Raw genomic sequence first — 260,084 nt, 5'->3', positions numbered from 1 at the left:
ATATAGTTTTGAACGCACGCGTATCATGTGTACAGCATGCTAATTATTTACATATGATGACACGTCTAGTTTCAATAAGTTTGCAATATTTAATAGAAGGTAAATCGAATCCAGCTGAAATCAACCTACGGTGTCTCACCTGTTGTTTCATATGATTAGCGGAAAGAGTTTTCAATTCACGTTTGTAAAATGATTTTCGTGATTTAGCTATTAGCGTTCATTTGGATCCGTGAATATAGTGAAGGTGGCGTTCAGTTCGCGCAGGACAAACGACGCAACCGCTAATTAAAAACACTGTTAGTACTACTACTTTACACAGCAAATATTATATCCTTTTTTTATTCATTCTTAATGCTTCTAAAGCGTTTATGCGCTCATATATATTTAATTCGAGAACGCGAACGTCATTCGCCTCAAGGCATCTGACATTCTCCTACTATTATAATCGTGTAATTCTGGCTTCGTTAAACATTATAACCAACAAGTGACCTTTTCCCTACGCACTCTCCAATGAAAAAACAGAAGACCACGTCAAGTCCGACAATAGTGTTAATGGTAGCTTCTCTCACCGTCAGGTTTTTCCACGCGCCAGTTCGTGCCGAGCGCATCAGCTGACCGAAGCCTGAAAACACCTATTTAAATAAAAAGAGCAATAAATAAGACTACGTATATTGTAGTCAACTTTCAACAACTTCGCGCAATCTGCTTTCAGAGTTAATTCATAACTAAGAATTTTAATCGACGATAGAGTGCCACATGTGCCGAAACTCTACCAGGCATTTGAAGCGTCATTAACAGAATTACGAGGCACGAGGAAAACGTAAACAAATAAAAACAGTGTTCACATATTTCAATATACGTTTGTTTTACTCTAAAAATGTCAAACCTATACTTCATTCTGCTAGAATTATGGTCGAATGAAATGATATTTGTCACTATAGTAGTTAAATCTTTTATTCTACGCATATATTATTAAAAATATCAAACAAAGCAGAGCGATACATTGTTATCCGTACTTTCACATATTTCTTTTATTGATTCATATCAGCCCTACCTGAGACAATTCTCCAGGAGAAGGCGGTACAAGCTCGACACGAGCGTACTTCAGGAAAGTGCCGATTTTTGGCTTGAGCACCGAAACGGCTCGAGCCACAGACATCTGTAAGATAGAAAAAAAAGAGCACAAAAGCATACACACATAATTTACGACTGAAATACATTGACTAAAAAAATATTTTGTTGGCAGCACATATATACACACAAACCTTCTAAACAGGTGAAACAAGTGAAAAACAAATTCATGAATAATAGCAAACGCTTGCAGAGTGCAATGTTCATACTTAAATGGTGTTTACCTAAACTTTTATATAAGTTTATATAAATTTTCTTACAAAGGTGATAATTATCCTCGCTTTTACCGGTATATTTAGTACAGAGATACGAAAATGATTGCTTGGTTTGGCACAGTAGCAACAAACAAACAGACTTTTGTGGTATTCACACAATGTCGTAATCATTAAGATCTATTCATGACAAGAACAATTCAAAACGGACATTTGGGTTTTTGCCTAAAGCACAGATCGACTAAAAGTTTATCATATCTAATTAGAATTTTTTCATACAGAAAAAACGTGAGGTTTCACGCATTCAAATTTCCAAAGTTACGACTACGCTCTTCAGAAATAACTGCAAAAACAATGTGTTCGACCATGTTCCCACGTGAGTAGTACAGAGTAGCTACTTATTAAAAAACGCGTTTTCGACTTCTACAATTCTCGACATGAAGAGAATCGCAATCTCTATGCTATCAGTTAAAATGCGTTACGTTGGTCTGATATAATTTCTTTATCAACATCACAGGGCTCATGCTGCTACCTCTAGTGGGAAAGAAACACCAGGAAGTGCAAAATCGCTAACATCATTAGCAAAGTTTATTCGTTAAAATCCTAAGATGTATAAAAATAGAGATAACTCACTCACTTTTGCAACTTTTTAAAGAGAAATTTCCGATTGCCGAATCTAACTGACCTTCCGATCTCAGCAGGGACGATGGGGTGGTCGTCTGCGGATGTTTGCAAATACGCGTGGGTCAGCTTTTATACCCTAAGCCGTTTGAACAGCACAGGGGAAAGTGCGCAATAATTCAAAACTACATGCCTAAGGGGGTAAAAATGCGATTAAAATAAATCATGATGTATGCATGTATATCACGATTTGTTTTACTGTAGAGTAATCTAAAAGATTTGCAACCTTCCAAACCTACTAAACTATTTTGGTACTCAACATTGAACTTAACAGCCTGGTTTATTCGAAAGTCTTGAAAGGATTTTGTTTCGTATTTTTAAAAATTCAAATGAGCTTTTTGACACTTGTCACGTTTCGTGTAAAAGTTTCTCAATGTTTCGCGTAGAAGACCTGGTTTAGTCAAGAGTAATAAGTAAATCTATCCTACTCTTTTCCAAATCCGGCCGCACACACGTAGGTACACCTTTCACCTAGCTCATATATCAGCCTATCTGCTATGATACATTTGTGTACGACTCTGGCAATTAGCATAGTTAGAAGTATTTCGATAAGGTTTTTTCGGCCTTTCTGCAGTACTCTATTGTAGGCAGGATATATGTCCTCACTCTTCGAATGATAACAAAGCTTACAAGTGTTAATTTATAGGACAATCAACAGGTAATATATGTGGATAAATCTCTCAGGCGCTCGAACACACAGGCCTGCTACTAAATAAATGTTCTGAATTTTACATTCGATACTGTCGTTAAGACAGCTGACTAATATTTGGTCGCCGAAACCTACCCATCCGCTGAAAATGATCAAAATCGTTAAAATCGTTCTCGATATTGTCAACACGAATATATATATCGTCGTCGTTCAGTATGAAGCGTGATATAACGAATTCCACGTAAGCATTATGATTTTATGACTTTATTCTGTTATTTGAACAATAGCTGATGTACACCGCTTCTGTAGAAGTCTGGCTACGAGAGTCGTGGAGTTCCCAAAAATCATTTCTGCATCATGTCTAGATTTGAGTAGTTTCTCTATTAGGAAGTTGTTGAGATTTCAAAGAAAGCGGTGACCTATAAAAGCAATATCTAGTGAAGTGTCGTAAAGTGTTGATTGACAGATAGCCTGCGACTGCTGTCTTTGCATTTTTGCTACCATAGCTCTCGCGCTGTGAAGTCGATCATTACAGTTTGACAGAAGTGGCTTACATCTGTGAGTTTTTCAGTATTTGCGCTCGTTGGCAGTACCGTGCCGTGTGCCGTGATTGACGAGCCCGAACTCATATAGTAGACATAGTAGACCACACCCACATTAGACCGCCAAACGAAATACCATACATTTTTGCAGCAGTATATTATATACAATATTCCGTCGGTTCAATTGTATCTACGCACTGACGTGACTACCTGCCATTACCGTAACTAGTCAAATCACAAGTCACAATTCAATGCAAGAACGGATCATTATTGCAACATGGGAGCGAAGAAAAGTGGGCGTCTCTACGTTTGATTTTGTATTAATTTGTTCAATTCTTATATTATTGATTTACGTGAGGTAAAAAGGTTCCCGAAACCCGTTAAACTCATGGCATGGACGTTTCTAGTGGTAGAACCTGAACCGAATACGAGATTTCTACAGTGAGCATTCTCTGCCGCTGTAGTCCCAAAATGGAAGTCGCGATCGCAAACCACTTAGGATTTTCTATGTCTCAGGAAAGCTTGCCTGTCGAAAGCCCGATTAGCGATATACGAATGAAGGGTCTCTCTCGGAAAGGAGTACATTTACACGCCGAGTATAAAAGAGTGTTGCGAGATATTGTGCCGCTTTAAAATGGCGTCACTTTAAAGTGTGCGATTAATGTTTGTCATGTTTTATGCTAAATCAGGTTTTCAAGATATAGCATATATTCGACTAAAGACGTTTTGGAAGATCTGCTAGGATCGTTATAAAACAGCTATCACTGCACTAAACAGACTCCGTGGTTCTAATACTATAGATAGCCAAATTGAAGAAGCTTCATCGTGCATCCATAATAGGAAAGTTCCACCCAAAATGCTAGTAGAAAAACTCGAGCTATAGAGAATATTAATTCTGTAAATCGACTGCACTCTACACTGATTATCACGATATACCTTAAGAACATGGCTGACACGGCCCACGCATGTTCACTGCTTCCAAACTGGGTGCAAACTAAACGTCATTTCAATCATTTTAACCATTCTATATTACAGTCATTTACACTATTTTAGTTTCGTCAGCATGTTCGATTTACGTCACGTATTTTTCGTGTCGCTCACGCCGGTGTAACTTATCAATTTACGGCCTGTATCAATCAAAAGTAATGCATTCTTCAGCTAATGAAAAGCAACAACATATTGCTCTATAACAATCAATTTTATTAATTCGATTAGTCGTAGTTTTATCATGTCTTCCCTGGATACCGCATTGCGTAATTCTGTGCCCTTTATTCTATGGCAGAATTTATCGGCATGTCCTGCGAAAAGCAGAATTACACGGTATTAGCTTATCACTAAACAACTATTCGAATCCTACATGTCGAGTCGTGTGAAGTCCTAATCTGTTTGTGACGTGGTATATTTTGAAATATACTGAAATGGAGTAGTTACATTTTATCTCAATATCGCGTATTTTTAGAAGGAATATTCCACTACCATCAAAACCGGAAGTCGCAATATGACTGCTCCAACAATCACCATTTACCAAACAATTGAGAACAACTAGCAAACGTCAGGGATACTGATTTCGGACTAATTTTTTTAAAAATTGAATTTGACCAAAGGTACTATTTAAAGGGCTTAGTATTCACGATACTGATTTTACCATTGTCCTAATATGAGTGGGTACTCCAAGTACTTATAGTGAGTAATTAGGCTTGCAGTGCTCAAAATGGCAAAAGTCGGAGAATCTGCCTAGCAGCTATACGCAGTCTCGTAGATTCAAGCTTTGAACATTCGGCGTGCATATCGACGTATACCGGTTAAGGTGAGGGTTAAGGAGCGGGATTGTTTATCCATTGGAAAGTTTCAAGCCATATAAAACACTGTATATATACATACATATATATAAACCTATAAAAAACTGCAACACAACAAGGCGCATTCGTCTACCAGGACATTAGGTTGTCTTCGCTCTCAACTCAATGTTCATGATAGTTCGGTAAAGCCATTGACGACAGGCATGTCATACTTACGCACCATCACTGACAAGTCATAAGGTATTCATCAGTGTGCCGCTGTTAACTGTTCGGGTGTGCTGAGTTTTGCGAGGAATCGATTTCAGCTTTTGTTCTTAGAAGTAATGCCCTTTAGAAACTGCAAGTTCCACTCGAATCGCTGGAGGAGTGTGGATGATCCTGCTCAATGAAAATTTACAGCAGCACGGTTTTTATTAAAGTTAAACAACGATTCCGGTTAAATAAAAATGCCCAATAAAAATGCATTATTATTATTATTCTAGTTGCATTCTTTATTATTTACAACTAGGACGTATTTAGCGAAAGGTCCCCTATGCTTATAGTGTCCAACTTCCACAACATTAAGAGTTATCGTTGGACAATAATTTATGGATGGGTAATAAGGACAGACAGTATCTACGTGTTATTTTTCTTACTTGTGTGCTATTTTCAGGTGACTAGTGGAAGATTTGTTGAGAATAATGAGCAACCCCAGGGGAAGTCATAGTTTTTATGCGTACTTCGTAGAGTAAATGTATTAAACTAGGTCATTGTTAAATGGCTGACAGGTGTTTTGTAATGATCTGAATATAAACGCTCATAGTCATATTGGATAGTGCTGGCCTAAGGGTGTCTTGTTCAGGAAAATCGAATACATCCGCATTACTCGTCGGTAAAGAAAGGAAAACGCACCACCAAATATGTAACATAATAGTTATAGTGCCTTGATTCTTACGGATAAATTTAACCAAATATAAAGAATAAAGATACACTTTGTGACAGTCTTCCAATCAAATGAGTACCATGGGATAACATAATTGAATTGATTAAATGCCTGCAATAATGTCACACGTCGGACTATTAGTAGTGAGATTATTTACAAAGAAAAGATTTCTATTTATGTATCGGGTTAACTCTAACTCTTTTACGATGGCTGGCATTTCTCAAGGTCTGTAGCCTTGCTAAAGCTAGAACACTTTGTAGAACCAACTCTTAGCTCATATCGCTCTATGGCATAAGTTGCAAGGCATACAGAAGTAAAGGGCTTGATGAAGCCATCTGCTTAGACTAAACATGAGTAGGGGCTACAACGTATTTTCTATTATTTTTTCACACTTTTTAGAGCATTAGAGAATATCTATGTTTCAACGCAGTTCGGCTGCTCAATTGTTACTGAGTCCGTCAGAGATCAATTGTAAAAAGGCTACATACAGGACGATTAGAATAATATTTTATATTCGGCGTGTTAGCTTCTTATGACGAACAAAATGTGCCGACGGGTTGACTCGTAAGTTTTACTGATAGTATAGAAGCGTAAAACGGTAACAACACCAGCGATCTCAGACTAACTAGGATGCCTTCGACTGGGGGATGATTAAAATATCGGTTCTTTGTTGCTCACTTTTAGCAGCCAACCTCCTTTCAAAAGTATCAAACTCACCCTGTTTGGCAACCTTTGTTCTGCTCGGCGCAAAATTTCAAACCTTTCAATTTCTTCATGACTCTTTGCCAGTGGTACAGGTACAGTTGCGAAACGAACCCTGTTCGGTGGCGCCCTTCTGTTCCTACCCGCGGTTTTTTTAAGCACGCTTTTTACCGATGCTGAGGGCAGTGAAGACTCATCTTCCCGGCGTAGAGTTTGGCGTCGCTTTGACATTTGGTCGACTCGAAGATCCTTTCAATGGCCTGGTCTTAGTGGAGCAGCAAGGTAAAGCAGCTCGCTAGACTAGATCTGTACGAAAAGTCACGGCAATAATTGGTATCCGATATGTGCTGGATAATTGAGTGCGGTCGTGGGGCACGCCTGATTGGTTAGACATGATTGATGCGAGGAAAAAAGAAGTACCCCAAGTGCGTTGTCAGTAGGATCACTTTGTTAGTGATTTTTATTGATAATAACAAGGATGCGTCGTGCGTATTTTTGTTATAGTGTCACATTATAACTCTTCTAAATTGATGAAGGGCATTGTTGTGATCGATAGCTGTCACTTAATTGAGACTGGGGAAACCTAAGTCTGGGTTATTTCATTTACGAACAAGAAGGCTCGATCAACTAACATATTTTTTGAGATAACATTGTGGGAGCATAAAGCGTAATGTAGGCACAATGACGAAGCGTGAGGGAAAACATCGTATTATGGCTTCACCTTGTGCACTTTGAGGTTTCCAGATTATACAAGTGGTAACGTAAAAGATATGTTTACATTTAGAATAGGTGTAGTTTCGTTTCACGGAGGATTTGGCATTACTGTATGGAACGAGCACCATAAAAGTTAGATCAGTTGCAGAAGGTATGGCTTGCAGTGCGTGCCTTTCAGAGTTTCGCGTGAATATCTGACAAGCAGGTCGAGACTGCTTCTGCCTGCAGCACGATAATGTTGTCTATAAGTACAAAATTGGACTAGAGACTTTTTCTTCTATTGCCAATCCCCATAATTGTAGGTATAGAAATACATTTCACTCGATAGCTCCATGGCGTCTAACTCAAAATAAGGGGACGCATTAAATAGGTGATCATGCGAAATATAAGCTTAAAATCCAATGATGGCTGGTCTTTTTACATTTCTGCTGTTTCATGTATATTTTACTAATATCTTTATATGTTTATAATATTTTTGTAATATTTATCAATATCTTTATATGTTATATAAAAGTATGTTTTAAAACTGTGCATTAAAATATTTCTCTTGGCGATGCCTAAGAACTACGAATTCTCCATTTGTTTATTTGTTGATTTACGCAAGAAGACAATGAACCATTAAAAGATAAAGGATTTAAAAAATATTTGTAATGGTAGGTTGATTTGAGCTTGCCAAATCTTTGAAGTATAACCAGTTTGTTTTTGTGACTACCATATGATGAATACATCTGGTCGTTGCGTACAATGTTTATAGATGTTAGAATAATCGAAGTTAAAGGCAAGCCTTACCTTAGACTTTTAGTACCGGAAAAGAACCCGTATATTTAACATATGTCAAAAGCTTGGTGCATGTAGCTAACTTCTAATGTTCTCTCAATTGATATGACTTTTCCTACATTTTTTTTTCATTTACATGGGCTTGAAAGACTTCAATTAGTTTCTAGATCTATTTTTGTTAATGTTGAATTGAATAATGAATCGTAACCGTTGTGTGATGCACCCAGTAGCGCCGTGTGTCTTGCCCTAGGCACCGCCATTTGTTCAGGGTTCATTTCACGGAGAACCCCTAAAGAAAGATCAACTTCGGTGTAAGCTGGCGTTTGACTTTTGTTGCTACTGCATGGCTAAGTCCCACAACTCGTCGCACCTTTTCTATCTGACACTCAAATAAGTAATACATGAATTAGTATTTCGTGTATTGAAGTTTTTATTGCAACGATATAAGGGTTTGTACGGTCATATGTCTGTTATATAGGTAACCAAGTTGCAGCAGCTGAACACTGGTAGCTTTTTTTCGGGGCATCTCACAGGTCAATATGAGTGGCAGCATGTTCCAAGATAAGAGCAACTATCAGAATGTTTTTACTTAGCGTTCTGGTATAGGAGGCATCAGTCATTGTTGATTTGAAGCTATTTTCATCGTTCAATTTATTCAAGAATCTTCGAAGCATACTTGGCAAGGTTTGCGAAATTCGCAGTTCAACAATTAGTCAAGAGACCTGATTTAAGTGCAATAGTGTCCAAGGTATCGCATAGAAAAATTTACTTAGACAAAGGCAAAGTGTACGAAATGTCACGCGAACGATTCTCCTCGTTTGAGGGTACACAAATTAAGTAATTAAAGTAGGTTGCTGTCTCAAAATCTTTTGCCATCGATGGCTTTTCAATGAGAGTCGGAAAGTGCATACTTTTCGTCCGAAGAAGCTTCAGGAAGTCTAGAAAGCGCTGATGTGTTTATTAATTAAAAAAAAAGAAACTCTTTTCGCTACAACGTATCCAAACCACCCTTCTGTACAGGAACTATTCATTTATATACTGACCGTTTCCGTTTTCTGTCACTCTTACGAACCGGAGCAGCAAAAAAACCCTTTGCAGAGTACTACTTAGTGGAGCTTTGATCCTTTTGATTAGCTCTTAAATTGTCACTGTTACTGAGATTGTTCTTTTAACCGTTTCGAGCGAGTGCTTTCAAGATTGTCACAACGATTTAGATTGCCTTGAGAAGCTTACACTCCTTCGTACACTTGTATTACGAATTATATAATGTTTTGCTACAATCTCATAATGAGAGAATTCATATTGCAATAATTTTTTTGCATTATACCTAGCATTATACCTGCGAACACCTAGTAACAGTTCAAAATCGGTGAGGGATTTCGTCCTAACTTTAGATAACGTCCTAAATTAGAATCAGAATAGTTTCTCATATATAAAATCTTTTAGTATGAAACGGTCAACTTAAACATGATCACATCAAAACAGATTCCGATATGCAGCTGAGACAAGCCAAACTGAATTAAAGACAGAAAATAAAAACGGTAATATCTGAAACGGAGTACCTTGTATGTGCTTGAGTCGCCAGAGACGATTGGCGGAAGTAGATGGCAAGAATTACGTCATAAATATTAGCAACTGCGTTGGATAGATCCTTTACTTACAGTTGCTGATACTTTATCCTATACGATCCTATATGAAATCGGTGAGCAACGAATCCATATTCTAAAGGAAAACCTTGAACCAAATGAATGAATGTAGGAGGCGTACACATCAATTAAATAAGGCTCAAGGCCAACAGCAAGTGATGTGCAAAAGGTTCTAACGCGGATTCATGTCAAATACGTAAGCTCAAACGATCAGGTCTGAACGACTGAGTTTTCATAGCGTACGACGTTTTGTCAACATCACTCGCTAGCGTTAATAAGGGAACTCTACTAAAATGAAACCAAGGCATCCGTTAACCATTATGGCGCCCCGCAGAAAGAGCGGCTTTTGTTACGCTATGATAATAGGACGGCTGTTTTTGACGGTTCAAGTAATCGATGAGCACGTTCAGTCACTAAGCTAGCGACTAATTGAACGAATTAAGCTGGTAAAGCAAAATCAGCCCTTACTTAACAGCCTTTCGACGTTGGAACTGGAGCCGGTCGTCCCCTTATAATCGTCACTATGTCATTGGGCGAGACCTGACCAAGGGACACGTCTTCGTCATTGAGGAAAAGAGAGCATAAACGTGAAACGACCATGTGCCGCCATGAAAGGAAACACTCGTCGTGAGATTCATTCTAGACATACTGAACTTGAGGGATGCTCCTTGATTCAACATTACGGCTTGCAGGTCGCTTTAATGTACAGCCCGTTCTTTAAGTCCACGTAATGATGACCATTGAGTGTTATCTGGGCTCGCAAAGCATCAGCGGACAAGACCTCGGATAGAGTGAAAGTTTGCCTCAACAAAAATGCATAGCTTCTGCAGACAATCCTTATTTCGACTTGTCCTACCCCCCCCCCCCCCCAGCCAACGTTATCTTTTTGTGTTGACACATTCGTCTCGTAAAAAAGTGATGGACCAAGATAAAAAGCCGCATGACATTCAAGTCTAAGATTAACGAGTAGTCTTGCAAACAATGAGAAACATGGGATCGTTCAACTACGTTGTACATAAATAAGCATAAATCATCCTCTCTGGCTACTACTTGCCAGTGTAATCAACGGGTATCAACTGCAGTGGTACGGTGAAGCCAAGGTGATATTAATAGAGGCACGTCACGCATATATATCAGAGGAGCGTTATATGAAAAATATAGGACACCAAAAAAAAGGCGAAAAAGCTTAAAAGTACTTACAGGCGGTTGCCGATAAGTCCCGATGTCAACTCGGAATACAACCATTCTCGTTAGTATTTCTATATATGTTTATAAAAAGTACGAAATTAGCGCCAACTGATTATAGTATTCTCTTGGCTATCTCCAGATAAGATTTATTAAAAAATAGATCTACGATACTACATGTAAGTGTCCAACGTCGACCAGCATCACTGACAATCGATATATGCATGCGTTGACAATGATCATGAAGGAGTACATTTTTCGCCATGTCTAATGGTGCCGATTCCTGCTGCGTGCATGCGGTTAGGTCGTAGATCCTAATTGAAGGCCACCGAGGCTCCCCGTGGAAGCGCTCCTATGTTGTGCGATTGTCGAATGAATTGAGTTACTATGGCTAACATTAGCGGGGCTGCAATGTGTCGGTGGTGTTATTTATCTTGCTTGCTTTCTGTTAAGATAATATTGTGATGGGCCAGATTCAAATACGAATACATTGTCGGCAGGAAGTTGCACGCCGGTGAACTTGTTATATATATATTATATAGTATGATATTAAGAGTTTTCAATCTCTAGCTGACTCGTAAGTTCTACTCCACATACATTGAGTCATACCACAGAGGTCATCTAAAACGGGACCGCTGGCATAATTGAGCCTGTATCGAAATCCGCGCTTCCATGGTCAGTTCCGACGTAAAGTACCATTTGCTAAGTTTCTTTCCATCGGCTTTGGCCTACCTAACATATGAACCAACAATGTGTACGCTCGTTTTGCATGAAGTTCTCTATTTGTTACAATGGTTATGGCCGCAATTATTACCCCCGTCTTTACACCAAGACGGGGGTAATAGTTGCTATACCGTTAGAGCTGCCGTCACTATCATACGAGTTATTTCCTACGTGAGAGTCGTTACTCTCTAGGCATTAGCTGACATTTCATTCATTCACTGGTTTCTCATACGGTAAAGTGTACAAAAAGTCCCAGTTATTCCAAATACAAATCGAATCGACGGTAACATTGGTGTTCATACCGAGTTAGTGTACTATCCGGAAGTATATGCTATAGATTGTACGATATCAGATTTATATACGCTTGTTTAGTGTAAGTGCCAAATGTTTGTTGGAGCCGGTTCCACCCACCAGGTGCTGAGAAAGCTGTTCTAGTAGGCGATGAGGAGACCCACGTTCCTGTTGTTGACTTACTCCTAAGTGGGTTCTTTAACTATGAAGTATATGCTATTTTTTTCCTACATAACATAATACAAGTATTACTTCATCGATAAGGTTCTCGCCCATTAACAAAAGTGAATTCGATAAAAGTAAATCGTTTGCTTCTTAATATAGACTATGGCTAGCGTGCTACCTCGTTTTTCTCCTAGTCGGCGTAACCTGCATTTCTTGCGTTCGATAATGGTGGTAAGCAGAGAGGTATTATACCCTTTTCAGAATATTACTAAGGATCTGTGCAGGCTGCATCCTATAAAAACTCAGAAACCTTTTCCTAGCATCGTTTATCAATGAATAGCATGTAAAAAGTGACAACATTCAGCTTATTTGATAAACTAGGTAATATTAGGCCCCTCGGTAGTATCACCAATATGTACATCCGATAATACTGCAGACGAAGAACCAATATGGGAAAGCTTGAACGTCTTGAGAGAAAACTATGATAAACATTGAATGAATCACAGGTACGCATATTCTATACCACGACGACGATATCCTAATAAACCGATTTAGAAGTAAAACTGAGTTAATAAGCCTGCTCTTAGTTTAAAAGCAATACAAATAGTAACAGCTAGCCCTGTTTTTATGTCATTTATCAAAAACAGCTAGTTTTGTACGAAGCTTAAAAACGCTGGAATATATGACAGCATAGGAATGATTTAGGGAACTTTCGATATCCATATTCAAAACCCCATTCGGGAGTTAGCGAAGTGTCGCTGGACATTAGACGAAGACTTAACAAAAACTTAGGGGCAATTTTTATTTATTTTGGAATCTACGAAAAATAATTAGCGTGACTAGATAAATAAAACCATATAAGTCCGACGAGCGCTTTAGTCAATAATATTATCCAACCATATCATGTACTATAAATTGTATTTAAAGTTTGCGGAAAACTAATATGTCACAGCCTAATAACATGAAGGCTGTCAGGTCTATTTCCTATTTCAGCGTCCTGTAACGTTCTAAGCATAATAGAGATATTCTGAAATTCGCTTTCAGAAAAATATACCAAAAGGGACTCTCGTCGAACAGGTGATGTTATTTTTGCTCGATTACTTCCAATTCTTTCGCCATTTCGTCAGTGAACGATAAACAATAGCGTTGAATGGGCGGGCGTCAACGTGTATCGAGAATCCAAGTTCATAGTATGGGACACAGGGGCGGATGCGATAATATTGCCTTACACTTAATTGGTCGACATTTTCATGGACATTACATTAAGGATTACACTCCTATTGTACTAAACGTTGATCAGATTAGCTTGCCGTCCGCCGCTGGCCGTCCGCCGCTGGCCGTCATAGGTCATAGTACGATAATTGCATCGTTAACTTCATGAGCCACTGTCAAGTTGCTCGGAAGAAGAGTCCATCCACAAGGTTCGGACCAAATATTTTATTTAATCTAAATGTTCCATGCTGCACTTGTTACTAAAGACATTACGGTGACATCAGTGTATGGGCTAGGCAAAACGCTTAGAATTACTTAAATACGTTTATACTGTTCGCGGTGCTGTTCTGCCTAAGAGCCAGTAGAACTGAAGCCTTGAGGCGGATGTATTGCGTTATAGGAGATCGTCTCGAAGGAGATACGAATAACAGATTTTAGCGTCTAGTCCCTAAGCAGACGCAGATCATGGTCGGACATGATGCACACTGTAGAACGGCATTTATCGGTATATTTAATATACGAGCTAATGGACTTAATAGGAACGCACACTATACATATAGCAGCTAGCATAGATCAAATATGACCAGACAGTGTTGTGGTAAATTTGCTTTCGTAACCTTCAACAAACTCAACATACAATTGAGAAAGAACTCTCGTGGCAGAGAGAGATGATTTCTAGACTAGCACAAGAGAGCTAGTCTCTAGCCGTATACGAGCGGTGTAGTCAGATGTGTTTGCCTAAAACCAGGAGGATGTACACACCCCAAACGATTCTGTTTTTTTTTTTTTTTCATCTTGAATGATAAGACATAATCGCGAAAGGCTGTAGCAAGATGACGGCACCTTTAACGAGATGATGTGATCCAACAGCGCTGATTGGGCCTTCACAACAACCTATTCCTCTATTGAAGACACTATTATTGCTATCTGTAAATAGAGCTATTTTCCATATTATAGCATTTTGATGATGAACTGATACACACCCAAAATGTTCTCTTGAGAGAGAAATATGTGATTTCGATGACCGAACAGCATAGTCCGAATGAAACTGAGAACCGACCTTTGCTTTACGGTTGAATACGATGACAAATCAGCGGGCGGGCGGGCGGGCGCAATAAGTTTTTTCTGTTCTTCGAAGAATGGCGAGGTTCCTATTGCTAAAAAGGATCGGCAAAACTTTAATTTCAGTAGGTCTTCGGTTTAGCTATTTGAGGCTTTCGTGGTTGTGTTATTAAGTTGTTTAGTGTTATGCATAGGAAAATATTCATCGTGATCACAGATGACATTTTGAGCTTACTCTTGCAGCCTTCTATCGTTGTCCCGTCCGTAGTTTCGGAAGGTTGTGCCAATTCTTGCCTATATTGCCGCCATCAGATGGAGAGCCGGAAAAAAAGGATTAATGAAAGGAAAGTCACAACTTGCCTTTGGAGTCTGCTTGTGCATGTGCTTATGTTTGTTACACAAATTACTAGAGCTTCTCCATTTACGTTAGCCTAAACGAAACGTATGAATCCGGTAATGGATGACGTGTTTGTTCTTGTTACATGAACACGCTTGCCTTTGATCGCAACATGTGTGAGACGAAAAGTTGTTTTTATTTAAAAGACCGACAATTGCGAGGCTATCCTTTCCATCAGGTACGAGAATCTCCTAAGAACAAAAACTGTGAAACGTATGGAACATCTCTGTTGGCCAGGATCTTATTTTTGGCTGAACAGTTGGCTAAAGGGAACGTAAAAGACTCATTTTCTCATAGAAAATTAGAGGCTAACAAAAAAATGAAGGTTTTGTTCGCACAATTTGTTATATATGGTAAAATAATTGAGCACATAAAGCATTGAAAATTGAAGTAAGCGAGAAAATTCACGCAGAATTTGCTTGGAAGACGTCGTACTTTAACTGAGGTCCACCAAGATGCTCTATTTAGAATGAACAGTCCGGGCCTCCCGGAGTCCTATATATACTTTATGACTAAAAAGTCTGTTCATTTATTACCTATACTCCTACATTTATCAATATAAACTAAATTTAGCCTCATCTAAAGATACGTGCGAATACAGTCTGGTGACTATTTAGCGTAAGTTCAATTCAAGGAAACGCGCGTTAGTGGTAGCAAATTGGAAAGCTACTACCTTCGAGAACTAATACCAAAATCAACATATTTCCTTTCTGCCGAATGTACGAATAAATCCAAAGATTACGTCATACGTAGGCATCTATGTAGCATATTTGATTTAGCCTTTATTCTGCACTGGGCATTGAAGATAAGCAAAAACTTCGTGTTTTCGTTGAACGTTGCTTCATACGGCTGGCCTCCCAGCACGAAACAGATTGCGTCTTGAAGCTATACTACGTCGTGCACATTTCACCTCAGCAGGTAAGAAGGCTACCATCGGAAGGTTTAAGTATACACCGTCACAATTACACCTTAGTTGCCTAACAAATGAAACACTCGGAGACAGGAGAATGGCCTGGAAAGATATTTGAAGTTCAACGAGCAAACATACTGTTACTTATATCAGTATTGGATTCCGAACAGAATTTAAAAGTCACTTCGATCACTACGTATGTATTATTTTATTATACCACGGAACACGAACGTTTTTCACGTTGTTTATTTCACGCATAGGAGCTTCAATATGATGCATTGGGATGCTGAGGAATTATGAGGTGGTAACTCGGTTCTGTTCGTAAGAGAGAGAGTTGAAGTTATATATCTGCTCGCAGAGCCAACTGCTTGGACCCGACCGTTTGAGACAGCCATACACTGACCTGTTGGTTCTCATATAGATTCAGTATATATTGCGAATTCAGTCATCATTTGTATTGTTTATATGATACTTACGAAAATCAGAAAGCCATTACGGCCGGAAATTGACAGCTTTTTTCTCTGCTGTGTTTGCCTATGAGACTTATATCTTGGTTTCAGCTAGAAATTAAGTCTCATAGGCAAACACAGCAGAGAAAAAAAGTCATAACGTGTCAACATTGGAGCTAGTTTAAAAAAAAATAACGAGTGGTACGTTGCATTGTTTTTGCCAAATTCTGAAGCCTTCAAGTGCCAATACGTTTCAAAAATCTGCTAAGCACCTATTGTCCATAACGGAAATTCATCACACGCCTGTACTTAGTATGTGTACATTACTTCCGTTTTACGTCGGTCATGAAGTCATCCTTCTTCCGCGCGATGATAGTTTAAATAAGATCTCTATCATAGCTATAAATATCCTATAGCGTTGAAAATACTATTCAGCCAACGCTGTGAATTTTCCAGGAGGACCGTAAGCTTTATTGCGGTATCCTGTTTTGCCACTGAACTACATGTGAAACACTCCAAACGCAGTTACAAATGATTCGTAAAAAAGTTCATAAGGATACTCAAACTTTGAATACTTGTTTGACAACCAGGAGGTCACTTTTTGTGCAGTTTCAAGCTAGCGGATTAACGAAATGATTGCAAACCAATAAAATGAAAACAAAGCTATTGACGTCTTGTTTCTATCGCTGTGCATGTCTTCTAACACAGGTCATTGCAGAGAACACCTTGGCCAGCGCAACTAAATCTTTAACCTAAGAATAGAATGAATGGAAATTTAGGGCGCTATTAGTGAGAAGCCGTTTGACTCGATCAATGTTACAAGGAAAGGACCTGTGATCTTGTCCAGCGTCAATACTTTTCCATGCTAGGCTAGGATAGCCAGAAGAAGGATCCCACGGACCCTCAAATAGGCGGCGAAAAACGCTTTTTAAATAACTAGCACATGTGACATCATTGTGCTTGTTGTATTGTAACACGGCAGCTACTTCCTTGCAGGCTATGCTACCATACAAACACAATATCCCATGGAGGTCTCAAAGTGGCTGGACAAAATAAGCGTTTTGGCTTTTGTAAGAATAACTTTCTCTCAATATGTTTTGGAAGCGTATAGTTCCTAGTGCTACGGAATTGTGACGGACCAATGAACAGCGTATTTTACGTTTTTATAATTCTAGTGGAGTTCCAGTGTCTTGATAACATTAAAATTACCAAAGTCATACAACCCTGCACATTGTAAATTTGAAATAATATGAACTAAAATCATACATCCTATATATTGCTTCAGAGATATATAAAATCGTATGCTCACTAGGCTTAATTCATGGTTTCGCTGAAAGCAAATTATAATCAGGAAAAGGACAATAACAATTTTTTAACCATTTTATGAGTATTAAGCATTTCCACCTAAGACTCATAAAAGCAGAAAAACACCTGTAAATTTAAATTAATTTTCGGTATGCGCCCGGCCTCACCTACCCGCAACTCGCATATGAATGCCAATCTTGTTTTTGTTCTATGCCCTCTATTTGCAACCGTGCTCCGCTTCATCTCGGTCACCTAGGATCCCTTAAGTGCAAGTTGCGTTTTAGAAACAAGGGTGACGGACCGTAATCTTCCATACGTTGCTGCGAGCACAGCGGCCTATTCACATCAATTTATCTCTCTGCATAAGCACCTTATTCGTCCTATACATACCGGCTTATAAGACAGCTTCGCGTTATCAGGCTGTTCGTCGCCGTATCCTCAACCTGCGCGTCTGTCCCGATCCTTTGCCTTTGCTGTTAGCGCGACTGTCTCTATTTTTCTGTTCCTACTTTTTTGCGGCAGCCTTCAGAAGGCCAGCTAGCTGGCCTAGCTATGTGGAAATGCTTTTAGTTTAAGTAAACACTGCTGCATTATGTTGATATTTATAGATTTGCTCCTCTCATTGGCTTGCAATTATGTATGCATTCTACCCTTCAATAAGGTGCATTTATCGCAGGTAGGAATAGATGCTTCCGTATGGGACTCTCACACTAGATATGAAAGCTTGAGCCGTTGCGGTGCACGAAAACGAGCTCGACCTTTCTTTTGACGTAGAGGTCAATAATACTGACGTCTATGTAACCTAGTGGTACAATGCCTAGCGTTAAAGAACGTATCGATGTCGTGTCTGCTGACTACCTAGAGAAAATTGTTCCGCCTATCCGCATATGGCAGATAGCTATCTGTCTGGACGCAGAAAAGGGTCCCTTTGCAGCGAGTGAATCCGCCGCTTATAAGGGATGTAGGGAGACTGCTGCAGGACAATCCTGTCCGCGGATCACTTTTGCGATAATCATACTGCATGTATAGTAAGGTATTATAGGTAATGCAGTTAGTGCTTCTATTTTTTGTTCAAAAAGTCGTTTATTTCACGTCAATAAATATCATTGTAATGTTATTAGGTTTGTTAATTGCCGTGATGTATTATCTCGATAAGCTCTGTATATTTGGCGAACAAAAATCAGAATTTAAACTAGGATGCTAATTTTTCTAATAATCTAAGTTCTAATAGTGACGGTTCCATTCGATGTTATAGTTTATACATTCGGCAGTCAGCAACGAATCCGGTAAACTTTGAAATTACGGAACTAGAATGAAGTTTTCTCACATGTGCTGAAGATAGTATCCCATGCACACTTTTTTCTCACACTTGTCCCAGCGCTCCGGCAGTTTCTGAATAGCTATATACCTACAGTTGGCGTTTCTGTATGTAATTTCTCTATCTATGGCTTCTCGAAATAAACCAACATTAGAATATGCTTTTACACAGTTGCTTTTTTAGGAGATCGAAAGGCTTCTAATCATACGGATTTGGATTGGGAGAATCAGCAGGTCGAGGCCAACGTTGGCTATTCTTTTACCCAATCCAGAAAGGAAACATGGCAATGAGGTTCGGCTTTGCTACGAGTCTCTTGAGGAACTCAGAATGGCTGCATTGATTATTTTATTTTTGACGAGTGGTAGTAATAGATGCTCCTGAAGTCCGCTGCAAATACTACTACTACCCTACGGCTGAAACTATCTGACACTCCCACCTACTTTTCAGGCTAGCGTCATTCTCTCGTCTGGTCCTTTTCTGACAGAAATTGCACGATGCTTCGTCGATGACAACTGAAACGCAAGGTGTTGAATAAAGTTTTGCAAAATTCATGCGAAATGTGCCACACTCATTTTCAAACGACCTAACCCGATTTCACAAGACACCCATTTTTTTTTACTCAGTTTCCGCGTTATTTGGACTATAATTCTGTAACGCGTTGTGTGTAAACGCCAGTCTTAGCTCACTTATCATGGAAAGCATGTTCGATTGCAGCGATGCGTTCTTGCCCTTGAGATCCCACCGCCCCTACCTAATGTCATCACGAATGCCCGATGAATTTTGCAGGATTGGCCATCAAAGAACAAACATTTGACCACTGAACGTCGATTCGAGGCTCAAAGACGTCTTTTTTTCTGAACTAAATTCTTAATCTGTTTTAACTCACAAACCTCTAGAAGAGTGGAACTTCGCGGGCTAGCGGTGCGTAGTTTAAAGGTTATTACATTTCAAACCTTGGCGGATTCGCTTGTAACAGTCCAACATTTTTTTTTGTTTTTCTCACATATCACGGCAAGTTATGGTGGTGCATATATACACTATCGATTTGTATTTATTTTACTGTCTTTACGAAATCTCTTTTGTGTCAGGTTCTTGTGTCAGTATCGTTTTTAGCGATACCAAAGCATGCGCATGCAACAACACTCATCGAATGCTTTTGCATGCTTCAGGCGCTGGTGTTTTAAGCGTTGCAAAAACGACACTGCACCCAACTCTGTGTTTCTAAAAGTCGCCAAATGTTAAAACGTTATAGGGTATAAAGGTCTAGGTCAAGAAAAGTCTAACATAGATGTCAAATCAACGACGAAATGCTACGAAGGATATATTTCTATTCTGCAAAGATCAAAACAGAATTTCTTCTATGCGAAAAAGGTTTTTAAATTCTATCTATATCTGTTTTTCTGAATACAGTTATCCTCGCAGGGAAGTGAATAGAAATAGTATTTTAGATTTGAATTTTTTCTAATTATATTGAGTACACTTGCGTTTGAATATTGATTCGTGTGATCTCTTTAGGAACGAACGAAAGTAAGTTACAGGTACGTTTTGGTTCAACTAAATGTTACCTATGTAACAGCTGTTTCTAAAGATGAGAAATGAAAAAGGCAACGCGTACAACTTCGAACACGAAGAATTGTGAATCGTTTTACAACGACATCTTGACATAAAAGGGCTTACCGTGCTTAGGAGCAAATATTCGAGTGCGAGATAATCTTCCTTTATAGCGGGGAAGGCGCGATACAAGGCCACATTGCGGGACATAACATATGCAAATCCAGTTTGTTTGGTCTGGCGGAGTGTTGGAAAATACTGCTATACGCAAGATATCCAATAGAAACTAGGAGGGTTCTAGCTCTAAACAAAAGGGATTAACTGAAAAACAAAATATGAAATCTCTGTTTTGTGTGTGTGTATTGATGAAACATTCTAGCCACAACGTTTCAGACAACTGCATAGCAAGTTTTGCGGTTATCAACCGTCTGTTGTTCGTTAGTATTGTCTTATTCTCATTGGCGTTTTCTCTACAATATAGTGTTTACCGATGTCCTCCGAAATCCTATTTAGTATAGAACTGCCCAGGGGAAAAATGGGTAAAGAGTAGGCAGGGGAAACTGCATGTACAGCCTGAGTAATGGGAGGTATGCAGAACGGCTACGATGCCACAACGGCTCTTCCCCTCGAAACTGTGAAAGGGCAAGGCCTCTCCGACAGCCCGCCCTCCACCTCCAAAATGGAGCCCCCCGAGACTTCGACCCGCTTTGCTGTGTCCGTTCTCATTTTGGGAATGGGTTTTGCCGCTAGGTTCTTTTCAGTGCGACATACTACATGTAGGCCGTTTACTGCTCTCTCTGGAGCTCTGTGAGGGGATGATGCTGTGGAGGCTTGCCTGCAGCCTCCGCGCTCTTCCCAATAGAGAATCATTTTCTCCTATAGAGAAGTGGCTGTACATAGTCGTGTTTGATTGACAGTAATGCATACAAACAATTGTGAACTGTATTACGCTGACCGTCTTATCGGTCCGCGTCGTTCACGTTAAGACACTGACGAACTCGGAGCACGCAGCGTAGAGCTGTTTCGCGCAGAGGTTCAGGAGTACCCGTAGTAGGAATAGTAGTAGCAGCAGCAGCAGCGGCGTGCGATCTAAACAAAAATTGCAAGCTCTGCCCAGTTACCTAGTGAATATCGAATGCTGCCAGCCAGCTGGTGAGTGACTTCCGCGACTTAACGAGTAGTAAACAAAATGTCTTCGAAATTCTGCGCCCACTAACTCAATCACCTCGTTCGATGTCGTCTGTTATCAGTGTTTTCGCGCTAACTGAGCTACATCCAGCAGTACGTAACGGATATTTGAATGAATCCTAGAGGAAAAGTGTGGATAATGTGCTTTGTGTCACTTGTAGTTATACCACACACCTGTAATTCTCCTTCTACTCGTTATCACCTACGTGAACCGAAGGACGATTTCCGTTAGCATTTGTCATGTGGGGGCTGGAGTTGCCCGTCATGGCGAATACCGCAAGCAGCAAGAAAAATATCGCGTGCGCGAGATTAGTATGATTATGAACATGTGAAAACGGATGTAACGAGCACAAACGGATTCAGTCAACCACCGGGATCGACATCGGCAGGGATCAGAGCAACTTAAGATTGGAATTGTCGTTCGATAGGAGCACACGTATCGCCGGTCGCTTAACAGTCCATGAACTTGTGATTATATACCATTGATTAGGTGGAAGCCGATTTGATTGAATGCACTGGAATCGGATCGGGTTCGTATAATCAGGCGAAGTACAATTGGCTAGACATAGCGTAGCAATAGACGATCATCTGAAGTGATTTAGCACTTTGCTAAATGGTTATTGCTGGCTCAAAGATTGATTAGGAGCATTTGTTTGTACGCACTGCTGGATGCTTACGCTATACTGCAAAACACAGCAGCTACCAGTATATAAAGATATATCAGCGGTTTACGTTGGCGAAGTTATGACGCACAGTTAATGTATAGGAGGCAGTTCCTTACCGCTGGGTAGCGATCGTAGAAATAGAAATAGTCGGTGAAGGTGAGGGGTGTACGTTATGGATATTAATAGTCTCTTTACGTCTTCATTGCCAGTATATACGAAACGCATTGCTGAGCTAAGTAGGTAAATTAATAGGAATTGCAGAACAAATCTATGCTAAATTGATACTATAGGCTTCTCTTAATAAATTACTATGGACAGATTTAATTAGAAGCCCATACGAGTTCAACAATATAATGTTCAACACAAGACCTAGCCTACATGTTTGGTGAAGTCAATCCACAAAAAAACCCTGAGTTGGGTAATGGGCAAAAAATCAAATACCAACTAGTGACGGGCCCCAGAAGATGTCCTTCTTTAATATAGGTGTTTAGCGAATATAGAACAACAATATAAACCATAGAAAGTGCATTAGCGACCTTAGGATCTTCTTTAACCCATTTGTTCACATCAGACTGAGCGGAAATCTGTAGAGGGAAGGAGAGAAATGGGGTCTAGAATCTGAGTAAGATAAACATTGAATGCTAAATTGGCGTACTTGTTGTCCGTTATTTACAAAAAAAAATTATATATTATCTCTATATATTAGGAGGCATAGAAGCTGATATATTTAGGAAGTAATAGAACCGCTTATAAAAGTGGAGTAATGAAATTTGCTGCATCTTGTCAAAACAATAGGTGGTGAGCACTTAAGCTTTGCGCTAACATTCAACAAAATATGTCATGGTTTGTCTTACCCAATGTTTGCTTTAATAATCGTTGTAAGACTGTGAAAACTCTCACCTTTTATTTGCTGAAGCGTGAACCATAATGTAATTTACAGCTTTTGTTGATCGCACAGAAGCGGAAATCAACAAGCGTTTAAAGTAGCTGATGCTTTTAGAATCTTTGAGAATAAGTTAGTCGGACAGATATATACCCTGGCGATAACAAAGCATGACCCTTGACGTCCATTTGAACCTTAAAGGTTATATTGTATTAGGTATATTGCAGTAGGACGTTAAAAAAAACTAGATTTTCACAGATCTCAGACGTGACCCTATCCTGAATACTTACGGAGTGACTACTTTTTTCCTTGCCTCTATTCAGATCAATCATTTCCGAATGGGAAATTTAAGAATCTACCTTAAAACTGCTTTTTATTCGTTTACTATCATCCAATCATTTTCTGATAAAATACATGCTTAGTTCTCAAGCTAACGACTATATTTTGTACCTGGTTCCAAGGCTCCATCCAGAACTTGCGACGATTGCTGTTAGCCACCTGCTTTCCTGGCGGCATTTCTGAGCAACCGAACGAGAAATGGAGAAGCGAAATGTCTCTAGGGAAAGTTCCTTGTTGAATAAGGTGGGCAGTTGTGTAAACCGGTCTAACTCAATACGTAATGCCTTCACAATTTTCTGCTAGGTACGTCTAGACTGAAGCAGCTCTTTAGGATTATTAGTCGGTAGTGGACGTATGTATCTATCTCTCACGGAAAGCTGTAGGCTTTACACCAGCCAGATTTATTTCTGTTTTTGTGTGTATCATACAAACGCCATAAACGAATGATTTCCCGAGTAAAAATTGTCACGTACAAGGGCAAATGGATCAATAGAAGTAGAAAGCGCCCGTCCGTTTGAAGCTCGCTGTTATCATGGGCACCATAAACTGATGTGAGAGTGGGGTATCGCATGAAACCCTACAGCGTCGAAGTGAGTGGAAAAAAGCAAGAGATCAATCCGACTGCAATTGTTATCTATTTTCCCTACTAAGCGCTGTTTCTAAATACGGAGAACAGGCCCTATGACGCATAGACCATACAAGAAATTGTACGAGTTTACAGGATTTCTTAGTAGCTCCCTTGCTTGTGATTCTAATAGAACGGCAACTGCAGACAACAGCGATATGACTAGGTCTTGACTTTCAGATTCTGCAACGTCCTTTCGCTGCCGTATATGCTACCAGTAGTGTTTTAGTCCGCTTTTTTGCTGTCTATTTGAGACCTTTGACGATGGCACCACATGGCTATTATGAAGATAAGTCAGTAGGCGAGCAGGGCTCTAAAATTACCGACGAAATTACCTTCCTCTTAGAGCCGTCTCCGTTAAGGCTGCACAAAATGAGTGAGCGAAAGGGATATTGAACACTAAACATGCACACGACTACACCTAAATACTATATATCGTTATTATGACGACAAGTATTCTGTATGCCCTTTATTATACGAAATAACAAGTACTTATTGTTATTTAGTCTGTGTGTGGTCGAATTGTATGTCTTATAGTTCATAGGATTTAACTATAGCGTTTAAGTGAGGCGATATGTATCCTAACACCTGTCTAGCTTCTATTTAACATAAACCGGACATAAGCAGAAGATCCGAAAAGTTCTTTTACCTTGATAAAGGATTATGAAGATGCGGATCGAGTGAAAGGATCGCTCTATTATGTAGGCTGTCGGAAAAATATTCCTATCATCTCATCTCTCCAGAGAACATCGCATCAGATCCGATGAAGTACCCCCCTACACACAGTAAAAGCAAATACTTAACCATAGCTAAATGTTCGCCGTATTAAGTTGTATAAAACTAGTTGTTTTAAATTTAACGTAATATGCCTAAATGTATATTTTGCTAAAGCGCTCTATACCTAAGCGTAGTACTGCGAATAAATAAGGTGTTCTTAATAAATTTCTCAGTTCATTGTGAATGTATTATGTGTTAGATGCCACCTAGGCTATCGGTTAAGCCTAGGGCCCCGCTCTATTTTTGAACCCCGATTCAAAAATGTCTCGGTAAGCTGTAGTAGTAGAAATTGTAATTTGGCTTCAAATCTAAACTGCCGTGGATACTATATATGAACTTGATTCTTTATTGTATATACAGATACAGTACCGAACGAAGTTCCCATGTCTAAACGTTTCTATAAGTCGCGCACAAAAATCCCACTATTTTCCTAAAGTGTATCGTTATCTATATATTGTGAAATAATGTAGAACAATATTAGACGTCACATTGCATGTATGAACCTTCTCTGTTATGCTACTGTATATCTTTGAGCTGAATAATAATGAAACGTATTGCTTCTTTTCTTAAAGTGCATTCGTTGTAGTTCCTGAATATTATACAGTATGCTTTTGTTTGAAAACCCGGTGATGTAAGCGCACGGCCTCTAAGATACGATGATTAAAAAATTACAGGTAACGCACCGTACGGTACCGACAAGTGCTTGTTCGGTGGATGAGCGAGATGCCACTCTTTGGAAAATCGATTAAAAACCCCGTTGAGGTGGTGAAGAGCTTGCGGGAAGCGGTTAATGCCCTTGAAAAGGTCGACAAAAAAGCTGAAAAGGTATATCTCCCTCATATAGCTTAGTCCCACTAGGGTATCATAGTATATTTATAGTATATAATTATTTGCCTAGGTGGGCAGCTTTGAAGTAAGACGTACTACCACCTTACACATGGTAGAAATCTTGACGCCTAACGTGCACATGTTTTAGCACATGATGGAAGATTATTACCGTTAAATATTCCCAAGAGGTTAACTAGTGTGATAATGTGAGCCAGGCGAACATCCCAGAAATAATAGCGTCCTAATTAATGCTAGTCAGCCGTCCATTGAAGATATAATTTCGAAATGAAAGCCGATGGGACAAAAGCACGTAAATAGCAGATACGCATGCAAACTGGTAATCATTGACCTCTTTTGAAGCTAGTTATTAGTCTTATATAGTTTAACCCTTATATTTAAAAGTAAAACTAAAACAAAAATTAGCAGATTCGTGCAATACATATGGCTCCTGATAAGGGTCAGATGGGCGGGTTGAGCAGTGTAAGCCGTTGAAGAATTGTCTAGCGATATCCGTACATTTGCCTAGTGCGATATTCACGTGTAGATTCATTTATTCCGTTACTGTGTATACAAGTGCCGCTAACGAAATTTGGGTATGCATGTCGCAAACTTCTTCTGTTTTTACTGTGTCTACAAAAAAAAGCTTGCCGCTAGGCTTCTTATTGTTTTCAATATGTGAACCTATAAAAAATGATTCCCTAACATATTGCTAAATCATGGCTTTTCATATTCAAAACGGTATCTACAGTAACCTTTACGACCACTAGAAGAAATCCTCGTGTAAATTCAGGGCGATAGGGCTATATCTTTTACTTGATTATATTAAAAAGAAGCTTTGTTCTACTATCCGAAGAGATCTCACCTAAATATAGCTAAAACGCAGTATTTTTTATGCGACATTACCGTATCTGTAGTTTTCGCGTTATAGTACCTCGATGACAAAGGCTTTTGTCGACCTTTAGAAGACTTAAGTGACTGCAATGCACTTTTGACGACCATATTGTCGAAGTCGTTCAAACATTTTGTTGGTAAAAAGAAGAGGTTTAGTAGAGCAGGTCTTGTGTCTTGGGTCGGTGGGTGTGGCAATTCTTTCTAGTCTAGAAAACGTGATATAACTACCCTAAAAAGTTAAATTCTGCGACACTTATGGATCGATATCCTGTAAGGTATAGATTCGACTTACCTAATTGGCACTGCGACAACTTTTTGTCCAAGTTAAGCTTAGAAAGAATGCATAAATTGCCTCAGCTGGAAGTGAACGAAGTATTTATGACATTAAAAGGATTAGGTGTTAAGAAAGGGAAATGATGTTGAAATGCATGGCAAGCCAATTCCTCAGCTCACGTAACACGTAAATATTCCCGAAGCTCGTTTTGGCCAGTCGTCCTCGCGTTTGATTCAGGCGATTTCAGCAATTTTAATGTGTAACCGTTATTTTTGTTATGTATGACTTGTTGCTTGGGCTCAACATAATAATCAGACGCAAACGCTTTCCGATACGGTTCTCTCTATACGGCTGATGTGCCCGCACATAGTCTGGTTTTATTATACCTGTTTAAGTCGGTTGCCACTATTCGAGTTGCTCATACCTCTTGAATAATTTTTGAATACAACATTGCTGTGTCCTTCTGGCTCTACCGAACAACATTCTAGCAACAGAGTAGGCTTTGCCTCAGCAAGTGTCGTCCTTAATAGCGCGGACCCCATAATAAAGTCATAATATCCAAATAGTGACCTTTAAGCCACCTTCCGCTTCAAAGAGTTATCACCATTAAAGGAGAGGCGGCGGCCGGAATGCGCAGTTGCGAACTGAGGAGAAAAATTCCCTTAGATCCTGCGCAAAACGAGGGGTCACAGGGAGCAGGACACGGAATGATTCAAACGCTCCTGGATGATACGAACTTTCCATTAAATTCATAGTTTCGAATCGGACAGACGTGGAAAAACGAAAAGATGCCCGTTGACTTAATCGTCAGGGAGCCCCCAGTGTAACACAGAATTTACGTTCGTATACAGAAATGGAAAAAAACGCAAAGAAACGATTCTAGCTACTGTCACAACTTGCTATTGCTAGTGCTGATGATGTTAGAGTACGTCTAGCAAGCGATGAAAAAGTACATATGTAAAATAGATATGGGACATTCATCGAGGTCTATAGGGCTAGTGGGAACTCCAAATATAGAGGAGCAGAAACGTGGTCAGCAGTAATGGTGCAGTTTGGAGCATGCATTCCTTATCTTATGAGTATTCATAGACCTATTCAAACGTGGAGCGCCAGTGTGTTCTATAATGCGCAACTAATAAGTATTTATCCTTTCTAGCAGGGCAAGACGTCCGAAATTACCACTAGGTATGACATTACTATCGAGGTGTCTTCATTATTAATCAAAACAATATTCAGTATTGCTATTGCAACTACTATTACATGACAATTAGAAGCGTATGCCATTTGTGTCCCTTTCGATGGTGGCAGAACTTGCGATAGAGGGTAATAAGGGGGCTGTGTGTACGAATGGTGCGTAGCGGCTCGAACGATGCACAACCACCAAACAGAGAAAGCGAAGATGTTACCTAGGACAGTATTGGATATCTTATACACGACCAATGGTACTCGGATAAGCAATAAATTTTGACGCGGCGTGACTCAGATACGATACACATAGAAACAGACACATACTTAAAAATATATACAACACACACATGGTCAGGTGTATGTTAATGCGAGCAAGCCAGATAATATTGCCCATATATAGTTCCATAAGAGTCCCTTAACGTAATCGGCGTCAGAGCGCATGAATCCTCTGAACAGAGAAGCGGTAGCGGATATTTAAGCAACGCGACCTGAAAACTACGGCTACAACTATTCTTACTTGAATGGCCTGCATTGCTCGAATTCTGACTCCGTTGCGCTCGTCGTTGATGAGTCCATAATAACGTCTTCCTTTGTTTTCATTTCAATTCTCAAAAATAGCTTGGAGGGTCGGTGTAGAGAGCAGATCGGATAGACGAGCATTTGGTAGATTGTCGCACTTTGCACCTGCGAGAGCCAGAGAATGGAGACGCGAAAAAGACGACAAAAAAGCCGAAGCGCACAGAGGACAATACCGACAGATGAAAGGGTATTTGTGTATGAAGAATAAAAGGAATCTGGGGAATGCCGTACACTGAGTCATTCTGAACCTGTAACCGTGCAATCAAGCGCAAAATGACTTCAAAGTGTTTCCCCTTCGATTTTTTTTCTTTCCTTTCTCGAGAAGTGCCTTATGTGAGAACCATCGTCTCAACTGCTTGAAGCAGTGACCGAATGTAGCTACAATTGCGGCATCCAGAACTGCTGGCAAACAAGTAATCAGATCAGATTTGTACAGTAAGCCTTGTTCCAAGTAGAGTTTTCTTCAACTCATTTGCTGCCCCACATTCTGCAGCTTGCCATCACTCGACTGAGCCGGGGAGCCACAAATGAGAGCACGCCAATACCAGATGCCATTGCCGTCGTTTTACAAATCCTTCGCTCCATCTTGAGAATTTCTCTTTCCTTTACCATATAGAACACGATACCGTGTAATCTCGTCGGCACTATTCTAAAGCAATAAAGTTGGGCCGACGATGAATATAAACGTGGAGGGCAGGGTTTGTCATGTGGACATGCTATACTTTGTGACATTATTAAAATGAGTAGCGACTTAGTATTATTATTAGCTAGCAGGCGTTGCAGATAGAAATACTAAAACGGTAACCATTTCGGTGTTTACTAGACGATGTGTGCATCGAATTTTTCAGAAACAAAACAAGGTAACCCAAGTTACTTGATGTAAAAATGCTCACTACAACAGCTAAGTGATGCACTCGGTTGTCTACAGATAATGAGATTAGCGAAAACGTATTGGGTTCTTTCGAAGTAACAAAGAAGTGATGAAGATTGCTTGAGATACTGTTGCACTCTGAATGGGTGACGGCCATTTTTACTTAGACTATTCCACAAAGATAGATATAAGGGTTCAAAGTGTCCTCAACTGCAGAACGTCATCGACCGCCTGTGGTTAGGGCCTTGCTTATATATATATATATATATATATATATATATATATATATATATATAAACGTATAAACTCGTTAAGCGTACATTTTATTTAACAAAATAACTACATAAGGTGTGGTATTTTTTGTATCTTAGATACATTGTACAATCCCTATTATAGTTACATTAACATCAGCGTAAACTTGTCATCAAGGGTATCTTCGTTTATTCTGCAAATCCTTCGAATAGAAAAGACTTTGCATTATAAATTCAAGCTTCGCGTTTACGATGTATCATACCTATTAAATCCTTCTTCAAATCAATTTCTTTCAATGTATCATAAAATTTATTTCTGTCAGCGATTTGCTTTAACGTATACGCGTTTTTTTCAATTCAACTATTAAATGCTACTATACGACTCCCATGGACAACTAAGGTCTAAGAAACTAATCCAGTATTTTGTAAATGTATTCCAGTCACTAAGATTATTGTTTAACAGAAAGCTGTCGTAACATCAGATGTACGACTTTATTCTATGACGGACATTTCAAACGGTAGGAACTTCAACGCTCCCTAAACACATACAAAGGGTTCCTAAACATCGGGGTTTATATAATTTTCTCTCGTTCAGTCGATGCTATTTGTTTAATTGCAGAACTTACGTATGTTAGATTTAGTAAATCACGGCGTTTCACATTTCCCTCCTGTTACTCCCATGAATATTTTTGTGTGAGTGCGCTCGTGCCCGACTTTCTTTCGCGTTCTCTCTTTTTCTCTCTCGCAACACATGGTGTACAGACTGCCTTTGGCAAGGTTATTTTTCCCCTTATTGTCGTTGTTATAGAGTAGGTTGATGACGGCATGAATATAGAGAGCGAGAGAGACGGTGCCAGTTTCGATCTTGCATCGTATCCCAGCCGTATTATCCGTTCTCAGGCTGGCCCCGGTTCTAATTACGTCGCTCACAGCTTCGCTGAGTTGGCCTTCACTACTACATTCATTCGAGACATCTTAGAGAACGCGTCCTCTTTTGCTGCGTGGACGACGTGTACAGGAAGTGCTACTGCTTCTATTGCCTGATAAGAAGCAGCGGCCGAATCCTCTCCGTTTGTAGCTCCGTGGTTAGAGCGGATGAAACGAAAAGCTGCTGGCGGGCGATTGACAGTCGCTGTGGTATCGCTGCAACAGCCACCGGGAACAACCAGCCACGATCCAGGGGGCGACAGCAGTAGCATCAGAAGCAGCATCATGTCCAGCCTATGGACGACGGTTTTTCGTTCATTCATTCCATTGAAGTAGGTGGTAAATGCAGTGTTTGCCAATACGACTTTCGCTACCAACAGGCGTACTCATAAAACAAGCTTTTGCTTACTCTCGAGAAACAGGGCCGAGGAGAAAACGAACAGACGCAAACACAGAACACGTTACTGCTATCTATTTATGTGGTAGGATATTGAATGCGAAGAACAGATCCAAGGCTATACCAGAGATGATCGGTTCTAGGGCTGAGCCTGCCTACGCTGTTGAAGTCCTATGATGAGTATTCTTTATATCTTTAGAAAACCAAATTCGCTTATATATATATATATATATATATATATATATATATATATATATATAAACGTATAAACTCGTTAAGCGTACATTTTATTTAACAAAATAACCTACATAAGGTGTGGTATTTTTTGTATCTTAGATACATTGTACAATCCCTATTATAGTTACATTAACTTCAGCGTAAACTTGTCATCAAGGGTATCTTCGTTTATTCTGCAAACCCTTCGAATAGAAAAGACTTTGCATTATAAATTCAAGCTTCGCGTTTACGATGTATCATACCTATTAAATCCTTCTTCAAATCAATTTCTTTCAATGTATCATAAAATTTATTTCTGTCAGCGATTTGCGTTAACCTAGCTTACCTACCCCATATTTTAATAACAATCTAGGTGCATAGAAATTGTAATAGATTTTTAGAGATTTCGCTTGTTGTTAATGATCACCAGTTTTGTACGTGACAGTCACGGATGAATGCTTTCGTGTGCCTTTCTCGAAGAATCGAGCCTTCTTGGACTTTAACAAACAGACGGTGAGTATTCCCGGGCTATATTTTCCCCACCACTTGCAGAACTCTTTGCCATACTTTGGTAGCTTTTCCGCCCCTCTCCTTGGTACAGTGAAACAACAACAGCAATAGTAACAAGAAAAAAGGAACTGCAGTGAGAAGACCTACGCGTGAGTGTTTTTCGACTGTCTGGAGCTGATTTCCAGGCCAGCCTGGCTAAGGCAGAATGTAGCTGGCCGAATCTGCGAGGCGCACTTGTTTACTGGCCTGATCAGGCGAAATTTTCGGCGGGTCAACTTCTTAAACGTCAGTGCGCTTTTCTTAAGCCTGGCTTGGTGCTATTGTCGTTGTTGTTTGCATCCTTGTCCATCCAAGCGACGTTGTGGTTGTCTTTGTTGTTTCTTTGCGCTTTCGCGTTCCGATTCTACATCAGTATTAGTAGCGCGACCGCAACATCCGCCATCGCCACTTGTTAAGAAACCCCTCCAGACACTTAGGTCGTTTTATGTCTGTGCGAGATTCCCGACAATTTTTGCTTCCGACGTCCACAATGTGGGTAAGTGACCGAGCTGTAAAAAACGACAACAATGACGGTTTATTTAAGATGACATAAGAAGCAGCGGCAGAAGGGATTGCGGCGGCCGCAGCGGCAACGACGGCGGGTCGATCGTAGGATTGGCTTCCGTGGTTGCATCAGTGTCAATGATGGTAGTCGCCGTTGTTAGTGGCTCATGGACAATACCGGTGCCGGTCACAAGCACCAGCCGGCAAACGGCTTCAGAGGAAGGGTCGTTGTGTCGCTTAAGTTCTCCATGGTCCCCAAAGGAAGGGAGTGGAGAAGAGAGGACAAAAAAATCAAAAGGCGCCGTGCACATCCCATTCGCATGAGCAACTGAGGGGACCAAGGAGAGGTATGATCGTGCAGAGGGGTAGAAAAAGGCACAAAGTGCAGGAGATGTAAGAGCAGCGACATAAACAGCAGTAGCTTCCGCTGCCCTAGCAGCAAAAGGCTCAAAACTATCAATGCTGTAGCCCTCCAGTGCCCAACCCCTGTTTCCCCATTCCGTTCGGTCCGCTGCTCCTAGATACCGAATTCTCTGAATACCCATAACACCCTCCCCCTACCACTACCACTCCTCCCAGTACATACTACTCAAATACTCTTGGTGAACGCAAGCTGAATTGAGTGTTTATGGAGAACTGTGTACGCATCTTCTAGTCGGTCACCATAATCCGGCCCCACTCGCTGCCCCATTGACTGCCATTTAACCAGGTTGAAGCCAGGAAGTGGGAGACCGCTGCTCACTACCGCACGCCAGTGAACAGCCCATTGGAATGGGTGTTATTCTTATTTCGAACATGTCGATAAGCCAACTAATTAACCTTTTTTTATAATTATTAAGTGTATTAAAAGAACTGGGAATTCTATGAAATATAAGCAGTAAAATTGTAAAAGCCTTGGCAAAAGACAATGAAGAAACGAGCTAGAACAAAACGGAGCGAAGCTGTTCGGTGTCTTTATGGATGGGTGACCACTCAGTCGATAGCTGGGGCACTGCCCAGGGGTGGCTTGGTCAGCTGCACACGACTGGGCGAGGACGGCCGTGCTTTACCGTTCTCTGTACCGCTGCCGTTACATAAGTCGGAGTATTTCTAAATCAAATTTGTACATAGGACATAATTGATATATTGAACTCTGTACATGACATCGAGGCTGTTGTAATTAAATATCTTTGCTTTTGCATCCTTCTACCAAATGCTTAGTAACTGCGTATATGCGAAGGGCAGTGTATGATTTCACGATAAGCGACAATGAGTAACGTATGCATGTTTGGACAATATAAGCGACAAGCTGTTAGCAAAGCAACGAAGGGCTAATTTCTCATGCAGAAGCTATCTTTCATTGTGTCGAGTCGAGAGGCATGGCAAAGGTTACTTGAAAAATTCATTATTTTGATCTTAGACGCTCGCGTATAGATTTACGTATAGACAAATTTGCGGTCAGCATTTCAAACTCAAGCCTATTGTCCAGGTTAACGTGTCCTTATTAGACTGCGTTGCGACGTTCTACTGCTGGCCCATTTTCCGGAGGTTTGACGAGACGAAAATTTTCTCGGATTCTTGGAGGCTCTTTTTCTGCAAATTGCGTAAAAAGGATCGCAGTGGTGGCATTCACAATAGCCTGCTTGCCCTCGCTACTGCGAGCAGGTCAGAGTAGTTTAACATTGATATGATGAACACCAATGATGAAATAAAAGTGCGTGATCCATCTATGTTCGCAAGTTAACGTTCAATAAGCTCAACATGTTAATATCAAACATACATAAAAAACCCTCCTTTATGTGCAAATCTTGCTATCAGGACTACACTTTACTAAATTCGTAGTTGCCGAAGAGCTGAGCTTTAACGGCTTTAACCTGTTAGTCGGTTCTCCTGCACGAACTTTTTCGGTTTAATATAGCACTCTGCCAGTCGTGTCATGTTGATAGAAACTCCATAGATCTATTAGTTAAATATAGAAATTGCGGAAGCACAAAGGTTGAGGTCATAAAGTTAAATCAATAAATAATGTATTCAGTTTAAACATACACTGTTGTCGAACATTCTGTTATGCTGATATGGTCGTTTCAGGAGCAGCTACCGAACACGCTGATGAAAGCTTTAAAGGCGCAAGAAGATGTCTCAAAGAACCTTTGTCTTATGCGGACATTTCTGTATAGTACTGCTGGTGAAATGGGCAATAACGACGCGCAACCGGATCCCCAGGTTAGTTAGCTGTACCAAGCAGATTTTCCTGTGCAGGGGCAGAATCTGAACATAGTTAGGTTTGTGCACCGACAGCTCGAACCTTGCCTGGTAGCACAAAGAAAATAGGACATGGTATTTATAGTATGTTCAAGCCATTTCCGAAAAACGAAAATGCTTCTAGCTTTCAACGAAGTCGGGAATCTTCTAAGTACATCGTTGTTCTAGGGTAATTTAAATACCCATTCGATTTCGGGTATTCCTCCTTCTTTGCTTTTTATAAGAGCCGCGGCTACTACGAAAGTCTTTAAGTTAGGGGCCTCGACTCGCGGTTTCTTCACTTACGATTTTCCTACGGAAAGGAGCATGTAAAGGAACAACCGTCAAAAGCAAAATTCATTTGTTGAAATGCATTAGATAAATTTTTCCTTGAATAGGCCAGTCAAAAGTGCTTCACAGCTTTCTGCTCGTGGGACTTTTCGGTTATTGTTATGGCAGCCATGAGGTGCGTAGACTCTGCCTCGTAGTTGCTATGAATCCCTCATACTTAGCTGCATTAAAAGGGCAAAAAAAAATCACGAGGCGTTTAGGGTGTATAGAAGTTGATCGTGTTGAGTAAAAATTGCTAAACGAGGAAACCGTAGCTAGTCAAAGCATATCGAACGAAGTTTTTCAAGATGCTGATTTGTAAATCTCGATAACAGTCACCGCGCGTCACATATAGCTACTTGGCGCTGTAGTGCGGAACTTAAACCGGTATTTGCAACTAACTGCTGCGGTATAACTCGCTAAATTATCAGCTTGCTTTGGCAGTACTTGTTTTAATACAGCTTCGAATGGAATCAAGGCTTCATTATATCTTTAATTACAATTTCATTAACATAATCATTAATTATAATCGCTCGTTTTAGTCTCGAACTTACAGCCATCTGATCGAATTCTTTTGTTAGAAAAGTTCAGCGCCACAATCTACTTTTCAGCATATCAAACAGAAAAAAACGTAATACAGAATAGACTTAAGCTGTCAGAACAGGTCGAATTGAGTTAGGTACTCAGTCCTAGTATTCTTATAGATACGTAAGGGGGTTTGGTTTGGGAACTCTGAAAACAACTAGAAGCATTTTCAGATATTTCCACAGGTAGGCTTAGCTTCATTATGAAAAATTTACCCCTAAAAAAGTCATACTTACGATTAACGAAAAAAAGAAACCATTCCGTGCTTTTGGAGAGAGAGAGAGAGAGAGAGCTGCGCAGCATTGTGGTGGTGCCGAGCATGTAAAGCAACCAATAAAGGGGTGCGAAATATGACTGATGGGGTCTGTACCACATGCTACCGAGTTTAGCTTAGGTATACCGCTACGACTGTTTGTGCGGCGCCCATTAGTTGAGACTGAGAAATATGAAAACATACAGTACGATCTCGTTAGAAGGACTTAAAATTTAAGCTAAAGATGTTAGTTAATATGCTAGTTAGACAGCTATAATAGTTAGACAGCTGACAGATATATCGAATAGCAATATCTGCACTCACAGATTAAATCCTGTTAAATACTTGTAATGGCTTTTACTACTTGTGCTCACTTTATATTATCGCTGCGTCGAGTGCTTGAGAACCTTTGCAAAACGGATTAATTTTTGACGTTAGATAGGTGAATACGTGTAATTGTTCATTTGTATGGAAATTCTGTAAAAAAATAACCGCAATCAGCAAATATGGACAGTGTGGAAATAAGCGTCGCAAATTTTTCTCTCTTCGATCAACTTCAAGCTCACTAGGGATGGTGTATTTCCGCGTAGAGCATGGTCAATTAATTTTCCCCTGAGCTTAGGAATAAGTCGTAATCCAGGTTCGAAATCAGGTTTATAAACACTTAACCGTTTGTTGAATATCAGCCGTCTGAAAAAACGTTTAACAGCAGCATGGGACGCAAAATTAGCGAGATTTATTCTAGCATTCAAATTTTAGTGGGAAAATAAACATATTCAATTGGTTCTATCCGTCCTAAATGATTTTAATAATAGTTTTCTTCCAATTCGTTATATGTGCAGATGTCGAAATTAGCTCAGGAAGTGTATAGCTCGCATCTGCTATTACTACTCGTTCAGAATCTATCGAAAATTGACTTCGAGGGACGCAAGGATGTCGTGTACATATTTACCCAGATTCTCCGCCATCGATCGGGCGAGAGATATCCGACTGTCGAGCATATTTACCTCAAGCCGGCAATACTGTTTCTGTTGCTGAGTGGCTACGAAAGGCCGGACATCGCACTTAGCTGTGGACAGACGTTCAGGGAGTGTACAAGGCATGAGAGCCTCGCCAAGGTCCGTAGTTTAGTTCTTCGGAATAGTTAGTTCCATATATGTGAAGTCGTCTATGCCCCAAACTGGGTGCAACTGTATGAATGGTGCTTAGAAAGGTATCGTGAACTTGCCTACAAGATTAGTTTCTCGCAAATTATTAGCGATTGATTTTTTCCATTGCCCAATTTTGCGTTGAATATTGTAAATACTATTTCAGCCGTGAGATTATTTTCGTGTTATCACACCAGAGATGTTATTTTATTTTACAGATTGTGCTTTACTCGGATGACCTCTACAACTTGTTCAAGTACGTCGAAGCTTCGTCCGCCGATATCGCCGCGGATGCGTTTGCGTCGTTTAAAGAACTTCTAACGAGACACAAATCTACTGTAGCAGAGTTCCTAGAGGCCAATTATGATAGGGTTAGTGTATTTGACTGTATCCTTTTTATGTATACGTACGGAGGTGTGGCTTCAGTTGACAGTAATGCTACCCGACAAATGTCGTACTGATGGCAACTGATGCAAAAACACCAGGAATCCTTTTGTATCTTTTTCGTTGCGGTTTCTGCTCGTATTATTTTTGATGAGTTCATACGTATGCCAGTCAACAATAACACAAAACAGAAAATTACCGTTTCAGGTTTTCACACACTACCGAGCGCTATTGAATAGCGAGAATTTTGTGACGCGGCGTTTGGCTCTTAAGTTACTGGGTGAACTTCTACTTGACCGGCACAACTTTAACGTAATGACGAGGTTAATAATATCCAGTTCTATAAGGACTTGACATTACAACTGTAATACATGGCAAAAAAACTCTCAACCGTAAAATGAGTTAACGACAGCAGTTACTGAATATATATGTGTGCAATTCTGTCGTTGGTGTTTTTTTAGATATATCTCAAATTCAGAGAATCTGAAACTTACTATGAACATGCTGAAAGATAAATCCCGAAACATTCGACTTGAGGCTTTCCATGTGTTCAAGGTAAGAAAATATATCGATAAAAGTAGCATAGTTGTACATAATTATATATATATATATATAGACATAATATATATATATATATATATATACGCGTATAAAAAAAACGCGCTAACATTTAAAGTTTCCATATCTAATCGTTTGCCTGTGCACTCGTTCTTAATCTGTGCCACGATACATCCAAAATGCTCACAGCCCGTTTATTACTTACGTTTTGCCATCACAGATCTTCGTGGCTAATCCCCACAAGCCGAAGCCAATCCTCGATATACTTTTGCGCAACCGCGAGAAGCTCGTCGAGTTCCTATCAAAGTTCCAATTAGCGAATGAAGTTGACTCCAATTTAGCCGAGCAGTTTAACGATGAAAAGGCGTATGTCATCAAACAGATTCGTGAACTCAAGTCGATACCACTTCCAGTAAGTGGAGCTGGTGGCGGTGGCGGCGGCGGCCTCAATCAGGGGCCGCCCCTTCCGCCACCAAACCCTGCGGTCGATCAAAATGGCTGAACTCGCATCCGAAAATGTTTCCCCAGCCCGCGGCAACTGAACGCTTGCCACAGCAGCTTAATAATGGCTCTGATGATAACAAATGTCAAATGTGATCGTATGCTGCTATGTAAGTGTGAAGAAAAAGATACGTGTAGGCGAAGTTGGAGAGAACACAGGACTTCATCTATATCAAGGGTAATCCAGTGCTAAAATACTGGCGTGAAACGCTGCAAAATGTGTGGATGATCCCCGTATACAATATATATATGATTTAGATACACACACGTATTTACATACATACGTGAGCATGACCGTCAACAGTCACAAGCTTGTTTACAGAACCGAATCATTTCAACAGAACACATTATAGTAACTATTAGAAGTTAATGGCTTTCGGGAATACCGGTGAGATCAACTACGACCGTTTGAAATGCTATATACAGATGCACACACAAAATGGCACGTCTAAATTGTTTCTTCGACCCTGTTTATAAAGTTGTATCGAAACACACGGAGATATTTTAACGAAATATCTTGTATGCGTCGCATAGTTTAATTTCTGACAATAGTGTGTATTTAATATAACCGGCAGTAATTTCGTCCAAGACCCAAACAGTTAAATAGCCATCTATATAATATTCCTTTTTTCTTCGAATATACAATGTGCTCATAATAACTATCCGTCGAGCGAGATTGGCTGGTGTATTATCGAAAGGCGCTACATAAAAAATACAACGAAATTAAATTTTGCAGTAACAAAGGGCTCAAAAGGGCCAAAAGTGCGCAAACTCAAAAAATACACTCGACATTTAATGTAGTCCTTTCTAAGATGGTCTTTAGTTTCTCTATCAGAAACCTAGGTATATCGAAATCTTTTTTAAATAATTTTATTAAATTTTCTCCTTGAATCTAAATTCTATTGAGGATCTTTCGGTTCGCCTCAAAAAGATTGCTCCCAGATTCTCCTGAGGTCTCATAAACTGATGATAAGGTAAATCATAATTTTTGAAGAAAAATAAAGATCTGGTGAGTATTTGTATCGCTTTAAGAGGAGTGTGTAACAGCTGGTTTTCGTTCAGATTTTGAAATCGACCGCTGTTCACTGTGACAAGTTTGTCACCTTAACCTAAAAATAACTGGCTTTTATCCTGTACAAAAAGCAACAAATAACATTATAACAAAACAATTCGAAAAAGTTCCCTAACTTAAACACACCGTATACTATGATGATAATGATATTTTGATTTTACTTTACGCATGCGTACAGCCTTCTACTCGTACAATGGGTATCGTATCGTCTGTGGACGACATAATCCATCGACCCATAGGTGAGTGAAGTTTTTCTATTATTATTATAAAAACAATACAAAAGCATATAAAAAGGCTGTGCTTAAATAATTGTTAAGCACATAATTAAGTATGTGAGCACTACTTTAATCGCGTACACAACGCCGGTGAAATAGGAAAAACGAAGATGCAGGACCTTTGTATACGTAAATTGACTCGGTAAAAACTAGAGGCGAATAAGTAGACGACGAAGAAAAGGGACGACTTGGGAAAAAAGGATCAGCTCATAAAACAAAAAAAAAGGCAGAATGAATATCCATACGGTACAGATGAAAAGAAAACATAAAGAAGATGGAAATGAAGAGTCACCGCATAATGTTGCCATATTGACCTTAGGACCTACTACGTATCTTATTACCTAAACGCTGTGTACAGCGGTGCACGTTCCTGTGCATATCCCTATGGGTGAACGTAAAGAGGCAGCGTATAACACAGTAAAACGACGATAGTAATAATAATCACAATTATATATTGCAAAATACGGTCCTCGTGGCGTCGGTGATGTCAAGTTTGTCGCCAGCGCCACGAGTCACATCACAATGCCTTATTCAACTCTGTTGTGCTGTCCCAGGGCCGACGCAACAAAATGCAATGGCGCGAAAAACGGGTCACGTACAGAGCGAGAGGGATAAAAATAGGAGGGAAAGTAGTAGATGGGAGTTCGTCATCTCAAGAGGAATCATGTCGCAAGCCCATAAAAAGGCGACTGCAACCATGTTAACCAGATTCGACTGATTTTGGCTGTCTGATCTTCCAGTAAACGATTCTCCGATCTATGATCCGCGTTAAACAGAAATGTGCCACCTTATCTATCTGTACAAAATACAAATGTAAGAAAAGTATAGTCGCCTATACAGTGCTTATTTTACTATACTTATGATAGGGAACTGTTCTATATGAAAACACATAATGAATAAAGCAGTGATAGGCTAGAGAAAGATAAGCACTCTAATGGTGGCAACGATAAAATCTACTACATACTAGTTATCATTAGTTGTTATCCATTACTATTTCTCACTTCAGTTACATTTTGACCTACTACATATTGTACATGTCCTAACGGTCCAAGCTAACGTGAATTCTGTGAAATCCAACTGGCAATTGCCAGACTTGCTTCGGATTAATGATGTCCTGCTGAGATCCTTCTTACTCTTAGCCGACAGATTAGAGGACATTCAGTCGCGGTAAATAGGACATAAGTTTATATATATATATATACTTCGATAGAGGCAAGCTAAATGAGATAATCCACAGGTGTATATTGTTTTCTGATTCGAATAGGCTCGCCCTATCGTAGGAACTGACCCACTCGAAACGAGATTTTTGTCACAGCACAAAAGTAAACAGATCGCAACCTTTTCATGATCGATAAATATGATTATCATACAAATATCAATATGTAAAATATACATGTATCAAACTATAACGAGGTCGTATACACATATAATTATTACTGCGCAAAATGAGAAGTGCTCGATTTTCCTCTCTGCCCGTTAATGTAGTCCAAATACGCAACAATGTATTGTCAGAGATTATCCTTTAAGATTACTAACTATTATATTGGTTTAGACGTAAGGCTATTTGAAGAACAGGTGGTTTAGGCTTCATCTTGCGGTGAGTTTTGTGGTAATTCACGAGCTAAACCTTAAGCAATCTGGGTCACGTCAGACGCTGCAGCAGCCCAGCCCAGCCCAGCCTTAGCTTTAGGGGTGCCTCCGAAAATAAGGGCACACGATCGTAGATGTCGACGACGGTCTAACCTTATTACTGCATCACGTGCTTCCAAGCTGGTAAACAGCAATTCATGACAGAGTTCCCACATGTCGCAATAGTAGATATATACACAAAGCAATAACTAATAAGGTAATTCCTCATAAACTGTAACTGTATTCTAATTAGCACATCCGTCCACGAGAGATTAATTTCGCGACTGTTCGTTGCCTATGAAAAAGCTGGGCCTTGTAACACGGTCATTTCAAGTTAAGGTCATATGTCGCCTATCTAACGTGTACGTTATGTTTTCAACTATTTTGTAAACACAACAATAAAAGCTGAATACTGTACATGAACAGGTTAATTACTTTTAATAACGAAAGCACAGAATATTTTAAATTGAAGAAAGTTTAATGATGTGGTACCGGTAACGTAGAATATATTTTGACTACCGATCACAGTAAAGCAGACGACCCTACAAAAACGATCTGTGAACAGCTTTATGCGAATGTGGGCATTTCAATATAATTGCCGGTCCGCTAATATGCAAACCTTAGCCGCATTTGGGACTTAAAACGGCAACAGTCACGAGACCCGAACGAACTATCATCGCACAGGCACAAAGCTACTGATATTTTAATCAAAGTTGACACATGATTGAGGTATATTTTATTAATTGATAATTTGATATCAACAGGCGTTAGATTTTTGAACATCGTGCGACATTGAAAGACAGCATGGTTCTAGAAAACGTAGCCAACGTAGGAAACGTAGAAAAAGCCAGCTAACTAAAGTAAGTTGTAGATAGTAATACTAAGTTTTACACTATCTAGGTCTTAGTTTATGCAACGTTAGACACTGTTCTGAATCTTACGGAATTTTGTTATTTATTGGAAAAAGCTGTATAGCTATGTACCTCTACATACCTACAGCTAAGTATGAAATAAAAAATAAATAATATTCTTAACCTGTTAATTTTGCTCACGACTCTTAGAATAAAAACATAATAGGCTTAAGGAGCCGAAAGTAAGCGACAGTAACTGATGTTTTCCGGTAACGCTTACCGTGATCCCCTCTTCACCAATAACAAAAACACCAAAATATACATATATATAATAAACGTTTGCGTTTTTCGAGTTCGATTAGCCTGACACATACAATTGAAAATTTTACAATCAAACTACATTTAGTTCGGGCGTTAGATTTGTCTATCATTTACCAAGATGCCTTTCATGCTGCATCCAATTTCGAACCTATGCCCCTACACATACTAAAAATGAATATGAAATCAATATATAATAGAATTATTTAAATAATTTATTATAATTTTAATATTATAATTCTTAAAAACATTGCATCTGGTATCTAATGACTTTACAAGGTAAAAGGCAACGCACTGGGCGGAAACATCGGACGCAGCAAATTGCATCTTGCCATTTTTATACAGATCCTTCTCAACTGGCTTCTTGTAGCCGTGCGCACGGGGTACTCTATCCGCTAGGCGTCAACGTTGCAATTGTTTGTGTTGAAGGTTAGAGATTTTGTCGCGCAACAGATGGAGGCTTTGTAAACCGTTCTCAGTGGCAATAGGTGCATTTCGGGTGGCACTTGATTCCTTTTATCCCGCACCTGCATCCGCCTGAAGTATCTCCACGACCCTGTAATCGAGGAGAGATAAAGGAATGAAACAACATGTAGAAATCAAATGAAGATGTTGCATTTTAGAGACGTGACCCACTGAATTTAGGGTCTGAAAAAGCGATTGGAAAAACATTCGTTAGCCCCATAACAGGTGGCTGTCTGTTGTTAAATGTTAGGTACACTAATCGAAACCCGCTTTATTATAGCCTACAATTTGCCGCGTTCGACGTTTCCGCCCAGTGCGTCGCCTTCTACCTTGTAAAGCCACTAGATACTTCCTAAAACCTTCTATTTCAGTATGTAGCCTCTTGCACTGTAAGATTTCTACCTGCGCTATTAACAAGAACTATTCAACCATTCACAAATTGCGGTACAACCTTTACAATTAAGGTAAGATCTAATAGGTGTAAGTTGTTTTTAAATAATAGTGGATGCCAACGACGAATTCAGAAGCGAATGCATGCAAACAAAAGCTTACCAGAGGCCCCCAACGAGGTCCTTTTGTTACCCAACAGATCTCTGTCTTACACATCGAACATTGGACCCAGTCGCAGCCCCATTTGCGAATCAAGATAATCCTACATTGGGGGCAATGCATAGCGTCATTGCAGCGAACCATATCCTAAAATCATTATATTATTTGCGTTAATTGCCTCGTAGTCTGTGTGATTTAGGTAACTTCATAAAACTTACATTTACGTTTACGGTGTGCTGTGCATGTTTGTTCGGATTGTATCGATTTTTCTCGCCCGTTTGTGATTCCCACGTTACAATACCAGACTGCTGAGACGTACATTGAAAGGTGGTCATAGTAAAGAAAGATATTCACCGTTTGCTAGGATTACATAATACTAGAGTATCCAAATAGTGGGAACATAAGGCACAACAAGTAAGTTTTCTAAATCTTGAGTAAAGTGATATTGTAATTTTATACATAATTGTAAACTTAATAGAAAATTATATTTACCTCGAGAAACGCTTTAGTCTTTTTTGCGTCCTCGGTAAGCTCAGCGTCCAGCTCAAGGTGATCCTGATACTGAAGGCAGTTCAAAGGATGGTGAATTGCCTGACAGGTGAGACAGTTCCGCTTTGTGCAAACGGGGCAGTCAAAATTGTTGACCTGTAATCGTAATCAATATTTAGCTCTTAAGAATTCTAGTTACTAACACACGACTCATATCGCTAAAAGTAATGGTACTTGTACACGAAACTATGAGGTGAAATCTAAAACTTACATTATCTTCGAAGAAGCACCATCCCGGGCAATCTGGCGTTTTGCAATGAAACGAATTTTTAGCAGCTGTTTCGGCTTGTTTCATACTGCGTTTCAAGTGTTTTTCGTATACGTCCTCAGACACCAGCTTTGAGATGGAAACAAACACATTCAGTCCTTACAAAATATGCGCTTCATTCGAATTCTATATTTGAAATACTTTATATCACAACTGAAAATGATATTAAAGGGAACACTACGAACCGGAGCGTTTATCTAGCATCGCAGTTACTTACTGCTTTGATTTCTCTCTCTTGCAATAGACTTTCGCAGGAATAGTCGTCGTTCATGAATGGGCAGTTCACCGTAGCATCCGTCGAGAAGCTCACAGCGTTTACGAGGCAGTCTTTGCAGAAACTATGTAAGCAATCTCGTAACACGACGCCTTCCGCCGGCTCCACAGGCATCAGGCATACCGGGCACTCGAAGCGGTCGCTATTCGCAACAATGTCGTGCTCGTCCAGCTGCATTAACTTTAGGTAGTCCTTCGGACTTTCCGCCAGTGAACGCAGAGTTTCCAGAGCTTCATTGAGGTCAGCCTTAACCTCCGCAGCCTTGAGAGGCCGTTCCACGATGTCAGCCGTGTGCTTAGCTTCTTCGAACAGGTTTCTTGTCGCGGCCACCTCTACGTTAAATATTTCTCGATCACCCTGTTCTCGCTTCTTAGTCTCACATCGCGAAACCCAAGGTTGAATTGTGACAAGCGGTTTGAATGGAACTGCTGGAGGGTTAGTTGTTTTCAGTTTAACTATGTTCGCTTGCTTCGGCCTGGCGCCAGTCTCCATATGCAAAACTGCTCGTTGAGGCTGCACAGCCAGTGTCGTCTCGGATATGCATCGAGCCGGTTCCTCGACGACATGTTTCATTTCCATTGCTTTAATAGCACCTTCAGCCTTAAATGCGCTGCTGACTTCCGCAGGACGAAATATTGCCGTGGTAGGTCTCTCGCCTCGTGTTTCTACAAAGCCATTAGCCTGACCTTCGCCATTTTGCCTATAGATAACCGACCCAGGTCGGTCCTTGCTTGTAGAAGGCGCATTAGGATCATTTAAGCCTAACTCATCTGTGATATGGCCGACTTCATCACCATCAGACAATTCGAACATTTTTTCGTTCACCTCAAGACTATTAACGGATGTCGTATCACTTCCGCTCTCGCTTGATATATCAAAGTCCTCTTCGACGGCTAGGTCCGCCGTTAAATTAGTAACAGCATTGCCTTCAAAAGAGGGATTGATATGCCAAATAGCTTCGGCTAACGGTGGAGTTTTAGAATGAATTGGTTTTGGCGGACTAGGGCTGTTCTCACACACAAATATAGGCCTAGGGATCTGGCTTTTTGCTGACGGGCTTCGTTGCATGGGGGACAATGACCTATTGTCTGAGACGCTAACTGGCACGCTTGCAGGTTGAAGCGACTTGGCAAACGTAGGGCTTAGCGGCGGACTTCCGCTGACGGACCGTGATTTAGGGGAAATAGGAGGTTTCGAACAGCTAGCCTCGGGACCCTGTTGTTGGGCGCCAAGCCGATCTCGCGTTTGAGACAAATCAAGCGAGATCTTATCGCCCGTCACTTTGTTTATGCTTAGGCGGTCCAAGTTTACAATGTCGTCTAAGCTTCCTTCAAATAACTCGTCATCCGCCTCATTTCCCGTTACGCTGTTCAATGATCCGCACATCACACACTCAAGGCCTGCTCGTCTGTTAAGCATCCCACAGAGGTCGCATTTCCAGCCTATAAAAAACCGAAAGAAGTTACTTCGTTAGTGATTTTGTTTACCGAGCTGACATTCAAAGACAATTTGTTTTACTATTCCAATCATACCCTTTAGTGTGTCCTGGCTTTTGAGGAGCTTGTTGAGCTTATCCACACCTTGATCAGTTTGTAGCTTAATCACCTGGCGGCGTTTACGAACTCTAGCCGTAGAAGAAGCAAGCGATGAACTTTGAAGATCGGCTGTTGTATGCCACATTTCGTCAGAATCCACTGATTCGGCACGCTGTAACGGTGGTGTTGCTGGACGAGCTTTGTTTTCGGGAAGAATATGTCGAATGCTGCTAGGAAAACTTTCAAGAAACTTCCTATAATGATAACAGTGCGTAGAAGGAACCACATATTAACTTTTACAGTGATAAAAATTATACTTCGTCAGGTATCAGTTGATCTACTTTCGACAAAGAGGGAACTTCATAAATACATACTTTTCTAAAGTTCAACCGAACAAAAATGTGTGACAATTACTTTGGCAATGATTTCGGCGTTCCGGGATAGCGTCCGCCAGAATATTTCGAAGAGCTGCCAAGGTACAGAAAGAGATTCGCATCATTTTTATCGACTCCGAGCTCGTTGAGAGTGCGGTCATTATCAACGGCAAGCCCCTTTCCAATTACCCAGCGCTGTCGGTCTTCTGGGAAGCGATAATCAGCTTGGATTTTTTGCTTCAGTTGACAGAGTTTAATTGCGGGATTTAAATTTAGCCGAATCGGGCCAATGTGAGATACCTTGTCCTCAACGTATAAGTTGACCCTAGAAAACAGAGTTTCACTTAAGCGAGTAGAATTTTGCAGCTGTTACCTATGAACCCCTGATCAAAAAAGCCATGCAGTTAACCGAGGGTCCGACATTGACATACGTTATTGTAGGAAGTTTTTTCTTGTTGAGAGCTAGCTGCCTGGCAAGACTTGCGGCTCTATCATGTTCTCCTTTGGAGATGGCTGATTCTAACTGTTTGTAAAGCAATTGCCTGCCTCCTGTCGGCGAATCAGGATGAATGGGTGGCCGCTTATCTGAGCCAGTCGATCCTGTTGCAAACAAATATTTATATTAGGCCAGTAGGTGCAATTGTTACTAGCCACTAGATCAGAGCTGCCTATCGATGATATTTACAAATTCGTTTATTTTCAGTAGTCTCTCGTAGCAGATTTTTCTCGTATCTCGACGAAAGAAGAATACAGATCTTATAGCTAGTTCGAAATGAATCAATCGTAAATACGTTTTACTACAACGCTTGTAACAATGAAACTAAACGCACATAGAATCAATGAACTTTGGCAGCATTCTTATCTTGAAGGGTTGCGGGTCCGCTCAAGCATGTTATCATCTCAGTGTAATAGTAGCGAAGCAGCGATTACCATTCACCGGTTACCTATTGCATTGAATATAGTTTCCATCCGACAAACTCACCTTTGCTCGCGATGGACGTATTGCTTTGGGACTTGAGAATATCTCTGAAGCTCATAGTGGCACCTGACGCAACTCCATACGAGCCAGACGACGCGTTTGCTGTCGATGCCGTCGGACCATTCAGCGTCGGCTCCTCGAACGAACGACTGTGCCGGTTAGAACGGGGCCCAGAACCCGTGCTTCCACCTGCACTGTTTCGACCTACGGACCCAGCTCTATTTTTGGGTTCGTAGAACGCTCTCCGCCTCTCAAACTCAAGCCGATACTCTGACACTGTCGAGAGGCCAACCAGTTATGTAGTTTTGTGATAGCCATTTCGAAATGGCAATCGTTCAGGTTTGATGTGACGATAAAAATAGCGAGAATCGACAAAACCGATGGGAAGTAGCGATGGGCCGAGACAAGCAGAACCCATCCAGTGCCCCAGGCAGGACCAACGACGCCGAGTGACGCACAAGAACGCAGCAAAATCAGTCACAGCGATAGCACGGAGACACAACACCCGGCCAGTGGTCGTTATAGTCATCGTTGCAATTATAGTAGAATAAGCAGTTGTGGCAGCAACGGTAGGCCCAATGGTGAATCAGTCCGCCAATGGAAACGCAAAAGAAGACAAACCTCCACTTAGGAAGCGCCACAAAACGCAATAACAGGAACAACAGCTACCAGTAATAAAGGCGATTGCTTCTACGAATATTAGATATCCATTCGCTGACACACAGTCGGAAGCAAGCGCCAGTAAAAGACTCCTACTGACCTCACAGAAAATGAGAAGTGGTCTGCATATCTCTGTGCATGTGTGTGTGTCTGCGTATGCGTATGCGTTTGCGTGTGCGTGTGTGTGTGCATGTTTGTGTGTGTGTGTGTGTGTGTGTCTCTGTGTGCATGTTTGTGTGTATATGTGTGTCTGTGTTTGTAATCTGCCTGCCCGTTTGCGTTGACGCCCTGTTTGACAACCAGACAGCTGTTACTTGGACTAAACCTTTACAACTAGCGGATATGTACCAATCGTCATAGCAGCAGTGTGATAGGCCACACTAGTGGTCACCTCATATGTAACCCAATAGGCAAAAGGTCTTAGAACACAGAGATCAAGAGGGCGAATCTAAACAATAATGTTGCTGTGTATCTTTATGGCATAAACTTAGGCGCGAGCGTTCTCTGTCTCCGGTTCGCTTTCTTTAGTTCACTTTCAGATGCTGCAATCGAACATGTACCTTGCCTATAGGATTATCCGCCTAAGACAAATTCAAACCGAGATTGCTTACGGAATATGTGAGAGGCCACCGGTTGCTATGCTTAGCAATAGCTCAATAAGCTAGGAATAAAACAGGATAAAAGAGATTGATTTAGCAGATAGAAGCTAAGCAGCGAATTTTCGCCTAAGGAAATCGTATTTGACGTCACTATCTGGTTCCATTCAGGATAATAGAAAAGATAAGCTTGATGATTCTACTTGTATCTACGAATAAATGGCTTACCGGAATCCCGCCGAATTCCTCTGCCAGCTCCAAGCAGGACCTCGGACGTGTTGGAGTCAACGCTCATTGAGTCCGAAACATCGACATAGCGCCACTTAGTCGATGTTGACGAAGAGAACGACGCGTCGGAAAGCCCACCACTGCCATAGGCGCTCTTCTCACCTCCCCTAAAAATCAGGGGAGTCAATGTCCCGTCGTCGCTTTTCACCTCGGGGCTCAAATCGCCGCTATCCTCCGTTAAACGATGGAACGCATCGACAAGTTCGTTCACCTATTTTTGCAGGCACGGCAAAATGTCAACACGTTTCATTTATTGCTAGTGTAAGTCATTTCATTGAGAAGTAAAACAAAGATCTACCTTTCCAACAACATAATTTAGAATACGAATAATTTTTTTACAAGCTATGATGAGGGATATCGCTTCTGGTGATTGCGGCCGAAAACGAAGCTTCTCAGTTCCATCAATAGATAAGTCTACTAAGATGCAGCTTGCAGAACGGCATCCTTAGTTGATTCTGAGCTGTCTTAAGAATAAGGTCATCTTGACCTTGACTTGGATCACACATTCTAAAAGGATTGAAAGTGCCCTTACGACAACATCCGTTTGAACGTGCTGCCTTCAGTAAGGTAGCATTTTGAGCGTTACATCAATAATTTCGTATATTTATGTTTACATTTACATATTTAGTCATGCTTGTAGTGTATTATGTGTAATAACGGGATTTTGAAGCAGCTTTTTCAGCTAGAGGTTTAGCCATCCAAGCCACCGCTTGATATATATATATATTTTATAAAAACGCTACGTATACCTGGGTGATTTACAACGACTAGTGTGGGTTAGCAAAGAAAAGCCGGTTGATGCCTAGCGTAATACAAGAAAGCACTTTAAGCAAACAGATCAGAAACTCAAAATCTAACCTTGGAATCACTGCGCTTAAGCACGTACTCGAAGTCGGATTCGGTATCTTCATCTATTCGTGAGAGGTCATTGAGGCGCGGGGAGTCTGGAGCTGCTGTTGCAGCGCTTGCGCCAGAATCAGACAAACTTCCCAGGGAGGATGGAGGGATGATGGCTACAGCAGAAGCAACCTGATCTAACGTCAATGTCGGTAAAGACGTCGACTCCCTCTGGCATCGCGGGGGAGAGGGAGCTCTCTTCTTTATTCTGGCGTATTCACAATGGAGTAGTGTAACATGTTTAGTTCTTGTAGCGCATAATTCTGTAGTGAACAGCTAGCATTTTCCAGTTATTTAGTAGAAGGAAACTGAGGTCACATAAAGCAAATTAGTTGAATACGGTAGCGTGCATGCACACTGCATGGATGAATGAGTTAAAATATCCGTTAACGTAAACGTCGAATTGGCTAGCACGAGCAACGCGTAATTTTTCATAAACTTCACGTAAGTAAGCACAAACAATGCAAACCCTATCATAGGTTCAAGAGTACCACGTCATCCACGTAACTTTGATCATCAGCAAAAAGTGACCCCGAAACCCCAAGTGGGCAAGCTTGAATGATAAGCTTTAGAGATAATGACCACATTTGACAGCTACCACAATAAAGAAAACTCTTGAGCGACAATAATTTCACGTCAGAGGTGTATCCAAAAAAGAAAATAACGGCTGATCGATCTACTACGAAACATTTGTCATCCAAATATAGCTAAAATCAAATCTATGAAAAGTCGCACCTTCGCTGAGCACTGCTGCATTCACTCGATGAACTTCTCGCACCGAGGCTTCCTGTCGCTCCTGCACTGCCACGATAACCAACCTGTAATCCAGAACCGGCGCCAGTGGAAGGTCTAATTCCCGGTTCTGGGGGAGGAGGAGCTGGTGCTCTTCGTTTTTTCTTTTTTTTGATCACGTGCGAGTCCGCCTCAGCAGCCGAATGGAACGGTAACGATGACGGTTCTCCCGGAAAAGCAATTGGTGAACGGTCGCGCGTGATTTGTAAGGAGTTCGAGCGGCGATCCTGCATGTCTAAATACTCGAAGTCATCTTCTGTAATATTGCACCGCATGGTAATAATGGTCAATTTCATGAACTATTTTGGATTTTTTAATTTGCGACAATACTCATCTAGGTTCTAAAGTTACAACGTTATGAGGATACTTGGAATAACACGGATTTGGAACTTGGGGCCTGCAAATTTTCCAGTTCGCTCTTTAATGAATGCTTTAAAAGAGCTTAAGGCTGTCAATTTGACAGGCATGTGAGCTTGGGCCGGTTTTCCAACGAGTTGCTGCTATATTTGGAAATTCAAATGTAACTATTTCTAATTAAGAAATTTTACTTTTAAGAAAAGTTACAATGATCACTTCTATTTCCTTAATTCTCTGATATATACCTTGGAGGTTTTGAATTCGATTTTAATGCCTTTTTCCTCCATTTCTTCTTTTCTGTTCAGGTATCATAAGGTAGGTGAAAAAGATACGTGTGGACAGCATGCTTTTGAAACGCCATTGGCCCTTATCTAGGCACCAGACGGTGAGCCTACACCGGCTTCTCTTCTTGCAATATTTTTGTGGTGACGCCAGGCAGTTTGTGGTCTACATACTATCTAGAGGCAGATAGCTACACTCATCCGGGAAAGAATCGAATAGAAATATCCCGTATATTTGTACTATTCCTATTCATAAATAAATCTCAGATGTTGTTTTTCGTAGTAGTCCAGTAGGAACTATTGGACTTTCGTCACTGACGAATTCGCACTCACCAGGCGGAATGATCGGTGTAAGAAGACTGCGCCGTTGCTCCAGCTGATTTAGGCTTGTGTGACGGACCTGTTGCGAACTATTCATCACGGTAGAACTATGCGAATCGAACTGATGAAGCTGTATTTCAGCAGATGTCCCTGGCTGCGGGTTAGCTAAGTACGGGAGTTTCTTTTCTAGTCGAGGCGTACTTCGTGCCTCCAAAGAGTCACGGTACTGCTGAAGAACAGCAAACTGTCGAGAGCTGCTGGCATTCACAACAAGCGAATCCTCTGGCGCGTTAGATACAAGGTTCGAGTTGTTGGAGTCAGCCATATTCCCCGTTGCACCGGATCCGTTGCCGCAGAGCTTACTCTCGTGGCTTGTAGTCACTGTAAGAAGAAACATCCGTTCCGTACTGGGCACAAAGCAATGGGCGCCCCACATGACGTTTGCCAGCATGTCTTCCACCTCCATATTGTATTCACTATCCATTTCTTGTCAAGCTCCCCAACGCCCGTAACGAAACTCGATAATGAGCTATTCGCGAGCATATGATTCGTTGCAACTCGATGCACAGTCTAAACTTCAAATTTTGAAACCGGCCTGTAGACAAAAGAGTGCCTTTCCTCCGGTCGGCAAGTTCTTATAGTCGCCGATTGCTAGCCGTACGAGGCAAAATGTGCAGCTATTCGGATTGCCCGGTCTCCAGAAGTTGGCAGCCGGCTGTCTATAAGTTAAATAGCAGGCTTTTATTGCCTCCCATTCGGTCGTTGAAGTCTTAGTGACCATAAGAGCAGCATACCGACAAGCTGAAGCGGTACTTTAATCGTTCATGCTTTAGTTCAGCTTTTGAGCTCACCCTCAAGCCAGCTTTCCCTAAGCGACTAACCCTCAACCCATCTGATGTGTAGCTCGCAGCAACTGTACAAACAGTATAGTGCTACCAGCAGCTGATGGTTTTGCTGCTGACCGATCAAAGGTACTCAGTTAACAGCAACGGTAGCAGCGGCGAGAACGAACACGATCAATGACCAAGTAATCTGCATGCATTCGTTACCGTACACGCATATAGAACATACACGGACCATTGGTTCACGTATCAGAATATACGAGAAAGTACGAATAAAGCGTACGAAGTGCGTTAATAACCATGGTCGTCATTGTCATCGGCAGATAACCTATTTACTCACGGAAGGCGAACGGTGGCGTCTGCTCGTTAGCGCGTTTCTTAAGCTTCTGTTTCGCTTTCTTAGGCCTGGCGCCGCCTGAGCCGTTATCCTTCTTGCGGCGGCGAAGGAGACTGCCACCCAATGACGGTAGACATGACATAAGACTACCATCCTCTCCTGAAATTCAGTTGACAGCCCATACCATTATAAAAGCTAAGGCAACGGGTAGTTGCAATAATAATTAAGACATTGCGATCCACTCGTAGCTAGTAACAGCCATCTGAGAGCGATGTGATAAAGGTAATTTTTGTCAATGGACTACCAAACCGGAGTGCAGGATAAATTAAGTTAGCAAAAAATATCAATGAACGGAAGACTTGTTTTTAAAGGACTTACCGGACAACGACGAATTTTCTGCGTCCTGCTCAACTCCTGCTATGCGTGGGGGTCCGAAATTCGGTGGTGCAGACGACTGCAATGTATACGCCGCATATTGGGTCAAAAGTCAACAGGCCTTACGGCGCGCAGTACACACCTATCTCTGCATGCGCCTATATTTGACAAGGACGCCTTCCATGTTCCTATCATACGCAACAAGCTAATTGTTTCCCCTCGTGACCAAATTAAGAACCGAGATTGGCATGAGCGTCCGCGCAGGCAACCGAACCTCACAGTGACTCAGCTCGACAATTGAATAGACCGCTACAGAGTAATCTCTCTTGTATGATGGCCTACAACATCGAAGTGTTTACTCAACACAGTAGCATGTACAGGTAAATAGAGGCGTCTTAAAGTAATCATTGTTATAAATGCGCCGTTCTATGTGGTGAGCAGGACACGTTGCAGCCTTCACGCACGGCGTGTTGCGGCACAGTGGGCTCGCCAATGGGTTGTGATAGGCAGTAACTAAATAGCTCAGCGGTTGAGTACCAATCAGTTAGTTGTCTTATCTAAAACGTTGACTATGTTAGAAGGTTAAAAATGGATTTTCACACCGGTAACCAGCCGGCCTTACTGGGCCAGTGCAGTGAGACAGAGTTAGAGGTAAACCTAAAAAAGATCAATGTCATCGCAAATTAAAGTAAGGAAATGCAAATACTACGTACTACTGCTGTGTTGAGGACCCAGTGGTTACCTTGATGATATACCTACCATATCGTTTACATCCATGTTCATATGGGAGACCATAATGATTGAGTAACAACTATGCTCTATTTGATTGTTGTCGAGAAAGGTGTTTGTACATAAAACACCTTTGGCAGTGAATACAAAATTCAGAGATACGGGTATATTTTCAGGTAGTTAAATGTTCCAACTTTTAAACCAATTTTGAATTCTGGCAGAACTTGAAAATTGGTCCCGCTGTCACCTATGACGGTTGGTAGGATGCAGTGTTGCTATCTTGCTCAATGTCAAATTTCCCAAAGAAGCATTTTTTTACGCAGCGATTTAACGTTCTCATACATCTAGCTCTTGTATGAGATAATACTTGCACAGTGAAAAGCACTGGTACAGATATGACCGAGTAGAGAATGATTGACAGAGTTAAACCCCCATGCTAATTTAGCTTCAATGTAATTGAATTTACTGCAGTTAACATGCACTTTTGTTACGAGGGAGATTTTGATTTTGTTTTAAGTATGCTGTTCTTATAATAAGCAGGCTTACTGGAAAATTACTATGCAACCAGAAATACAGCTAAGCCTGGACCTATTTTGTTCGCCAATTGCACAGCAGTTTCCGAAGAGCCTATTAATACCCTTGGGAATGTACTCTTCAACGAAAAATTTAATTTGTTGTAAAACAAAAGAGGGCTTAAAAACTCAATACGATCAAAAATTATCCAGAGACAGTAAGGGAGGGGCTTTACGGACGCCGTTACATATACTCTGCAATGAACACTTACCACTGAAGAATTGGATTGGCTTTTGGGAAAGCGAAGCGGTAGCAGGTGAAAGTGAAATTTCTCCTTACGCATTAGCTCTCTTGAAGGGTCCACTTGAGGTTCGCCGGAGCCATGTGTTCCGCTACCGACGTTCTCATAGCCAGATTCGCTGGCTTCAACTGTTTCCTGTAGACTTTTACTTTTCTTCAGTTTAAAGGCACGGAACATTGATCTCTTGTTCTGAACAGGGGTAGCATTTGCCGAGCAGGGTTCCGACTGGGGTTCGTTGTCAGCGCCATTCTGACATAACACATACAATAGCACCGTTATTACGGTTGGCAAATCGTTTCAATAGACTGTATACACTCTGGTTATATGGGTATACGACGACGAAGCATAATTATGGTTATCTCTAAACGCACACTTCTATTTACAGAACCGTGTAAGCAGAGAGATAAGATCTGGAAGTGAGCCAGGTCATAATAGGTACTGATGTTAGTAAAAAAAGACACGCTTTTATCCAAATTATCGCCTGGTTCAGTAACACCATTATTCAGGTGTTCTTGAGCAAGTCTTAGTTGTTGCTCGGCGAGTCTGTCTTACCGAGGGTATTGCATTCGTACATGACACCTACTCGCAAAGAGGGTAAGCAACAATAGCAAAAAGCTGCTGATGGCAAACTATTCCGAAGCAACAATAACCTTTTGTCTATCAACTAGTTCAAATTTGAGAATAATAAAAGGCTATCGAAAAGTTTAGCCGTTAGTTTAAATACTCGCAGGGTAAGGCAAAAATCTTCTGTACTCTGCAAAAAGTCGCTCGGAAGTCTTCAGTTCTCAAATATTTTGTTACTTCTATCTTTACTACAAATCACCTTCTTGCTACTTTAATCGATGTAAAACAAGCACTTTGAAAATATCGAGTGGCTCTCGGTGTTTTAAACCGCCAAATGAGCCTTGCGGCACAACGTAACTTACTAACTTATAGAATGAAGACAACAGTGTGTGTCTCGTAAGCACCAATACTAACTGTAAGTTGATTTGTGCGTGGGGGCAACGTTGTGTACGGAGGAACTAGCACTTTCTGGTTTCCCAATCCAAAACCATCTGCAAGAGTAATGTATGAAAAGATTGATTCGTAGGAAGAATAGTCAAGATAATCCTAAACAACTTTGAACCACGAATAAACTAACATCTAAGTTTCAAGTACTTTTGTTACTCCGAGTGAGTACGAGTGAAATAAATGGGGTTAATAAAACAAAAAAGTATATCTCACAATATGCGTTGTTTTGTATTATATAAGTGATCCCGTTCTACTACAATTTTTTCTATAGTAGTACATTTACTTTTAGCTTGAGTGAAGGTAAATAAAATCACCAATATATGAACTTTTTCTTAAATTACACCGCATTTCTAATAAGTGCAGAAAATCCCCTGCGCACATTGTCTTGGGCCATAATCAACGAGCTTAATTACCCCGACTATTTAAACAGGGCGCCATTTTTAAACACACAGCTAAGCAAGGAACATCGAATGCCTTTCGTTTCAAATCTGCCTACAATTGATAGTTTTAGCCTATGCAACTAAATACACGAAATAGAGCAGTCCACATCAAACAGTTCGATAAGAGTCGAATGATGATTTATACTATTATTATATAAGAAAGTTATATTAAGCTATTAATCGACTCTGGTAGAGTCACAGTCTGGGTACGTTAGCAAGTTATTAATGAGCTGGTATCTCTTATTACTGGTACTCAGTATACTGGTAAACAGTAATACTCAAACAAATCCTCTACCTCCTACAGCTAATGGATGAGGATACAGTGACAAAGAGAAACGCATATTGCACCATGGCCATCGAATGAGTGAGTACTTTTTGCATTGGGGTCTAAATAAATTTAGTCAATCAATCGTGACTCTGACTACGATCCGTTGTCAGCCTAACAAGACGAAAAGCTCGAAAAGATTAACATTTATATTTACTGGCTTTTTCCATTTGGGTACTTTTCGTCGAAGCATTTGCTCAGTCAATGACAGTGAAGAAATTGGTTCTCTGTAGGACCCCAATAGTCGAAAGGTTCTGATAATTAGGAAGTAACAGATGCTAGATTTGAGATGCAATTAAAACTATAAGAATAATTTTCATTTTTCTCTCCGTTCATCGTTTTAACATATAGTTGCTATACAACAATAACAGTGCATCAGACCAGATCACATCACTTTTCCCAGTCGAATAGATATTTTGCCCATTTAGATAGATAGAAAATGTAGGACAGGGTATGCTCACCACCCAGTGCATTTTACTTGCAAGCTGCACGCTTCTTTCATACACAACCTTTATCACACAGATAGGCTGCATTAAATGAACAAGATGTAAGGCTTTACCTAAGCAAAAACGTGACACGATCGGATTTTTATCAATGTGTTATTTAATTACTTCGCAATCAACTTTCCGTGAGCGGACGATAGGACGATTCGTGGAACCTACGTGGACGCCATACTTTGTTAAGTCAGTGCGCCCATTCAAACGAAGACCTCTTAAAAATGAATAAATCGTTACGCCAACCAAACTAACGGCTATATTTAAAAAAATAAATCATACCGTATTTGGCGACTTGTAAATGGTACTCATCGGCCCGCATGAGGTTCGTGTTAGGCAGGAATAAAGCGTGGTCGTGTCGGCCAAAGAAATAGCGTTTGCCAGCAAACCGGCCATCTCCACTACCAACAGGATTGTCCTGAAATTCAGCCATCAATAGTACAATACGTTGAGTTCATGGAACGCACCAAATGTCTGTAACACGGTATGTTTTTTTTATGTTAACTTGCCAGTTTGTAGTGTTGCTCCACAGATTGACTACAACAAATAGGATACAGGCTTCGAATAATGCCTCTTTGCACTTACAAACTCAACCCCAATGGTCCAGCCATCATCGGTCACATCAGGTAACCGGCCAACCCAGCGAACCCAGCCAAACTGAGGTCCATCTCGGAGAACCCAGACGACTCGGTCTCCCAGTGTTAGCAGAGGTCCAAGAGGACCGTACGATATGATGGAGTCTCGTAAGAGGCCCGCTGGAATGTCTTCTTTGTAGCGATAGTCCATCTGCTGATGTTGTCGCTAACGGCGTATGACGAAGCTTCCACGAATTTCGACCTCTTCCTTTCAACTAGCTTAAACTTTTTCAAGCGTTATTTTCGCCGCCGTTGTGGAACTTAGCCGGCCGTAATGGAGGCCGACCATTATTTAGCGTTTGTGTCGAGACGCATTCATTCGATGCTTGTAGGTCGTACAGGTAATCATTAGCCCTGTTTAGTGTATACATACCATATACAAGCAAAGGGGGTAACACGCAAGGACGATAAAGACGGCTGAAAACGTCGAAAAAAGAAAGAAAGCACAGAGAGTAAGACAAATTGTAGAAGGATTTGAAGAAGATAGACACGTATATGGGCCTTTTTATGATGCACGAAAACTCGCGACTGGCAAGATGACAGTATTGGCAGTCACCTACGACGTAGTACATTGCATTCATGTTGACAGACAGTGTGCTTCGGTACTTACTTTGTAAAATTAAGATAGTTTTGCGTGACGGTAGTATTACTTTAGCATTACCGTAATCGTGTGCGTTTCGCTGTGGGATACCCCACCGATTTTCAGGGTGAGAACGATGTAAAGACAGTGTTGAAACAAGTCTACACAACGTTTATAATACTAGTCAACGAAATTGTACATAACATAGCATAGATATGATCTACTGAATAAGTCATAAATTGGTTAGGTGAAATACAGGTTGAATCTACACAAAAATATAGTGGCTTACGCGTATGACGTATGAGCTTTCCCTTGTTGTAGTTGGCTGATAAATTCAAGGTGTATTTTATAGCAAAATCGTTCGGAAGCAATGAGCTTGTAACTAACAACAGGCATACGTTTACCACTATGTTGCTCGCATCATTAGATATAAATGGATTTTAATGTCAGATCTGGTTCTGCTCTCAAGTTCTACTGGCTTCAGGTGGCTAGCTCCTACCATGCCTAGCCTTGAGTTTTCTTTAAGATTTGGAAAAAAATTTTATGGCCTGTTTGGCGCAACCGAACATATTTTTATGTAGTTCATAGTCAGGTCTAAATGTGAGACTAATATTAATGGCTAGGACGCTAGACCATTTTACGTACGCCTAAGCTTAGTGGGAAAACGCGTTACCACTAGAGCATCATCAATAGAGCTGCTTCTCTAGGAAACATAGATTTAATAGAGCGAGAGGCCTGCAGTTTTAGTCAAAGATCCTTCTGTTTCTGAATGCTTATGGTGTAGCTTGGGTTTACTTTGTCAGATCGGCTTTATTTAGAGAAACTGGTCTACGAGGCGACTGAAAATCGGGCCTTTTTTGCGAAAAGTCACTTTTTAGCTGCTATTGCCTGTTAGAATGATTGACGCAGCGATACATTGCGATTATAAGGAGCCGAGTAACAGACTGTATCAGCTTTTTCCAGGTTAAAAATAGACAACATTTTTTTCGCTACCTCAACTGCAGATATATAAAAATATAGGTATTACTTGAATGGAGGAGCTGTCGGACACAGGTAGGGTAAAAATAGTCGACGAGATTGTCATGAACAGAAACAGACAACCAGTGCAGGCCGCGAGATGAAATGCTTTCTAATATGTTTTTCCTTTGAAAAACTACGTCTCTAGTCACCTTCAGAGGGATCCCTCGGTCTGTGGGACATTGTTAACAATAGACACCGACCGCACTGATTCTTGTTCTTGTGGCGTTTGAAGTTTTATGATTATGAGCTATTCTATATAATAAGCGTTTCGCTTTTGCATCGGCGGATCAATTAAAAAGAGCCAGAAGCTCGATGCTAGGATAAGGCGGCTCTCTGATATGTATAGTTGTCAAAGATCACTCGATAGTTGCCCAGTACGGATGCTATTAGTCATGCACTAATTCTTGTGTTGTTTTGCGATATAATTCAGTCAGCGAGTTAGTTCTGCGATACTTCAACGTGGACTTGTTTTACAACATATCTCATTCGGATTCGAAAGGAAATAAACAGATGCATCTGAATCCTGGCAGTACGGCAGCTGACCCTAGACGCTTTCGGTTCGGTTTCAGACTCGGTATATACCAGTCCTGATATGTACACATCTGACTGGATTGAGAAATCCCTACATTTCAAGCTATCCTGCCCTCTATGTTTCGAGTTTTACATTCGGTATCGCCGTTAAACATCCCATCAGCCAGCGTGCTCCCAGCACGAAACGAAGCGTGTCTATGCCCGGGCCGTATCTTGGCCGTAACGTGTCCCTAGGATTAGAAGGCAAATACGTTAGCCAGTGAACTATCATGTGGACAAGTTAACTTGCTTTGCTCAAAGGCATATTGAATACATTTTTGATGACCATTTCCATCTTTTTGCAATAAACAAAGTGGCACCTGATTTGTTGCTTGATATTGAAATTATTTTTCTACTTGCGTGTTCAATGCTGAAGACTGATGAAGTCTCTTATACGATAAACCCGTTATGTGTCTTTTACCATCTAATCTAATTTTATCAACCAAGACGCCTTAGTATGACCACCTCCGTAATATCCCGTCTCCTTTGATTCGGCATCTTCAACGAGTGGAATTATTTTAAATATAGTAAAACATGGGAGGTCTTCTACTCTTTGCGCGGATCGCGCCCGACCGAGCAGTAAGCTGGTGTAAATAACAAATCAAACAATTTGAGAAAAATCATACAAGCCCATCCGGGTATTGAAGTTAAGATTTGTGAACTGCAAGCACCTCCGGGTCCATCTTGTTTCTTGCCCTCCCGCTACCGGCAATTGCCAGCTAAACTATTTACATGACAAAAAAAAAGTACTTATCAAGTAGTCATTTTGTATCTGCCGAACATTTGTCGAACCACTCTCGAGATTGGCCGAAATATCAACGTTACATTACGTTATAAAATAATAATAAAAAAGATAGCATCTAGACAAAAAGGCTAACTTTCACCTTTTCTGGACTGACATATGGACTGAATAGATGACTACGCGCATCTCATACACTAGACGTACCTTTTCACACGTTTCTTACTTAAACACTAGCTACATTTATTATATTTTACTTTGGCTCGTAGAAATGGAGTGGCTCTAAAATAAAGCCCCTTTTTGGAAATTGCAAAAATATAAAAATTACTATGACGCGTTCTAAACAACACTGGCGCTAAAATCCTTTGCGTAAGCAAACAAAATATTGATTTAATTACAATAATTAACAGCTATTGTTATTGTTATCATGATTTTTTTAACATAAACTAACTTCAAGGTTTCTCGTAAACTGTGCGTATCGGAAATGCACGGATGTATATATATATATATATATAACCATTGTAACTTCAGCTCTGGCAGATTAAAAGATATGATATTTTTGTAATAAATTTATTCCGTTTATAGTAGTTGAAAACGAAAGCTAATCTGAAACGAGGACTCGCTCGTTGTGCCTTTAGCAGTTCTAAAAAAACTGGATTCATATTAGCTTTTAATAGCAGGACCGACACGATCGAAACAGCTACCTGTGGCCTAGTCCATGAGTTGATAAACGAAGTTGTTTCAAAGAGCACTCTGCCATAGTTACACGGTCGAATGTTTATACTGTCTACTTGGTAGCTTTTTGGGCAACCGCTCAAACAATGGGACTAAAAACAGCGTTCTAAAGACAGAGGTCAGAAGAAATCACTAGGCCCAACAGAAACAAGCCAGTCACTTGCGATGTTTCTCTGCTGTTTTTTTTTAAGTTCTTGTAGTCGCGCTTGTATTAATGGAAAGCATCTACACTTAAGTCATTGCAGTTGGAATTTGGATGCTTTTGAAATGTTCCACGTGTGCAATTAAAACAGTTCTATTTACATAAGTTGTGATGTACGATGTTCTGTTTTCTATCTGACTGCGTTAATATGGTCCCGAATAATTCTGAGCAGAAACGATAAGACCCTAAAATTAGATTTGAGCTTCATTATAAATTTAGACGTTTCTGAAAATTATTAGACAATAACTGATAAAGTTTAATACGAGTGTAAAGTTCCAGATAAGTACCTTTAAAGGCTTTTCCGGAGCGACATAGCATCACTTTCGAAAATGTACTCTACCAAATAAAAAAAAGTAATTTCTTGTCCCTCGGCTGTTTTCCAGCCAACAACCGAAACGGCAATATTCTTGCTAAGCGCAAGTTTTTATTGTGTAAAATGTATATCGCACCGTCTGCAGATTCTTCTGATTAGTTCGCGACACTGCATTGGCCAGGCAAGCTATCGAACCTCATATTATATATATATTCAGCAAAAATAAGGAAATCTATTCAGCAAGTTTCCGGTCAGCGGGCATCACGCGAATGAAAAATGGAAGAGCTCAACTAAAAAAACTTCCCGCTCCAGATACGCTATTTGCTGCATTGAAACAACACCTTTGGCCCTATATTGCTCCTCTGTTTCGGTGTCGACTGCAATTCTTTTCCAGGTCTGAAGAGGCGACTTATGCTGTATTTACCGCTTAATCTAATAAGTGTGACGTGATGATTATGGCGTAGTACTTTGGGCAATCCGACGCGGTCTTTTTAGCCTTTTTGAAAACTGTAATTCTATAAATAAGCCGAAAATTAGTCAGTGCGCACCGTTGATTTGTTAGCACTATTAACTAGCGGAAAAAATATGACGTTTGCGGCGCCTCCTTTTGATTTGGAGCTCTCCACGTGTAACAATACAGGGAGGGGGCACTAGAATTACGCAAAACGATACATTGCTTCATATAAGAAAGTAACATGTAATTCGTAACAGAAGCTGTTAAATTTTTACATACTATGTCTCGTTCAGGCTATGAACTTGAATTCTTGCATCGTACCCTTGGTGACGCCTTCAGATCCAAAGTTCTCAGAATTTTTACATACTTGCTTTCACAGCCAGCATTGATCGTATCTACACATACGGATATTGTCGTTTATTATAGCATACAAGGAGTGATGCATAAGATTTTTATCCTCTGTTCGTATTAACACCGACGCTACTTTTTTAAAGGCTTCGGAAATCGAGTAGCATTTCTTGTTGTTTGTCAATATAGAGAAAAGTTCATCATACAAAAGACGGACTCGCGTTCGAACGATAGTCACCCATAATGGTGACATGGCGATAAGCACGAGATGTTTTGTTCAATTATTTGATGATTACGATTAATCAACTTAACATTTGAGCGAATCATGAATTAAGTTAAATCAGTTTTAAGTTACGGCAACTCGGAATAATGTTAGCATAGTGATACATAGGCTTCCATCTTTTGATTGCATGTTTGTCGTTTTTGGCGGCGTTTAGCGTTTGATCCATTTACTTAGTTCATACTTATTGCCGCTAATGTTCAAGGTAGTCTTTTTGCCATCGGCTCGATTGATTCCTAGGTAAATTTTACACTAGAAGGACGCTGACATAACGATATTCCATATGTTGCAACGAAGGTTGCCTTTGATGTATTATTACAGCGACAGTGGCCTGTGCACTACAAGTCTAGAATCGATAGTATTGTTTGTAGCCATCGTTCAAGTTCTGGACATGAAAATGGCTAGAAGTCAATGAGTAGCGGCCAGCCTTTTCTTTCAGACCACATGGTAGCAGGAACAGTTACTCCGGTAGCGGACTATAATACACGTTGCAATATTATGTTTGAGTCGGCGGAGGCAGAATCCGAATGTGTCACGCGCTCCGAACTCTCTACGTAATACCACTCGTATGCGCTGGCAAAATAATCCTTAGCATTACGTTCAACTAGTCGAGAGCTATGCTTTGCTCTTGGCTTAGTTGTATATATACCAGCACGAAAATAATTTTTAGAACTATGGCTTAAATACGTTTCCATTGGATGGCCTAGTTTCTCAACATGTGTCCTATGCATCAGTTCCGTACAGAAGGTCCGAATATAAACAATGAAGTTGAAAGGAAAAACACTTGCTTTTGGTGTCGGAACCACCACAGGCGTGCGTATACATTTTTTTGTACTTGGCGTTCGTGTAGTAACTCAAAGAAGCAAGTAATATTTATCTCTTTGTTTTTTTGCTGTTCCGAAAAGCGTCTCCATTTGCAGGAGTTTGAAAAGGCCTTAATTATTTTTGCATTGTCCTAACACTTCCATGATACCATGGCCAGTTTATGTAGAACTGATTAGACAAATGGATGGTAATCACAAACATATTAGTGCCCAAAAAGAATGATGTGCCTTTTGATTGTACTAACTAAGAGGAACGTTTAATACAATCATACCTAGTAACGAAATTGCAAAATGCAGTCTTTAGCTATTAACCGAGTTTAAAATTATATCAGTGTTTGGTTATGCAGGCGTTATAACCCAGTAGTAGCTACCATTGTCTAAACAGCCGTAACGTTTTCATTTAAAGCCATCTGTACGATACACGCTTCTAGCTAGGTTCTCGTACAACCGGTGTTTATTCTGTCAATCCTTACTCAACAATCCATCCTGTCGGGTTTACTTGCTTGTTCAGTTCACAAAAGTCATTGGAATCTCAACCAGTTCTTCGTTACAGACAGGTGCGATTAAGGATCGTCTTGTAATGAATAGCTCCTATATTGGTGTGCACGCACGCACGCACGCACGCACGCAAAAGAACGAACAAAGTTTCCAATTCCGAACTGGGAAAGCTAAAAATAATAAGTAGTCAATATGATTGTAGAATTATTACAACAAACAGGGAATACATGTTTCATCTATAACGCAGTGTCCTTGTCCATTTAGCCGCACTTATCGCGGAGTGTATATCGTTGGCGGGGTTTGGCGTAACGATCCCCACCGCAGCCAAGGGCGAATAGAGCTATAGTAAATTAAATATATATATTAAAATAAATTAAATAAGAAAGCCATTTTGCGGCTTTATACGTGATAATGCGAAAATAGTGGCTTGTAATGGTTGCACAAAAATGACCCCCACGAGCATCCTGCTATGCGACTCGAGGCAATCAGAACATTTGCAATTGAACCTCTCCCCAACTACGCCTCCGCGAAGGCGTTGTTGTCTACATGCAGCTACCGAGCGTATTTTCGAAGTGCTAAATGATAACTTACTTAAGCAGTACATCGGTGATCGAACACGAACGGAGTGAACTCAGAATACTAGTTATATCAACGATGATAATAAAATTCATTATAAATGGATGTCTAACTGCGGCACTTGGGCAAAACCGTCAAATAAATGTTGTATAGGAAGAGTTTTTCAAAGGTGACGCCCAGCTGTTTTCCTTATACGGCTAGCCTCAGTACCGCTGTGGTACTATAGCATTACAACAAAGACCGATACAAAAGGAAACCGAACCGAAATAGGGATCACAACACAGGACGCTGAACTTCAAGGCTCTAAAAAAGGTTATATTCGAGCCTAAAATAGTTAAGCATTACTTCGTTTCATTTTTGATCACCTATTTTTCACGCTTGTGACTGCCATCTTGCAGTGAATCAAATTTCTAAAGGGCATTGACTTTGTCGCGCGTTTTCAATAGGAAGGGAATTATTGGATTCTTAGTTGCATAGAGGGCTTTAATCGTGTACCACATCTTGCCGCTGATAGTGCCACAGAGCGAGATTATAATATGTAAAAGGAATTGTTTGTGGTGTTTTTGAAGACTTGCTTCAAGGGGTTACTAGATAGATATACTACTATACTAAATAGCTAACGAAACAGAATACCTAACCAACAATTTTCATTAAAACAGTAATTCTTTATCGAATTGCTATTTTATGACGATTGTAGCTAGATGTTTCTGTGATTAATGCGACGGGGAGATTACCTCGTCCAGAGATATTAATGAAGGAAACTCGAACAGAGTGCACATTATTACGAGCAACGGTGACAACTTTTTTTAAGAATGTCCTGATCCAAGCTATGATAATGCTTCATCCATTATCCGTACGAAGGACGTGGCACGCCACACACTTCAACACTTTTCCAAAGCACTCATACACTATAACAAGTACGATTAGCAACAATCGTTATAGATGTTTCAATTTCAGGAATTCACAACACAATAAATTCCGGCTACACCACTGGCACACGTATTCATCATCGACCCAATGTGGTCACCCGCCTGTACACGCGCACGTTCCACTTGAATATCAACTGTATATGTAGACTTATTCAATTCAATGTACCCACATTATTAATAAAGTAATATTTTTTTTATAATGGGTGCTGCTACTGTTGTTTGTTCTACTTGTTTGGCTTTTCGTTTTTTCTTTTCATGTGCTAATGAAGCGCCGATGTTCAGCTTGAGGGAGCCCTGATTGGGTCGGGCCCGGAACAACCCAGCCACGCTCTTCCACTCTTCAGCCTGCTCTTCTGACTGTCTGTTCTACCTGCATTGATACAGCAGCTACCGCGGCTGAGCTGAGACACACTCGCTGATCAAGATGCCTGGTACTGCCTTGCGCTGCGTGCTTGGAAAACCTCCCTCAGTGATCAGCATGCTGGTCAGATTGAACGCTCGTGACGGCGGCAGCCGCTGTAGTCTTACTGGCAGGACCAGTAAAGTAGTAATGTGTGGTGTTCAGCCATCAGCAATCTTGAAGTTGGACTCTTTCCTACTTTATGTACTACTAGTCGTTTTTGCTGTTGTTGTTGTATTCTGTCGGTTTATTAATCTATGCTAAGCGACCAACATCGCCATCGCCATCGACATCGTCATTGCCATCGCCGGCGCGCCGTAGAGTCGCCGCAACATATAGATACGCAACCTTGTAGAGCAACCGAACGACCAAGGCGTGCGTGCGGCGCTGGTAGAGCATGCCAGTTCGACAGCCTTAACCTAGCACTCTATCTACATGGACACGCCGCAATGGCGGAAGCAGGGAACAGCAAAGCATTAACAGATAGACCAACTAACCAAGCGACGGATAGAGACTATGTGTGTGCAGAAAGAGAGCCTATATTTAGAGCGACTGAGTGACAGAATAGACCTTTTCTGCTGCTGCTGCCGCCGCCGCCGCGTCTGATGATGACGCTGCTGTTGCTGATAATGTTAGCGTTGAACGCAGAGATCACGGCGCCTGAACCACGGTGCATTAATATGGCGAGAAGCACGGCCAGCCGAATCGCGGGGAAGCAACGTTGCCTCTCCTGCTACTGCAGCCGCCGCCGTCGTCGCGTCTGCCATTACCGTCACCACGTTCATAGTTAGCGTCGCAGCGGAGTGCCAGTTAATCTCAACGGTTCCACAGAGCAAACGGCCAGGCAAACTAACCTTTGCCGGTTTCGTTGTAAAATAGAAGCAGCGACGGCACGATAAACCTACGCAACCAGCGCTCCGAGCACAACGATTGTTGACGAATGCTGGCTACGGTAAGGGAAAGGAGAATGTTGCTTGGGGGCCATGAAAGCGATCATATAGCGACTAGTTCAGTTCGGTTCGTTTTCCCCTGGCGCCCGTTCGTAGTTCGGAAGTCAGAGTGAAAGAGAGACGAACCGGCGCATTTAGAGGGGAGGAGGAGGAGAGAGAGACATGTATACCTGCCTGGATAGAGAAACGGCCGACAACTGACTTCGTATCACAGTTTGAAAGTAATTGGAAGACTGTGGCTGATGATCCGAGATTGAACTCAGCTGATGACGCTGTTGGTGGAAGACTGAACGACAAGGATGCTAGCCAGTGTCTCAGATGACTTAGTTGAGAGAAGTTTCTCAGTAGTGGTGTTAAGCGTTACTAGGTTATAATGATATAGATTTTAGTGGGTCACGGCGTTGTAGGGCGCCCCTAATACTTGAATATGCCGTAACAACAGAACTGACGGCTTCGAAGCTTCAACACTCAATAATTGTTTTTAAATTATACCCATGTTTAAAGGATTTCTATGTCTTGAACCAAACCAGACAAATAAGCTGACGTTAAGCATAACGGAAATGTTTCATACGAGTACTTCATGGGTTAACTCGTAACATATTATGCTTATTCAAAGAGCATTTGAATTTCTAACTTTCATTGTAATTAGATATTCTTACGACGTAAATCAAACAAAGCTCAAATGGTCCTCTGTGTAAGTAAAACCAACCAGAAAGTTTCCTTACTATGTGGACAACCAACAGATCTGATTACGAAACTATATATTTGTCATCCATAATCGCCTTCCACACTTCCAAGGAAGTACTCTGTGTAGCAGCATACAAAATATAGATATGTTAGATTGCCATTTTTGACTTTACTAGATAAGTTATATAACAAATAATTGCATCTAATTTGTTCATGGCAAAATTTGGATGCCAAAAATTAGAGAGAAACCCATTATAATCTACGATATAGTGTTTTAACACGTTGCACATGTTCGTAGATCTTGCTTGTAACTTTTAATACACCTTCGTGATTTGCATGAAAAAAAAACTTCACAGTAAAGCAATCTGCTTTACTGTGAAGTTTTTTTTTTTTACTTTAAAACAGCTAGTATTCCGATTCATCGATAAAGCGCTAAGAACATCCTAAATTCAATACTCATCTTTTTCAGAGTTCTCAAAATACATTGCTCAGAAAATTTCCCAATGACATCTATAGTGTACTGTAAAAGCTTTCGCAAATAGCAAAAAAACGCTTGTTTTCATTATAAAATCGAGCACAGTACACCTATGTTGTTGGCAGGTTAAAATCCTGAACAGCTAGTCACGAGAAGCCAGTGTATTTCTTTTCAACTCTGAATCGCTCAGTGGGTCAACTATACGTACCTATGATGCTTGACCAGACCTTGCCGTATAGATTTTCTTGAACGGAAGCTCCCCTATTGGCATCAAACGCTGCGTCGATCGGAACAATGGCGAATTAAAGACGGCTGACGATCTCAAATTTGAAACGAAAAAAACAATGTTGTCTAACCGTAAATGCTACTGAGTGTAAGCAGCAATGGGTACCTTACTTTACACAGGATGATAGTCTGTGTCAATGCTGGTTGATATCTGACAGACAGAGAAATCCTATCGAAACAAATGAAACAGTTGCGCGCACTCTTATCTCAATATATAATACAATACATTTTTATATAGTCTTAACATGATTGAAAATGTCTGACTGTATTGTAACACTCGACTACAGTAACCACATAAATTATGCAGGCCAAACAGAAGGTTCATTTCGTTTCGACAAGACCACATAGGTTCATTCTTATGTGTAACCCCCTTATGGTCGTTTATACATAGTTTGACCAACACAATGACAGAAAACTAGCCGCATAGTAGTGCGTTGTTTAGCGGTTTTACATTTACATAATATCAAAATGAAATTTTATTATGGGCAAAAGCCGTAGTGATAACTGCACAAACCACAAATGCTAACGACCGTCGATAGTTGGTCACTAGCTGTTTTAGCCTATATTGAATAAGCACAAACTGGAACTAATTGTAGGCCAGCGCTCGATAGTAGCATTCGCAAAAATATTGGTTTTTCCCCGATGGCCCGATCATCTTCAATCCAAGGTGACTGGGATCTAAAATATACAATACAAAGATCGAAGCTACTGAAAATAGTGGTCAGTTTCAATAATGCTTGCTCGTTGAATAACTCAATATATTTTCAAAAGGTTTTTTACAACAATTTTAAAAGGTTAATTTATAAATATTACGCTTGGATTGTTTTTAATTTGCAGACACAATGTAAAGAGTAGTTCACCATTGTATTTACCATCCAGGTATAAAGCGACTGTCTGTATAATATGAACTACAAAAACAAGATTCAAGTACACCCATTGGGTGTTGGAATCAAGATTCATATGCACATGAGTATATTTTAATATAAACCTGCTTTCAATTAGTGCATTTTTCCTGTCTAAATTTACTTTGAGACTGTAATATGTGTTCGTCATGCATCGAACATGCGCAATCAAGCAGTAATTTATAAAGCTATCTTGCTTTTAGGAGTATAGGACATAACTCACAACAGACATCGCTTGCCTAAATTTAATGATATGTCAACTGCAAAGCGTTAATTGATAAAACAGACAAAATCAGACAGTACCAAGCCGCTGCGAACCAAGCCGGAACGACCGCCGTCAGCTTTTGTGTGTGTTTTATATACATATATACACATACACACATGCATTCACACATAGAAAAATGACACTCATAATGTTAATTTACACTTTAGAGCTCGAATAATCCTAAAGGTCGAAAACGTTTATTATGCCTTTGTTATTACATGCAGGTTATTCTGATTAAGTACTTTGTGCAGTACATTTTGTACACATAACCTCAAGATTTGCTCTAACAGATGAGCTCCATTATATTCACAGGTCCACTGAATATAAGCCCATCTACAAAAGAGGATAAAACGAATATCCTTACTAAAGACAACTGGCTCAATTTGCCCATGTGCATTTAGACAGCTATTTGGCGACAGTACCTAATATGGCAATTTCGCAATAGCATGGACTGACGTTCACTCACAAAAAACGAATCAATCACATCGTTATCCTGACAATTTTCCCACAAAACGTGCATTATCACTTGGACGTATTATCCTGAGAACGACAGACTTCGTAGGCGGCTGTCGAGCGATAAACCTTTAAGATCTGCAAACATTCTTATAGAAAATGATACTTGACAATACATCGAAGCTATGTATAACCAAGATAGCGTGGGGTCCCATAAAACGAACTGGATCACTCCAGTATAGGCTGATTCAACGCCACTAGAAACTGTGTGAGTTTCAACAAACTTCGCTGAACATGCTCTAAACTACGCTTTAATAAGCTCAGCAGATAATACCCTAGATGAAGGACTTAATGGTGCTTCTTCCTCAATAGCACTTAGAACAATATTATGATAAACGAGAGAATTCTGCTTCCTCCATTCCATGCGCTCACTTCGAATATAGTCTAAATATTTGGATTAGAAGAGTCACCATGGGTTAACTGTGTTGCGATTTAGATGCAGTAGTTAGCAGAATTACATACAAGGGGAATTTTTTAAAATGTAAAATGCCGCCATTCCAGTCGAACGTTACTCAGTTAATGAGAAAAACAAATCGAAACGGAACTATACTCGTTAACGAAATAGCGTTCCATCAATATTATTAGAAATTAGTGTTACTTATATAGAAGTTGATCATATTTATTTTCACACAATTTGTGTAATTATACGTTGTTTCTACGCTGCATTGGCATCTAGCTTAGCATAGAGCGCTTTTTTGACCAAAGCTTTCTAATTGCATGTAACAGGTAGAAAGACGCCTGAGCAAAATAAAATTTCTAATAAGATTCAAATCTTTTGCGAACATCAAACATTTTATAAACATTTAGAAAAAAAAAAAACAGTTACTACTTGAACGAATAACATGCTTAGGTTTTAATATTTTTTAAGGAAATAGCATAAACAATAAAAAAAAATCTCAATTTTTTTATTATTACGCACAGTATATGTCACATGCTTATTAGTCGAATTCTAGGCCAACTACGCTTGTGGGAACTACTCATATAGGACACGTAGGTTAATGGGTGAAATTTCCGCAATTTGTCCCCTCCGAATTGATTGTCGTCGCTGTTTTTTTTTCGATGTCAACAGTTTGGCTGGAGTACTAGCCCTGGTTAGGAATTGCAGACAGTTTATATTTAACTCTTCTCATAAAAATGACCCGGCCGTGCTGTTTAGCGAGCCACCACTGGCATAAATGTTCGTTGATAATATTCAAATTTGGCGCATAGCTGCGTCGGCTACGGCGACTCTCTAATAAACAAAAACACTCGTGATGAGTTGTCTGCTGATTGACACATACGCACACCCAAACAGCACAGGTAAATCGATCTCTTTAGCCAGACGTGTTGTTATGGTTTATGAAGTGCGTGTTATTTCCAGTGAATTTATCTCCCTTGTGTATCTGTTAGTAGACAAAGATGACTCAAGACGAAAAAGATAAGTCTGACAATGTCAAGGTACTGAAGACAAGCGGCGACAAGCGCTCGAAATCGCGCAGGGGCCGTGTCCTGAAGGTACTAATTAACTTAGCCGCCTCAAATTAGTAACCTAAATATATAAATATCTAATCAGCTGTGCAGCAATTCACAGATGCAATTGGAAAAAATATCATTACCAAACTATAGCTGTTCTAGACGGATTTCACACTTTACATGTAATTATGTCATTATCAAGAATTTAAAGCATTTTCTTTTCGATTAAAAAATTGTCAATAAGTAAATTATTTTATACTGATATAATTTTATATATATATATATATATTTTTTTTTTTTTTAACAACATTGTTGCATATGCTGAATACGTACTTATGTGTACTGGCTGAAAAGAAAAGGCTCATATATTTGTATTTTCAAAGACAGATTAAAATATCGTTGTACTCTTTAAGTATTTTTTATAATTAAAATAGGATTTGCGCTCCTGGGAAATCTGGTAGAGACAAATAATATACTCTATGGGACTTTTTACATAAAAAATAGGGTGACATAGAGTGCTTATATTATAAGCAGAAATGGAGAGACTCTTCTATGATGACACTACACAACTAGGTGTTTTCGCAATTAACTGGTTGCAAATTTCGTACTGAATACTTAACACACCACGATGTTTGGACATAAAGCGCCGAATACACAATAAATTTGGCTCGCATCCATCTAATTTTAGTGTTTTCACTTTAAAGAAATCGTAGGTCCTTAGGTCTAGGAAAGGGTAGTTCCTTCATATTTTATATAGAATCTATGATTTAGTTGTCATGTTCATTGGATACTCTAATATACACAAAACAAAAATGCCTTGTTTTATTTTATCTCGCGATTTCATCATGTTATTGATAATTTTACAAATACAAATGAACTGATACTGTACTACAATATATTTTCAAAGCTGCATTAAGAAATGTGTTGATGTGAATCTGAAAAATGCAAGATATAGACGTTGGTCCTCCTTAAAGAGTTTCAACCGCCGATTCACTATTGAGATATTGAATCAACGAATTGTTATTTCTCTTTTTCAGGTGGTGATTCGCCGGTTGCCGCCGTCGATGTGTGAAGATGATTTTGTGGAGCAAGTATCCCCTCTTCCAGAGCACGATTCATTTTACTTCGTGCCCGCAGATAATAGGTATTTTATTCTTGTGTTCTTTAACATTCGATTGTCATACATCGTCGTCGATGTGACCCCTGTTTTATAAAGTACGGTCAAACTTTAAACAATTTTAAATGAAACGAACTAACTAAATCTATTTATCTATATATACATGATACGAACATGCTAAAATACTGACTTTTTTTTGTCTACCTAGCATGCATAGTAGCATGAGTGGCCACAGTTTTAGCCGCGCGTACATTGCCTTTCGTGATCATCAGGAGGTTGTGAATTTTCGAGACAAATGGGACGGCTATGTTTTCCTTGATGAACGCGGACAAGACTACCCTGCGATTGTAGAATTTGCTCCGTTTCAAAAGATGCCTCGCAAAAAACCCAAGAAGGCCGATATCAAAAATGGAACGATTGAACAGGGTACGTACGCTATCGATATTTATAGCTTCTACAATTTTCAAGGTTAACCTTCAATCAAGTTTTTTCCCCACTATTGAATGTGCGGCTTGGTATATTAGTTTCAGGGTAAATGTTTTTCGGTCATTTTAAAAAAACATGCTTACTTCCCTTATGCAATGAAATACATCCTAATGCATTCGATTTTTGCATCGTAATTATGGAAATTATTTTGCATCGTATTTTTCGGCAGATGCGGAATTTCAAAAGTTTATAGAGACGATGGATGTAGAGGAAGAAGTTGATCTACCGTCGCTAGAGGCGACGGTCGAAGAACTCGAGCGACGCGATCGTGAGTTACGCGCCAACAATGGAGTTCCCAACGTGGTCACACCACTTATAGAATTCGTACTAGCCAAAAAGATGGAGAAGGTCCGAATGCGCGAAGAGCGCCGTGAAGAAAAGAAGAGAAAAGATGCCGAACGGAAGCGTGGTGATAAACGACGCCAGAAAAGGGAACATGCAGTTAGGGTATGATGGAAAGAAATTCTAAATACTGAGATATAAAAATTTGTCATTTTCGTGCTGTTAGTAGTGTATCAAAAAAGAGATCTGTTTCATTTCTTTACTTTGAGCCCTTTGCTTTTGGTAAATATTTAACTTGAATGACGCTTGATACAGATTGTGTTTATTTAGTCGTTCCAACCCGCATGCGAAATGCTAGGCCATATTAACCACAAATTAACAAGGATAAATAATTATAACAATAGACTAAGCAAAAAATGAGTGGTTGAAGCATTGTCGCCTTTATGAGTCCACTTATAATATTACAATTATCTCTGTTTTTTATCGGAACAGATGGCGCGAGAGAGCACAATACGTGAGGAATCGGATGAGGATGCGATGTCAGTTGAAGATGATTTCCACAGAATGGATATCCGGCAGCGTATTGAAGATCCCCACTCAAACGGAAGAGGAGCTGATCGTGACAGGGGTATTCATAGAGATAAAGCGACAGGTGGAGGGGGTGGTGACCGGGGAGCGGAAAGGTCTGGAGAAGGAATCAGAGAGAAAACTGGAAGGAGAGAAAGAAATCGTCGTGGCAATAAAGAAAATAAGAAAGGTCAAAACACCAAGACTAACCAGAACAATGCGGGTTACCACCAGTCCGACACTAACAAGAACAGGTAAGTCGTGCGTCGCTTCGGTAGATCGTAATAGAACAACTGGGTCACGGTGTATGGAAAATGCACGTATATTTGAAATCAAATAAGAAATAACTGGATTTAGACAAATATAAGAAACGTGTAACTTGGGCAGCCTGCTTTTACTACACTTTAGTTATATTTAACATGTGTTGGGTTGACCCTCTCATTATCTTTGTCTACATTTTTTGTTTTAACCGTTTTAGCAACTTGTTTTAAAAAAATACTTAAACTAATCGTTTTTAGGGGAGTCAATGATGATGATGAAGTTAGCGGTCCTTCGCCAGTTGGTGGGCGCCAAAGTGGGCCCCGTGACAAATCTGAGCTTTACAGAGATCATGGTGAAGGCGTCGACCGACACGCCAAATACTACAATGATCCTCGCGAACCGAAATCATGTAATCAAAGAAGAAATGCTAGGTAAATACAGCTGAGACTTTCGATATATCAGGTAGCAGTCTGAAAAGACGAATAAATTAAGCCGGAAAAAAAACAGTTTCACCTTACTAAATTAAGTATTTTTCTTTTCACTCTATCGAGAAAAAATGGGATGCACTAAGTAACAAAAGCTGAACTGATTAATATGAGACATGTATTTTTTTTCTTTGTTGAATTGCTATTTGGTTTGCAAGGTATATGGGTCCGTCCCTTATTTTACGTTTGCTCTTAGATACACCTTTGCGATATATAATATTTTTAACTCTTTTATAATTAATAACTTCCATATAATAATTTTGCGGACCGAAAGCACTCGCTATCGAATTGTTTACCATTTCCTTAGGTGTTTTAAAGAATAATCCTACTCCAACTTGTCTATCCATTTTTTTCGTAGGGCTCACGACGGCGAAGGAGATCACTATGCAGACGAGCCAAAGCCTCCAAGACGAGAGAAAAAGGGTCGAGACAGGGATAGGACTAGAGATCGGGGGAAAGGAGGTAACGGAAATGACACCAACAATCGCGGCGAAAACAGGAGAAATCGAGGGAATGATAAAGACGATCGAAGGGATCTGTCACAAAGGGATGAAGAACGATGGCCAAGTGATGACAAAGTCGAGGGAATCGAAAGTCGAAAACATGTCGATAAAGACGATAGGCCAGGCGACCACAAAGAAGATAGAAGGACACGGGGAGAAGATCGAGATCGGATAGATAGAGACAATCATCGTGATTCGGCGGGAACATCAGCCGTTGACAAGGAGGATCGAGCGATCAGTGGAGCGACACGTGGAGGCGACCAGCGAGATCGTGAAGAACGTTCGGATCGACGAGAACGAGCTGATCGAAATGAACGTTCTGATAGACGAAACGAGAAAGGCGACAATCATAAAAAGGGTAATCAGAGAGAACGACGAGAAAATAATCGGAAGAAAGATAACAACGATAAAGATGGGGAATATCGTGACGGAGGAGCTGGAGGTGGTGCAAAGGCTAGGCCACCGAAAATAAGCGGCGGACGAAGCGGGGGTGATCGAAGGGAAGACAGAGCATCGACTGCGGCTACTAAAAAGGATCAGCCGTAAGTAAAATAGAACACTATGAATTTTTTAAACTGAGACAGTACTTGAGGTAAAATATCTGTTTTCTACGTTTATGGCGGCTCAATGCAATGGATTTATTAGTTTGCATGTTTGTTAGTTAAATATGTTCCAGGAACGTAGCATTATCTACGCCGTACATAACTAATAACATTTTATTGTCCTTTTTGTAAAATATTTATATCCCCCATTCGTAGAAAAGTCTCGAAACGTTACTCGGATACTCGGCCAGTGCCTTTAGGAAAATCGAAGTTGTTGAGTGGAGATGGAGATGATGTAACGGGAGAAGAGAATTCCACAAGAAGACCGGGTGATTTCGACGAGAGTCCCGGGGAAACACGTGCGTCGTGCCATAGTCGTGAACAACATGAGCTGAGGCCGATTCCGCGGCCATCGCAAAAAGACGATGCTGCGGTTGGTGTTAAGAAGATACGGAATAAGGTAAGAGATTTAGTTGTAAAAATGTTAGTCACTTTCATTAGTCGGCATTTATAATATATAAAGTAGTTATTGAATGCTGTTTCTAGATACGACATGGTTGAGTGACTAATGTGCATCTCTTCGAGTGTCTTGCTACGATAAACGAAAACATGCGACCAATTTTATAATTAAAATTTCAGCATAAACATGTGGTTACCATGCCCTTTTATAGGTCTATTAGAAAACCCCAGATAAGTTTAGCAAGAGTCACTCCGACTAGACCAGTTAGTGGGAATAAATCTGATCCTGAAACTTTGTATTTGGTAATTTCGAGGATTTGTTCAAACGGTGAAAATAACCGAAAACGTCAAGGAAATTTATCTAGTAGTTTTGTTGCAATCAAAAGGAAAATTATATGAGGTACATGCTCACGATAGTATCATAATTTTTTTTATTCTAGTTTCGTCCGTCACTGGAAATTTATAAACCTGGAAGTGGAAGAAAAAAAAGTGAACCTGACCGAGAAGGAAAATCATCATCTCCTGACCCTGCACAATAGCAGTTCAGTCTATCTGGGGAATGGCTGAAGAATAACTTGAACGCAAGTAAAAAAAAAGAAGCAAGTTACGGAAAAATAATAATAAATTATGTACATTGTTATGTCGACCTATTAATTTATTGTGTTCTTTATATTATATAGTGGATCTATTTAGAACATCGTAATTCGACATAGTTTGCTAGAAAATTTTACGATTTCGTGCTTTGGCGACAAAAAATTTAAAATATTATGAACACTTATAAAGGTGGCATATATTTTTCCAATTAGATTTCGAAATCGTAGGGCTTCTACATTTGCACCGATAATATTCCATGTACAAATTATTTGAAATGCTTCTATATATTAGCGCATTACACAAATGTAAAGAGTCTATAATTTTAAATATATCTGAATGCTCGCTAGATGTAAAGACAGGTTGAAAAAACGGACCCGAAATTACACATGCTGTTCATTTGGATCATGTACGCAAATGAAAAAAAAGTACGGGACATTACTGAAAAATTACACATACATTACGTTAGATGTACTTTAAATGCATTTATATATTAATGTCGTTCAAAAGTTTCAATCTAAGGCATGTAGCAATGCAGCCAACACATCGATAATATTATCACAAGGCCATAAATAAAAGATCTTGCTTCTTTACTTTTTGAACTTGGTATTACAGCCAGAGTAGTATTACAGAGAGTTAAAGTTGAAATTGCGTTTATATATAATTCGAATTTTAGATTGATTTCAATTTGTATTCATTATATTTAGATTATAAGTTCAGCAAGTTATGGAGGATCAGGGTACTAAATTTCCTGTAGTATCTTACACTATTACGGTTAAGTGCTTAATATTGGATTCAATAGAGCCAAGTTAAAAGAGAGTATCGGAATGGCAAGTCCATGGAGTGCTGGTTTTTGCATGCCAATATGCATATATGTACATGGTTTAGTAAATAAAGCAGAGTAGTTAATATTCAGGTGTTTTTAGCTCCCTGAATAATACGAGAAACACATAATACGAGTCCGTCAGGTTCAAACCTGGAATGTTTCAATCGGTACATACCTTGTGCCACAAACCCACATGCAATTAACCTTATATTAAATAATGCAGTCATACCAAAGCAAATTTTTCAAAAGTGTAAGTACATATAAGTTTTTAATTTAAACCAGTGGCCCCAAGATATACCTAGCGTATTTCCTATTTGACCAGCCATATGAAATATCTTTTGATTGATTTGACCAACCCGATTAATACAGTTTTTCAGTGTATTCTTTCGTAAGAACACTCTTGCCATCTTTTTAGTGTAATCATCAGTAGCAGCATCGGCTTCTTCTACTTGACCACCCGCAACCTCTGCCTCTGCGTCCCTCTCTGCTTTCCGTCAGATCTGCTGCATTCAATCCCCTCAGACTTGTAGATAGATATGATGTTCATAATAACTGGCCAGCTTTGCCAAGCCCGCTATATGGTTCACAGACAGTCTGGTGGTTCTGCTCGTCAAAAGCCGTCGCTGTCTAATACTACAGCGTTATAGCCCTAACTCAGCCAGTGAACCATATCCACGACTGCGATAAGCGGACCAAACGCGCATCGCAAACGGAGAAAGCGCGGGTAATAATCAACTGTCAACATCAAGAACTTTGTCCTTGTGCGCACCGAGCCAACGAAAAATCTCCGGCTTACAGGGTGTCAATACTTTACCTTATATTCGTCCGGAACTGATGCCCGTGAATAACATTAATTTAGAAATTTTCCACTAGCTCTCAAGTTCAACTGGGCTATATTGAAGTGTTTTTAGACCTTTTTGCAGACAATTGTCTTAAAACGGAAGATTTTCGGAGATAAGTTTCAGCGGAAACATCATGCTGGTTCTAAAAAAGTAGCTTAATAAGTCTATTGATACAAGCGTATCAAAGCAGTCCTGCAATCCACAGTCGTCATCACATAACGAATTTCGTCAGTGCTTCATTGCAAGAAAAGGTTGTTCCACTAGTTAATAGCTTACATAAGATAAACTGTGTCCGATCAATACGAATAAAAACTTTCGTATTAAAGTCGTATTAAAGTTTCGTATTAAGTCCAGTGTTGTTGTTGTATTTTTATGATGCTGGTTTGCCCCGCGCAATATGGAACCTCTATAATCGTTACCAGTGATTGATCTCTTCGTAACAGTGAAAAATGGCAGAAAGGATCCAGTGTTTATAGGTGTTTATAGGACGTCTCCTTGTTCTACAGTTAACTATCATTTTGGAGGCCAATGTGTACAGCTGGCACATATTTGGCGGTAATCGATGTTGATAACGGATGATATCAGTATGCTCAGCATAAGGTCAATAATTCTGTTCCTCGTAGTGACTTTATTTGCCGGGTGCGTTGAGGCTGGACAACCTTTCTCTGTTAATATTGGTAAGGTGTAATGTAATATATTGATAAAAAGCTTTTTGTGGTGTGTTACTCTTTACAATACATTTAGGACAGATTTATGGTACAATCGCAATGGTTTAATTAGAAAATTATTCTGTGTTAGCTATTTCTGAATTTAAAAAACGGTTGTGTAAAAAACATATAACAACACTTTTTTTTTAATTGAACCACTTATGTATTGTCTTGTCCGCATGTAAGTGTTGCCGGTTGTACCCATGCGTTCTAGTTAAAAAACGTACCTATTCCTTTTTGTACCCTCTTCTCTACATTCTAGATAGTGATCTTGCAAATGACCAAAAGTACCTCCTCATGAAAGATTTGACCAATTTTTTGTCCAATATAAAATAGAATAAGAAGGATATTAAGAATGGCACAGGCGTGAACTACATATTGTTAAAAAATAAAAAAGGTTTCCAGAGTTGTGAACCATGGGCAGGTAATTTTGCTTGTTAAAACAAGCTTTTTATGGCTAAACTGGGTTACATAGTAACACCACTTCCGGGCCTCGACTGTAAAAATACAGTAGACATTTTTAGTTGGCATTTTATTTCCTTTTGTTAAACGCAGAATATCTTTTGAGGCATAAGGAGGCGTTCCCTTAAGGATATTAGCAGGCACCGAAAATACCCTTAAATATTAATCTCATCTTCAATGTCTCTCTTAGTCTAGGGTAGAATCGTTATCGAGATATTAAAGAAAGATACTAAATGAGACAAAAGTATTGCGCATATCTTGAAATAAACAATGTATATGTTTTTTGCTAATCTCTTAAGTTATTTCGTAAGACGTATTTCAGGTAAACCAGACACTTGCCGTCATGAAACAATGCCAAGTATTGTATATGGGATTTGTTGATGGTTTGTTCGCATATTATACAACCTTAATACGAAAATAATGTTTTTATGCTTGACGAAGCATATAAATGATAGCCATTGGTGGCTATTGCTACGAAGAGGTTATCGATTTCTGATTGGTAGTACCAGTTTCCAAATTAGTTAATGCCGTGCGTGTTTTTAGGCATTGACACACTGATATATCTAACGAATAGAATAATCGCGTGGGTCCCGGCAGCTTTAATTCGTCCTTCTCTACGCCGCCCTGCGTCTATGTGAGAAAAAAAAGATTTGCAGAATGTGCCCTAACGAATGCTTTCTCTCAGCTACGATATGATTGTCAAGACATTGTGAGTGTCGTTGGCCTGCAGCGCCACATATCATATGTTAGAGATTGCCACGGATGGTTTCGACCCAATCTGAATATTGCATCTTACCAGGACGGCATCGCAATCAAGTGAACCTTTAGTATGCTTTCACAGAAAAAGTCAGGGTATAGAAACGTGCTTACTTGAAGCAATCTTCTATTTGCTGCTTCGAAAGTTCGCTGCCATTATTTACCCTCTATTGTAAAATATTTCGTTAAATGATTGCCGATGACGTTAAATGACGATGTCTGACTATTTCGTGGCCAATTATATATTTGCCTCTAATAATAAAAACATTTACCGAACCCTATTGGTCTACGAGTAAACACGATTTGTTGACGTAAGCGTGAATCTAGTCCGTACTTAAGAAATTCTAAGATATACTATTTACTTTAAGAGTTGAATATACTTTAGAGTGGAGGAATGAACTAGAATGGTATTCTTTGAGCCTATCTAATTTGTGTGCTATTTTTTTTTCTACTTTATTTCCCTCATAGTTTAAGCCTTAGCTTTATATTTTACCCATATGAGATAGAACTTATGATTCCAAATACAAATAGCCTCGACTTTTAAGCACTCTGAAGCGCGTTTAGAAAAAAGGCAAACTATTTTTTTGTAGTTGATGATAGCGTCACGTAGGTGTATCTGTTCTTGATTCTTTACAGACCATAAATATATGTTCGGTTGTTTGGAAACTTTGGAAAAGTTCACGTTAGTCCCGAGCAAGCATCGTCCTGAAGACGGTGCAATGTTCTACCGCCTTTTTTTCTCTATTGGAAATCTAAGTTTTCCTAGTTTTTTTTTTTATGTACTCTTACTACTAATAGTTTCTACATGATCGTTCTGCTTTTGTCCGTTTCACGAAGCAAATATGCTTGAGCCGGCTCCTACAATATTTATAGCAATAAAACAAGAGAACAAAACATGTTTAAAGCGAATGGATCAGAAAATATTCTTAATAAAGTCGAATTTTGCAAAAATCGCGTTACCAAAAATGAGAGACCAAAAGTGACTTCGCTCTAATTAGATTTTAAATTTGCAGAATGTTTTCAAAATGAATGTGATAAACTCTAAAGCAATGCATACTGTTACCTTTGGTTAATTAATCGAAGATTTTTGCCTAATATTTTAGAATAGTCCAGTGAATGACCTGCTTTTGAACGCAGTCTATGATAGTGCAAGTATATACATTGGTCAAAAATAGTAGTGTATTGTTGATTTTGAAAAAATACATTGAAAATTTTTTAAAGGGTCTAATATTTACCTAAATAACTTACTAAATCGCTGCGCATGAATTTACATAAACAGCAAGCAAAAGCTCATAGGCTTTGCGCGCAAGACGTCTTTTAAATTGAAAATAACAACTACCTTATGTATCAAGTGTGGGGTAAACTCGTTGTCGGTACACCTGAAAGTTCAATTGACTATGCTTTCAGAAGACTGGTTAATATCAATTAGACGTCGTGCAAGCTTAGTAAATGAATAATTTTACTAAATCATGAGACCAAAGTCTTTCGGCTGATGTTTTTGTGGGGTGAACAAAAAGGCAAGCTTCAAAAGCAACCTATCCTTTGATGATTATGTCTAATTATAGACGCAATGATGCAAAATAGTTTAATTATAGGAATAAAATCAAAAGCTAGTCTAATAGGCTTGAAGGCACATTTTAAAAACCTGCGCAAGTAAAAATCATGGCCGACGAAGTTAACGTACAAATAACGTGTCCGACATTCGCGTAGGAATGTCCAATGTAAGAGTAACATCACTACAATTTCTTTGCTGAGGCTGTTCCGCTGATCAATTAAAAGATTGTCTATCTTTCAACTGCGGCTATAATTGTTCAAGTTTAATGATTAGGCTAGTCTACTGAACGTTAGCATTTTCTGATGATATGCGCTTGGTCTTCCAAAGAGGGCTGCTACGACCTTTTACCTAGAACTGAAAAATGGCTAGGTATTTCAGAGTAACTTCAGCATTGTATTAATAATGGAAGGAGAGAGATGTAGTTGTTTGACGAGATGACGGTATTATGCGATCGGACGATGGCTGTACAAAGCCATTGACTGCTGGTTGGAGTACGTTACACGAAGTATAGCGTTGAATAGCGTTCAATACTGCTTATAACTTGCAACTAGTTGATTGATAATGTTACTTTTCGCTATGCAAAAAATTGGCGATCGTTTTCTTTTTGACTATACATAGTTTTCAAACAAGCACAAAGGCCTTGTGATTATCATGTTAACGTGAAAGATGGCTGAATTTCTTATGGCACATCTTTTATTTTGCGCCTTGTCTGCTCTTATTCAATGCTGGAATTGTACACAACGAGGAAGATGAAACGTTATACGATGCTTTTAGTCTTTTGACAACTAAAATAATAGGATTCATCCGAAGTTAAACGTAAAATGCATAGAGAAAATTCCAATGGTCATTGCAGGAATTTGGCCTGCTTCTAGATCTGATGTGGGACATGGTTGTTCACAAATATAAGTAGCTGAACTGCAATCTTATGATTCTATAGATTAACCAATATGTCAACGTACCTTAATCTTCCCATACTGAAAAAGCACCCTATTCCGTGAGCAAGTCTCTTCGTGTTTCGTTGGGTCGCAAAGTGGCTCTGTATGACTTTCCAGTGCCTTCCGGGTGCCACGAGTGTCTCCTACTTGGTTGAACTTTGTGGTCAAATAAGCTATGACCGACTCACGAAGGCCATATATCCGAAACTCTTGTCAGTTCATGTGAGCTTACCTCCATTCGCCAGTGGGTAGTAAATAACAGGCCAGAAGTCAGCTGTGAGCACGAAAGGCAGTGCTGCTCATACAGTACCTGGATAATAATATAGCTTAGTTTTCGAGGCTAGTGCCCATCTGTATCTCCTGAGTGAATGCCCCTTCTAAAAGTAAACTGTTTTATATAGACAGAAAAAGAACGATCACATCACTATATTATTTTGCCTAGAGGGCTTTGTCTGCTTTGGCTCAGACGACGCTTGGGGTCAACGGAATGGCATACGTTTTTATATACGCAGTTCTGGTCTACTGAGAACATAAGATGACTGTTACTGTGCGTCATCGAAAAGTGGCAAATGCAACACCTCAAGACCCTGTTTTTTCGGTTTGCCCTTCGCTTGATAAAAGCCATTGAGCAGCTAGTTTAGTACACAGATCATTAATCGAAAACTGTTGATTCATGCATTAGATTTGGACTGCTGAGTGGTTTCTCAGCGATGTTTCAAGTTAGTCTTAGTTTTTGTTCGGCAGTTTACTTCGGTACTTCACGGATAACATGTACTAATAGCTATTGTAGGTGTTTTGTACTTGACTTTAACATAATATCTACTACAGGTGCATGATGCAAGTACTCTCAATGTAATACATCTACTAAATAATTCTCAAAAAAGGAACTGATACAAGGAATATGATCCCAAATAGCCAACCTTAGCTCTTTAAAAGTAGTCATCTGACTTTTATTAAATGTTCATTAAATTTATAATATTTAAATCTTAAATTTAAATATTTAAATAAACAGAACACACATTTGTTTTAAGCCTTGGCATATATCGCATCACGAAATTGGTAATATGCGTTCATGCGTGTCTGAACTAACTTGTGGGTTCATATTCTATTGCACATTTATAGGCAGGCGTCTCCACAGAAACTTTATGTAAGGGTGTATGTGTATGTTATAGTCTTTTATTGACTGATTTGAGTTCATCAAAAAGAAAAAATGTAAAACCTTTAACAACTGCTGCTTTACTCAAAATGATGGATAGACAAAACTGTTTGTTTCTCTCCAATATATCCCATAATGAAATTTGAACATGCTAGATGCCTACATGAGAGTAACAGAGCGATGTCTAGTTTGTATTTTGGCAGAATATGTTATTATTATAATTATTCGTTATAAATAATTAAGTTTAGAGTTTTTTTTACCGAAAAATTGATTGTTTTTTGTCAAGCGACGCTGATATATAATAGATCAGTCTTAGATTAATCGTGAATTCTTATGGTTAAGGATGGCCACTGCTGTAGAACAGAGTAAGACAATAATTATTATTGTGTTAATAATTAATGTCGTATTACGCATCGTAACTCCATACTCCCCTTGTTAAAATCCGGGCCAAAACAAAAAAAAAAACACTGAAACGACAAATGTTAGATTCCGACTCTCTGCTACATTTTATCTATCTTTTGGCTAAGTGTAACGTAGTCGTACACGTTAATCTAGAACCGCCTCACTTACTTCCATATATGACAATGCCCTCTAGAGTTATCACATAATATCTATCTGCATAGATTTGAAACACATGTATGCATGAATGCTTATTAAATTGTTGGCTACAGTTTTATTTAGTTAGTTGAGAGACATAATTTAATCGCTCACGCTGGAGACAGAGTCATTTTCTTACCGTTATTTCTACAATTCTTACCAATAATACCGCCAATCCACTTGTGGCTTGCCGCAATGCCAAAGAGCTGTAGACAGCAGAATGGGTCGGTCGACTGCGGCACACTAGTTACAGGCCGGCAGTTGAATGCCTTCGCTTCGTTGCTCAATTCCATCAACAACCCATTTCAGATGCATCGTCAAGAGACGCTGAGCCACCTAGCAGTGTTTGCTTATCTCAATATCGTCGAAGTGAGGTCAGTTCGTCACGTTTCACCACTGTCCTTTATTGACTGGCCTTGCGAGAACCGCCTCTGCACTTAGGCCACGATGGGCTGCAGCCACGGTTATAGCAAAGGCTTTCGTTTTTCTTTCCAAGCAAAGCAGTCACACTGGCAACTCAGCGTGACTAAGCCCTACAATATTGGAAGCCATCACGGAGGTTTTTATCGGCCTGTTGACTGGTATTGAGTCATGGCGTATTCTGTCTGCTCTTAGAATCGATGGATGGCCGCGGACACGCGAAAGAACATCAAACTACATAACTACGGGAGGTACTGTTATTGGGCCAAGCCGTATGTCATGTGTGACATGGTTGTCAATTTTTCGTTGTGAAGATATGCATGGTTTGCTATTGAACTTCGTCGACACAACTCGTCTCCGGTTGCTTAACGTAAACCACGCAGTTTGATTCAAAGCACTTCCAAGGATATTCGACAACACCTTGTATAGAAATTGTATTGCTCTTTTTACTATTGTTCCGTGATATTTTTCTTATTATTAAGATATATATACTTATTACATGTAAGTATCGGAGGATCATATTAAGATATATCTAGAAGCACGATTATGATTAAATTTTATTTATTCACTTCTTCATGAATTTAATAAATACGATATACATAGAAATACTTAAAAAATCATTTCTAGGAAATATTTGCGTCAAAGAATACGATAGCATGCGCAGTGCTCTTTTCGCCATAGCGTGAAAAGAGCGTATTTCTATATAACACGATATTCTTTAAAAAACACACAGTGCGGGATCTAATACAAGATATTAGGAACATAAGCAACAACGGAGCCACCGGTCTGGAAGGAATCTGCAACGAGCATCTCAAATAGGTTGTCGTTCTGGCACCGTGCTGGACGGTACTACCTAACATAAGTTTAAATACTGGTACACTTTTAGCCCAGCAAAAAGAACTTACCCTGTTAGTGATTCTTGAATAAAAAGGTTACCCGATCACGCCAGGGAATAGCGAAGAAGAATTAATTATAAGCTGCTTTTTGGCTTGCTGAGTGAGAAATGTATCATCTACTTATAAAGCGTACAAGCTATCCCAACAAAGCAACAACCATTTCGGAGAAAACGCTTCATAGAAGCGGTGTGTAGGATCCTGGTGGTCGATGTTAAGAGAACACTAACCCCTCACGTCGGGCTGTCGTCGACACGCAGTGCTCGTCGACTTCAAGGTAGCTTCGACTCGGCACCCAAAGACATGGTTATGGTCACGATGGCCGAGGTAGATGTCTTTATAGATATCCTTAACCTTTTCGCTGCGATTCTACAGGAAAGCAAAATAACAATGAAGTGGCCGAACCCCCCGTCCTCCACACAGGCAGCTGGTCTGACTTATGAGGACAACTTAAGTCCGTTCTTATTTCTTAATTTTGCTGAAGGGCCTCCCTGATCAAATAAGAGGGCCGAGAAAATCGGTTGAAGTTGTCTTCTATGCAAACGATTTAAGAACGTACAAGGTCATACAAGTTCTAAATGCAGATTTGTGACTGACCGTAAACTTGAACAAGACTGAGGCGATGAAGTTGAAGAGGAGAGGCAGAACAGCGACCAATGATCTTTTGTACCTTGCCAGATCGGCTTTTGCCTATGTAAACCGGTTTTCGTACTTGGGGTTCGTCTGCTTCGCGAATGACAGAAGCTTACTGCGCACATCACCGAAAGATAAAGGAAGCCAGTGTTGTCCGCATGGACGATCAAATCGGTCCATCGTTTTCCCTCGCGACTGCTTTCGGCTTGCTCGAACATAGTACCGATCGTTACGTATAGGATACGCATAATTAAAGATCTTAAAACTGACAGTTTTAGACAATTACCTGGCGTTAGAATCTTCTTCCTCAAAAAAGCACTGGACTACACCTAGTGACCTGAAATCGCCTCGCATATCTACTCTCCGACTCGCCACTGCTCTCCGAAGGCCCGCATTATCGCTTCAAACTCTCAGCAGCGGAAGCTATTTTATGAATACGCAGTGTTTAGGTACACAGTTCACGCACGTTTTATCATGCATGAACGTTAGTTAGCGACAGAAATAAAGCACATTTATGATCATTTTGAATGAGAAATGGCAATTATTAATACAACACAAACCCTGTGTATGAGACACGTTTCAAAACCTTTTGGTCACATAAGATCCAGTGTATTATATACTGGGCTGTCGAAAACAACGATTTTTTCGGGTCGATGCCTTTGAAGCTACGTATCTCAAGTAATCATGTATCGCGGTGACGTTAATGTCATTTGAAGGGGGCCATTCGACAATAGAAATCGTTGCTATGGCTTTAGTCAGACTTAAAATAGACTACTTTGAAGAAACGTAAAATTTCTGCAAACAGTCGATATGTAACATATTTTACTAGGATAAGGGCACAAATGCTGCCCAAACACATGAAAAATTACTGCTGTTTATGGCCAAGATACGTTCTCAGAAAAAAAATCGGCTACAAATGGTTCTGTCGTTTTTGTTCCGGGAATTTTGATGTGAAAAATGCTCTTCGTAGTGGTAAACCAAGTTCGAAAAAAATTTAAATTAAAAGAAAATTTAAGTTCGAAAAAAGTAGCCATGAAATGGCCAATGAACTAAATACCAACCATCAAACAATTTTCAACCATTTGAATCAAACAGGTTAAAAGAATTAGAAAATCTGCCTCACAATATGTGGCAAAACCCGGACTGACGCTGAAGATGCCAGTTCTATGCGTTTGACAGGACTAGGAAAAACTATTGTTTCGGACGTGTATTGTTAATAACTAACAATATTACAACAAGATTTAATGATCGGAAAGAGCGTCGTATTTTGCCATGATAATATTACACCACATATATCTTTACCTATCCGGCAAAACTTGACAGAATTTAAGAGAGAAATTTTAATACATTCGCTATATAGCTCGTATGTTGCACAATCGGGCGATCTGTCTCAGTCTACGAAGAACTCTCTTCATGGTATTTAATTTTAATTAGTTTTTATTAAAGGGGCGCAAAATCACTTGTCCCAAAACTCATGGAAGTTTTACAATGATAGGATTAGGGTGGTATCAAATAAATGGGAGAAGGTCAAAAATTAAAATGGCGAATATTGGTTTAATAGAACTACTTTAAAAGCTTTTAAAAAAACTTATTTGATTTTTATTAAAAAACCATCCAAATTTTTGCAGTTACTCAACATTCGTCTAGGTCGAACGGGCTACGGTGAACAGAACAACACATAACTTACCAAAAAAGTTCTCATATCAATCAGTCAGTTATCCAAAGCATTGTTTCCTGCATCCTACATATATGTTCAGTGGCAAATTTTTTCAAATCACCCAAATGTACTGAAACTACCGTTGATAAATAGTCATTATCGTTTGTTATATGCTGTCTAGGTGGGATCTTTGCCAGTAATAGCCCCTTGGTACGCGTATTCGATTTCGCCATACGTCGTGCGCCGGAGAGCTCGCGACTTCCCATTGTTCGAGATGCTTTCATCGGCATGAAAAAAGTCATCCCAGACATTCATAGCAGCTTTGACGCATCGAAAGCTGGTAAATATTCTGCCAATAAATATAAATGGAATTCTTAAGAAAGTTGTAGGTAAACAACCAGTAGTATAGTTATATTATATATAACCTCACATTAGAATAAGGTGTGGAATATCGGCAATAAATTATATGCGAATACTTAATGTAAATATATCTTAAACAATGAATACGTAGGGTAGCAGCCCTATTATATTTCGATAAAAAGAATCCTGGCAGAACAATCTCGTTATGGCGAGGCCAACAGCTTCGTCTTAATGTACTTGGGCTAGACGAACGCACATCAAGCTAATAAACATTCCTAGTTATGTAAAATATACAGTCTACTGCATTATGTTTAAGCATGCGGATGGGAAAAGAATAAAAACAGATTCCTACAACCCGGAATGGGAAAATAGAGAATCCACCCCCTAGGAGTAATTATATGTACATTTATGACGTTCCTGGTTCCTGTTTTGTGCGTTCGAACCGTTAAATTAAAAATTCTTAGGCTTACCGTTATTTGAATTGTTCACGAACACTTCAGATATAAGTCACATGCAAAAATTAATCGCAGGATTAACCGGTAGCTTGCTTGTGGTTCATAAGGCGCAATAAAAACGTATGTGAAGAAAAACCGCCAGCTAGGCCTCACCCACTGAGTGTTGCTTTCAGTAAAGACGATTTAACATTGCCACACTTTTTTAGACAGTCGTATTTACTAACAAAAGCATTTACTTGGATGTTCTAAAAACTGTGATAAAACCGTGAACGTCTCAATGGTATATAGTATAGTACGCGTTTCGCAAGTTGGCGTGTTCTCTCACACAAGCAAGCATGTCAGTAGGGGATTGAACGCAGAATATGTTAGCACGTTCCAAAACAAGAATTTAAATGTTCTCAGATATACGTTTGCTATTCCCGTAAACTATTGCTAGCTCGATATTGCCACTGTATGAATGAAAAAACACTGCGTTTAGTGAGAAAAAAGTCTCCGGTTGAGTCTGTGTACTTAAGATCTCAAGAGCGTGAGCTTATGAGATGGTAAGACTCTCGCGCAGCGTGTCAACGGTAAACTGCAAATTAATCCGCAGTGACGTACTGGTGAACACGTCCACGTGACAATGTTTCGTTTTCGGCGTCTGACAACTTACGCTGTTGTTGTTTAGCTGTTAGTGCTCTACAGCGTAGTCTTGCTCCTCATGTTATGGTGATGATGTTGGCTCGTCACACACCTAGGTCGAAAATTATCTAGTCCCTTCTACTGTTGTAGACGGCGTTACAAAATGCGTGCATTTGTAAATCTTCGCCTGCTTGCCTCCTCCAACCTGATCAGTAATTCTGTCAGCCTCACGCTGTAGCAATTGGTGGCAAAGACTACGACTACAAACGTCATTTCCCAAAGGGGGTGTTGAATATGCCTCTTTAATGGAGCCATTAAACAAGGTCATCCTCAACATTAGTTATTCTTCGTATGTTTAAAAGTTTCTAGAAGTAGTTTCGTTAGACATTTTGCCTTCAATAGATAAATAAAGAAAAATGATTGAAGTATCCAGCGACACCAAAGTTGACTTAACCTTTAGCTGTGTGTTCAATCAATTCTGCGGCACGCCTTACTGGACTAGGCTTGTATGACGCTGGAAAAGGAGGCTTCCGGTTACTTTTTGCTACTGAATCATTTGTCAGGTGATACAGGTATACAAGACCATATAGCATGAAATTAGGCGTTTATATAAGCGCTCAGTGTTTAAACTAACAGCATTATTTCTTTAGTTTGTCAGTTGCTGTCCCGTGCTCCTTCGATCGTCGTGGGCCCCACTGTCGTTCCGGTATCCCATATTTTGGCATCAACCTGCAGAGCGTTTCATGTGCCATTTCTCTCCATAGGGCCTTTGCTCTCACGTACAAGCGCCGCATCACCTAGGAAGCTTCCGCAAATGCTAAATCTCCATCCGCCTTCTGACATATTAGGCAGGGCGTACTTCGACGTATTGAATATGACGGAGTGGAGATCTCTAACCATTGTGTACGACCGAGAGGATGGTATGTTCCGTAGCCATACGACAAGCCTGCCTAACAGTGTGTTCATAAATCGTTGACTTTTTTAATAAACGCGATGTGTCGCGATGAGTCGATATTAGGTACCATAAAATGGCTCATCAATGAACATGTAATAATGGCTATACGTTTAAGCACATTGTAGCGCTCTCAATATCGTTACTAGAACTTAACGCACGTAAAACTTTTGTGGAGTTCTTGAGTAACGTAACATGACGACACCTTGAAAGAAAATTTACGAAAGATCACTCAAGTCAAGACTAACTATCTTTCAACGGACATTACAGCGTTCCTTCGTCTCGCACCGATTCTTCGGGCGGCGCCTTCGCTGACGACGCTACGTCCCTTGGACAAAAGTGTCTCACCGGGAACTCTCTTTAAGGAGGTGCTACGCTCCAAAGACACGCACATTGTGCTTGATGTTGATACTCAACTGATTCCCGAACTGCTGAGATCGGCTAAAGACGTCGGTCTTATGACCGAGTACCATAATTTCGTCATCACCTCCTTAGTATGTTTCTTAGCTTTCTGTTGTTATTGCCGATAAGCCTTTAAAAACAATTTTAATGAAGAATATTTCGGTAGACATGATTCAGTACGAGCTAAACCGGGCATCAATTTGATTTCTGAGAAACTTTGAACTGGGATCGACATTTGGGTCTCTTTCTATAACTTCTAATTTCATTACATATGTGTCGTGACGCAGGGGACTCTATTAATCTGTTTGGTTAAGTTGGCTAAGGGCGACGAGTTAATGACAAATATGATGGCTTCTTGTGTCGAATGACGACTTTATTATAGAAATGCCTGCTAGCTCTTTGACGGATAGACCTTGATGCGTATTTTGATTGCATACAGCAATCGACGACGAGAGGAAGTTCTCCACCGAAGTGTTCATGAAAAGCCCTATTAGTACCATGTTACCTTATCTATACCATCCGTAGCCGAAGTCCTTATATACACATAAGACACATGTCTAAGAAACGAACTTAAGGCAACTAAATGAAACGTTTTAATTTAACCCACTATAATAATTCATAATGCAAATAATAATGACTGTGTTCACAGGACCTGCATACTCTAGATCTCAGTCCATTTTTTCCATCAAGGGCCAATATTACGTTCCTCCAATTACTCGATCTCAAATCAAAAGAGAATCTCAAAATGATAAGGGATTTTCGAAGATTTCAACTCATGGATGGAATCAGGGACAATCTCAATTTGACGGTAACCCTTCATCTTTCATACTAAAGTAACACTGCCACTTCCACTTTGATTTGTGAATTCGTATAATTAGGGATGTTTATGTAAGCTTTCTCATCCTATGCACCTTTTGAAGATTGAGGTTACTGAGACAAATATAATGTAAGGTATTGTAAAACAATATAAACGCACGGAGCAAGACGGAAACTTACATGTCAAACTGTCATTCGTGGAATTTGTTTATCTTTCGCGATCAACTATGGTGGACTCTATCCATAAACGACTACTCTGCAGACTGAACAGGCGTTGTTAATAGACTCCGTATCGTTTGTGGTTCGGACGCTGTATGAACTATCAGCATCATCGAAGCTTAGGTCGCCACCGCCCTTCAAATGCCAGTCTCCACGGCCCTGGCAAACCGGCGACCTCGTCATTAAGAAGATGCTTCGAGTAAGCTTCTGGCAATTTCTGTTTCTATTGGCAGGGTCTTTTCCTTCATTTCCTTTACCTACTATCTACTACTACCGTACTAAACGAGAAACTAGACCAGAAACGACAAAAGAGATAGTGTTTGGAAGTTGGTAAATTTGGCCATTTCAATCAAAAGTTAAACTTTTTCGTACCAAAAGTTTGTCCATTGAACCATACGTACGTACACGTTATATTTTCCTGTTATAAATATTTATAGCTCATTCTATCATAATGCTAAATGGTTAACATCAATTGCTACCTTGTTCCCATTGCATGCTTAAATAGATAGCGCCTTTCGGCCATCATCGAAAGACAATATGATGGCGGAATGACGGAGAAGCTAATGCAGAACGATATACTGTATCAGACGCCTAAATATATTGTATCGCTACACACACTCCTTGAGATTCCGCAAGCGACCTACTATTTAGCCAATGAATGTGGTTAAATAGAAAAAAAATTATAACCGCTCAATTTGTATGAATTCTCAAACTTTTTTTTTATACAACCTACTTACAGAGTTCATTCCGTGGTGTCACTGGCATAATCACCCTGAATCGTCATGGTCTTCGCTCGCGGTTTCAGGTCAATGTTATGCGAATCATGTGGAATGGTGTTGCTAAGGTGCGTTCCGGAGAAATCCCGTTGTGCTTCGTTCACGTGCCATTGACAATATGTTTCTCAGCGACTAATGTAACCAACAAATGCATTCCCCGGCCGAAATGTTCTTAAATAAACTAAATATAATATCATTTTGCATTCATATCTTGTAGATTCACGTCGTATTTTCACTTGTGAATCTCCGTTTTTTTTTGCTGTGTCATTTCGAAATGCTCATTGAAGATAGCGACGTGGAACCAAGATAGCGGAATTCGAACGCAGGCCTCTTATCCAGCGACATTTCGCAAAGAACTGGAAAATCTCATGGCATCTAAGGTGTTCAACGTGACCACGATCGTGGTAAGAGGACATGTGTTCAGTATGCATTTGACGTTCCTTTGATGGTGCAGCAGTAACGCGTTTAGATGCTTACTTACGGCTATGTAAGATTGTCCAGGTTTGAAACTAGCCCTAGACACAATGTTTTCGCACTGGAAAAAGCTAGTCGTCTGAAGAAATGCTTAAAACAGTGGTACTCAATACAATGCTTGGAGTATTTCTTCAAAGAAAATCTAACACCGAGCGTGACAAACTGAACGCATATCCTCTCAATGATACGTGGCTTCTCGCTGCTTCGCGAAGACGCGCGGAAGTACATGTGCTGAAAACGTTTTTAAATCAGCGTAGCTAGGTATAAACTGTGCATCGGCAGAAGGTCATTACACTTACTTAGAGTCAATGTCATGCATTTGTAGGGAATTAAAATTTGCCTTTCAATTCTACGGCCAAGAAAATTAGATAGACTGTCGCACTTATCAATATAGCATTCGTAGAAGCACTTCGCTGTGTTTTTCGCGGAATTTATAATTTACTTCTCATAAAGTGCCACCTTTTTTATTTGCACGAAATGGCGCCGGATTTAATCTCTCAGAACCCTCCATATACAATGCTGAAGTCTGACTATAGAAATCGCACTGGAAACGACCGCTTTGAGGGTTTTTGTATGGAACTCATGGAAACTCTGGCCGCAAATATCGGATTCCGCTACAGTGTGCATCTCGTTAAGGATAATAGTTATGGATCAAGACAACCCGACGGAACCTTCGATGGCATGATCAAGGAACTTATTAATATGGTACGATCTATTGCCTTTGTTTGATATATAGTTTATTAGGCTCTATTTTTAGGTTAACGTAACTAATAGCGAACTGCTCTATAAGAAGTTCCATATTCATAGACACAGCAAGTCCGGTTTACTTTGTCACATGCCTTGGTAAGCTAGGCATTTTGTAAACGCTGTACCCTAATAGAGATGCTTCGAAAGAAAAGCAAATCTACAGTGATGGTCATCCCGAGATAAAATGGTGGTTCTTTAGGAAGCTGACATGGCAATAGTCGACCTGTCAATCACTGCCGAAAGAATGCAAGCCGTCGACTTCACGCAGCCGTTTCTGAAAACTGGAATTTCAATATTATTTCGGAAGCCCGCACAAGGAGGACTTACCTTGTTTCTATTTATGAAGCCATTTTCGATTGACGTTTGGATCTGCATGCTTACTGCCTTCACGGGTACGCATCTCTAGATTCAATTTAATAAAACTTTACTACGATTGTACCACTGCTATCGATACTATAAACTGTCCAAACCGTAAAAGGTCCGACCTTCAAGTAACAACTAATTTATATATCGTAATATATCGCCAAACATATCTGCTGTTCGACATTTGCCTTTAAATTCACGAACTGTACCGAGTATATATATACATCACCCTTACGATACAGAGGTTTCATATACCATTCGTATTACCGGGTCTTCACCCACAGGTGTCACAGTCCTTTACTATCTGATAGCGTCTATCAGTCCGACGGAGAATCGTGATCTGGGAGAAGACGACCTGTCTCAACGCGACCCACAACTGCTTGATCAAGAGATGAAGATTATGAGCAGGTTCTGGTTCACAATAGGATCAATTATGCAACAAGGATGTGATCTTAACCCCGTGTACGTATCCGAATTAGGGTGTGACTAGAATTTTTGGCTTCATGTGAAAGAAACTGTTGCATTCAACCTCACAAATTGTATTGGAGGTTTTCAGCCGGTTCCTGTCGACTAGCTCGCAAAATAATCCATTGCTGAGCAAATAAATCTTCTGAGTTGGATTTGAGGAGAAAGCTGCGCTTGCAGTAGCATATCGTAAAACTAGAATCAGTTATATCTAGAAGTCTATGATGACTAGTTCTAAAACTAGTTTGTAGCAGTACAGTCGTAAATTGGTTACGGTCGAATGTAGTACAGCTAGAATTAATTCGACCTAAATTTAAAAATTTAAATTTAAAAAATAAATCAAGCCCATACGAACAAGTGTAATATATAATATACATAATATGAAGAAAGTTCATATCACACATATGATAGTATAGAACATACATATGATACAATACATATGAACGTAGGTCACCTTTAACGCGCATTAAGTATATAAAGCGCTAGACATTGATGTTGATTTTTTTGCAGGTCGCTTTCCTGTCGTACAATAGCTTCGATTTGGTGGTTCTTTACGCTGATTGTCGTCTCCTCATACACCGCCAGTTTGGCGGCGACACTAACCGCCGAGAGGCTCGTTTCTTCAATTGATTCCGCCGACGATCTTGCACGACAATCTACAATTGAGTATGGGTGCCTTGCGTCTGGTTCCAGCAGGAAATTCTTTGAGGTTGTGCTGTTACCTTTGCAGGACAATAGTCATAGCTTAAAAACGGCTGTTCTATTTTTTTGAGATGACAAAAACTTCCTTTATCGCGTGCTTAATAGGAGAATTACTCGGATTAAGTCACAAAATATCCTTATCCTTTATGTAAGAACGTATAGAAACAATTTGCTGCTAGTAATATGTATAATATTTATTTATTCTATATCTATAAAGATTCAATTCTGTTGTATAAGCGTATTATTTCAAAATTCGAAATTTGAAATTCTAAAGCTCTAGAACGGAAACCCTAGAATTTTAGAGCTTGCATACACACTACGGATAATACAACTGTATTTTTACAGGCCCAAATAAACGTAGGATATTATATATCGTATGCACGTATAATTTTGACATGTCCTTGAGTTTCCTGTAGCAATCAACAAATAGGATCTATCAGCAACTGGCAGACCACATGGATCGCCAGAGACCTTCCGTTCATGCAAAGACCAATGACGAAGGGGTACGAAGGGTTTTAGCCGGAAACTACGCCTACTTTATGGAAGCCACCACTATCGAATATCGAAAAGAACGAGATTGCAGGCTCACTATGGTGGGAGGGCTGCTTGATAGTAAGGTAAATAAAAATTGAAGTTTCATCGAAGAAATATGTAGTCGGATTATCAAATTCAAAAAGATTTGTCGCTTCTATAAAATCATTAAGTCGAAAAGCACGTTTACTTACACAAAAATGCTTCCTTTACTATTATTTACTTACATTATACTTAGAGCAGTTCGAAATAAGTTAGAATAATAAGATATTTACGGCCATGTGATACGAACGTATTTGGATTATGCAAGTTTGCCTTACCATGTACTATTATTAAAATATAATCGTTCACTGCACGTATCTATAAGCGATTAACCATTTACCCTGACCTCTTTATCTTTTACGGTATTATTGATTTTTTCGCTTTTTCACAGAATATGGGCTAATTTATTATGTACTGATTACTACTCATCAGTGCATTGTTTATACTGATCCTCTCCGTTGTCGAATATATAAAACGAAAGAAGGAAGAGAAGAAAGCTTTATCCTATGAGCGTCGTAGAGATTTTACTTTATTTCCTTTCATTGCCAACATTAGCCCATAATCTTCGTTGCATTGGGAAGGTGGAAAAAATATTCAGTGATCTATTCCCAGTTAGGGTTACAAGGTGTCAGGCATTTCTAAAGCAGTACATTCCAGTGAGCTACTACTACACAACTACAAAGGATTTACATTTGCTAGGCGTATTGGCTTCTTATGTATCTTGTATTGCCAATTCTCTATATGCGCATCTAAGCTGCACTGCATTCTGACAACTTAGGGCTACGGTATTGCTACGCCGGTCGGATCACCTATGCGTAAGTTACTTTCAAAGGAAATCGTTCGACTGGGTGAAACTGATTATTTCATGTGGTTGAAGGAACGGTGGTGGAAAGCGACTTCACCGTGCCCAGAAATGACTCCTCCATCTGAAGAGATGGGTATGCGCGAGTTGGCCGGAGTGTTTCTTGTACTGGCAGTTGGTGCGCTTTTGGGCATTATTATGATGATGGGCGAATTTCTCTGGGAAGCAACTTCTATACCTTATGGACAACGGGTAAGCGGATTTTCATTTATTATAAGATCAGAAGGAACAGCTTTTTTTCTGTAGCTGGTATCCATTGTTAAGCTCACCAGAACTAGCATATGGCACCTGCTGTTAAAACTAAAAAGCGTTTCTGTGCTATGAATTTTCGAAAGATCGCCTCAGAGCTCTTCCTTCTAATTCAGCTCGCATAGAGACCCATGCCATGCGAATTTTTATTCTTGATACGGCTAAAAAGGCTTTTAGTCAGACTCGTTTTTCATTAGATTTCATATGTTTTAGGCCCTACTGATCGTCGAACTCTTTTGGACATTGCGTTACGCTATTTGGGGGAAGGACAAAAGGCCACGCCCGAAAGGAATGCAAAGCTACTTTGTATCAGCCCGACCCGATGCCGGCAGAGTGGGCGACATTGAAGTATACCCACTTGATTATGAAGATACAAGCGTGTACAGCTGGCGCTGTAAATTTAACACCCAAAAGGAAACTGAGGATCTTTAGTTAGAATAAAAAAATCGCTTGTCTGTATAGAACGAGATTCTTTGGGAAAGAGTCGCCTGTTTTCTTTTTTTGTATTATGAGGAACTTGCTTTCAAGCCTAATATCACAGCATTTCCCCTTTTGATTTTGATTAGATCATTCATCTACACATGTTGACAATATGATCACTTGAGCCCGATTTGTCGGTATTTTCTAGAAGTACATGAATATTATCAATAAAGCCAAATATCCTGCTCCGCGGTCGGTTTTTTTCAAGTGTTTCTCTCATCTATCGATTATTTTATATAATTGGGATATAAACGAGGAGATTTACGACAAGATACAGTAAGTAACGAAAGATTATTAGAGGTGACATTTCTGTCGAATTTGAGTTCATCTGATCCGAGGTAACTGTCTCCTCGACCAATACAATACCAATATCTAACATATTTACGATTTGGATGTGGGTGCGACCTGAGAATATTGGCCAAGAGATACTTCCTTTTTCGTCAGCTTCGAGGCTGTTAGTAATATGCAGTAATGGTATTTTTATTTATGGCATTAGATATGGGATAACGATTTCGCGGTCATGAGTTTTATGATAAAAATATAGGTAAGGTATTAAAATCGGCAGAGCATTTTTTTTCGCACAAAAATTCAATTGAGCCAGATAATAGTGTTCAATAGAAGTTAAGTTATCGAATATGATTTTACCATAATCGAATGAAATACACTCCGATTACCCCTAGGCCTAGATCGTGGATATCATTCGTTTTTCGTAAGGCGTCATTACCGCTTCCGCTGTGCTTCTTCCTCCTGCACAACATCAAGCTCGTCTTTTACGCTCCATCAAAACGAGCTCATAAATGAGTTTCGTATGTAGTTCAATACTTAACAAAAGACTGATCGCAACGTGTCTACCTCAAAGAAAAGCCGAAAACTCGCTTAATAGGAATCGATTGTTTGTCTTCCAGAACGACAGGCTTAGTTTAAGACCCAGTCCACGTAATAAAATCAGCGTAACATTTATCTGGGTGAGTTATTCAGGCTTTATTTACTACAGTTTTTATTGATATATCATATTCAGGAAGGCCCAGGACCGCTTTATAAACTTATCGAATATACTAAAGAAGCGCATCTTCGTTCATCTATTCTGTGTGATTACAACACAAATAACCAATTATTTATCATTTATTCACTGAAAATATATATCATTAGTACGTTATAATGCTGTACGACTGTATTAATATACTATAGCTATATAAACATGAAATATCTTACAAAATGGCACGTACAGGTTAATCACTCATACAACCCACGCAGCCGCGACAGAGTTTTCCCCTAGTTTCAAAATGTTCACACGACAGAATGTAAATGCAGAAAAATATGTACTTGCAGAATTCATGGAAAACGTCAGTACAAACTAAACTTAATACTAAGCTTTAAAGTATTAAAATATAGTTCCTTTCCTCGATCTCAACACAACCGTCCAATGGTCGTTCAGCTTTTCGCCTTCGCCTGTTCTATATTTCAGGTTTTAGAAGCACCACGTCCAAGCAAAAACTCGGCTTCATATGTTTGTATGTGTTTTCTATTAATTATAACGATTGAATGGTGAAACTATATTTTTTAGCCAGAAGCCAACTTGGCACAAGTTGGTTTCCCCTCAAGTCGATTTATATTGAATCATTTTTTATACGTTTTATTCCTCTCGTGTCGTGGAAGCCAAGACGATATTTGACCAGGTCGATCGGCTGATGCCTTATTTTTTTTTACTTTTAGCCCATAACTTTTGAAACCACTTCGGAAATCGCCTCTTCTTCATTAAGAAAAATATTTTTATCTGCATAGGGTTGTTCTTATAGACAAAAAATGTGCACTTCAGCATGGCATTAGTATTCTGTATCTTTTCACAGATACGCTTTGTCTTTTGAGTTTTGTTAACGTTTATCAATTTGATACATTTGCGTACATTTGATAGCCACGTTGTCGAAGAAATTTGGAAACAAATAAACAGGAAAGCTAAAGTAGGTGGAAAGATCGATATTTTTTTTCTTGCACAAATTGCTCATAAATATATTTCTTGTTATTTAGAAAGCAATTTTCCCTAAAAGGTATCCGTATTCTAAGCCAAGGAACAGTAGGTAAATTACATAGGCCATAGGACGTAACAAAAATATTAAGTACACTGTTTGAGTGTCCCTTTACATCACTTTACATGCGCATGTGAAATATTAGTATATTCATTTCAAAAAATAGATTCCACTTTCTCGCTTTTCCTACTGGATTTTCTACACAAATTATGTCATCATGATTTCAATAAAAAATAAATATCATAGTAACGTAAAAACTAGCTTTATGTTTTTTTTTTTTTTTTATAATACAAATAATCATAAATCTAATTGTTGTTCATTTAGTCGGGGAGTTTCCTAAAATCATGCTCAAATGGGTTCCCTAGTGCTCTCGATCATTTCGAACGATTGTGCGAGTTTCTATTATGACCAGCGGATGTCTGTTTATTAACTAGCTGACGAAAAATGTATTGTTTATTGTTCACTTTTATTGTAAAGTGAACAAATTGCTAGTCCAACTTTATTGGAAATAGGCAGCACCTTTGAACTACTTGAAGCAGTATGACTATATGTAGAAATACATTCGCATGTCACGGAAAGTGTTCTAATCCTGTTGCCGACATAAAATAGATCAATTGATAACAACAACAATTACAAGAGGTGACGGGTTGTCGTTTCAAGGGTTGGAATGTCTCAGATCTTCTTCACATTAGCCAACCCATTGGCCATGAGTTCCGTAAATAGAGGACTGCTGCTGCTGCTGCTGCTGCTGAAGTTGATGACCAGGATGAGGACTGCCCTGATGAACTGATGTGGGTACACCCGTGGCACCCGCAGAACCTGGGTGATGATGTGGCGAATGCAGCAGCATGGCAGATGGCGAGCGCGGAGAGCTCTGGCTGATTGGACCTCCTAGCGAATGATGGGATATAAGTGATGGAGGACTCTCGACTGAAATTTGAAAGCCAAGTGTAAATGTAAGGTTGCTTATTAATGAAATCACGGATCGTCATTATAACTTTATTACTATTACTCAATAATTGGCACTTACAAGCGTATAGCAGGTTTTATCTCTAGATGTATAAAGGAATTCGCACAAGAGTCATAGAACGAACCGGTTAAGGGATGCTGCGGGTGGTGTGCCTGCTGTTGCTGAGAAAGATGATGATGAGGGTTATAAGGTGAAGGGCCTGCAGCAGCACCTGAAGGGGGGTTGTTGCTAATCCTTTTGATGAGCAACGTTACCGTGCTGCCTCCCTGACGAATGAGCCCAATAGCTTCAGCATGCGTCATACCATCCGTGCAAATACCATTAACTTCCAAAAGTTGGTCGCCCACATGCAGCTGGCCGCTTTTCTGTGCAGGGCCCATTTCCGCTATGCGTAAAACAAACAGCGGCATATTGTGAAACTCTCGTCCACCGCGAATCGAGAAGCCGAAACCTCGCGCACCTCGTTGTAGAACGACTCGCCGAAACTCTGGTGGACCTCCTGCCGGAGAAGCAGGTGGCAGCATTTGGCTTTCTACTAAGGAACTGGCCGATAGCACATGCGCACCCATGGGTTGATCTATGAATACCCCAAAAACATATTAAGCCAATATTTATAACAAGAAATTAGAATAGTAGACGAGACTGATAAATTAAGGCAGGGATAAATTATACAGCCCGTAGACGAACAGGCGTTGCACTTCTATGATAATATAAATAGATCTTACCAAAAATTTACTTACCATTAAAGTCATCAGGCCCGAGTGGTCGATTGGTTCCGATGCTGGACAGGTCGTCTTGAATATTATTGCCGGGTGATAACGCTCCGGTCGATGATGTACGTGGAGCAATCGTGAGTGCCACTGTGAGTCCCGATACCTTAATTAGGTTGACAATGTCCTCGTGATGCATGTCGAGAATGGATACTCCATTAACAGCATGAATGCGATCTCCGACCTGCAGGCGTCCGCAGCGTTCCGCAGGACTACCCTCAATGATGCGGCCAATAGTGGAGCCACTTCTGCCTACCGACGAGATAATCACAAATCCGAACCCCTCGTTTTCGGTCCGTTCTACGATGACATTGTACGTGTAAGTTGCTGGTGTCAATTCACTTTGTCCTGAAGTGTCTGCAATAGTAGCAAAAACAAAAAATAATATGGTATTAATAAGGTCATCGTGCCGTAAATAAATCGTATTTCTTATTCCTCAGCCACATTTGCTTCATATTGTTCAATCGTTGCAATCATACTAAAGACCTAATATTACATCTGATCAAGGAGCCAACCGAAAACTCCGTTATTATGCATTACGGGACTTGTTGTAGACAGCTCACAGAGATAACCTGCAAAGGAAACTCACTGTGTAAGTTTGATATCCTTCTCCTCAGGCCAAGTGTGACCTGACCGGATATTGAGGCGGCCCCTATTAGTTGGACGACGTGATGGTGCGAGGCATTAGCTACCGAATGTCCATCAACTGAAAGGATCTCGTCACCAGTCTGAATCGAACCGTCCACGTCTGCCGCGCCACCTGGTACAATATGACCAATAGTAACCTGAGAACCTTCTTCTGTTCCGCCGACGATACGAAAGCCGAATCCACTCTCTTGTCGATTTAGACTCACTTGGAATTCGCCATTACCGCCTTCACCGTAGGCACCACTGGCCCCTATAGTTCCTCCTTGGACCGACGGCGCTCGTAAACTCTCGGCATAGCGCACACTTTCTGCTGTACCGTAAATCGAATGTTGCCCCGTCGGATCATACGATGGCTGGGGCGTAACTCCACGCTCATTGCCGTATAGGGCATAATAATTAGCGTACTCTCCCTGCGAGGGGGCCACTGCGGAATGGGCATTCCGCGCCAACGTGTGCGACTGGCGTGTCCCAGCGGGTGTTGGGTAATCGTAGTGCCATACCTCCGACTTTGAGCGCACGTATCCATAAACATCTTCTTCAAATCGAGGTTGAGTACTGCCCACGTTACCGTACGCAGCAGTTGTAGGTCGGCTGCCGAGTCCGAGCGTCGTCCCATATATACTGTTATTAATGTTCGCATCAGGGACCGTTTGCCCACCTAAAAGATAAAAAGCGGATGATTAATAATAACCATAAAATATAGCTTATTTTTTTATTCATAGGTACTTAGTACTAAGGCAATTAATTTCCTGTTTAGGTTGATCCGGTTTGAATGCGTAAATTGAGAGAGGTAAAAATGAATGCATAGGCCCCGCCAATTTCCTACATCTTTAGGATCCCCTTTTCGTTTAGTCACTTGCCTGGATGATGCTGTAGCCGCTGTATCTGTTGGCCAGGCTGAGGACCTGTCCTTGGCGGTTTTTCCGGGCATTCCCAGTTTCGTGTGTCTACCACTGGGGTCTTTGGGCGCTGAATAACGACTTCCCTTGCTGAGCCATAGAGATCGGCAGTAGGGGTTTTCGATCTGTATTGAAAGGCTGTCGGGTTCGGATTGAAGTTGAACTGTGAAAAGGACGTAGACGCATGACTTCCGCGTTCCGATCCGGCATCGTCAGCCGCATTGACTGGAGTACGGGCTCCGGTTGCTTGGCTGCGTGAGGTGGCGAAACCGCCACGCTGTACCGTAATCCGGGCTGTCGAACCGATGAGGCATTCCTTAAGGACTTGCACAACTTCGGCATGCAACGACCGGCGTACGTTGCGACCATTGATATCCACCAAAATATCGCCTTCGACAAGGTCTTCACAGCGAGTTTCGTCAAGGATTTTCTTGACCTTTTGACCATTAGCCGAATCGGCAATAGTAAATCCAAAACCGGTATTTCCTTTTACTATTTCGACGGTGAGAAACTTTGGCGGCTCGAAATCAAGTTCACTTTCCTCGTGTAAACTGTTATGCTGCTCGACATTAGAACTGCTGAGTGTAGCACTGGCATTCTCCACGTTTCTAATGTTGGCTCCCACGACAGCAGAGCCACCTAATGAACCTTTGCTGAGGTCGATACTCTGCATCTTGCGCATAACCGTCCCATAAATGTCGTTATACTCCCGGGATGCTCCTACGACAGAGCGGTTAACCAGATTTTCGTTATCTGAAATGACGGATTCTGCTTGCATTATTACTCGGTCGATACGTCTGCAAATATATAACACAAACAGCTCAATCAATAGAACAAATATCATCTAACGAACCGAAATTGTGCCTGTTCTTTAAACCACTAAACGTATGCTTACTATCAACGTTAGTATCGTATGAACCATTTGCAGTTACGGCCTGCGTAGTGACTATCTCCATGTTGGGATCATTTGGATCGAATGGCAGCTTATATCCTCTGCAGATCTGAAGATGCACCACCTCTCCGGGGGCGATCGACTGGAACAGGGACACAACATCACCATGGGTATAGCCCAGAACACAGATACCGTTTACGTGAACGAGCACATCACCAGTGCGCAGTGTCCCGTCATTCCACGCCGGCCCGCCTTGAGTGATGCTCTTGATCTGCAGGAACTCCTCAGCCTGGTGGTCGTTACCGCCAATGATGGTAAAGCCGAACCCTCGCGGGCTTTTCACCAAACCAACGTGTATGATTTCGCCTACAAGTTCGGCGGGATTACGTGTAAACACGTACGGCAATTGATACTGCGGCGGAAGCAACGCCTGATGCTGTTGAAGATGGAACGGAATTTGTGACAGCATTGGCTTAGGCAGCGTCGGTGGAGGTATCTTCCGCGGGGGGCTTCCACCGCTTAGAGAAACTGAAACGGTGTTAAACCGACATTATTAATGACCTTGGCAACAGATCATGTCTAATGAATAGTTCAAAAAGACGCGTTCTATTGTCTATACGAACACGAATGTCAAACACACAGACAAGCATTTTATTAATCGTAAGTAGTATTGTGCGTAACGTGAGTTGAACTCCATTCAATTACTTTCACTCTCAACAGACCTTGCGCATTCAAATGTGAGAAAGAAGAAGCCTGTTGCTACATCTGACCAGACGGGCAGACATAGAAAAGGTGTAAAGGGTAAGTGTTAAATTATCCATATTTCAAATGTAGCAGAAAGGACAGCGGTGGTAATAATAGCAACAAACAAGGCAAGGTTAAGGTTGATAACTCAGAGGAGAGGTTGGTTACCGTGGCCATTTTTTGGAGGGGAGCCCGGTTTAAGCAGGTCGTTTTGCTGGTCCTCTCGGAGCATGTCTTCTTTTGATATTGTTGCTGCCCTCGCAGTGTCACTAGTGCTTCGTCCATTGACATTGCCTCCTGTTACATCGTTATTATTGTTGTTGTTGTTGTTGTTGTTCGCGATACGGCCGTTGCTTAACGGTGAAGTAACCATCGTGTTGTTACTGTCTTTCTTCGTTGTTTCGCCAGAATCGCAATTGATCTGCCTAAGTTCATTTTGCTCATTTTCACGTTGTTCGCGTTGCTGTCCGTCGTCCAGGCTATGATGCTCTTTAAGTTTATTTTCCAGTGATCCACTCGATACGTGCTGGTTGTTGTTGTTGCTGTGCTTGGCACTCGTATTGCTACTTGTCGGTTCCTTTTTGTTGAGCTCACCTACAGTGCCGTACGTTTTATCGTGCATGCACGATGCAAGACAAGGCATTAGGGCCAAAATTCCGTCACGGCTACTGTTCATCTGGGCACTACTACTGCTGTCGATAGGGACAGAGTCTTTTTTGTCCGTCGTCGACGCTAGCTGCCCGCTGGCTGCCGCAGCTTGCCCTCGACTATCATCTTTGTTATGATTACCATTGTTTGTGTTATTGTTCAAATCGTCGTTTTTCACATCAGGGTCACTTCGGAGCGATAGATCGAGGTCGTTATTGCCTCCACTTGTGAAGACAGAATCATTCTCGGTAGCTTGACTTTCATTAATTTTCTCGAGATCGTCGCCGCATGAAACCATCCCATTCTCGCGGTGCCGGTGGCCTTCACTCATTCGATATTGTGGCTCGTACACGTTAGCATAATTATGCGTTGTCATTAATCCACTGTCCATGAGCCCATTTCGGGTCTGTCCGCCCGCGAAACCTGTGGGAGGATGCATGGTCATATACACAGCGGAGGTATCTTCCTGCTGCGGTGGCGGCAGCGGCTTTCGATGAAGTGGTTGCTGAAGATGCGTGACGCCTCCGTTTTTTTTTGGCCCAATCGTAGCATACAATGGGTCCACTGACGTGTTCCTCGGAAGTGTTCCATGGATCGGTCTCTGCCATCCGCGTTCAACTTGACTGGCGGTTTTATTGGCACTGGAGTATTGGGTTCCGCCGACTAGATCGCTCCTAGATCTGGAGTGGCCGCTTGCCTCTGCGCCAATCTTCTCCCCTCCTAATTGTCGCTGTTGATCAATATGTTGCTGATACTCTTGTTGCAGAGAAGCTAACATGGGCACATGCGCCTTTGAAGAGTCATTTCGTACGCGAGGGCTGCTGTCTGGCCCTATAACCTTTAAACCTGGCAGGTGCATTGAAGTGTACGGCAAGCCTCCGTGCACTTCGCTTTGGCTAAACTGATGAGATAACTTGTCTACTCGAAAGCTAGCTACAAGTGGAGCATTACTTGCATGTTTTATGTTATTTTGAACTTCGTGACCAGGTCCAATCTGTACGCTTGGATGAGAGAAATGCCCTGGGGGGGCACCCAAAGGAATGGACATAGGGAGGCCAGATTTCTCGGAGGCTGGAACCATATCATCTTCGCGCACTGACGATGACATAGCGATGGACAAAGTGCTGCCAGAGGTGTTAAGTACCGCGTTTCCTGAGAGGATTTCTACAAACGGCACAGATAAGACACACACACGTCACACAGTCCGCAACCGCACGCAAAGGTTAAAAGCACGACAATTTAATAGGAGCGGTACAATGGGGGGATTAGGCCAAGTGCGATCCTAATGAAAGTGCTATACAGGTTTACCGTTACGTCCTATCGACACCTCGTCTCACATAACCAATCATACCGATCCCTAACTGAAATTTTGTGCAACAATAGAAAAGATTCGTCTTTTATAGTTGTGAGTGAAGTGACGAAGCATAACAAATTGATCAGAGTCGTCAGTGTTGTGTTAGTCATGTGCTGAATACCAATACCACGGTGTTATTAATGTTAAGTGACCTCCGCAGGTGGATGATCAATATGAATGTGCGTATGCGAAGCATGGAATTAGGACCTAAAGCTACTTGAGTTTAAGGGACATTTAGGGCACTATCCACATAGCGAAGTGGGCTAATAGGAAAAAATTAGAATTGCTCTTTCGTTACTGATTAAACACAGATCAAAAATGTGCAGCAGTTTTGTATGTTTGCTGGCTCAATACATCGTATAACTTCGTAATGCATATGGGTCAACTTAGCAAAACAATGTAATAAAAAAACAACATTGCACTCATGAATTAAATGTGCAATACCTGCTACATATTATTGTTCTAGTTATTTACTTTGACGGGCAATGAGTAGCGCCAAGCAAAACGTGTTAGTGCATAGAAGGTAGTGTACGCTATATAGAGAATATGCAGCTTAGCAATAAATTCGAGTAGAAACAATGCATTCAGCTATTCTTTATTTTTTAACTGGGTAATCTATGTTGTCTGTCGCTAATTATACAATGTCATGTATTTCTACTTACGGGATCCATCCAACGTCGCTTGCGTCGCCAATGGACTCTCGTACTGTGTGCGTTTGTTAATATGGCTGAAACACAATTAAAACAAATGAAGATAATTACATATACTAATAACTATCATAATCACGATGACAGCCTCGACCGTCTGAATATGGGTAGATAAAAAAAAAAAAAGAAAAAGCGCATACCTCGGGATGAGCTTTCAAAAACAATGTCACTAATAATACGATTTTTATCTCGAATTCAATAAGCGACACTGCGCGTACACTCGTACGTTCTCATTTGTCAGAGGATTGGCACTCGTTCATATACAGGTACGGATAGATTCGCAAATGGCAAAATAAATTTTCGTCGTGAGTCTTGACCTAGCAATGAAAGTTTGCGCTGAAAATCATCTATGCAGAAAAACACATTTTGTATTTGAACAGTAATAAACTAGCCTGAGGCGTTGAGGTACATTGGTCATACTGTTGCGAACACACAGTGTACTCTCAGCTCACAACAACTCTGACGCGTTCGCCAAAGTTTTTAAAAAGAATAGACGATCTTTTCTAGAGCATGCGGGTACTGTTATTCCTCGCGGTGTTCAAAGAGCTCCTTGTTTGTTCGACCTGTTTTTGCGGGTACACAACGGTGAGGGCCGTCCAAACGACTCGTTGTGTTACTCAGCGGGCAGTTGGCTAGATACGTAGTATGTTCAGTGGATGATACCAAATTTACGAGCATGGGTAACAATCGAAATCCGAGGAGGCCTGTAGACCGATTTCGAATTTAGTTTTCAGATGTGCGGAAGACAAATTGATATATGTCCAAATTCGTTTCGCTCTACGATGTTCGATTAGAATTACCGATTTTATGGTCGACAAACGCGACAATCCTTTTAGGGGTAGACCTCGCGTTTCTGTGGGGGCGAGGAGAACAGTTATATAGTTTCTATGTACGTTTTACAAATGACTTGCACAGTCTGTGGCCAGGCTTTGCGAACTATTGTTCGCGCTACGTCCTCATTGATAACATACTTAAAGGAGGGCATGGAACCGCATGTTGCAGCTTTGGTCCATTGAATTTAATGATACATCTGCCGCAAGGAAGCAATAATAACAAGCAGCCGTAAAAGACAATCATTGTTGATACTATATTTACCACCCGGTACCCACATTAATCATAGTGGATCACATACTCAAATGTTCTTATCAGTACTGAATGTATACTTCATTGAACAAAATTAAGAGGGCATCGCATCTTGAGTATCCTATATGCATGCCTCCATCTTTTTGACTTTATTTGATCTGTCATTTTGAAAAACTTCGTTTTTCATTCATCTAGTGAAAACACAAATTCAAACATAATATGACTTCATTCTAATTTTTTATGGCCCGGCTTGCTCACAGTCATAGGAAATACTTTATAGAAATACATTAAAAGAAATTCTGTTGTGAAAGATATTACTCAATGTAGCTATAATCGGTCAAACGTGTAGTAAAAATTGTGCCCGTTTCTACAGCTGGAATTCCATAAAATAACAAATCACCCATGAAACATAATATATATATATATATATATATATATATATATATATATATATATATATATATATATATATCATGGTTACGATCATGCTACTCATAAAAATTACAGAGAGTTATAATGAAAGCTACTTACTCGATGTAGTAGGTGCCATATTGAGGATCGTCGATTCTCTCCCAGCCATAAGGAAGTTCCATCTGGTCGAGAGGCGTCAGAGGGGACCCAGGTCCTTCGCCCAACTGACCCATTTGAATGGATCGATCGTCCTGGCCGAGACCACCATCAGGACCATCGTCACCACACAACCGCGGATCGTCCCATTGTGACTTGTTTGTGTTTAGACTGATCAGGGACACGGCAATATCGCACGTTTAAAACACAGGTTTAATTATGACAGTGTGTTTTGATTTAACCTAAGCCAAATTATTGCCGTCAATGGCATTTCAGTTAATAGCGCACTATTAGACAGGCTATGAATAGAATTTATCAACTCTACTACGGGTTTCAGCTTTATACAACTCACATAAAAGTGCCATCAGAGGTGACGCAGCAGCCACGGAGCTGTGTACTCCTCTGGAGGATCGATTTCTCAAACGGCATAAAAATCCAAAATCATTGGCAAAAAATGCAGCCGACACCAAGAAATTAGCCTCTTAGAATATCTCAAGGTTAGTGAGTCGTCGAGATCATGAAATAGTCAAGATAAACAATATTTTCTAGAATTGAAAACCTGAACTCTCTAAACACATATTCTGTTTTTTTGTCGCGACTTATCTGTTTGATTTTAGCTGCCATACACCTCGATTACAGTATCGTAGGAGACGTGAATAATCATTTATGTCCTGACTGTATTTATCATATTCATGATAGCGGTAAATATTGATGATCACGATAGTATCCGCAATGATCGTCTACTCACTTGATGAAGTAGGGCTCCCCTTGTTCTGTGTACGCTTTCTCCCAATGAGGAGGCAGCGGGCCGAGGTCATCATCGACAATAGTTGTTCCTTCACCGTACTGACCACCGCAGCTTCCGCCCCCTTCGCCGAGAGCCTCACCAACGTACACCATGTCATTGCTGCTAGTTGTATTGTTGTTGCTTTGACAATGAAGACTGCTGGCTTTAGCGGCGTGACCATCATAACTGCCGCTATCTACGAGATTTCTGTAACCGTTGTAACCGCTGGTGTTGCTGTTATCTGAATGGTTGTTGAAGAGCTGGCTTGAGGAATGGTTGCTGATCTCTTGCTGACTGTTGTTGTTGCTATTGTTGTTGTTGCTATTATTGTTATCGCCGTTGTTTATTTTGCCGTGAGTCGAATTGTTGTTGCCGCTTCCGACATCGCTACCCGCAGCTAGTTGCTCCAAATGGCCACTGGTTGAGGGCGCCATTGTCGTCGTCGCCGTTGTGGAGCTCGGTGAAAGAGGTTTGTTAGAGTTGAGGAAGGCTTCGACGTTCGAGCGGTTCCTCTTTCGTTTTCCTGAAAAAGTATAGTAATAGTTATTAATAATGATTGTTTTTCTTCTGTTTCTTATTACTAGTTCATAATAGTGGTAGAATTATCACCGCCTAGATTGGGAAGGATGCAAAGAGGGTCGCTGTTTGTGGTAACTATGTGGCTATTTGAAACATTCTATATTACCTTCGCTGGTAGGATGCGCTCCGGGCACAAGCAGAGGAGGCGTTTTCAACGAAGTGCTCTGTCCCTGAATCTGAATATTTGGCAGTGGAGTCCCATAAAAGTTACCCTCGAAAAATCCACTTTCCAGTAGTTTTCCCTCACGCTCAAGCGATGCAAATTCTTCCCTTGTGAGAAAATGGTAATCAACTCCGTTGACTTCGCCGACGCGCGGCGTTCGGGTGGTGCCTAGTAATTAGAAAAAATTACATTATTTTTTTTACAGTTACATAAGTTATATTGCAGGGCGGTCGACTAAGGATAGCATGCCACGCATGTGTAGATGAAAGGTGTTCTTTTTACAGAAAGCTCTACTTCTTCGTGTACGAGGATTTGTCGATGTATAACCACTACAGACAACGTAGACACGGCATACATCCTCCCGACAGTACCCTTGCCTCCGTCTGAATAAGGCACCTATCGAACCGTCAAAAAGGCACCTATACGACAAGCCTAAAGTCGTCTCAACAAGCCTCGTCACAAATAACCAACTAGGTTGACAACTAAAAATCAATTTAGCACCATGCTAAGTTAAAGTGCATTGTAAACAAACGTCTGATCATCGTTGAGTGCTCACTGCCATTCGACCAATGGAGAAGGCTTTATCTACGCTACTTGTAATCTAAAATCATTCGATTTCCGATACGTTCTATCGGCTATTTATTAACTTGTTATATATTTGGGATCAGTTGAGGCTATATTGATGTCGCTTCTTTACAAGCAGCACTCAGAGAAAAATAGATGTTTGGATGTAATTTTTTTTGCTTTGTTAACATGGACATTGTTTTCCAGATGTGCTTATTCAATGTAACTGCGATTCGTATAAGGCGACTTGGGGCCCATGTCGCTCTCAACTAATTTTTCTTCTTCTTCTATCAATTTGCAAACAACTTTCAGAGAGTAGCCGTAAATAGATAGCGGTACATACGCATTGAAGTGAATACTTTTGACGTAAAAAAATCGAGCGCATCTAAGTTGTAGGCTACTCGTAGGCGAGAAGTCCTAAAAGTGCAAAAAACACAAAAAGTCCAAGAACAAATCGTCGGGCCTCTATAGCCTATCTAATACATGTATAGTTTTTTTTTTTTTAACACAGCAGCTAAACTGTGTAAAATCAATATTTTAGGAAAATCAAATGGCTTTTTGTGCCGTTTTGACGATTTTTCGAAACTCTTCAATCAAACTCTTGTCAAAAATCTTCCATTATTTCACGCAATCACAACGGAGTAAGCATGCTGTATGTTCAACACGGCGTGGAGCCTACTACTAACAGACACACACTGCTTCGTATTCACGACTCATGTAATATTTAGAATGAATGTTTTTCGTCATCTTTGATGAAATCGTAGAAAAACGCTAGACAACGGATTTTTTTCATTTGATTTGTTTTTGTTTTCTTACTTACAGGGAACCGTGCGAATGTATAGGTTGTCCCTGATCGTATTTTGGAGATCGTGCTCCGGCGATCCCTGAGGAAAACGACAGTTGAGATATGCACGAATATCACGATTTAATACCTCTGAAAACGACGACGCCAATCCATAACAGGTTAGTGAAGAATCATCTATCCGCAATAGAGGCACGGAAATCAACAAAAGAGTTTCTCTAATCAAATGACGCTCACTAAGCCATAGTGACCCACCTTGGAAATACTATGAGAATGAATAGTTTCTTTTGTCAACTAAAAATGACCCCTGGCTTAATTTAAATGATATGGGGAATCAGCAGCTCATAAATCTAGTATAAGCATATAAGAAAGCTATAACAATCAGCCATGTGAATAAATAAAAACAGAAAAAAAAAAACTGTCGTTCGTTTCAATCAGTCACTATGCGTGATCGTGTCAGGCATGTCTAAGTTATTTGTGTTCGTTCATTTCGTTAGACGTTCAAAAAGCAAGCCAGCCTAATAGTAGTACGCCACTCGGACTAGGTAATCCGCCCATCGTTAACAGCAAGAAACGAAAAGCTTGACCGTAACGGTAAAATTCCATCATGCTAATGACACCCACCTGTGTTCCGAAACAGTGACTAATTGCCAACGGTACACTTAATATAGCATGAGTATATAACTGCCTGTTTTATACACGATACAATGTTATATCATGAAATGTTTTTTAGCGCCCACCTCTAAACTGCTAATGTCGGAGAAGTAATACATATATTGCCGGAGTGCTTCTAACGTATGGGCGATCGTCTTTGTGCGGGACATCCTGTTGCAAAGCCATGCTTAGAACCATCAGAGTAACCTGGTTACGCCGAGAAGGTTACATGTGCTTTTAGCAACGTCTATTACCACTTCCACAAAATACTAAATACTGCACTCCATGAAATTACTTAATAATAATAATAATAATAATAATAAACCAGACAAATACAGAGTGTATATGCTATAGGTTTGTTGCTCTGTAACCCATGAACATCAAAAAAACAGCAGTCGTTTACCGTTGCGAGCTTAACGAATGACTGGTTATCAATCCCAAAGTAACTTGTATTACAATTGGGTTTTGCCATATCAGCGACCAGTTACCGTTTCAGATGCACATCACAGGCGTATGCATGTAGAAACAATGGTAATATACCACGCGATTATTCCTCATAGCACCATCCTCATAATCTGCTCAATGTATATCTCGCAATCACGCATAGAACGCAAGGAGTGGTCGTCCAATAATCAGAATACGCCATCCATAACCAAGTGAGATGACCCTTACTGTTAAGGAACACCCGTCTGATACACTACGCTCTCAACGAAAATTGCTCGTAAGCTCATCGTCTAGGCCACAGTCGTACTCAGACTTCTTGTCCATTCCGGATCCTCTATTTGTGTAACTTGCTTGTATTTAGATAGCCAAATATCAACAAACCTCAATCGACCAATCGGGAACGTGGGCAAGCCATGTTCCAGCAACAGCTGCACTCACATTAACCGGCCAATAGAGAGAACTGCTGTTGCTAGCACAGCGGATTCAATAATTGTCAGAGTATCGTGGTCTCTTTCTTTCTCGGTCCTCAAGCCTATGTACGTTCCCGAAGCCCTTCGTGTTTCTTTCTCCTCTCTTGCATCATTTGGTTATCACTCATCAGACTCGGCGCACGTACGGTACTCCCTATTAAGGGTCGCAGCATAGATGATCCAAGTGGAGGCTAAATAGCTCGAGCTCTGTCGCGCTTTCAGAGACCGACAGTCTGGGTCAGAATCGATAAGGAAAAACACCCACTTACTTTCTCTTTTTCAAACGGAACGAGAAAGGGTGCCCCGGATCAAAGCGTTAACCACGTTCCAGCTATCCGCTGCTTCTTTCATTGCTAAACGAGCATAAGCTTGCGCTGAACATCGCCTTATTGTGTGCTTATTGATGCTGTAGCCATCCACGAGGTCTAAAGAGTACCAACGACTTATGACTATCATTGAAAACAGCAGGAGATCTTGCTCGTTCTGTATGTGCAGCTCTTGAACGATGGGAAGTCGTCTTCATATAAAAAGATCCACTGCAGCACTTTCACTAGTAAAGCCAAAGCGATACGTTGACAGTCTTTGTTGCACGAGCGAAACGAACTGCAGTCTTTCTGTCGAACTTCCTGCCAGAGATCAAATGACGTCATAAACTAATTCGTATTATCTTATTCCGCTATTACTACGCCTACTCTGCCTATTGCGTCGCGGTAGGGTAGACTAGGATGTATGTTATGCTCTCAAGACAAGTTTACTTTGATTCATAGGAGCAAGTGGCATTTATCACCCCACTTAATTACCGCCCATTAAAGTTGCAGTAAGAGACATACAGAAAGGCTCACAGATGAAGTAATCAAGCTACGGCGCCGCCATTTTAGATAATCCTGTGACCTACTACACATATATCTACGCGTAATCACGAGAGCACAGACATATTTGTACTATGTAAATACGCGCTTCCTTATCGTGAAAATGGCGTTAGTGCTAGCGGATTTTCTACCACCAACGAATTCTGACATTGACTTAAAATACAATAGAAGGCAAGTTTACGTTGGACACACACAATCACCTAACGCCTAGAGACAGCACCAACCTAATTATACGCTAACTTTTCATAATACATTTTTTTTTATACCTCTTGTATAATCTTCCAAAGCGGCAAGCGAAAACAAAGCTTCTCTATTACATCGTTACAGCTGATTCTAAGCATATCTTTTAGTAGCTTGATAGGTACCGAAAGGACGGATACATATGGGACAATACCGCGATTTACGGGTGACGTACAATGAACATAGCTGCATATTGCTGGCCTAATTACGCTAGAAAAGTTACTCATGAAACGGTATACGTTTTTATATCTCCACTACATTGCAATGAATTGCAAGCTTGTTTTTGACAGTACGGCTAACAGAATCATTTATACCCATACACTGTTGGACAAATGATCCGCTGTGGACCAACCCTATAAACAAGTATTCCTGTTTGAATCGTAATACATACCGGCTTGTATGAAAGTAAGCGCTAGCGTATGCTGCCCTCGATTAGCGCAGTAATCCAGTAAAGTTTGAACATCCGCTCTCGTATATCCGGCCACGCTCTGACCCTCAACCTCTAACACTACATCACCCGAGCGAATGGAGTATTCACCTAACTCTGGAAGTAGCACAAAAGCATCAACGGAACTGTTAGACAATAACTGATACAATTCCATTTATAATCAATATCAGACATACGATTATTACAGATTTTTTGCTATCAACTTTAGCTACGATTGGATACGTGTCCGTGCGATCTGCACGTAGGCTAATTGAACTAAAAGAAGGTATTATGCGTTAGGTCCGATGTTTCCCGGCAACCTGGCGACCTCTCAGCTTGTATAATCGGATTCCCGATTGGAGCTATTCCCGAATTAAAACGCACACAACTTTTGCCGATGACAAAAATTAAACTTAACAAAATCATTTACTCGTATGATTAAGCGAGCTAACTATAAAACTCGTAGACGTATTATCACTTATACCTCTCAAACAGTTCGCATTTTTCGCCACTGAGCCTCGCCACTGCAGCTCGCACGACTACACTAAGTTTCGAGAAGCTGCACAGCGTCGCCACCTGCGCTGCTCCCTTTCGCAGAGCTCAATAGTTACCTTCGTTTGATATTGGATTAAACAGATCTGTCCTGTTTCATTCGTCGAACGGAACAGATCAAGCTGTTCTCTCGTGCTTATGTATATATCTCGATGACGGCCAAGACCATAGAGTAGGGAAATGTCCCTGGAGAGAGTGGACTTGCCCAATGCTCCACCCAACCGTCCTAACTCCTAACCTAGCGGCAATATGCACCTCGTCGTAGAACTATAGATCTAGCCAACATGAGAAGTTGGAGTTTTCATGACATCATCATCATCTAAGCTGGGAACTCTTCCCTTACTTCCACCACCGATGGCCCAATGCATGGCCATCTGAGAAGAAAAAGAGCATATATAGTAGAATAAGAAGCGTGTAACCTTTTTAATTATCGGGTCCCAAGTCATAACAAAGTTACGATATATATAAAAAGCAAAATGTCTGATGATGAGTGATTGAGACAATTTTATTCAACGATATAGAAATATTCAAATTTATTCAGACAATTATAGTAACCAGCTCAGGGTTCTCTTGGCAGCAGTGCGATCAGTCACATGTTATAGCACTTATTCAGTACCGTCTACAGTACTCATACGTACAGTGTATATTCTAATGCAATATTTAAACTGACGTACCATCCCTGTTAGAACAGCAGAGCCCGCAAATCATCGTTTCCTGCTCCGAGTAGAAAGCGAAGGTCGCATAGCATACAAAATGAAAGGATACCTTCATATCCTTATTGAAGACCGTCCCTGAGCAACATATTAGCGAAGTGCGTTGGCATCTTATGTATTCTTAACGGGAACAGCCATCAACTGGGCCGCCTTACGCCGCATCAGTTTACCTACCGGTTCGTAAGCTTACAAATTTCTAAGTTGTTATGACGAAAAGCTTTATTCTTTTTTTTTTTTTTTAAACAAGCACGCCACAGCCAGCTCTACGATGAATTACCAGTAGCCTTGAGGACGGATCTCGAAAAGACGAGCGGCTCCAGTCGCAGTGTTCCATGTATGATCCCAATTCGGCGAAAATTAGTGATGCTCGGTGTCAATCAGAGACGCTCATTTTTTGATATAATGAATACACTGCAATATCCACAGGCGGATATATTTCGTTAGTGGATCCTACCGAGGAGCTTGCCGCGCAAAAACGAGGCAAAACAGTTCGGTGTAGGTGGACTATATGAGTACCTCCTTTAGAATGTGTCAAGCGATCTTACCGCTAATGAAAGGTTCAACTTAACGTGATATGATGCAACTCTGCGTTTGAACTCACATATCACCGTGACAATCACCTATCAGCAGAAGAAGTAGCCGTAACGACGACGCTTATATGTACCGAGAAATGTTCTTGGCGAAGTGTCAACGGGTTTTACGAACATAGAAGCACCATACGATTATTTCTGGCTTCGTATCATCGCATGGAATTTATTATCGGATTCCTCAAATTCGAACACTCCAATAACAGAGTGTTGCTTGTAAGCCTAACACGGCAAGGCAGGCCAACTGACTGGTATATCCCTGCGCCGATGCACTGTTCCACCGACGAATACTGCTATCAAACATTACATTAGACTTAACAGTTAATGAATCCATTCAGATAAATAAGACTGCACCAGTTCCATAGTAAACTCGTGACGGACTGATGATTCTAGTTGTTGTTGCGCCTCGCACTACTGTAAAAGACGTTTTCAAGTAAACGTTCGGTTATAACAGAGTCACTAGCTGAAAAGAAGTCAGCCAGCCACCAATGGCAGTCAAAACATTACAGTCATTTCGCGACAGCGATATATGCCCAGACGTTATCTACAAATGAATTACACGCACATTCGAACATGTAGGCATCATGCGACAACGACACATAAACATTACACAATGTTCGTGTCCCGACTGGGTCACACTTGCGCACCGATAGGCTGCACAACCCACAATTACACCACCAGTTTTTTCATCGATGACTGGTAACATTAACAGCGGCAGCTGTAACAGCGACGAGAAGAGCCGAGGGTAACGAGAGTAGCAGCAAGCACAGCCGTACGTAATACGTGCGCAGACGCGCAAACTTCGCTGGATTATAGCGACAATCACTAGTAACGAGGGGAAGGGTAAAAAATTTCATAGATAATCAAAGTGATACCTTGCAATATCCACTAGTTATCCGCTCGGGTCCGTTAGCATGTTGTTTTGGCCACCGCCACTGCTGTTGCCGCCCAAACAGCTATGTCCAGTGGACGGCGGTACCGGTTAGAATGGAAAGCCTTCCTACGCAAAAAACTCTACTGCTAATGCCGATAATGACGGAATAGAACGTAGTCACGGGGCGACACGTAATGAAAGTATAAGGCGCGTGGACGTAATGATAGCAATAATAGTACGACGGAACGTTATGCTGGGGAATTATCGGAACCGTCTCGTAAACGTTTTGCTGCTTCATCCGTCAATAGCCGGCCATCGACCTAGAACTGTACTCGATCGCATGACACATTTTCTATCATCAGCTCAGCGTAAATAGAGTCAGCGCTGAATGGTACACCCGATGCGTTCTGAACGAATTGACGGGCGATACCGATGCTGGCTGCGAAGTTCGCCTTGTTACGCAATAAAGCAACAGCAAACCAGGCTGTCAGACCACTACCGACATTGACAAAGTTGGAGACACCGGAAATATGGGCAAGCCGACTGTGATGAGTGAGGACGGACTCCAACTGATCTAGTTCAAGTACCGAGTACATATAATAAGCGTTACTAAAAACAGACCATTACCTGCTGTGAACTTCACCTGATCATTCGAGTTTGTCCTGTCCCGGCTTGTTCCCGAACGACCAGTTGTCGCTTCGCGCAACACGAATAGAAGATTTTGGCTTACAAAGATCAGTGACTTAAAAATCCAGCGGCCATTTCGTACTTTGCCATATTTGATGGTCATGACAAATGATTCCTCGCCACCTTTAACCTCATGATCTGCTAGATACAGAAATTTAAAACATGATGATCTTGCTGTCAGAACTAGCAGTATGCTTCATAGTAATTATCACTGTTCGTTCCATGGCTATGAAAAGAATACCAGCATACAAGAAGCGTACTGTCTCACGAACCCCCTGTTGGTAGTATTCAACGAAACTTTAACAATGCCGCCACAGGTAAACCCAAGATTTTGCTCAGGCTATTAACGAAAATTGGCTCACTCGAATAAGTTGCTTGTTTCGAAAATTCCGCCGAGTTCAAACCCACGTGTCGTTTCGTATCAGCGGTGCGGCTTACCCACGTACTGCGTAGGACGTGGTTGAAACAACGATAACTTACTAGTAATACGTATGAACTAAACTGTTGAAGAGATCACAATTAGCGCGAAATTGACAGCATCACCTAGAACGCGTCTTTGATGAATAGCGTTACCTTACGTATTGCTGTTCACATTTTTCTTACGTGTTGCCCTGAACAACGGTACAGAGCCCGCGCTTTGAGAAGTAAAGCGAAAGTATATTCCTCGTTGAATTTCTGATAAACATGTCAAACGTGATCATCAACTGGCTAATACAAACCCTTGAGGTCCCCCGTGAAAATGAATGATCTTTTTGCATTCTGGCAACAAATGTCTAGATGTGGACGTTGAGAAGAGCGCTAGCAGTGGATCACAAGGCAACCCAGCAAAGCTTGGTATTCCTAACAACTTTGTTTATCTCTACCTGATAAAATCAATTACTGAAATTTTACCTAGATACTAGGCATCTTGATATACATCAGTTGGATATAACACAGCATCGCGCTATGTTGTTTCATGTTTTTTTTGTTTGTCTAATTCCCCCATCTATATCCAAATGAGCGTTTAAATGACGACTCAGACATATGCATTCTGCATCGTTGGTTGGCAGGATAAAATTAAAATTCTTTTTTCGCAGTTTTTATCACGCAGCCTATACCAGAGAGTAACGAAAATAGGAATAAAGGATTTTTTGATAGGACATTGCAAAGCAAGCCTCACTCTTTTGCTTACCATTTATTGCTCGCATCTTGAAATATTCTGATATTGTATCCCGCTAGTAAAAACCATCAGTTTTGTACCACGTTCTTCTATCCTATCTAAATGAATGGGTAATGACGGTAAAACCTCACTAGAAAGCCTAACAATGTTGTGAACCCGCAGTCGTATGAGTTTAATTTAATTATAATCGATTAATTAGTATATCGTATAACTCTATATAAGCTAACGGAGAGAAAACACAATCTGGCCAAACAAAACAATTTACCGAGTCAACAGAGAACTGTATGATTTTACTCGCTTGATTTATTATAGGTTAACTTATATTTAAAATATAGGTCATTTCACTATATATCAGCTGAACTGTTGTCAAGTTAAAGACGGGTCTCGTCTAGTTGTCACAGCGAATGGTCAATTTTCGGTGTTAGCCATTAGTCCTTTGCTGTGCTTTCATTTGTCATGTCAGAGAAATCATAAACAAAAAGTAGGCCGGTCAAACCCGACGAAAATGAATATTTTATCGGCTGAACTAAGCAGCTCCGATACCCAATGAAGGCGCACACCTATAGGTATTTCTGCCTGTGTTGGCGACTGTAAATGATAATTATCGTTTCACGCCTATAGACTTGTTGACAATTCTGGAAATCTATTTTTCAACGTCGTCAGTATCGTATTGAGCTATTTGTAACACTGTCACCGACCATTTTCCGTTTGCGGGTGAGTCTGAATCGAAGCTACATTACCAGTATGCTGTTACAGTGATAAGATGAAGAAGCACTACCGCAACATTAGGAAAGGGGCTACGCTTTGTTACTGGCTTAACTGGTCCAACCTCCTTTAGACACCTGCACAATTTTGCCCGAGGTTTCGCCGTGCCCCATGTATGACAGCTGTTCATTTAGCTCAAACGAATGCTTGGTCAGGTACACATAGTTCTCTATATATATATATATATATATATATATATATATATATATATATATATATTACGTGCGGTGTTTTACATGATCTTAGAAGCGCGGGTTTTTTTTGCCAACGAATAAGTGAACATTTTACTAGTATTGTTGGGTTACGAATTCACATGAATTTGACAGCTAGAAAACACCGTAATATGTATAGGTTAGGTAAGCGATTTTTATAAGTAGCCATCCGTTAGTGCGATTCTCAATATCAACGGGCCGTCATGTTCGACGCCGCCATGAACGTTACGTGGCAGAAAGTTATTTACTGCGTATGTTTCTATCGTTACGCAAAATACGTCGAATCTATCAGCTACCGTTACAAAACCGTTACATTAGTTTGAATAATTCAATCTAGAAGCGCCAGAATCTCGATTTCATTCAAATATTATGTATAATATTTATGTAATGGATCTTACTTCTACGCTAGTTCTAGCAGTGGTTGCAGTGATGTCCCATTAGTTTGCTTATGCAGATTTAGCCTGTTCTAGCTCGAATCGGCGTGTTTTTCATCAATTGTATCAGTACTCCAGCCGTGAAATGTCCGAGGGACTTTGCTCTCTCTATTTTCTAAACGAAATGGCGAAATTCTACATCTGTCGCAAAAAAGAATCACTCTGCGCCGGTTGTCGTTAGCTATGCCCACAGAACAGCGCTCCGGACTAACCAAGTTGTTAGCGCAGCCACGCCCGTCACTCCAAGTCACGTCGCACCGAATGCGGCTTCTTTATTTCCACTCTTCATTAAAAGTAGTTGTACGTTTCGTTGACGTCGCACTTAAACAACAAAAATGATCGCAGCGTGCTAGATAGCACCTACAGATATGTGTACCGGAGCGAATTATTTATGTTTCTGATTTTGCCATCCAAATCAGCCATTCTTATCCCTGGCCAACAGTATCGTCTACTACGGCTGAAATTACTCAGATATGCACACGGACCCCCCAGCAGTTGTGTGAAACCCCACTGGATCGACTACGCCAACTCATACATAGATCGCTATACATAAACAACGGGCAGTCTAGCGGGAAACAGCTTTCTCCAAGAAGAACAACTATAACGCCAGCGCCAAATCAACCTAGTACCCATCCATTAAGCTATAGACATACAAACCCGCATCGAAACGTGGATGGAAATCATCTACTACCCCGAAATCCCTGTAGCTGCCGCCGCGCTTGTCACTATCGGCCTGTGTAACCGAAATGTGGGTGTCGTATAATTGCTTGTAGGGCAAGACGATTATTAATTATTCGATTTCGTCAATTGGTGATCACTGCCGCCGGCACCGTTAGTGGTAACAGTCGCCACCGTAGCAGCAGAAGTGGCACCGCTAACTCTTCTCATATCGACTGTAGCTTGTTGACGTTCCAGTCGGCTGACGTCTTACTCATCAAAGTCGACAAGACGAAACTGAAAGTGGTTAACCGCTGACATAGAAAAGCCGGCCGCTGACTAACCATGAAACCATCGAACTATGAACGTGTATCAGTCACCGTTGCTAGCTCCGAAGTGGTTGTCATAGTCGCAGCGGGTTGGTAGGGGGCGAATACGCAGGAAATTTAGCCACCAGCTGCCAAAGCCGCGGCAAAACAACAACACGTGATAAAGCTGTCATGAAGTTGTGTTTCTGGATCTATTTACATCTGTTGCAAGCGTGGAAAACGTCCTAACAGAAATGAGCTAGGGCTTTATTCATAGACTCACAAGTTCAAAGGCTGTGTGGCTTCCGCTTTGCGCATTTCAATTAAAAAACAATAAGATCTTCTGTGCGTTTGTCGCTCTTCGATAGGCGAAGTAAAGTTGTTGTATAGCCGGCTAAAAACATCGATGTATCTGGCGAAAATGTGCCGCTGTCGACGAATGTAGAAAGAAAGCCCCACAACGTCTCGCATTTAGTTGTTGTTGCGATGTCAGCCCATCGTGCCGCGTAAAGCAACACACAATGTTGAATCGTGGCTTTGGATCGTCGGTATAGGGAGACGCCGTTTCATTCAATGGCGTATAATCGTTTCACGTTACGGAGTAGCTTTTTGTTACATACGACACTCATATACGAATTACTAGGCCATCGTGACGTAGAATAGGTTCCTACGAGGGGGATATTGTAATATTGATAAGCAATAAATCAAATAAGTTCGTCGTTTGGTAGACGGACATTTTGACTGCTTAGTCTTCCGCAATAAACTTACTGCATACGGAACGGTCGCGAGAATCCGTTGTACATTTGATTCAACCGTAGTTTATTGCCAGATCAAATAAACAGATCCGTTGTATCTTAGAGGAGCATTTGTCTATTATCTGACGAAAAAAGATTCGCTATGTCAACTCGTTCACGTTTTCTTTAATATATTAGTATAGTCGAGCGGCACTACTCAGATGTATTGGTACTATTTATATAACTAACGTTGAACGTCTAACAACAATTTCGGGCGTATAACTTGAGCCGTTTCATTTTAATAGCAGTTGGATCAATAATCGCCTGTTCGGTTATTGCACATTAGATGGTGCCGAGATACTTCACTGTGGATGAATGCTCACGCCGATTTCAAGTTCCTCTTATTGGTAAAGCGCCTCTTATCAACTTTTTTCAATCTTTGTCACCATTTCAACTAGGCTGACGGCTACTGAACCGCGAACGACGAATAAACGCAGCTCACGATAAGGTGACCCAAACGGATCACGGATACTGCTTTTGCTGCCGCTGTTATTACCGCCGCGACCGCAACTAGCGTGGTTCGTTGCAAAGCGTTCCGTACGTGGTACACAGAGTGTCCGCAGTTCCTCTCGCTTGCTTGACGATCTCTTTCGTCCGAAAACTAGCGGGCACGAAACCCTCGCATTCTGCTAACGACAACACTAGAGTGATTCACTGACTGATTGACTGACTGCAGTAACAGAATGAAGAACGCTTTTCGACATTAGCGCGTCATGTCGCGTTGCATCTTCTGTCTTGCAGTTCCCGTTCATTTGCTATTTCTCTTTGCCGGTTCGTTTTTTTTTCGATCCTTCTTTTCGTCCTGCTCTTCGTTTTTTTGGTTTCCTTGGTCATATCGCCCGATAGCGATAGTGAGCAGCGAACGAATAACCGGTACTCCCCCAACCCCATTCCCCGGTGCTCCCTGCGTATCCTATTCGAATTAGTGAGCGTATGTCTGGGTAGTTGCTCGCGTAGATGGCACATGCGGCGGCAGTATTAGTGACAGTGATGGTACTATTGTTGACGATGATGGTCATGATGCAGCCCGTAAACGACGATGAGTTGCGATGCCGTCATATCGCCGCAGTAGCAATCGTTGTTGTCGGCTCACTATGTAGTTAGTCTCTAATAATGGCGTTTGTCATTTGACTTTTGCTATTTGGGCTATTGAAGCAAACGACAGCGAGATAACGTAGCATCGGCACGACTATCGATGAAAAACTCGGTGACGATAATAACGGCAGAAACAGAAATGCTTCCAATGGGAGAAAGAGGAAGCGAAGGTGCGAGATAGATAGGACTTGTTGCAGAACCAGCTGCTGTTACTGCGACAGCTTACTGCTGCGGGTCATCTGTAGCACCTAGTCTTCTCCGTTTAATCTACTGGGTCTGTGTTTCCGTGTGCATATGTGTAGGTGTATTTGTATTTATATGTTTGTGTGCGAGTAACTGCTAGCCGCTGTTGGGTGTTGCTACCTGTCAAACGCGGCACTGACTAATCATTGCGGCGATGCCGCTCGCAGCTAGGTCTGCCTACGGGCATAAACACACATGTGCACATACATCTGTATGCGTGCCTTTTTTGTATGTGTCCATGGATCACAGCAGCGACATCATCGATAGCACCAGCCTGGGTGTCCGAAGACTCTGCTTCTTCCACAACTACTATTACTAATAATACTCAGCTCTGTCTGTATATACATTGAGTTTTGGGTTTTTCGCCATTCCAAACAGCGTCTGCCAACGACTAGTTATCACTGACCGGTTGGAACAACGAGAACTATGACTAGAGCAGGACGGAACCTGCGACAGCAGCTCCTGCTACTTGCTATTCCAGCAACATGAACGAATAGTAGCGGTAGATGATGAGATAGACGCCGAATAGTGGCTACACACAACGTAACGACGCCGCAACAGCAACTGCCAGCTAATAGCAGAAAACGAACGGACGACGAAAATGTCGGCTTCAGTTCGACTTCTTCGGCTCGTTGATGTCCCCCCCTGCTACGACTAGTAATAGCCTGCATCAACTCACATCGTCTATACGTCGTTCACGCCAACAACACCTCAATAACTGTTCGTAATATTTACGATAGTGACCACGGTAGGGTCTAGTTGTAACCATTTCCTATGAGATGAACACAAAGACCAAAGGCTACCCTCCTCGCCGTCAATGGTCACTTGCTGAGTACGCTGCAACAATCATTGCTATATAATAATAACAAGATTAGCAACAACAACTGGCATTGGGTTTCATTTACTAGATTCGACCTCTACTTATCCCACAGTCAAAACGCCGCAACATAAATGCTTATATATATATTTCCATGAGGCAAACTGGAAAATCTTCAAACAGTTTTAGGTCTACAAGACTCAGAAATTTATCAAAATAGCTCCAAAAGCCTTTTTTAGTACACCTGGATTTTTCATACGGAAACTAACGGCTAAATTGTGTCAACGGTTAATATTTTCGAGATTTTTTTTTGCACGACACTTCAAGGACTTTTTGCTTAGCAATATTGCCAATTACGAAGTTACTTGCCAATTAAAGATCGAATATTTTGAAAATGACTACAGGGTGGCCTAGACGCCGAGACAAGACTTATAATTACGGTGAATAACGGTTATATTGGATAGCTAGGAAATCAATGAAATAACTGTTAGATACAAACTTAGAATAGATGTATTAAAAAAATCCCTATTTAGGTGCCGTACCTTGTGTACGTCAGAACGACAGCAACGAAAACGATAACGATAGTGCCACAGTGTTTAGACTATTGTTATCATCGCTTTCGTAAATCACCTCTTTTTCACTAATGATGACAAAGGAAAGCAAAGCACGAAGTAGTAGGAAGGCAGTAATGTTATCATACTTACAGTTGTTTGCCATCCCTTCATTCACCGTTATGCCTCGCTTTAATTTCGACTCAGGCAACGCTATCACTGTCTCTTTTCGTTGTCATCATTCTCCGGATTCGGAAGCTGGTGAGACATGAAAGGACATTTGCAATCATTGCCAGGATACTGCTACTTTCGCCGTAACCATCACTACGCACGAACAGGGGAACCGCTGCTCGCGCTTCTCGTACCATTATCCATGCTTTGTTTTATTGATGCCATTGCCGCTCGTCGTGCGGCGAATGTATCTCAGCAGTGAGCGATAACATCGCCATTATCACTTAATGAAAGTTATAATACTATATAGCAATAGCTAGTTGGGCTTCACTTCAGCTTTCATAGCTTCAGAGCGATATTAAAGCCAGCCACAGCTGACGCGTAAATTACAGTATCTACTACTGCCTTCGTTACGGTCTTCACAAATAATGTTTTTTGTTATTATTGCAAAAAAAAAATAAAGCTACCTGACCAAATGGAATGAACGAAAAACGCACACGGGAGCAAAAAGAGCTAACGAACAAATTAATACACAACGACTACGTGTCTATACTCAAAGGTTGTTGTTGTCACGCCGGTCGTTCTCAGGCTCGTTGATATCACTCTGGTGTCCTTGTGCTTGTGCGTATAGTCCAGCCATATACGGTTCATCTTATCGAAGACTGCGAAAAGACAACGCCGCGCAACGATCTTAGCGATGCTGCGTAACGTAATCTTCGCGCACTTCAGAAATCATACGATCTCGGGCTGGATACAAGTAGCAACTGGCTCGTACAAATCTACAACCGCTTTTGTTCAAAATGAAGACACGCTAGACATTCTATAGTTGGATCGATGGTACATACGCTTGTCGCGATTGATTTCAAATATTACTTGCCCTACACATGCTTGTACGCAGACGTCTATAATTCCCAATTTTTCCTGCACACAAGGTACCATTACTGTAAAACGATTTCTTCGATATATGTATTAAAAAATGTGGACAATTTTATAAGTCAGTATGCTTTACAACAATGCGAAAGCGCATTGTAGCTATGTTAAGCTTCTACCTGGTCCTTAGCATGTCTAACATCCCGGGCTGAAGATGCTGAACACTATTAGTCTTTGGCGCGCGCTCATCCCAGCCGTGCGTCCGTTCTAGTTAGGTTAGGGCAAAGGGAGAGAAACAAAAAAGGAACGAACACTCAGGCCCACAGATAAGCGAACACTCGCTGCTTATAGCCGGCCTGGCCTAAATCGTCGAAAACCCACAGCGCAAATAGATGCGCACGCACTAGACCGCTCGTCAGCCAACAGAAGGCTGCTGAAGAGGCAGGAGACCGACTTACAGTGGTGGTATCAATACGGGGCCAGGGATCATTGTTACATGATGTTGACGACAACAATAATGCTCATGGTGATACTGCTGTTACTTTTTCGGCGTCTTGCTCTCTCGCTGTTGCTACTACTACTACTGGTAATCAACGAATTACGAGCGAGCGTGACTCAACGATAAGATCTGTATGTCTCTTGCTTTTCGCCGTCGTTGAGTTGGTTGCTTTTGGTAAAGTAAATCAAGAACAATAACGAACAATGAACTACCAGAGCCATCGCCGCCGCCACCGCCGCCGTTGCAATTTCAGCGCCACTGACCGACAACCTACGGGCTGCAGAAGGGACAGAAGGAAAAAGGGACAAAGACTGAGAGAGTTTCTGCCTTCGCAGCGATTGCGACAGCAACGGCACACATCCATACGCAGATAGTCAATCAGCGATAGCAAACATGGGCTAGCCGAATAGCAGAAAGTGACGAACCGCGCCAGACGTCGATCCTACGACCAACTACCGCTGCTGCTGCGAATACTTACATTGAATGCTATCCCTCGCAGTTGCTGCTCGACTTCTACTAGTGGATAGTAATGTTAATTGTAATAATAAAGCCACAATCTGAGTAGCCACGCTCATAAGTTAACAGTCCAACGGCAGAAGCTGAACAAGACGAAGGAAAGGAACGGAACAACAGTAACAGCGAAGATGATGGAAAGCCATCATTATAATCATCACCCGCTAGCCAAAGAGGACGCTATAGTAGAAAGGGCACGGAGGAAGCACTGGGGCTGTCCAAGAGAATGCAGCATGAACTAATATAATGATTAACACGAAATGGAACGCGGAAGTGACAAACCAAAAAAGACACAGAGGCCAAACAAACAGACAAACGCAGGCTCTTCTCAAATATAAAAGAGAGAAGCCTTCTGTATATGGATATAGTTCGAAGGGACAAATGAGATACAACGAGAGAAGAACTCGCATAGGACGTACGGGAAACCCCTTTACGTGGCAATTGAGCGGTTAGGGTGTATTGCTTATTAGAATGCAGACACACTATAGGTTGAGACTTTCGTGTAAGCAAGTGTTCAACAATGAATGTCGTAAGAAAAATAGTAACTTCAATCACAACAATAACATCTTAGCAAAAGGAATTAGTTATAACTTGATCTTATGCTAAGTTAGGGAAGTTCTGAGATAGCTTTTACTGTAGTCTTCATTTGTCACAGAATAGTAACCTATACTGAGTACTATTTCCGTAAAAAATTGGTGGTTATCAACTGAATCTTTTTTAATTATCCCATAACTTTTTTTTATTATAGCTATATAGAGATTGCGCAAAAATAGTATTGTAAATGCTCAGTCACAAAGTTCATATTAGTTAAATCTGATACGCTGTGCTTTTGAGACTACACATATCATACGAAATGTTAAGGTCGATTGTGGTCAACGTTTAGGGACTACGGATAGAAGTCAAAAGAACTATTCATAATAAACATGTGACCCCATTACTGTCACTGATCGTGTAGTAAGCTACACCTCCAACAAACGCAAAACGCCCCAGCATATGGCTAGGTTAGTTTTTCAACGAGAAGCAGCGCCACCTGCAGGTTGCAATCTAACGTTTTTTTTCGACTCTTAGAGAACGCGACAGAAGATATAATAGTGCCGATTTTTACGTTTGACTTCCACAGACATGTCAACGTGTCCAAACTTCTTCAAGTTCTTGAGTCGACTGAAAACTTGACACAACATCTAAAGGAAGTGTCTTAATTTGTTACTCTACAGCGTTGTACGTGATACCGAGCATAATATTATCTAGCTATTTGCGTCGCTTGACTCTAAATTGTTTACACTATTTTTTAATATTGTCGTATTTAAAGCTTTCGTAGCAGCCTATAAGAATCCAGCCAACTATCTAAATTAAAATATGATAATTTAAGCACTAGAAGTAACAACTGTAATTTAAACTTCACACCTGTATCCATATCATTAACCCGCAATAACAATGCTCATGCATACATCGTCCAGTAAATCTAACAGCCAAAAACGTCCCGCAGCTTCGTCACAGCATTTTATTAAAGTTTTCGTGCGAAATTCGACGTAGCAGCGTTGACAAAAATTTCCAACCGAAAACGGCAAGTCGCTATGAAGTTTTATTATCGCTGCGCGCTTCGTGCACAAGCAACTATTAAACTCGCCGCCAAATTCTGTGGTGAAGCTTAGCCACCGAGGAGGCCATATCAAGCGATGACCAAGTTCAAGGACAAGACCGGCTGGCCCAATCCATATGATTGAAGAGCTATTTTTTTTCACAACGCTGCAGACAAATAGTTAACACACACAGCATGGGATATCGATCGTGGTGGATTTGTCAGTGATATTGGTCATGGAACCACCGTTAGAGAACACTGATGGGTAATCAATATTATTCCATCTATTACCTCGTGTAGTATATGTATTGACTCTGCTTCGAAAAAAAAACATAAAAAAATGGAAAAGTTGATAGCGGCGGTTCACAACCATGTCGCGCAACGATAAATCTTGGTAAAAGCTTTTTATAAGGTATAAAAATATTGTCGAGCAGAAAGTCCCGAGTATATGCTTGATGTTTACGTTATGCGCGCAGTCGTTTTAACCTGACATCAACGGCACTTAGCCAACGGTAGCCAGAACCTTCAACTCTTGAGTGGCAAATTTGTCAAGTCTGGAATTTACTTTTGCTGAGCTTCTTCAGACATTTGGTTGATTAGCGACTCTCTTCAAACCTTCGTTTCGAGTTTTACGTCCGGTATCGCCATTAGGTTTTCCATAAAACGGCTTGCTTCCAGCAGGAAACGAAGCGTGTGTCTATGACCGGGTGTCCCTTAGAAGAGCAGAGAAATACGTTACCCACTAAGCTATCACGGGGACCTTAAATCTAAGTCATCGATCGGTACCACTCACTTGTGTTTATAGTAGTTTTAATCTGCTAGTTATGTTGTGGCTTTGTATTGTTAGTCTAATCAGTATGGTGTGCATTAGCAATAATACTGTGCTATGACTTCCGACAGAAATTTAACTACGTTGAGTACATATCTAGCAGTCCCTACATATGGTTCATGATATATACTATAGTAGCTAATCGCTTTCTTCTCGCTTTGTTCACGCGGTCAATAAGGAGCGCTACCGTTCTTACTTAAACAGTCGTTAAAAATAAGCGAATGATTATTGCAGCTATGGCAAAAGCCGTATTGGCGAGATCGTTTTATGAATGATGCAACCATTAGCGTAGCAAAATCTGAAATTATTGAGAAACACGGGGTACGAATTAACCCCTAGGGTATTCAATCGTGCTGTGTGAGTGGAGATCTATTTGGTCGTTCTTTTTTTTGCTAAGTTGCCACGCATATAATAATAATAATAATAATAATTACAACGGTAATCTCTTTTAAAAATCCAAGTTATTAAAATGCCTTGTCGATAAACTTTTTAAATTTAAACCTATCGAGGACTCCGGTTCGCTTTATGGAAATCTTCGATTTTCCAGAAACCGCGTGAAGACTGACAATAAGATATGCCATTCATTTTGGAGAAAAAAAGGAAGGTATAGGTGAGGGTTCGTTCGGTGCGAAAGGACTGAATAATTGCACATTTCAGCTATTTTCAAAAAGTGTTTTCCACTATGACACACACGCCTAGGCTCGAACAAATTTTAACGGACTGTTTGTCGTAACAGGCGTGTGTTCTTCTGCCATTCTTAATATTAAAAATGCCTGTTCTTCTTAGAACAAAACAAAACATTTGTGATGATGGAAAACATTGCGTGATTTCCGCAATTTTTGCTAAAATATGCTATTATTCAGCCCCTTCGCACTGAACGAACCCTTACCTAGAGCTTTCATTTTTCCAAAATTGATGGCAACGTTCTTGTTAGTTTTCATACGGCTTCTAGAAAACGGAAGCTCTCCATAAGGCGAAGGTACTCAATAAAAGTTTGTTAAAACGGCTCGAAAATGCATTTTTAATAACCTACATTTTTCAAAGAAACGACCGTTATTACTTGGGAAGAAAACAAACACCAACGATTAGCTTTTATGAGATTTTTGTGCTTCCTTAAATCTTTTGCACTTTTGGCCATCCTGAACCCTTGCATTTTTTGGGGCTTTTGGCCTGCTATCAACCTAAAATTTAATTGCATTTAATTTTTTTGAGCGCAGTTTATTTTCACGATATTTTAATCTACCGATATCGTTTAACGTTAACATTAAAACGTCATTTGCGGACTAAAAGAAACTGAATATTAGAAATGACTAGACAGTGGTCTAGTAGATTAACAGCTGAATCGAAGCTGTAATCATAGCAAATCGTGATTATCTGGAATAAGCGGTACACTCGGGAACGAAACTTACAAAACATGTAAAAAATATTCGTTGAAATATTCGTTTTCATCGAAATTGAACATTTAAAAAAGTCCAATTTAGGTATCGTACCTTTGTCAAAATGAACGAGTCGTTTAAATTTTCGTGCAAACAGATGATCTTTGTTTGTTTTGGGTGAAACTTCATAACGATTGGATACAATTTCGGGCTTTCCAGTGAAAGTGTATGTATTGAGCGTTCTCCGATTTTTCGCAAATAGAGCAACGAGCATACATTGGTTTTTATATTAAGAACGAAATTAACCGCTCAAACACTTTGCATATGTTGCAGAGTGCCTACGGAAACCAGATGAATACAGAGTGAAACAGAGAGTAAGTACACAAGCGGATTCAAACGTTTCAAAGACGAAAAAGAGTCTATCGAAGACGATCCTTATTCTGGACGGCCTATGGGAGCAATTACTGACGAGAACGTGAAAGGGGTACCAACCGCCGAGTCACTATAAGAAAGCTAACAAAAAATATAGAATTCTCAGTTAACCTATGTCAGGCCGTTCGGCCCACCATTTAGGCATCAGAAGACTTGCGGCAAGGTTTGCGCTGAAACAGCTAAGTGTCTAGCAGATAAATGTCCAGAACAAACTGGTTCAGGTAAACTGTTTAGCATCTTTAAAAAAGCCAAATTTGCTTGAACACGTCATTACAGGTTATCAGACCTGGGTGTACGGATAAGAAAATGAGATCAAGACGCAGTCTTCCCAGTATCGGTTCAAGAACGAACCACAACCGAAGAACGCCGTATAACTATTTCGAAAGGGACAATTTAAACTTAAACAATTAAATCAATACTTATTGTCAAACTGAAACACATGACTCATAAATTTTTGAACAAAAGATTATATTGTCCGTTTTCTTAGTTCCACCATTGCTCTAAACTCGAAATAAATCACAATCATAAATACTATATGACACACGACAAAAATGGAGCTAGCCACCGATACCTATTACCGGGCGTTTTAATAAATGTTTTAAGCAATGTCACCAGATATATGCACTTTTTTTTCGGAATAGATCTATTTCTGTGTCGATTTTTATACAGTCAGGGTGATAATAAATGATATCGGTACAAAATCATAACGTACTGTAGCTATGGGTATAACTAGACTGTGTTGCTGGCGTCGCTACCAGCAGCGTGTCAATATGAACCAGCCAATAAACTGAAAGGAATGTTATGGACCGATGCAATGAAAACATTGATATCGCTGTATAAGAAACATTACATCGATAAACAGCGCTTGGACAGTGGAGGCAACTGAAGTAAATGTAGTAGTCCTTTTAGCACTGAGCAACTCACCAAAAGCGTTCTTCCCTACCTCCGTTTGAACTAAACGGGTATTATAAAATCGCTTTTTGCCTTCTGTATATATCAGCCCACGATTAGCTAAGCTAGTGTATGAGTTCGATTACGGTCTATATTACACTACACATTCTTAGAATCATAACATAACATCGTAGAGCTTCTTAATCACTTAGAACATAAGTAAAATCTTGAAAGAGACAGTGAAAAGGACCCAAGTTGGAATCAACGTTAATCAAAAACTTACCTTCACTATCGAGATAGACGAATTGTGCATTCTCCGCACCACCTCGAACGGTTAGAACGGCAGCATCCTTTGCTTTTACGGAGGCTCTAAATGCGCCAGTTTTTAGACTACCGCCTACCAGTGTGTTTCCTTGCGACGACAAAGTAGTGGAAGGGAGAACGCTGGCAGCAGTAACGGTCGCACTTGCCAAACCTGATGCCCCGGCTGAAGATGCTTCAAACGAGGAAATCAGCGCGGCTATCGACGTCGACTGTCGTTTTCCAGAAGAGGCAAAAGATCCGGAAGTTGTTGCCCCACCAACCTCAACCGCTCGGGTTGGGCCTGAGTTGGCGTTGTCGTCGTCGTCAATGATTTTACGTCTTTGTTTTCCGTTTTTTTCGTCACTGTTACGATTATTGTTGTTATTTAGGGCCGTGTTCGTGGTCTCCTTAGGGAACGGCCCCCCGGAACCGCTCAACCCCGCTGCAACCGGCCTTGCAGCTTCCATCCAACAACATTATCATTCTTGAAATTCGAGTGACAACGGCGGAACGCTGGTGCGCCTTTCACCACCACAGAATCAGCTGCGAAATTTCAAACAGCAGCAAGAGATTTGACAGAAAAGACAGCTACGCTTGACGAATAGTCACTGCTACCTTGTTCAGCGGTCTCATAGCCTCCTTGAATACTAATCTTGCTTATGATACATTCTCTAGTTGTGATTGTCACCTGCCTAATTGTGCCACGTCACATAGCTATCGCCTGAAAATAACAAATATACAAAAATAACAAACAAGCAATAGAATGTTGGTTAATTCCACTATAGCAAAGTGAAGTAGTAAAGTTTTTAGGTAGGAGGCACAAATCATCGTGACACTCTGTACCAGCAAAGGTGTTTAACGATTGAACCATTTTGGATCTGCGACATGTTATGGATTATTCTTATATTGCATTAAGTGTGAAGGTTTTCGTTTTAAACAAATAACCACCAATTTGATCTGACGTTGGAACTTTTTTTTTGGAACGTTGGAAATTAAGTAGGATTTTGTCATAGCCCATACTTCCCATAATATTGCTTTAGCCGTTCGCTTTTAAAGGTTTTTTTTTTATTTTACTGAAAGCTTGAGAGCGTAGAGTTTAACCACAGATTGATCTCCTTCCTTCCTGATATGAGTTACAAAAAATTTTACAAATATACTAAGATCGATACTTTCTCAATATCAAGTTGGTGGAGCTGATATTGTTAAGTAAACATATTTATGCTAATACAATTTTTCCAGTCAATCATCTGTAGGTTCTCTGCAGGAAAAACGTTTCGTGACGATGTTGAGCCACTTGTCTTATTTCAACTGAATGGTAAATGCCACGTACGCTAATCCTTTAACCTGTATATGCTCCCACCCTGAATAGCCGTTTTCTGTTAACATTCGAAACGGTAACAAAATAGTGGCTGTGGGGTACCCGCAATTTTAATAACTAAGTGGTTTTAACTGAAAAGCGAAACGCTTTTCACGCTGAAAAACGGCTAAACTTGTTGTTGATTCCTTCGAAAAGAGAGAATAATGATCTAACTATAATTGCTAATACGCACAGAGACAGACATACAGCTTTGCTAAACGTCTCCACGAGGGTAAATCGCAACGCCGATAACATTGTAGTTACAAAGAACAATTTATCTCGCGACAATAGGGAACAGTCGATTGTAAATATTAGATAAAAACATCGGCTAAACAGAAAGATTTTGGCTAGTCGTACCACCATCCTTTATTCAGCACCGGTGTTCATTTCACGGTGGCCTGAGTCGCTTAATGGCTGCCTAACGATGTGCTAACAAGTCTCTTCAAAACATCAGTACATGTGTTTGTATTATACTAAAGACTAAATACTTTTGGGCAGATCACTAGGAAATAAACAGTGATAAAACGTCAAATACGTTAGCAAAATTCTGGTACTTAAAACACTAACTCGATTTAAAGAAGATGATCAATTTCTTTTCCTCAACGGTACGTAATTTTAGTACGCTCAAAAAGACAAATAATTCCAAGGCAAGTGAATTAAGGATACAAAATAAAATTAGCTGAATCACTAAATACTAAAGCGCTCTTCAAGATGTGCCCTATCTGTTTAAAGATTGAACAATACTAGCACCGCCAGCTTCTTGATCTCGTAGTTCACTATCTGGTGCTGCTGCGCGGGCATCCTTCTTAGATAACATCTTAAACCACAGTCGTTCGCCTTATGTCCTCTTCCTTGTGTCGAGCCGTCGCAAACGGTACACCCAATCAATGGAAAAACGTCACATACCAAGCAGTTGCTTTTTGATCCCATTTTGTTAGTAGATGCTTAATACGCAGCAGTCCTGAACAAATGGCACTAAAATTCTCCACAAACAGTGAAATTATCGTTGCTTATGTTTTCTGCGGCGAACACCAATGATATGGTCGCCACAAATGTACGACGTTTTCTGGCACTTATTTTACTGCTAAACGTATTAAATAGTTTACTATTATTATCATTATCTTTACTACTTTTCACACTGGTAGTAGCAGATGAAGCCTAAAAAATAAGTTAGGAATTAATAATATTTCTATCTAATAAAAACATTAATTTTGATTATTTTTATTGTTGTTATTATGACAAATATCACATGTACGAAGTCAACAGAGACGCATAGAGGAAAATATTACCCGTAGGGTGGAGCAACAAGATGATACACCAATCCGACAGATGTCTTAGTGCTGCACCATACAAACTGGTAAGACTAAATATATATTTTGAGTTCTACGTTTGGTGGCAATGCCGTTAGGCATTGTTTCAGACGACTAACTCTTTCCACCACAAAACGAAGTATATCTACACCAAGTTCGAACTTAGACCAGTTGACATGTCCTTACACTTAGTAGGCAAAGACGTTACCACCGCGCCGTGACGAACTGGTAATACTAATTGCACCTAGCGACTCCAGCCATGGGAGCTTCAATAATAATCACCGGGTAAGAAAAAATAAAGACAAAGCTGTCCTGAAGAACTTTGATGCAGTGGCTATATAAAATAAAGATTTCTCTAAAATAATTATAATACACGAATATTAATTAAAATAGAGGTAATCTCTAGTAATCGTAACTGCAAAAATATACTATTTGTCGAAACACGACTACGGAGACCAACGCAGCACATATTTCCACCGATGACGGTCATTACCAATTTACGGAACGTTACGCACGAAGGAGTCAGCTATTTTCATTGAAGCTAACAAGGAGTTCAAACTGTTCTACATAAATAGACTGTACGAAGTCGAGCACGAAGAAAGTTCTAAAATCAGGTAACTGCGTTGAAGTTTAGTTACAACGAGGGTTTAGCCCTTATTATCTGAATACATAATGTTAAACGACTGTATTTTTTGTTTTTATTTTCTATATGTATCAACTCTGCTGCCGTTACAGTTCAAAAGCGAGTCTGAAATACATTCGGCGTCAAATATGATTAATCGCTAACTCATTTATTCTACTAAAATGAAGTATCTACCCAATCATGCAATACAATGGCTGTGCACATGGAACTCGACAGCTGATAGCCGACGGTTTTTCTTTCCCATTATTATGATGTATATACGATAAAACCCATAGTCGGGTTTATTTAGTTTTGCAATTAAAACGCATATGATCCTCCATGAAGCACTTTACTGTAAACTTTTTACATCGTGTTTAAACTGCTTCCACATAGGCCAACAGCGACAAAACTTTCTGGCACTACCATAATTCGAAAATTATACGTAATTCGGTAACAGAACTAGATAATTTGTCTACAGCCCGTAAAGGCTCTTCAGAGTGCAGTGCAAAGCTAACTCGATGTTTGTCAGTTTGGCAGCGTTGTTCAAATCTTCCAGCTGCTAAAAATCTTTCAGAGGTGAGTTTTAAATACTATATGACCCAGCTAATCGTGTTATCTGAACATACAGGAAGGTGCCATGTGGTCGTTTATTCGGCCAGAATTGAACAATCATCACTGAATAATTAGAAAAAATGCCCTTAGAAATTTAATTTCCGTGATTTTAGCGACTACAAAAAAGGGTCGTCTCTATCACATGAATTTTATAAACAAGTGCATGTGACAGCAATAGAAAGAATAGTGTTTTTGTCAACATCTCTCACGCCAAGTATTGTTGATAGCAGCTACATGGAATGAGCATTGACCGAATTGAAAGTGAAACACAAGCAAATAACACCTCTCGAATCAACAGTAGTAACAAAAACATGCCGGAAATGATCAACTAATGCAGAACATCTCTGTTTCCTTTAGAGTCATCTCCTACTCGCGATTCATAATTTGCTGGATATCACTGGTGGTTAATAATTGAAACTGAGCCACAAGAAATTAAATATACCATTAACAACGATTGCACGTTCCTTGTCGGTGATACGATGGACTGAACAAACGGATGTATTAGCGCCAAACAGGCCCACCGCTACTGGCTCTATGGTCGTACATGGAAGTATGTATCCAGCTAAAGTCTTGCCGGTTTACTCTTAATTTTCGACAGGCTGTTGCTATAATAGTTACAAAGAGCAGAAAACATCAACGTTTCGGTGAGTCCATTGAACGGCACATATTCTTAAGCAGAACTAGTACAAAAAAAGACGATAAAAGCGAAAATGATCGGATGCCATCGATGAATCGAGGCCAGACAGTCGCAGCGGTCTGCTGTAGAAACAACAACAACGGCAGTAGCAGCTCATTTTCTTGTCGCTCTGGTTGAGTTTTCTTTTTAGAGAATTTAGCTTGTCCATAAACTAGCTACACAGACGTATATATGGACACAATCAACCGACGATAGAAAGATACTGACCAATGACAAACTCACCACTACCACCCAACCCTCGTCAACCAAGCTTAATGTTAAATTGATTTTCAGATCGGGTAGCTGTATGTGGCTTCTGCTCTGCTGACTGCATAATAATTTTGTTCGAGTTCAAAATATCTGCGAACACAGGAACGCGTCAGTGTTTAGCGCCTATCTAGACATAAGAACGTCTATCGCTAAGGCTTGACATAGCGATACAAGGACAGACAGTCATATGATTCGGTCTTGAAACAGCTCGTTTGTAATGCTATAGAATAACCTAATGAAAAAAATTTGATTTGTGAAAATTAACCTTCAAGTTCATCAGCATGGTGTAGCTATACATTAAACTGTACAGCAATTATTCGATAATTTTGCTCAACAATACTTCTTTATATCTAAAGATATTTAATTTGTTGAGTTTATTTTTATCGTTATTAGTACCTTCTAAAAAAAGAAAATATTTTGGTATTACTCTATACAACAATTGAGGACTGCGATGATAATAAATCAATAGATTCAGAAAAAAATTTGCGAAAGTTGCGCGCTTATCCTTAGCAGTTCTAAGCGTGTTGTAATAAACCTAAGAATAGCTTATGTTACTCTAAAGACTAGATTCTCAAATGCCATGGAAAAAATATCCAGTTTCGTTTTTAAAAAATAGCCATCAGATGAATGTAAAATTAATACTAGCAGTTGTCGGTATTTTACAACTAGTTACGAGATGTAGCCAGTTACATCGAGGGCTTTCTTGTGTGATGTGCCGACGACCTTCATTTTTGAGGCTTGCTTTTGCTATTCATTGACGCAAATAGCAATCTTAATAGTTTTTATCTTATTACATATAATATTTTACGATAATATTGTTAATCAACGAGAAGTTTTCCAAGCATTGGGCCTGTTTTTAAACTCATTTCTTGGGATTTAAGAAACTCTCATTTTTTAAATAAACATAGCTTTAACCCTATGGAACGTATCTTTCAAAGCAAATGGCAGCATCTTCATTTACCAGTAATTTTGATAAATTTTCCTTATTTCTCCTAAAATTGATTAAAACATTTAGTAGTATAAGCATATTCTCTTATGAAATACACACCAAGTATATCTGCCCACTATTATCCAAATTTTTGAATACAATAAATGCTATTTTTATTCTATACATTGGTAACACGCAAATGTGAACTAGATCCTGATAATGGATAGCCACGGTACCTATAGCGCACCTTTGAAGGATTTAAATATCTGATTTCAAAGAAAAATCATATAAACTGCGTATAATTCTACTGCACGATCCACAGGTTGACTTAACTTGCTCTTTTTACATGCTTTACTTGAAGCAAATTGTTAAAGACTGTTGTACGAAAGCTCACTAGGCGTTCTTTAAATCTGAGCCACCCAAGAGAAACAATCAACATTTTAATATCTGATCGATTTTTAAGTAACTCAGAAGTGGAGCTTCTTCTATTAAACAAATTAATTTGATTGGTTACAACGATTCTATTTACAATTAACTCGCTGATGATAGATAAAGTTACCCATTAAAGGAACCCACAAAAACCAGCGGCATGAAAAGTAATTCCAATATGTGACGTTGCGTAAATACTAAAACTGTGCTAGCTTTCTATTCGTAAAATCGACCAATAACATCCAGTAGAAATCCACGCACAAACATTACAATTCCCTGTTCAGTGTTAATTTTCGCTTTTGCTCACTCCTATACAAAAAAATCCACTAACGGTTATTAGGAGCATAGTCAGTTTCATTTTTAATGGGTAACGGAGCCTGAAAACACAGACGCTGCATGCGATGCACACATGAGCATTGTTGACAAAATCAGTTACTACTGCCCCTTGATTATGCCCCAGGCGGATAAGGCCAGTCAGGCCGCTTTCCTACTCGCCGTTCTCATTTGGCCGCTGGCTTGTTCTTCCGAGAGATCGGTTTGCTAGTGACTTGAGTTAGTAACTTCTTTTTCTTCTTCCAACTCTGTTGCGCGTCCAGATATTAACAGTTGGTGCAGCAGAGAACAGAGCAGAACAGAAAAATCAAGAGTCATCGTATCATATCGTATCTATCTATTTTAAGCCGATTGCAGCGCATAGCACAAATGACGGCCAACTTTGGCGACTGTATATCGCTATGGACGTCGCAGCTCAAGTGGAACTTTGAGAGGCCCCGGCAAGAACTCTCGACCATCTACTAATCAACCGACCACAACAACAACAGCAGCGCCAAAGGTAGGCGAAGCAGAAGCAGGAACAACAACAATAACACCAACAGCTACAGCAATAGCAACAATTAGGAGTACAATAGTACACTAGGCCGTATAAGAAAGATGACTACATTGCCACCAGCAATGCCATCATCATTATTTATATAGACTGCCTTAAACTGACTCCGCACGTCGCAGGAAGAGCCACTGATGCTACTTGTTATGGTCTAGACCGAATAGGCAATTTATGGCAATGGCGGCGGAAAAATACACAACGGTAAACAATCACAAATTTTACAGCACCGCAAAAGACGCACAGGAGTTCGATAAGTCAGAATCGCAAGAGAAATATGAATAATAGAAACCTTATTTCTTTCGAGGTAAACCGAAACAAACTAAGGTAGAAAACTTCATATCATAAATTAGTACCTCGTACGTAGGCTCACAACGGCTTCGTATAGCACAGCGCGCAAACGTTTGCTTTTTGACAAATTTTAACAACTCTGTCGGCAACCGTTCACTCCTACTTCTTATACTAGGTAGAGTAAATGTAAATTAATTTAAGCAATTATCCACTGCAAATAGTTCAGACAGCCTGTTCCAGAACGTCGTATTCCTTAACTGGTTATATTTTACAAGATACAATTTCCGTCATGTCCATAACCCTGTACTATATATTTCTACACTGTATAGTTTGTAAGTTGCTACGGAGTATTTGTGTACGTATATGAATGACGAATAGTTTTCCCCAGTCATCTTTTGGCTCAGCAAATGCAACAGGTCCTCATAACCTCTTGTGTTGCGCGAGCGTATTTGTGCACGGCCCATCTGTTCCGCCCACCTTACTCGTCCCAACGACTTTGAGCTCAACTTAGTTTCGCTCTGTTTTCGGCTCTTTTCCCTGTATTCGTATAGATACAGCGGCACCAGTCATCGATAGATAAAAGGGACAGCAGCTCCATCACATTAGCCAGCGGCCGACGGATATGCAAGATCAAACACAACAGACAACCTCATCTCAGCCCTTACTTAGTGCAACAGCAGAGTTCCAAACCATCCTATGGCCCCTGTTCACGAACGGCACAAAGACCGAAAACAACGGCTCCGATAGCAAATCTCAAATCAATAAGCACAACGCCTTCATCGACACGACAAATACCGTTCTGTTCTCGTTCGAGCGGTGGAGCAAGTGTAGAAAAACAACACGCACAGCCTCCTATCCATGGCATAAACGGTAACATTAATGAGATAAGTATAAAATCGCCGTAACGTAAGGCATCATAACACAGCAATGGTTAGCCCTGCTCCGGAACGTCCGCCACTTGCTCTGTCGATCCGTATGTGTAACTGCCTATCGGCTGACTGACCCAAAATCGGCGAATCTACCACTCTCCTGCTGTTGGATGGATGTTCACCGTCTGTTTGTCTGTCTTTGGTCTTTTCGAAGCGGCCAATAGCCGAATGCCAAGAAGTAGTACGCAGCGCATGGATAGGATGGACGGTCAGTGCCGTTCACATTTAGTAACACGACGTTATACATGTCTTATGCTGGGACAAAGCAAAACTTACCTATCTTTTGACTGGGTGCTGGTTGACGCCTTCACACGCTCGCAGGAAAACAAAATCGAAATTCTGTTACAGTGTACAAAATTTCTTAACGACGAAAAAGTTTGCACCGCCACCACCATCACCACAACAACATCCACTGCTACACTTTGCCAAGTACTCCAAGCTGTGGTAATATTAAGTAATGCTTTTGTGAGAGGAAGCACTGGACAAAACTTTCGCCAAATCAAACTCAACTCACGAGCTACATCCAACTCACGAAAACGGATTGACTTTTTCTCGCTGGCAGCAATTTATCCATCATTCTGTCTGATGTTTACATACATACGTATACACAAACAACGACGACCGAGAGTAGCTTGACTCCTGTTGCTTCTGCTGCTACGAGAGAAACGCACTTGCTCGGTAGATACACATCGCTGGCAACAACTCCAGCAACTGTCGCTGCTGCTGCTGCTGCTCTAGACAGACAGAGGCAGTCAGTCAGGCAGTGTAAAAGGGGGCGCCCGAAGATGCGACGAAGACGACGACGACTATGAGCGCACACACCAGCGCAGCGACGATGATTGGCGGTAGCAACGGATGGCAGCGCCAATGGTAGCAGGGGCAGCAGCTAAAGATGCCACAACTGTAGCGGCAACTGCGCCAGCCTGCAGCGGTTGTAGGGACGGGTCCAATGTGTGGCGTAGGTAGCAGCAGCATCCGCCAACAACCGCCAGCAATGCCGCTTCTGTTGAAGCGACACTAACGCTCTACCACTCTCACAAGCATACACAGCGCGCGCTGCTATCCCAAAAGTAACTAGCACGGAAATAGCACCAGGATCGCGTCGTCATACGCTCCGAGCAGACTTGTAAGCAGAAAACAGCGAGACTCTTGTAAGTAGCTACAGTAACAAACAGCGAGAGAGACAAAACGCGGAGCGGCTGCAGATCGAGCATCTATCAGGCACGCCGGGAAGGACTGTCTGCGGCGGCAGCGGCGGAGCTAGCAGACGAACACAATGTCGACAGCTGACAACAACAAAACAACAGTTGCTATCGCCGTCGTTGATTTCGATTGGGTAGCAATGGCCACCATTATAGTGTTAGCACACGGCATCTAGCAGCGATGCAGTCCTCATCCTCATTCGACGTGTGAGAAAGGGGCGCGCCGGATTTCGAAACAATGAATCGAACCCACAGCGATGCATAGCTTAGAATGGATGCGCTGGTTATCATATGGAAATTAAACGAGATGCGTTGTGGTAGGTTTGTAGATAGCGGAAATCGGTGAAGGTTTTGATCGTAGAAGTCAGATTTTCTTTTCTGTTGGTTCTACTAACGGGACCAGGTGTAAGTTCCCAAATGTATCGCTGTGCTATTGATGGTTCTTTATAAAAAGCAGATAGGAAAGACAGAATGAGAAAGGCATGGTGATTTGCCGGGTTGCGCTATCACTTGGAGCAAAATGTGCTAGCTTTCTTCGATCGGGGTTCATTGAAAAGTTTAAGCAGAATAATTTGTTCGTCTGTAAGAAAGCCATCTCGTTTGTATCACGCGTCCAACAACTCAGGTAAGCACAGCAACGCGGTGATCGTATTGAATTAGAAAGTCGTTTTGAAGGGAATAAAAACATATACGTAAAATTTTGCATGCTTTGTATGCAGCATTCGATTGCACTCTATGGCAGTTGAACCATGATAACGAATAAAAACGAAACTAATTAGGGTAATGCAGCATTGCTGTTTTAGACTTTGAGTACCCAAACTGGGGACATTGTTCCCATAAATTTGCGATTCATTTATTCTCTATATCTAATAATATTTTTAGTTACTGTGAGCCTTAAGATAAACAAACGGTTTTTGTTTGAATTTATAGACTTAAACTACTTTTGGAAGCCAGGAGTACACACCCGTATATTTGTTTGAGCATTTGCTCCGCCAGTCAATTTGCGCTAAATATTAAAAACGTATTTAATTCAATCCAAACGCCCACTTACAGAGCTGGACCAATGAACTTCAATACACCAAATGACAAGATAATGCCGTCGGACATCGACCAAAGGATCTGTTGGATAGATATGGAAATGACGGGTATGTTGTAAAAATGCAAATTCCACTCTCATTTAAGTCTGTTATCCTGCACATGAAGAGAACCGTTTACGGCTCTAGTAATGCCTGTGGAGAAAATTTACTTAGGACATTAACGACTTAGTCTTTTTTCAGTAATTGATAATTTCTATGATACGTGGTTTTAATATCGATTGTTGCAGAAAGTTAATATTAAGTAGTAGCACACAATCATTTTCATGAATGTTGGTATAACTGAAATAGTAGATAACATACCCGGTTAGTAGAAAGAATAAAAAAAATATAAGGAGTCGCGCATGAAATTTCTGTCTGGACCAGCTATCCGGATCAGAACCTGTGAGGTACCCCACCAAATGAGTAAGATTTGTACCCCCGTCCGGTTTGGGGTGAAAGACTCATCGAGCTAGCAGTAGCAGTGGTTTTTATTCATGAACCCTTCGGGCGATTTTTTCAAGGCATAATCTGATTTATATAATATTCAACGTTTGTTTAATTTTGAGTTAGCGTTTACATCAATTTTGCTATTTTGTCAAAAAATTTAAAAAAAAATCCTTTTTTCAAAATGTTTGCCATTAGCGTTCTTAAAAGATTCGCTTCCATTACTTTCTTGTTTTGTCAATTAGGTTTGGATCCAGATAGGGACACCATAATGGAGATATCGTGCGTCGTCACCGATAAGGACCTGAACGAAGTGGCAAGAATTGAGCAGATCATTTTGCATCAACCTGAATACGTTCTAAATGGTCCGTCCAAATCGATACTAACAGCTTTCGTTTTACAAATTAGTGAAATCAGTTTTGATCGTATGCGGTTATGGGATATTTACTAATGTAAATACTTCCAGACATAATAAGACACATTAAGCGTTATAGATATTTCAAAAGGAAAAAGCAATGACATAAAAGTAACTGTAAATTACTTTATTTTCTTGGACATCTCAGCGATGGATGATTGGTGCAAGCAAAACCATGGAGCATCGGGTTTGACGGAAGCTTGCCTTAAAAGTAAAATCTCTTTAAAGGAAGCCGAAGACACGGTCCTGGTTTTTCTCCAAAGGCACACAACTCCAAAAAAGGTGTGCATGTTTGCATAGAGAAAATAGCATAAGAAATTTAAGATAAATTGTGAGAATAATAAAGATTACAAGAAAATTATAAGAAAAAAAGACGGTTCATTTACTCACACATTTAATGCCCTCTTTGTCCCAGGAGCGCTTAATAATTAATCATTCATTTTCTAGTTTTTATTCCCTTTATCCTTCGTATTATTTAGATACCTTCACTAATCTTAGTGAGGTAGTGAACATCGAATTTTCGTTATTTTTATTGGGAACCCAACTCAACATCTTGATGATCTCTACGGCATCTGCTTGTATCTGCGTTTATAGGTACCACTAGGAGGCAATAGTGTTCACGCGGACCGCCAATTTATTCGACGTTATATGCCGAAGGTTTACGAGCATCTCCATTACCGCATCATCGATGTTAGCAGCATCAGAGAACTCTGTAAAAGGTACGTTATGCAAACGCAAACAAGGATGTAATATATAACTTTTTACAAATGTATTTTTTACATTGCGATGACGTTAAATCCGTGTAACAACAAAATATATGTATCGACCGTCTAATAAAATGTACTATTTTCAAATTTTTTTTTACTGTGTCAATTAATCTTTTACATTGTCGGCATAAAAAGCATCAATATGTAATTTTCTTTGTCACAACGATGTTGACAGATCCATATAACGAAAAACAAATGTATGCATATGTCGGTTGTCTAGTACAATATCTGTTTCTCTATTTAAGTGGATTTTTACGTTATTGGAGTTCTACCTCGCTTTTAATATACGTTTTTTTTATAAAAACCTATACCTTCTTGGATACATTACGCGCTTGTGCCTGCGTATGTATAAAAAAACTGCTCAGTAATTGCTACCAATTTAATTTCAGATGGTATCCAGATGTGTCTGAGAATGAACCTAAAATAAAGAAGGCTCATCGTGCATACGAAGATATAAGGCAAAGCATTCAGCAGCTTCAATATTTTAGAAAAACTTTATTCAAGTAGGACCCATTTGATGTATGAGAGAAAGTTGTATTTTTCACAGATATGTATGTTCTTATATGCTTCAATAAAATTATTTGGCTTCTACTGGTGGAGTCGTATTTTAATTTTAAGAAGTAAAGGGACGAAAAAGTTCTTATAAAATGAAACAAATACAAATGGCAAAATGAACGTAAAACATTCTACCACGAGTTAAGCGATCATTATTAGGAAACAATAAATATATAAAGTGAAGACCAATGTTTCTCTTAAAACAAATTGTATTTAGCTGGCACCTATTCCGCACATAGAAGTTTTACTCATATTATATCCTCCTTTCAGGATTTGAATCTTTCCAGTCTATCGCTATGTAAGTTTTACTGGGTCGGAGTTTCAGCATATTCCGGACTAAAAAAAGTTAAGAGCTACCGCATCAGTCTAGAACAAACGCCAATCTCGTTTTTGTTTAATGCATCAAACATCTTAACTATGGATCTAATGTATCCCGATTTCTGATGTATTGTTCCTTTATGCGCAGCCTAACATTTGTAGAAATCTTATATGTGACGTGCGTTAAGCAGTCGCGATACCCTTTAATACAAAAATATACAAGTAACAGTTATGTAAAAAAATTTGAAAAGTGCTGGATGTACTTATAGACTTATAAAGTCGTTTGTTATCGAACGTTGAAATTGAGCGTAGTTCATTTCCGGCCTTTTTTTTATATGAAACAAAAATGTTTCAGTTTATACAGTAATAGGGCGTATCGGTGCCTTCTGTGGCTGCGAAGTAAAAAGCACTTTTATTTATACAAAGATAATACGATACTGCCTTTTATTGATTTACCCATTAAGTATTTTAGTATACATATCCGATTTGTTGATTGCTCCCGCTGCTGGTATTCAAGTTCTATATGGCGTTATAAAACTATTTTCGTGCTATACAGGACTGTTGTCGAGATCATTTTGTCCAGATCATGATTTTTTCCTTGCTTCAAACGGCACTGCATTTGACACAAAAGCTTTTTTTCCATTTTCTCCAATATCAAAAAGCTGCGAAGGCAATCTGAAGTATTTGTTCCGCTCACGGACCGTATAGGTAGGAAGTGTTGACTATTTAAAAATGATTTTCTTTCAAAATAGCTCCATACGATCCTAACCCAATTTGACGAGTAAAGTTTGGACAAAACGTATTATTTCAGAACTCAGCTAAATTGTTTTATAACAGCTACTATATTGTCGAAAATGCCATACCTATCCTAAGTCATTTTAGAAACGTTTTAGCCTAAGTGAAGAACAAATAACAAGGGTCAATCGAAAATGCTATTTCGCCACCTGACACTCCGTTTTTGGAGTCTCAAGGAAACATTTTGTGATTTGGACAAACCGATAACAATAGTCTAAAAGGGATTTTCCAACGGTATAAAATGGGCTATTAGTCAATTAAAAGCAGGAAGCGGGAAGCAATAAACGAAGACGGACACTACTTATGTATCAACCTAATACATACATCGGTAATGTCCTTTCTCTTTGTTTTTTTCTTTTTGAAAATTTCTTGTCTCTACATGAACACTGCGAATGAAGTGACAGTAAATCAAAGAGATCGATAGTCGAGTAGTCTCGTATCTGTGCGAAGCTACTTTTCTGTATACCAAAAAGTAGGACTATTCATCTGTCGATAATTTCGTAATATGATAAAGTGCTGGACATATCTTTAACGAATCCAAGTGTTAATGAATCAAATGCAAATCTTTTTTCAGTCCAAATTGAAGGTTCCTTTTTTCAATTTCTCTGAAAGGTGCACAGAATAATTTGTGCTTCGAGCGAGGAGAAATTGCGGACCAACTCCGCCTTCTAGACGCCGTTCGAAAACACCATATATTTGCACATACGGTTTATTATTTTAGGAATATAGCTTCATCGATAATATAATTATCGAATATAATATCCTTCGCACTATCTATTTATATGTCTATGTATTGTATAGTGACTCCGAAGAAGAATGTTTCATAATATTCTTCCTTTTAGATGATGTTTTATAGTGTGCTTGTATATAATAATAGAAATTATAATATTAATTGCTTAACTTCTGAATGTATATATGTATCATTGTATATAAATGTATGCGCTTCCTTACGTCTTTGATTCATTCAGTTGTTCCTGCTTTTGTGCTTTTTCCGCCTGTGGCTATTACTAGCGAGACGGCAACTCTCTTGTATTATAGATCTTTCTTTTCTATTGATATCTCAAAACCATTCCATAGTACACAATAGTTACAACAACAATTTTCCTTTTTTGACCACTATCAAATTATAGGAACAATTATATATATTAATGTATTTGTAACGCACAGTCCGATTTACAAGGTTACACCCCCTTATTAACTATAGTCCAACTAGTTGCTTTTATTCACCTATCATATTTCTGTATTTTGTTTTTCGTTTACAAACTATTACGCGTGATACCACGTAATCTCAGAGTGGAACCATATAAGTATGCAACAATAGCAACACTTAGCCATCGATAAGGTTTTTTCAAGTTCTTGTAAAAAGAAGACTGGTTTGCTCCAGATTTGACACCACACTTCTGGATTACCGGATTATCATGTAAGCCAGAGCTCGGGAAGCTGGAATTTGTAATTAACAGATTTCAACTACGTTGCGGGGTTTATGTCTAAAATACGTTCGTTGAGAATGAAATTGGAAAATACACAATCAATAGTATTACATGGTTATGATTTTGGCGCACTTTGATGGGCTTCATCTTAAGACTTTTTTGAATCAGGCTTTTACATTGTTCGTTACGTATAGTGAGCGGGGATTACCCAAATGGAGACAAATAACACAAGAGACTACAAAGCACGTGTAAGGTAGGCGTTAAGTTGAAGCACTATATATTTACAAATATTAACGAGATGTGCTGACAGACATTCTCTCCTTAGGTCATGATGATATTTTACTTGCGCGTGCTATTAATGAATACGTATATGCAATATCTATGTTTATGAATGCTTATGTTTCTACGTGGACAATGTGATAACTTGATCATCTCCGATAGACCCAATTTTCGACGTATTCACATAAATTTTCTCTTACCGACGTGTATTTTAACTCTTCGCTCTCGCGCCTTCTCCCGGTCTCTCTGGTCTTAGCTTATATTTTTAATCGGTTTTTGTCGTCGCAATTAAATCAACAGAGACATCATTGTCTTTCTACAAGCATAAAATGCCATGCGACCTAATCTCTATGCACAGCGTACAGATGTTGTCCACACATGCTCAGATATATTCATCATTTTCGCAACGATTTACACACAACTGCGCTCAGTGGTACATCGATCCAATACTTAATTTTCTATAGGTTCGTTCTGGTACATACAAACACAAACGCCACCATTCATAGATATGACATAAAATTAACTGATCGTCCCTCTCGACTTTTCTATATTGGTGTGACACAACATCCATCCCAGCCTGTGATACTGACTTGCAGCCTTCTCATGTTTGCCTTTTTTTGGTTAGGTTTCTTGCTACGCTATGCCGGTCGAATCTCTCAGCATGGTCAAAATGCTTTTCTCAGTACTACGAACATTGCACAACACAGCTAAGCGACCCACTTTCTCTCTCTCGATACATCTCTTGGCTTAATACTTTACAAAGTGAATCCCTGTAGTTACCTCAATAGACAAGGTCGAGCTGTCCAACTGAAAACGTCATGTCGCCGCAGCGGCCATGTTATTTACGTCAGTAACGGTTGAAAAAGATTCGTCTCATAAATCTAATAAGGCAAAAAGACGTCAGCCTGAATGAATCATGTTACTGACAGTGTGGTGGGTCGCCGTGTACAAGTCGCATAGATTTGGTCTCGTACGCATTTAAGTTAACCGACTTTTTTTATGATCCTATAATTATTATTTTGTTGTTTGGCCCTGTCCTGCTCTCCATAGCTCTTTATCCTTTTGAAGTGTGGGCTGGCCGCCGTTAGAACCGTGCGAGCGGTCAACAATGACAGGTTTGCTCTGTATAAAAGTGATCTTCAGGACTTGGTGAAACCGCTTCCATCGTTAGGTGATGTCTGCGGAATACTGCTAGAGCTACTGTAGTTAGTGGCTGTTGCGGAGTCAGCGGCGAATACCGGACGCGACGATGTTGACGGGTTAACTAAATGCTCAGCTTGGTCCTGAGGTGCTGCTTGGATGAGCTGTTCGACTTCATCTGTTTGCAGCCTGCTGTGGAGATTATGACCGTCTCCAGCGGCATCATCCATATTCTCGTCGTTATTAATCTTATGTGCAGATTCACCGTTCACGTTCATTGCCTCCGGCTTGGCTCCTTCGTCAACTTCCTGATCGTCCTCTGAGTTGGACTCACGTTCGAAATCAGAAGGGACGCCAGGTGAGTTCGCCTACAGTATGACAAAGCACATATGAAGTATATTGATATACAATTAACAAGGAAGAGCTTACCCATAAGTACAACAGATTCGACAGTTGAATGCGAAAGGGAAAACATGTGACGCAATCGACTAAACACACCCCAAGCCAATAAAGGCACACTAGCAAATCGATACGTTTTGTTAAACCTAAGACTCATATGATATTTTACGCAGGTCAACTATGCTAAGTGTTGATATATATATATATCAACATTTAGCAAGCACAATGAACTCTAGAGTGGGTGATTGACAAGTATATAACCTAAAGCACTGTTAAATGTATACACTGGGCATCTTTTAAGCATTAAATAGATATAATAAAAATACAAATCTCTCCGTGTTGTTCTAACCCGAATATTATTCGCGTTCCAGTCTAATCGCTCGAAGTCCTTCATTTTCTTGAGGAAATTCGCAATCTTCGGTCGGCTATTGGCGAGTGTCACCATTTTGATATGGGGGTTGTAACCAACATAATAACGTTGGACATATTCAAGGGTGTTACTCAGCTCGCGAGGATAAGCAAAGTTGAAAACGAAATAGGCGGCATACACCCATTCGAGAGCATCAAGGAACGTCGTTGGTGGCGGCGTAAAAAACTGTTGTCGCTCCACAATGACTCGGTACTCGCACGAGAAAATTGATGAACCAACTCCAATGATCATGGGCTGCGATACGGCCAGTTCGGGCAACAACTTTTGCAGTGCAGCTTCGTTCTGTGGCAAGGCGGATAATGCGAACACAAAATAAAGAAAGAATTCTGTTTACTGCACACTGTTACTTGTATTCGGTATGGTAGTAAATATAACTACCTAATGTTAGCCGCATTTGAAAAAATACGGACGATGGTTGTCATTCAGGAGGCATGCTTTCAATGCTACTGCGCGTTATAAGGAAAAAATATTTTGCTAGACACAAACACCGCAGTAATAGATTTCGTATAAATAGTTACCGGGACTAGTTTGAAGAGCAGACCAAAGTCTTCGTCAAAGTTCAGTGCAAGCAACGGCATAACGCCTACTTCCTCAGGCAGGTGGTAACGCGGCCCGGGTTTGGCTTGTGAGATCGCCAGTGACCATTCAGCACCTTCCTCTGAAGTAACTCGCTCGTGCAGGAACGTGACAAGTTTAGGGGCATCCCGTCGCATTTGTTTTTGAAATTCTCCATGGACTTTCTTCAGGCGCCTACAAGTACAAGCCAACATAGAAATACAATCAGTTTTATTAAGCGGTATTCCATCAACTTATGAGAATGCTTAAAAATAAAGAAAACCTAATAGAACAAAACGTGCTTCGATTAGCTATCGTTTATCGCGCCTTATTTTAAACTAAAAGGCACAGAGGAAGAAATCTGTTGTACACTTTAGGCTCGATATCGAAAAAACTACTGTTTTTTTTCATTTAAATTCACTCACTAGTTTTAACTGAAATTAAAGTAGGCTTGGATTCCTTTAGCACGGAATCAGTTTTTGATATAAAAGCTAATTAATAAGAAAATTAACGTTTCTTTTAGAAAATTAACGTCCAGACAAAGCTTATCAAATTTCTTGGTCATGGTAAAACCGTTTAACCATGTTTATAACATTCTATAAAGTTATAAACATGGTTTTTATTAACCTATTATTAATTGCTCTACTGCTGTTATCAAAATTGGAGATTTCTCCTTCTAGGGCTTGATAAAAACGCTTGCACTACCAGCCTTCATAATAAAATCGACATGCAACTAATTTACTTACGACTTTCTGTTTAGCCTTTACGTTCAACGTACAACTTGCTACAGATAATTTCCATGTACATCCATAATAAGTACACTGTACGCTGAATTCTACTGATTGACATACACATCTAGAGAAATCCATAGTTTAGTACCCAAAGGTCATACACACGCATCAGACCTCGAATACAAGTTCTACGGCGCGATACGTAAGAGGTGTTCTCACACACGTATCTAAATCTAAGTTTTAGAAAGGTATATTGAAACTATGTATCAGTAGGAACATCACCAAGGAACCAGGCAGTTCAATACAGTTTTAATAACTATTATGATAGTTCTATATATATATATACTTATGAGTATCATCAGACGCTATCCGATATGGTTAGTAGTCGTATATGGCAACTCAACGACTTTAGAGATACTAAAATTGTCTGTATTGAACAAAAGTAAGACGCCGAAGTAGTTCCAATACACCGAAAATATTGACAGTTATCGAAGACTGATCATACAATCAGTCGGTAGGCGATATCAAGGTAGCGAAGAACAACTAAACGACTGCAAGTTCAACGCTTCGATGATCAAAGATGTAACAATTCTCAACGTAAGCGCACAGTCACCTTTCATCAGTGAGAGTGAAGATAAAGTAGGGAGTGAGATATATATATATATATAAAAGATATTACATTAAAGCTGAATAAATGAATACTGGTGCTACTGACTTGAAGATACTGAGAACGTGGAGTGGCTCCCGAAGTGCTGGCCATTGGGCGGTGATGTATTTGACGTCATAGTTTTTCTCGGCCATCTCCCGGTATAGTAGATCGTAACAATTATGCAGGAGGCGTTCCTGCTTGGCCCTGTCCTGCTCCTCCGCCGGCCGTTGCAGGTCCTCCCGAAGCCACGCCTTTTGTGCATCAGGAGTCATTGAGAGCTGCCGGGTAAAGACGGGATGCCGAACAGAATATTGGGGAATGGGGCAGACACGATCGCAGTTGGTGGATAGAAACACAAGTTCGGGGTCGAGAGCAAGATAAAGAGAACGACAGAGAGAAATAACAACGCAAATCAAACGCAATCAACAACAACAGCAATAATCACAAGAACAATGCGACAATCATCACAATATAATTATTATTTATAATATAAATTATAAAAAAGATTCGATCGCAACCACCCAATACAATACATGGCCACTGCAATGATCGTGAAAAAAATTAAACTAAAAATTATGTGATTAAATTATTTAAACATAACGAACATAATCTCAATAATACCATTGCCGTGATGAATCATCCGTTTGTCATTATCATTACTTTTTTCACAATTACAGTAGGTAAAAAGTATTATATAATCCACACATTCGGAACGATAAACAGACATTAATATGGACAGGTCTAAAAGCAAAAAGTATATGCAGGAAGTCGCATTAGGTTAACTGTAAATATTCGCCGTAAAAAGCTGTGTTTATGACACTGATATTGTAGGATTTTGAGAGATGTATATTACCAGGCATTTACTGGTTTAAAAGGCGTGTTTAATTTCTTGCCGAATTCGTTCGGCAATCGTTCATGACTTATCGTGTTTCATACATACTGGGTATTGAAAATCTATATGGACTCTAAGCCTTGCTCGTTACCGCCATAGCAGTTGTCAATCACAATGAACAGATCCACTTCCATTTTGCTTTCAAGTAACAACAGCCACACTCAAACATATCGCCGAACACTAATCGCGACCAAACACACTCGAGTTGCATTAGTTGTGAAAAAAGTGTAAAAAAACGAAACGGAAATTTTAATTCGAAAACAACTTCACATTATGTCGGTACGAACTAAACCAGGCTTTTGGGATATTTAAGGAACGCTTGCTAAGGCATGAGCACTAGACAACCTGTCATTTAGCGGTTTACTAAAGTGGAAGAAATTATGCATACTCAGAAGGTTATAAACTAAAGACTACACGTCAGGAGTATATTGGCGGCCACAATGGTCCCCAGGCATAGCAGCCACAAGCAGTCGTCGTGCAATCATGTGCATTGGTCCGGTTCAACAGAGATATCGCCATTAACAGCTGCATACCTTGGCTTTGCAGTAGCGTTTTAATAGAGAAAGGCGGTGCCATAGTCGGCACGCAGTGACAGCCACTGGGAAAAGTTCGTGGCAGTGGAGGTGGCCGTGATGGCAGCTGTGGTGCTCGACAAAAACAGGGCAGCCCTATAAATCCCTATTGTCCTTGCGTATCTACGGATGACCTATCAGATTTTTTCGTTTTATCTACATATATGCCTGTCGAAGCCTTGACATATAGCATCAACAACGCTTCGCTCTTAGGAACGTTTCCAACTTTTCACTCGCGTTATTTCTAGTTGTTGTATTATACTTATTATATCAACTTATGAAGGACATGGTTGTGTTTGTTGTTTGTTCTTGAGACTCTCATATGTAAAGCGCTACTGGCTGAGAAACAATCCTGTGATCTACTCTATATCGAACATAAAAGCTGCCAGGGGACTTCAAAAAGATGATTTTGAGTGTGTGCGAAATGCAATTGTTCTTCCACACTCAGTATGGTGGTTGGCAGCTTAAATTGACTTCCCAATTGAGTTCGAATTCAGGTAAAATTTGACACTGTAATAGGAGCTGATTTTCACAAATTTGCATGTTTAAGCTAGTCATTAGGTTTTTAGGTATAGTTTCTCCTTTATTTATTTACCGAAAAGCTAATATGCTAGTTGAAAATTATATTAGATATTATTCGGCCACTACATAAATGTTACTTGGCCTGACACATGTTCCCTCTACGGTGTACCTGAATGATATCCAAAATACTAACATATATTAAGAACAGTCAACGTTCTACTAAATGTACTTAATCAACTACTCAACCCATCTGCAGAGAAATATTCTAGGTTTACATTGCATTAAAAATAGTTTATTCACTTGATTTACATAGAGGTATAGCCATTCGCTCTTCCATCAGACTCGTTTTTCTTACATGAAGAAGATTAGACCGCCACCACTTTGGGTTACGAGTACAGAATCAACAATACTCTTTCTCTCTCTCGCTCTCCCTCCTTTTCATGTCTTCATGTGACTCGGTTCACGGTATTTATTGTCTGTACTAACCAATCTGTATTTCTTATTCGCGATTATGTCACATATAGATCGGCCATGTTGTCCTTCAATTATCTTGTTCACGTTAGGTTGTATCTACAATGTCACGATATTTACTGAGGCTCATATTATACTGGGATATTGTCTGTTATAGCTTCGGCCCTGATTGTTTAGCAGAGCTTTTTCTCAACTACGATAAACGTTCGTGTCAAGAGAGCGCCTAAAATATTAAAAATAATAATGATGATGGCGTAACCGGCGGCATCAAACATCAGTGAGTGGCGGATAGCCAATAAATGCCGCTTACGGTATTTATGCTTATGCATACAACGTGTACCGCTTACGTCTTGCGCAAAACATGTCTTTAAAGTATATAATGGAGTCTATATACTTAAACTGATTGGGAACAAAAACGCATATATTTTTTTCAAAACGTTATTCATAGTCCGGTAAGCTTACGCGTATTTTGCCTGTTATCATACATCATACTTCACACTGTCCCCCTATGGCTATCAACCTCAACCGACAAATATCGTTTAATGGGTTGTAATAGTTAATCGCTTTATAACGAAAATCTTAACTAGAAGTAAGATTCGTTAACTAATATTATGAAATAGTTCCATCTGCTTGAACTATTACAGGGCAAAAGCTGAGTGGCTTCTAGTTTTGAATTAGCAGCCACCAAGTTCCCAACCGTAGGTACGCCGTGTTCCACCAGCCCGTGTCATTTGAGCCTGTATTTTTCAATTAAATCAACGCATGTCCAATGCCATGGAGGCGCGCAGCTTTAACGGACATGAAAACTTGATCAATTTACTTTGCTGTTTAAAAGAGAACATATAGAATAGGCCAACGTACACAAACGAGCACGTTTCGGCGTATGGAAGATAAACACGGTCTTTGCTGAAGCTAAAACTTGCACACAAGTGGCAGTGATACAAGTGTAACTGAATCGACATGGGGCAGTTTCTGCAACGGTACTGTGGCAGCTCTGTTCTTCAGCAAAACCGTGACTGCCTCGAGAACGACTCGTGTATAAAGCGTTCTATAAAGCTTCATCTAGGCAAACATCTAGTTTTAGAAGGACCAGTAGTTGTGGCAGAGGAAGGCGCCCCTGTGCCGAGTGTCATTTCCCAACTGAAACAAACTATTTGCTGTATCAAAGCTATAACAGCAAAAAAAAGTGCCTTTGGGTCAAACTTATGAATGCACTAACCCCATTTAAAATGCCATCTACAAATATGTCAGAAACAGGAAATGTACGATATGCACATTTGCCTAATTTTAACGAATAGTCGGTATCATGGTAACTTACGGGAATACTAAAAGAAGCGCTACTTGGTCAAAGCAGATTTACCTTATTGCTTACGCGAAATTAGATCGTCGCTTCCAAACCTAAGAGTCGCTGAGCAATTTTCGATGCGGACGTTTACAGTTGTTTTCCTGACTTTTACCAGTATAAATTGGTAATCTTTGCTACCATAGATCATCCGAATTAATCTATAATCCCACTTTGTCAAATTTATCGCACATTGAATAAATTGTTTCACATGAACACCTACAAGCAGTTGATTGTATGACTGCACACAGCTGTCACATACGAGGCATATATTTGGGGATGAAAAGACCTGAACAGTTCCATCGTGTTATATTAAATATCAGCGGAATGTGTACGCTGTCCTTGGTGGGTTCCTTCTTCGGACCCGAATGTTTCTCTAAGCACCCTCGGCTGAATACTTAGCTTTCCACGAATTCACTCGTCCCTACACTTATAACCCTTGCACACAAATAGCCAATCTTGTCTTCTATTCATCAAGGGTGGATGTAGATTGATTTGTAGCAGATAATTCCCCACAGTTTGTCTGACCTCCTGATCCTGGGGCTTGTGTCTGTGGTTGTGTGTGAGTCTTTTGCTCTTCGAAAGCGTTGTGCTGGTGCTGTTGTTGAACGAGGGGTCGTTTCTTGAGCGGCTTCATCATGCTTACCTCCTCGGCTGATGCGACGGTCGCTGTAGGAATGGTTGCCTCCTTCTTAGGTCTGCCGCGTTTTTTTGCCACAGGTGTTAGTCCAGCTACAATGGCGGGCGAAGTTGCTCCACCATTCACTTTTCGGGGCGACGAAGCCTGGGGCATCGACGGCGACGGCTGACTAGTTGTTGATGTTTCTGTGAGTAAAAGGAATTCCAAAAAAACATGGAAGTTCATTAGTACCGAAATCAACACATGCAGCACCTCCATTCCTAGTTACCGGGACGTAGCATATTGACTTGACCGCCAGCATCTAACTATTTCAGGGTTGGTTGGTTCATGTGTTAATTACACTAAATTCGATCCTACCTGGAATACCCTTTCGTGGACTTCCAGGCGCTATCGATGCCTTCGGCGCTTGTGTGTTATCCCTAACCGGACTGCTTTTGTAGGTTTTCGCTGTCTCCTTAACAGGACTACTCTTTGTGGCTTTTGGGGATACACTGGCCTGCGTTATGATGTTGTGTGCTTTTGGCAATAATTCAGGAGCTATATCGGGGGATACTTTCGATATAGCAGGACTCTTAGAGGCTATTACAAGTGTTTTCGTAGTAGCGATAGTAATAGAAGGTTTGACAGTTATAGAGATATTAGAAACGCTGGCAGGACTTTTAGAAGCGACTATGAGACCTTTAGAGGCTACGGCCGCATTTACTAACGCGGCCATAGGAGCTCCTTGGACCGATACAGTACTTTTAGTGGCTATTGCAGGACTTTTAGAAGCGACAGTAAGACCTTTAGAAGAAATTACAGGGCTCTTGCAAGCAGTGACAGGGTACTTAGGACTGGTGATAGAACTTTTGCAGGCAGACACGAGTTTAGAGACAGGTGCAGGGCTCTTAGACGCGACGGCAGGACTACCGGACACAGTAGAAGATGGGGAAGCAGCTGCAGCGCCTGGCGTACCTTGAGGATTTTTAGGCGGCCGACCCCTTCGTTTGGGCGCGGGAGTATCGTCTGCAGACATGGAGGTAGCGGCCGCTTTCACAGGTGTCTTGCCTGCGTTAGCCACTTGGTGAATGCCTCCCACGGGCGAAGATTGCGTTGATGACAAAGCGCCACTCTGCAAACAAGACAAAGCAAAGGAAATGTTATAAAATTGTTTCTTACTTCGACTTTGGTTCGGACAAATGCGTTCGCAAAATGTAGAAAAAAATGGTTACCTGGCATAGGACCAACACATCTGTCATATTTAGCTTACGTTGCAGTGGAACAACTCTATAGAAAACAGGTAAAGTATGAATCATGATTCCTATCTCCTCATTCTTTAGTCATGGTTAATGCTATAGCCAATCACCGTAATGCTGAAGCCTGCTTGTCTTACTTCATTCAATTTAAGAATTGTCCCTCCTCGCGCCTAGATTTAAAGAAACTGTTCTTCAGTAATACCTGTGAAAATCGAGGTTTCTTTGCAACAGTGTGTTCGCTGCCATCATCGGTTTCGCCCCGCTTCCGGCGTAGGTTGCTCTTCCGCTTTCCTTCCGGTAGGATCACGAGACTTCTTGGATACATGTTTGCTACTTGGAGGGCGATCTCCTGAATCTGTTTTGGCTGCGGCACTCCCTTCGCTTTCATAATGTCCATTGTGATCTTGTCGATGAAACGCTGGCGTTGCTGGGCAGTTAACACATCGCCATTGGTGAGCGCTCGCACGATGTCCTTGGGCAGTGCTGTAAGATCAAGCAAGAACAGGTTCGCGTCACCTCTCAACACAAGGAACACTCACACAAGCACACGAACTTACCGTCAACAAGGTCCCGGGTCTGTTCTATGAAGTTGTCATCCACATCGTTTGATCGGTCAGGCTTGCCAACCGGTTTGGCGGTAGTGCCGACATTTCCGCCGTCGACAGGCGCAACCTTGTCGACAACTTGATTGTGATCGACCTTCGCGACAGCGGGCTGGTCAACTTGCTTTGCAACCTTGGCCAACATCGCGCTGTCCCCTTTAATGGCCTGTTGCAGCTTGCCGAGTTGCGAGACTTTTACAGGCAAGGCATGAGACGTACTGGCGATTGCGGCAGATGCTGCCGCGCTCACGCCGGAGTCGCCATGACCACCGCTTCCTTTGACCACCGCTTTCGGGGTCTTCATCTTAGCTGCTGTCGACTCGCCCTGTGCCATCAACACGTGGCCCGTCTGCAGACCCTAAAAATATCGGTTATCACGTTAGCTCTATCACAAGCATATGACGTCTTTGAATATAAACATACCTCTAACATTAAATTCCACTTTGCATTTTGAATGATGCAAGGTAGGGGCAATCGGTGTGATCTTTCTGTTGGCCCCGAGGGCCAGGGGTGTTGCGGCCTTCGGAGCATGCACAACCCCCAGCCACTTCTTCACAGGCAACACTCTGCCGTGGAATAGACCCTCCTCGTGGAGATCGTAGTTGCCGTTAGCAGTGCGCTGAACCTTAAGAGTGTGCGAAGCCCGCGGTACCTTAGGGGGCAGTTTTGCCATCCGGATTGTGACGTCGACTGGTATAGCTGCTTCCTCTGGTGTTAACACTGCCTCTTCTGCAATCAGCATAAGCATATCATATAGAAACAGCAGGATTTTAGTACACAAATAAAATCCTATTAGAATGGGGTAAAACTGTTTTAAAATGTTAAGATTATGAATTGATCAATGTTTCCTCTATGTTAGATTTATCTAGTAAGAATCTTCAAGTCGAAATTACAACTGTTTTTTCTACCACCTCTACTGTAATACATATGGCCCAACAATAACGATAACTACGTTTTAGTACTTTTATTTCATTATCACCAGAGTATGTAGCTTAATGCACATAATTAACATGATATGCGGGATAAGCGCTGATAAGCTTAAACTGAACATTATAAATATTATTTAAGACCATAATTGTTATATAGTATTGACCTATCGCTTGCGCATCACGATCAAGTGTAAATATTTTCATTACGGTCATCTGCACCTGATTAAATAATCAGTAAAAACCAATGAACTCAAAAAGATTTTGCTATTTGGTAAGTTTATTAAGCAGTAGACTTGAAACGTTTTGATATGTAATTCGAACAATACAAATGTAGCGGTAGCTCATGGATGTAACCTTGGAAACAAGAGCGACAGTGGGTAGCGTTTTTACTAAGTCAAAAAAATGAAGTGGCGAACCGCAATACGACCGACCACCATAATCTTGTCATTAGCTTGTCTTATTGTTGTTGAGGATCATATTTCGCACACTTTTTTTTAATAACTAAATCGAAGTAAACCATGAGATAATTAAACAATTCTTGCAATATTAGAGACAAACATGTGCTTCCGCGATGGCAATACTAACAAAAAATTTAATCAATTGAGACAGTATGTTTATATTAGCATCGATTTCTAAGGCTCTTGAAAATACCATATTTGCGCAAAAAAACATCTCCCGACCACCCTGATTTCAACCAAGTCACGTGTAAAGTTAACACGACATACAGGTAACTGTACTCGAACTATACAAATGTATAGCAGATAATGCAAAACAATCAAGTGATCGTTACCGTTTAGCAATGAGTAAGTTTAACATGCTACCCAGCGCTTTCTTTCGAGAATGCTAACAGGTTACGTTCTAACAGTGCGAATACTGTTCTACGAAAATGTTGATCACCAACAACACAACTGCGTCTCGAGAGAGACACCCTCGCACACACTCAGACCCAACTGTGCGATGCCAATTGCAAATAGATTTTGAATTCGTAAACATAAGATTCTGTTTTTGTCGCTAACTTTTTTTTTTGGTGTTTACTACATTATGTTATTAGGACTTTTTACTATAGTCTGCAAGCTATACAATCTGTTTGTCTTGCCAGTTGAACGACACGCCGGCCTCTTCCTGAGAGATATAGTCTTATTGTAACCATGTATTGTGCGCGCATGCGTAGTAGGACGCTTAGCGTCGTCTGGAGTAGCAGACGCTAAGCTATCCGAGACCGCCACAAAATTAAGTAAGGAAACAGGCCAGCCACGACTAGCGGTACGGTTGTTGGCTAGCCGATATAATGAAACTGTGACTAGAAAGCACCTTACTATTATTCATTCTGATAGATCCCGATGTTTGTAAAAACCAACTAATTCAAAGCACGTCGCAAGACGTTAGCATAGGGCGTTACCTAAAGGAAATGAAATGAATACTCTCATTGAACTGCTCCTAGTTATTACTAGATAACGTGAAAACATTACAGACATAATAATCTAATTTTCATCATATTTTCCAAAATTGATGTAATCCAAATAGGTCACTGACCTATTTTAAGATATGTCATCAATCTTATTTTGAATAAATTTATTTACTGTTTAAGTCAGTTGTAATAATAAGCTTATTTAGGTCAAATAGGTCTGTGAGATGCGAGGTGTTACTGGATCAACTCTTGCCGGCATATTTTATTTGTAGATGAAACAAACTAATGAACATATCCTCTTTTCAGATATTTTTAGCTGTTTTAGATTAATGTAGTTGCGTAGAACCTTAGTACGGACTCTGCGTTTTGGATCTTACTGCTATCAGTTATTTATAAACAAACTTATGACAAAAGCATGGGCTGAAATCAAATTGTTAATTAAGGAAATCAATTCGCCCCCAGTTTAGATCCTTGTCCAATATATATTTATATATGGTGTTCGGCGTGAAAAAATGGCACCGTACTGCAACGTTTATCTGTAGAAAGGCATTTGATACTTACGAAGTCCTTTTGTTAAAACAACCTTGCGGAGATCGTCGCAGACCTTGTACATTTCTTTGAGTTTAGCCTTCATGCGTTGCATTTGGCCATTCTGTTCCGATATAACTTTCTCAAGCGCCTCTCGGTTGACGGTGACTAGCTCAGGTAGGCCTGTTTGTGGGTTTACTCGGTCATAGCCATGTACACGAAGCTTGCCGTTTCCTAATGAATTAGGTAAAACAATATGTTAGCCTGAATTGTTTCCTTACTTTTTGATTGATTTTGTTCTTCGCACTCCAGTTTGTGGAGTCTATACTAGACTAATATCGAGCTGTGATGTCTGCACTTACGGGTCTGTCAACAGCTCACTATTAAGATTTGATAGTTGATGCTAGTTCGATTGACTACATCATTGAATCGAGCTAGAAGAAGTCACGTTGAAAAGAAGTCACGTTGAAAATAAAGGGCTGTTCATATCTCCAACTTTCACTTTTTTCAATTACTTTCAAGGCATCCTTGCCCTTAACAATCTTTTACGCACAATAGTAAACTAAACAGAATTTGTGTAAACTTACCAACAACAGTAGGTATATCCTTTTGGCTTCCAGCCACAGCGTCAACAACAAGCTCTGAGCTGCTACCACCAGCTACGCTGTCAAGCCTTTGTGTCTCTTTTTTCGTTGGCGCTCCACCAGTACGTCGAGCTTTCTGAATTTTTTGCTCTTTTACCTCACCACTCGGAACCGGGTCAAGAGCCACCGCAGCCGCCATTGCTGATTTTCGGTGCTTACTTTCACTTAGCTTTTCCGACTTTACTCGGAGACCGCTAGCCCACTTCTCAGATTTGAACCTTTTATTTTTGCTGTCGTCACTCGCGTCTTCTGATGATAGGTTTTCCGCCAATCTCGCAAGACGCTCCTTTTCCTCTTTGCTCTTACGTCCACGTTTCTTTTGCACTTTTCCCTGCAACACCGTCGGTTGACTATCGGCGATAGCTTCTCTTTTCACCCTTACCGTTTGAGCGGATCCAGGCTGACCGTCATTAAACTCATCTTCGGGACGATCGAATGCCGCAACCAAACTCTCGATTTCGGCAAAACGTTCGTCATTCATCTCTTCCGGAGATGAATGCGTTTTTTCACCGTCCTGCTCACTGTTGCCAGTCTAGAAAGACACACCGATTATAGAAAATGACACGTGCTTAATTTTACGCTGTACGGCATTATTTTTTTCTACACACCACGTTACGTTAAAAAAGCTCGACGTGCTAATCGATGCCTTTTACAATTCTATGCAAATTTAATACAATACGAACAACACTTGTCAAACATTATTAATTAAAATGTTTAGCTTGCGGAAGATTCATGCAGAACTTACTTTTGTTAGAGGCGCATCGCCAGAAGAGGAAACCCGAATCGCTGAGACATTGTCAACATCCCCGTTCTCTTTACTTTTACTCGATTCCTCGCCTCCCGACTCTCCAGAGCTATGGTCAGAGCCCAGGATAAGAAAGCTGCTCTCGGCTTGCTCCGCCTCCCTTGAGCTGCTGTCGCTGTCAATAGGGGCAGTGGCAGCCGCAGGAGTAGCCTCATTGTCCGTCCGTCCTTCCGGCTCCTGTTTCAAGTCTTCACCGGCTGCGGCCTCATCTTCTTTACCGTCCTCAATGGTTACCAGTTTAACGGCGGGCTCACCGGAACCACTAGCTTCACCCGAATCATCGTTTTCCATTGGAGTGCTAGTCTCGGCTTCGTTATCCTCTGGCAGGTGCTCTTGGCCGGTTTCCTCCTCGCTCAGTTCTTCCTCATCATCTTTCTCCATCACGACGATGGTAACGACGTCTTCGGACGGTGCTGCCTCGCCCTCGCCGATCTCAGGGCTGGTACTCCGAACTTGCGGCAAATTGCCTGCGCTTGAAGGAGGTGTAGTGACGTTAACCGATGAAGAGCTACTCTCTACTGAATCGTTACTTCCACTCACTTTTGCCGGTGATACCGGCTGCTCTATTTGGCTCTGGTGCGAATCTACAACCCCTGGAGTACCTGTTCCAAGCTCATTGTCTGTAACAGATGCTTCAACACGAGGCGACTCATCGGCAGACGCTTCTTGTTCTTTGGGCTCTGGGCCGATTGAATGTCTAGGGTTAATCGGGTGCTCCGATGAAAAGCCTGGGGTGACAGCAGTATCAAGAGATCCATCTGAGCTTTGCAGCTCGGCTGGTAGCTTTTTACTGATCGATTTCGTCGAAGCTGCAGCCGCATCTAAGCACACCTCATCGAGCTCCACGAGTGATTCAGAAGACTCATTTAGGCGTAGGTCGAGGTCGCTTTGACGATCGATGCTGTCATCGTGACTGGGGCGAGACTCGCCGGACTGTACCACATCACCATTGCTTTTGACCGATTTTTCAGGTGAATCATCATTATTTACGTTGTTATTTGTTTCGGCAGTATTATTACTGCGTGTGTTGGTATTGGTGCATTGTTCGCCTCCTCCGTTTGCTTTGTTTGTCTCTATATCTATGTTGTCTTGTTTGTTATTGTCGGCAGGGGAGGCAAGCGCCTGCATTTCGGGAGGAGGCGGGGGTTTCTCCAGGGCCTCGGGCATCGCCGCTCCGTAGTCCGAATCTGTCAAAGTGACCGAAAATCAATCGACTAAATATCTCATACAACTTTCCAGCCTTTTCTAACATTTTCAAATTAACTACCATGCCTCTTTCGTTTTTCTCTTTCAAATCAAAATAAGGACAATATGGTAAAAAAGCAAAAAAGATGCCTATAAAAATGCTCCTCAGTAAAATAGCTGGATTAAACATTTTATTTACGTTACCGTTTAGCTTCGTCATATCACTGTTGCTTATGTTGTTCATGCCACCTAAAGATATATACGATTGAAGCTGTGGTTGGACAACATATGTAATGCGTATACAAGTGGGCGATGAGATATGCAGTTTTTAGAAAGAAATAAAATAAGAAGAGCAAATTGACCATTTTTATTAATATTTGGAAAAAGCTTTACAAACAAATTGATGATCTCTAAAAGAACCGCAGGTGCTCATTAGTCATTTCTCTTAAGACACCTGGGAACAGGTATCGAAGACACGTATCGATGATTGTCCAATACGAAGAAACAACATTTTCAAATATATTCAATAAAATTGACAGAAATATGCATGCATGTGCTGTAAAGCTAAACGCAACAGAATAGATCTAACATTTGTTGTAAACCTCCATTAAACTGTAGATATGAGATACTATGATAAACTTTCGAAATCAAGCGGATTTTTGTAGTATATCTGTATTCTACCTGAAACCTTAAAAATGTTCGAAGACTCAAGTGCTGTGACTGCAGAAAACAACAGGAATAAAGCACGCAGTGCTTCTTCTTTATTGTTACCAGTACAAATACCGATATTTCGGAAATGATTGCACTCTCTTATAAATATTCCTTAAGTGTATATGAATTGCCTATTGGCAACAGAACATTGGTAACGACAGCTGGTAAAAATACTATTCAAATTCGTAATATTCCTCCTCGTTTAACAATAGCAGTGTACTCAGCTCAGCCTAATTTTTTACACTATTAGTGAGCTAAGGGAAACTTTAAAAAGTCCGACCACTAGTAGGAACCGTGTGTATATATAGAAAGAAGTAATGTAACATAGGAGTTTTCTACGAGTACCAAACATTTACGTCAAACGTTAATCCGTATACGGTAATCGTGCTGTGAACCTACGGTTAGGTCGCGATTCCAAACTCGTACAAAATATACGCTTATAGATGCGTACAAGATACAAACAATTTGGATATTATATTAGGATACAATATTTAACAAAAAAACAATAAGGACCAGAGCAAATATTATCTGAGCGTTTAAACATTAAACAAACTATGTTTATCTAGCACTTAAAAAAATCGTTTTGCGATTCAATGATCGTACAAAGTAAAAGAACTTTGTCTTAGAAACTATTGCTAAAATCCGCACGCTGAAATTTTTTCTGCCGTCCATTGGTATGTATGCAGCTGCTGATTCTAGACAAAAAGTCAATTATTGTAAATGAATTTCGCGATGCTTCTTTACCCTTTTCCCGTATATACAACGTACATGTAAGCCATACGCACAAAACAATGAAGTTTCAAATATTTACCTTTTGAGTTGCAAAACGTACAATCCGTAGTTGTCAATCTAGAAGAATTAATTCTTTTCCTAGATATGAATTTATCGAAAACTAGCTATTGGATTATTCAGTACCGCTTTAACTTTGTCGCCAAAGTTAAGTTTTACTAAAATGAAAAATATTCAGGAACCATTTCCAGCCTTACCTAGCGCGCAGTTTACCTGCTTACTATTCTGGGCTACTTTACTTCGAAATAATTAATACTGAATTTGACCAACATGTTGATGCCTTACACACGGCATATCGCAAATTGCCTAGATTATTGTTTCACCGATAGTAATTAGGTCACTTAACTGTGCGATACATTTTATATTCAACCATTCTTATAGCTACAGAAACTATGGAATGTATCGCAAATCTACTTTCATGTTATTACACTGAAGTAAATGTCTCGAATTTTACATTCGGTACCGCTGTCAGCCATTTCATTGTGTTATACTAACATCTCTTCTCGTAAAATAAATAAAAACAGTTAAAACAAACTTCCTTATCTATAACCTTCTATGATGCACGTAAGATAGGTTGGTTGTGAAGAGATTTCTCTGTATATGTGCACCACACATATGTACATATATACATATGTATGTATATATATACATACGCAACAAGAAAGGAATCATGAAACATTTTCGTGTTTTCAGCTTCTCACTCACCTCCCATTCCGGCAGGGGATGTTTCGTCTACGACATTTAACTGAACCCCCGCAGCAGCACAAAACTGGCAGTAGCGGTTATGAACGGCAACGTGTAGATGATTCAATGAACAGATCCGACGAAGACGGCGGTTGTATTGGTGCTGGCAGAAATACAGGATCCACGAATGATAACAAAGGACAAACAAGCTAGCAGGCAGGTATCCTTCGATTTGGTCCTCACAACCTCACAAGCACTAATAATAACAGGAGCAGCAGTGGCCACCCGACAAACAACTAGCCCAATAGGCAAAGCATCCGAAGCAAGCACCGCTTCCTTTGCACAACACTAGCTCGCCCAGCTCGCTCGCATCCAGATACACACTCACAAACACACACTATACACACAGACACTCACACAGCCACAGACACACACACACACACGGCCACATACACACTGATACACGCACCGACCAGCAACACAATCAGGTTAAGACTCAATGTACCCTTGACAACCGCGTAAACAATGATGGTGGCGGCACATTCAAATCGTTCAGATTGACCCCTTCTGCTCCGCCAATCTTATCGCTGTGGCCGTTCGCCAAAATCCACACAACCAAATAGGATCAACAGTGCGCTCCTTCAGGGTACGCTGCTCGTGAGAATCATCATGTATCAACGAAACATGAGACTCTAGTTCTTAGAAGTTTAATAAACGCACAAACGAATGCAGATTCAAGACAGACTAGAGTGTAGTGACACGCAACAGTTTCTATATGCTCAGCCTCTTAGTGGACGCAGGAATCATTTAACTCATGCCGGCAGTTTTGCATGTGTCTGAGTGGAGTGTTGAACTCAGTCGTCAGTAATAGTGTCCCTCGAACAAGAACAACACTGCGAGAACCCTGGAAAAAGTGCGTGGCTCTCCGAAGCAGTTGGTCGGGCTAGGATGCGGACGGATACCTGGGAGGGCGTCCACGATGTGTGGGCATCAAATCTCGAACACGCCTTCAAGGAAATCAGGTACGCCGGAGGGAGTAGTGCGAACAGTTCGATCAAGATCAAATCGGTATTAAGAAAACTTACGACGATGACCTAGACGGAAAATGTTTGGTTCGCTTCTCAAGAGAGTATGTAATGTGCAAAGTTTTCGATAGGAAACAATTGGCAAGGGTGCTTCTCACTAATCCACATACGCTGCAATCAATTGCGCTGCAACATTTGAGCGCTGTTAAGAGAAGAGACAGTTAGAGGCTAGATAGAATTGCACAGAACGCGAATCGCCTGCGGTCACATCTTCAGAGTTCGCGGGCTCTGCGGGCGGCAAATGATCTGTCACAACCACGGCCCGCAGCAGCTCTCATCAGAACAATTCCTGCATTTAGAATGCGTTCTAGACAATTCTGAAAAAAAACGAACGATTCTGGTAGAAACGAGCACATTAGGATCAGGTTCCGGATAAGTAGGTACTCGCCGCCATTTCGTTTACTGCACATGTGCATTCATTCATAGCGGGTGTTAATTACGCGATCGTGCTGCGTGACTTTACGGAAATTCTGCATACGCTTACAAAACCTCGGCATTGCCGAACAATTACCATGTATATGTGTACAGTTACCATAGAAATTGTCGTCCGTATATCACAAGTACCGCTGTCAATTACGACCGGAACTAAAGTAATACTATAGTAAATGATAGCTAACGTGGGCTAGAAATGCGTAGCTAAGGCAATTACAATTCGTACGGGTCGTTCCGCTTAATTGCGCGCGGAATAAATTTTACTGAAAAAAGACACTTAGCTACTAGAAGAGCATCATGCTTTGTGATGGTTGACAAGTTAAACTGTCGCTCTGTCTGCAATAGTTAAAACCATGTAGCATGCCAGTCGCATATAGGAGCGATTTGGCACTACTCCAGTAGCAAATAAAAGCTGCTGTTCTGCATTTTCTTCCTTCAATGATTATATTTGCGCTTTTCGTTTTGAGTTCCTGGACTGATCGAGATCATACAGGCTCACCATCCTCCTCGATGCGTTAGTGCGCCAAAGTGATACTGATATGATGCTTTTCGAAAATTTTCGGATAAAAGGAATTGAAATTCAACCTGCAAAGAAATAACCGGCAACTTGCACAATGAGGATTTAATATTTGTTGACTCTTACCTTAGACATTCACTATAATGAGTCAGATGCGTATTCCAACTATGCGTTTTTAAAGATCAAGTTCTGCGCATCGTTACTAGCAAGACGCGTTAGTTTTAGCTGTGCATAATAGGTATGAATGCACATTTCAGTCGATATATTAATCTCAAAGATGGTTGAACAAAATGATCGTAGGAGATCCATTATATTATTTACAATACGAATACACAAACGTTCTTTCACTGTGTTCGATGTATGTCATATAATGCTGTAATGTATGTCAATCCTATTACAAGCAAATCAAATGGTGTTTTGAATATAATAATGTGTTTTTTTTTGAGAGCCAAAGCAGCTTACGTTAGTGGGCAATCTTGTTTCAAAATGATTTTTTTGTTGAATTGAATATTTCAATTGAGATATTAGAAAAATACATACACAATAATTTTCTGATTATTCAATATAGTATGTATAGGTTTCCAAAACGGTAAACTAAACAGAGGTAATTAGTTATTATGTAGTAGGCATAACATAATTCTAGATTTCTGTTGTGTCTACGTCGGTATAATAATGACATGAAAAAATAATAGTGTTTTAGCTTGGACTACTGTGGTATTAATTTAAGAAGGTCCATTGAGCTCGCAAGCAAACGGCTTCCAACTAAGCTCATACAGATCTTTCGCTTACTGCACTCCGTATCCATGTTGCTATACAAGGTTTTCAAATATATATATATATCACTAAGAAGGTGATGCTCTTCATTACCCGTTAATGCATTTTCGATAGATACGGAGTAAAAATAACTACGACTAAACTGATAGATACAGTTCAAAGGTTTGCAGTGCGATTACTGATGCCAGATAATTTGCCACCCTTTTTAGAAATTGTGAGGAAGAAGTAATTACCTCTAGCATTGGACTCTACTAACAATTATGTTTTCGGTATTAAATTGGAGGCATGTCGTGAAGAAGTATCCATACATAGGCTTTGACACGGAATTTCCGGGTGTCGTTGCTATGCCCATAGGTGAATTTCGGTCGATGGGTGAATATCAGTACCAGATCCTTCGGTAGGTGCTTTCAGAATATATAGATAATATGCGTGTTTTTGAAGACAGAATCTATGCATGATTATTTTAAAAAATTACGTGATCTCGTTCTAGCAGCAAACAATACATAGTATACATCATGTAGAATTCTATTTAAAACTAAGAGAAATATCTATATATCAATTGTATTTATCGAAATGTGTGGCTTTCGAGTCAACCTTATGTTGGAAATTCTTTATCAGATTCACTATACTTGTAGAGTGTTTTAATCGCTCACGTATCAAAAATTACTGCAGTTGATCGGCACATACCTCTTTATAATTCTTATGTTGAACATAGGTGCAACGTTGATTTACTGAAATTGATACAGTTGGGACTGACCTTCTTCGATGAACGGGGAAACCCGAAAGCCACTTGGCAGTTCAACTTCCGCTTTAACCTTAAAGAGGATATGTTTGCACAAGATTCAATTGATCTTCTAGCTAACTCAGGTAAATATAGAAAAAAAAATATCAAGTTAAATATTGTTCTCTGCTCAGCCGTAGAGGAATATGCATTATTATATGTACACCTCCGCCTAAATCTTATTCCTTTCCATATCAGTATTATCAAACATAACAAAATTCATCTGGTGATCTACGATGTTTGTATTATTCCGAAATTTTTTAATTGGCTATTTGTTTCATGAGTGTAATCGGAGACAATGGCGATTAAATTGTAATTCATGGAAGAATATAGTGAACTGATACATGCCACGGCATTTATTGAGAAATTCTAATAACAGCTCTATCTCGCGTCTAACCGCGATCAATTCGGTTCCATAGTCTTCGATTTAGATTCAGTTTCGTTGACTACCTATTCATTAATAGCCCCGTGCGTATTCTTACGATATATCATATTATCAGGCATAGTGTTCGAACGTCACGCAGATGAAGGGATTGAACCGTTCGAATTCGCACAGTTGCTGATCACGTCTGGGGTGGTTCTGTGCGAGGGAGTGCAGTGGCTCTGCTTTCACGCTGGATATGACTTCGGTTACCTACTCAAGCTATTAACCGAGGAGAAGATCCCTGAAAACGAGCACGAATTCTTCGAACTTTTAAAGATCTACTTCCCTGTCATCTATGATATCAAGTACCTGATGAAGAGCTGTAAAAGCCTCAAGGGCGGGTTGCAGGAGGTGGCGGAGCAGCTGAAGTTAGTCCGTATCGGACCTCAGCATACCGCTGGCTCAGACTCGCTCCTGACTGGTGCGGCATTCTTCAAGATGCGTGAGGTAAGACATGAAACGACTATGCGCCAAATGGAAACAATAAGCGTTCGTAAATATGTTGTCCTGCCAGAAGAGGTAGTAACGTAACAGTGGTTACAGGCATATTGACACCCACCGAATGTACCAGCCTGCACAGAACTCAACTTATGCTGCCGTTGCTATTAATACTTGCCTGAATCTTGCGTTAACATTGCACTTGGATACCTTATGTCCCACATATCCTTAGATACGTTTTATATGGTTCTAAGGTACCAAAGTATATTATTTGATAGTGTCATTATTAGGCGAATCTACTATCTCGTGGACGGATGTTGGATGCGGTTTGTTCATCTCTTTGCGTTGCGGTCACAGCCGCATGACCACTACGGAACGTTCTATTTAACACACATGTTGCCTTCGTGTTGTTAATAGGTCGTGTGTCGTATTTTTTTGCAACGAGTACGACTTTGTAGGAACCTATTTCCATTTTGAGCCAGAGTGTATATTTTTCGCATATTTTGTACTAACTGATGCAAGCGCCTCTATGTGGAAATAATGCCACATGAAGTAGTGCAGTATTCGGACCACTGCTTGAAAAACTGTGCCATTTCAATATATGGTTCTTTAAAGCTTTTTTAGTTATATAATTTTCGAGCCGAAAATTGATATTCAAATAGCTAGTAAATGTATGCATTGTTTTGATTTCTTATATGATGGGTTTTATATATATTATATGACGGGTCTATGTCGTTGGTTAATTGTGCATCCGTAGCGCCTTGGATGATTCGCCTCCGAATCGACTCATTTATTGACTGGTTACTAGACAGCAGCCATCTTTGTTCATCATGTTTAGTCGAATACCTGGTGCTGACTGGTGGTTCCTTGGTGTATAGCTTGGCTAGTTGATCATCGGTGCTTTCAGGAACAATTGGTGCTTGACTCGGTGCTGGAAACAGCTAACCACTGCTTGGAGTATAAAGGCGAAGGCGCCGATCGTGGCTCGTTTAAGGTGCTCGACGTAAAGCGCGACTCTACACTACAAATCGAGTTCATAAATGGACAGACCAAAAACACAGCAATGACTAATGGCAAGACCCCCCATAACTTGGCTGACTCTCAGCCAATTGACAAGCCCAACTCAACCGCGATTGGACTCGGCGTGGTTCCCAGTCCCATGGCTGTGTGAAACTGGCCGAGCGCGTGTATGTTACAAGGGACAAGACTAAAAGATAAAGGGCTACGTCGAAAAGCCTCTTCCCTTCAAAGTAAAAACTTCAAGGGGACAGAAAGCAATACTCATCAGCGCCTGCTTGGGGCTTTTGTCATTCCCAGTTTGTGGTTGTTTATGAGAAAGGTGTCTGCAACCGGCCCAATATTTCAGGCGAAAAAGAGCTTCCCGACCGAGTGTCAATATTAGTCGACATAAAAAGAAACAAGTGAAGCAATTCAAAGAAAATGTTCTACTACTGAAGATGCCAAAGAAACCTAGTCTAAGATAAGAGCGGCGCCGAAGACAGAGCTCGAGTGTAGATGTCCTGGAATATAATATATATGCTATGATAATTTGGGGGGAAACAACCTGAAATAGGCAGCAAATAGAGCATCCCCTAAAGGGCTACAGATAATAAAAGTGTGATATATTTTCAAGGGGTGGTGACATTAGCAGTGCTGTGTGATATAAGGTGCCTGCAATCGCCTAGCTAATAGTACACATTGTGGCAACTTCGCTGACAAACGAATCGTATTTCAAGAGATTAAGCATGATCTATAAAGCAAAGAATCTCGTTATTTTCGAGCAAACTAGGGTTAGATTTAACTAAAGAGAGTTGCTGGTATATACTTAGTGATACGTACGTGATTGATCGCTTAATAGCGATTAACTGTGCGATTACGACCAATGCACGAAACTTTGAATCTTCCATTAAGTTAGACGGAGATAACCCTGCGCCGATTTTTTCCAATGGGAAATAGGTTAGTAAAATATAGTTGGTTTGCATTGAGCCTCTTATGAGAAAGCCTTATCCGTTGGAGATAGAGGTAATGCAAAAGTAATAGTATTGGCACACTAAGTAGGTGATGCACCGCGAAACATACTGGCAAAAAAAATACGATAAAAAATAGACAAGAGCGAGTGTCCTAGAGGAATAAATACTATCCATATTTTTTTAGCCTGAGTTGTAACGTGTATTTGTTATGCATGCCGTTAATTTATTAGAAAAGTGGGGAAAGGAGAAGGGGGCGGTAGAACAATTAGAACCAATCAATATTTTTTCAGCTTCGGCATGACAAAGGTTATGTGTGGGCGAACCCAGGCTAGATGTTAGGACCGGCTTTATAGAATCAGGCTAGCATGCTATTACAGTAGCTGATTACGGTGGGGTCGAAATGCCGTCGCCTGCTGGCTGACCACACGAAAAATGCACTAACCGTAAAATTTTAGCTGTTTTGATTGTGTTTCTCTTGTTTGCTTGCGTCTCGGTGAATTCGTCGTTCAAACAACTTGTCCGTGTGATGTCATGGATGGTCTTTTTTGTTGTTGTTGTTGTTGCTGTGCTCTGCCGCTACCTTGCAGATGTTCTTCGAGGACAACATCGATGCCTCGAAGTACTCGGGACACCTGTTCGCAATCGGGTCAGCGAGTGAGCACTCTCCACCGGCCACTGCCTAGGGGCTCGCTTTGGACCCCATGAACTCCACATCATTCAAGCGTGATATTCTAATTGTTTAGACGAAACAAATTAAGAGAGAGACTTTCACAAGCACGACCAATTGTCTTAAGCGGAAAGGGACACTTACCAAAATTCCAATACCAGTATCACCCCATTTCCTTTTAGTTTTTATTACCTTTCCTTTCCGTTCACGGTAAAATGACAGCAGAAAACATGCACGCATTATAGCCGCCTTGCGTACAAGATAATATAGTAATAATAATAGTAAGAAAAGAGAAAAATAACAAAATGAGAAAAAAGGTTCAAGAAAGCTGAGCAGTAAAAACAAAACAACAGTTAACAAACACATCACACGCAACACACGATTTTCCTTTCGGCAGAGAGCAGAAACGGCAACTGCGAGAGCCCGCCACTATTTGAATTACTGCCAACATTTCGGCGTGAAGTTTTCGATTAGTTAGGTGGGGAAGCGTGAGGTGCTTGTTTCACGTAAACAGCCATAAAAAACGCAGCGACAGCAGTTACGACAATCATAGCAGCAGTTGCGGTTTAAGAAACAACGAAAAGATGATATGCAATAGATGAAGATAGTGCAACTGTTACAACACTTGTGTGAAAAAGAACGTCATGAAGGGACAAAACACACAAACGTACAGGTATCAATAGACATCGAACGTGCACAAAATGAAGACAATGCTGATAAACACAGTGTCCACACAACAGAAGTGGATGACGGCGAAAAACTTTTATAATGGAATAACTATCACGACTACTAAAGCAGAATAAGCTAAACGATGAAGCCGCTGGAATAAACAGTTGGTCTACCGAAATACACATTGACGCAAATACACACACACACACACACACAGCCGCACAAACATTGATTCATTTATATTTGTTAACGATAGCGTTGATTATGGTTTACTTCACAGACAGACCAGTACAACAAATAAGCATGCAAATTTCTTAAAAGGCGAACAGTGCTATAGCGTACAAGGAAATCGTACGAATTGTGTAAAAAATTGTGTAAGCGAAATTTAGCTATAATAATATAGTAGTCATAATTCGCGCGCAACAAAAGACGAAGGCAGTTAAGAAGAACTATGATCTCATACAGGATCACTTGGGCCGTATGAGATATTAGAAAGAGAAATGCATGGATCAGCAAACAAAAGAAAAGAACGACAAAGTCGACGAGTGTGACAGAATATAGCAGTGAGCACACAGGTCCGAAAAGACCACGTATGAAAGTGATAAATAATGAAAGTCAAAACAAAAATAAGTCAAACGATATGCGAAGCAGCACTCAGGGACAACAATAATAACAACAACAGCATCGAAGTAGCGAGTGCGAAAGCGAAGGGGATAAAGATTTTATATTTGGTGAAATAGTTGAGTAAGTGCAGTAGCAATTCAACAGCAGCAAGTGACGAGGTGTCTTGGCGTTATTTAGTGACGGGATTATTTTTGTGTTATTGTTCGGGTGTATATAAGAAACGACATGAAATATGCGTGATCTAGTGCGTGTAAGCCCGATGGCGATGGCGGCGGCTGGCTTCACTGCCGCTGCGGCCAGGCCAGGCCAGGCCACTCCCGCCCCATATAATTGCCACCGACCCCGAAGATAAAGAACTACTAAAGTACTGTATGAGAGGGAGTAAAACAGGGTGGGGCAAACGAGCGAGAGATGTTATGGTATGAAACCAAACATCCGTTGTAAAGATATTGTGTATTAAATTGTATTTAAGATGTCGATTTCACAATAAAATATGAATTTAAAAATATTTTACGTCTCTTCTATTTTTTTTTATGGTGTTTCTATCTGTCTGTGGATTTACATGTGAACTGATTTAATAGCAGCGCCCAATTAGTATGAGAGGGAATAACAAAAACTAGCAAACGTGAAGTAGCAAGTCTATACCTCTATACATTTTCCATTTAAACGTGTGATCTAAAAGCCAGCAATATTTTTTTTCTTCTGCATATATAAAAAAGAAGCTAATAAATGTACGACACACACGCATACGTACACATTCAGATAACAAGTGCAGAAGAGTTATCATCGACAAATACACATAAAGACATTCTAGCTGAGTTCAACATTTGACACTTTTTTTTGCTCTGAAAAAACAGTGTTTTTGCTATCCGTTGCCATGCCGTTGCAACAGGAAAATGCACTTGTGCTTCAAAGAGTGACATTGAAAAACCTTATTATTTTACATGGGAGCGATTAATTTTCGAAATCGAAGTTTGATTCTTTCCGAAGTAATACATCTAACTGAACGTTGTAGGTGCATAAAATAAATGGTTTCCTGTCGTATGATACACGCTAGGGCCATACCAGCGGAAGTTATTTCTTTGACATAATAAAGGTACATATGAATTGAATGAAGTTACACAATTTTTGTATGTCATTAGTTCGTTGATCTATTTACCGTAAATATTTCAATATTAGTGTGACTGGTAACATGAATGGCGGTGATTTCGATTGCTGAATTCTTGGGTGACTAAAGCCAGGAATTGCCTATTCGAGTTCCCGTATACGACGTAGATGTACCCTCTGAATGAGAGGTGAATAAATAGCATTTGTTTTCATATTATTATTATTATCTCTTTGTCATATATACGGACGTAAGATAGTCCAAACATGACTTTAGATCGTTTCAGAAGCTTTAGGCAGCTATAAACGCATGACAACTACTTGCTTATCTGAGTGTATAGTAAGGCTCTACTGTAAAAGAAAAAAAATCCGTAAATTCGCCTTTTTTCAAAGAAGAGTCGACTTATGTTATTTTTGCATGATTTCAAGATCTAACCTTTGTAAAAGCTCTAGATATTCTTAGAAAATGGCGTATCATGCATTACATAATCGGTAGCAAACTGGCAAGAATAGGCAAGGAGGTATTTCATTTGGTGTTTCTTAAAAGATAGGGTGTGTTAAATGATCCACAACAATAATATTTGGCCGTGAGACGTGACCGTTATAACCAATCGAACAGAGTTTCCCTATTCAAACCAATTAAATGAATTATATCTATGTTATATGCAGAACATACCTTAAAAGTAGCATTCTGTGTATCTTTCAGAATAAAGAATTGAATTTATTCAAGTACTATTAGAAATACTGCATTTTACTTGTCTGTAATAATGATTCTGTTAATAAAGGTAGTATTTATACTACTCTATCTAGACACGTTCTTCTCTCCGACTCTGACTTCGTTATATTACTATTCCATACGCGGTGGCTTGGATGGCCAAAACAGTGGAAGAGGCCAAGGGTCGCGGCTTCAGATCCTGACGATGACACATACTACAGCAGCCGTTTAAATAAAAAAAGTTATCCTTTTAACTATAGTATTATCATTATAAGACTTTGCAATTAATGATTCCTAATCCTTACAGCAAGGTCTATCTTTTTAAACGCAATGTCACTATCATTAAATTGATTGTAACTTGTATCTCACACACATTCCAGTTGTTCGATGGGAACCAAATACAGTTTGTTTAGAAACCTACCAAAGGTAACCTTTCGTGAAATTCATTTTGGTTCATATTTAGATGACCACATTTATTTTAAATGCAAAAATGTCGACGTCCAATTTCAAGCACAGTTAGACGTCCTTCGGTTAATTTCTTACAGGACTGCGTAATAACCTGTAACCCCATATGAATTTATTATAAGTCTATCCAATGATCGAATTTCTATTTTTCACTAGGCTCATCTAATACTATGTGGTGTGGTAATATAGATAGTCATAACTTCAAGTTATGCTTAATTCAATTTTAATTTCTTTGAGCAGAAACGCAGTACGTGGGATCATAGTTAGCGTTGCACAGAAAACAGGCACGGAGTAAAACTTTTAACTTACGTCGATTTCTGATAATGTATAGAAAGCAACAATGTATAAACAAATAAGTGTAAGGCATAGCAACTTTGTCTGGCAGTTTGCCTAATTGGATTTTTGTGCTAGAATACGCAATGGAAATGTGGGACCGAAAATGAAGCAGTTACCCTTATTAAGGCCATCCCTTTTCCAACAAAAAGTGACTAGGGAAGGCGGCTACAAAGGTCCGCTAGGTGAGCCCCCGCTATGGCTAGACGAAGAACTTTTCGCAAACGACAAAAGCTGTTTCAGGATAACACTCCAATGTAAGTTCGCCAAATATTCTTGAATGGTTACCGTCCCGGTAAATTCTATGATTAGGTTATCGAATAACATTTAGAAGCGTTTAAGAATTTGTACAGGCCTCAAAATACGCTGACTCATAGTCAGATTATTTTTACTATATGAAATATGTGTACATAAAAATATTTACTGCAAGCAGAAAAATCTTTATCTTCAAAGAAGAAAAGGAATCGAATTTTGTTTTGTGTTATATTACTTTACCTCTATTCAGGTCACAAATAAAAATCGAGACATATCGAAGTAAGTCGACACACTTTAAGTAAGCTTTTGCTTATACAGCAACTAGAGCTTGGAAGTTCTACTACACGGTTGATTTAAAAATCGTCCACAAGTGCTCTTATGCGTTGGCCTAAGTTGGAAGCGTGTGTCTTCATAAATCAAAGGTATATATAAAAATGTAACTTTCTTTAAGGTATAGGATACGATTCGACGTTTCAACTCGTCAGCAGTTTCCGATATAGCTTCATTTACGCGTATTGATTTAATCAGACCGACGTGCAGTGACAAGGATTCATGAGTTTCTTATCGACGTTTGCCATGGAAGCCTAACATAGTACCTCTGTATTGTTCGAGATAGATAAGGGGCTGGCATAAAATTGATCTACAAGAAAACTGAAAGCTGGTTAGATAGCATAATGATTGTATTGTAAAAGTTTGTACCTGCTTATTCTGGTTCGTGTTACATTGAAGCTGCCAATCATTGGTCCTGATGAAATTTAGACAGGACTGCGGTCCGGAGAAAAGCTTGACCTGTCTGTTTAGCATCGAAGCTGTTAAAAAATGAACGTACTATAATTTATGCAGAGTCGAAAATCAACATAGAAGTTCCAGCTGATCGGGCATTTTTAAAAAAGCACAAAGGAAAACCAAAAATCATGCCGTGGTACCGTGTGCGAGTTTAGCTACTTACTACCTAAAGGTAGAACGTTTGTCCCGTCTAACGCTTCCACAGTACTTTTTACAGCAGAATGGCTTCTCTAGGCATTTAATGAGAGTTACTGTGTAAAAGGTGTTAGTTGGCCTTTGAATGAGAAGAAAATGAGGAAGGATTAAGCAGATTCGGTTCGGTGTGTTGTATTTACACTTGTAGAACCTCAGAGCAACCATAGCTAGCCAGCAACAAGCAATATACAGCATATGCCAACTAAATCCGAAACGGTTTCAATTGAAGGTTTCATCTTGTAATAGTAAGCTGATGCTTGTTTCATCGACAGTCTTCGCAGCCTTAATCGAATATTTTTGTGCCGAAGCCACGATATTTGAGGTTTGAACTTTTTTAGTTAGACACGATCGGCATGAGAGTTAGTTGCCAGACCCTATGCAGCTTCGATGGAGTTTAAGGAAAAATTTTGAGTGCTAACGAAAAAAACTTAGAAGTAAACTAATTCAAATATTTCGTTTCACAAAAACGGACTTTTGATATTGCCGATATTTTGATGCGCAGTTAGTGCCTGCTTTAGAAACGAGCAAAACAATCGCCTTTAGTATTGTTTACAAGAATCACAGATAACCGTCGTATACGATGAAAATTGATTGGGTTATGTGCGCATACACTCGCGTTCATCGTCCGGTTCGTTTAAATAGCACACGGTAGGGGGGCAGGAAAGCGTCTCTAAGAGAGTAGATGCAACGGTTTGAACAACAGTTCCACGAAGCGATTTTCGACATTTTGTATTAATAGAAGTACACGACAGCCCCCGTCCGTAGCTTTTTAATTGAAGCTTCGAAAGCGATAAACAACTATTGTACTTTCATTGTTTAGATCCTCGCGTTAACCACTGCCGTATATTATGGGATTAAAATAGAATAATAATGCAATAATAGCTTATTTAGGAAAATAATCATCAAATGAATAAATATTAGTGTAATATATATTTATTCAAATGAATAAAAAATTGCGTTGTATTTTAGTTTTGTATCTTGCAAAAGTAATATGAACAAGGAAACATCGGACAATGCCTCCACGAATTTTATTAACGTTCGTACCTAAAAGCTGGCAAAGTACTTCAAAGTGAATCGATCACGGGGTTATAGCAGAACAGAATTAAGTTATTTGCTTTTACTTTCGTTTTTTGGAAGCTTTTATAGGGGCTTACCGCGTTAAAGCCTTTTAATATCTCGCTATCTCAACAAGATCTGGGGGTGTTATTTATTCTCGCGGTAGCTTCCGTTCTTCTATATGCATCAAAACTTGAAAATGGTTGGCTTAATTTTCGCAACTTATAAACTTGTTAAGACACTGAGTAGTGAGACTTACTTGCTGCAGTGGGCGGATATGTTGGATTAACCGACCGCGTAAAAGCTGGAGAGCTTATGGGTACAACTGCCTTAGTTGATATTTCTGCGAATTGAATGCCGGGGTCAATATTAGTGAAAGCAGTTAACAACGGTACAATAGGGCCATTCTACCTACAAATTTACAACTTTCGACTTGTTCTTCTCAAAAAAAAATTTTAAAAAGCGCACCAAAAGATGCAGTTATCGGGTGAATATGTCTAGGAAGCTAGATAAAGTTGAAATGGAATGAAAAAGGAGGAAATGTCATTTTGGCCATTGCGGCGATAAGGCCGGGACAACGATATGTCGACCTTTTCATTTTGTTCGACCGTGGAATCAAGTTTTCTATACTTATTGCAAGTTTAGTAGGATGTGTGTATACCACTAGCAGAAATTTAAATTGTATGACTAGAGCTTAGGGTGAACGATGCATTTAGCTTTACTGATAGGTTGATAAAATTGGCATATATCGCAGTGCTGTAAATCTGCATGCATTTAAATCAACAGGAAATTTTCATTGTATTTACTTCACCCTTATACAATGCATATATTTATAATACGAAAAGACAGGACGCGACTAGAGACATTGTTTTCTAAGCTTCTGTATTTGCTTGCATAAATAGAATATTCGACAGTATTTACGTCAAGCAGCGTTCGTCGTACGAGCATCCGAGTAGAGTTAGGAACAATACGTCGGTTCATCTACCAATATTGCAGATGAGCCTAGCGTTGTCCATATTAAGGTTGAGAACAGTTCATGCACCACAGAACAATGAGATGACAACTACTGCTATGCGAGACGCTCATTTGCTGCTATCAATGCGCGCCGTAATGCTGGGCACCTGTATCTGCAGTGCGCTTCAGGTCATCATACTAATATGTTATGAAAACCTAATTTTATTTTATAATAAATAATCACCTACCCTTGAATATGATATTTGCCTAGAAATCACTCCAATAATCGTCTGAAGACGCAGTTCCAACTTTGAATATAACATAACGGCCATTGCAAAATTGTGGCATGTTAATTTGGAACTGCGAGAGCTGACCATCAAATCCTAGTGTCCAGTTCATCATAAAGCGGGCAGGTCACTAACGTAAGTTATCACACGCGTATGCGGAAACATTTCTTCATTAAGCGTTTACAAGTTTAAAATAGACATTGATGCCTGGCAAGATCCGTGACTTCATTTTTTTCTGCCTTAGCTGGCTGTCAACTGAAGTTTTCGCTTAAGAGGGTAGAAGCTATACAGATTATAAACGCGAAAGTATATTGACAACCCTGTATGCTCTAGTTTGAACGCCTACTCTGTGCCCGCGTTGCCACAATGGCAAGAGAGGCCATGTATAAATAATCCGTTAAGGCGCTGCTAGGAAATGACAGGTAAACTCAAAGCATGCTATTTAGCCTCTGAAAAATTCAGATATTCGCTTCTTTTTTTACCTTGGCATCGAAGATAGTATAGTGTCGTCTCAAAACTACCTCACAACGCTAAGCACGCAAATTACAGCAAAAACTCCAGGGAATGTAATTTCTTTATAAGTTTTCGAAGTCCTGTAAGGTGTCCAGCCAAAAAGCGATAAAAAAGATTAAACTACTTTTTATATATTCGCGTATTTGCGTTCTTTGCGTATTACTGCATGATACTGTGAATGATCAACGAATTCGCGTCGGAGATCGTCTTGCACGACATCACGGTGCTCCTAATGCTGTTTTGAGTTGGCTTAACGAGCAATCCAGCATTACGTAGATCTGAAGTATTTTCTGCGCCTTAGCATTCATATTCGCCGAGAAACATATTTCAAAGGTCTCTCGGAGGCGGCCACAAATCAAGGCGCGGTAGCAGGTCCGATAGTGACGATATTACTTCTTCGTAAAGTGGGCTTGGTCGAAAGATTGTAAATGTGCAGACAGCTCTTGAAATTATATTTGCTCTGCGCCTACCCGCCTGTACGATTCGGTTTAGAGTTCCTATTGAAACTTCAGAAATACTACTATATTTCCGCACCATCTAACTTTGTTGAAACGGATGTAGTTCTTATTGCAGATCTTACGAGAGTTCTCTAACCTCACATAGGCAGTAACCTTCGCTCGACAATGGGTGAACGTGCATTCTCCCATCTATGTAAAATGCATTACCGCTACGCGGAGCGTACACGGTTTTAAAGTAGCACCTGTAAAACAGCACAACAAGTTGTGCTACTGAACATTTACATTCAAATAATACTCTTTGGGCCAACGCGAGTACATTGGCTCGTATTGCTTCCATTTTGATTGGCCGACTGAACAACGTCTAATTTCCAATCAGCTGGGCATCACAATGGCACCTTCCATTTGTCTTAAGCCTTGGGCCGTTTCTAGCGATCGCAGTCAGAAACAAAAGCAAATTAAATATGAATGGGCCACATTACTGGCTTAATCGATAACCACACTTTAGAGTGCCCTATGCGATACACTAATTTAGAAAGTCGTGCTATTTCAAGCACGCTATAATTACTTACAAATAAGATTTCATAATATATAAAATAAATATATACATATACATATAAGGATATAAAAAATAAATTAAATTAAATTTTAAATAAAATAAACTACAAAATGTCAGAGAGAGAAGGAGAGAGAGTAATTAAGGGCTAAAAGGGATTTGGGAAGCGGAAGGCCCTAATGTTTTTCAACAGGATGCTACGGCATTCTACCTACGTAGCCCTATCGGAGATTATTTCCAGGCATAACACAACAATTGAGACAGTCGTGGATATCGTCTATATTAAGAATGCTGTGCAGTACAGCCCAAAGGCTATTTTAAAACGATACCGGTATGGGTGGAAAGGGTGGAAGGAGCATTCAAGACGCTAACAGCGTAGCTCACGTACGTGCACCTGGTGAGAGAATTAGTTACTGTTTACGGAAGGCACGATACCGGAGTGCAACGTTAGTAAGATACAAGTATTTATACGATACAATAAATCAGTTATAGTGAATACATGACGTTATTGATTTTTCGCTTGGCTTACTCTCACTTACTATTAATGTCCTTGAGAATTCAAAAAGTATAACGTAACAACGCCGTTTATCCGACGATATACTTCGGAGAACTACATCTGCCTTCATGACGAAACTGTCTGCTCACGGAGTAACGTCAACACTTATATATATATTATTTGAAAATAATATTACCCGCTATTCGCCAAATGAAGATACGTTGCGTGAGCATTAGCATGCTCTCTTTTGTTACGTGGTTGCCTTATTTATTCGCTTCGTGTGATACATCATAAAGGAATGGTGGGTCAGAAAGACAGAAAACTAATGATACTGTTAGTACGACTGAATGGCGAATAGATATTATAATTAGCAGAGCATATTTGACGTTTGGGTCATTCATTCAATGATGCCATGATTCGTATCTCAACGACTGAAGTAGGGAATTTACATTATAAACAATGCTCAAAATTACAAAATGGACAGCGCTCTAGATTGTAGAAGCATTGGCAAGGAAAAATTATTATTCCAGAAAGGACGATATCTTGCTTTCCCCTTTTTGCGTCTGAGAGTGAATTCTTTTTTTATGACTTACATTAGAGATTAATTTAATTTCTTCTATGTTTTTACTCACGAAAATAATCGTTTAATAATACAATAATAAAATATTGTATTATTCCATCGATTTTTTTGAAATAATACTTTTATTTTTTTCAATGGAATCAATTTTTATGTCGGTAAATAAGTTAAGAATGAAGTTGTCACTGTTAGTGATAATTATGAAGTTAGATTTATTTTTGATTAATTAGGATAGAAGATGAATTGGCTGACAAAAATTGATTCGTTTTCATATTCTTGGAATTACGGAAATGTATTATTTAGCATTTTTATTCTTTATTTAATATTAATTAGAACATGTATGATGGTGTTATTGAACTAAAATGAGAATTACCATATTTTAATTTTCATAAATTTTATATTTATTTTTAATAAGGTATATACTTTCTCTATCATTTAAATAAATAATGCAGCTAAAGTATATAGCTATGTATGTATAATAAAATATATTTTCTGTATATATGAGAGAAGAGGTTCACCACCTTTTATAGGATATTTTGAGCTCTAGGTTGTTTCTCTGTTATGATTATGGCTTCAGTTATATTTATATTAATTATTTTAATTATAGAATTTTTAGTAAAATTAGCTATTACAATACGTATGATACGTATCAAAGAAGGATCGATAATTTGGAATCAAGATGATCTGTGCTATACTTTAATGACCGAAATGCGCCAGAGCAAATAATCTTTGCCGAATGAACTGCACGTGTGTCGTCGTTCTTCCTGTCTTAAGAACCATCTTCAAATTCAGCTGTAGGAACAGGGCTTAGCTCTAATTTTTTCTGGAAGTCTTGAGAAGAGAGAAAGGTCATATGATAGGCTAGGTCTAATAAGTACGGGCGTTGAGACAATAAAGACGCCATGTTTATTTGTTGAGAAACTCGACACAAACATCGAAGTGTGAAGCGGTGCATTATCTTAGTAGCAAATATATAACCTGAAAGAAAAAGAAGCTTAATTTTCGACTTAGAATTTGTCGATTTATTCGGTTTAAGCTTATTTTTGAAACAATCATGCTTCTGCCTTCATTCGATATCCGTACATCGACTTCTTGTTACTGCGTAAAATACATCTGGTTTTCCCCTGAGTGTGCTAGAGCTATCTTGAAGCCAATATTAAAAGGTTTCATGTGCTCGAGCATCGAATCGTTTGACATAATCGTTGCACTAAAACCTATCGCTCTTAAATCTTGATTCAATTCGGCCGGATATGACTCCAGCTGTCCAGTGTTTAGCCTTTTCCCAAGGGTGACGTGGCGATCCTACCGAGTGACGTTGTTTTGCACGGTTGTATCGTCTGGAATGGCCTTGTTGTTCGTCACGGAGCGGTTGGCACTATTCGTACACCCTACGTTGAGCTATAGCCAAAGCTTTACGTAGTTTTGGCGCAGATCAGAACGGTGCTACAAGTTTGGCCACGGACTGGCATTTAACCGATAAAAGCTCATTGATTTGGCAACCGCTTTTTGACATAGTTTGATCAGAAGATTGCCAAACCGATACTCAGAAGTGTACTACTTACTAAGCCGCCAGCCTTTATTACCAGACTAAGCCTAGTTTAAGCTGAATTGAGTCGGCAGTCCATCTACTACTTATACTCGTAATGACGTATAATTTAAATATCGCTACACAAAAGAGAGTAGCTTATACCGCTCAATATATATGTATATATATATATAGCCAACCATATGTTGCTCTTTTGTTAGAAAATGTGTAAGGGCATTTATTGATGCCCCCTTAAGCGCCATAAACAAAGCACTTTGCTGTACCAACACGCAGTTGGAGGTACAGTATCGATATCTCAGCTTAGAAACTCCGAACCATGCAGCAAAGGCTTGCTGTCATGTTCGTATATAGTTAGGACATCGCCGGGGATGGCCGTAGCAAAGCAAAAAGACAGTGTTTCCAATATACATTCGCTTGGGTTAAGTCTATCAACGTCCTGCGAGACATCTGTATGAGGCAGTATTCTTCTGCCGCCAGTGCTTGCCAGGTCGGTTTTCCTGTCTGCCCTTCAATCAAATACGCTGTTGATTAATCGTGTATCTCTGCTTCAACACATAGCAGACTGGAGTAACAAGGAGACGACATAACTACCAATACAATGGAATATAGAAACGTGGCACTAGAACGACATTCCAAGAGGCCGAATCGTCAGCTAATTTCACCCTGGCAGCGAGGCCGCTTTGTTCAGCTGCATTGTGGTGCTCTCTGACTACCGCCGACTGCTGAATGGAAGACATAAGGTAAGAAAACAGACCTGTTGGTAAGGAAGAATGGAGTCGAGTATTACGACGCATACATAATACAAATGGTGAGGTTCTTTCTCTAAACATTCGACACGTCATATTGTTTCTGTGCTAAACCGACAATTCAAAAAGCATAAATGCTCTCTTCAAGTCAAGCTACTTTGAGCTTAACAAAAAGTACTCTTATATAAGCAATATATATCGCCCATGTGTCCTGAATACATGCGTTCTGGAGCATTGAGCATGCAGATTTTAAAATGCCATTTCGACACTTCATATTACGGCGATTCTGCATTTGCATTAAGGCAACTTAGACTATTGTCTAATAGTCAAATTATCCAGCCTGAATGCTTTTTAGGAGAGTGTTCAGAAATATTCTGCTGGAGCCGTAAGGCGGTCTAGGCCAAGAGTAGGCCAACGACGAAATACTTAGAAAGCTCAATAAATGAATAGACACTTATCACATTTTGCGCTTAAAATTTTGGGTAGTTATGGGTTGTTTCTTTCGCTGCCAGGGTTCCAGCAAATAAAATAGTTTTTTTGTAAATTAACTTGAAATTATATATCGGCAGTTATCCGAATAAGTATCTGAATGAACAAATGTTGAGTATAAAAAAATGCACAAATACAAATTTTGAGTATAAAAAATGCACAAATACAAACTTTGAGTATAAAAAATGCACAAGTATCCAAGTGAGAGCGTAAAAAACGCGTGAAGTCTCAAATTGACTCTAAGGCCTTGGGCAATCAACTTACATATTTAGTAGACTTTAAGATAGGTCTCTATATATTACATAGTTTTGCTAAAACGTTAGTTTTATGCCAATGCAAGTTAGAATGCTCAATGCGACCTAAACAATGGATAATTTCAATTGGAAACTCTGGCCGACTTACCGGTACGGTCTTGTTCGGCCTATTCCTCATTAATCACTGCTATATATCGCTAACCTGTAGAACGAAAGAAGTACAAAGTTTATGAGCTGTCAAGGGCGAGTTTGAATATGTCCTGATTTTAAAATCAGGGCGTATGAACTTAGTGGTTTTTACATAAGAAATGTACTCGATAGATTGGCCCGTATAAGTCTGCGAAGAAGCACGTTTTCTCTATGCGACACGTGAAATGATGGCGTCCATAATCTGCGCTAACATTATTTTTCATCTGCGGTGCCATTTCATTGCGTATGTGCTACCTATTATATAAGAATAACTGTTCCGTACATAAGTCGAAAAATTTCTACTAGGAACTAGATAACATGCGTTGAACAGCTTGAAACGATGATTTCTATATTCTATTTAACTCGACCAAGGGAATCTCCACGCAAACAAAATCTCAGTAGCGTCGGTTCGTGACTTTTTCCAACTCCATTTTTATGCCCAGCTCTTCTCTGCCTGTTTCGAGTGCACCCTGATTTTTTTTATCGTAAAGAGCGCTTGAGAAAAATCTACTGTACTGTGAAATTTTGTTAATGGATCGCAGCCTATCCCTTGCAAAAAAATAAGGTAGAGTGGTTCATCGTATGAGAAAGTATTTTATATTGCATTTTATATTGCCTTCATCACTTTCTCTTAGAGGTGCACTTATCATAAGTTTGTTCATATAGCCTTAACGAGTAAACTTTTTTGAACCTTTGGGGTTTTTTTCCTGAAAGTGAGTGCATAGATAATAATTGACTCTATTAAAATACCACAGATCGTTCCGGAAAAAGTCAGCAAATCTTACGAAGATGTAGCTTCATGCACTAATAGGCGTTCATCGTCCAACGTGCAACTACTAAAATAAAAAGCCTTTTGTTTCTCTAGAGAAACCATCGAACGTCAATTATATGTAGCGAACTTCGGTTATCGTAGTCGGTTAGTGCTAATAGCGGACCTGTACTCGGGTACTCCTAATATTAGACCTGTAGGCGGAAAGTTTTATTCCAACGTTTATCAGGTCTGAAGCCGACATGATGTTAAACATAATTGCTAACTATAGAGAGCTGATATTATGACCACACGGTAGGTTAAATTTAAGTTCTAGGTAAGTGTTTTATTGTCATAACATTATTTCAAGCAATTTAAAAGTCTACGTGGCTCGACAATCGTTCACTCTTTTGTCAAATTACTGTTATTCGCCAAACCAAAAATTAATAACGATGTTGACTATTATTCCTTAGCTCTGTGTTTCGAGTGTTTCGTCCGGTATCGCCATTGAGGGTTCTATCCAAAGCCTGGCTCCCTGCACTAAACGCAGTCTGCCTATGGCCGGATTCGAACCTAGACTACAATATATCCTCAACGTGCTAGACGCTACGCAGTAAGCTATGATTATTTTATGACTAAATTACCTGCGCAACTCGGCATTAAGATTAAGAGATAAGAGAAAGAAATGAAATACCGCGTATGTTATTAATGGGAAAAACGATGATGAAAGATGACGAAGTTAATTAAGGCGAGATTGCTCCTAAAAGTTGGAGCTAAGCCGGAAGTGAAGCGTTCTACGCCTGAAACTAGAAACCCCGTATGTCGAGTACCGAGACATCTCGCAGGCAAAGATTACAGGAAGATTTTAATGAGTTTTTATGTTGCGATTGAAGCTTTCGAAGCTTTGTCACGGAATTAAGCAAGCGTGAAATTGGCTTCTTTGGTCGAGTAATACTGAATATAGAGTTACAAAGGTCGCTATAAAAGAACACTTCACATAGATATGTGATCGGCGTGAACTCAACGACGAAGCTCGCCAGAGCAGTTTTTTCGCCCAAGTAGCTGGAACAAGAAAGATCTGATTCCAGTTAAAGCCAGATAGTAAAAAAGTTAAAAAATAATTAACAATAACCAATGTCATTATTAATTATCGACTCGTCGAGTAATAGCATTTAGTGTGGAGGAACGAATGATTATGAAGCCACATAGACATAGTTTCCTGGTCTAAATAAAAAACATTTTCTAACCGGAATTTCAGCTTTCCATAGTTAATAATCATGTCGGCTTCAAAGCTGATAAACGTTGGAACAAACATTTCTGCTCGCAAGTACATCATTAACACTAACCGACTACCATAATGAACAGCTCATCAGCAGTGAATTTTGTTGACGGTCGATGATTTCTCTACTAAAAGAAATGTTATATTTTCCTGACCTCGGACGCGGTGGGCGGCCTTTAGTAGATCATTATATTTATTATCAGTCTGTATTTTCGTTTGACTCGCCGCCCCTTTTCGGGAAGACTTGTGCAACTGCGATACGATTGCCGGCTGCAACATGCATTCAGTTATAATTTTTATATCTCTAAAATATATTAAAAAAGATATTAAATCTATGCAGAAAAACTGCAGCAAACGTTTGCACGTCTATTGGTTGTAGCAAATAACTAGTATTTAGCTAAGCTATCTGTGCCGCTTCATCACAAAACCCCGTGCCTCACTAACCGGATAGACAAAGCTGCAGGCAATAAATAACCTGCTCTTCCAAAAGTCTTCAATCTGACTCAGAACCCATATTTCGCGTTCTGTTGATCTCGACAACTTCGAACTGCTGGCAAAACGTCTAAAATTTTCTTCTGCAAATCGCTGATTGGCTTATTTTGCCGCCCGTCTGCCGTCGATGTCAGAACCACTTGCGCAAAACGCCTCCCCGATCGTCTTCGCTAAGATGTTCAGAAGTGGAAACTTCACCAGGTCATTCTTTTTGCGCTTAGGAACGTCTCGGCGCTGCTTTGTGCGCGTACACGGATAGATTGACAGGTGCATTTTTATACGTAGTTATCTATATATCTGATAGCTTCTAAACACTATTTTTCAGGAATGATACATTTTAGATCCCTGCGTTTGGGAAAAGAACGGAAATATACTTTACAAAGCATACTGTATAGTATTTATTTAATATTGAATCAACTTGATTGAAGTTTGCATTGTATGCAGGTATTAACGAGTATATTGGAGAAACTACAAAGGCTCGATGTCCTTTTTTTATCGCATTTTTTATCGATTTTATAAGTTAATAACCGGTAATTTATCGATTGTGTTGACCTTGAGATAGCATCTAAACTCAGACAGCCTCTTCATGCAAAAGCTCTTGGCAAAAGCATTTGTCCGCTATTGCAACATTTAAATAGTTTGCAAATTTGCATGCCCATTTCGGGAGTATAAACAATCATTTTCGGTTTTATATATTACTAGATATTTAGTAGCATTTCAGCTGAGTTACGTCTTTTTGACTATATGAGAAACTATAAACACTGTCAGATACTATATAGTACACAGTTAACAGTGGTCATCACGGATATAATGCTACACTATTGCCTCATGCGGACGTGTAAGCTGGAGACGGCCGTTTGCATTTGGAAAATCATCGTCCATAGGATACTTAAAACTTTCTATTCATGTACGTCTTTCGTTTCATCCCTAGAAATGCAGATGTATCAAGAACGTACATTAGAAAATATAAAATTTACACAATTTTTCTAATAACAATAACGTTTATAAAAGCAACTCGACGATATCAAATGTATACAAAAAAAAAAAAGCTAAATTTTGGTGTCAAATTGTGTTACGATCGTAATCTCAAGTCCAACAGCGTTATCTAGCAGTAGCTAAATGAACTGAAAGTTCCATTACAATTAATCGGGATTTCAGCAGAAACACAAATTCCGATTCCAGTATTATATCAGCAATTCTTAACTAGTAAGGTTGCGTTCTTTTTGTAAGCGGCGTAAGAACTTCTGCCAAAAGGGGCTTCGGAAAGATGAAAAAATATAATATATAAACAAATAAGAAGATCGTTCTTTTTTTTCTGGAAAGCTATAGATGCTAATAACAAATAAAGAAACTGCTTTTCCTCCGTCACAAGCAGAACACTATTATATTTTATGTTAATGTTAGTTTTATAAACAGGTCGCGTAAGTTCAAGCTTTTCCTATAGTGGTTCAAAAAGTGAAGTCAATGCGACAGAATTTGATTAAGATGATTAGTTTCCAGTGGCATTTCTGTCTAATTGAAACTTATTATTGTAGAAACTTGTTATGATCTAATTGCTTTCATCGGCCTCTAAATAGTTGTACACAAATACTGCCGTGGTTTCCTAGAACTGAATTAAAGGTAGCTAACCTATCGCTGTTATAATCGTTCACCTAAAGGCCTGCTGAATACTTTCTCCAAGATGTGGTCCATCTTGTACTTACCCATTCTAACTTTTTCTCATTATTTATTATCAGAAAAAAGAAACTTATCGTCAACAGCGGCATGAGCAGGTGCCCAATGGAAATTTATCGAAAAGAGACAGTGAATGAATTTATTGTATTACAAAAGAATTGTTTATGCGGTAGTACGTTTGTGTTGGAACGTTTCTACTAGAATTTAGTCACCGATCAAATCATACATATTCCAGCATCGCTTAGAAACCATTACTGAAACAGTGTGCTAAAAGCTATACAGGATTCTATAGCCTGCGTCGTTCCTGGAAAGTATGAACCAGTATCAACAAAATCTAAATTGTTTCTTAACTATTATCCTTGCGCCGCCGATATGCATACATAGCTAGCCTTTTGGCATTGTTTGCAAGAAAAATCGTAACCTTATAGATGTAGATATTTAGTTACAAATTCACAGAAATTATCTGTAATCATTGCGATAGCGATGATTTTATACACTTCGTATAGTTCATTGATTGTAATGGCTTGGACGTAAGTATAACATTAAAAAATTGTGCGTAATAGACAACGAATTAATTATTTTTATCAACGAATTATTATTTTGGTTTCAGCAGTTTACAGTGTACTCCGAATTGGTACACTATAAAACAGTAAATCAAACGCCGAAGCAAACTCGTACCGTAAACGATCAATTGGGCATGTTTTTGTAAAGAATCAAATAAAAGAATAAACAATGACGGTTTTCAAAATAAAGAGTGCATCGAAGGACGGCGTTATCTGCTACCTTCGTGGTGATCGCTAACGCATCGAAGAGTCTAAAATCTCAGTTGTAAACTTTTTTTTTTGGAACAACTGACAAATATGTGATGTACAATGTAGTCAAAACGTAAAGCTATAATATGGCCATTTTACGTACTTGGCTTCGTTATCGCCTCATGTCTATGGGAAACGAGATGTCAAAGATTCTCGTTGATTCTGTCGGCAGCCTCTCCTAATGCTAATAAACGCCATATATTTTATGGTTTTCAGATACCAAGATATACGTTAATATGCCATATTACCCAAGCATCATAGGATTGGACGCTGTTACAGCTGCGTGACAGCACATCCTACGAAGCTTGATGGCCTCCTGCGAAGTAATTGATTAGGTTTTCATGCATTCACGATCCTCAGTATAGCTATAAACAAGGGCAATAGACGATTTTTCTATAGTAGATGTCTCTGACTGTTTGTAGACGTTTGCGGAGGCGAATAATTATTAAGGACCTAGGAGCGATTTAGGCCCTGTGATTACATAACGGTCCTTCCTGCCTATATCAGTTTGTCGCATCCGTCGTCCAAGTCGGAAGTATAGACGTATTGCAGTATCTTTAGAAAGTGCCACTTTCAGCAAATAGTCCGGTTTTAACCCGATAAGCGGGATCAGCCTGCTGGATTCTATGATCATGCCTCATTGATAGACATCTGATAAACGAAATGTTTGCTTGCCTGACGAAGTATGATAACACAGGAAGAAATGAAAAAATGTGCTGGCATTTTCCATGAATAACGTAGAAGCCGGAAAAGAAGAGGGATCGTCCAGAAAAGTAATGTTTTCGACGTTGTTCCGTTACAACAATGATTGTTCTTCAGAGCTGGAGTGCTTCTCATATACATCATAGCATGGCAGATCGTTTGCTTGAATAGAAAGTATAAAGGTACTTATGTGAACGAAATGTCGTAAGTTATTAGTTTCAGTAAATGAGGCGGGAACACAAGTCCTTCCGTTCTTCATGTTTTCCTTGTCGCTTGTATCCTGACTGTTTGTGGGCCCCTATGTATCATTCGATATGATTTCACTCTGCTTAATATCGATTTCAGACTCTAGAAGCAAGGGTTTTTTACATTCTCTGTTTTGTTCTTTGCCGAAGTCAGACAACTGAGAAAGCAATACGGAGTGCTCTTGGCATCGCTCTCCGACCATCTTAGTCTGTACTCAATGGGCTAACAGGGTCTAACAGTCTTAGAATTGAGAAGAATTGAGTTGCGTGACTCACATAAACGCACTCTTTTTTATAAAACCCATACACAGTTTCGGTAGCTGATTATTCAAACGTATCATCTTAATTTGTAACATAAACAGACAAATATTATTCCATATGCTGTTCTTAATGCTCGTTTTCTCTCATTGAACTGTGCATGAAGATCGGGGTATTCGGTATAAGAACGCTGAAATGTATCTTATTTGCAAAATAAAGAAATCCATAGACATAAAGCATCACCTATACGAAGAGCATATATATAAAGACGAATGATGTAAAGAGCTATACGTGGTAGCTCAAGTAAAATCACACGTCGATTCTATCAATAACTAGAAATTGTATTACGGTCATCGTTTTACGGGATACATGGTTTTATAATAATTCTATAGCTCATATCCCCATCTCAGAGAAATTTCTGCGATTCGTTTGTTTGCCTCATTGCTACCTAGATTTCTACAGTTTTTGATCTAGTCTTTTAAACTCAAGCTGTCCACCCAAAGGCTGTTGGATATTTTAGGAAGGCCACATGTTTTATAGCTGAGGTTTTGCAAGAACTCGACCATATAGCTCAAAAGCTTAAAGCTTAAGTTCAGGTAACTGTATAGCAAGGATGCCTGGAAGTACCAATAACATCCATTACATTTTTCTTGCATTTAAACTACTGTATCGGTCAACAAATTTTACATATGCATACATCTTCCTCCTAAACGAATACAAATCCCGTTTTACTATTTCGAATGAGATTGACCTGTATTTGAATTTTATCATAAACAGGTTGCCACGTATATTTATATATTACAAAAGTCTCCTGAATGTTCTAACACAGGTTCAGGTACTGCTACGCACACGCCAGCTTGCGTGACTTAATTACAATGTACTACTACTTAGCATAGTGGTGAAGAGTTCATCATGCGCTTAATGAGATTATAACATTTTTGTTGTAGATCGTTCGTTCCAGCTTGCTCAGTAAGAAACTCATAGTGAAATTGAGCATGGAAAATCTCTGCCATTGGAAAAATCACAAATGTTGTCCTGCTGTCATTGACAGCCATTGGATGGAACTCTGGCTGCAACGGCACACGCGCGGTAAAATTCCAAATTTGTCCTGACAAGAAATGTCCCTCATCAGATCTAACATTATTATTTTAAACATAATTGGAATCTAACGACATGAAACGTACCCTCGTAGATGCGTAACATTATTTTATCCGCTGCTGATGTTCTCCTCGCAAAAGTCCTCGCAAGTCTAATCAGGTTGTGTCTCGAACAATCCTGAACTGTCCTGCTTTCATCTTCCTGAATTGGCGTTGCGTAAACTTTTTATAAGTTATTATTTTTACGTTTCTTGTTTGATTCTATACCTACCTTCATCATTTTAGTTTGTTGCCAAGTGTCTAGGCAAAGAAACGCGCAGAGTTGTAACACTTCAAAAAATCTACAAGTAAACAACGCTCGACTTAAACTGTTCTAATTAGAACGCTTATACGGTCAGCTTGTGAAATATAAGCTACCTAGTCTGAATCTGTGTGGAAATCCATAGTACGACAAAACGCTTGACAGGCGTCGATCTAATTCTACATGAGCTTAACTCATCAAGGCACGCTATACGCAAGCTAAAAGGGGCTACGTTCTACGGGTCCTGTTTACGAACGAATAACTATTCTATGGACCCGAAGATTGGCCGCATTCCGAAATTTAAAAGAGCGAAGAAGAATGAAAGACAATTCTTGAATCTATTCCGGAAAAAAATTACATTTTTAATGAGGCCATGAATATAAGAACCATCTATCTTCCTTACCTCTGAAGTCTGAACAAAGATGCCCGGCTCATGTTCAGCCTCGTACGAATTTCGCAAGCTAAAGTGTTAGGCAAATTACATTTATATATAGTTGTGATGTTTTATAGTACTGGAATTGTATCATACATATTGCACGAGCGAGGAATCAGTGTAAGGTATGTATGTCGCCTACAGTTTCAAACTTGTAAGTACAATTCCTCATCATAGTCGATTAATGAACAATGGTTACTTACTAATTTTAGGGATCCAATCATTTTCATTGCTGGGTAACGACGTTCGATGGACAATATTCGTTCTCTGACTATGGGCTGGAGAATTAACATCTATAAGCCCGCTGAAACTAATAGGCACAGTGAACTCACGGAAAATCGTGTGTATTCGCGTAATATATGAGTTAAGCAAAGAAGTTTGTCAAAGACGTCGAGATCAGGAAATCACCGCTTTCAGACCAAGAGCCCTGTGTATAGAGAAAAGGCGCGTGTTAAGAAAGTAAGGTTGTATAGTTATCTTGAGATGTCAATCGCAAAATGATTTCTCTGTTGGTCATAGTAAAATCCTCAATGGAACAGCGGATATTTTTTCTCTGGTTATGCTGACAAGTGTATGGCGCATCAATAAAAATTTAAAAAAACTCTTATCGCACTCAGCCTGCCGTCTCATTAGATAGATGTCGAAAAGTGCATGCTCTTATGCTTATTCGGATTCATTTCTGTCAAGGGAATTACCTTACTGATTGTGACGTAGATGGCAAGAAGTAAGTATTGAAAATTATGCGTGTTGTTTTCAAAACAGTGTATGAAATTTATTCAGCCATATATGATTAGTATGACAATGTATTGTTCATGGTAAACGTATCTGACCACCAGTCCATCTGATACAACCAGGACATTTGAAATGGTTAAGCTGCCGACCATGTCGCCCATTAGCATTAGATCGCATTAGACCTTTTACGTGACATCGCTCTGCACTAACGGTAGCCGAGAGCGTACGCTGGAAATTAACTTAGGGTTAATGGCATTAGTACTTGGCGTATGAAGGCTCCGTCGCTAACATTGCAGAGCATCCGCGTGAAAACTCGACCACATAGACCGACTCAGCTGAATTTGCCATATCTTTTGAAAACAGAAAGTTGATGACCACCACAAGATCATATTCATCGCTCTCCGCAAACCTAAACGGATACATGACAATAGTTGTACGCTGAAAGTGTGCATTATATATCAAACAAATTCACTTGAAAACTATGCCTTAATTAACAGATCCAAGAATTACAATTATATCTGGCACCGAAACTAATACAGTACAAGCAATAATTTCATCGAAGACATGCTTCTCAGCTTCGTGTTTCACGTCTGGTATTCCCGTGTGGCATCCCACCAGACGGCTGGCTCTCAGCACGAGACGAATCGTATGTCTGTGGTAGGATTCGAACCTATGCCACAACGTGTTTCTAAGGTAAGCATGCAAATGCATTACATACTAGACTACCACGGGTGAAGGCATACCGAAAAAAAGTTGGTAGACCATTCCTACCAACCTTATAGTTCGGTGATGTTCTCTCCTTGAACAACTTGAATTACCTGCTAACCTGCTGTTAAGAACTGAAGCAGCAAGTTGCAGTAAGTTTCAATGCAGAAGCACGCCGCATTTCCTATATTGTAAATAACATTTTATATTTATCTTTTACATGTGCATTCACACATTGTACTAAATGTGTTGTGTGGCAGGGGGCCCGAGCTAGCGGCGTTTCGTCTTTCAGCCAGAAATCCAAATATATATTTATAAACATATTCGCTCAAATAATTAAAACCTTGCACTCTATACATCCCCTAAAAGGAGGGATCCTGGGAAAGACGCCACTCGGTCTTCGAAAGCCCGGAAGGAGTAGCCCTGGTCCGCTAGTAAATAGCTTAACGAATCTTCGCGTTCGTCCAGAAAAAGATTTCGAGATTTGTGAAAAAAATGCGAAGGATAATAAGTACTACTCGGTTCGCCTGGGGCCACGTCAGGATCTGTTATGTGCATCTCGATCTTAATGAGTCCAATGGGTAGAGTAAAATTTTTATTTTTTATTTTAAATTTAAACACCAAAGAAAACTGAAAGTACGCAAGGCGTGTTTTCCATTGACAAAGATTATCTTGATGTTTAGTTTATCTCGGATAGGAACATGCACATATTGAATTTACATTGTTGTGTAAGCTATAGCTGACATTCCGTCGAATAATATAAAGCTAACGTAAATAATAATAATGGTAATTAGATAATAAATTATTTGAATTACCATTATTACTATGAACGAACTTGCAACAGGCATATCCATATATCATTTCATATTATTATCTAACATTTTCCGGAATCATCTCTGTCTAGATATAAAAGGTAGGATCTGTCCCCACTAGAGATCTAGCCGGCACAGGTCTTGCTGGACTTATTCGAGGTTTCTCTAACAGACCTATAAAACGGCATAGCAACTAAACAAACCGCTGTTAACCTTAAACATAATAATTTCCTTATTTCTTCAATTCCCTATTTTTCTGATCATTAATTTTTGATAATATCCTTTTCGTACGCTAAAATTTGAACTAGCACGACCGCTACCATATTTGTTAGTTGTGGTCTCGCCAGGGATTCGCATTAGCCGCGCATAGCAGACGCCCCTCACATGCGCCTCGTAAACTGGAAGACGACAATCAAGGTCAAGCAAATTTTCTGCGGAGAAGTTAGTTGATGGGTGCGCGCAGCATAATTAAATTTATTATCGTTTAAAATTGAAATTACGTAACTACATTTGCATAAACAGTTTATCATCATTGACGGCCAGAATTTCGGAAAACAGAATTTTGATCACATCCATAAATTTCAACGTTATCACTTAACTCTGCTTTGCTAACATTGCAAATGAAAATCACAGCCCATATGTGGAGATCTAATAAATAAGCAGATGCATATAAACGATCCGTACGTATGACCCTTAGGGAGTACCAGTTATCAAAATTTGATTTATATATGAATAAACTCCCTGTAATAATTTTTTTATGACATATGTTGCATAGTAATATTCATTAGCCGGTACTATGTGCTACACAAACTATGTGAAATGTATAAATAAATAAATTCGCTTTCAAACAAGTTGTAAAACTTGCGCAAGAACGCATTGCGAAAAAGCATTCAAAAGTACGACACCAAGACGAAGCTTAATTAATTAAGCTATTAATGAATTAAGATACATCACAAAGTTCCATCGATAGGTGATTTTTGTTACGTTCTATTGAGCGTTTCATAAAATTCGGATGCTAAATATTAAGCTGAACAGAGGAAACTGTTCCGGTTTTCAGAAACAACGAACATTGCCATATCAAAACTTGGAACTAGTTCACGCCCACTTGATTATAGCATTATTTGCCCAATGCACGCCTTACATATAGCTTCTGAATAAAAATGTGTGTCACTAAGCTTGTCAACAAGCAGACAACAAAACGTGTGTGAAAGACTGACAGAACGTTTAAACGATTGTTTAAATCCATATCGACTCCCCAAAGCTGTCCACCTTTCCGACGATAGTTTCACAAAGTGGATTATCACAGTGATCTATATAGGGGCGATTCGGGCATTATTATCACAACAGATTATCTACAGAACCATTGTGGCGATACCTCAACAGCATATGGGTCCCCTGTGCACTGAATAGAACAAACGCACTGCCCTGTACCTGAACCTTGCGATTTTTCGGCGATTTTGTTTCCTCTTCTACTGCTACTTGTTATTTTCTAACTCGTACGTTTAACTCGTCTAACGGAACGTACAGAAGTTAAATTATTCTGTTTGCTTCATTTGATTCTCTAGTCAGTCAAACAGCTTTTTCCTTCAAAGGATAACAGACAGTGACTCTTTTGTACTCGTACTACCAGCTGTTATTAAATGCATTAAGCTACATGTTTGTCCTATTTGCATGAAGAGTCTGTTGTTCAGGTATACCAGAACAGTATGTTCGTAGAGTAGCCAGAGCGGCCGATCGGCGCTGTCAATCCAGTGAATCTTTTGTGGAAAAAGCTCGTCTGCTCAAATGCGTTTGCGGGTGCAAGCCAAAACAGCACATAGTGCTTTAAAGATGCAGATCTAAGATATATAGTTTGACAATTTGTAACTGGGCGAGACGAAACTGATTGTGACTTGTGTTCTATGCTCAGGAAAGGCTTTCTTTGACAGGCTAAACCGAAGCCAATTTCGAAAACAGGAGTTGATTCGAAAAAAGGCCAATTTCGACGAAAGACTACTGCACACTAGATGTAGCTTATACAGTGAAACGAATGTGAATGTGAGTTGCAAGAATGAGGTCCTAAAGGACGTGCTCTAATTTGTCATCCAGCAATTGTTCTATCTCGCAACGCATCGTTCTATTTAAGAGGTACAATGGAAATGGCCCATAGACAATACGATGTCTCCCATTTGCTTCTGCAGCTTTGTTTTCAAAATAGGCGTTGACCTATTATTGCTTAAAGAATATCAAATGTAAAGGATATTAGCGATGCCAAACTGCTTACCATCGAACGCGGATTTGACAATTTTTAGCATACATATATCATGTATTGTAGATAATTAAATTTCTTGAAAATAAGCTTAGTATTACGTCTCGCAACTTGCTCGTTGGTACAGCCAAATCAGCGCATCGTGTAATATCTTAAATGCTTTAGATTGAAAAATCTATTGTATGTGTATAGATTTTCCAATCAAACTATTTCATTATGTATTGTAATGTCCTTATACCCAAATATTAAATTTGACAGCCAGCAGTTAATCATTAGATGCTAGATCTGCTTGCAGGTGTTGAAGGAATAAACAGACTTTGCCTGACGTGTAACAACAATGATTGCAATAGCAATTCATCTTTTGCCTCACAAAGGGAGCGTATCATTAAGCTACCGTAGGCCTCGGACAAAGGGAATTATTTCGACAGACTATATGCGGCCTACACTTATATATGTTAGCATTCGAGTGTCGTATTGACACTGACAGCACCATTGGAAAATAAATTGCAGACTTTATCTACTGTATGGCGAAAATGTTTTCTTTAGCAGTTGATGCCACCCATACCAGCGTAAGCATTTTGTAGCAACATGCACTTCGCTACGGCTGGATACTTGTTAGCGATCCCCGCATCCGCAGCTGCTTGGGCCCGCGCAAATCCTGGCAATAGGTGGACTGCCAGGAGATCAGATTTTAAGCAAAAACACGCCATTTCCACATGACTCAGTTGTATCTATAAATACTTCTTACTTAAAGTAAGAAATAAGTTGCAATGAGGAAACCTGAAGCAGATCAAACATTTAGCAGGCGTAACCATGCAGCGTGCTATGGGACAGAGCTCTACGAAGCAGCAGTTCTGTCGATGATCCTCGATGACTTTAAAAATAATAGATCAACAATGCAGTACGGATATCGCTGGAACTTGCAATTTTTTGTTCTGTATTAGTGCAGTAAACTAACGTGTCGTTTTGCACTGAAAGAACGGCGATAATCCTTCAGATACGCTGATTTCGGTTTTCACGAGGAGGGGTAAAAGTAAATTAGTGATTAGTTCTGATTTCTGGCGCGGCTAAGACACGCTTAACATGGACGTAGATTGCTCTTTTGGATCAGTGTACCAAGTGCACACTTCAAACTGGCCATTCTCTCCTTTGTTGTAGAGTCCAATAAAGAGTTCGAGTACATGAACACTTGTGTTTTTCCTTCGTCCATTGTCGTTGTATCCTAGAACAATAGGTGATCTTAAAGGTACTTGCAACTGTACACAGTTGTGTTGCTCTAAGAGTTTTTATGCATCTCGATTAGGTTCTTCTGCGTTCGTTCTTGTTGTTTTCGTCGACATTTTTGGCCATTAGTTGTATTGTCTTATGATCTGTGCTCCATGGTATATCCGCTATTAAGATACAAGCTCCACGTATTAGGTCGAGCTTGTTTATGTCTGCTGCCCTTTGTGATTGACGACTACCCAGGTAAAGTCCAGATGCAGTCTGCACAGGGCCCACTCGGCAGGTTTTTACTTACGACGTTCCAGCATGACTAGCCAAATTGCCAAGGCAGCTACTCTCAGCGGCTCAACTCATTCATCTTCAACCTATCGTTCCGACCCATTGTATCGTAGGCTGGCACCATCGCGTAAACCGCAGGAAATGTTATGCCTGTATTATCTGAAGAAGAATACTCACTATACATAGCGAGGTTCATTTCACAACACTGTTAGGACCTATTTCAAGGAACTGTGCGTTAAGGTACTATTAGAGGCATAAATCATTTCCTTGAACGAAGTATGCGTCGAACGTTTTTGCGCCAAAATATTCTCTGCTTAATTTAGTTAAGCACGTTATATAAAGACAGATTTAATGTGCTAGAAATTGCAAGATAATTGCGTGCCTGCTAGCATACTTCCGTTGGCCACATTTTCCTGCACACGTATAATCGTAGTACGAAAGTATACAGGTTAGTAAAGCCGTGTGTTAGATAATTATTTCAATCGATTAATTTCAGTATGACCGTTAGCTTATAATAGATCAAATCGTTCTTTCGGTTTGGATACATTCATATACGTCATTGGCCGTAGCGTCGATGAGACATATGGTTAGGGCGTCAGACTCTGGACATATTCAATATTCATTTAGCAGAGTAAAGGTTTTTTCTACTCAATGCGGACATCCCTGTCAATCAATTTTCTCGCGGTAATTACTAACAAGCATGCAGGGTACTTAGCTCTTTGGCGTTGCCAAGCGAACAGAGTTTACCTTGTGGGAAAGGCTTTTGCTTCGAGCCTCGGGTCTGATTAACACAACTGACCATGCGTACATTCTAATTTTCTAGGAACCGTTCTCGGCACCACCGAGCGAGAGGTGGATTATTAACACTGCTTAGTATTAGTTTGCATTACAGCAACATTTGAGCGAATAATACTATTTAAAGTAAGTTCAGAAACTTCAAATTTCAGAAACTTGCAGACAGCTCTGGGTTAGTTTTGCCTTTCCCATATCATTTTGTTAGCAAACTGCACACGGTCTAAATGGAAAGCTATATAAACATAAGTCTGTGGACGGGGAACCTAATTGAGATGGTGGTATTCTGGGGAGTTTTGTTGCGTTGTCTCCGTATACTGATACGTCAAAATTCACGCTCGTGGTAACTGCAACATCAGTAGGACGTCTTACGATCTGCAGTCATGAAACCATCTCGATTATACATCTCAAAACATTCAGGGTACAATTCTCCCTTCTTTTTTTTATTTTAACCAATAATTATATTGCTGTTTATCACGGCTTATTCCTCGTAAGACCTTTTATTGTCGACCTTGAAGAAAAATAGTTGTAGCTTTTTAAGCACGACAAAACGAGAGAACGCTTATTAAATAATTGGTGATCGTTTTGTGATAATTAACACAACTTGGCAGATGAAGCGATAGCGATCAATAAATCCTTATCCTTCTGAGGCAATTCTTATCTTTACCGATTCACTTCACCGGTGACTCAGTTACCATATTATATAATTTACGTTGTTGTAAATATTAAACGCATAACCAAACAAAATTGCTAATGACGATTAACGATTTTTAATAAACTTGCATACTTTATACGAATGCTATTGTGTTTCAGTGAAACTTTTTCACTTATTGACAAGTTGCTTTAACGGAATTCTATACTGGGCTCAATAAGCGTTTTCCCGACCCCAGAAGCTTCAAATTTTAAACGATTTTAATTGTATGCTAACATTCTCATAATTATATCGGAATCTAATAATAATTAAGAACATACTTACATTAGAATCTGGAGTGAATTTGCGCTGATATCTCTTAGCGCACACGCCTCGAAACGCGCTTACCACCAATCCACTGTAAGAAAATCTTACTGCTATACGTACGGTTGTTTTTATGCCTCTCTCCTGTGTCTAACAACTAGCACAGGTAGTAAAAACGTTCCAAAAAACTCCGCTTGGCCTCTAGCAGTGTCCTACAAATACCGTCTCTATCAAACGACACACAAAAATTATCATATAATCATTGTAAAATACTCGCAGTGTAGTAATAATGTATGCGGTTAACTTATGTTATAGCGGTAGCTCGCGGCCGCCAACATCTCACGAAGGGCAGGGTATCCTATCCATCAAGGCCATTTTCTATGATGTCCATCCATCGCAATGACTACTTCTGTACTCAGAAACCAGCAGCAGCAGCAAATACACTTGGCAAAATAAATTTCTATACGGGTGATGAAAGTTTCGCGCTTAATATTCGCTCTTAATACGGGAACCCCATGCAGGTTACAGCTGACAAGCCAACATTTCCGCTAAACGTCGCCTAACCCAGGTCTAGTACGCGTCTTTATTAAATTTTTGTAACTTTAAATTGCACAGAATCGCTGGCACCTAATCAAAAATGTTACGACTAGACACACGATTGGCCAGTACAAATGCATGTCAAAAAATTTACATGAAGTTAAATTGTGAGCTGGCGCTATTAGTCGTTTTGCAGCCGAAGTAATCAGTATTACGTATCGTCATGAATTTAAGTCTAACTCGTATTTCAGGGAAATAAAACCTTCCTAATGAAAAATTGTTTGACCACGTCGTGTAACATGCAAGCCGATTCCCACTGATGGAATACACAACTTGGGTATTACCTGAATCCTAACAAGAATCGACAGTGCCAAGAGGATCTCGGCTGTATTTGCTTCCAGATGCCGTTTGTCGCAGTCCTATGTTATGAGCCATCCGGTGGAAAACTGGGACGATTCGTACATCGAAACAAATCCGTAGAGGGTATTTGTCGGTGTTATTTTTGTAGTCGGTCTCCCTTAATCTTGTTTCGTTGCTTGTTCGACAATGCGTTTCCTACGAGACAATACACTATTCGTTATGTGTATGTATATACCCCTCGATGCGTGTGTGTTGCAGTACTTTCCTTTATCCGTTGAAAAATCTGGCTGCGTTTCTGAAATAAAAAGATGACGAACATCTAAAGCAGTTTGTTATGTTTCGTATATCAAAGCCAATGGACGGGGACTCATTTCAAAACTCGTACCGCACTATCTCCACCGCCCTGTGATTCTTGATTGGTATAAAAAAATTGCGACGGAATATTCCCATTAAAAATAATCCCATTTGCAGCATGATATGTATATTGTAACTAGTGCTTAAGAAAGATTCATCATTGTGAACCTGTGCGCTCTCAAATTCAACAATTTTCTATGGGTAATAAGACGAACTGGACTAGTGGTGGAAGCACGGTAGCCAATGGTACATGTAATAGTGCTATGCTAAACCTCTCAATAAAGCGTCAAACTATTTTAGCAGTAGGCAGCGAAAAATCGCTGAGACCTGCTCCTACCAGCTCCTGAATTTCCGATTGATATGATGTCGATACGCTGCGATTTGTCTTTCGCGTCGAACCTACACGGGTTATTATGCACGAACTTTACTGACAAATCGCGCGTTGCCAATTCAAATCAGAATCTATCTTCTATTGACTTGTCGGATCATGAGAACACGTTGTTCATTTATGCACAAAATCTTTATGGCCAGAATCGCTCAATGCAGGCCTCTAATGATTCGCTTATCATACGGCACCACAGCTAGGTCCCGCAGAGGCCCTGCTCGTTCAAAAGAATGATCTTAGTATATTTGAATTATTTCTGAGAATCGGAACTGGTCCTAAGATGTACTTTCAAAGGATTACTAAAGTTGACGCGCTTCTGCCGGTAGAAATTGACAGACCATTCAAATCATTTCCCCCTATATCAGTTCAAGGACCTTCTCTATTCTGTACCTATTGCCATCCCCATAGTGGGACTAAAGAAATTTTTTATTATTTGCGTCACCGAATAAAAAATACGATAGAATTCAACAGTACAAACGCATACTAACTTAGATCATAGCTAAATATAGATAATTCGGAGTAAAAAACGTAGACTCAGTCTGCCTACATCTCGGCGATTATTTCATGTGTACCAAATTGAAGATTTCGCTCGACTTATTCGTGCAACCTTTACTCGGATCTCAGATTTTACAATGCCTTCATTTGCTAGCGTGGCAACGTCTTTTGAGCAATCCGACATAGCCGATGGCTTGTCAAGGAGATGTCAAAACAATCAGCTAGTAATGATTTGCTGCTAGATGCTATGCCAATGTTCTATACACTGTGTAATTTCAAAAGTGGACGGTGAGCTCAAAAAAACAGCACGAAGTTATGCATGTTTCGTATATATCAAAATGCCTCCATAATGGACACCGCGTCACGTTGAGAATTGGATTCCATATTTTTTTTTTTATAGATATTACCAAACATCAAAACTATACCTCTGTACGCATACATATCTGTTTATACAAAGACCATTCAACGAATAACTATATGGTTACGTTCGGTAAAGGTAAGTGCGATTTGTAGTTTGCGGAAGTTTATTGTCCAACGAATCTTCCAGAAGATCGTCATTAACCTATTTTATAATAGGAATTCGATACTTCCCTGAACAGAGTGACAACGCATGTTTTACTAAGCTGATGATCAGCACCTCTTACGGAGAAACGGCCTGTATAGTATTAGCAAATTTGAAAGCACTAACAGCTGAAGGGGTTTCTTTTATGTTGTCGGGTAAGCAACAAAATGATCACATAAAAAAGGACAAAATAATATATATATATATATATATATATATATAATAAAATCCCTGTACCTCGGGCGCTATTACTTTGTGTGGCGGGGCTGTTGTATTTATAGCGCGTCGACACTTGCAGGAGTATCATCGTTTCAATAACTACTCAGGATACTACGACGAAAACACGATAGCTTGCTATGTTGTTCTACTGGCGTTCTGCTGGGATCGGTTTGACTTCAAGCCATTGGCCAAGAAATATCAACGAAGCACACATTCGTATAATATAATCAGGTCAAAACCAAGTCGATCAATATTTTTGGAAATGTTCGCGTGGTATACATGTAAGAATGTTGCACACTAAACTCTTATTATTGTTTTCGAGTTAGTCAATATATTTATATAAAATACAGCCCTTTGAAAGTAATTAATAAAAAATACAGAAGGCAGAGATCAGAAATAAAGACTTGGACCCTCCCTAAAGGGTCTACGTTGATACTATGCTATAAACAAGGCAAACTAGTTTTCCAGTTCCATGTACCGGTCAATGCATATTTGGCTATCGCATTTTGTAGATGCATCAATATATGATTGAGGAATAGATAGCAGAATTCGTTAGTATGTGTTCGTAATTAGTTCTTCCCTTCGCCGGACCTAACATCGCGAAACGGAGGAAATTTGTTGACAATTAAAACTGAGCCCGCAAAAATCTAAGACTGCTTATATCCCAGACTCAGTCGATTGAGATTATCTCTTTTTTTATACCAAGATATCATCCCGCACAGCCTTGAACTCTCATCTTAGGGGATGCTTTTTTACCGCTGACCAGGGATCGCAACAATAAACACAATACGTGCCTGTAATAGCTGAAGGATTTTCCCGAAGTTATTCATTTTCTACAGTGGGTCAGTTATTTGCCGTAAGATGGCCTCATTTACCCTGGATAAGCCTATTTATCAAAGATTGATCTACTTGTAAAACTGGCAAATCTAGATCGAAGTAAGTAGAAGATAACAGAAATCAGTTGACTGCAAAAGGTGTATCTTCAGGTCGGATATACTTAAAGTTGATTAATCGATCAGCTCATGATGCATTTAAGTGGGCTGAGGGTATTTCCTTTTTCTTTCAAATATATGGATTCAAGGACGCTTTTGATGGATACTACTAACCACATTGCAGGGCGACATTAATAATGAAAGTTACTAGCTAAGTTATGTGATGCTAATGGATAAGCAGCTAATAATAGTAGCGCAGCAGTTCTCGAAAGAGCCCTCACTAACTGGAAATAACGGGTCGCACTGCAACCTAATAATAAGGTCGAAGCTTCATTTCAATGATCTGCCTCAAAAATGCTTGTTTTTGATCAGGTCAGATCATGTCTGAGTGAGCTGCAAAGAGAAAGTGCATCATATATCGCTGATTTTAAGGAAAACTCAGCGTTAAATCCAGAAACGGTCATCATTCATTTATTAGTGCGGTGCATGTTGAGGTGACCATATGTCATGACTCGGCTACGCCGTTTCCCATCTTTCGTTCACTGGCCGTACGAACCACATAGATCTATCGAGAAAGATCTTGCTGCATCATACGTATGATTATAGGTTGCTTACATTGCTTGTTCACGACCTATTTTGTGAAACTTTAAGAATAAATTTTAGGTCTCCATTCGAAATTTAAATTTCTACGTCTATTCAATGGTCGGCTACTGTATGAAATCCTTATTCTATTAATGGATAGATGTATGCGATTTCTTGGACGAGCTCGTGATGGCAACGCTATAACCTTGTGTATTTCGAATACGCATATTCATTAGCCAAGCAAAGTAATGAGAATCATTGATCGCCTTATAAGCTTTACGTATTTTTTAGGGACTCGGAGTAAGCAAGACGATAAGATGAACTTGATAGAATTACCAGTTAACCATTTTACGGTCGCTACCGATGTACAAGCCGATATATAGCGGAACACGCAACAATATTCAGTTCAATCAGATCGATAAAACTCGGTAAACTTTGTGTACATGTCATCTAATGGTATAATGGCAACGATCTGCAAAACCGATTTCCCTGGCAAATTTTCGTTTAAGCAATTTAGGGTTAGATTTAAATTAGGTTAGACTTTTATAGATGCTTAAGGCAAAATATATTTGGCCTCTTTTTTGTCTGACAGTAACTTCGTACGTAGATCCACGGTGAGAACAATTGCGTTTCAAACACTGAAAAAATGTACTACCATAGAATCTTTCTGAAGCCACCGCAGTTATTTGGATTATCCGTTACGATATTTAGTCATGTATATTTATGATGTAAGAGCAAATAACATATTCAGCCTGATAAACCTTTGAGATCTACATGTCTATATTTTCTGTAGATGGGCAACAACGTCGACTAAAAATGACAAATCCTCCGTTGAGCCTAATTTACACACGGAACGCCCTAAGTAGTACCGTAAAGTTCGTGTCCAACTCTGTTCGAGACTGCGGGTTTTACTGGAAGACTGGAAGGCGCATATCCACATAATCCTATTGCTTGAAATGAGTTTTTGCATTGTGACCCTTTACATATTACCTGTGTTTACTGGAGAACACTTTAAATCTTGAAAGGATTAAATTTCTGAGTTAACAAATTGTTGTATTTCTTAGAAGATGTACCCTAGTTAAAGCTTTCCATATATTAATCGGCAAACAACGAAAAAATGTTATATTTTATATGAAGTAATATAATCCACCCTCGTGATTTATATAACTATTCTACTTGATAGATTTGCCGAGTCTAAATGATACAACGAAATCATATTGAAAGTTAAGCGGGAACGAGCACTTTGAAGAAACTGTCAAACAGCGGATACCGCAAAAGGAGCTGCTTTTTGAGCCTTAAGACATTGATCAACTTACAAGCACAACGCACAAAATCTTTAATTGAAATATAGAGGCATGAATTACTTACTACTATAGATTTCTCCAACACTACAAAGACACATGGTAAGGCAAGAGCCTGAATAATTTATTAACAGTCCTAGATCATGCCAGCTAACGCAAGTTACAATAGGAGAGACATCCAGACAAGAGTCGTCACTGGCCCCGCTGCTACAAAAATTGGAGTGGCCCTTAATTACATAGTCTTTAATAATTAAGTGTTCTTTTTGGCGGATCAGTTTAAGAGACATGCTATAAGTCTCTCGGGAAAACTCCGAATTATTCGAAAAAAACAACACAGGACTGTTAAAGAATCCACCGTTGTGCCTAAAAAACCTCAAAATTAAAGGTTACTCGCAGGGTAATTAAGAGACGATTTATTTGAAGGGTTTCCAACCTATCGGTCCCTCAACAATCAAAAACGTGTTAAACAGTCATTCATACATTAAGAATAGCGCACAGGTTTATAGTCTATATGCAACAAGGTACACTTGGACAGATTAAACTAGAGCTTATTCTGAAGCTTCAACGGTATTTTAGATAACAAGCAAATAGACGACGATCAAGCAATAACAGAAAATCCTAAACAAGTTGCTACTATTGCAGCAATCGAAGTTCCCATTTAAAAACTTCATATGCTTGAACTGTCGAAAAAAACGTGGCATATAAGTTGATCAAAATCCAATTTTAAAGATATAAGCGAAACGGTACATAACTATAAGATATAACTTGAAACAATTTTATTTAGACGGCATTAGCTTTTTTTTGCACCAGGTTTTTTTTTTTGCCACTAGGCTTTAATTGCAGCCCTTGATGAAAATATGTAAAAATGTTCCTCAGTACTTTCACAAAAAAACTGCTAATATTTAGGACTTTCCACTTCACCCACCGGCCCTATGTCATCGGAGCATGTGGTTAATTCGTTTATTCCAATGGTATTACTAACGTTACAGTGATACGTTAAGGTATTACGTAATTATTATTGTTACGTAGTAATTATAATAATAAATAAAATAATAAATATATAATTACGTAATATTAACCAAATTGTCCAAAATTTCTTCTGTGGTGTGGACATGAATATGGTCAGTGTGTAGTACATGAACAGCTGCATTAACTCGAAACGTCAACAGGATCCGCCGTAAAAGACACTATGATTGTTTCAGAACGTCCGGAAAAACACATCGCCCAAAATCCTTTACCTAGAAGCAAATACCTTTACTAATGATCCCCACCTTCACAGTAACCCAAAGCTGCATTTTACTAAACTCGCTATGGTTAAATTTTGTACGCTTTGAGAAACAAGACATGCACAAAAATACCGAAATTTATAATGTGTAGTGACGGGCGTTGTCCGGTCGTCTACGGTCGTATAAAAAAAGTCAGATAAAGCCGTGTGCTTCTGCGCTGATTTTAAAGCGATAATCGACAAGTTACTTTATTTATAGGAACAGATTCACAGGATAATTTGAAAAACTAGGTGACGCGAAATACTATAATCATGGGGACCTTTAACCCATGTGTATGCATCAATCGAGAAAGTAGCAGATCCATCAGTATCTTGTGATAAATACTAGAAATGTATGTTACATTTCTGGAGTATGCGTATGAAATATTCCGCATTGTTTAACTGAGTAAACACCACAGGTACTATTTTTTCAGAATCCGGAAGCCTATCAGTCCATACAACGTGAGGTACGACTCTGTGGATTCAGCTCATAAAATTTTAGGACGCTTTTAAAAACTCTAACGGTAACTCTCACACCAAATACAATAGGTCAGTTGTTTCCTTCTATGTAAAAATCGTTCAGTTCTTCGCTCTCCTTGTATCACGCTTCGATGATGTCTCAAAAACCACTGTGAGATGCTACCCACACAGCCATGCTTTTATCAAGACGAGGAAATAAATGCAAGGATCTTTTTACCAGAATCTACTTGTTTTCAATAGTCCTCGAATCGAATGCCTTACTTTACAGTCCCCTTCTCTGATCGTTAGTCGAATTAAACCGAGAGATCTATAGCTTTTGATCTGAGAAGCAAAGCTGGACAATAGAATGCTACATACTTTGCATAGTATTGAATACAAAACTTTTGTTTTTTTTGTTTTGTATCCAATGATGTACCTTCATGGGATAAGGTTTTCAATGACGACGGACCACAAGCCACTTTAGTTCATATTCCTAAAAAGGATATTTTAGTTCTTCCAGCAGTACACCTTAAACGTTATGCATTTGATCTCCAATTTACGTACGCTATCGAGTACTGAGGTGCCTGTGATCACGGTAAGGCGGATACAATATCCAGGTTACCAATGAAAATTGAAGAGCTACCTTACGTTACAGAATGAGAGTCTGCTACATGGGCCAATTAAAACTAACGTCGGCTACGTGTACCGACGTAAAAGCAACAATGGAGCATGACGGAGATGCACACGTCTTACTCATCCAATTACAAGAGTGCAGCAGACAACGGATGCAGCCATAGGCCACAGATATTCAGTGCCTTACCATCGTGTATTCAATAAAGCTCTTAGAATAGGTTTTAGCACTACTATGACACGAATAACGGACAAATCTAGCAGTAGGACAAAGAACAGACATGGAGAAGCAGCATTGAAAGCTGACAGACTACTTTGACAAAGCTCTAGATCTTAATAGCCTTCGCGTCAAATCTTGATGAATCAAACAAGAAGTACTTGTGATAATTTGTTGTGACATACAGACTTATTATAGAAGCAATAGCTTTACGATTATGAAAAATCGAAAGGAACCAATGTTAGATAAACGCTTGCCATGCACCCGAGTCAATTGCGCCAAAAACTTCAGAGTATCGTATAATCAAAGCAGTCGCTAAATATCCTGCCAGAGTGGACTGTTAAGTACATCGGCTTTTGGCACTGCCCGTATTTGCTTTTCATTTGAACATCTGGATATAAATTTGGAAATGCCTCGAGAAATCCAATTGATAGGTGGAAAAGCGCACTAGTCTGTGCGGGCACGAATTCGACCTAGTGGCCTCGAAATGGGAAAGAATATTATCGAGGTGGAGCATCAGCTCTTCTCATTATAACTTGTACGGTTTGAAGTTGGTAGTGTGAACTGGTTGAATCGAGAATTATGTATGTAAGTAAGTCGAACATTCCGTACGTGACTTCTAGCTGACCTCGAGTAACGCTAATAGCAAAGGGGCTCTGGATATTACAGATTCGGCTAACGGAGGCCAATACCTATTTCTCCTTACCTAAGGAATTATCAAAAAAAGTAGGCACTTACCGGTAGCCGCTTTTTCAATCCAAAGGTGAATCCAGTGGGGAAAAAGTGCACAGTAACAGCGTATGTTACGTGCGTTTATTTTAACCCATGATTTCGTTTCGTAAGTTGAATTATTTATCACCGTTAACTTTACGCATTCGTGTGGCGTTTTACATTTAAGGCCAGACTTATTTGTGTAGTAAAAGTATATTCAGTCAGTGCCGTATATTAAATAAAATATATTATTATATATAATATATTAAAATATATTTACAGCAGTGCGTAATAAAAGCCAAATGCAAAGAACAGTGCATAAAAAAGTCGGAAAGAGTAGGAAAACTATATAAACTGTACAAAAAATATCCATGCGAAAGTGGTATATCCAAATTGCTAGCTTTAAGAGAAGGGCAGTGGAATCGTCGGTCTCCCAACTAAAGTGTCCCCTAACTAACTGCGTACGACGATGGAACAATAGCGCAGGCAGTAGTATATATCAACTTCTCACAAGAGAAGCGCAAAAGAAAAAAACAACAATAATTAATTATCCGTGTGATTTTGTGATTACATAACTTACATTTAGTGCAGATGCTGTAACGATCCTTTTGCCTATTGGCTAACTGCGCCTGAAATTAGATTGCCCAGATGGGAGCGTGTGTAATCCTACACGGTGAGTTACATCTTGGAACGGGTCCGTCCATGCCCCTGCCCAGATAGGTAAGTCATATAAGATGCAATCAAATCAACCACTGTACGAGAGAATATATAATCTATAATTTCTAACTTAGCACTGGCTGCACAGACTTTAGACTTCTACATAAACAAGTATTATAACACCGCTCCCACAGATAATGAGTTACTTAATTGACTGGTTTGAATCGATCAAGAACTACAACACTGCGTTTGTATAGAAGGAACGTTTCAGGAACGACATGACAACGGTGATTTCCCCTGGGTACCTCTGTTCGCGAGAGGATAAGTTTTCTATCGGCTGTTGCAGCAAATTGCTACATTCATATAGTTATTTATAAAGGAAATTAACTATAGTGCTTGGCGCGCCTCATGCAGTAGTCTCGTATCTCGAGTTACGTTATCCGTATATCTGGTAATTAATAAAATGTACAGGCCCCAGGCCCGATTAATTGAAAGTAATAATCTACCAACATTTAAAGGTCCGGATATAGTTTCCGAATCTTACATATTAGAACAGAATAAATGCTCAATTGCTTTGTTTGTTAGTCATATTTTCGCAGTATAAATACAACATTAAATCAGCCTTTTCGCGGGTTAACCTTGTTGAAACTTGTGTTAACTTGTAGAATACCTATTATACACAATGTTAAGATAAAGAGACCGTGCTTGTTTGCGCATGCATTATAAGACAATGCCATTTCTGTGCTGTCTCGATGCTAATCCCAAGTATGAATCGGATACTCCACCGTTCTGTGGACCAGGCCACTTGATCAGATTGCTACGGTATAATTGTCGAACTTACTGGGTTTAACGTTAAGTCTTGCTTGATAATTTAAGCCTAAAATTTCGTCGACCGATATTTACTATCAGTGCGCTGTTTCTTGCTAACGACTAAAATTATAATAGTTTGCGAGATATTGTCGACAACCTGTTGTAAATGTATTAAACACTGGGAGGTGGTCCAGATTTATGAGATCGGAATGGCCCATAGTAATAGCTCAACCGTCAAAACACAATATTGATGGATTAACACAGTAATAAATCAAAACAAATAAATAAAACGCAGAAATGGAGGGCTTACCTTAGCTGTAGTATTATGAACAACAGCCATGTCAGCTCTGGTATTGAGTTATTGCGCTGTTCCATGAAGCGTCTGTTTCGTTTGAGAACACTTTTTACATATAATCGGATAGCGAACCCCAGTACCCGCATACGTGCACGATACGAGCATTGTGATTACTTTACAAACCTAACGTTTTCGTGATGTAAGGCTCATACCTTAATTCAAGGAAAGTTTATATATATAAATGTATAGAGTTCTATACAACTTCGACAGGCAAATACGATTTTTAATAGAGATTGAAAACGTTTTCACGCTTCCTTTTAGTCAAATAGGCACCGTGGCAGTTCAAAGTGTCTGTTCGCTCTAAAGATCGTTTATGAACTTTATATACTCGGTACATTAAAGTTAAAAGACTGTTTTAGCCTATGTATAGAAGCGCTCTCTGTTGTCATCGGAATCGATAAAAGGCTTCGCAGTTATCAGGACACTTGACTACAAACATCTAGCACAAGCTCCATCACATCCGCATTAAGGAGAAGTGCTAGGAGAACAAACGCAATGGAAGAAAGCTACGAAAAGCCATTGCAGCAAAAATTCATTGCATCTTTGTGTGTTTTTTTTATCCCGTAAACGCCAAAGTATTATCGCATCTAAATAGATTAAATGAACGAAGATTTGTTCCACATTGGTGTAGAAGATCTTTCGTTAGCCTATTATAGGGAGCAAGTTCTAGTCTGTTTGTTTCGTGGTAGTCGTCGATGTGTCTCTGAATGGTACTACTGAAATGATCTAAATTTACCAGTTGAAGAGTATATGGTAACGTCCGTTTACCGATACGTGAAAAAATAATGGTAATAGAGCTGGGAGTTATTCAATAGGCCTGTTTTAAAAGTAGCTTTTTAAACTGAACACATATATATAAGACGTCAACTAAAGTGATCATAGCCATCTTAATCAATACGTATTCATAAGCGCAAAACCTTCTTTTTTCTCTCAAAATAAACCAAGTGTCCAAACATTGGCCTAGCGGTCAAATGATCCGATTTCAGGCAGGATTGCAGGCCGCTGATAAATTACCTGTCGACTCAACAAAATAGATACGTGTACTTGTTCGGATGCTGATAATTCTTTTGAATCGCGTTCAGCTGTGTAGTCAGCAAAAAATATATGGAGAACAAGAAATACTTTCTATCACAAAACGTTCGGTTGGGTTACTTTAACTGAGTCAGAAGGTGATGTTCAATTTAGCACTGAGGTCTATTTAGAGGATTAAGGATTATCATTTATACGACGGTCGTATTATTAAACCTCCGCCTTATCCTAATGAGTCCTAATCTTATCTTTTTATATATATTATTTCTAACAACTTATCGATAGTTGAATTCGTTCGTACACGCCAATACATGTAAACGTCAAAGTCTGTGTGGTAAAGAAAATGGTAGATATCGTACTTTAATTTATGTCAATTAGGTTTATTTAAATAAAGAACATCCCTACATTTAGAACAACGTTTTCAGTAAATATTTACAGGTGGATATGGGCAAACGCACATAGCAAAGCATACCGTTTGGTTAAACGGGCACCGTAGCTTGTTTGATAGCGGTCGAGTTCGCTCATGTTTGCTGTTGCCAGCTCTTGAACGCCACTAGCGACCAATACGTCCACTCACTTTTAACGTCAACAATTTTTGGTAGCCAGGTACCTATTTATTGCGATATTCTTTACTTTGTTATCAGACGCTTTATCTTTCGCAAGCGATATATTTCGGTACCTTCTTTCATAACCTACTATACCTATTATATTTCGACTCTTTGCCTCTACTGTAGCATTTTTAGGGCGGTCTCTGACTCGTACGCCGACTCTTTCCAGAATGATAAAATATATTATTGTAGATTTCGCATATATAGTCGAAATCAATAGTTTATTGAGTCAAGAGTGCCTGGGGAAAATGGATCAAAGTCACAGTTGGTGGTTAGACATAGCAAGGCCACACTGAGAATGTAGGGCCTGTCTCGAGCACTTGACTTCTTCGTCCTACGAACCCTGGGGCACAGGGAAAGTTTGCTTCCCCCATTAACTCAACGAGTCTGGAGTAATCAGTGTTCCTTCATCAAATGGCACAGAGGTTCCTTTAACGGCAAATGGGTCCAAGCAATAGAAGAGGAAATCATTTATTGCCTTAAAAGGTATATTAGGATAAGCAAACGTAAAATCCATTAAGAGCCCAGATCTCAAACTTCCTCTGTGATAAGGCCCGTCTAGTAATGCGTGACCTTTCATCCGGTGTTAAATCTGCTGTTCCAAAGGAGAACGCTAATGTCACTGCAAGGAGAGTGCGGAATGCGCTAGTACGCATTACAAAAAAAGATGGATATCCTTTCGATAGAAAGTTGTGCGGTCTAGTTCGCTTGGATAAAGTCACCGTGGCTTCGTTCAACGGTTGTGTTCTCTTAACGCGTAGCGGGCTCAAGCAAACAAGCCAAGTAACTAAAGAGAAAGGAACAAAAAAAAATTTTCATTGTGCGTTGTGTTTCATATATTTTTTGTAATTCTTAAAAAAAACGCCTTTTAAAGACCTAATTTGTAAGGACAAACGGTCGCCCAGCAGTGATTAGGCGCAACTCCTCACAACGGCTTATTTTACAGGGTCTTTATTACTAAACGTTTATAATTTACGTCATCCATCTTTATAGCGGAAAAGCTCATATTGAGTAGCAATCTGAATGATGGAAGTATAAACGAGTTCAATACTTTTGTACAGAGTAACACTTGATGTGATTATCACTAACGGAATCACAATAAAATCTAGACTTCAGTCACTTTGCTGCCTGCGAGTATGTTCGTTGAAGGGTCCTCATAACAACTGCTCAGTAGAGGGTACAAAAACTGTAATATTGAAATAAGACTTGCGGTATTGTGTTTATGCTAAAGAATTGCTTTAGTTCTGCGAGACTATTTACCTTGAAGAACGAAGAACAACTTCTAATTAGTTCATTAGTAATGTAAGCTTTTTTCGTATTCTTGACGCAGCCTGTGGCGCATCTGTGGCCTTACGAAATCTGTCATTCACATTCAAACGTCAATTGGTATAGCCGTGAATGGTTTAGCGTCTCTAAAGTACGATTGCTAAAATCCATTTCGTAAATTTAAATAGACGTCTTGCTCCTCGCAGCCCCGAGAGACTTTCACGTCTGTTCAGATATACTACTTTTTTTAAATCTTCGTACCAGACGTCTAGTAAAACTGGCTGCCTTAATGCGAAATTCTTCAAAACATATTCAAAGAATATACATAACATTTTTTTAGTTTATTTTCATTTACACGACTAACGCTTCAGAGTGTATTATTCGATTTCCTCGATAAATGCCGGAAACAGTATCTTCGATACTGGACTGGTTTTCGCTTTACTTCGTACGCTTGAATCCGAAACCTTTTTTGGCCCGAAAATCTACATTTTTACAGTAGTTTTAGCAATAGGATGAAGGTAAATGCCACATGCTTGGGTCCTGAGAGGGTCTTCAGCTGGCGACTACTGATGAGAGTTTCCCCTAAACCATGCGTAAATCTTGCAAGCTATCATGGATGTGTTTCTAGACCATGAGATTTCAGCTAACTTTTAAATTGCCAGACCGCCTATAGGAAGCGGTAAGGAAAAAGTTTCACCTGTGCTGGTATTAGAAAGGACGTGAGAACTCTTCACCCACTGTTACTTCGAAGCGTTACGTTACGTTACATTAGCCCGAACCCTGTAGATGGTAGCTATACATCGAAGCGAATGTACTACTGATCGCAGTAATCGATATATAATTTAGTTGAAAAGCTTCCATCGAAAGGTAGGTCAATGGTTGTTCCATGACGCTTCTATCAGGTGTGACCTCTCTAATCAGTCAGATCAATAATCAATCTGAATGCCTGCATTTTAGCTTCATAAAACGTATTGAAGATCTCAGCTTATATGTACACCGAACGCCAGCATTGGAAACCATTGCACATATCTCCCCGACCTGTTAGACTGCTCTCAGTTAGACTAAAATGCTCAACTAGATACTCGTGCCCTTTTCATTTTTCAAAAAACTTCGATCCGTTCAACAGTTTCGGAACAATAGACTTTGGATATATTTGAATGTGTAGCGAAAATTTCCAGCTAACAGACAGTTAAAAAAATGTTTAATAGGCCAGTAGCATTTTCCTGTGCAATCGTTAAATTCTCGATTCCTAGAGTTTGCTTATAGAATTAGGTGGCCTTTAACAGTGACCGTCACTTTTTAAGGTGTACTCGGTATTTAAATCCTGTCTCGATAGGTAAACCATTCGGAAGTTTTTCAGTGATACGTTTATTTCGGTTTCATTTAATAGTATCGGCTCAACACTGCTGTGGATGTTAATCAGACATAAACGCCGTCATTAGATTCGGTATATATTATTTATAATTAATATATTTAATTATTTATATATTATGTATATATTATAATAATAAAAAATAGTATAACATTAGCATGTGAAATAGTTCATTGACATAACTTGTTGTTGTTGCGCGAAGTAAATATCCAATACCTGGAAAGGACCTCAAAAGCACTTGACAAAGCCTTACTGAAATTAGTTACGAAACTAAGCACGACAAATGGAGGAAGCGAAAGCGATTTGTAGGTCTTGAAGCCGTTCGCAGTCCGTGGATGAGTCGTATACCGCCTAGATCATCATACAGCCTCCGCATATATACTATTCATACTATACAGCATAAGTAGAAGTGACTACATAAATATAATAGTTTTTTTTTTTTTGTTTAGAATATATTATTGTTATACTATGTATCAGCATGAACAATATTACTTTTTAAGTTTATCATTGAAAAAAATCGCTAGAGTATACGCGTGGCTTTATTGTATATGGTCGATAGTTTGCATCTTTATATTATGTTTTAGCGTTAGTTGTAGATCTTCGTTTATAGCCATATAACTATTCTAGTAATACAGATAGTGTTCTTTGAAGAGTGCTAACGTTGACGCGTTCGAATATTTTACAAGAATTGAATTCCCTTTAAGAGACTTATCTCCGTCCTTAACGTGAGGAGTATAGTCCATTATTGAACAGCACGTTTTCCCTTTATTTTCCCCTTCCTTTTTAAATTAGACCCTGCAAATTTAAGATGCGTTTTCGACTGCTTTGGTAAGGTGGTCCAAGCTTTTTCAAATCGGCCTAAATGCTAGTGGCTAAATACAGATCATTTTGTGACTGCTGACAACCACTCATTCATAGTAATCGTAGGTAATCCATTAGTGCGTAAGAACGGCAGGTCTTAGTTGAAAGTCAGTCCATTGTCGGGCTGAATCTAAACTTCTTAGAACCGTTTAGGCACTCAGCTTGCTTTTGCTGCGGTCCGGTCAGGATCCGGCCACTCCTTCAGAACGCTTTCCTTACCATTTCCTTCGGTGCCTGCAGTTCGTTCCGACCTTTTTCGCATTTGCACAGGGTCGCTGATCTCAAATTAGAAAGCTTACCCTTCCCCGTTTTCTTTTTTTGCTTTCCATTGTGATTGCTTAGCCCGCTAGTCAATGCTCCGTCGATTGCGTTGTGAGACGAAACTTTTCAGGCTCAAAAATAAGAGATCAGGATTTATGTCCGGTGCATCCTGCAATTGAGCTGGATAATACTTAGGACAAAAGCAATTTCCAGATAATTTGTTGCATCGAAACGACACGTTCCTCTGGCATGCAAGAATCGATCTTCTATTCGATAAAATATAGCAAAAACTAATCGAACTAGGCTTGGCTTGTTCGACTGATAGTTACGAGAAATAGAGCTTCGCTACTGCATAATAAAAGTAAAAGGAATATTCTAAAAATTGCCAGTCAAATGAATATCCTGCATTCAGCAAGAAACTCCAGCGACTCACACGGAATTACCAAACCCTCGAAAGTTGTACAAGTTACAAATGTATTCATTGCGGAAGTACATTTCGATCAGTTACAGACATAGTAACGCACTAGATTATCGTTCATACTACAGTAAATGGCAAAGAAAAGCAGTTATATCTGTGTCAATGCCAAATTTTGGGTCTGTTCGCAGCATCGGCGATTGTCAAATCGGCACAAAGATAACATTCTATTTTATTTGGGTTCTAAAAGATTACCTGTCCTTTATACACAATACAATATATTAGGGGCACAATAGAAATGACAATGGTTTCTTGGCTTGGAATGAAAGTGAAAATTTGGTATAAGCATGCTCTTAATATAGTAAATGGCTCTCAGTCGTTGTTCAAGTCGTTGTATTCGAAAAAAGCCTCATGATTGCTGCTGCAGCAGATTTCTGCAATGCATATAATAAACAGTGACAGCGTTAATTATGTGTACGACTTCAGTCCGAAGACGAAATAGTTACAAAGGAAAATGTTCAAAAATCGAGAGATAACATTCAACATAGGACTGACTAATAACAGTGACGATGGTGCAATAGTTCGATACGGATACCGTATAATACGACGTTGATTGTGCTATGAATTTTTACGGGAACGGATGATGTTATTGTCAAAAAGAAACGTTATGGTAGATTTGTACATGTATATAGAAAACTAGATACAACTGCACTTAGTATACACAAGTATATATACACAAGTGTATAGACAATGCATGTTATATAGAAGAACGAGATATGATATTCCTTACTTCGTCTTTCTGCTGATCTTCCGTGGCCATTTGCGAATTTGTAGATTCGCCACCGTTAGCTGACAATGCGTCAAATGACGATGGTGGTGACGCCTTGTGCGGTGCCGACTTTTTACTCTTATTTAGGCGAAATTTTCCCTGTATTTTCAGGGCTGCCTTTGACAGCTCTGGATCTTTCAGGTCGATATCGGCATCCTGTTGTGTTTCGCTGTGAAAATGATGATATTAAAGTGAATCAAGGTAACCTATTCTCAGATTTGCCCCTATATATCATAGATATTAGACATATCAGTAGATTTTTAGTATATTTACAAATACACTGATGGGCATCTTCGGCTATACTATATACTGTTCGCTATACCAATGATGTATTTTTGTACGTGTCTGCCTTCTAAGAACTAAGACTTATGGAATGGGTGAAAACGTGCAACTGAGACAATTTAAAAACTTGCAAATTCTACATTTCAGTTATTGTCCAGTTATAGATCCCCGATCAATCTCTCGGTTCCCTATAATCTCCGGTTGTATAATTCAGTTCCAATTATTTTCTGCTTGTGGACTTCGAAACAGAGTACGTCCTGCGTAATAAATTAAATGCGCTATATATTTCACACTACCTACGTCGGGGCATGTACAAGTGGAGCAGACAAATTCTAAAACTTTAAAACAGTTTGTACTTTACTTCAGCGTAAGAAGAGTATTTATAAAAGTTCTCGTGCCCTTGAATCTGTTCCGACGAGTATGATTATTAATATCGCTGCTTGGAACGAATTTGCCCCCGACTGACAAAAGAAGGCTCGTATTCCACAATTATCAGTCAAAATCATTTGATAGATCGCATTCTAAACACCTGAAGTATATGTACATTTAAAACAACTGGGCCTACTAAGCCTTATATGTTTCTATGCCCTTTATCATGAAGTTTTATGACGAGTTCAGGAGCCTGGCTAAAGCTCAGGTCATAAAACGATTCCTGGATTGATAGCTAGAGTTTATGGGATCATTTAAGAGCTACTATTGCATTGTACATGATACATTATGATGTTACCAACGGTCGGTTAATTACAGACCTAGGCTTTCCAGCGATTAAATTTGTCGGCAGCGGAAGGAACAATACAGATACCAAGATCACCTACATCTAATAAAAACGTAATACTTATTGGATTCACGGCACTCGTGTATCCTGCGTAAGCAATCGTGAAAATCGTGCACTGCGTAGCGCGTCACTATATGTCTGTTAGACCAGGTCGCTTTCCAGGTCTTGTTTATCATGGCTTCCATTAGATAGAATTCGGAATAGACCTCAGTGAATTTTCAAGTTTTTTTTTGCCGACTTTCTCACAGTGCTAGAGTTGCCGATAGGTTAAAATGGCGACGGAGGTCTTAAGCAAAGGGTGTCATTGCTGCCAAGAGGTCGAAAAGCCTCTTACAAGTTGTTCGATGTAATCTTTTGGACGAGCCTTTTAGACGAACGAGGTCTTCGTTTGGTTCAGATGCTTCAGATTCCTTATTGTCAGATCATCCCAGAGACTCGGCAAATGGCCACTGGTGGTTGAAAGAGGCGGTCGGTGGGAACTAAATATTGAGAACGAAGTTATCATGGCCATTCTGTACTGTTCTGGAATATGTTGGCATTAGCCTTGGCCTTAATGCGAAATCAGCAATCCTAAATAGGTGAATAAGTTATCGCATATTATCAGTGGGCCCGAGAGATATAAAATGCTACAAATCTCAGCTGTACCATGTCTTCTGAGAACCGGTGCCTCGGTTTTGGTTAGGTAAGTGATTAGTCTCATGATTATAGAGGCTGGGTTAACACAGCTTGTGTAATCTTTACTTTGACTTGAACTTCTACGTCCTAAATATAACTGTGCTAAGAAGATATTGCAAGTAAAGATTACCCTTTAATTAAAGTAGCCCATTTCTGTACTTAAGGAGACACATATCTAACAATAGCGGGCCACGTAAAAGCTATGTTTTACCGCAGATCGTATCAACATGTGTATTCGCTGGCATGTTGTAGCTCAACATAACTAATAGCATTGAACAGCTAAATAGAAATCACATATTGAAAATATACAGGCTGTTATCTATAATTGAAATAACTTGGCTTAAATTGTTTAGGTCTACATTTAGTTCTAGCACCAAAGAAAGGCTTTACTCTATTATTAGTTTTTCATCTAAGAAAAGATGCTCTTAATTTAGGTCTAAGTGGGTTCAGGTTTTTGTGCAGGAAAATCCTTCGTTTCTCTTCCTATACGTGCATACTAACCTTACGGCATCAGTCATGCCGGCTTGTATGGTTTTCCCAACTCAGATGTATTTGCACACGGTTGATAATGTTAAAGGGTGTCCTGAAACAAATAAAAACTGCTAGTTGAGAAAGTCTTTTTTTAAATACTATGTTTGATGCATTCCCTATTTTAGCATGATTCAAGCCCCAAATCCATGTGATACTTTTGAACCTCTGCATCATAAAGGAGGAATTGTAATCAATGTCGGGTTGTTAAAACAGGAACTTCTATCTATAACAACAACAGTAATATAGTTCATATACAGATAAACAAGATTTCGAAGCCATATGTAAGACTTTCACACAGTTAGAATTTGTGCACCCATACTTAGCTATTATATTCCAGTCTATGGGTTCGTTCAACTGAAATCGCTAATTGCCACAGTTGAAATTATGCCCCTGGGCGAGCTACATACAGCGAACGCTCGGATCAATACAATTAATTCGGCAAATTGACTTTGTTGCAAGTCACTATTCATTGTTGGAGAAAAATGTTAAATTGCCTTTTGTACCAGTCTACGATCAGCGCATAAACTTTGAAATTTCTCTAAATTTCAGTACCTGTTTTGTAAAGAGAGGTTGTCAAAAGTATATTGTCGTGCAATCTGTGCCCAGCCTGTACAACCCAAACCTTAAAAAACATTCAATTCCACATAGAATAAAAATAATATAATATTGAATAATTGATTTAATATTATTGTTGGAAAACAGGCATGATGGATGCTATTATCTATAACGTCTTCTACGTCTACGTCTATACGTCTAAAACGGAAGCCATCTTAACGTATTGACTTTAAGCGACTCGTGGTATTTTTTTTATCAGCTATTCATAACAGAAACAAAAGTATTCAAGTTTACATCAAATAAATAAATAAATAATTCCTGCACCATTACATTCTGCCTTTTGAGCAATGAATATGTGATAGTCTATCTTTGTTCCCAGTGTAATGCATTCACAGTTACCCTATCTTTACATAGCGTCTATTCTTACGCTCAGTTGGTAAATATGGTTGCTACAGTTAGCAGTAGGAGGGGTACGGTGGGTACATTACTGCTTATCTGTTATCCCATTCGTATTGTCATACCCTTGCGCCGCCGCTAGTTTGGCATTAAGCTTGACCACTGGTTAGTCCACCGGACCCGCAAATATTTTATAGGGAACTATCGAGGGTCCGATACTAAAGTACCCCATAAGAATAACCCAACCATTCGGCGACGAGCAGAACCGTTTGACAGAGGACATCTCTTTGACAGTGTTGACAGCTGCTAGTGAGTCCATTTAATCGACATATTTTATAGTATATATCGAATAATTTAAGCTCGTTGTATGCGTGAGATGAAATGGTTCATCATTGCAGTCGCAAGAAACGATTGTTGGCAAAAGTAACCAAACAGAAAAGTTTCATCAACTTGACGCTTCTACTTTTCTTTGTCTTTTTTTTGCTGCTGCTTTCAAGAAAACTGACCAAAAAAGGTATACGAGGGGCAAGCTGCTTTGCGTAGGCAAGGCGCGGACCTACCCCAATAACGCCGTAAATATTAGGTACCCTAAAGCAATAACTTTCTCATCGTACATATATATATATATATACATCCGTTTGTTCGCTTTGTTGACTTTTCTGCGCGTTTGCAAAATACAAATCAATGTCAAAAAGAGCTCGTTTATGTTTGTGCAATTAGGAAGCAACGATAACTTTCGAAGTTCGTATGGAGAAGTAGGACCTATTTACAATTGGAAACTTAGCTTTAGAACGAAGAGCCTTACCTATATCTATTCGAAGTTGACCTTCGGGCAATGGCTTCATTGATTAAGTGGTCGGCGTTGACTGAAATCAAGTCTGCATCTAAGGCCGAATATCCCATATTATTCTATCAATACTAACCAGGCGATAGGTGGCACAGGTGTTTCATTAGTAAAGGTAGCTTTTTTGCGTAATCCAAAGCAGGTTCAGAATGGGTCCAATTAAAAAAAAATGTGGAGGGTAGATCAGATAATGGAAGGAGTATCGGCCTGTTTTAATAGGCGCATTTTTTTAAATTTTGTCCTATTATTTTGTCTACTTAACAGTTGCACATTCGTTTGAAAAACTGAACAGAACAGTAAGCCCATTCCTTTAAATAGGTGACAGGGTCGTTGGTCGATTTATTTTGTAACAGTTTGCCAAGCGTACCCTACCTAAAGTGATCTTTTCAGGTTTAGAACCACATACAAATACAAGTCAGCTTCTGCAACGGAACTATACCTGTTACGTAGAAAAGACGCGTTCTTTATTTGGCTTCTTCCTTAATAATGAGTTTCACACTGGGTAAGCGTGAAAATGTGTAGCATCAAATCGATGTTCTAAGTTAATTTTAACGGTTATACTATAATACCAATCGTTGTCTTTTCGCTTACTGTACCTAACGGAAGAAGATAACTAATCATATATCAGACGTTTGCCGTAGCAATTATCACTCTTTTTTATCTCAATGAAAAGGCTTTTTGAAACGTATCTTGGTTGGCAGCAATACCTGGCTTCTAAATCTAGCCAAACACAAATGTCTGGTGGTGACGCAACTATCTTAACCTCTATACAATGTAATCTCTTCACGATGTTATATAAGCCCTATATACGCGCGATTAGTTGCTTATCTAAGTCTTTTTCGAGCTCTGAATATATAATTGGCAAAAAAAGTGCCAGGTGTTTAATCGAATGCCGGTAACTCCTTACGTACAAATTCCCCACTCACTTCATGTGTGTGCACCTAAATGTATCGTTCAACGTTCTTCTATTAGGCATGCATCGTGCCAGGCAATGGATGGACTGTCAAAGCTAATCGACAATATGCCGACGATGAGCCTATGCTTTGTCGACTTGGTCGGGGAAAATGATACAATGACAGCTCCTGTAAGATGGCCACTTAGCAAATCGGGCAACAGTAAATCGATTATTCTTCTAGGGCAAGCCCCAGTCAGAAACGGAGAGAAATAGTCCTAGTGACCTTTGATAGAACATTTTGTTCAAAGTGTTCTTATCTTCAGTTAAAGTGGAGTGTAAGCTTTTCTTGATAAGGACACAGGTACCCAATTAGATCCAGTTGATAGATTCTTCTGACAGCATGAAAGGTGTATCGAACTAAACCAATTTTTCTATGGGGTTCTGTAGTATGGCATATTGAGGGCACTTAAACCTTGGTAAGGAACTTCAGATTTTGGGGCAACGGTACCCTACTACAAGAATGTAAACCAACAGTTACAAGTTCCCCCTTGTAGATTCCGATCCTTCTTTTACACAGTAGATCTGCTTGAACTTCGTTGTGTTGTCTTTTTTTGGAAGGCACATTGGCAGGCAAATGTTTTATTAACATATACATTGGGTGGTGGCAGTGGAGGATTCTATACATGTCGTTATTATTCAACTACGTTGTTACTACTACGGCTGTGCTGGTATTAGCATAGAGGTAAAATGTTAGCGCCCAGGCCGCGCTTTTTCGAAGTCGGGTATGTGGCCTTATACAATCGACTTGTATCGATTTTCCCCAATACTCAAAACCTTATTGGTTGTTATCGTTTACCGAGCTATGCGCCTCAAATTTGGACAAGCGAACGTTTTCGTTACTTACGCAGTGTACGTTTAAAACAAAGCAATTTTACGAACACTTAAAAAAAATATGGCGATTAACATACATGCACCGAAGCGCGTCAATCTAAATGTCTGCTTTCTATAACGCTCTGTCGAGAAAGAACAATTATAACAAGTAGGCACTAGCTCTCCCAGGTAAAAAAAGGCCGATCATGGTGATCGTTTCCATAGGTAATAGTTGTGCATTGGCTCAAAGCTGCACTGTCCTTGACCGTTGTTTGAGCAAGTATAATTTTTTCATCATACGACAAGTTGTCACCTGCTGCCTACAACACTACGCTAAAAACAGGACTATAGGGGCTTCGAAAATACTCCATTCGGTAGCGCGGAAGCACTTCCGCAAAAAAGGGGTTTGCATTCAGCTGCTGTTGGTACGCGGCACGATATTAGTCTGCGATGGCACACCGCGACTCGGAACGACGAACTAAATTGTGCATAGTGTCGTTGCTAGTTCCATTGGGTATCAGAGAAACGTAAATCTCCATATTTGCCTTTTCGCACGTCGTCGCGCGAAACAGGCACAATTCAAAGGCATCGCGAACAGAAAACTGAATCATGTACGAACCACCTTTCGACCCTAAAGTTGAGAACTTCTTAGTGGTATGTTGAAAGGAGCGCAATATTTTGGAACGTTGGCTTCTGATTAATCCCGTTTGCAAGCTTTGATTAACGAAAATAGGTTCAGCTTTTTTGGCTATTTGAGTTAATCACGTACATGGAACAGTTCTGATGAGAAACAGTTCCCGAAAATGGGAAAAATCACATTTTATGGATTATTTTGCTGTTTTCGTTGGTCAATTTCATAATTTAATCATGATCAACCACTGAACATCTTTAGACACTGCGATATCACACATATAACATTAAAGCGTATCTGTTTCTAAGTTAAATACTGTCGACTATGAAGAACAACGTCTAGAAAAAAGTTGGCCATAAAACTTGTTACAGAACTCTTGAATACAATTGAAGTGCTTAACTGCGCCGGAAAAGATCTAAAAACCTATAACATCAATAACAAACGTAAGCGTACTCTCTGGACGATCGTAGATTGATCTTTTCGTTTCGAACCTGATGGCTTTATCCATATTGTAACTTTCAGGGCAGAAAGTAGGTCTGAGTATCGAATTTTTTTTACACATATATATATATACCAGAAAAATTCTACAGTGGATATTTTGAATAACAATGAACAGTGGGTATTTCCAATAATGGCTCAACTAGTTACCTACCGATTTATGTAGTATTTTTGATTCAACTACGTTTTGCGATCGCAGACTAAGACGTAAGATGCTCTCTAGCCAGAACTAACTCGGTGTCCTGGTTCGCTGTACGAAAGGCTACCTGTTTCGCGGTCGTCGAAAGAGTGCAGATTACAGTTACACTTGAGCCAAGGAAAGTTCTTTAGCAGACGACAAACTCATTTCATCCTACCACTCTGAACAATATTGGCACTAAATTCAACTTTAACTAGTTTGAGAGAATATTTAGCGATATGCCTCTGCTGTTAATTAATAACAAAACACATTTAAAGGCAGTGACAGTTGTGAAGTAGCTGAAACATACGCAAATGGGATGATTTATTTTAACAGAAAATATTGTCAACGTGGAATATTATCCCAATGCCTGCTTTAATTGTTGAATCGCTTTACGAAACTCCAGGTATAGTAAAGGAGCTACATCTTAACTAACTAAATTTCGTCTTGTGGAGAAAAAGATCTTCCAACTTCTATGAAGTTCATGGAGAGTTTGACACTAGGTGACTCAACAATATACGAGGCGTGGCCTGAAAAAGATATATTGCGATAGGTAGAAACTTTATAGTCAGCATATATTTGACAGTGCCATTTTATTGAAAAAAATTTCCGTCCTCGCAGTAACGATTTATAACTTATACTGAAGTTACATACATGGAAAAGATCAGAGTAGCGGTATAATGGGTTCATTAAACCGCTCATAAGAATTCGGCAAATCGTTGACTAAAGCCTGTTTTAGTATAGAAATATATATACGTTGTAAACGTATCGAGATTAAATTAAATGAATTTCATAACGTCTAAGTATAACGCGTAACAATTTTCTTGAGCTTAGCCTAAAAAATAAGGCTAGGTGGCAAGGGAACTATAAAACTAAAATGCTGAGTCAGATACCCGCACTACGACAGCGTTTGTCTATTGCAGCAAGGTAACTGAAGCAAAGGCCTGTAGCTCTTAAAATTATCTCTATCTTTGGGTGGCTTATCCAACCAGTAAACGTCACAACTTCAAGTTGAAAGAAATTACTATCTCTAATTCTTCAACAACAATAAATCTGCAGCTCAGTTGTATTTGATTGTTATTTAGAAATTGTTGTAGATGCGTTTCTACCAGAAGATTTTTCAGAAGATCTCCTGTGCGCAGTGAGGGAGCCTCCAATGAACTTCAGGCAACTGGTATTCTAAGCTTGCGTGAAGAAATTGTTTTTACATGAAGACTAAAGGTCAGCTTGTGGGGCCTTGATTCCGTTCGCGAATAGGAAAAGATCATTTGTTGTATCATACAGGAAACGAGTATTTCTTTATTGTAACAATGAGACATGGAACATCAGGGCATATCGTGCACAAAAACTCAGAGAACGATCGATTACGCAGGTATTAAAAGTGAATTTATCATGACTCTTATGGTAATTAAGACGATAGCGTTTCTGGCACAAACGGAGAAGGTTTTTGAGTTAAGACCCAACCTGCCATAGAAACGAACCACAGAGGAAGGTCGTTTTACATGTAGAATCAAAGGGTTCTGGGCGCTTCTGGCAGTACGAATGATGTTCTTGAATCAGAGGCAATTTATGAATCGTTGTTCAATTTAGATTTTCCCTTGCCAAATGAAGTACTCAATCAAATTTATAAGCTAAGGTGACTAAGTTGATAGCGAGTCGCTAACTGAGTCGGGACAACAATTGAAGCTCGATCTGTTATTTGCAACTGGTTAATTAATATATGGGATCAGTAAATGGCGCCTACAGGGGTATGTAATTGTGAAGAAAGATTCCCTAATGCTTAGTTAAATCTCGACTAGTTTCCGGCATTGTTACTGTTAATACCACAATAGTGGGTTTTCTACCTATCGCATTGTTACGTTTGCGTGCGTTAGTCCATTTATATAAAATCTCTATATCTAATAGCAGTGGGGGCAATCATTGACATTGATTAGCAAAGTGGTAAGTAGGGGCTTACTTTCTGTCCAGTTAACCAAAACGAAAACTTAACATGCACAATTTTCTCGTAACAGAGGAGGCATGTTAACGCGTACCTCTGTCCATCCTTCGACGACCTCTGCTATTTCCAAAAACCGTAATATCGAGCCGAAAGTTTGATCTGGTACTATTTGGAGAACTCGTTTCGGATAGCATTTTATCTTTTCGACCTGACATTTATAGATGCGTCTAAGATCATAAACTTAGTTGCCTATTGTGCTATATATAATACATATAGAGGGAACAATTTCTATTTGGCATATCGAGTATACAGATAGATCGTTGTACATCAAAACAATTTTCTCTAGTGGAACTTAACATGCCACCTGTCTCGGCTCTGGCACCCGTACGCTGAACTCCTCAAGAAATTGCTTCATCTTAGACCATCTCAGACCAAATCATTGCAGTAGTTAAATCTGTGGATATATCATATCCATTTCTGTTTTGTAAGGCCACATTTGACAACTATATAGAACAGTGGCATCTGAATAGAAGCTCGGCAATATCAATGTTTTTACTAAACAACTAAGATTTTCCATGGCATAACTATTACCCGTAGTCAATAGCGGCGGCCCCTTTATCTGAAAGCCGAATATTTTTCGAAGTACAGAATACGGCACGATTCACGATTGGCCTCATACGTCTAATTTTTTTCCCTACCTGTTAACAATCTCTCGAATCTATAATTAATTGTCCTTGTAAATAACGGTTCATAATTTTTAATGTTTTGATCCCAATGTACAAATACGCAGTGTCCATAAAATCGATGAACTGCACGGATAAGAAGACTCGTGCCTTTGAGGCAGAAATACGGGGCGGGCTGCCAATATTCGCGATGTGACAGGTGGCACGTCGTCCTGTCCCTATGATTTCAATCAATCACACAATGGCAGCTATAGTTGTGATGGTGCGGAAGAGTACCAGGAAGCAAACCAGGCCAATGAATAAATGCGAGAAAACCTACTGCTTTTGTAGTTCTGTGCCGCTCACAGAAACAAGTTGATGTAGTCTTAGTACCTGATATTGTAGTTGTGACTGTATTACGATAACAGGAAAAGCACGACGCAGAATCAGACGTTACGCTATTTGAGCAAAATGTCAGCGCATCACCCTTGCACTGTGATAGACAGCAGAAGCGTACTCTTGAGTTGCTTGTTGACTCGTACTTCACAATCGAGACGTCAATGCCACACTTCTTTTCTTATTCACACAGACGAAGTACGCGTAACGTCGTGTAGTGCATCAATGCCAAGGTACTGACCGTAGTGCCACTGTACGCTAAACAGTAGAGTCTTCGATTAACGCAACTAGCTATACAAAACTCAACTAGTAACAACAGCCTTTCTGCACGCGCTTCACAGCTGCTAACGTCACTCGGTAGTTGATCAAGCACTGCTATAGTTTTTTTGACTTCTAGGCTGGTGCCGGCGTCGTAGGGATGACTAACAAGGACTACAGCTTTCACTTAGAGTCCTGACTTGGCCAAATGGTCGTTTTCGTTGAAGCCGCTGTTGCCGTTCGAGACCTGCGGCGTAGTCAAACTGCCCGCCGCCAGAGTTCCAGAAGGCAGGTGTGTCAACGCCGAGTGAACGGTCCCATCCGAGGAGAGATCGAGCTAAGCGAACAGAGGAGGGCTGGGTGAGACCCTTACGTAAAACACCTTTGCGCACGGTAGGGAAAGGAAACCTTATCGGAGAGGGCAGCCATCACCGATCTCTTCGCGAGAGAAAACGAAGGGCAAAGATACGCAATCTATAAATACGTATTCTGTCACGTGGGATGGACGAGAACAGAGAGGCTAGACTGGCTGGGACGCTTGGAGTCTCCTGTATGTACGCACTGGCCTCGAAGACGACTAAGGCAGCAAAAGCGTCGTTTCTGCCTCTTGCCAAGTACGAAGTACCGTATTTGGGTGTCGTAATGAAGAAGATGGCCACCACCTCTTAATGGCTAATTTATTCAAATCTTTCTTCGCGAAGTAATATCTGGGTGACAGCAATTTGCACCCATTCGCAACCCTTCGTGTCATCTCGCTGTCGAACTTGCGTCCTGTTGAATTTATCTTAGTAACTCTGCCTACAGATCACCTCATTTTTCTACCGGGAGACCTCGGTGGCAGCCTGCTAACTTCCGTAAATCTATAGACTTGGGCTTTCTGCTCTTAATTAATGTCTCAAGTAAAATTCGCACTGCCTTTGGTCTTGATCAGGTTTGTGTAGTGGAATCTGATCTGTTTACGACGCTCAGATTTGACGTTTAAGGTTAGCGCAACCTTTGGGGTCATATGTCGCTTGCATTGAACATTCCCAAATGGCTCCCGCTGTTACTGTAAAATCGTTCATAGGATCTTTAGTGCACGATAAATTTCATTAATCTCTAGCTAGCAAGTCCTGGGACTAACTGTTTCCGATGAGATCACTGCACTGAAACTTCCAACCTATCCGATGGGCGTTACAGAACCGCCGTTCTTTCTGTGCTTATAAAAAAAAGGCTGGTAAGTCGAAGAACTTGTAGTACACCCCCTCAACACGACAACTAACAAGTTAATTATCGCCATTGATGATAGGTTATAGAACTGTCATAAAAAAAAAAAGAAAACTCGAACACTTTTCCTTCAAGCCAAATAGCTTAAGCTTCCTCAATTGGCACCTAAGCGATTATCACTTCTGTTTGCGGCCAAACACCATTCCAGCTCTGTTTTCTCGACATAGACTGGGAAGAGCCAGAAAACCTTACTTTTTTTTCGTTCTTTTCTATAGCTCCTCTATGTTTGAATTTAATAAAACGAAGTTGTTGCCCGACACACCTCTATGCTGATCGTCTCATCCAATTGACCCTTCTCCCTCCTGTTCATACAGTCAGAGTCGGTAGCAGCTGTAAAGCTAATTATGAAGAAACAACTACGCCGATCGTACCCCAAAGTTAGTCAGGCTTAATATATCTTTTGCGACAATCCGTTTAGCTTTCGTTTATGATAATTTTTTTTTCGATTTTTATACTCCTCGCTGATTTTAAAACGTCTCCTGTAATTTTCATTTATAAGGGCAAAAGCCTAATCACCAGGAGTAGGCAACCCACAATTATATACTTCCTCGCAAGGTGAGTGTAGTCCAGCGATGTACAGTCATTCAACTTCAAGTCCACTTTAAAGTTAATTCACAAGCTTCAATAGGACCTATTCTGTAGAAGTGGATTTTTAGGTCGTCCGATATAGACCACGCACGTTGTTGGCGGCTGCGCGGTTAGGGTACTCCGTGATACAGCTAAAGCGTTCGACTCATGGCATACTCATGCATATGTGGCGCCACCTAGGACGTCCTAGCAGTACAAGTTTTTTCAGTTACTTAACAACGAGGCCCATTCAAGTAGATACCTTGCGCGTCTTGCTCGCCCTTATTTGACTGCTCAAAAGCATCGGGCAGGATGCTGTCATATGCCATATGTTTTTTGCGCTCTATGTGCACCTTTTGTTGTTTAGAACCAATCGAAGATCCATAACATTTACCAAAGCTTTCGCTAACGACACCACAATACTGATTGACATTAGAAATCAATGCGTGACTAATGATGATTTCACTGATTAATTATTATCTCTTCATCATGCTTGGGATTATCTCTACCTAATATTATCTAGGTTCGAGGATTTCGATTTGTTGTCTTAGCTTACCAACCAACTCTCTTCAGTGCTTAAATCTTCTCAGTTTACTCGGTCGGCTTACCCTTGATGCTCTCAGGCGTACCTCATCACCCTCGATTTCTACTAGTAACGCGTCAATGACTAGGCTAATAGTTTTGATAATCTGGAATATGTTCCTTGATTTCACTACAAAACCTCGTCATTTCGAAGACTCAAGGACGTCTTTATCAAATACATATATTTATGCCGCCTCGAAATAAATTTCCGTCCTCTACTTGTTAAACATTCGATCTAATTAGATTAGATATCGTTCCGTCCTGCTGTCTGTTCATTCACCGTCATCAGTTACGCGTCGCGTTGTATCCATCTAGATATGACAATGTCTTCTCGATATTCTTAGTGAATTTGATAAATGGAATATCTTGATTCGGTCGAGTCATGTAGAAATACGGTATGTGATATCCCAGACTGAGACATTATATCTATCGAATAACTTGCAGGTATACACCGGTGCTTCACAGCTGCGAAGCAGAAATAGCTCTGGGGAGTTGGGCACCGTTATACGCTAAATAATCCGCCGCACATCATTCGTATTCAATGCTGCTTCGCTGTTGGGACACATTTTTGTTACTAGCCAATAGCTCGTCAACATGCCCGAATACTGTTTCAACACAAATTTCTCGTAGTATTCGCTACTGGTCATTCTCGATTAACCTATTGTTGATGCGGTTTTGTTGACAAAAGCGTTCGAGATTGTAATAGACGCATTGTTATTTTTTGGACGTCATTTGAATGTCACTGGATTTATATCTATGTATTTTTATTCTACTCACAACGGTCCGCTTAAGAAGAATGGCCAAAGCACGACTGCGGTACCTCTTCACAAATCGTATTGAGGCTTTGAATTCAATTGAGTCGTTAGAACAATACATTTACTCTGTATGAGGCTCGACTCTCGACCGCTTTTGACAGAAACTACACCGACCAGAAATCCTTAAGGAGATTCTTAAGGATCAATCAATGCTGTTATAGTGATCGATGATCTCTCGATGAGAAATGGTTACTTCTTTCACATAAAGTGGATTACCTACACGCATGATTATGGTGAAGTCGACATCTTTGAAAAAGAGAAACTTCTTCCATTTACTTTAAGATGTCAAAAGTGGGCAAAGAAGTCCTCGCACTATTGATGATGATTGCCACTCTTCTGAGCCCGATGACGCTTCAGCGCCCGGTGTAGACCCTCTGTGTGATTTAATTTTTTTCGCAACGTTTCCACACATTTGTCAGATGCTATTGCTACCGATATTCTTACATGCTTTGCATACTTGAAGTATGCAAAGCGATAAACTTAACGTTCTGTTATCATAGCCCATTTAATTTTGATTTGGTCTCGATATATACTAGTCAGCCCTAGTACAACGTTGTTGATAAGGATCAAGTTTTCCTCATGTGTGAAAATGCTATCCGACAATGGGTAATAGAAAGAAATAATGCTTATTTTTTACTTGCAAGTAACATATGTAATAGCTTGATGCGCTGCTGGCAGTTACTATTGCTCTCTTTGGTGTTGATACCAGCGCAATTTCTTTAATGGAGTATTTTTGTGAAAACTTTTTTTTTGTAAAAAATATATATATGCCATATTTTTTTTGCGGAAACGTATATTAAATATACGAATACAGTTTTCTATCTTATCAGATTCATTGTTTACTTTTTTGCTTGTTTGCTAAAAAGATCAACACCAGATGGGTTATCGAAAAAATAATTTTTTGGCATAGGTAAACCGCGTAGCGAAGATTCCTTTTTTTTTTTTTTTTTGTTTTTCCCGAATACACATTCGTATTTATGATGAAGCAATTCACTAACGTATAATTCCTATATTGTGGGCTGGATGGCGCAGCTGTATGCTTCCGCCGTTGTTTCCATGGTAACGGTTTATACGACGATGCCTTAGCTACGGCAACGGCAAGCACAATCAAAAAACTTATCGACGAGCCATATACAAACAAACCGCCCATTCGCCTGTGCACTGATCCTTTTATGATGCCTATTTTCGAAGATCACGTGTGTTTCATAAGAGGTGCTAACTTGATAAATTCAGTTGCTAAACATGACCGCACCCAGTCGGGCTCGTTCCGCACAAAAGTAGCAAGGACAAGCATGATATATGAAGGATCAGTCGTGCCTCCCTAGCGCAAACGATCGGGTGGAAATGCTATGCAGGGGTGCACTATAAAACAATTATGCACCGTTTGTTTCAACTTTTTATTATTTGATTTAAACGAAAGACATTGTTGTTATGAATTATATCGAGCTTTTTAGCGTCAGATTTGTATAATTACTCCTAGAAAAAGTTGTCCTGTTCTTAAATTCCTTCGAATCTTGTCAGTCTTCATTAATAAAATTGCTAAACTCTATAATAATGCTTATGCGAGGCTAAGCGACACCTATTTTGTAATGCATGCAACTAAGCACCGCGTAGGCCAATAAAAATAGACCTTCAACGGCTCGAAACTGTTGTGCTTAGTAAAAGGCTTCGTTTTGTCTCTCTGTGAATCCATTTTCAAATCTGAGTTGACCTGGGCCGCTTCTCGTGCTCAGTCGTTAGAAGTTAACGCACACACGATATTAAGTGGGCCAAGACTTATGGGACAAACGGCCCGGTCTGATGGTATCTGTGATGAAGGGCAAGTAATTTGTAAAGGAAAAATTTGCTTACTTTTTAACGGCGAAACGGTTTTTACAAGCTTGTTTCTGAATCTTCTTCCCTCCGTCGCCTGCTGCACATGGTCGCGATTTAACGCAATATATAGTAATTAATCTTACTAACAGATTTGCATGTACAGCGCCGCATCAAATTGCAGTTATCATACAATTTCAGATGTAAATACTTCTTATCGCCCTGGGGCAAACTTCACTTCAACGGACAGTGTTTTGTAAACTGATTTACAAAGTTGCTTGGGGGAATTCAGTTTAGAGATAAATAAATAACGTCAATGTGCGCCAAGGGGCTTACCTCACAAAAATATGTTTTGTGCGACTGACCAGTCAGATATTAGATTGTACCGATATTCTAAGTTGACCGAGGTAAGAAGTGAACAAGGTTCATCAGTTGAATTTAAGAGAAAAGCAACTTTGTACCCTTTTGTTTGGCAATCTCGAATCGCTTCAACTTCTTCTGGCAGCTGTCCCATAAAAGTAATCCGACCATGAAGTCTAATTGGCTGACCCAAAAAAAAACCTAATTCGAAGTCGCCGTACAAAGCATTCGGGTTATGTACGATTTTATACCAGGCGGCCAAGCAATAAGAACTTTCAAAATTGGGTTTGTTCTGCTTTGCCAAACAGTAATACTATCGATTTCATCGAATACACCAGAGAAAAGCCACTAGGAACTCCGTAATATCGCACATAGCCGCGACGAAAGAAGCACATCCTTTTTACATTTACAGATATTGTTGTCTCTAAGCGACGCTATACGGAATCTGGTTCTCACCTATGTAAGATCAATGTTCCAACTTGCTTTCCAAGTGTAATGTCGGATTGTAAGAGAGAGTAAGACATGTCGCCAAGCCGCTCAATCTGTTCCTATAACGTAGTACATTGCAAATGGGCTGGGGGTCACAAAGACCACGTAATGAACTCTGTATCTGGCGATGTTCGAACAAAGCCTCGCTAATCACTACAAAACCCTAGCTCGCACGAGAGTTTTGCTTCCAACCAAGAAACAACGATTAACTAAAGTAGCTGTGGCACTTAGAACAATTAGCCCCATTTTTATACTATGCAAATAACCTTTGTATACGATTTTTTTCATTTTGCTGTTATAACTATTAGCAAGCAATACTCAACATTGGATACGTCTTTTTTTGATTAGAATGAAGATACTATTAAATACGTTGTTTCGAGCCTAGTTGCCCTCGAAGATACACGACAAGCTACGAAATACAAGCACGTGTGGCTAATGTAGTTGTCAGGCCTCATACTTTGAGCATACAGTCAAGAAAGTGCTGCTATAAACTGTGTACATGGAACCATGCATCGGCATACCTAGGTTATGTCTCTCTGTATATAGCCGCTGCCTGCTTACACTGATCGCAACTTATACGATTGCTCAGCCATATTTTGTTAACTCTTCTGGTCTTTTCTCGCAGCAGCTTGATCGGTTGTATAATGGGGTCTATTATAAACCAGTGTCATGTTTGTTGTACGCCGTTTAAGTTCTTACTAATTCAGTTTCTTGAGGTAATTTCACTGTAATTTTGTGTACCGCAATGAAATTTTTAAACATTGTAACTAAACAACGAATTCCTAGCAAAAAGATAATTCTAATATTAGACGATTACCGCTGTTTTCTCAGCTTTAGTACGCATTGTCGTTAGTACAAAGATGCTCGGAAGTCTTTTGCGCGGTTCTTTTGAAGCTGTCGAAATAATATCTGGACTAAGTTCAGCTCCCTTGGGAAGATCTGGAGAGGCGGCCCGCATTTCCAGCAACCAAAGATATTCCTTAAAGATCCTTTTCCAAGGCTGACCCGAACTCGAAATGAGTCGTAAAATGTTTGCTAGTGGCATAATTCAGCTAGATGGCAGTAGAGTGTTTTCGAGAGCCTACAATCGGTGCTGTTCCTGCAAATACTTCCGAAATTATTAGACAAAGCTCAGGTTCCGAATCAACTATTTAGATCTGTGCCCGTTAAATCAAAGCACTAATCTAGACTGATTTTCATTTCACGCAAATTTTCTCTAAGGGTAACTTCCAGTGTTCAAATCTAAATGAATAATTTGGTCAATAGAAGTGGAACTAAAACCTTACAACTAGTTAATATATAATATAGATAATAATAATAAGAATATCACTAGATAACTATTGCTTTCGGTGAACGTGTTAACCAGAGCGTTCAAAAAGTTCACTCTTTATCGAGCCGATTCTTCCTGCAGGAACGTAGTACCTATGCAACGATATTTAATTAGACGTTATTCGTAATTTACGTATTAAAAACTGGTGCTTCCGCGGCTCCCTGAGGCGATTTTTACACTATTCCTGGTTTTTTGTTTAGGACTGCTTGACTGAGTACTTATGCCTTCTGACGTTCTTCGATCGATCATGTTGATCGATCGAATCACTTACTTTAGCTCCACATTAAAAACACGGTCACGGCAAATATGTACATATGAGAATACCAAAGGTTCAATTGCTTTCAAAGCGAAAATACATTTCTTAAAAATTCGAAACGAACAAAAAATCTGAAACATACAAGGTTGTTTGCGTCACACCCGTCGCATACCGCGAGAAATTGAACTACCTTTGTAAGCGAATTTTTCTCCTATTAGCGGCAATGCGGAAGGTTTCGCGCGCTATAATAAAGCCAAATGCGATTTTTTAAGGAGGACAAGTTTTCGAAATGCGAGCAGGAACGAAGTGACAAGACAAAAGGCGGTTCTGTAAAGGAACTGACTTGCTGTAGCTGATCACAATAATTGAGGCTTCGTTTCCAGTGGGGGCGAATGAATTGCGCATGTGAACGTGTACTACAATGCGAATATTTGTCGTTTAAAGTCTACGTACTTCTTGGCCAAAACCAAAAGGACTGCTCGGTTAAATGCCAATCTGTGAAGAGAGGAATCAGTAGAGCTGCTTAGGAAGCGTTAAAGGTACTTTTGTGTACATTTGCTCCATTGTCAGACGTACGCTGTATTATCTTTTGGCACATTGTACCCCCACCACTAGATCAAAGCAATTGCGAAACGTAAGTAGTGATAGGCGGAGGCAATTACGTATTAACAAAAGAAAGCTGCCGTCGATTCTCCCTTCGATACGTCCTGAAATATACCTAATCAATAACAGCCCACAGCTGCGCCAATCGTCTCTTCTTTTAAGGCGGACAAGAAGTTTTGGCCGCTTATTACATATGGATTGGACTCCCGGGGTAAAGATAGCGCAGAACAACCGAATTGAATATATAAGTAACTAGCCACAGACACCTTGTACCTATAACGCGTCTTCGTGAAGTATGTGAAGCACTTCGCTTCCTAAAAACAGCCATTTATAAGACTACGAATAAGGACGTCAGCATTTTAGATAATCCAGTAAATGACATGTAAGTCGAGGTTTCGCGCGCCAATAATAATAATAACAATAGTAAATATAAAACATGTCGATGGTCGAGAGTAGCCGGTTGAGTGGAATAATTATTATTACGAATTATTCACATGAGTAAAAGAAGTTGTACTTTTGCTAAAATGTTTGGAAAACTTAGGCTTCAGCTGGCTCTAAGAGCCAGCCTTTCATCGCAATCTTGTTGCGCCCCCACAATCTGCGAATTAGGTATACCCCAGGCACTTCCCCTGGTTAAGGCCTTTACACCTCGTGCAACGAAAAAGCTGGTTTAAGTTACTAGCAAATGGTCGGGCTCCCCACTATTGCTGCAAGGTTTTGGCACAGTGCAACATCCGGATTTGTGACCAGTTGTATAACATTAAAATCACACCGGAAGATAATCTGGTCCTGAAAAATGGGATAGGGACTTGAAATATGCGAATTTTATCAGTGGAACTTGAACCGCTTCCTGAGGCGAATCCAAATAGATCAGTACGTACCCGGTGATTTCATGCTAAACTTCCTCATAATTAGGTTCTAAGCCGCTAAGCCGATAAACAGTTCAGGCCCTGCCACTGAATCCGACGGCACACGGATGCATCACCTCGTAGCGAAAGCAAAATCGTGGTAAACACTATTCCGCATAGACTTTAGAAATTTCGTTTCTTCCTTAAAGGCTCAACAATTATTCTCAATTTATAGGATGACTAGTTTAGCTGTTGCCTTAGAAAGAATAAATCCAGAGCCGACATTTAGTTTGAGTGTGTAAATAAGGCTGTTAATAAATAGTCTGTGTTCGGCCGGCTGATTCGCAATCAACGTGTGTATTGATGAAGGAACTTGTCAGTGAACTGGGAATGTTGCCCGCTCATTGTGCTTCTCTTTCAATCATTGCCGACGAGTTCATCGCCGGCTTCAACCCACTGAACTCGAGCTTCATTCGGGCCCTTCAAGAAAGGCTTCTAAACCGTGCTTACTGCAGAGCCAATCCCGCTTGGTGCCGATTTTCTTGAAATACGTAAAAAGTTTAGTAATCAATACACTTGCGACAACCGTATTTAAAAACAGGTGAAGTTTCAGGATGAAAATCGCTTACCGTAAGGAGGCGCAAGCATTCGTGCCCACATACACATTGTTGCCTACGGCACCTTGAACGGCTGGGGACCCGTTTGATCGCCGATGCAGAGCGTCAACTGTACACTGAGCTAACGAATTACGGTAGCTTGTCGGCTTATCCAATCAGCTCGGGGCCTTATAAATCACTTCGCCAAGGAGTCATTGATCACGGCCCTATTATGCATGTAGGGATACGATCGCACGTGCAGTGTTCTTTTTCGCCACGGTGTGAGAAACGTGATCTTCTTTCTTCAACAATACTTCATGGTGTGCTAATTAACGTAAGGCCTCGGGCCACGCAACAACAAAGACGCTAGAGATAGGATTTACCACAAGCAACTCAAATGCGATGTGGCACTGGAAGGTACTATTTAATAGACGTTTATATGCTGGTGTACTCCCAGCCTGGTGAAGAAATGCTACTCCGTTAGTGATTCATAAAAAAAAGTGACTCAGCTCGACCGCCATGAGGCGGGAAAAACTGGAGAAAAGAGCTTGTTATAAGCTGTTCTTCGGTTTGCTAATAAAGGGGTCGAATAGCTAGAAAACGTACACTCGATCTCAACAAAGCGAAATGAGTCCAGAAGAAACGCGCTTTACAGGGACGATGTGCAAAATCCTAATGGCTGACATAAAAAGACTACTTATTACGCCACACTATCCACCATATGCAGTGTCCATTGACGCTAAGGAAGCCTTCGAAAACATGGTTATGCTCATGCTGGCCAAGGTGGGTGTCTCTATAAATGTACTCAATCTTCTCGTTGCGATTCTACTAGAGAACAGAATAATTATCGACGACGGAGCGGTCGAACTCTCGACTGGTTTGGCTCAGGAGGATAACCTTAACCCACTTTTATTTTTCTTCTGCTAAAAGCCTTTCCTGATCAAATAGAAGAGCCGAGAAAATCAATCGAAATCATCTTGTATCCCAACGACTTGGTAATACGGTCGGTTCCGGATCGAACAAGCTCCGAATACAATAAACTTCATACGGCAGTCATAGGTTTGACACTGACTCTGAACCTGATCAAGAGGAAGGTGATGAAGTTCAGAAAGGGCGGCCGGACAACACTCATTGACACCTTATCCCTCGCTAAAACACCTCTTGCGTATGCTAACCGGTTTTCGGATTGGGGATTGCTCTTCTCCGCGAACGATGGAAGTATCACTGCGCATGTTACCGAAATATGCTAGGAAGCAGTGTTGGCAGCGTGGGCTATCAGATCACCTTGCCGCTGGTCGCTTGCAACCGCTATCAGCTGGTTCGAACTCAAGGTATGGGATGCAACGTACGGAATAAGCGTCATTTGGAAAGATATTTCGAGAATCTTGAATAATCAATTAGAGCCAAAGACTCGCTTTTTCTAGAAAAGTACTGGGATTACTCATAATGGTCCAAGAGCGCCTCACGTATCTTCTAACGGACTCGCTCTTGCTATTCGAGGACTTACGTCATTACTTTGAGCTCCTAGCAAAATTAACTTTGAAAGCTTGAGGCAAAGCAAATATTGATGGGTTTCTTTGGCTTCCTATAGCAGTATAGAGTAACAACGAATAAAAACGGACGAATCGGGTTTTGTCGGATCGGAGCGGAATGTCGTCATTTGCTTCTCCGTGCACGTATTTTCGAAGAAGAACGATTCATAGTAGCTTTTTCTTGGATGTGACTCTTTCTTTGTGAGCCGCATCTTCAGCTTGTTCTTGCATAATTCAGCCAACGATTTTGAGTAAAATAAGCATACGCATCGCATGTAATTGTTCTATTTTTATTACTGACGTCTTCGTTCTTGTATATGTATATATCGACTGTGTAGTGCAATCCAATTTTCTATGCAGAAGACTTTTAGTTTTATAATTATGTTATTGTCTTTGTTTGCTCCATCTAATCGCCCACCTTTATGTTCGCCATGAATGGTCAAAAATTAATTTACCTTACCAAACTCCTATATCGGCATTGCTTATAGCACAAGAAACCGCTAAATGGCTGTTTAAAAGGCTCCTGCGTAGACGGACTTTGGCAACGGCGAAGTCTATTGCAAAGGTGAGGCAAATCCAGGGTCAAACATTTTTCTCTGGAAAACACTATACAGTCGATTTTATATTTAAGTCAATTAGAGATAATAACCTTAGTTGCTAAGCTCGTCTTCTGCTATACGCTAAGTCTTGCACGGCACTGGTTCATTAATTTATTTGTATGTTCCCTTGCACGCGGGTCGTCCGCTAAAGATATACATTTTTTTTTTATGCGTATCCGCTCGCTAAAGCTTGACAGGAACGTTAAATAGGTAGAATCTTGCTGTTCTCGCTTTCTTCTGGCCATGACGCAAAGCATCACGCAAAACTTCGAACCATCGCTAGCAATGGCCAGCCGACATAGCTTAGCCTTCGACCATGGGTCATTCAAACTGAAGTCGTGATGAAATTTGTGATAATAGTTGAAGCTTACAGTAGGCCCAGACAGGCGCTCACACAGTAGGCGGAGTAGAAGACGGTATAGTATATATACGGCCTAATAAACATTCCCACATAGGCTCAGGTGGTTTGGGTCTTACATTACACCTGAATACACTAATGGATCCTATACAAACACCATAAACGTTCGTTCTTGCAAACATTCGGTGGGTAAGCATAGATCAATATAATTTACAGTTGTCCCCTTATGTATGTATTTATTTTTAAGGGTGAACTTGTTTATTTTCAATTGTTCTTTCAGTAGTGTCCTTGTTTAATGTTCCAATAATTATAACAGAAAATCGCTTGTTGTTTGACATAAACAAGAATAACTCTACGGATAGATTGGTGTGAGATTAAAATGTAATGTTAATTGTTATATTATTTATTGCGACCGAAATGGGATTATATTCCTGAAAAGGTAACATGACGTTCTTACAAAAAGTTTACTATTTTTCTAGTCAAGCCTTTGGAAAGCCCTATGCGAACGCGATATTCTTCAATTTCTACATTTCTTTTAAAATGTAAAGAAAACACAGCTCCACTTAACCCCACTAAACACTATTCTGTTGCAGATCGTTACAACGGTGGACAAACATTACAGATGAACCAGGACCAGGCGTCATATATGAATTAATGCATGCATTTTGACTACAAGCAACGGGCTAGGGCTACTCCATTTTTTTGACACCTTCTTGAAAAGTGTTCAGAATCGCCTCTTTGGTATTGAATGTAGAAGGTGACCCTTGCTCGACTCATTTGGGGTTTATCCAATAGACCTATAAAACGTCACGGTAACAATACACCAATTCTGAACGATCTACTCTAGCGAATGCCCTCCTATGATAAAAAAATATATATATAACAATACACCAATTCTGAACGATCTACTCTAGCGAATGCCCTCCTATGATAAAAATATATATATATATATGTGCATCTATATACAATGCACAATTATGACACATTTCTATATTTGGTACTAGGCTGGGTCAAAGGTAAGTCTGTCACTTCGTTGAAATTGATACAAGCTATAGTGCATTAAGACATAGGCCTGTGCTTTGTAAGAATGATTTAAGTCTTTTCTCATAAGCTGGCATGACAATACTTCGTCGAAATTTCATTATTGGGCTCTCTCGAGGTGCTCCATGGGTATCTTTCCGAAGACCGATACACCATACTTAGCTAGCCATTTCTTTAAAAGGATAGAGCACTCAAGGGTTTTTTGAGCAATTTTCTCTTATATTTCAGTTTATGTCGAGTTCGCGTGATTGCCGATCATGAAAAAAGTAACATTTCGTTATGCTAGAAGTATTCCTATCACAACAAGACATAGTTCAAAGGAAAATGGTTATCCCTATTAGGGGCGGATGTGTCGGGTGACGCCACCTCCGTGAGATCAGATGATCAGCGCCTTCGCTTACTGATAAGCATGAAGGCAGAAAATCACTATTAATTACAGAAATAAATGTTTTGCGTTTTACGTCCGCTAGAGCCGTTAAATAGTAGTTCAGACACACTTCTCATTTACTCATAAGTACAAAAAAATGGAAGTTGTCACGCTCGAAAACGAGAGTGTAGCTTACTGTCGCTCACCGCGAACGTGCTATGCCAAGTCCAAGAACACCCTCGTAAGATTGCTCTCTTATCTCTAACATACCTAGTTATGGATAAAAAAAAGTTAGGTGCCTCAATTTATTAACGTCTACTGCATAAGTAATTGCCTATTTATTTCGTTCATTATAAGTTTTCTGGTTTCAAATTTAACGCGATTTAATATGTTATTGTGTGCCGGGAACTTCTTCTTCTTCTAAATAATTTTCTTTTCAGAATCTTGATAATGGTGATTGCTTGGATGGGTGCGCTCGATCTCCTGGGATTTGAATCATTTGTATTGCCAAAGCTCAACCTTCTAATCCAGTTCAAAATTTTGAAGTACGTGCATATCGTACTGTCAAATTTTTTGCCCGGCTAGTAGTACAGCTTATTTGTGAGATAAAGATTTTGCTTACTTCATTGCAAGTCTGATTCGTTGATATATTTTGGCCATGATATTATGTAAAAGCGCCGTGTCTTTTTTCAACTGGCTTTAATCAGTGGAAATCTCTTAGAGAATGAGTCTCATAAATCGATATAAAGTATGCCGCAAGTGAAATTTAGCACAAGTAATACCGTCGCTGCAAACGAATGTATCACAAATAGTATTAAATGTTAGTTTCGGTTAGCGACCGAATCCAGCTGCTCAGAAAACATGCATGTACATTAGTGAGATTATCCAACGAACGTAGTAGAACTTCAAAATTTTCGTAACTAAGTTAGCATCTTCATAGTGGCCTAATTTTCTCACAAAGCACACATAAAAGGGCAAGCTATTTTAAGGTTACAAACGAGCCTTACCAGAACGTCGTTGAGGGTGGAAAAATTATGGCAATTGTAATTCTCGTTTTTTTTTCCTTAAGATCTCAAGTCCTACCTGTTCCATAGGAGTATTCAGGCTATCTAGTGAAAAAGATCTATATGTATGCGAGCTAAGCCTGGATACTTTCTATCAGCTGAGACTACATAATTGAGCAAGACTGGTTTTTACTAGATTCGGTTGTTATTGTAACTGGGACGACGAGTGACAGCCACCTATAACGTTCATTTCTAATGGATCATATAAAGAAGATGGAGGAAGGTGCTGAGCGTCGGCTAGTATTCACTACAATATTGTTTATTCAAGCGAATCTGAAAGACACTTTCTTGATGCATGGCTGCTCAAGGGCGGTCGTATAATGTAAAAGCTGCGTCAGCCAAGGAAAAAGCCCTTGGAAGCACGCCTTTCCAAGGGTGGATATAGGATTTGCACATATAGCTAACCGGAGGTGGCATAGACATTATTGTGATCATACAATGGCGTGATATGGTTCTTGATTTATGCGCAGCTTTGCAATGTAATTGTAACAATGAGCTATATAATAATATTTAAGCTAATATTGAACTGGAGCAAGGACCATCGCCAAATTATAAATGATAAGAACGTTAAAGCGTGTACACTCAAGAACCTAACAAAAACACTTTTTTTTTTCAATCAACAAACAGAGTTTCTAACAATTTTCTAGTTAATTTAAACGCCAAAATTCCCTCGTTTTGTCATCATAAACATTATCGCCAAAAAAACAGAGTTATTTAATGATCCATAAAGAAATGCCCTTAAAAGTCCTAATTGACTTTCCATCATTAGTAAAACGAATATGGGAAAAAAGGTTTACGTCAAAACAACCGAACAAAGTGTGTTTCTTCTTAACGAGGGAACTTGCCTTTTCCTGCTGGTATATCTGAAAAAACCATTTTCAGGCTAATGATAAATTATAATTACATTTCTCTTTACCAATTTCAATATCTGTTCAACAACGAAATATTGATAGTTGAAGACCACTGTTCTGTCACTATATGTTCTAAGCAGGCCTCTTCGAAAAAAAAAAATGGCACTTCACAAGACAAGCAACTCTGAACCCTATACCTCTAACACCCATGCGTAATGTACTATAGCTGTTCATATGAAAGTTATATAGCATGTAGAAAGCAGATAATATCCCTCACGTATAATCACAGAGGATAAATCCTGGGCGTGATTTTACCGAGGCTGTAGTCCTCCATGCACGCTATTACAAATTTTAAGCGAAAACTTCAAGCACATCGTTGATCAATACAGAATAAACTTTTCGCAGTCACTAGCGAAAAGTAGTGGCCATAAAGTGTCTGCTTTACTTACCATCTTTTACTCCAATCGGCGGACTCACGCTGCTTTTTTTTTCATGGAATGATGAATTTGATTTGTACTAGCACAAATTAATGTTCTGAACCCCTATGTCCCGTGCTAAGTATCGTTTCTGACAATTTATTTATACCAGATATTACTAATCTTTGATTATAAGCTGTCGTATACACCTCTAGGAAATTCAAATTCTCGAACAAACTCAAGGTTTGGATTAGCTTAGGAAGCAGACTGCCCAGTTATGTTTACCCAATTTTCAGTGTACCTAGTGTTTTTAGGTATTTTATATTATGTAAATGAAAATGTTTATAGGTGGTTCATAGTTTTGCTACATTTTATAAGTTTTCGCAGATCTTGGACAAAGTTCACACTGCAGGTGAGTCATGTCCAAGATTTTAAGGAAGGTTATTTAAAAAAACAGATAGCTCTTCTGAATTAGTTACGGATGATGGCTGACACAGACAAATATACAATGAAATTTCATGAGATCAGCCTTCATTCGAGTGCATTTTACCCTTTTTAAATTGACATTTATAGAGCTCTGTTCTGTTAAGCCGCGCTTGTGGGGAACACCGCAATGGTTCTACCTATGGCTCAAAAAGTCTGATAGAGATATTTACAATACACTTAATCTAGGAGAGAAAATATGAACCATTGAAGGTGAAAATGTGTTTTTTATTAACAAAAAGAACAAACTTAAAATAGTAAACATTTAGGAAACCATTCTACCCTGTTTTGTTTCAACAAGGGAAGGGTCAGCAAATGAGCCCGCAGCGCGAAGTCTACGGTTCAGATTCATGAATTTAATATTCATTCTAAAGAGATGATATTTATCAAACGTAAGGTCACAAATTTAGATGGCGCGAACAAGCAGTATTTTCGCATAACAGACAAACCAAATCAGGTTAGTATTGATTTTTTGTTCCGTCAAGGATGGCGTCCAAATTTTCACAGGTAGAATCAGTTGAAGATTTTCAACAGTATCAGGCTACAGACATATGCTACGAAATTATCCAGGTGATTATAATTTGTATTAACAGCTGTCCCGAGAAAGTCGGAACGTATTCTTTGAGTCATCTGACGTGTGTCATCAAGTGACGTGCCATTGTCAGAAAAAGTAGTTGGTCATCATGGAAAAAGTAGTTGGAAAGAATCTATCCAGCCTAGGGAAGGTAAGGCTAGGTTTGAACAAAAAAAGTACCTGCAATGCAAATAGTAACATACCAGTGCGCACATAGGTGCGCGCAGGCGATTATTTGATGAAGACTGCTAATGGAATCTGTCCAGAGGAGTGCTTTTCACAGTGACAGGCGCTGCCACATTTACCACAATCATAATATCGTATGTTGAGTACTAATTCAGGTGGCAGATTTAGGTTATATTTTAGTATAGTTGCTATAGGACATCTAGGGATTTCGTAAATTTCCATCGCACGCGTGCCTTCTGTGATGAGTGTAGAGGACTTCCTTTCGGTCAACCTGAAGTACGCCGGCGATTTTGAAGGCCGTAACTCTATAAAATCCTACTTGATTATTGCCTTATTTCATTTATGGCAAGACTGTGCTAAATCATCTGTACTCATTTTGAGGAAATACGTTCCTTGATGAAACAATGATACCTAGGCCTACGACCACGCAAAATACTTAGATCGGATGTTATTATTCATTGGTCGTTTTTAATAGCGCCTCAAAAAGTAGATCATAAAAATCATCAAAAGAAGCGCCGATTCGTATATGCATATTTAGTCTTTTCTAACGGAAACATGAACGTCGTGACGATGGACAACCACAATAGAATTGATCACATCATTTTTTTTTATTCTACTATTTAGTTTTTACTTATTTTACCGCCGGTAGAGAACTGCTTTCAAATGAAAGAGTCCAGCTGTACAATGGTTCTTATAACCATTAATTATCACTACTATTTCTGTGAGCGAGACTCCCTTTTCCTAGCTCCTGCTCCTGCTCCTGGAGTTCCATCTATGTTCACATCTTAATGTGTACTACAGCTGATAAATATCGTAGAAGTGTAACGCATTCTGGATACCTAATCGTTTATAATTTGAACTGAAATAATAATAACCTCTATTATCGAGCTATTAAGTTGCCAGACGTCAACTCTTCAATTACTCTTCAGTAGCGTATGACTTTTCAGTCTGATACCTATATTAGTATACTTACTATACTATTTTAATGGTAAATAAATTTTCAGCGGAACCAACATTAAATGGATAATCAAATATTTTGTATATGTATGCTTTAGACACACCAAATGTCAAATTTATCTGCAGCGTATACGCTATAACAGCGTCTCGCCGAATAAGTTTGCTATTTCAGGCTAACTGTGATCGTATGTTTTATTTAAATAAACAGAGAAGTCCACTTTAATTGTATCTAGCTTTCGAATTCTAGTCTTACTTTACTAAATCAATTTAAGCCACCTCTTTCACTTTTTTCAAACATCTAGTAAAATATATTTACCTTTTATTTTTAGACACTGGAACGTTTATAAGCCTTGTTTGTTATTCCAATCTCCGCACGCTTTTAGGTTCTGTATTTCTACAAATATGGCATGGATTACTCGCGCTAGGTTAGAAGCCGGAACATGATTTACTATATACCACGATGTAGTGTTTTCCCTAGTGGAGCTTTTAAACGGCCACCCAAACCGTCTAAGCGAACGGCAAACCCAAACTACTTTTTTCGACATAAAAGATGCGCTTTGCAGAGGTCGACTGTGAAAAAGAAAAAAATCATCCTTATACTTTTTAAAATATGTGTGAAAAAAAAATAAATAAAAAATTAAATATACTGCTAACAGATCCGTTTTTTTACAAACGAGTTTTAGAAACGCAGCCAACGCTGTATCAACAAACCGTCGCCACAGAGTAGCAAGGTCTGTTTTGTCGCAACATAAGACGAAACCTGTGGGTCCGGGATACTGGGGAAGGCCACCCTGTCCAGGGACGCCTTTGGGCTGGTCATTTACAGTTGGCGCCAGCTACAGAAAGTCACGGGTGTAGCCGGCTACCAACCAAGGAGAGAAACTAATTTTCCTGAATCTAGAATTCGGCGCCATATGTCTCGATCGTGTTTCTTCTACTGTTTCCTTTCTCGCTCACTCTTTTCGAATACATATAGGTTTGAGGGGAATTTCCTTTCAACCTAGCTCCAGCAGCTTGTTGACCATAGCAGAAGCCAGTTAGTTTTCCCCACTCTCTGCTCCGGTGCCGCGTAGGTTTCAGTGGCCTTGAATTCGAATTCTAGTTCACCTCATATATAGTCGTCGTTCTGTGATTTCATTCGCCCGCCTGTTCCAAACCTTTGCCAAGTCTAGAAGGAAACAAAAAAAGTTTTGGGCCCGCTTTAAACAACACGTTTACTTCAAAGATTTATAAAAGCGAACGGTCGTGTAGCGTAAAGTTCAAAATGAAAATCACACGGTGCGCGTACCCAGTATTCTCCCGAGAGCTTTTTAGAGACAATCTATATTTTTTTATATATATATTTTTCTATATGGTAATATAGTAGAAAAATATATATTTTTTTCTACTATATTACCAAATTATTGAGCAGTATTAATTCAACCGTGATACAGGTATAACTACTATTGTGACATTTCACGCCTTGTGTAGGTTGTATGTAGGTATTGAGACAATTACTATATTCTAATTGTATTGGAAGTAATTGAGCATTTTTGCAGAAATATGCTTTACAGATTATTCGCACACGTTCCAATATCTTCGGAAAAGCGAAATTGAAATCAACGCAGCACTCAGTTAAATACGTGTCGAAATTTACATTTTTCAAAATAACAGTGGTAGGCTGATTGGCCTCTTAACTATGGTAAGAAGGACCCCCCCTTAATGCAAAAATTTGCGATTTGGGTTACCCTGCATTCCGCGACTTACAGAGGACTTCCAGTATGCTGCTAGTCATTCACGCAATAAATAGTAGTCTGATACAGTTAGAAACCAACATACGTGTTAGTAGAAAGAAGGTAGCGTAGCCAACACTTTTGTATTATCGTGATTCGTACCCACAATGTAATCCGTAGTGCTTGTCTCTCTTTTGATATTTCCATTATTTCTGTCTTTCTTTTTCTGTTTTTTGCCGACTAGGTCAGGATCGTTGCTGTGTGAAAGCTTCCTCCTGTTCACCTTCGGTGAGGGAGAGGGACAGAACTACCAGCGGAGTGAAAGGATTCCCCGTTCGAGGGTGAGGGGACTCTTCCGAGGGCGTCTAACAGCAAGTGGGTCGAACTAGCAACCAACCTACCCTTGACCCAAGGAATTGGCGAGGGAGTGAAGTCAGCCCTCTGGGTCCTATGAGTTGCCTGGATGCGTGGTAGGTGCCTGTGTGGGAATGCACTGCTCGTCGGCATTGGCAGTGTCCTCCCTGGGTTTGCTCCTAGCTTTGTATCGGCTCGACCCTTCCTCCTCCCTCCCCACCCACCCGGCGAGGCGCTTAAGGGACAAACGCTCGAAAGATCCGAGCGCCTGCTGATGCTACTGCCGCTGGTTCTGTAGCCGCCGCCTGCTGCTGCTGCTGCTGCTGCCTGTTCATGAATGCTATGGCGGTTCGCTGAACGCGAAACGCGTGAGCTGGTCCCGTAAGAAAGACCTCTAGTGCTCCCTTCCTGTACGATTCGTTTCTTCTACTAATGATTCGCCAACAAATACACCAAAGGATGCCGAGAGCGCGAAAAAATAAGGCACAGTAAACGATTGTCGTAGTAGACGATACTAGAAAAACTAGTTCTGCCTGCTTTTCGTTCAGAAGTAACCTTTCTGTGTGGAAACCTGCGTGATTATTTATTGAGTGGTGGGCCCATGAACTGTGAATCTGTGAGGTGCTACTGCAGACGTTCTGTGCAAGCCCCGACGCGTATGTACGACGTGAGAGATATGGAAAACATTTCGCTGCTTTTTGCAAGATGCGTGGTGGCCATCGGGATATTGGTTTTAGCACCGGCTGCTGCGTCAGCCGGTGGAACACAAGGTGAGTAGTGATTCGATTTGTACCGACTAGAGAAGCGTAAAGTTTTAATTGATGCCTGTGGATACGCAAGCATGCTCGCCGTTCATCTCTAACATACAAAAGTTGAATGCATGTCGATGTACGCAAAAATGTGGAAAAAATCATACTATAAAAAAGCGATGCTCGACGTACGATACCGGCTCTGTTGTTCTGGCCGGAGTGACGTCATACGGAGTTTCCTGAAAACCTGTTGCCGGAAACAACTGGAGGACCGGGTCTGTACGGCTTGATGGCCTGTGCCAGAAGAGCTCGAAATCGCCCGATTCTTCAAGCGGCAGGCAGTGTGAATTCTAAACGTATCATAAAGAAAGGGAAACGCACGCGCATAGCGGGTACTGTTTATCATTGCGTCGTCTTAAGGGAAATCTGTCTTAAGGCATACAAATACTGCTCGTCAATGGAGGATACTGCGAAGTTAAAGAAGGCCTACGCGAAGTATCTCGGAAAAAAGGAGAACGGTTTTTTAGAAGAGATCATTTGACTACATTCGTTTGCATACCGCATGCTGGTGCGTAGGAATATTTTATCAATGTTATATAACATATACTTTAAATGATGTTTTTTTATTTATATCGACTTTGCGGTGGACCAGAAATAGTTGCGCGCAGTTGCTCTAATTCACGTACTAGACCCTCATAGATGTAAACATGGACAATCCGTCTAGTCCCAAGGCCAGCGTAGCTGGTGACAGTGTTTTTTCTTAGCTAATATGATGTCTGCAAGAACGCACACGCAGGATCTGTGGTCTCTTACTGTGCTACCGTCTGAAAGCTATATAACTAGTTGTCATATAAGCGGTCTAGAAGATAACGGTTGACGATAGCTGTGGCGTTGACGTAATCGATAACGACGTAGAATGCACCCTGTCTGGCTGTCGGAGTGGGTCGCATAATGATTGGTGGAACGATGCGTGCACTTTTAAGAGTTCTAATTTAAGATTTGGTTAGTCCCAACTTCTTCTAACAAATTTCAACAATTATAGACAATTCTCCAAATTCCATTCTCATATGCTTAACGGTTTCTACCGTTGGTTCACGTATCTACCTGTATGGCTGACTTTTTTTGACATATCAAAGACGGTACATTGGCTGAAGTAGTAAAAGTTACTTTCAATGAGAAGGATGGCTTTTTCAGTTTCGTTCGACCTGCTTATAACAGAATAGTGCGTCTGTGTAAAAGGAAGGACGCATGCGGAGTGCAGAAAAATCAACACCTTTCCACATGTAGTCGATAGCCGCTTAGGTGGTGATTGAGCTTTTGTTCCTGCGATCGACTCGTTATGATCATCTATGAGGACAAACGGAGACGACGTTCGTATAAATAACACAATGAACGGGGAAGTCTAGAAGACGGCGACGCCACGACAGGTTTTCCTAGTTTTGAGTTTTTGCGGTTGCTGTTTTTGGCTCGGATAGTTTTTAATCGGTTTTCTTTGAGCTTTTAATTTGGCGTTTTCTGTTCAGGCACTATTTCGATGGTCGTACGTACCCATACCCACGTGGCACTACTAGCCACATCCTTTACTTGCGATAAGCTATTTCAGGAATCGACTATAAGAGCTAATGGTTAAACTTGACTTGATCCAGCTGGCCAATTTGTTGGTAGAATTTAACCCAGATTCTTATATTAACAATCAATATTTCATTTTGAAAACTCTATAGGTAAGAATGATACTCCTGTGACGTTGCTAGTGACTCTTTATCATACCCGGAGTCCCTTATCGGCTTAACTAAAAAATAAGATTTTTTGGACAATTCGGACGATTTCTAACTAATAAGTAATATAAATAAGCCTTCAGTAAACAATGTAGCGAGGTAGTATATAGATGATAGTCTTCACATCAACGGACGTACGAATCCTCGTCACGCGTTTGTGTCTTTAGAAGGTGCCGACTTCACTAATTACATAATCGTCTCTATTGTCCAAGTTGTACTACATCCTTTCTGCAGCATGATATGTATCAAAGCAATATTTTCATACATAACTATATTTTGCTTCGCCATTAAGATATGTAAAATGCTGGACACCTTAAATGTTGAAACGAGAAAAACTCATGTAGGACTGTACCAAGCATGGATATAGTTCGTTATTCCATAGCCAGAGCAGAGAAATATCTAAAATTCGCGCTTTGATAGAGCTCGCCAATGGAGTCGCACTATTCTCGTAGAGTTTCCTTACGAGGACAAGGTGCAATGTCCGTGCTAAACGGTATAGCTCTATTTATGTGAACAAAGCTAAGATTCGCCTTAGGTAAGAGATATTTTTTCCCTAGAGTTAGGCTCCTGCAGGAAATATCATCTTCACCACCTATCATACTCATACGATTTGTTGCTCCATATATTTCTGCCAGCTCTCCTTTTTATAGAAAATTGTTATCTAGGGCTATATTTAGGGCCAATCTGTTTCAGTGATGCTAAGGCAAGCAACACAAAACGCTTCACAAAACCGTAAACAAATGTTCACGGTTATTCGTGTTTATGATTCTTACATTTGCGGCTGCTTTTAGTACGGTGGTCATCGCACGAAGAGGTTGCTAGTATTCGATTTAAATTATTTAAATTCAATTTCGCGTTATGATAATATTGAAACTCTGTCAGATAAAAAAAGGTTAATAAGCTCCTTGTACAGGGGTAGAGGATAGCCGGGATGTGCTAGGTAATGGTGCCTTATGTACTATTATACGTTCCGACGGACGCGATTCAAAATCAGCCTTTGGTCGCGAGCTACTTTCTAAGTTAACTTGAGAAGTTAGTTGACACAGTAATTGTTCAGCGATCCGCATACGATAGAACGGTCGATTACACAACTCGTTCCTATGGTTTGCCTTCATCAGTTCACGTAACACGAATTACGAAAAACACGTGCGTACAAAACGAAACGTAGACACGGTGTCGATTTTGCAACGGAGAAACGTGTGATTTCGAAGCGTTTCGTATTTATATTGTTATAGAAAATGATTCTGTGCGACTTCTGCGCACACGTTTAGTTATGGCCGAAAATACTGCGGTTCGAGTAGAACGATCGAATCCTCTGATCATAACATTGATTAAACGATAATGATCGTAGGCAACATGCGTTCATCTGGCAGAGATTAACAGAAAGTATAGTTGTTTCAAACGTAGTTATCCGACAAAAGTCTCACCAAAAAGACAGGGCCAAATTAAGCTATTCTGTGCAAAGATGACAGTCCGCACCGATACGGCCAAACTGCAGACAGCTACAGCGTTGTCTCCGAGTCTTGCAAGAGTTACATTTACTTTTCTAATGGCGCGCAGTTATTCCGCCGATACGCAAATGATCTTCTAATGTGGAGGTGTGGGTAAGAAAGGCCTACTAAAGACAAATGATTAACATTTAGCATCTGATACAGTCAAACTGGATTAGTTTAAAGAGTCCTTTGGGTTTGTGTTCTTATTTCTCAAAGGCCTGCAATTACAATTGAGCCTCTAGACTACTTGAGCTGGCTAGATGTGGCATCAGAACAAATCAGGTAACCACTCTCAAAACAAATGCAGCTTCATTCTCAATAGCATTTTAATAGTAGTTTTAAAAAAAAAAAGGTGTCTGGCACTCTATAGGAAGCGTTACACCTTATATTTGATTATTTGTATCGTGGTGGGTAAATTTTAGAGTATATGAGACCAACTGTTTGACTTGCGCTTGCTTTCCGAGATCAGCAGTATAATTTTTGAGTAAGTTTTAGTCACTTATATAACTTGGTCATTTGAAAGTTTAGAGCAGTAAACAAGCGCGTGAGTTCGTCGATATGGGTCAAGGATGAGCTGTCAATAAAATTCATCTCGATTTTAGTTGCTTCTGTTTGAGTAAAAGGAAACATTACGAACGTTAAGAGGCTATATAGAAATTTGCGATAAAAGTGAATCGTTGTCTGGCGAAGCGTCTGTCCATACGGGTCTCCAGAGCCCAGTTTAGTTTGACCACTACGGCTTAATAATAAGAGCAAGTTGAACTAAAACCCGTACAAACATCTTAAAATTTATGCAGAAGCACACCTGCAAAGTTCAGAAATTTCTCTATTTCGAAACTTATCGTAATGGAGAGTGTACTAAGCAGGTTAAGTCTGGTCTATCGTGAAACATGGACAGCAATTGAAACAGTAGATCAACGAGCTAGCCCGTTGCCACATTCAGATCGTTGTCCGCTACAGCATACCCCAGCCGTCTTATTCGGATACAGCGTTGGAAACCAATAAAAAGTGCCGTGTCAACCTAAAACTCAGGCATAATTGTCGTGGTTCAGACATATAATAATTAATCAGGTCAGCCAAACTAAACGACCCACTGATTTAGTCCTCGTAGTAACGGCCGACCTCGAGGAAAAACGATTGTCGTCATATGGCAAAGTGACGCGACCAGTTAGACGATAATATCAACGGTAAGGTTTTTTGCGAACTTTTTTTTACTGCAATTGCGTACCTAACTCTGAAAAAACATGTTTACCATCAATTTTCATCATCGTCTCTTTTATTTTTTTAATTTTGAGGACCATTTTCGGAATCGTTTCGTAGGATTGTTTTGTGCACCCTGTTACTGATAGCTAGCGTGTGGTGAATGTGCCTGTCTTTCGCCTCTAAATATGCTTACATATATGCAAATAGGCGACAATTAACTTAAAACAGTTTTGCAATATCCACAATACTTAGCTCAGTTATGCATCCTCCGAGGTCACATCTGAGCAGAATACAGCCCGTGTCGTTAGTATTATATGATTATAAATAAGAAGCAGAAACTCCGAGGTTGAGGATTTATCGCGAATCAGGCAGCTGGCAGTTCTGGCTAGCTTATGTATGTTATTAAAAGATTGATGAAGTGACAATGTGTCTGCTAATGTTGTCGAGCTATATGAGATCAATGAATGGCCAGTTTGAACGAGAATGTCGAATTTTCACCTGAAATCCTAGGTGGCAAAAAGGACAAACTCGTAATCAATCTGAGTACAGGGCGATAGCTTTTAATCAAAGCGAGAAAAAAGCGGGCTATATTAATGTGTTAATTAGTTGTAAATACTTTTGATAGTTTGTTTCTCAGGCTGAAAGCTAGCCTCTACTAGTATGATAGCATTAGTTCAAGGCTTAAAAATATCCAAGTACAACACGTAATGTAAACGGTGACCTCGTTTTGCCGCTAACGTAATTCCTTAGCGCTTAGTCACCATCTTGCAATAGCCAAAAGGCGTATAACCATTATGCAATCGTACTGCAAATCTTGATTTACAGATAGTCCCGAACTTCACAAAATTTATATCGATGCCACTCTACGTATGGGAGAAAAGGTCGATATAATGTGTTCCCTTAAAAGGGGCTCGCAGCCGGTCAGTTTTACGTGGTAAGTATCTGTTGCTTTGAAAATTTGTCCTAAAATTGACCTGTTTCATACAAGAGTACCTACGAGCACCGAACGATTTAAGATCCATTACGGCATACACTGATGATAATAATAGCAGCTACCGTGCTACGAGTACGCCACAGATTACGGCCGTACAGTTGCAAATTACCGAATACGTTTTAGCATTCGTAAGCAAAACCTGGAAGAAAATGTACTTTCTGTGCTAAGGAAAATCTGGTTTATTTGGTTTACCGTATATGGGCAATGCATTAGATCGAATACGACCAAACATTGAAGATCTCTGCGAGCAATTTCTTTATTTGGAATATTACTGACCAAACAGAATAATAAGCATGAGCGACCTTATTTAACTACAAACGTTTATTTTCTGGAATTGAAGCTTCCAAGGATGACTCCAAATAAGATTCTAGTTCTTATACCTTTAGACATTTTTATCAAACACAATTCCTAAGAGAAAAAAAACACATAAAGCAAGAGCAATTATTGTTGTAGCTCTCTTTCGCACCTACGAATAGCCGAACGAAAATAACAAGTAACAGATCTTGGCAAATTTATATTTGTTCACTTTTCAAAAACTCTCATTTGTTCGGTAGCAGCGAAGAGTTTCTCAAGAAGCTCCTCAACGTTTCGATTTGAAACCCGTTTACCTCTTACGTCATCCTACATAGCGACGTAACGCCTCAACATACTTATAATACTAGACGTATCGCTAATGCATTTCCCTACCGAAGAGTCGAACGCAGACTGTGGCGGCTTCACGGTTCCAGGCGCAGATCTCTCAAAAAGTATCATCCTACATTGCTCAGGTGTACGCCGTCACCCACAAAAAACTTACGGACATTTGCCCGGTGATATGTTCTATTTGAACTGTGCACCTAACTTTAGAAGGAACACGCAGCAGCTATTCGCCGTATTTCTGTTGGGGTTAGAAAGTGTATCGTACGTGAGTACGTGAAAGAAAAAACTGACTGCGGGCTCTACGACAGTCGACTGTGTGATGATTAACCCAACAATGAAATAATGGTCGGCAATTTACTTGCGTTGTTTTGCTATTTAATACAAGATGCGGTTTTCCTACTAAACTGCAACCGAAAAAAAAGCAGTGTATTATAATACGTTCAATGTGCAGACCGATGCACTAAGGTCAACATACTGTACGTTACGGGATACTGTCTTATAGCGGTTAACTAGTGAAGGAGACTGGTGTTTCACATCGAGGAGGGCTCAATTCCATGTTTCTAAAAAGGACACCGTAGGATTACTAAAACGTAAATGAACTCAAGTAAAAGTTATTTAAGGCATCTGAATGGGTAAACTGAGCTGGACATGACCACTAGACAATCTCGTTTGTTCTCTTCGTTGATTTTCAATATTGCTATAGGTATAAAGATAATCGTCCAATCCGCGCTGGCCAAGATGGCTACCAGTTAGATGAGTTAAGTAGCAAAAGTATATTGACGATTGAACGCATCGAGAGACGGCACATAGGCAATTATACATGCGGCGTAAACAATGCCCTCGGGACAGACTCGTATACCGTTCCTGTTGTCGTAGAAGGTACGTAATTTAAATTACATGATCTATGTATAATGTGATTAAGCTTTAATATATTATTAAAGCACTTGCTTTCAACTCGTCTTACCAACTTTGTTTAACACTTGTCGTCTCATCATTGTTATTATTATCGTTGTGGCTCTACGAATCAAATACTTTACTTTTTTTTATATGTACATTCTAATAATTCATCTTATTTCTCAATTAAATAATCTAACCTGACAGCGTGAGCATTCAGAAATCAACCATATTGCATCCTACCGGCGGTGTGTCTAGGTTACGCTTTCGACAAACGATTTCCAACCTTACTTAGTTAACATCGGAGCCATGTTAACTTGTTGCAGTGTACTACCGTCTGGTGAAGCGTTTCATATATAAATTCACGATTTGGCAACAAGTTGCTTCGCCACTATATTGGTAAAGCTCATGTTTACGTTATTCCGGGTATTTGTTGACAGCTCCTCCGTCGTGGAGCCTGACGCCTTCAGATACAACGGCCCCTACCGCTGGGCGTGTGCTTCTTCACTGTGCGGCCGTTGGCTTCCCGCTGCCCAGGACAAGCTGGGCCCGTCAGAGTGGAACTCGAGAAGAGTTTGTTCCTATACAAGATACAGACAGGATCACTTTGCATAAAAATGGTAAACTATGGTCGAAAAATGTGTGCGTGTTGTTATAATGGCAGCCGTCAAAGTACCCCAGTTCAAACGATGTGCATATATAGAAACGCTTCTACAATATTATATGAGCGTATACTGTAATAACAACGATTCGTGTAAATGCGAGCACCTATCGGTATCAAACTAATGCTAAATAAGCTCAGGTTAGATAATTCGATACGCGTACAAATCATTGTGTACTACCTACCTGTACATCCTTTTTTTGCTTCATGTCTTCATGGAAAAATTACAGATAGAACTAATATATTTAATTGAGAACAGTTTTTACATGCTAGTAGACGAACCGGGTGGAATATGTAAACGTCGTTTCGCGACTGGCACAAACGTAAGCTAGCTTTTCCAGTTCAATTTCCCCCCGGCGATATATTTACGTTGACCTCTCTGATGGAAAAGCAATGTTCGCAATAGAGCTTGGCAGCTTTATACTACTTTACAACTGGCTATTTCAGGAACACTTATAATTAACAATGCAAAGGTTGAAGACGCTGGAATGTACCGGTGCGACGCAGAAAATACGCACGGCAAACTCCGCCAGGCGTTAACGCTCACGATAAGTGGTATGTACGAATAGCCAATTGAATCGTAGCTCCATATGGGTGTGATTATGTTCAAAACAGACGGTTTCTAATGGACTCTATAATGATCGTTAGATGTGTGTCGTTGCCTCATCTCAACGACGGTGAGCGACACCAAAAGACGCATCAATTCCTAAACGAACAAGACCTTGACCGAATTGAGAACAAAGCCCATGGCATAGTAGATGCGCGAAACGTTTCATCACCATCTAAGATCTAACTGTACATCTGTGCCTTGCGCCGATAATAACAGCTCCGCCGACAATAATTGAGCACGACGAAACTTCAACGATCAGACGCGGTCATAGCGTTAAAATGCGATGCGAAGCCACCGGCGACTCACCGATGACGCTCATCTGGACCAAGGATGAACGGCTCTACCAAAACACCTACGTTGAAGGGTAAGCAGTAGCCAGAGTTCGAGGCCGATGATTGTTAATCACCAAATCACTTATGGTTTTTTATTCTACTCAGAACAGTGTCGTCGGACCGCGCTGAACCATTTTCGAATCTAGTTTGCACGTTATTTTTTTGAGAGACAAATGTCACTGATTCCTAACTGTAACTGAACACA

At 39.9% G+C, this 260,084-nt stretch overlaps 11 protein-coding genes and 6 long non-coding RNA genes across 65 annotated transcripts in view; 9 read left to right on the top strand and 8 right to left on the bottom strand.

Annotated features, from left to right (window-relative positions):
- Nucleotides 1-301: 301 nt before the first annotated feature.
- Nucleotides 302-2,136, bottom strand: LOC111246969 (ATP synthase F(0) complex subunit g, mitochondrial-like). Of its 2 annotated transcripts, none has more exons than XM_022797430.2 (3): nucleotides 1,981-2,136; nucleotides 1,055-1,159; nucleotides 302-632 (listed from the first exon to the last, which is right to left on the bottom strand). In XM_022797430.2, the coding sequence occupies exons 2-3, from the start codon at nucleotides 1,157-1,159 to the stop codon at nucleotides 465-467; spliced, it is 273 nt and encodes a 90-aa protein (XP_022653165.1). In that variant the 5' UTR covers nucleotides 1,981-2,136; the 3' UTR covers nucleotides 302-464. The 2 variants fall into 2 exon arrangements, with proteins under 2 accessions (XP_022653165.1, XP_086840420.1); XM_086984294.1 differs by having other exon boundaries at nucleotides 2,029-2,066.
- Nucleotides 2,137-4,392: 2,256 nt separating this feature from the next.
- On the bottom strand, nucleotides 4,393-7,408 carry LOC111247628 (uncharacterized). 2 transcript variants are annotated; one of them, XR_002672184.2, is made up of 3 exons: nucleotides 6,654-7,406; nucleotides 5,235-5,392; nucleotides 4,393-4,513 (listed from the first exon to the last, which is right to left on the bottom strand). It is a non-coding gene; the product is annotated as an uncharacterized LOC111247628 (long non-coding RNA). The 2 variants fall into 2 exon arrangements; XR_015324315.1 differs by having other exon boundaries at nucleotides 4,401-4,513; nucleotides 5,231-5,392; nucleotides 6,654-7,408.
- Nucleotides 7,409-21,045: 13,637 nt separating this feature from the next.
- LOC111247661 (protein Mo25-like) lies at nucleotides 21,046-41,667 on the top strand. 5 transcript variants are annotated; one of them, XM_022798864.2, is made up of 9 exons: nucleotides 21,048-22,061; nucleotides 23,552-23,661; nucleotides 25,495-25,645; nucleotides 34,363-34,497; nucleotides 36,526-36,801; nucleotides 37,050-37,202; nucleotides 37,423-37,538; nucleotides 37,677-37,770; nucleotides 37,994-41,667. In XM_022798864.2, exons 3-9 carry the CDS (start codon nucleotides 25,535-25,537, stop codon nucleotides 38,273-38,275), a joined length of 1,167 nt encoding a protein of 388 aa, XP_022654599.1. In that variant the 5' UTR covers nucleotides 21,048-22,061; nucleotides 23,552-23,661; nucleotides 25,495-25,534; the 3' UTR covers nucleotides 38,276-41,667. The 5 variants fall into 5 exon arrangements, with proteins under 5 accessions (XP_086840411.1, XP_022654599.1, XP_022654598.1 ...); XM_022798863.2 differs by having other exon boundaries at nucleotides 23,541-23,661; XM_086984285.1 differs by lacking the exon at nucleotides 36,526-36,801 and having other exon boundaries at nucleotides 21,046-22,061; nucleotides 23,541-23,661.
- LOC147756848 (uncharacterized) lies at nucleotides 38,319-41,667 on the top strand. The gene is made up of 3 exons (XM_086984287.1): nucleotides 38,319-38,452; nucleotides 39,525-39,585; nucleotides 40,176-41,667. Exons 1-3 carry the CDS (start codon nucleotides 38,339-38,341, stop codon nucleotides 40,337-40,339), a joined length of 339 nt encoding a protein of 112 aa, XP_086840413.1. The 5' UTR covers nucleotides 38,319-38,338; the 3' UTR covers nucleotides 40,340-41,667.
- Nucleotides 41,668-42,611: 944 nt separating this feature from the next.
- Nucleotides 42,612-70,398, bottom strand: LOC111246938 (uncharacterized). Of its 13 annotated transcripts, XM_086984271.1 has the most exons (22): nucleotides 70,105-70,398; nucleotides 68,986-69,149; nucleotides 68,395-68,506; nucleotides 57,557-58,023; nucleotides 57,254-57,389; nucleotides 55,680-55,756; nucleotides 54,672-54,950; nucleotides 53,162-53,237; nucleotides 52,787-52,942; nucleotides 51,617-51,985; nucleotides 50,589-50,901; nucleotides 49,815-50,061; nucleotides 48,897-49,167; nucleotides 47,416-47,688; nucleotides 46,865-47,033; nucleotides 46,474-46,758; nucleotides 46,057-46,313; nucleotides 44,468-45,966; nucleotides 44,194-44,319; nucleotides 43,926-44,078; nucleotides 43,437-43,580; nucleotides 42,612-42,975 (listed from the first exon to the last, which is right to left on the bottom strand). In XM_086984271.1, the coding sequence occupies exons 4-22, from the start codon at nucleotides 57,755-57,757 to the stop codon at nucleotides 42,895-42,897; spliced, it is 5,112 nt and encodes a 1,703-aa protein (XP_086840397.1). In that variant the 5' UTR covers nucleotides 57,758-58,023; nucleotides 68,395-68,506; nucleotides 68,986-69,149; nucleotides 70,105-70,398; the 3' UTR covers nucleotides 42,612-42,894. The 13 variants fall into 13 exon arrangements, with proteins under 13 accessions (XP_086840397.1, XP_086840399.1, XP_086840400.1 ...); XM_086984273.1 differs by lacking the exons at nucleotides 43,437-43,580; nucleotides 68,395-68,506; nucleotides 68,986-69,149; nucleotides 70,105-70,398 and adding exons at nucleotides 43,652-43,741; nucleotides 65,480-67,690; XM_086984274.1 differs by lacking the exons at nucleotides 43,437-43,580; nucleotides 68,395-68,506; nucleotides 68,986-69,149; nucleotides 70,105-70,398 and adding exons at nucleotides 43,652-43,738; nucleotides 65,480-67,689.
- Nucleotides 70,399-71,456: 1,058 nt separating this feature from the next.
- Nucleotides 71,457-76,959, top strand: LOC111246477 (uncharacterized). The gene is made up of 9 exons (XM_022796146.2): nucleotides 71,457-71,645; nucleotides 72,641-72,747; nucleotides 72,929-73,146; nucleotides 73,376-73,653; nucleotides 73,981-74,309; nucleotides 74,574-74,747; nucleotides 75,160-75,846; nucleotides 76,063-76,306; nucleotides 76,746-76,959. Exons 1-9 carry the CDS (start codon nucleotides 71,550-71,552, stop codon nucleotides 76,842-76,844), a joined length of 2,232 nt encoding a protein of 743 aa, XP_022651881.1. The 5' UTR covers nucleotides 71,457-71,549; the 3' UTR covers nucleotides 76,845-76,959.
- On the bottom strand, nucleotides 74,129-85,553 carry LOC111246481 (uncharacterized). The gene is made up of 3 exons (XR_002671692.2): nucleotides 84,893-85,553; nucleotides 83,004-83,289; nucleotides 74,129-76,274 (listed from the first exon to the last, which is right to left on the bottom strand). It is a non-coding gene; the product is annotated as an uncharacterized LOC111246481 (long non-coding RNA).
- On the top strand, nucleotides 78,180-98,058 carry LOC111246476 (glutamate receptor ionotropic, kainate 2-like). Of its 8 annotated transcripts, none has more exons than XM_022796145.2 (15): nucleotides 78,189-79,241; nucleotides 88,517-88,675; nucleotides 90,422-90,691; nucleotides 90,994-91,217; nucleotides 91,775-91,933; nucleotides 92,204-92,359; nucleotides 92,900-93,004; nucleotides 93,224-93,340; nucleotides 93,912-94,115; nucleotides 94,357-94,549; nucleotides 94,805-94,982; nucleotides 95,496-95,694; nucleotides 96,104-96,304; nucleotides 97,138-97,314; nucleotides 97,585-98,058. In XM_022796145.2, the coding sequence occupies exons 1-15, from the start codon at nucleotides 79,127-79,129 to the stop codon at nucleotides 97,801-97,803; spliced, it is 2,676 nt and encodes an 891-aa protein (XP_022651880.1). In that variant the 5' UTR covers nucleotides 78,189-79,126; the 3' UTR covers nucleotides 97,804-98,058. The 8 variants fall into 8 exon arrangements, 6 of the variants coding, with proteins under 6 accessions (XP_022651880.1, XP_022651879.1, XP_022651878.1 ...); XM_022796144.2 differs by having other exon boundaries at nucleotides 78,190-79,241; nucleotides 93,936-94,115; nucleotides 97,039-97,314; XM_022796143.2 differs by having other exon boundaries at nucleotides 78,191-79,241; nucleotides 97,039-97,314.
- An 863-nt stretch (nucleotides 98,059-98,921) lies between these two features.
- Nucleotides 98,922-142,161, bottom strand: Magi (membrane associated guanylate kinase, WW and PDZ domain containing protein magi). Of its 9 annotated transcripts, none has more exons than XM_022796131.2 (15): nucleotides 141,648-142,161; nucleotides 133,048-133,788; nucleotides 115,121-115,273; nucleotides 112,071-112,184; nucleotides 110,630-110,854; nucleotides 109,906-110,467; nucleotides 109,122-109,328; nucleotides 107,463-107,527; nucleotides 104,967-106,610; nucleotides 104,058-104,582; nucleotides 103,124-103,930; nucleotides 102,205-102,921; nucleotides 101,586-101,972; nucleotides 100,970-101,422; nucleotides 98,922-100,805 (listed from the first exon to the last, which is right to left on the bottom strand). In XM_022796131.2, exons 2-15 carry the CDS (start codon nucleotides 133,532-133,534, stop codon nucleotides 100,564-100,566), a joined length of 6,588 nt encoding a protein of 2,195 aa, XP_022651866.1. In that variant the 5' UTR covers nucleotides 133,535-133,788; nucleotides 141,648-142,161; the 3' UTR covers nucleotides 98,922-100,563. The 9 variants fall into 9 exon arrangements, with proteins under 9 accessions (XP_022651866.1, XP_022651870.1, XP_022651867.1 ...); XM_022796135.2 differs by having other exon boundaries at nucleotides 103,124-103,915; XM_022796132.2 differs by lacking the exon at nucleotides 141,648-142,161 and adding an exon at nucleotides 141,238-141,540.
- Nucleotides 117,912-132,489, top strand: LOC147756847 (uncharacterized). 2 transcript variants are annotated; one of them, XR_015324288.1, is made up of 3 exons: nucleotides 117,912-119,403; nucleotides 131,775-131,815; nucleotides 132,150-132,489. It is a non-coding gene; the product is annotated as an uncharacterized LOC147756847 (long non-coding RNA). The 2 variants fall into 2 exon arrangements; XR_015324290.1 differs by lacking the exon at nucleotides 117,912-119,403 and adding an exon at nucleotides 129,423-130,018 and having other exon boundaries at nucleotides 131,775-132,489.
- A 419-nt stretch (nucleotides 142,162-142,580) lies between the features above and the next one.
- Nucleotides 142,581-145,866, top strand: LOC111246480 (uncharacterized). Its single transcript, XM_022796151.2, has 6 exons — nucleotides 142,581-143,198; nucleotides 143,627-143,718; nucleotides 144,339-144,458; nucleotides 144,657-144,790; nucleotides 145,103-145,227; nucleotides 145,665-145,866. The coding sequence occupies exons 1-6, from the start codon at nucleotides 143,056-143,058 to the stop codon at nucleotides 145,780-145,782; spliced, it is 732 nt and encodes a 243-aa protein (XP_022651886.1). The 5' UTR covers nucleotides 142,581-143,055; the 3' UTR covers nucleotides 145,783-145,866.
- Nucleotides 145,867-147,636: 1,770 nt separating this feature from the next.
- On the bottom strand, nucleotides 147,637-166,952 carry LOC111246475 (uncharacterized). 4 transcript variants are annotated; one of them, XM_022796140.2, is made up of 13 exons: nucleotides 166,537-166,952; nucleotides 163,087-164,333; nucleotides 162,285-162,873; nucleotides 161,731-161,931; nucleotides 159,485-159,561; nucleotides 158,788-159,190; nucleotides 158,433-158,713; nucleotides 157,353-158,106; nucleotides 157,002-157,180; nucleotides 152,623-152,834; nucleotides 151,140-151,371; nucleotides 150,541-150,903; nucleotides 147,637-150,160 (listed from the first exon to the last, which is right to left on the bottom strand). In XM_022796140.2, the coding sequence occupies exons 1-13, from the start codon at nucleotides 166,541-166,543 to the stop codon at nucleotides 149,792-149,794; spliced, it is 4,914 nt and encodes a 1,637-aa protein (XP_022651875.1). In that variant the 5' UTR covers nucleotides 166,544-166,952; the 3' UTR covers nucleotides 147,637-149,791. The 4 variants fall into 4 exon arrangements, with proteins under 4 accessions (XP_022651875.1, XP_022651877.1, XP_086840407.1 ...); XM_022796142.2 differs by having other exon boundaries at nucleotides 157,950-158,106; XM_086984281.1 differs by having other exon boundaries at nucleotides 158,788-159,181.
- A 358-nt stretch (nucleotides 166,953-167,310) lies between these two features.
- On the top strand, nucleotides 167,311-175,404 carry Pop2 (CCR4-NOT transcription complex subunit Pop2). 3 transcript variants are annotated; one of them, XM_022796148.2, is made up of 5 exons: nucleotides 167,311-167,537; nucleotides 169,607-169,720; nucleotides 170,039-170,190; nucleotides 170,605-170,975; nucleotides 173,524-175,404. In XM_022796148.2, exons 1-5 carry the CDS (start codon nucleotides 167,464-167,466, stop codon nucleotides 173,617-173,619), a joined length of 807 nt encoding a protein of 268 aa, XP_022651883.1. In that variant the 5' UTR covers nucleotides 167,311-167,463; the 3' UTR covers nucleotides 173,620-175,404. The 3 variants fall into 3 exon arrangements, with proteins under 3 accessions (XP_022651883.1, XP_022651882.1, XP_022651884.1); XM_022796147.2 differs by lacking the exon at nucleotides 173,524-175,404 and adding an exon at nucleotides 171,874-173,125; XM_022796149.2 differs by lacking the exon at nucleotides 173,524-175,404 and adding an exon at nucleotides 171,245-171,509.
- A 282-nt stretch (nucleotides 175,405-175,686) lies between these two features.
- LOC147756846 (uncharacterized) lies at nucleotides 175,687-182,952 on the bottom strand. Its single transcript, XR_015324291.1, has 4 exons — nucleotides 182,900-182,952; nucleotides 180,065-180,148; nucleotides 178,468-178,577; nucleotides 175,687-176,930 (listed from the first exon to the last, which is right to left on the bottom strand). It is a non-coding gene; the product is annotated as an uncharacterized LOC147756846 (long non-coding RNA).
- A 15,953-nt stretch (nucleotides 182,953-198,905) lies between these two features.
- LOC111247093 (uncharacterized) lies at nucleotides 198,906-199,930 on the top strand. The gene is made up of 2 exons (XR_002671954.2): nucleotides 198,906-199,284; nucleotides 199,701-199,930. It is a non-coding gene; the product is annotated as an uncharacterized LOC111247093 (long non-coding RNA).
- An 18,351-nt stretch (nucleotides 199,931-218,281) lies between these two features.
- Nucleotides 218,282-260,084, bottom strand: part of LOC147756845 (uncharacterized) — a 53,653-nt gene continuing 11,850 nt past the window's right edge. Inside the window, exons 1-5 of one of the 5 annotated variants that reach the window (XR_015323628.1) lie at nucleotides 230,251-230,862; nucleotides 227,233-227,344; nucleotides 222,360-222,441; nucleotides 220,088-220,295; nucleotides 218,282-219,731 (exon numbers count right to left, since the gene is read on the bottom strand). This is a non-coding gene — a long non-coding RNA (uncharacterized LOC147756845). Of the gene's footprint in view, nucleotides 219,732-220,087; nucleotides 220,296-222,359; nucleotides 222,442-224,145; nucleotides 224,225-227,232; nucleotides 227,345-230,250; nucleotides 230,863-260,084 lie in introns of those variants that run through there. The other 4 variants (XR_015323629.1, XR_015323627.1, XR_015323625.1 and 1 more) reach the window with 4 other exon arrangements.
- LOC111246586 (cell adhesion molecule Dscam1-like) overlaps nucleotides 250,711-260,084 on the top strand; it is a 23,216-nt gene continuing 13,842 nt past the window's right edge. For 4 of the 6 annotated variants that reach the window (XM_022796421.2, XM_022796424.2, XM_022796422.2 and 1 more), the window contains exons 1-6: nucleotides 250,743-251,299; nucleotides 256,575-256,683; nucleotides 258,086-258,261; nucleotides 258,717-258,896; nucleotides 259,385-259,492; nucleotides 259,764-259,911. In XM_022796421.2, coding sequence (XP_022652156.1) covers nucleotides 251,131-251,299; nucleotides 256,575-256,683; nucleotides 258,086-258,261; nucleotides 258,717-258,896; nucleotides 259,385-259,492; nucleotides 259,764-259,911 — 890 coding nt within the window. In that variant the 5' untranslated portion in view covers nucleotides 250,743-251,130. Of the gene's footprint in view, nucleotides 251,300-256,574; nucleotides 256,684-258,085; nucleotides 258,262-258,716; nucleotides 258,897-259,384; nucleotides 259,493-259,763; nucleotides 259,912-260,084 lie in introns of all 6 variants that reach the window. The other 2 variants (XM_086983485.1, XM_022796419.2) reach the window with 2 other exon arrangements.

The sequence above is a fragment of the Varroa destructor genome, unplaced genomic scaffold (assembly GCF_002443255.2).
Source record: "Varroa destructor unplaced genomic scaffold, Vdes_3.0 BEIS01000003.1, whole genome shotgun sequence".
NCBI classification, from domain to species: domain Eukaryota; kingdom Metazoa; phylum Arthropoda; class Arachnida; order Mesostigmata; family Varroidae; genus Varroa; species Varroa destructor.
The sequence above is the reverse complement of the archived record's forward strand: the minus strand, read 5'-3'. Positions and strand labels throughout refer to the sequence as shown.

Coding starts and splice junctions, on each gene's coding strand:
- LOC111246969 (XM_022797430.2), bottom strand. CDS start 1,159: ATGTCTGTGGCTCGAGCCGTTTCGGTGCTCAAGCCAAAAATCGGCACT. Junction 633..1,054: donor CTCCTGGAGAATTGTCTCAG/GTAGGGCTGATA, acceptor TTATTTAAATAG/GTGTTTTCAGGCTTCGGTCA.
- LOC111247661 (XM_022798866.2), top strand. CDS start 25,535: ATGAGCGAGATGCCACTCTTTGGAAAATCGATTAAAAACCCCGTTGAG. Junction 34,498..36,525: donor ACGCGCAACCGGATCCCCAG/GTTAGTTAGCTG, acceptor TTATATGTGCAG/ATGTCGAAATTAGCTCAGGA. Junction 37,771..37,993: donor AGGCTTTCCATGTGTTCAAG/GTAAGAAAATAT, acceptor TTGCCATCACAG/ATCTTCGTGGCTAATCCCCA.
- LOC147756848 (XM_086984287.1), top strand. CDS start 38,339: ATGGCTCTGATGATAACAAATGTCAAATGTGATCGTATGCTGCTATGT. Junction 38,453..39,524: donor GGACTTCATCTATATCAAGG/GTAATCCAGTGC, acceptor GCATGCGTACAG/CCTTCTACTCGTACAATGGG. Junction 39,586..40,175: donor CATAATCCATCGACCCATAG/GTGAGTGAAGTT, acceptor GTGCTGTCCCAG/GGCCGACGCAACAAAATGCA.
- LOC111246938 (XM_086984271.1), bottom strand. CDS start 57,757: ATGGACTATCGCTACAAAGAAGACATTCCAGCGGGCCTCTTACGAGAC. Junction 50,062..50,588: donor TGCAGCAGTGCTCAGCGAAG/GTGCGACTTTTC, acceptor TGAATACGCCAG/AATAAAGAAGAGAGCTCCCT. Junction 47,689..48,896: donor AGGAATTCGGCGGGATTCCG/GTAAGCCATTTA, acceptor GCCTCTCGACAG/TGTCAGAGTATCGGCTTGAG.
- LOC111246477 (XM_022796146.2), top strand. CDS start 71,550: ATGACTCAAGACGAAAAAGATAAGTCTGACAATGTCAAGGTACTGAAG. Junction 73,147..73,375: donor AAATGGAACGATTGAACAGG/GTACGTACGCTA, acceptor ATTTTTCGGCAG/ATGCGGAATTTCAAAAGTTT. Junction 74,310..74,573: donor TCCGACACTAACAAGAACAG/GTAAGTCGTGCG, acceptor AATCGTTTTTAG/GGGAGTCAATGATGATGATG.
- LOC111246476 (XM_022796143.2), top strand. CDS start 79,127: ATGTTGATAACGGATGATATCAGTATGCTCAGCATAAGGTCAATAATT. Junction 95,695..96,103: donor CCAGCAGGAAATTCTTTGAG/GTTGTGCTGTTA, acceptor AGTTTCCTGTAG/CAATCAACAAATAGGATCTA. Junction 97,315..97,584: donor CTATACCTTATGGACAACGG/GTAAGCGGATTT, acceptor CATATGTTTTAG/GCCCTACTGATCGTCGAACT.
- Magi (XM_022796131.2), bottom strand. CDS start 133,534: ATGGAAGCTGCAAGGCCGGTTGCAGCGGGGTTGAGCGGTTCCGGGGGG. Junction 112,185..115,120: donor GCTTACTTTCATACAAGCCG/GTATGTATTACG, acceptor CGTCGTTTTCAG/AGGTATTAAATCGTGATATT. Junction 101,423..101,585: donor CGGGCCTGATGACTTTAATG/GTAAGTAAATTT, acceptor GGGTATTCATAG/ATCAACCCATGGGTGCGCAT.
- LOC111246480 (XM_022796151.2), top strand. CDS start 143,056: ATGGTGATTTGCCGGGTTGCGCTATCACTTGGAGCAAAATGTGCTAGC. Junction 143,199..143,626: donor TCACGCGTCCAACAACTCAG/GTAAGCACAGCA, acceptor GCCCACTTACAG/AGCTGGACCAATGAACTTCA. Junction 145,228..145,664: donor ATCAGAGAACTCTGTAAAAG/GTACGTTATGCA, acceptor ATTTAATTTCAG/ATGGTATCCAGATGTGTCTG.
- LOC111246475 (XM_022796140.2), bottom strand. Junction 158,714..158,787: donor GACCCGGGACCTTGTTGACG/GTAAGTTCGTGT, acceptor TTGATCTTACAG/CACTGCCCAAGGACATCGTG. Junction 150,904..151,139: donor TGCTCTTCAAACTAGTCCCG/GTAACTATTTAT, acceptor GCCTTGCCACAG/AACGAAGCTGCACTGCAAAA.
- Pop2 (XM_022796147.2), top strand. CDS start 167,464: ATGCGGACGGATACCTGGGAGGGCGTCCACGATGTGTGGGCATCAAAT. Junction 167,538..169,606: donor CACGCCTTCAAGGAAATCAG/GTACGCCGGAGG, acceptor ATTAAATTGGAG/GCATGTCGTGAAGAAGTATC. Junction 170,976..171,873: donor CATTCTTCAAGATGCGTGAG/GTAAGACATGAA, acceptor CGGTGCTTTCAG/GAACAATTGGTGCTTGACTC.